Source organism: Hyperoodon ampullatus (assembly GCF_949752795.1).
Source record: "Hyperoodon ampullatus genome assembly, chromosome: 16".
NCBI classification, from domain to species: domain Eukaryota; kingdom Metazoa; phylum Chordata; class Mammalia; order Artiodactyla; family Ziphiidae; genus Hyperoodon; species Hyperoodon ampullatus.
In genome coordinates, this window is record NC_136929.1 from 57,041,867 (window position 1) to 57,309,782 (window position 267,916).

Consider the following 267,916-nt stretch of genomic DNA (forward strand, 5'->3'; position numbering starts at 1 on the left):
TGCCAGCAGCACATTTCTGTGCTAGAGCAAGCAGAGGGCATTCCAGTCCTCAGACTGCACTCCCTCTCTCTCCAGAACTGCGCTGGTAGAGGTGCTAAGCCCACGCACTGGCTCTGGAAGAAAGGCTCCTGAGCAGTACCCGAGGAGTCTTAGGGTTTGGGGGGAACAAGCTCTGATGGCTTAGTCAGTCTTTGGGACTAAAGCAGGAGAATTGCATGTGTTGTGTTTCTCATTCTCTTTGGTTGTTTCTCCGTTGGGAAGCCAGCCCAGACGCAGTGAGCCTGGGTGAGCATCAGTCTTGGGTGTGAATTACGCTCAGAGTGTGAGCCCATTGCTTCTCCCTGAGTGGCTCTCGCTCCACTCTGGCTACAGTCCTTGGGTTGTAATGTAGGCAAAGCATACACACACCTGGGACACCTACATCTGTGACCTTGTCAGGCAATTAAATCAACTACTGATTAAAGTATAGGGGGGAAAATGCACAGTTTTCCTGAAACCAGGACAAAGCCCAGGTGTTCATTTTCACTTGAGTTTAAAACCAAACCAATGTGTTCAGAAACAAATAAGCCAAGCACCAATTAAAATGGAAACTTTGTACTTTCTAGAATAATTGCACTGGCACAAAATTAGAAGATGACAACATATGAACTGATTAGAACCTCATCTATGTGATGCTTTTATAGGATATGAGTCCCTGGACCCATTCATAATATGGTTCATAAATAAGAGTTGCTGACCTACAATACCAGAATTCTCTTTCTAAAGTTTTCATTTTCCAGAACAAGCTTTCAGCAGTTCAACAGGAAAATATTCAGTATTCTTTTTTTAATTTTTATTTATTTATTTAATTTTAATATATTTTTTTACATCTTTATTGGAGTATGATTGCTTTACAGTGGTGTGCTAGTTTCTGCTTTATAACAAAGTGAATCAGTTATACATATACATATGTTCCCATCTCTCTTCCCTCTTGCGTCTCCCTCCCTCCCACCCTCCCTATCCCACCCCTCTAGGTGGTCACAAAGCACGGAGGTGATCTCTCTGTGCTGTGAGGCTGCTTCCTACTAGCTAGCTATTTTATGTTTGGTAGTGTATATATGTCCATGCCACTCTCTCGCTTTGTCACAGCTTACCCTTCCCCCTCCCCATATCCTCAAGTCCATTCTCTAGTAGGTCTGTGTCTTTATTCCTGTCTTACCCCTAGGTTCTTCATGACATTTTTTTCCCTTAGATTCCAAATGTATGTGTTAGCATACGGTATTTGTTTTTCTCTTTATGACCTACTTCACTCTGTATGACAGACTCTAGGTCCATCCACCTCATTACAAATAGCTCAATTTCGTTTCTTTTTATGGCTGAGTAATATTCCATTGTATATATGTGCCACATCTTCTTTATCCATTCATCCGATGATGGACACTTAGGTTGTTTCCATCTCCTGGCTATTGTAAATAGGGCTGCAATGAACATTTTGGTACATGACTCTTTTTGAATTATGGTTTTCTCTGGGCATATGCCCAGTAGTGGGATTGCTGGGTCGTATGGTAGTTCTATTTTTAGTTTTTTAAGGAACCTCCATACTGTTCTCCATAGTGGCTGTACCAATTCACATTCCCACCAGCAGTGCAAGAGCGTTCCCTTTTCTCCACACCCTGTCCAGCATTTATTGTTTCTAGATTTTTTGATGATGGCCATTCTGACTGGTGTGAGATGATATCTCATTGTAGTTTTGATTTGCATTTCTCTAATGATTAATGATGTTGAACATTCTTTCATGTGTTTGTTGGCAGTCTCTATATCTTCTTTGGAGAAATGTCTGTTTAGGTGTTTGGCCCATTTTTGGATTGGGTTGTTTGTTTTTTTGTTATTGACCTGCATGAGCTGCTTGTAAAGTTTGGAGATTAATCCTTTGTCAGTTGATTCATTTGCAAATATTTTCTTCCATTCTGAGGGCTGTCTTTTGGTCTTGTTTATGGTTCCCTTTGCTGTGCAAAAGCTTTGAAGTTTCATTAGGTCCCATGTGTTTATTTTTGTTTTTATTTCCATTTCTCTGAGAGGTGGGTCAAAAAGGATCTTGCTGTGATTTATTTATAGAGTGTTCGTTCAGTATTCTTTTATTGCCTTCTTTAAAAGAGATAAATAAAAGTGACCATACTCCCCTAGTTCATAATTCAGAAGGTCCGAACTTCCTCTTTCTACATCCTTTGTTAGAATGGAACTATTATGCTGTTTGTTTCTACCTCTGGGTAACCTCAGACAGGTTTCTTAAAACCTCACTTAGGCTCAGTTCCCACGCCTGTAACATGGGGATAATAGCAAATTATTTCCCTCTCAAGGTTATTGTGAAGACTAAGATGATGTATCTGGAAGAACCCAGCACAGTGCCTGATTCAAAACAGCCTTTCAGTACTTGAGTCTACTGAGTGTCTTTTGTGGAAGAGTGATTATCTTCAGAATGTTTTTCCTTCCTGTTCCACGAAATATTTTTCCCCATGAATATTCACCCTACCATCCAGGGTCACAAAAGCAGAGGACATGATAAGAGCAGACTTGACTCTTGCTATGTTCTTAAGGGTGGATGATCCTGTTATTACCTGAACACTGGGTCTGGGAGTGAGGGCTGAAGGGCTAAGGAGTGCATATTGACATCAGTGGTGAGAACAGTGCCACAGACCTGCTATTATGGATGCTTTTCCTTAATCCCAGACCTGACCTTTTTGCCCTACTCTCTACCCCAAAACTGGTTTACATCACTCTACTTTTGAATATTAAGCATACCCATCTGTTCTCGGAATCAGTCCTCAAAATAATCATCCATCAGGAAATGTCTGAAGCTAACCCTGTTAACAAATGCTCATGGTTAATGTCCCCAAAACAGGGTGGCACAAACTAGCCTTCGTGTAGAGATTTAGAGCTGTGTTCACCTCTTGCCACTAAGTTGGCCCCTCTGCGGTAGCCACACCAATCCTCTCATGCTGCACTACGATGCCCAAGTCTTCCCGTTCACCTCCAAAGCAACCAGATTTACATTTTATCTGGACCAGAAAGTCTCAGAGATTGGTAATTAGACAAATTTGGATTGAAAGCCTACATTGCTACTTACTGTTACTTTGGGTAAATTATGTAATCTTACTGACACTTAGTTTTGTTTGTCTGTTAAAATTAAGCTAATGACTCCCTTGTAAAGTAGTTTAAAGATGAAGTGAGATAATATAAGTAAAATAACCAGCTCAGTGACTGGTTTTCATAATAACTTTAATGAGAAGCTATTATCATCATTATCATCATCTTCTCATCAAAAAAATTTTTGTCCAAGTCAACCCAAAGTTCTGGTGAGCATATGGAACAACCAAAATTCTCATGCACTGCTGGAAACCACTTTGGAAAGCTGCTTGGAAGCATCTAGTAAAGCCAAACATATGGGAACCCTATGACCCAGAAAGCCCACTCCATATACCCAACAGAGGTGTGAGCGTGTGCTTAGCAAAAGACTGGTACTAGGATTTTCCTTGCAATGTATTCATAATATAGTTTCATAGCAACTGTAGTCACAATAGGTAAAAACTGGAAACAACCTAAGTATCTATCAAAAATAAAATGGATAAATTGCATTACTTTTTTCCTTCCTTTGTTAAATACTACATAAAAAAATAGAATAAACTACTGCTACGTGCAACAATGCAATAACATGGATGGATCTCACAGATACAGTTTTGAGGTAGAGAGGCCAGATGCAAAAGAATACATGTTGTGTGATTCCATTTATATGAAGTTCAAGAACATAGAATAGGTTATCCACAGTGCAGGAGATCAGAAGAGTGGTAACCTTGGCAAGGGGTTACGACTGAAGGGGACATGAGGTAGGTTTTAGAAAGCTAGGTAGATTCTGTTTCTTGATCTGTGTTCTAGTTTCATGAACATTGTGGATTGAATTGTTTTCCTAAAAACAGATATGCTGAAGCCCTAATCCCCAGTGCCTCAGAATGTGACCTTATTTGGAAATAGGGTCATTACAAAGGTCATCAAGTTAACATGAGGTCACTCGTGTGGGCTTTAATCCAATATGACTAGTGCTCATATATAAAAAGGGAGAATTTTGATATAGAGATATACACACAGGGAGGATGCCACATGAACGTGAAGACAGAGATTGGGACAGTACATCTATAAGCTCAGGAACACCAGAGATGACCAGCAAACCACCAGAAGCCAAGGGAGAGGCATGGAACAGATTCTCCCTCATAGCCTCCAGGAGGAACCAACCCTGCTGACACTTTGACATCAGACTTCTAAGATGTCTCCAGCACTGTCAAGACAATAGATTTATGCTGTTTAAGCCACCCAGTTTGTGGTACTTTGTTATGGCAGCCCTAGAAAACAATACAATGGATATATCTGTTGGGTGGAAATTCTTTAGGCTGTGAACTTATGATCAATGCCCTTTTCTGTATGTAAGGTATATGCCCCAATTATACTGAAATAACATGTGGATGAGCATATAATTGAACTTTGAAGTAGTGAAGTATTCATAAAGATTTTAAAAGTTTATTGAAGTAATCACAAAGGCAAATACTTGGTTACATAAAATGTTAAACTCTATGTCAAAATAATGTCTGACAACTGACATTGAAAAAAACCAAAATATTGAGGGATATACTTGCAGCAATTATAACAGCAAAAGATTTGTATTCCTAATAAAGAACTCTTGTATATCATTTTAAAGAACTAAAATTATATAAAACAAGATAGACAGAGGATATAAACAATACACAGAAGAAGAAATTTAAAAATTCATAAATGAATGATAGATGGTCAATAGAACTAGAAATCAAAGAAATGCATTTAAACAAGATGGCATCTTTGGGCTTCCCTGGTGGCACAGTGGTTGAGAGTCCGCCTGCCGATGCAGGGGACACGGGTTCGTGCCCCGGTCCGGGAAGATACCACATGCCGTGGAGCGGCTGGGCCCGTGAGCCATGGCTGCTGAGCCTGTGCGTCTGGAGCCTGTGCTCCGCAACGGGAGAGGCCACAACAGTGAGAGACCTGCGTACCACAAAAAACAAAAACAAAGACAAAAAAAAACAAGATGGCATCTTTTATGTGTCAAATTGGCACTTTTTATTTTTAAACAATAATAACCAGGGCTGATGAATCTTCATTGAGAAGGACATTGTACTCTGCTGGTGATGTGAATAATAATAAACATTTAAATGCTTTGTAGATATCAGGCACTATGCTAAATAGTTGGCCTTTGTAGTCAAGTATATCTACAGTCAAATATCTTATTTTCCTTTTCACAATAACCCCATCAGATATTCTTCTCGTTTCCAGACAAGAAAGCTGTGGCTCAGGAATATTAACTTGTCCACGGTTACATAACTAGTAAATGGTAAAGGTAGGATTTGACCCCAGATTTCTGCAGTGCCAGATACTGAGATTTACTGCCTCTGAGAATGTGTACTTGTTGTACCCTTTTCTTGAAAACAATTTGACAATATGCATTAACTGCTTAAGAAGGTTCATAAACTTTGACCTACCAACTAAATATCTAGAAATCTGTTCTTATGATATAAACAGAAATGTCAACAAATATTTAAGTATGAGGATGTTCATTGTTGTATCACTTATACTACTGGAAATAATAGAAAGAACCTATGTGTCCAAAATTATTTAAGTAGACCTAAGTAATTTAAGGTACATCTAGCCACAGCATGGAATAAATTATAGCTATAAAAATAGGTTTCTGGAAAAAGTATAGAAAGACGTATGCATAAAGCTATTCACTGTGGCACTATTTGTAATAGTACAAGACTAGGAACCTCCACATTATCCCTCCATAGGGGACTGGTTGAATAAACTATATACATTTATAAAATGGTGACAATTAACCATAAAAAGAAATGACAGTTATCTCCAAATACTGCTAAGCAATGAATTCAGGTTATCTTGGTAGATTAAAAAAAAGTAATGTGAAGAATTTTGTGCATAACGTGAAAATATTTATCTTAGAATGGGGGATATCTATTTATTTGTTATTTATGTTTTAAAAATGGAAGAATGAATTAAAAACTAACAATAGGGCTTCCTTGGTGACGCAGTGGTTGAGAGTCCGCCTGCCGATGCAGGGGACACGGGTTTGTGCCCCAGTCCGGGAAGATCCCACGTGCCACAGAGCGTCTGGGCCAGTGAGCCATGGCCGCTGAGCCATGGCCGCTGAGCCATGGCGCTCCGCAACGGGAGAGGCCACAACAGTGAGAGGCCCGCGTACCACAAAAAAAAAACAACAACAAAAAAACTAACAACAAAGTTACTTATAGGGGTGAGAAGGGAAGAGGGTAGAGGAGGCAAAAATAAAGCTAGACTTCTCTGAATATATCTTGTTCTGTAGTTGGACTTCAAAACCTTGAAATTATTTTATAAAATTATGAAACAAAAATAAAAAAGAAATCTTCAAAAGTCAAAACCAAAATAAAACAAATCAACTATTTGACAAGTTGGTGGCATATGCACACAGAAAAGTCAATTTTAAGTTACTTTGGAACACAGTAAGACGACTATAAATCCTTAGTAAAATGTATTCCAAAGACAGAAAGAAGTTCAAAAAATTTAACTACCTTTAGCAAATGTATTGCTGGTGGTAGTGTCTGTAGTGGTTTAAAAATATATCACCACCTTCAGAAAGTGGAGCCTAATCTCTCTCCCCTTGAATGTGAACCAGACTTGATGACTTACTTCTGATGAAGTGTGGAAATGATGATGTGTGATTTTTGAAGCTAGATCATCAAAGGAATTGCAGTTTCCCCATTGTTCTCTTGGATCACTTGCTCTGGGGCTGGATTTCATGCCATGAAGACATTCAACTAGCCCTCTGGGGAGGCCTATATGGAAAGGAACTAATGTCTCATGCTAACAGCCAGTACCAACTTGCTAACCGTGCAGATGAGATACTTAGGCAGCAGATCCTTCACCCTTGGTCAAGCCTTCAGATAACTGCAACTCTGGTCAAATTCTTTACTGCAACCTATAAGAAACTCCCCACCAGAACTACCTAACTGAGCTGCTCTCAAATTCCTAACTCACAGAAACGGTGACATAATAGTTGTTTAGTGTTACTTTAAGCCACTAAGTTTTGGGATAATTTGTCATGTAGAAATAGATAGCGAATACAGAATTTGTTCCAGGACTGGGGTGCTGCCATGACAAAACCCTAAAATTTATGAGCGGCTTTGGAATTGGGCAGTGGACAGAAGCTGAGAGTATTAATGAAAGCCTAAAGGGCCTCGAAAAGACTGTGAATAGAAGCCCAAGGTCAAGAAGGGCTTATTTTGGAAGAGTTTGTGAATGTGGTTTTGTCTGAGTGGGCTACAACCAGAATCATAGGAGATCCATAAAGTTTTTAAGAGAAGTAAACTAGCAGAAGTACCACATGGATTGGATTGAAAGGGGCAGAATTAGTATAAAATGATAAGAGGCCTTTGGACCCTGAAGCTTCTACTGGTAGGAAGTAAGCTGAGAATACTCTTCAGTAGAAAACATGGGCTACCTTTTATGAAAAAGAGAGGATGACCTACAGGGTGGAAACAAGAGCTCAGAGGCTGGAGCTTAAAGCTATGGAGACTCATTTTCAGACCTGGAGTCCTAAACAAGGAACTTTCAACATTTGCCCTGATGGATTTTCCTATCTTTTGCTTCTGTGTGTCTCCTGTTTTCCATTATTTTGAATGACGGTAGTGGTGGTGGGGTGATGGTCCATGGTAGTTATCCTGTGCTTACCCTACCATTGGATGTTGCATGTGTGTGTGTGTGTGTGTAGGTGGCAATTAACTTTTCTTTTTAGATCATAGGTCTCCAGATTGTGAGGAACTGTACTCGAGGAGCTGTTCTCTAGGACACCTGAGGAGTCTCCTCTGCACTTGTACCTGATTTAGTACCAAGATCATGGACTTCAAGCTGATGCTGTAAGAGAATAAGACTTTGGGGGAGTCTTTGGTAGGGGTGAGTATATTTTACATTTAGAATGTAAATTAAGTTGCAGCCAGAGAGTGAAAAGAAATATGCCTGCAAATTCTTTGACATTCCCCTTTCAGTGGGTAGAGACTAATTCTTCTCCCTTTGAATATGAGCCATACACAGTGATTCACTATCACAATAGAATGTGGTAGACATGACACTGTGTGATTTTTGAGGCTAGATTACCAAAGGCCTTGCCATTTACACCTTGCATTTTGAATAGCTCACTTTGGGGGAAGCCAGAGATCATGCCATCTGGACCCTCCAGCAGCCCTCTGAGACCCACTGAAGTCTTCTTTCAACACCCAGCATCAACTTGGTAGCCATGTCAGTAGGTACCCTTGGAAGCAGATCTCCCAGCCCCATTCGTACCTTCATATGACTGTGGCCCTGGCTAACATCTTGTCTGCAATCTCATGAGAGACTCAGACCCAGACCGTGCAGCTAAGCTGCTTCTGATTTGCTGATCCATAGAAACTGTGACATAATTAGTGTTTATTGTTGCTTTGAACCATTAGTTGTGCGGTAATTTGATGTGTGTGTATTGTTAATGAAGCAAAGGAGTCATTATGTTGGTGTCATTGATGTAAGGGAAAGGAGCCACAGGTGTAAGATTGATGAGGTTAGAAAAAATACTGTAACCTTGAATTCAAATGGCGATCATTGCAACGGCGTATTTTATGCTAAAGAGCAGTAAGGGCAGAAGGAGAGGAGGAGGACCAGGAGGGACGGGGGAAAGCGAAAGCAAAGTTTCTTAATTCTGTCCACAGAAAAGACCTCGAAAATGAATACCTTGAAACCCAGATTCTATATAAAATTTCCCACTTAAAAGCAAACAGGGCTTCCCTGGTGGCGCAGTGGTTGAGAGTCCGCCTGCCGATGCAGGGGACATGGGTTCGTGCCCCGGTCTGGGAGGATCCGACGTGCCGCGGAGCGGCTGGGCCCGTGAGTCATGGCCGCTGAGCCTGCGCGTCCGGAGCCTGTGCTCCGCAATGGGAGAGGCCACAACAGTGAGAGGCCCGCGTAACGCAAAAAAAAAAAAAAAAAAAAAAAGCAAACAAACTAGATCTCTTTAAAGAAATGGCTAGTTCTAGATCTGGAGCAGAAAATGTTTAAGATGAGCCTGGAACATCCCATAACAACAGAAAGTAAGGATGCGATTTTTTTTTAAAGTACTAGAAAAAAAATGCGAGGATCTTTGTCAGGATTCAGAAAACAACGTGAAGAGGCTCCCACAGCCTGAAGATGGGACGGTTGGAGCATGATTAAGAACAGTAACTGCAAGGGACTGAAACACATCAAATATGTTTAAATCCACACGTTCCTAATGACACCAGAAAAACGAATTAGTTCCCTTTGCATGGTGCTTGGCACTTAATTCATTATCTTGATAACTGGCAAATAAAGGGAATAAATAAGGTATTTATCCTGCCTTTCTTCGATGAGCTGTACCTCAGTGTAATTAAATAGTCAGTGAGGAGAAGTTTCTCTTTATAGCAGTTAACGAATGAAGAAATAATGGTAAAATGAGAATATTCACCTTTTTGAAATTCCTAATGAAGTAATGGATCTGGGCGGTGATCATCATTGGCTGCTGACATCACAGAAAGACAACCAGGTATTGGGTACCTCCTGGGAAGTCACAACAGAGCATTCTTACCAAAGTAACAACATGAATCTGATCCATCTTTGAGATGTAGCTACTGATTTTCTCCTGATTTTCCGGAAATACAGGGGACAGAGGTACATGATAAATGACAACATGGAGATCCAATTAGCAAAATCCAGGGCACAGGAAACTCTACAGGAAAAATGACCAGGTTCTTTAATAAATAGATAAAACAGTGCTTAGAGAGAGAGGGATGGGGAAAAGGAGCGAGAGAGAAAGACATCATGTTTCAAACGGTTTTTAGAATATGCAAAAATGCCCAATGTATATTAAGTTAGGAAAATCAGAATATAAAATTGTATTTATAAAACAAATCCATCTTATGTTTTGAAGAAACATATAGCACAAGAGAAAAAAATGTTCAAAAATAGTAACAATGTGTGTGGGTAGCAGGATTATTGGTAATTCTGGAATATTGTATTTTTCAAATCTGTTTTAAGATGCAAATATTTTTATAATCACTGTCTCTCTTGGAATAAGGACAAATCGATAAATTACTAAAAATATGTCTATAGTGAGGGGAAAAAAAGCATATTAGTTACATGTGGTGGCCCTGTGCTGTCCATTGAGATTCTGTTTTCTGCAAGAACACTGACTAATGCCATTGTAGTGTGTTGATGGGTCCCATCTCCCTAGTAACAAGCATATATTTTATTAAGGGTCCTTTGGGAAAGACCTGAGTTCAAAGGAATAGGCCAGCCCTTCTAACTCTGAGATGGGTGTGAGAAGTTAGCCCTCACATAACTGTTGAGGAAGTCAGCATCTGAATTATGAAGTCTGGCTTTTGGTAGGTGATGAACAGGAAAAGGAAACAGACCACCTCGACATAGCCCAGGTTGGGTACAGATGGTCTAAAAGCAACAAGTTTCTTCTGTAATGTTGCCAAGGCAACAGCAGCTGCTTCTGGCATTGCGGAGGGTGAGGAGAGGGAGAAAACGGGAGAAATAAAGAGGCAGAATGACTCTGTACATCTTTCCTAGGAAAATAGGAAAGAATACTGTAAAACATTGACTATTTTCTGGGTCAGCATGCTTCCATAACGCTTAAAGTGTCATCAGTGAAAGGCAAATGGTGTTTTTCACATTGTAATCTGCCTCGAACTAAATAGGAACGCGGTCCCTCTTGTCATATTGTCATTTTCCCATCTATGACTCGGAACAGCGGTGGACGGGGCTTTCTTACAGCTCTATCCCCTTGAGTGTTCAAACACCTTGATGTTTTCTTTTGACAGTTACTGCAGCGTCTATTCACGTGGCTGAAAGATGCTTATTATGTTTTGACTGTGTCTGGATTTGCAAGGGAAGAAGAGAGGAAAGGACTAGCCTTGGTCCTCTTCCTCCTCTTCTCCTCCCCTTGGCTCCTGCCTCCAGATCTTTCCGCCTGCAGAGGAAGAGGATGAAGCAAGGAGAATGTGGCAGTGAGGAGGGAAAGAGAGCAGCAGGTCTGGGGAGTGTGCTGGAGATATTTGCAGCCAAGGGCTACCTGGCCACAAGGCAGCCCACATGGGGACACTGGGAGCCTGGGAAGAGTTGAGCCAGGGCGAGTTCAGCAGGGCCGGAGCCCAGCTCTGCATGCGATGGCCTCAGAGAGAGAGAGATCAGAGCTGGAGATGAAGACGGAGCTACGGAGACGATCGGTGGCAGATGTTGAGCATCAGAATCCTTCTCTACCTGGAGACACTCACAGCTCTGACGCCCTGGCTCAGGGGAAGACTCTCTTTCCTGCCTGAACCTCATTTTGTGTGTTCAGAACCTGAAACGGTCTCTGGGCAGTTTTCACTTGCTCAGAAGGGAAGAGAATTTAGAGCCCTGGTCGTGCCCAGTTGAGGCTGAATATTTTTTCAAATGCCCAACCACTTTTAACACAGCAGAATGGCCTCGAGATCAAAAGTCTGAACTTGAGGGGCTTCCCCGGTGGTGCAGTGGTTGAGTCTGCCTGCCGATGCAGGGGACACAGGTTCGTGCCCCGGTCCGGGAAGATCCCACGTGCCGTGGAGCGGCTGGGCCCGTGAGTCATGGCCGCTGAGCCTGCGCGTCCGGAGCCTGTGCTCCACAACGGGAGAGGCCACAGCGGTGAGAGGCCCGCATACCGCAAAAAAAAAAAAAAAAGTCTGAACTTGAGAGTCAGGCAAGTCAGGGGAGCCTGGATCCCCTGACTGGAGCTGCCGCTCCAGCTGCTTATTCATTACTCGTTATATATTATTTCACTGGCGTCACATTTACAAGGATGGAAGCAGGTGGCTCAGCTTCGCCAGGCCTTAGCTTCCTCTCTGTCAGTGGGGATGCCAGGGCCAGCCTCCTAGTGTTGGGTTGTGACTAGGACTGCACAGTGGACTGCAGTTCAAGTCCCCTGTGCCTAGTGTTGGCACAGCTTCTGTGACATTACCATTACTATCATCCTCATTCGTCTTTGAACATGTCTTTGAAAAGTGGGAAAGAATGGAGTTCACCTGTGCCTGCTTCTTGGATTTGAAAGGGACACTAGAGTAGGTAGAAACCCTGACCAGAAAGTTAGGTCACAAGTTGGCAATGGACCTGTATTAGGGTTCTCTAGAGAAACAGAATCAGCAGGAGATTTTATATATATATATATATATATATATAATGTAATATTATATATATAATGTTATATGTTATCTCTATTACATATAGCTATAATTATATATAATATATATCTAAAATCTCTATGTATTAGAGAGAGAGAGAGCAGGGGCTGGGGGGTTGGAATTTATTTTAAGGAATTGGTGCACACATCGTGGATGCTGGCAAGTTCACAATCTGCAGGGCAGGCCAGCAGCCTAGAGGCCCAGGGAAGGGCCGACGCTGCAGTTCAAGTCCACAGGCAGTCTGGAGGCAGAACTTCCTCTTCTTAAGGGGAAATCAGCTTTTTCTATTAAGGCCTTCAACTAATTGGATGAAGCCTGCCCACATTATGGAGGGTAATTTGCTTTACTCAAAGTCTGCTGATTTAAATGTTAAGCTCATCAAAAAATACTTTCACAGAATTATGTAGAGTTATGTTTGACCAAATATCTGAGTACCATGACCTAGCTAAGTTGACAGATAAAATTGACCATGACAGGGCCCCTTAGAGCACTGTCCAAACATTGGTACCTCCTCACGAGTCAGTAACCATGACCCCAGAGAGTCACTCACACAATAAATAAGTTCCATTAATGCAGCTCATTTCATCGCATCTGCAGAATAGCTGGGACCAGATTTCAGTTTTTCTTTATTGGTGCTTCACCCTTCTTTAGGAGAAAATCAAAGCACAGCAAAAGTTGATAGCAGGAATTATGTCAAAAAGGCAATTTCTGCCACAGGTCCTGGGGTTAATATGTATTTATTCCAATCTCTTAAATATTAAGCAAAAGAGGGAAATATTTAAAGGGAGCTCTAGACTGGGGACCAGAGGTTCAACACTCTACCCTGCCACTTAGGCAAGTGTCCTGATCCATAGTGAGGTGGATAATCACACCTGCACCAAATCAGGTAGTGGGGAGGACTTGCCACAATCATCTGTGTCAAAGCGCACAGATTTCAGTTATACTTGAATCTGGAAATGGGTTGAAAGCTGAAACCTTGCTGTGTAAACAGAAAGTATTGCTGCTTTTAACCCCAAAAGGAAGGGAAGAGGGAACCAAGCCACATATCTCTGAGGCTGACACCTCACTCTTTTCTTTCTTTCTGTTGAGCAAAATTTTGCTATGTCCTGACAGCCCATCTCAGCTGTTCCTCCAGTTTATGGCTGCCTGCCCATCTTTCTTTGTCTGGTGCACACGAGTGGTACAGAGCTCTTTCTGTAAGCTGCAGTCAGGAAAGGAGTGTGTCCTGGTTGGGAGTTCAAGGGCAAAGATGATACACAGGATTTTAAAAGGTGCCTCTCGTGCATCTAGGAAAAAAGACTCAGGCACTGTTGCTAAAAGTGTAAATCGGTACAAATCCTGGCGTATAGTTTGGAAATATTTAGCAAATGCTTAAAAAAGGGAAAGATACCTAGTAATGTCATTCTAAGGACTTTATCCTTAAGTAAGTAACAGACAAGTATGCAAATATATGTACAGGGATATTCATTAGGGTCTTCTTTTAAAAGTGAAAAACTGCAAGCAGCCTAAATGTCCAGTGATATCCAGGATTGAATAGATGAATTACAGTCCATCTTGAGAGTAGAATATTATTTAACCATTAAAAATAATAAGCTGATGATGTGCGTGCATGTGTGTGTGTGTATAAAGATATTCATGATACATTAAGGGGAAAAAGTAGGTCACAAAATATTAAATTTAGATTTAATTCCATTAAAAATAACCACACACAGATATGTGAAAAAGTTTTGATGATGTCTTAGTTCGTTTGGGCTGCTATAATAGAATACCACAGACAAGGTGGCTTATAAGCAACAGAATTTTTTTTCTCATAGTTCTGGAGGCTGGGAAGACCAAGATCAAGGCATGGGCACATTTGGTGTCTGCTAAGGACCCACTTCCTGATTCATACTGTCTCCTTACATGGCGGAAGGGAAGAGGGAGCTCCCTGAGGTTTCTTTTGTAAGGGCACTAATCTCATTCATGAGGGCTTTGCCCTCGTGACCTAATCACCTGCCAAAGGCCCTGCCTCCAAATACCATGACATTGGAGGTTAGGATTTCAACAGGGGAGTTTCTGTTTGAGACATAAACATTCAATCTATAGCAATGGATATACACCAAAATATTTACAGTCATCTTCTCTGGGTACTAGAATGTTGGTTGGTTAACTCTTTTTAATATCTGTATTTTCTGTTTTTCTACATTGAGTGTATGATTATTTGTATCAATATAACTAAGAAAATCAAGGGGGAAAATGCCTTTCCTGGATATTATTTACTGCCCTACGATCTGCTCATCCTTGATTAGAAGGGTGAGTGCTGTGTATTCTTGAGGCCCATCAGGACATCTGAGGAGGAACATTGTACTCAGCATTATTTGTTATTTTTCACCCTCCATGGCGTTTTAACATCACTGTTGACAGTAACCTCTCAGATTGATTTTCTCTCTCTTGTAGAAAAGAAAATCCTAGCAGACACTAAACCAGAGAGCTCTTTCTAACAAGGCTAGATCATGAACCATTGCAAGGTAAAGCAGCCATTTAATCCCATAAGAGACCCTAGCACCCATATTGTCATAAAGACTGCAATCTTTGAGGTTTGTTAACAGAAATTCATCAAGAAGTTTCTGGGGTTAATGGCAAAATCAGAAGTCAGAAATATAAACAAAGGTGGCACTGAGAAACCTTGATAAGTGTGTGTGTGTGTGTGTGTGTGTGTGTGTGTGTGTGTGTGTGTGTGTTTCTGTAAGCAGAGTTGATAATTTTTCTTCCTCTTGGCCAACCATGAGACCTGATATTTTTAGTGTATGTAATAGCAGGGCTTGAAGCGATGCTATTTCTTGATAATACTGGGACATTTCACCCTGAGTGCTCATAGTGTAGATAACCTAGAAAACAGCCAGCACTTTTCAGATTGGACACTGCAGAAATGCCAGCGTATAATCATGTTACCCTGTTCTCCTTTTGCACCATTGACCTGTAATCAGAGGTTTAGTCTCCTGATTGCGCATATGTTAGGACCCCTTGAAGTCGTTTCAGGCTTCTAGATCCTGAAACACCAAGCAGAAGGCCAAAATCACTCTATATCTTAAAGAGGCAGCAAATAACGAGTCAAGATGAAGGGAGAAAGGGATTGCAGGCAGGAAGGCCGACACACACCCCTGTATCTGCAGTCTCAGATGGGCTTCAGGAGGCCAGGCAGTCAGCGTTTTGATGGGCCACTTGCCTCTCCCCAATCTCATTAATCATGGAGATGATAGATTCTTCTCTCGCCATGTCTCTACCACCTTAGAACTCCTACTAGCCTTTATTTGCATTTCTCTCAGGGCATTTAACTTATTCTGCCTTGTGTTGTAGTAAAATAGGAAGACTTCTTAGACTCTTACTAGATTGCAAGCTCCCTGAGGACACTGACAATTTCTACATTGGCTTGGCATTGATGACATACAGTACCTAGCAGATATTCAGTAAAAAAAAAAAAAAAAAAATCATTAAATGAATAATAGACAGTAGCGCTCAAAATTTCCTCACTTCCACTGACAGAACAAGAAGTTGAAGCTCTTTAGGAAAAACAAAAGCTGATTTTTCAATCTCCTAATGGTTCAGTGGTTGTGTGTGATTCTTCCTTTTCAAGAGAGGAGATGGCTCTGATATCCCTACCATCACCACTGTGATGCTTCCTTACGCTTCCCCTCTCAGCAGAAAAGGTGAATTTAGCAATGCAATCCAAAGGGCTCATTATTCAAGGGCCTGTTCTGTATCTGGGATCCAGCCTGGTCCATTTCTGTTTGCGCGCCACTGTTGACAAACTGTCTGATGGTGGAACAGGTCCTCCCACTTACAGTCTATGAAATGGATTCGTAAAATCAGTCCATAGGGATTTATTATTCAACTGTTATGTGCACAATCCTGAAAGATACAATACTCACATTTATAGAAATTTTGGACTGAATAGGAAAGCAGAGTGGTTTCTCGTAGGTTACAAGGAGTAGTCTAGATCACTTAATCCATCCTCGTTACAGAAAAGATTGCACCAGGGCTTCCCTGGTGGCGCAGTGGTTGAGAGTCCGCCTGCCGATGCAGGGGACGCGGGTTCGTGCCCCTGGTCCGGGAAGATCCCACGTGCCGCGGAGCGGCTGGGCCCGTGAGCCATGGCCGCTGAGCCTGCGCGTCCGGAGCCTGTGCTCCGCAGCGGGAGAGGCCACAACAGCGAGAGGCCCGCGTACCGCAAAAAAAAAAAAAAGATTGCGCCAAACGATTCCAAGCCATCCTTAGCAGCAGCACCTCCTCCTCTCCCTCGCCCCCTCCTCTGTTCTCCAGTCATCACACAACCTTCAACAAAGGACCTGTGCTCAGAGTACTATGCTAAATGCGTAAAATGAATACAGAGGACTGTTGGATCAATATATGCGTGCTCATAGAACTGTTTTTCATGGTGTAGTTTTACACCGTGGGCTGAAAGAGACCATATCTTCCATTTCTAATGGTATCCTAGCACCTTGTCACTTCTTTGAAGGACGTGCTAATAACGTTCATAGAACGGACAGCGATTTGCTGGCCCCATGCCCCTCCCCATCTCCCAGGGTCCAAAGGAGCATGGCCAGTGGCAAGGTCCGGGTGTTTCTGTTAAAGGTGGCCGTGGCTTCCCCGATGAGAGCTTCTGGGAGAGGGAGGCTGCCCCTGAAATTCGGCCGTGGCCCCAACTTGAGCTCCCCCAAGAAGTGTGAGCTACGAGTTTCATTACCCACACCAGCCCTTCCTTCGTTCCTCCTCTGGTACCTGCAGGTCTTTTTTCAGTGAAGGAGCTCCACTCTTCCCTTACCTGAGATTTAAATGGTGCCTCCCAAGTGCCCCCAAATCACTGGGTCAAATCCTCCAGGGATCGTAAAGGAAAAAAAAAAAAACAATGTTTCCAGGAGTGAGTTATATATGGCAGTGAATTCATGCACTTTCTGTAGCTCCTCATTTCCTTCCATTATGTTAATTCTTCCAACTCAATAACCTAATTCCCTGCCCCCCACTGCACACATTTTTTTTCCCCTCAGGGAAGAAGCTGATTGATGCTGAAGTCAGAATCCATCCAATTTTGTGATGGTCTAAGTACTCCAGGCAATCGCCCTGCAGCTGCTAGTGGCTATCTTAAGCCCCCACCAGAGCAACCACGGTTTCAGCAGGCTCCTTTAGAGCCGCAAGGAGGTCGGGGATGTGTGCTAGGTGTGCATTTAGGAGGTTGTTTGCACCACGTGTCTTGGACAAACGCCAAGGGCAGGAAATCTCCAGAGGGTTGTCCTAACACTTCATCTGTGATCTGTCTCAACCTGCCTCTGTGCCACTTGGGGAGGTGCTGCTCCTGTCTGCTGCCGGTGCCCCCTCATACCGTCTGTCTTGACTCAATGCTTATTTATTATTCAGTGATTAGCGTTACTGGACGTGTTCATGGCTTAGTACCCTCTGGGCGCATTTACAAGTAGGATAGGAAAAACCCACCGCAGCTTAATTTCTGTTGTTACCACGAAGTGTGTACTTACTGTGAAACGTAGTCTTTGTTTCACAAAGCTTTTATGGCATATTCAGCCTCTCAAAGCTTGATTTTCCTTTTAGGGGCTACCTAGAATGTAGATATGCATCTTCTATACAAAGTAGGTTAGAAGCAGGTGCTACTCATCCACAGGCTGGGCTAAGAGCCAAGAGCCACAGTTACTGGGAAGAGGACCCCATGGAATCAAACCTGCTTCCTGAAGGTGATACCTGGTCTTGATCATATCAACATTTGCTTCATAGACTGTGTTTCCATCCCTTTCTGGTCTTTCTCAGAAGCTTGTTCTCTCTCTTCCCTGTGTTGTGTGAACAAACACATGTGCATGCAAACACACACACACACACACACAGAACTGCCATATCGCAGGCTCTTATCCACAACACAAAGAAGTATTAACAGTTTTCTGGGGACAAAGGGGACACATTTCATGTCATCATAGCCAGTCTCCCTTGTGGATTCTTTCAAAGGAGAGAGGTTCCGAATTTTCTGCCTTGCTGTAAACCCTGATGCAGAAGGAAGGCTGAGAATATATGGGCTGACTGTACCTGGGGCTGGTCTGCTTCTCTGCGTGTAAGATGATAATGGATTTGTAAAGCACCAAGAATGCAGACCATTTCTCCTTCCTGCTTCTGAAGAGGAATGCTGGGATGAAAGGGACAGGGGAACCCAAGTTTTATTATGCTGGCTATAAATATCCAGTGATTGTCAAGAACGTGGGGGAATGTGAGAGTTCCGTCATTTCTCCTTTCTCATTTTCTCTCATTCCTGCATTGTCTTAGTGCAACCCATCCCAGTGATTAGGTGGACACCCCTATGACTGGGTGCCCTGGCATCACTGCAGGACCATCTGGAGCCCAAATGATGTCCCTGCCTCCTGGCAGCTCATGTCACAGGTCCTGACCCTATCTACCCGCCGGGTATTTACCAGAATCTGTGCGCTGCCTTCTTGTAGTTCCCTGCAAGAACAGGGCAGCGTGTAGCTCTGACCTCTCCTGGCAATAACACCTGGATGCTTTATCCACTTATCTTTTCAAGGCTTGAAGGGAATGGGTCCCAAAGTACGTACAAGCAGCCAGAGCCTAACGTCCTCTGGTCACTCTCCAGAGAAGGACCTGGGACCAGCCCAAGGCAGAGGCCATTGGAAATAGTCCGTATGGGCTTTTGCTAGATGGGGTTTTGTCTCCCTGGAGACAGCATTCTGTAGCCTTCCTCTCTGGCCTGTGAGGGAGTCACCGTTTCTGAACTTGGGAGGTACAGGAAAGTCAGAGGGCAACAAGGCCTTCACTCCAGGGATCCCGAAAGGCACGAGACCAGAGGCGTCTGGTCTCCGTAGAGCGTATGTGCAATTCACATGGATCTGAGTTGGGGGATGTGGCTTGTTCTGCCCAGGGTCCCACTCAACCAGTGAAAGCAATGCTGACTCTGAAGCACTGGAAAGGAACATCTGGAGTAATTTAAATGCTAAAGGAGTGTTTGCTGGTTGTCCAGCAAACACTGCTCTGTTATCTGCGGCTCTGTTATCGGGCGGGCCAGCAGCGCTTTCACCCCCAAGTCACTCCCTTCATGTAATTTGCCGACCACAACAGGACAGCACCTGAACAAAGCACTCTTCCCTGGGAGGCTGTGTTACAATGCCATTTTCATCTCAGCATCCTTCTTCCTTTAGAGATGCCTACAGCAATTCTCACTCCCTGCTGCATCTGTAAATAGTTTCCGCTGCCCACTTCCTGATGATACACTTTAGTTTGTCTCTCAGAAACATTGTTATTCCACTCCAGAAACACAGCCCCCAAACTGTTGCGTCCAGCCATTTTTTTTTTTCCCTCCGCTGTTTGAATCAGGGGATGAGGGTGCCTGATGCTGCAGTACAATAACCCGCAATCACTTATTGTACCGGCTCCCCAGAGGAAGAGCTTTGCCATTGAATTGCAAATGGCTGATCAAAAGCAGTAAACCTCTTCCAAGAACAAGGTCTGGCTTTGCCACATTGGGCTTGGCCAAATATTTCAAATAGCCTTTCTGATCTAAGCAAGGTGGGATGTTGGTATTTATCATTAGTCTAAGGCAGCGTTCTTAAACTATAGGTCATGATCCACTGGGGGTGTCTAAAATCAGTTGAGTAGTTTACAAGAAGCATTAAAAAATAGAATTGAGGGAATTCCCTGGCCGTCCAGTGGTTATGACTCCACCCTTCCACCACAGGGGGCATGGGTTTGATCCCTGTTATGGGAACTAAGATCCCTGAAGCCGGGTGGAGCGGCCCAAAAAAAAAAAAAAAACCAAATTGAATAAAATAAACACATGAATACACCTCATGTAATAAAGGTAGATTTCTTTGGAAAATTTTTGTTCTAGTGTATACACATGCACACAGGTCTATAAATGTGTGTACTGGGGTAGGACCTAAAAAGTATTTTTTTGTTTGTTTGTTTGTTTTTGTGGTACGTGGGCCTCTCACTGCTGTGGCCTCTCCCGTTACGGAGCACAGGCTCCGGACACGCAGGCTCCGTGGCCATGGCTCACGGGCCCAGCCGCTCCGCGGCATGTGGGATCTTCCCAGACCGAGGCACGAACCCGTGTCCCCTGCATCGGCAGGCAGACTCTCAACCACTGCGCCACCAGGGAAGCCCTGGTGTTTTTTTTTTTTTTAATCTTTATTTTTATTGTGAAATATATTAAACTCCCAGCAGCATATATACAATTTATATATTTTAGAGACTAGTAAAGCAAAATCCTGCCTTCCCATCACTACAGTTAAGAACTAGGACAGAGGGCTTCCCTGGTGGCGCAGTGGTTGAGAGTCTGCCTGCCAATGCAGGGGACGTGGGTTTGTGCCCCAGTCCAGGAAGATCCCACATGCCTCGGAGCGGCTGGGCCCGTGAGCCATGGCCGCTGAGCCTGCGCGTCCGGAGCCTGTGCTCCACAACGGGAGAGGCCACAACAGTGAGAGGCCCGCGTACCGCAAAAAAAAAAAAAGAACTAGGACAGAGCCGTGCCTTCTAGAAACCATCTGAAGGACCCTCCTCCCCAACAGAGGCAGCTACTATCCTATCCTGACTTTTATGATAATCACCCCCTTGCTTTCTTCATCATTTCCGCCCCCCATGTATACATCAGGAAAGATAGAGTTTGGTTTGGCCTGTCTCTGAGTTCTTCCTAACAGTTCTTCTGGAATCTGCTTTTTCCACTCAGTATTTGCTGGATTATTCCCATTGGTGGAATTCATTCATTTTCAGTGCTGTATGCTTTTCCTCCTATGAGTGCATCGTGATCCATGTTCCGCCCCAGGGCTGATAGACATGAGGGTGGCTCCAGATTGGGTGTTTGCAAACAGGGCTTCTATGAACCTTCTCCTTCATTTCCTTGGCACACCTGCAAAGGAGTTTCTCTGGATACACAGGAGAGGGGTGCTGGGTTTGTGATTCCTGCCCATTCTCCCGGGTGAGGTGCAGTTCAGTGCTTGTACCCATTTCCCCCCCACCAGCCCACACATTGTTTTATTCAGATGTTTTTCTGCCTGAGCGCTGTGATCAAAAAAGTTGGAAAATATGTCTAAAGGTTCCTAAGGTAAGAATGGTACTTTTTATAAAACTCGGGATTTTCTCATTGCGCGGTGGTGGTGGTGGTGTGTCTCTGTGTGTGTGGAGGTGGCCTCAGAGGAAATCGGAGCCACAGAAAGGATAAAAGGATGCTCACATTGACTGAGCACTTTTCCCCTGTCAAGCATGGAGCTCAATGCTTTTCCGCTTTCCAAGTATCATCTCCTAAATCTTCACATCAGCCTTAGGAGATGTGGTTAATCCCACTGGATAGAAGAACTGAGGTTCAGAGAAAATAAAGAACTTGTCCATTTCTCCAAAGAAGGTATACAGATGGCCAAGAAACACATGAAAGGATGCTCAACATCACTAATCATTAGAGAAATGCAAATCAAAAACACAATGAGGTAACACCTCACACCAATCAGAATGGCCATCATCATAAAATCTACAAACAATAAATGCTGGAGAGGGTGTAGAGAACAGGGAACCCTCTTGCACTGTTGGTGGGAATGTAAATTGAAACAGCCACTATGGAGAACAGTATGGAGGTTCCTTAAAAATCTAAAAATAGAACTACCATATGACCCAGCAATCCCACTACTGGGCATATACCCTGAGAAAACCATAATTCAAAAAGAGACATGCACCCCAATGTTCATTGCAGCGCTATTTACAATAGCCAGGACATGGAAGCAACCTAAGTGTCCATAGACAGATGAATGGATAAAGAAGATATGGCACATATATACAATGGAATATTACTCAGCCATAAAAAGAAATGAAACTGAGTTACTTGTAGTGAGATGGATGGACCTAGAGTCTGTCATATAGAGTGAAGAAGTCAGAAAGAGAAAAACAAATACCATATGCTAACACATATATATGGAATCTAAAAAAAAAATGGTTCTGAAGAACCTAGTGGCAGGACAGGAATAAAGACGCAGATGTAGAGAATGGACTTGAGGACACAGGAGGGAGAAGGGGAAGGTGGGACGAAGTGAGAGAGTGGCGTGGACATATATACACTACCAAATGTAAAATAGATAGCTAGTGGGAAGCAGCCACATAGCACAGGGAGATCAGCTCAGTGCTTTGTGACCACTTGGAGGGGTGGGATAGGGAGGGTGGGAGGGAGACGCAAGAGGGAGGGGATATGGGGATATATGTATATGTATAGCTGATTCACTTTGTTATAAAGCAGAAACTAACACACCATTGTAAAGTAATTATACTCCAATAAAGATGTTTAAAAAAAGATTTGAATAGATGAAAGAAAGAAAAGAAAGAAGGAAAGAAAGAAAAAGAAAAGAAGAATGTCTAGTAACTACCTAAGAAGATGGAAGATATTCAGTCTAATTAGGAAAATAGAAAATAAAGTCACAGTGAAATATACAGAAATCACTAATAAATTCTCATCTATTAGCATGGCTATAATTAAAAAGAGAAACAATAACATGTGTTGGCAAAGATGTGGAGAACTGGAACCCTCTTGAGTTATTGATAGGAATTGAAATGGCATAACCACTTTGTGAAACATTTTGGCAGTTTCTTATAAAGTTAACATAAATTATCCTCTGACCCAGCAATTCCAATCCCAAGACTCTCTCCAAGAGAAATGAAAACATACATTCACAAAAAGACATGTGCACTAATGTTCATAGAAGCATTATTCATACTACCCCAAAGTGGAAATTATCCAAATGTCCATCAGCTGGTGCACGGATAAACAAAATATATGCATCCATGAAATGAAGCAATGCAGCAACAAAAAGAAGAGAGGCACCAATATATGTCACAGTATGGATGAACCCCCCAAACTGTATGCTAAGTGAAAGAAGCCAGATGCAGTAGTTTATATACTGTATAAGTATATTTATAGGAAATGTCTAGAAAAGGCAAATTTATAGAGACAAGATAAATTGGTGGTTGCCAAGAGCTGGTGGTAGGAACTGGAATTAACTGCAAAAGGGCACGAGTGGACTTTTGGGGGTGGTGGAAATGTTTTAAAACTAGATTGTGGTGATGATCATACAACTATAAATGTACTGCAGTCATTAATCTATACAGTACAGTTACATTAGGGGACTTTTAAGGCATGTAAATTATACCTCAATAAATCTGTTTTTTAAAACATTAAAAAAAAAAAAAAAAGAACATGTCCAAGGTCGCACGCAAGGGACGTGCTGGAGCTGGAACTTGAACCCAAGCCTGTCTGTCCCCAAAGGTGCTCTTTCTGGTGCCCTAGCACCTCCAGGCTGCACTCCTCTGCCTCATTGGCACGTGATTTTGACCCACAGCTGCCCTGACGTCACTGTGAAGGAGGCCTAATTCATTCCAGCGAATTCCTCCCAATGTGAGGATGACCCAGAACAGAGCCCCTAGGGATAAGTAGCATGAACAAGAGAGAAACTTGTTTTTTAAGCTGCTGCGTTTGGGGAGCTGTTTTCCTGCCGTATAACCTGGCCAGTCCTCACAGGTACAAATATACAAGCACATTCACACGGTCTCTGTTTCTGAGTGCTTGTTTTGAGTGCGTATTGGAGCGCCTTACACAGACGGAGGCTTTCTTTTGGTGTGAGATATTCTCCCGACCACGAAGAGGTGAATCACGGCGGGGGCGGCAGGGAGATGTTATATTATCAAGGTATTCTTAGAGTGTTCTTAGGATGTTCTCAAAGCTCTAACAGGTCATGCAGGAATTAATATATTCAGACAGATTAGTCACTTACCAGCAAAACCCTCGATTTCTGTAGCACCGCTGGAGGCAGAAAACTCACGGTGTTTAACTGACTTAATTAGTAGCTCAGGGTCACGAGTGAGATCACTTATAAGGAAAATGGACAAGATGAGGTGGCAGGAAGGACTGATCACTAAAGACTGAGAAAACATGTTATCCAGGGAAATGAAAGAGTTTCCATGTCATCGAATGGGGCTCACGTTCAAAGGGCCAGTCCCTACAGAATAGGGACTTATATTCAGTGAGGTGCTCTGGAGAACCTACATTACCCCCATCTTCTCTTCGATCCTACTCCACTCCAGGAGTGTGCCCTGAGGCCTCAGGTCCTGGACCTTCAGCTGCTGGACAGCATGGCACGGAGAGCCCTGACGGAGAAGCCAGAAGTCAGGCGTGCACAGTGCTCATCCTTTATATATCACATGTGATATATGTATCCTATTATAGATCAGTTTTTTAAACCAAAGTATAGTTGATTTACAATGTTGTGTTAGTTTCAGGTGTACAGCAAAGTCAGTTATACATGTATATATATTCTTTTTCATATTCTTTTCCATGATAGGTTATTACAAGATATTGAATATAGTTCCCTGTGCTATATCGTAGGGCCTTGTTGTTTATCTATTTTATGTATAGTGGTTTGTATCTGCTAATCCCAGACTCCTCATTTATCACTCCCTCCCTTTCCCCTTTGGTAAGCATAAATTTGTTTTCTATGTCTGTGAATCTGTTACTGTTTTGTAAATAAGTCCATTTGTATCATATTTTCGATTCCACATACAAGTGATATCATATGATATTTACCTTTCTCTGATTTACTTCACCTAGTAAGATAACCTCTGGGTCCATCCATGTTGCTGCAAATGGCATTATTTCATTCTTTTTTATGGCTGAGTAGTATTCCATTGTGTATATGTATGTGTGTGTGTATCACATGTTCTTTAGCCATTCTAGATCATATATTATATACCACATACATATGCTGTATATAAAGAGATTTGATACAAGGAATTGGTTTACATGATTGTGGGAGCTGGCAAGTCCAAAACCTGTGGGGCAGGACAGGAGGCTGGGAACTCAGGCAGGATTTCTGTGTTACAGTCTGGCAGCAAAATTTCTTCTTCTCCAGGAAATCCCAGTTTTTGCTCTTAAGACCTTCAGCTCATTGGATGAGACTCTTACAGACTAAATTTTGTCTCCCAGAATACACGTTAGAATCCTAACCTCCGATGTGATTATATTTGGAGATAGGGTCTCTAAAGAGATAATTAAGGTTAAATGAAGTCATAGAGCGGGGTCCTAATCCAACATGACTGGTCCTTATAAGAAGAGGAAGTGACACCAGGGAGGGGCACTCAGAGAAAAAGCCTTGTGAGGACACAGAGAGAAGGTTTTCAAGCCAAGGAGAGAGACCTCAGAAAAAAACAAACCTGATAACACCTTGATCTTGGACTTCCAGCCTCCAGAACTGTGAGAAATGTCTGTTGTTTAAGCCCCCCAGTCTATGGTATTTTGTTATGGCAGCCCGAGCAAACTAATACAGAGGCCCACCTACCTTTGAGGCTAATCTTCTTTATTGAAAGTCAGTTCATAGCAGGTGTTAATTGCATCTTTAAAATACCTTCACAGCAACTGCTAGACTATTGTGTGACTAAACAGGTGGGCACCGTAGCCAAGCCTCGCATCATCAAGCTCACAAGCACTTCAGCAGTAAAATGGTATGTCCCACACTAAGTGAGATACAGTCTGTTACTAGGTTCCCTTGACTTCAGGGCAGGTTTTGCCACCAAATGAGTTTTTGCAGCTTGGGAATTGTGGTTACTGATAAAAGGAGACCAAAGGCTAATTGCCCTCTCTTCACAGTTTTGATTCTGGTCAGACCTGCTTGCACGGAAGAAGGAGGGCACTTTGATGTGTCCTAATAGTGACAATAATGAGTGTCATTCACGGACGTGTAACACTCTGCCACGTGGTGCATACCCTTTTTCTCCTGCGTCTTTCACAGCAACCCTCTGAGGTGCATAGTATTATGCTTATTTTACAGAAGAGGAAACTCAGCTCAGAGAGGGAAAGTAATTTGCCCCAGACACACAGCTGCAAAGAGGCAGTGCTTAGCAGAGCTCTCGACCACCTCGCTCTGCTGCCTCCTCCCACGAGATGTGCACAGAAAGGGAGAAAGTGTACCTGCTCAGGAAACAGGGAGAGTCTAACCCTGAGGCCGACATCACCGTCAAATACAGTAAGTCCCCTACGTATGAACCTCCGAGTTGTGAACTTTCAAAGATGCGAACGTGTGTTCGCATGTCCAGTCACGTAAGTTAGTTCACGCGTCTGGAGTACGTTGTCACGTATGTGCATCCTCTACAAGTGGTTGTCCTTTTGTGTACTCTACTGTACAGCGCTGTATAGAGTACAGTAGTACAGTATCTTTATTTCAAGCCCAGGATGTCCAGAAGCAAGCTTAAAAACAGCAGTGAGGGACTTCCCTGGTGGCGCAGTGGTTAAGAATCCACCTGCCAATGCAGGGGACACGGGTTCGAGCCCTGGTCCGGGAAGATCCCACATGCCGCAGAGCAACGAAGCCCATGTGCCACAACTACTGAGACTCTGCTCTAGAACCTGTGAGCCACAACTACTGAGCCTGTGTGCCACAACTACTGCAGCCTGCGTGCCTAGAGCCCATGCTCTGCAACAAGAGAAGCCACCACAATGAGAAGCCCACATGCCGCAACGAAGATCCAATGCAGCCAAAAATAAATAAATAAAATAAATAAATTTATTTTTTAAAAAACAGCAGTGATGTAGCTGGTACTGCTGTACTTTTCAAGGTACTGTACTGTAAGATTAACGCTTTATTTTCTGTGTTTGTTTTTTATGTATTACTTGTGTGAAAAGTATTATAAACCTATTACAGTACAGTACTATATAGCCGATTTTGTTAGTTGGGCGCCTAGGCTAACTTTGTTGGACTTACAAACAAATTGGACTTATGAACGTGCTCTCAGAACAGAACTCATTCGTATGTAGGGGGTCCTTCCATTTGGGTGTGTCCCCCAGATCGAGGCTGGAGGAACCTTCCTAAAGATCTGGTATGGGCACCCCCTTCCTCACGGTCCTCAATGGCTCCCCATTAATGACTCAACATGGGCAGTGAGCCTCCCTCCAGCACTCAGAGTCCCCCAGGACTTGGCCATGACTGGGTTTTTGCCGCTATTTTTTTGTTTTTGTTTTTTTTTAGCAGCACTGCCTTTCATTGCTTCTTTCCAGCCCAACCTCCTCTCTCCCAAGCTGCTGTCTTCTCTCCTCCGAGGATGCTGAATGAAGCTTGTGATTTGATGGAAGTGGGGAGGTCTCTGGAGTCCTACTTACACAAGTTTACCATCTGGGTTAACTTGTGTAAGTTATTTACTTGATCTGAGCCATTTTCCACTTGTATGAGATGCACAGCATTATACCTACTATGCAGGGTTGATGTGGGGACTCAGAAAGATAAGGCATATAAAGCACTTGTCATTTGTAAGGACTTTGAGAAATACTATTTCCTTCTCCCATGAAGGTAGCCCATGTGTGTGGAGAGAAGGGAGCCCTCCTACACTGTTGCTGGGAATGTAAATTGGTGCAGCCACTATGGAGAACAGTATGGAGGTTCCTTAAAAAACTAAAAATAGAATTACCATATGACCCAGCAATCCCACTACTGGGCATATATCCAGAGAAAAGTATGATCCGAAAGGATACTTGTTTACAGTAGCCAAGACATGGAAGCAACCTAAATGTCCACTGACAGATGAATGGATAAAGAAGATGTGGTACATATAGACAGTGGAATACTACTCAGTCATAAAAAAGAATGAAATAATGCCATTTGCAGCAACATGGATGGACCTAGAGATTGTCATACTGAGTGAAATAAGTCAGACAGAGAAAGACAAATAGCATATGATGTCGCTTATATGCGGAATCTAAAAAAAATGATACAAATGAACTTATTTACAAAACAGAAACAGGCTCACAGACCTAGAGAACCAACTTATGGTTACCAGGAGGGAAGGATTGGTGGGAAGGGATAGTTAGAGAGTTTGGGATTGACATGTACACACTGCTATAGTTAAAATGGATAACCAACAAGGACCTACTATATAGCACAGGAAACTCTGCTCAGTATTATGTAACAAGCTAAATGGGAAAAGAATTTCAAAAAGAATAGATACATGTATAACTGAATCACTCTACTGTACACGTGAAACTAACACAATATTGTTAATCAACTATACTCCAATATAAAATAAAAAGTTAAAGAAAAGGGGGAGCCTGTGAGCCAGAGATCCAGAGCAGGCTCAACCTTGCCCCACAAGTTCAGTGTTTACTATCCCTTTCTGCAGCCTGTGAGTGGCCTCACACCTCTGGTCCCATTCACTCCCAGAACAGCAGAAGCCCCTTCCTGACTGCAGACACCTGTCCATGATTGACATGCTTTTTTTCTGGGGGTAGAGCTGGAAATGAAACCCCACAGACTTGAAAAACTGTCAAGCAGAGTCTCACTGAAATTGCTTTTTTTCCCCTTCATTTTTAAAAAATAAACTTATTTATATTATTTATTTATTTTTGGCTGCATTGACTCTTTGTTGCTGGGTGCAGGCTTTTCTCTAGTTGCCGCGAGCGGGGGCCACTCTTCATTGCGGTGCGCGGGCTTCTCATTGTGGTGGCTTCTCTTGTTGCGGAGCACAGGCTCTAGAGCACAGGCTTCAGTAGTTGTGGCACACGGCCTCAGTAGTTGTGGCTCGTGGGCTCTAGAGCACAGGCTCAGTAGATGTGGCACGTGGGCTTAGTTGCTCTGTGGCATGTGGGATCTTCCCGGACGAGGGCTTGAACCCGTGTCCCCTGCATTGGCAGGCAGGTTCTTAACCACTGCGCCACCAGGGAACACCGCCCCACCCCCCCCCACCCCCCCCCGCCGCTTCACTTTTAATTTGAAGAAAACAAAAGCCCAAAACCCTGCAGTGGAAGATTCATTAAATAATTGACTGCACTTGCCATTGTAAGTGGTAATTTAATGCAACCCTTCAAGCCACCTTTACAACAGAACTTTTCCAAACCCCTCCTAGAGCCTACCCAGTAGGTGAGAAGCAACCTTCTTGGGGGAGGAGGATGTGTTCCCTGAACTGGGGGCCTAGAGAGCAAGAGACGCCCTCAAAGGTTTTCCGGCCCCGACAAAAACCAACTACATCTCAGACACAGTTGTTTAACAACTTTGCAATTCCACGAAGATCAATTTACCTTCAAGGGTAGACTATGGAGATGTTTAGTGAGAAAAGCAAGTGTGTTTAAAGGCAGCCTAAAGACTTGCCAGTGTTGAGTGTGCCTCAGATCCTAATTCAAGGGGATCTGAAAAGTGGTTTGCAGTCTTTGAGATTTAACAACTCTTCATTCTCTCACTGGCCTTTCAAAATTTAGAGTGTTTTTCTCTTTGCAGAGTTCACCCCGGTTAAGGATGCCTTGGTTGTTATTAATGAATAAATCCTAAATGGATTTATTTCTTCCTTTAATGCATTAATTGCATTATTATTTTTTCCACTTTGGAATAAAATCCTCAGGAAATCACTAGTGACACTTTTTTAAAAAAATTGTGATAGGACACATAACGTGAAATTTACCACTGTAACTATTTTTTAAGTGTACACTAAACTACATTCCTAGTGTGCCATTGGACACACTTTTGCATCTCCTCCTACCCCTACCCCCAGCAGTCTGGACTTACTGAGAGTGGCATAGCAAGATTTTGTTGATCAGTTGATACTTCTGCTGGTCCTGTTCCAGCTCTCTTGGGATATCGTGCCTTTATCCTGTGAGGGTCTCTCCACTTGAACAGTAGCTACCATGAAATGCTTTCGCTTTAGCCAAACACCCACTGAACTGAAGGATGGCATCTCTCTCTCTCTCTAGTTCGTGGTCCCTCTTCTTTATACAAAGAATACAAAGAAAAAGAAAAGTTATAAGAGGGGAAGGAACCAATGTTTATTGGGTGGCTCTGTGCTGCTTTCGTGCTAACCCAGGTACAGATGTCATCCCATTCAGTGTTTACAAGCATCCTCCACCGTACTAGCTCCATTTAACAAATGAGGAAACTGTGGCCCAGAGAGGTTAAGGACCAAGGTCACACAGCTGGGATCGAACTCCAGGTTCAAATGAATTCAAAATCCAATATGGTATGTGGCCTAAGAGAAATGGAACCCGGAAAGGCAGGAAGAGTCTAGGAGGGAGATGGGGAGAATGAATAAGTGAGTAAGAGTGTAAAAGAAAAGAGCGCCCGTCTCCCTTTACCAGGAGGAATCAACACCATTGACTTCTGCTCTTAACAACACTCACAGGATATCTCACTAGCCGGGCCTCTTTCTTATGGAGAGAGCTCCCCAAAAGGGCTCCCGGGCCCTGCTCTCCCCAGTTGGGAGTCTGATTACAGACATTTCAGATTACTTTGATCACTTGCATTCTCCTGCTCAAAGGGTCACTTGGAGCCGTAGGCAGGGTTTCTGACTCTGCCTCAAATTAAAACGCCAACTATTTGTCAAGATAGATTTCCTAACCAACCATCTTCACATGTTGGAATGTCTCTGGTTGAAAATGCCCCCCGGAGAGTTACCATGGCAACGCTTGTCTGCTGAGTAGCGGGAGGGAATCCTTAAAAGAGATTCCAAATTGCTACGGCCACTTCCAGCCACAGGTCCGCACTGGGTTTTTGCTTGGGGAACCTGATGTCTCTGGCCTAGGGGATAAAAGACCAGGAGGAAAACTCCAAGGTTCCAAAGACACGCATGAAGCGTGTCCCCAGCCTCAGGAGAGGGCTTGCAGCGTCTTTATCAGGCTGTGCTGATTTTCCTCTGTCCTTCCTCTGTCTTCAGGGCTCGAGGGCAAACGCTTAAAAGCAGATTTATTTCTTACAGAAAAGGACTGAATGCAAGTTAAGGAAGAGGCAGCTGGCTCAATAAAGGTAGATAAAAGAAGATAGAAAGAATTGAAGGTTTGAAAACTGGAATTGGGTTTTGATAAAGGATTAAGATAATTTCCAAAAGAGGTCAATGATTTTCTTTCTTTCTTTCTTTTCTTTTCTTTCTTTCCTTCCTTCCCTCCTTCCTTTCTTCCTTTCTTGGAAATGAAATAGAAATGTAAGCAGTCAAGAGATTTGGAATGTATAGTTCGACGTAAACAAGTTTTACAGTTATATGAACTCCCCTGCCGGTATTTAATTAGTGCCGTGATCCATCTAATGATGGCAAACAGCATACTGTAGCATTTAACAGCTGTACAAGCTCAGTTACATGTGAGTACAGGGTTTTGTGGGGGAGTATAGAAAAGACCTGTAAATGTTACAGAAGCATCAGGCATTTCCAACCCCTCCTGTTTGTTAAACCTGGTCACACTGTTATTTTCATTAGCTGTGACCACCCAGGAGGACCCCAGCAGAGTCCACTAGCCTCCTCCTCCTGTCCTTTCTGGAGCCCTCCTGTCATCACAGTCTGACCCCAGAGCAGGGACAATGTGGACCCCAGCAGTAAGGGTCTCTGAAGCACATGGTCAAAGAACCCCAGACTCTCGGAAAATTCAAAAGAATGAAACATTCACTTTTGTCATAGGTTGGTGTATTTGTTTCCTAGAGAACCCATAACAAAGGACCACAAACTGGGTGGCTTACAGGAACAGGAATTTATTCACTCACAGTTCTTGAGGCCAGAAGTCCAAAATCCAGGGATCAGCAGGACTGGTTCCTTTTGGAGGTCCTGAGAGAGAGAACCCTTTCCATGCCCCTCTCCTGGCTTCCGGAGGTTGCTGGCGATCCCTGATGTTCCTTGGCTTGTAGACATATCCCTCCAGCCGCTGCCTCCACCTTCACGTGTCCTTCTCCCTGCGCCTGTCTATGACTCTTCTTATAGGGACGCCAGTCATAATGGATTAGGGCCCACCTCATCCTAACTTGATTTCAATTACAAAGATCCTATTTCCAAACGAGGTCACGTGCACAGGTTGGGGAGGGAAGGTTAAAGCTTCCGCACGTCTTTTTGGGAAACACAGTTCAACCTGCAACAGCTGGGTTCCTCCTGAAACAGACCCTGAGACAAAATTTTGAATGCAAATTCGGGAGGTGAGGGCTTCCCTGGTGGCACAGTGGTTGAGAATCTGCCTGCTAATGCAAGGGACACGGGTTCGAGCCCTGGTCTGGGAGGATCCCACATGCCGCGGAGCAACTGGGCCCGTGAGCCACAACTACTGAGCCTGCGCGTCTGGAGCCTGTGCTCCACAACAAGAGAGGCTGCCATAGTGAGAGGCCCGCGCACCGCGATGAAGAGTGGCTCCCGCTTGCCACAACTAGAGAAAGACCACGCACAGAAACGAAGACCCAACACAGCAAAAATAAATTAAAAAAAAAAAATTCGGGAGGTGATCCCAGGAAGCGCTGTGAGTAGGCGGAGAAATGAGGAAGGGAAGGGAAGGGAAGGAAGGCAATACAGAGGGCATGAGGTTGGGATTCAGTCCTGCCAGGGATAGGGGGCCTCTGAATACCATGGAGAATGTCCCACCCGAGGAGGTTGGAGTATTTGTCCTCCACCCCTCTCCTGTCATTGGCCTGGGGCTTCTGGGGCGTTGCCTCCTAGCATTTCCATTTCCTGGGAAAGCCCTCGGGCAGAGCCGGAGCCAGGGCAAGTGGAGGTGGCTGCCTGCAGGAACCCCGAGGGCCACAGCGTCTGCTAAAACCGCAGATAGCTGGGGCTTTCTCTCACACAGAGAATAAGGAACTTTTATTGTAAGTCACTTCAGTTCCTTTTGAATGTTGGCAGGTAACCACTGTCTAATAAATCATGAGGAAGAAAGATATTTTACTCCAAAATCACTTGCTTCAGATATTGCCCGATGATAGATCATCCCAAAGATATTCAAAGTGATAACTGCGTTATCTAAACTTGAAAAAACCTTGTCTCTGGGACATAATTTTTCATCTTCCTCAAAGTTAGATTTTCAGGCCTGTGCCTTCCCCTCCCCAGCCCATGCCCGTCCTGGTAAATTTCTATTCAACCTTTAAGACCAAATTGCCTCTGCTCATTGATGAATGAGCTTCTGACAGTCATCCTGGAGTACTGAGCACAGTGCCCTGCGTGTGGACGTTATGCCGTAAATGTTTGCTGAATGCACAAACGAATGAATGAATGAATGAATGTGGGATCATTGGCTATGTCAAGCTCTTCACCACACAACTGGGAAGTGGCACCCTAGCAACAAAACTGTACCATTCGTTATTCTTCCCAATGTGCCATAATCCAGGACATACTTTATAGTCACACCAGCACCTTGAAAAGTTACTGACAATTTGTTCAGGTGCCCCTGACAAGACCGCTGTAGGAGCCATTTTTCTTTCCACGATGCGATTGCTCTTTGATGTACAACCACATTACTCTTCTCCCCGGGCCTGGCACAGCCTTTTCTCTTGGGCTCGGGGTCAGTTTGCTCTCCTCCCTCAAAGGAGCCAGCCCTGGCCCACCATGCCACAGCAGGCCTGTCCCTTTGTCACTCTGGCGTCCCGGCATGTCACGGCTCCACTCTTGGGACGGTGCTTCCGCTGCTCCTTGGGGCAGACGTGGGGCAAATACCAAGTTCTTGTCCGATCTCAGAACTTTGGATTTCTTTCTCTGGATTTCTGCAGGAGCTGAGGAACATCTAAAACACCGGCCACCGATCTTTAAGTTATCCAGTGTGGCCATTATAAATTCATCTATGAGTCCATGAAACCCGGCGCTACCGCCAGGACCAAGGTCTATAACGATCATCCTGAGTTTCCTCTTCATTGTTACCACCCGTCTTGTCATCACTGTCAGCACCCATTACATCTGCCAAGCACTGAATAGCGTGAGCTGTTTTCCTTGGAGCTGGAGATGAGGTAACAGGACCCTTTAAGCTTCCAGCTTAAATTCTATTACATTGGCCTATTTTTTCACAACCATTTTTGAAATCCATCCAACTATTTAATATATATTTATTGCAGGGCCATTGTACCCAGAATACAATGGTTTAAAAAACCCAGTTCCCCACAGATATTCATAGCAGTGTTAGTCATCATAGCCAAAAGGTTGGAACAACTAAAATATCCTTCAGTGAATGAATGGGTAAACAAAATGTATACACAATAGACTATTACTCAGCTATACCAAGGAATAAAGTGCTGATGCCTACTACGACATGGATGAACCTTGAAAACATGGAAGAAGCCAGACACAAAAGGCCACATGTTATGTGATTGCCTTTAATTGAAATATCCAGCATAGGTAAATCTATTATAGAGACAAAATGCAGATTGATTGATGCCGGGGGGCTGGTGGGGAGGAGGTAGACGGAGTGACTGCTCGATGGGTACAGGATTTCCTTCGGGTTTTTTTGTTTGTGTTTTTTAAAGCAAAGCTCTCTCTCTTTTTTAAAATTTAATTATTTATTTTTGGCTGCGTTGGGTCTTCGTTGCTGCGCACGGACTTTCTCTAGTTGCGGCAAGCAGGGGCTACTCTTTGTTGCGGTGCCGGACTTCTCATTATGGTGGCTTCTCTTGTTGCAGAGCACGGGCTCTAGGCACGCGGGCTTCAGTAGCTGCGGCACGTGGGCTTCAGTAGTTGTGGCCCGCGGGCTCCAGAGCACAGGCTCAGTAGTTGTGGCTCACGGGCTTAGCTGCTCTGCGGCATGTGGGATCTTCCCAGACCAGGGATTGAACCCGTGTCCCCTGCATTGGCAGGCGGATTCTTAACCACTGCACCACCACGGAAGTCCCAGGGATTTCCTTTTGGATGATGAAAATCTTTTGGAACTAGATATAGGTGGTGGTTGCACAACCATGTGAATGTACTAAATGTTGCTGAATTGTACACTTTAAGATAGCTAATTATATTCGGTGAATTTTGCCTCAAAAAAATTTTTTTTAAAGACCTAGTTCCTGTTCTCCACAGTCCATTATTTCCAAAGTTTCACGTTCAAAGTTGTACAGGCCCCCAAAGAATCTGTAAGGTAAAGGAGGAGACAGACAACAGTCTTATGGTGGAGGCAATAATTGATATCACTGAGAGCCTTAAAGTGGAAAAGGACGTGAAAACTAGCAATGGATAAAAGCTAGCATGGGATTAGCAAAGAATTTAGGCCCTGTGGCCCTGTGGTGGTCTCGGCTCAGTCCTTCATTAGGAGAGTTGTTTGGTTCTGGTTTGGGGTTTTTTTTAGTACTGCTTGGCAGCCACTGGGCAAGTTAGTGGAGGAAGAGGAGATACAAGGATGAAGGAGACGCAGATTCTGCCCGCCGTCCAACCTACCTCCCACTGGCTTGCATTCTAATGGGGAAGAGACCTGCCCGCAGACAGTGAGAAACGGAGTAGAATAATAAATGCATGAAAGTGAGTCACATCAAGCTCTCCGGTCGAATCCTGGAGGAGGCAGGGAAATAGTCTTCATCCAAGAGAAGGAACCGCTTTATACCCCTGCAGGGCCCGAGGGTCAATGCCAAGGGCTTAAGAGGCCTCCATGCCTCAGACTTTGCCCTGCAAGCTTATTTGATCCCATTAGTAAGGGAGGCCAGTTAGGTGTGTGGCAAATTGTTTCCCAGTTAGATCAGCAACCTGCTGAGAATTAAGGAAGTGCCCCAGATGCTGGCTGATTCTGGTCTTATTTTTCTCTCCCCAGGAGATGCCCACTTGGCTTTCCATTTCCCCCGGGTTCTCTGTCGGGGGCAGGAGGCGTTCAGGGTCAGGGAAACCTCTTTCTGGGGTTTTGCTCTGCCAGAAGAGGGTGCTCCGTGCTTTACCTGTGGTATCTCTCACAGTCATCCTTTAAATAGGGATTATGAACATTCCGCTTTTGCAGATGAGGTCCAAAAAGATTAAATGATTTGCCAAAACCACACAGCCAGTAAGCGATGGAATCAGGATTTGAACCAAGACTGGTGTGACATCACAGGCTCTGCCCTGTGTGCCTCCAACCCTATTTGGCTAAGAATCAGTGCTATAAGGCATAAACCTTAATTAGGACAAGTCCTCCAATTGGAATCATGAAAGGAAAAATGAGTATAAGGCTGAAAATGTTGACAAGCTATGGCCGGACCTATATTCCTGAACATTCCTAGGAGCTGGGCGGCCGTGCTCCAACTGGGCAAGCTCCATCACTCACAGGACCACCCCGTCTCCCCTGGGCACCTGTGGCCTTGACCATTGCCCAGAGTCGTGTCCTCAGCCCAGAGCTGAGACCTGCAAGTTTTCTGATGAAGAAAGAACAAAGTATATGCAGACTTGAGTTACACTCTGTCACAATGAAAACGCTGGAATTGGCATTTTAAAAATTCATCGTCTTCTAATAATAAAACTGTATTTACAGAGGGCCGTGCTTCTGAGAGCATCAGGCTTATGCAAACATCACTTCTGGACTGTTCACAGCAGAGGCTGAGGAAGTGGGAAGGTGACTCGGATTGGAGTCTCTGCAGCTAAAAGAAACAGGCTCAAAGGAAAAGTGGCCTGCTGCAGGCGGGGCAGAGAGCTGCTGGAGGGATGTGATGTGAGTTCAAAGAACAAATACTTGCAGAGCAGCTACATGTGCGAGGCCGCCGCAGGCCCGTGAGCAAGCCTGTCCTTGCCCTTGGAGCATCTATCTACCTCCTGGGTCCTGTGCTCATTTCCTTATTCCTTGAGTGCAAAAGTCATGGAGGCAGAGGAAGCTGGTCCTTAGAGAGCCAGGAGGGGGAAGTCCACCTTGGTCGCTTCCCCACGTCCGCTCTCATCTTGCACTCACGCGCTTTATATCAGGCTCTGAGCCTTCGTGCATCTGAGTCTTCCGCAACCTGCCCAGCTGGCAGGGGCCCCGCTCATCCTCTGGCCTTAGCCCAGAGACCCCCTTACTCTGTAAAGCAATGATCTTGCCTCCATCACTGTATACTTCTTTTCCTTTTCCCCGCTGGGCTGTCCTCTCCATGAGAGGAGGGAACGTGTTTATGAGGGGGCGTCTCTAGTTCCCGGTGCAGGGGCTTCAGCCAGAACAACATTCCTGGCCCTCGTCCCGCCCTCACTGTTCCTTCTTTGCAGAGGAGTAACTGGTGTATGGAACCTGTGAGCTTGGAAAAGGGCCTGAGACTGGTACGGTCCTTTCTCTTTCACATCTGGCCCCCGTGGAGGTTTGCCTGTCAGCTCTCAGCTTGGGGCCAGCTCCCTGGGCATACACGCTCTGGCCCTTGCGGGAGGCTGGCTCTCCAGGGGTGGGTTGGGCAGGAGTGGGAAATAGTAAGAGGCTGCATAGCTAAGCCACATCCTCCAATCCAGCTTTTACTACTAATAAAGCTGATATATATATATATATATATTTTGCGGTACGTGGGCCTCTCACTGTTGTGGCCTTTCCCGTTGCGGAGCACAGGCTCCGGATGCGCAGGCTCAGCGGCCATGGCTCACGGGCCCAGCCGCTCCGCGGCATGTGGGATCCTCCCGGACCGGGGCACGAACCCGTGTCCCCTGCATCGGCAGGCGGACTCTCAACCACTGCGCCACCAGGGAAGCCCCCGCTCACCCAACTTTGATGTTGGGCAAAGTGATTCATTTCACTGTGCCTCACTTGTAAACTGAGGATAAAAGCATCTGTTATCTCAGAAGTTGTTGTGCAAATTAAATAAACTAATATTATGTGCCACGACCTATTTTAATTACCTCGTTGTAGGTCCAGGAATTCCATCCTCAGGAAGCTTCCCCCTAGTGCATCTCTTTGGAAATCAACCATTCAGATTGCTTCCTAGAACTCTGGGAAGCAAGGCCCTACCAGGAGGGGCCACAGTTGGCACTGGGGTAGAGCATGATGAGTTGATAGAATACTTACAACCACTGCCAGTAACAGAGCTCTGTGTCTGTTCCAGGCATGAGTTAATCCTCCCAACCTCTTTGTGAGGTAGGTCTGTGCTGTTATTCTCCTTTTGCACGTGAGGAAACTGAGGCATGGAGACGTTGAGTCACTCACTTTACTTCACAACCTAGTAAGTTTTATCAAGTCGGCTTTGTGCGGCATGTGCCCTGCCTTTCTCGCTCCTGTACCCGCCTTCCTCCTCACCCCCACTTCATCCCCGGCCCAGATTGGAAGGAGACCATTGAAAATATCTCTGTAAATTAGAGGTATGGATGGTACCCACCCCGTGGGGCTGTCGTGAGGATTCAGTGAGGTAATTATGGGACATGCTTACAAGGGTGCCCGCTGTAGATTAGGCATTCAATAGATATTGACTCTTAAGATCGGTATTGGATTCATCCTCTGAGCCAAAGGATTCCTGAAGGAAGAAAGAGAAGGAAGCATGGGAGGGGGGAGGGAAAGGGCAATAGGGCCTCCATGACCATTAGTGCCCTGTGATCAGATCTTAGACTCTTTTCAGAGATACATCAGGGCCTGAGTGTGCTAAAAGAAATAACTAGTGCTTGTGGTCACCAGATTGCACAGCTAATCGTGGCTCTCCATCTGTGATTATAAAGTACCAGAGACTTGAGAACGGAGAGCTTGTTAGGTAAAAATTGAACAAGCATCAGCCACTTCTAGAGGCACGACTTACAAGGAACATCAGAAACGGCTGTGTCTTAGGCATTAATCAGGCAATGGCTTATGATTTTTTTTCTTTTTAAATATCCAACAGCAAACCTCAAATGTCTTAAAAATGAGGACCCAGAATAGAATATGAATCTAAAATACAGAAGGACCAAATGAGCTCTATTTAAGGTTCTAAATAAGGCACTGAGTTTATCACTCAGTACAGAAGACTGTCCTCAGCCTTCAGCTGCTAATTATGGTGTTGCCTTCATTTCTTCTCTTTCTCCCTTGTGTGTGTTTTTATTTCCTAACAAGTCTTGGGTCACTTGTGGTGATTTCATTCTCCCCACACCACTGCCCCCAATTCTCACTTCACCTCCTCAAAGCCTGGACATCTGGGTAAATTAGGGGTCACATCTGATCACTGTGTTTCTTTTGCTGTTCAGACAGGGAGCAGAGGCCGTGCTTCCCACGCTCACCAAGGCGCAAGATCACGGTGGAGGCAGGGCACGATCCTCCACAGGTACGTGGCAGTGCCTGCCTGAGCAATAGCTTCCACTGCACACACCCAGGGATGCACGCGAGTCCCTGGACTCCACGGAAGGCACCTGACCTAAGGGCCGCGGTCATCTGGCTTACAGAGATGCACTAGACCAATCAAATGCCTTTACTCAGAACTCTAAACTAAAAACAAGAGAGACGGGGGCTTCCCTGGTGGCGCAGTGGTTGAGAGTCCACCTGCCGATGCAGGGGACATGGGTTCGTGACCCGGTCCGGGAAGATCCCACATGCTGCGGAGTGGCTAGGCCCGTGAGCCATGGCCGCTGAGCCTGCGCGTCTGGGGCCTGTGCTCCGCAACGGGAAAGGCCACAACAGTGAGAGGCCCGCGTACCGCAAAAAAAAAAAAAAAAAAAAGAGAGACGGTGCATTCACTGGCTGGTTGCAAGAGCTCCAGCTCAAAGGCCATGCAGTGGAGTTGGGCATGGGGAGACCTCGCCTAGGTGGAGGGTCTGCGGGTGACCCAGCAGGTAGAATCCGAGGTGAGGTGGCGTCTGACCAAGGTGGGGCACCAGAATGAAGGGCCCCAGATCCAGACCCCAGGTGTGTCCACGAGGGGCTTGGCCTGATTACAGCTCCATCTGGATCCTCAAGATGAGCTTGATTTTATGTAATACCTAAGTAGAATCCTCTTTACTGCAACCGGGTGAAACAATCCTGGTCCTCAGTAACTCAGTACTCTTCCGCAGGATGCCAGCCGAGTGCAGATCTCTGACGTCAGAGCACATCAGCCTGGCCTTGGCTCTGGGCTGGGGCGGAGCTGAACCAATGGTGCCGTGAGGCTGATCTGTGTGATCACCAGGACTGCTCTTGAGGGGGGAGTGTGAACAGCTGTGGCTCTGGGAGCAGCCTCTAAATCAAGCACTTGGGCCCATTTCCACTTAAGTGGCAAGTGCTTCTTAATTCTGAAATTGCTTACTGGGGCCACCAGCATAGACATAGCCATTCAAGGAGTATGTATTTGGTCCCTCTGATGTTCAAGTTAGGCCACTAGGTGCTGAGCATAATTCAGAGATAAAACATGCGGGCAACTTGCCCTGGACTTACAATTTTTTGAAAGGGATGCATGCACAAGTCAAGATAAAAAGTGATGATTGTCATAAAGATGTAAAAACAAAATGCCACAGGTATTCAGAACAGGAAGCAACTACTTCCTTCCAGAAGTATTCTGTGAAATGTTGAGTCTGGGATGACGTTGTGTCTGGGCCTTGACCATCGGGTAGGATTCAAAGGCTGGTGCGTGGGAGTGCGTGTGTAGCCAGAGAGCGAGAAGCAAGAAAAGGGAAGAACGTAAGTCACATTGGAGAAGCAGATCGAGGGCCGATCACAGATGATGAAAAACATCACACTGTGGCATCTGGGCTTTAGGTTGAAGGCAACGTGACATCACTGCAGGGTGTTGAACAGAACAGTGGTGGGCAGAGAGAGCCTTTGGAAAAATTACCACTGATGGTAGGAGAGAGGGAAGCCTAGTGATGCTTAAGGAACTGTCCATTCTCACCAAGTTGGGGGGAGGGTGTGCTTCCCGCCTGAGGCACCTTTACTTCTGCTTCCTCCAAGGCGTCTGAACAGCCTGACCGCTAGAACTTTCCCCTCATGACAAATTCCTTTTCTCTTCCTGACGGATCTCGCCTCTCTCCACTGTAAAACATTGCCAAATGGATTTAATTCAAATTCTTTGTAATAAAAACATAAAGTAAGGCAAAATAAATGGGAATGCTTTAAGTAACATGCTCTGGCATCTCATAAAAGCCTCTTAAATTGATTACACAAGAGCTCATGGTGTAGACGCCAGAAAAAGGAGAGTTTTATGGGAACTCTGGCAGAGCCCCAAAGGGGAGTCGTGCAGTGGTTGCTGCAATCATAACTCTTCCCCAGATCACGTTTGTGCTTGAAATGCTGCGCCCTGCACAATGAGTTTTCCTTCCCTAACCAGGGCATATATTTAAAGACAAAAACCCGCAGTCATTAGCCATTCGTCAGCTCTGACTGGTTGCTAAAGTCCTGAGGTCTGTTTTGCACTAATTACAAAAACCAGGAGTGTGAAAGGGTTATCCCAGAAGCTGGGAGAGATCTGCCTTTGTACCAGTCTGGCAGCCCTGGGGGGCTGAGTTTGCACGATGCTTAGCTCCAATCCTGGTATTCAGTGCAGAGGGAAATGACGTGCTAATCCTGCTGCTGGAAAACCCCTCGGGAGCTGGGGAAGATTTCTTTCTAATCCCGCTCTGGTCTTCTCTTGTCTCTCCAGTCCTCTTGTACAAGATGCCTGCGGAGTGCAGATCTCTGCTGCCAGACCAAAGCAGCCTGGCCGTGGCTCTGGGCAGGGGCGGGGCTGCTATGAGGACCACCTGATTGTCAAAAAACTGGTTTGAGAATGGAAACACTTGGCTGGTCTTGGGAATAATTTGTGACTCACAGAAGGGGGAGACATTTTTAAGCCAGATGCCAGGCTGTCAGAGGAGTGATGTACAGCTAGCCAAATTCAAGGGGCTGATTGATGTGTTTTCTATGGGTGATTCAGAGTGGTGCTTATAAGGGGCTTATTTTGGGTTGGCCAAAAAGTTCATTTGGGTTTTTCCATAACATCTTACAGAAAAACCTGAATGAACTTTTTGGCCAACCCATTCATAACTCCCATGGTTAACTGTGCCCACAGTTCACCTTTCTAAGTGTATATCTTCTGGCTTGTATCTTCTTGAGAGATAGATTTGGTGCTTATGGCCAAACCAGGAGGTTTCTTTTTATAAAAACAACCTGTATTAATTTGCAGTATTTTACCCCAGAGGTAAGATGCTTCCAATAAGCCTAGAACTCCCTTGCTTTTTCCTTTCTCTCTCTCCCTCCCTCCCTCCTTCCTCTCTCCCTTCCCTCTCTATTTCTCTCCCCGTCCTTCCTCTCTTCTTTCTTTCCTTTCTCCCTTCCCCCTTTCCTTCTTTCTTCCCTCTCTCTCCTCCTTTCTTTCTACCTTCCTTCCTTCTTCCTTTTTTCTTTTTCTTTTCCTTCCTTCCTCTCTTCCCCTCTCCTTCCCTTCTCCCTCCACCCATACCCAGTATCAACTGAGAATCTAGTAAGTGCCATTCTGCCCTAGATGGGGGGCGGCGAGATGCGTGGTAAACAATGAACAAAGCCCAGTCCTGGCCTGCCCAGAGCTCACAGTTCAGTATGGTAATTCTCAACAATCTCGACAGTGAGTTTCATTGTGCACATCAGAATCAGCTGGAGCACTTGGGACTTCCCTCGTGGTCCGGTGGTTAAGAATCCGCCTTCCAGTGCAGGAGACGCTGGTTTGATCCCTGGTTGGGGAACTAAGATCTCACATGCCGCAGGGCAACTAAGCCCGTGCGCCACAACTAGGGAAAAGCCCGCACGCCACAACGAAAGATCCCTCGCACCACAACTAAGACCCGACGTAGCCAAATAAATAACTTTTTTAAAGTGTTAAAAAAAAAAAAGAATCACCTGGAGCACTTAAAAAAAAAATTCCTGAGTCCCACCCCAGGAATCTTCAAAGGTGCAGCCTAAAATACCTTTTTCATAGGTATTATGAAAAAAAAAATCTTCTCAAGCGACTTTGTTATATAATCAAGGAGACAACCACTGGCCCATTGGAGAAAAAATAGTTACAAAAGTATGTGATATATGAACACAGAGCTGCGTCAGCAAGGAGGGAACTACTAATGCAGTTGTTGGAAGGGGGTTGGTGGTCAGGGAAAACTTCATAGAAGTAATGCTTGCACTGGGTCTTGAAGGATAAATAGGAGTTTGCTAGGGGGCTACCAGGGCAGGTAAAAGCAGGATGGGGTGGGAGAGTCCCTTTAGACAGATATGTACATGTGAAAGGAAAATGGCTGCATGCAGCTCCACAGGGCTGGAATGGGCTAGACTAATAGGAAGTGCTTTGAGGCAGGGCCAGAGGGATGGCTGGGCCCAAAGGGTGCTAGCTTTAGCGGCCTTGCCAACTCATTTGTATGTTTTCCCTGCAAGCCATAGGAAAACTTTGAAGTGTTTCAAAGAAGACACGATAGAATCACATTTACATTTGAGAAGGATAAACCAGGGGCCGCGTTGTTGAGGCTGAAGCAGGCAAGATCCGCTAGGAAGTTCTTACATTAATTCAAAAGACAGACCCGGCATCCCTTATGGCCCAGTACTGTCAGGACAACAGGGCTTTGTCAGACACCCAGGCAGGACCCATCAGATCCTTTACAGGTGTGTCCAAATTCTTCAGTTTCCATTTGTTGCCATGGAAACTTAGTGCTTTCTCTATTGCCCCCATTGCACCATTAACCGCACACACCTGGTGTGAGAAAGGGGTTTATAAGCCTCAACCAGTGCGTTCCCTGCTTCTCAAAGCCGGGCTCAAGATGGCAGCGTGGATGGAGGCCTGACCGTGGAGCCAGTCTGGACAGCGTTTACCACGGATTTGATCATCTCTGGCAGGTAACAGCCATGGAATAAAGGCCTTCATTTTGTGTGAAGGATGTTTTCAAGGCAGCACAAACTTTTGTTTTATGGTTAAGTCAAAAAACAGCTTGTTAAATTTACTGTCTTGTGACCACATCCCCTACTTTATGGTCTTTACCCCCAAACGTATGGAACTGATAAAATACAAATGAATGCAACATTCAGAAGAATTCCCATAGAGTAGCATACAATGTCCATAAGTCGCTGCTAAATGGCTCAAAGATAACTTTTAAATCAAATGCTTCCTTAGATCCAAGAAATTTGAGTCTGCTACAGAAAGCTTTGTGACCTAAAAAGTAAGCAAATGTAGAAGGAGCAGGTTCAAAATCTCAAATGAATGAGGTTAAAGCAATGTTTAAGAAAGGTTATAAACGGAAAAGCAGATGGAAGAGCCAAATACTGAGTGAAACAACTAAAAGTTACGGGTCAGACCTTGTGATTGCATGTTACAAATGAATGCTTTAGAGTGTAACAATAGATACAGTGGTATTTACAAGTTGTAAGCCCAGAGTATATTATACCTCCATGATTTTGTACTATTTTGTGTTGCTTATTAAAAAAACTTGTTGTGAGAAGGATTTAGAAGCCTCAACCAATACACTCATTGCTTTTCAAACCCCTGGTCCTCTATCTTAAAGAGTATCAAAAAGCAAAAATGGGCTGAAAAATGCTTGGGAGACTTAACATTAGGCATGTGAGCCTGATTGTGATTTTTATATGCATAAACAATGATGAAATCATCCAAGAGGTCGGAACAAGCCACAAGACCCTAGAGAAGCTATTAACAATTTAGTATTTCCAGATCATGTGGAAATTTGAATTCCGTTTACCAAAGATACATGCAGAAATGGTTTTCATGATGATTAAGACCCGTAACTATAAAAATGTGAAATTTATATTATCGTAAAAAGATTCGTATAAAATGCAAATATCTCAGCTGGGTTCCTGTCTGAGCTCATTACCATTCTGAGTTCAGCATGGGCATTGTTTTTTTTTTTTTTTAAAGACAGCATGTTGTTCTTAAGTAGCTTTGATTATCTTCTGAGCATTGTGATGGCCTCTTCAAATAGTGAACAGCTGTGCAAGGCAAATACGTACACCAAAAGTGTATGAACTGGGGGTAAATCAGGGCATTTTCCTGTGCTCTTACCACTATGAAATAGCTCGCTCAAGTTTCAGTAAACTAACGTTATCTGGTATGCAAGAGAAGCCAGAACCGCTGAGATCACATGTTTATGGACGTAAAGGTTGGAGGAGGCATAGACGAGTACAAGATGAGAGAAAGTGGAAATGGAGAAAATAGAAGGTGGGGTGAGGTTTGCGTTCAAAGGAGAAGGGAAGGGAAAATAGATGACCTGTAGGCTTTGATTTGAAAAGCATGGTGAGGTACTGAGCACTATAACTGGTGCCGCCTGAGCAAGTGTAATTATCCCTGGGAACTCCTTTCATTGGCCCCATCCTTAGCTAATCTAACAGGCTGATTAGGCACAGTCCGCTCTCTGGGAATTATCCCTGCCCTCAGCTTCCACGGAGGGGGCAGGTCTTGGCAGCCTTGCGTGTATCCTGTGGTTGTGATTGGCCGTTCACACTTCAGTCATGGCTGGATGGACCAGGGTCCAATTCAGTGGCTGCAGAGTAATCAGTTTCTCTCCTGGGAATTTGACCTGAGACCCTGACAGTCTGTTGGAAGTGGATGCTACACCTATGTTATCATGTAGTTGGGGGTGTTTGGAAATGTACGGAGGTATTTTAGGTTGTAACAATGAATAGGTAAGGAGGTGCTACTGGCATTTACTGGGCAGAGGCAGGAGATGCTAAGTAACCAGCAACTCTGCACCGGACAACAGGCTCAGTAAAGAATTGTCCCACCCCAAAAGTGCTACAAGACAAGGCTTGGTGGAAGACATGGACTGTTTAAAGGGACAGGGAAGAAAAAACATTCCATATTAAAGGAATATTAATTGACCCAAGTTTTAGGCCATGCCAAACCATGAACGCATGCCAAAAATATCATAGCATCCTCTCCTCTCTCCCTTACTCCCATAGATTACTTAGCTTTTCCCAAACTGCCGTAAGCCAGAAATATCCCAGGGAATGCTCTTTTCTTTTCACACCTAAGCTAGAGCAGGCTTCCAGGTAGAGAAAGGGAAATGGGGAGAAATGACCTTTCATTGAGCACCTACTGTTTGCCAGAAACTTTTGGGTACTCTACAAATGTTGTAACATTCAATCCTCACAATAGCCCTGCCAGGTAAATATTTATTCCCCATTTTGTAATAGATGAAGAAGCTGAAACTCAGACTAGTCGACCTGCCCAAAGCCAAACAACTCACAGGCAGAGAAACTCTGATTTGAACCCAGGATGGTCAGAAGCCAAAACCAGGTCTCTGTAGGTAACTCCACACTTGAACCATACTGTTACCCAGCCATACATCAAGAAGTATCTGTTCTGTGAATGACTGTGAGGTTGTGAGCAAATAATTCAGCACCTGGTGGAGAATCAGCAAGTCAAGAAGATCTAAAGTAGATTTAAGCACCTAAATCACTGGGAAGGGAAAACAGGGAGTTTCTGTTTAATAAGTTGCAGCTATGCAAGACATACGTTCTTGATGTGCCTATAGTAAACCACACAGTAATGTACACTTAGATGTTTGTTAAGAGGGTAGATTTCATATTGTGTGCTTACCACAATGAAACAAACATCACAAAAAATATTACAAATAAAAATACACCGAAAAAAACTGTCCCACCCAAGCTGCCAGGGGTGTGCCCATAGGACAACCACAAAGTATAAAAAAGAATTGGTTAGGAGTCAGGGGTACAGGCGTGGAGAGGAAGCAGCTGCAAAGAAGGGAGACAGAGGCACAGTGATGAGGGGACCGTGGGCTCACGGAGCAGCAAGGGAGTGCTTCCCCCTTTCCCGTTGCGCTCAGGCCTGCCTGCAACTCCTGTACTTGGTTCTGCCAGATGTTCCTATAACCTTCAATGAGGCACTTTTCAACCTGACCTAGTTTGAGTTGGATCCTGTTTCTTGCAACTCGATGATTCCAGACTAAGACAAAAATACATGACATGATCCCTTCCCTAGAACTGGATTGTAGCTGCAACAGAGTGGGCCCCGTAAGTGAGGCCACAGTTACGTACCTGTTGTATCTGCAGAGTTATTAATAGGGCCTCCTCTCCCCATCTCGAAAGCATCCCAGTTTAAATGCCATGGCCATGCTACCCACGAGGCACGAGGACTCCAGGCTCCTTTTCACTGACTCAGAACCGGTAGACAGACTAGAAGTTGTGCTCTAGGAACGGTCTCTGGGCCCTGGAAGCAGCCATCTATTCTTCATCTGATTATTATTATTATTATTATCATTATTTTAAAGTGAATTCTCAGATCCTACCCCAGCTCCACTGACTTAGGAATTCTGGGGTGGGATATGGCACTATGTGTTTTAAATTTATTTATTTATTTATTTTGGGCTGCGTTGGGTCTTCGTTTCTGTGCGAGGGCTTTCTCTAGTTGTGGCAAGTGGGGGCCGCTCTTCATCACGGTGCGCGGGCCTCTCACTATCGTGGCCTCTCTTGTTGTGGAGCATAGGCTCCAGACGCGCAGGCTCAGTAGTTGTGGCTCACGGGCCCAGTTGCTCCGCGGCATGTGGGATCTTCCCAGACCAGGGCTCGAACCTGTGTCCCCTGCATTAGCAGGCAGATTCCCAACCGCTGCGCCACCAGGGAAGCCCCATCTGATTATTAAACATTTGTTTTCAGCTTAGCCTCAGGCTGAGCTGGGGGCTAGAGGACTATCAGAAGCACCCTTGCCCTTGTGGACTTAAATTCCAGTAGGAGACAGTGAACTATATACAAAATAAACTTGCATTACATGTTAGGTGATAAATATCATGCAAAAAAAAAAAAAAAATAGAGCCGGGCGAGGAGACTAGGAGGGTGGTGGCATGAGGGATTCAGGTGGTAGGACTAAATAGGGTGGTCAGGGTAGGCCTTTCCCCTCCCCCTCAGCTGTACTGAGATATAATTGACATATAATATTGTGTAAGTTTAAAGTGTACAACAAAATGACTTGATACATGTATAGAGTAGACCTGATTCAAAAGGTTTTAAGTCATTGAGAAATCATCTCATTTGACTGTCCTATATGGCCAATGGGATGTTGGAGAGTTTTATGGTGCTTCTCAAACTGTAATGTCCATCCCAGTCGCCTGGGGATCTTGTTAAACTGGAGATTCTGATTCAGTAGGTCTGGGATGGGGTCTAAGATCCTGCCTTTCTAACAAGCTCTCAGCTGCTGCTGCTGCTGCGTTGTGTCTGTCAGATCAACGTTTGTTAAGTAGAGCCACAGGGTGTCGATGGTGAGGTTCAACAAAAGACCACAGGGGAAGTTGAAACAGAGGTTTACGACCCACAGGTCCTGGAGGCGGTACCCGGCATGCCTTGCGGGGCCAGGCAGGGAAGTCAAGGTGGGATGTGGGCAGAGTGCCAGGACCTGGGCCACAGGCCTTTTTAGAGTGGGTGGGTGGAGTGCTTTGGGGTTCTGTGGCTAAGGCCACATTGGTGAGTTTAAACCAAAAGAGCAGGGTTTTGGTAAGCTTCTTGGGGGTCTTATCTAAGGGGCACACAAGGGGAAGGCCCTGGGAGGCAGAGACACTGTTTATCATGAGGCTCGTCAGAGAAGTCCCAGGGAACTTAAATGTACTTGTGAATCTACGGGCTGTAATCCAGGGCATGCACTTGCATGAGAGGCTAATGTCAATTTAAGGCCCCTGCGGGCCACTTGGCCGCACAAGGTGGATGCCAAGGCAGCAATATCACGGAGCAGTTTAGCTGAACTCTCCACATGCTGGATCTCTGCTCCTCTTGGAGCAGCGAAGACCTACAGAGCAGACTTACCTTTCTGCGCCAGTTCCCAAGCACCCAGGCCCCTGCGTTGTTGAAACAGGTGCTCCGTAAATACTAGAGGAATACATGAACTGAAGAAAGAGATGTAAGATAGAAAATGTCAAGTAGTATTAATGAACAGCTAAGCTATGATGATTGACTCACTTCACAGATTCTTTTTTCCAAAGCAATGCCTCATCACAACTGTGTTCGTTTGCACTTCACTGTAACAACATTTAAATCATACAGAATTAATTCGGCTTTAAATGGGGGTGTCATTAGTGCTCCTGAAAGATGTCTTGCCCTGGACTTTTTTTTAATGAATTCATCATGAATTTAAATTTGTTCTGTCTACAGCTCCAAGGGCTGGCCCTGTACTTAGAAAATGACCAATGTAGTATCATTTGGGTGCCAGAATGGGCCATGTGCTCAAAAAAACTTCCTGCCCTGACTTCAGAAAATTCACCATCATAACTTCATTTAATAAATCAACAAACAATTTGATTATCAAGTCAGTACATATTTACAAAATACCTACAACTTGCTGAGAACTGCAGGTTGTACAAAGATGAATGAGGGCTTCCCTGGTGGTGCAGTGGTTGAGAATCTGCCTGCCGATGCAGGGGACACAGGTTCGTGCCCCGGTGCGGGAAGATCCCACATGCTGCAGAGCGGCTGGGCCCGTGAGCCATGGCCGCTGAGCCTGCGTGTCCGGAGCCTGTGCTCCGCAACAGGAGAGGCCACAGCAGTGAGAGGCCTGCATACCGCAAAAATAAATAAATAAATAAAATTCCACATATTAGTGATAGCATACAATATTTGTCTTTTTCTGTCTGACTTATTTCACTTAGCTTAATGCCCTTAATGTACATCCACATTGCTGAAAATGGCTGGAGTCCTTCATTTTTATGACTGAATAATCATTATATCAATATGCCACATTTTCTTTATTCACTGTTAGTGGACACTTAGGTTGTTTCCATGTCTTAGCTATTGTAAATAATGCTGCAATGAACATGGGGTTGCGAATATCTTATCATGACAGTGATTTCATTTCCTTCGGATAAATACTCAGAAGTGAAATTACTAGATCATATGGTAGTTGTATGTTTAAATTTTTTTAGGAACCTCCATACTATTTTCAGTAGTGGCTGCACAATTTACATTCCCACTGACAATGCACAAGTGTTCTCTTTTCTGTACATCCTCACAAACATTTATTATTTCTTGTCTTTTTGATAATAGCCTTTCTAACAGGTGTGAGATGATAGCTCATTGTGGATTTGATTTGCATTTGCTTGATGACTAATTATGTTGAGCATCTTTTCATGTACATGTTGGCCATCTGTGTGTCATCTTTGGAGAAATGTTCAGATTCTCTGCCCATTTTTTAATGGGATTGTTTGTTTTTTTTGCTAATGAGTTGTGTGAGGTCTTTATATTTTTTGGATGTTAACCCCTTATCAGATATATGACTTGCAAATATTTTTCCCATTCAGTAGACTTCCTTTTCATGTTGTTGATGGTTTCCTTAGCTGTGCAGAAGCTTTTTAGTTTGATATAGTCCCACTTGTTTATTTTCTGCTTTTTTTTTGCCTTTGCTTTTGGCGTCAAATCCAAAAAATCATCACCAACCAATGTCAAGAAGCTTACTGCCTATGTTTTCCTCTAGGAGTTTTATGTATTCAGGTTTTACATTCAAGTCTTTCATCCATTTTGAGTTGATTTTTGTGGTGTGAGATAGTGGTCTGGTTTCATTCTTTTCCATGTGGCTGTACATTTTTTCCCACTCCATCCATTAAAGAAACTGTCCTTTTCCTATTGTCTTGGCTCCTTTGTCATAAATTAATTGACCATATATTCATGGGTTTATTTCTGGGTTCTTTTTTCTGTTCCATTGATCTGTGTGTCAGTTTTTATGCCAATTCCATACTGTTTTGATTGCTATAGCTTTGTAATACAGTTTGAAATCAGGGAGTGTGATGCCTCCAGCTTTGTTCTTCTTTCTCAAGATTGCTTTCGGTATTCTGAGTCTTTTGTGGTTCCATATAGGATTAGGATTGTTTGTTCTATGTTAAAAAAAAAAAAAAAAAAAAAAGAAGTGCCATTGGGCTTCCCTGGTGGCGCAGTGGTTGAGAGTCCGCCTGCCGATGCAGGGGATACGGGTTCGTGCCCCGGTCTGGGAGGATCCCGCATGCCGCGGAGCAGCTGGGCCCGTGAGCCATGGCCGCTGAGCCTGCGCGTCCGGAGCCTGTGCTCCGCAACGGGAGAGGCCACAACAGTGAGAGGCCACATACCAGAAAAAAAAAAAAAAAAAAAAGTGCCATTGGAATTATGATAGGGGTTGCATTGAATCTGTACATTGCTTTGTAGTATAGACATTTTTACAATATTCTTCCCATTAATTTGTATCTTCAATTTCTTTCATTAATGTCTTATCGTTTCACCTCCTTGGTTAAATTTATTCCTAGGTATTTTATTCTTTTTGGTGCAATGGTAAATGGGATTGTTATTTAGTGTATAGAAATGACTGATTTTTGTATATTGATTTTGTATCCTGCAACTTTATTGAATTTATTGATTAGTCCTAATAATTTCTGAGGGAAGTCTTTATGGTTCTCTATGTATAATACGTCATCTGCAAATAGAGACAGTTCTACTTCTTCTGTTTTGGATGCTTTTTTCTTTTTTTACCTAATTGCCCTGGCTAGAACTTTCAGGACTATGTTGAATACAGGCAGCATGAGTGGGCTTTCTTTCTTTCTTTTTTTTTTTTTTTTTTTGGACAGTTTGACCATTACTTTTATTTTATATTCACAATGAACAACCAGTATAAAATAACTGGCAGGTTTATTACAAAATGCCAAATGTTGGGGGTTAAAAAAATCGTTCAAATTAAAAGTAGACCCTAGGGCTTCCCTGGTGGCGCAGTGGTTGAGAGTCCGCCTGCCGATGCAGGGGACACGGGTTCGTGCCCCGGTCTGGGAAGATCCCACATGCCGCGGAGCGGTTGGGCCCGTGAGCCATGGCCGTTGAGCCTGCGCGTCCGGAGCCTGTGCTCCGCAATGGGAGAGGCCACAACAGTGAGAGGCCCACGTACAGCAAAAAAAAAAAAAAAAAAAAAAAAAAAAAAGTAGACCCTAAATTGATACTAAATTGAAGTATTGTGTCAGCAAAAAAAAAAAAAAAAAAGTCAAACAATTTTTCTACTGGCAAAATCCTCTTGTAGATATTGTCAACTTTCTGCTGGTTAGAACTTCGTTTCTTGAAACAGAATTTATTGTTGGCATGGACCTTAGAAACAGCTAATCTAACTCCTTCAGGGAAAACTGAAGCTAGGAGAAGTTGAAGTGAGGCAAAAAACCCTATATTTGTTTGGATTAAGGCTCCAGAGTTAGTAGAAAAAAATAGCATGACCAAAGCAGGAAATGACTCACCTCAGTACCTAATGCACAGCCATGCTTTTAATAGAAATTTGACCAGGAAGCTTTTAAATACTATTTCCTTTTTTGTTAGGGTTGAATGTTTTGTGGCAACGTTTATTTCTTTTCTCTGAGAAAAGGACATGTTTATTGTTTAAAACCAAAAAAATGTAAAACATGTAAGGAAGCACAAAGAAGAAAATAAGTCATCAAAAATAGTTTAGTATATTTCCTTCAGGCTTTTTTTTTCTATACATAAAGAGTAACTGCCATTTATTTTTTTATTATTATTTTTAAAAATAAATTTATTTATTTTTGGCTGTGTTGGGTCTTCGTTTCTGTGCGAGGGCTTTCCCTAGTTGTGGTGAGCAGGGGCCAGTCTTCATCATGGTGCGTGGGCCTCTCACTATCTCGGCCTCTCTTGTTGCGGAGCACAGGCTCCAGACGCACAGGCTCAGTAGTTGTGGCTCACCTCACGGGCCCAGTTGCTCCACGGCATGTGGGATCTTCCCAGACCAGGGCTCGAACCTGTGTCCCCTGAATTGGCAGGCAGATTCTCAACCACTGTGCCACCAGGGAAGCCCTGCTATTTATTTTTTACATGGAACTCAACAGTTATTTATTTTTGGAAAACAATCATAGGAACAGCAGCGGTGTCGGGTTCCTCACCTAGAGGGTCATGCTACAGTGATTCTCAGGAGCTGGTTGGAGAGCTCAGTAGCCACAGAACACAAACTGCCAGCAAGCAAACTGTGAGTCAGTGATAGGTAGGTGCTGCTGATAGTGGCACTGGGAACAGGGTCTCTGTGTGACCTTTTTTTTTTTTTTTTTTCCACTTTATAACATAAACCCACCAGAGCAGGAGCCTGGATGTGGGGTGGGGAGGGAGAGTAGAAAGAAAAGTAAAGGGAAAGGTCAGAGTGACACTTGCTGGGTCTGCCCGGAACTGAGACCATTCTTTTGCACAGTCTCTTGGCTTCCTCTTGAAATGAAGGCTGATCTTGACAGGTCAGGGGCTCTGATTTGGCCTCTCTGGAATTGCAGGACTACCTCAGACAACTTTAAACAATCTTGTGTAAACGGCATGGTGTATGGGTCCTTTCAGATTCTTTATAAGAACCTATACTTGTTGTGGGACTCCCTGAGAACTACATTTCACCATAATCTTTAGTATTTATAGGCTTTTAACAAATATATAGGGGCACAAAAAACATCTCTCCCTATTAGGAACAATTGGCCACTTCAATACATTCCACATGATCCTCCTCAGGTATGAACTGTTGGACTAAAGCCACCGACTCCAACCAAGTCCTGATGTAACCACTATGACTTCCAATCTTGGTTTGGTGACCTCTTAGGTACACCAGTGATCTCCCAAGTATTAAGAAATTCTGCATTTAGGAAAGCAATTTTCTTCCATTTAATTGAACTAAACCAGAAGGTGTTCAAAAGAGCTGAAAATTTCTGGTTCAAATAGCTTTTCTCACCACCAGTGAGCTACCATATTGGTTGACTAGTTGAGTCATTTAAAATTTTTATGTTGGTGATTATGTGTGTGCATCTCCTTGTCCTACAAGCATTAGGCAACAGAGAACATAGGTAGGTCTGTGGAATTCATGAGTGGGCTTTTTTGTCTTTTTCCTCATCTTAGAGGAAAAGCTTCCAGTTTTTCACCATTGAGTATGATGTTAGCTGTTTGCTTGTCATAGATGGCTTTTATTATGTTAAGGTACTTTATACCCAGTTTGCTGAGAGTTTTTATCATGAATGGGTGTTGAATTTAGTCTAATGCTTTTTCTGCATCTATTGAGATGATATGATTTTTAGCCTTCACCTTGTTAATATGGTATATCATGCTGATTGATTTACAGATATTGAACCATCATTGCACCCTGAAATAAATTCCATTTTATCATGATGTATGATCCTTTTATGTATTGTTGAATTTGGTTTGCTAGTATTTTGAAGACTCTTGCATCTATGTGCATGAGGGATATTGGCCTATAATTTCCTTTTCTTGTGTCCTGGTCTGGTTTCGGAGTCATGGTAAAGCTGGCCTCATAAAATAAGTTTTGGAAATGTTCCCTCCTCTTTTATTTTTTTGGAAGAGTTTGAAAAGGATTGGTATTAATTCTTCTTGAAATGTTTGCTAGAAGTGAAGCCATCTGATCCTGGACTTTTTTGGGGAGAGATTCTTAGTTGATGATTCATTCTCCTTATTAGTAATCAGTCTGTTTAGATTTTCTATTTCTCCATGATTCAGTCTTGGTAGGTTGTATGTTTCTAGAAAATTATCTATTTCTTTTAGGTTCTCTAATTTGCTGGTATATAAGTGTTCATAATGGTCTCTGATTCTTTTTATTTCTATGGTATCTGTTGTAATATCACTTCTTTTTTTTGTGAATTGGGCTGAAAGTTTGTCAATTTTGTTTTTTTAGTAAACCAGCCCTTAGTTTCATTGATATTTTCTATTGGCTTTTTAGTTTGTATTTCATTTATTTCTGCTCTGATTCTTGTTATTTCCTTCTTTCTACTAACTTTGGGGTTCATTTGTTCTTCATTTGCTAATTCCTTAAAGTGTAAGTTAGGCTCTTTTATTTGAGATCTTCCTTGTATCTTAATGTAGGCATTTATTGCTGTGAACTTTCCTCTTAGAACTCCTTTTGCTGCATCCCAGAGGTTTTGATATGTTGTAAATCCATTTTCATTTGTCTCAAGATATTTTTTGGTTTCTTTATTTCTTCTTTGGCCCATTGGTTTTTGAATAGCATGTTGTTTAATCTCCACATGTTTGTGAATTTCAGCAGTTTTCTTCTTGTGATTGATTTCTAGTCATACCATTGTGATCAGGAAAAATGCTTGACAAGATTTAAATCTTCTTGAATTTATAAACACTTAGATAACCAACAAGAACCTACTGTATAGCACAGATAACCAGCAAGGACCAACAAGTATAGCACAGGAACTATACTCAATATCTTGTAGTAACCTATAATGGAAAAGAATCTAAAAAAGAATATATATATATATATATATATATATATATATATATATATATATATGTATATGACTGAGTCACTTTGCTGTATACCCGAAACTAACACAATATTATAAATAAACTATATTTCAATAAAAGTTTTTAAAATAGAAATACTTGTTTTGTGGCCTAACATATCACCTATTCTGGAGAATGTTCCATGTGTGCTTGAGAAGAATGTGCCTTCTGCTGCTTTGGGATGGAATATTCTGTATATGTTTGCTAGGTCCATCTGGTCTAACATGTAGTTTAAGTCCAAAGTTTCCTCATTGATATTCTGTATAAATGATCTATCCATTGATGAAACTGGGGAACTGAACTCCCATACTATTATATTGCTTTCTCTTGATTCCTTTAGGATTGTTAATATTTGTTTTATATATTTAGGTGCTTCTACGTTGGGTACATAAATATTTACAAATGTTATATCCTCTTGTTGGGTTGACCCCTTCATCACTATATAATGACCTTTATCATCTATTATTACAGTCTTTATCTTAAAGTCTATTGTCTGACATAAGTATAGTTACCCCAACTTTCTTTTGGTTTCCATTTGCTTGGAAGCTCTTTTTTGATCCATTCACTCTCCATCTGTGTGTGTCCTTAAAGTTGAAGTGAGTCTCTTGTAGGCAGCATATGGTTAGGTCTTATTTTCTTATCCATTCAGCCACTTGATGTCTTTTGGTTGGAGAATTTAGTCCACTTACATTTAAAGTAATTACTGATAGGTATGGACTTACTATTGCCATTTTGTTAATTGTTTTCTGGCTGTTTTGTAATTCCTTTGTTCTTTTTTTCCCTTTGTGATTTGATTTCTATAGGGGAACACTTAGATTCCTTTCTCTTTATTTTTTGTGTATCTACTACAGGTTTGTGCTTTGTGGTTACCATAAAGGTTACATAAAACATCAGAGTTATAACAGTCTGTTTAAGCTGATAATAACTTAAGTCCAAATGCTCTGCATTTTTATTCCCCCTTCTACCCACATTTATTTTTGATGTCACAATTTACATGTTTTATCTTGTATATTTATGAAATTTATTGTATAGTTAGTATTTACTATTTTTGTCTTTTAACCTTGATACTAGATTTATAAGTGATTTTATTCACCATCATTACATTAGATTATTCTGAATTTAATGATATATTTACCTTTACCAGTGAGATTTATACTTTTATGTGTTTTCCTGTTACTAATTAGCACATTTTCATTTTAGCCTAAATAAGTCCCTTTAACATTTCATGTAAGGCTGTCTAATGATGAACTCCTTCAGCTTTTACTTGTATGGAAAACTCTATCTCTCCTTCAATTCTGAGGGACAACTTTGCCAGGTAGAGTATTGTTAGTTGGCAGTTCTTTTGTTTCAGCAGTTTGAATATATCATGCCACTTCTCTCTCATCTGCAGTTTCTGGTGAAAAATCTGCAAATTATCTTATGGGGCTTCCTTGCATGTAACAAGTAGTTTTTCTCTTGGTGCTTTTAAGATTCTTCTTGTTTTTAAATTTGACAGTTTAGTTATAATTTGTGTTGGTGTGGATCTACTGGATTTATCTTTTTGGGAACTCCCTGGGGTTCCTGGATCTGTATATCTTTTCTTCCCTAGATTAAGGAAGCTCTTCAGCTGTTATTTCTTCAACTAAGCTTTCTGCCCCTTTCTCTCTTCTTTTTCTGAGACCCCTATAGAGCAAATATTGGTCCACTTGATATTGTCTCATAAGTCCCTTAACATATCTTCACTCTTTTTCATTCTTCTTTTTGCTGCTCTGATTGGATGAATTCAACTGCTCTGAGTTCACTGATCCTTTCTTCCACTTCACATAGTCTTCTTAAATTCCTCTTTAAAATATTTCAGGTTTTTATCATATTCCTCAGCTCTGTGATTTTACATTGTACTTTTTAATATTCTTTGTCTCTTGCTGAAATTCTCACTTTGTTCATGGATTGTTCTCTTGATCTTGGGGAGCATCTTTATATTTTTAACTCTTTATCAGGTAAATCACTTATCTCCATTTCAGTAAGGTCTTTTTCTGAAGTTTTATCTGTTTCCTTCATTGGAAACATATTCCTCTGTTCATTTTCCTTCACTCTCTGTGTTGGTTTCTATGCATTAGATAAAACAGCCACCTCTCCCAGTCTTGATGGAGTGCTCTCATTTAGGAGATAAAACTTATCATTCATGGATAAACAACAAGATCCTACCATATAGCACAGGGAACTATATCCAATCTCCTGGGATAAACCATAATGGAAAAGAATATATTTTTTAAAAAGACTGTATAGGAAATTCCTTGGCAGACTGGTGATTAGGACTCCACGCTACCACTGCAGGGGGGCATGGGTTCAATCCCTGGTTGGGGAACTAAGATCCTGCAAGCCATGCAGCATGCTGGAAAAAAAAAAAAAAAAAGATGTTGAATCTGTTGATATGTAAGCCCTCCAGGTTATTCTTAGTTTTCTAAGAGGATATAAAAACAAACATCAGGGCCTCCCTGGTGGCGCAGTGGTTGAGAGTCCGCCTGCCGATGCAGGGGATACGGGTTCGTGCCCCAGTCTGGGAGGATCCCATATGCCGCGGAGCGGCTGGGCCCGTGAGCCATGGCTGCTGAGCCTGCGCATCCGGAGCCTGTGCTCCGTAACGGGAGAGGCCACAACAGTGAGAGGCCCGCGTACCACAAAAAAAAAAAAAAAAAAAAAAAAACAAACATCACATTTAAAAAAAGATTATATATATGTGTATAACTGAGTTACTTTGCTGTACAGCAGAGATTGGCACAGCACTGTAAATCAACTGTACTTCAGTTAAAAAAAAAAAAAAAAACTTATTCAACCTTGCCCTAGCTCTTAGTTGTCTCTCAAACCTTTGTGATGGTCTGAGCAGACTTCTTTGTTCTTAATGGCTCCAGTAGTTGAGGGTATGCCAAGATCTGTAAGTGTACTAAAGAGGAGGATCTCACCAGCTAGACGCAGGCTGATTGGAAGCTGGACACTTAGGTGGCAACTTTTTTTTTTTTTTTTTGGCGGTATGCGGGCCTCCCACCGCTATGGCCTCTCCCATTGTGGAGCACAGGCTCCGGACTCGCAGGCCCAGCGGTCATGGCTCACGGGCCCAGCCGCTCCATGGCACGTGGGATCCTCCCGGCCCGGGGCACGAACCCGTGTCCCCTGCATCGGCAGGTGGACTCCCAACCACTGCGCCACCAGGGAAGCCCTAGGTGGCAACTTTTAAAGTATGCTAATATACTTCTGTCAGGAGAAGACTGGGGATGGATGTTTCTGTCTGCTGTCTCTGCTGTGCCCTGGGGGTGAGGAGATGGCCAGTTAAGTACTGTTTCTCTGCTTGTTACAGTCCAGTGAGACCTGAGAATGTAAGCCCTGTTGGCCACCAGAGCCAGGCAATCAAGGGGTATCCCTCAAGAAGCAGCAGCAAAAATTAGGGTACCAGACATGTGTACAGGCTTCTTTCCAGGAGATACTGATGACCTGGAGCAAGGCAGGGGGGAGCACAAAGATGGTGCCTACTGGCCTCCCCAGTCTCTGGAGAGTGTTGTGGTGTCCCCTAAATGTGTGTTAAATTAGAAGCCTTCCCCTCATGCTTAAGCTTTTTTTTTAAATTTATTTTTATTTAAGTATAGTTGATTTACAATGTTGTGTTAGTTTCTGGTGGACAGCACCTGAAAGTGAATCAGTTATACGTATACATATATCCCTTCTTTTTTAGATTTCCTTCCCATTTAGGTCACCACAGAGCATTAAATAGTAGAGTTCCCTGTGCTATACGGTAGGTTCTCATTAGTTATCTATTTTATACATAATAGTTATATATGTCAATCCCAATCTCACAACTCATCCCAGCCCTCCTTCTCCCCTTGGTATCCAAAAGTTTTTTCTCTACATCTGTGTCTCTATTTCTGCTTTGCAGATAAGTTCATCTGTACCATTTTTCTAGATTCCACACATAAGTGATACTATACAAATTTGCTTTTCTCTTTCTGACTTCACTTTGTATGACAGTCTCTAAGTCTATCCATGTCTCTGCAGATGGCACTATTTTATTCCTTTTTATGGCTGATTAATATTCCATTGTATATAGGTACCACATCTTTATCCATTCCTCTGTTGATGGACATTTAACTTGTTTCCATGACCTGGCTATTGTAAATAGTGCTGCAGTGAACACTGGGGTGCATGTGTCTTTTTTTTTTTTTTTTTTTTTTTTTGCGTTACGGGGGCCTCTCACTGTTGTGGCCTCTCCCATTGCGGAGCACAGGCTCCGGACGCACAGGCTCAGCGGCCATGGCTCACGGGCCCAGCCGCTCCGCGGCATGTGGGATCTTCCCAGACCGGGGCACGAACCCGCGTCCCCTGCATCAGCAGGCGGACTCGCAACCACTGCGCCACCAGGGAAGCCCCGCATGTGTCTTTTTGAATTATGGTTTTCTCAGGGAATATGCCCAGTAGTGGGATTGCTGGGTCATATGGTAGTTCTATTTTTAGTTTTTTTGAGGAACCTCCATACTGTTCTCCATAGTGGCTGTACCAATTTACATTCCCACCAACAGTGTAGGAGGGTTCCCTTTTCTCCACATCCTCTCCAGTATTTATTGTTTGTAGAATTTTTGATGATGGCCATTCTGACCAGTGTGAGGTGATACCTCATTGTAGTTTTGATTTGCATCTCTATAATAATTAGTGATGTTGAGCATCTTTTCATGTGTTCTTTGGCCATCTGTATGTCTCCCTTGGAGAAATGTCTGTTTAGGTCTTCTGCCCATTGTTTCATTGGGTTGTTTGTTTTTTGCTACTGAGCTGCATGAGCTGTTTGTATATTTTGGAGATTAATCCCTTGTCCATTGCTTCGTTTGCAAATATTTTCTCCCATTCTGAGGGTTGTCTTTTTGTTTTGTTTATGGTTTCGTTTGCTGTGCAAAAGCTTTTAAGTTAAATTAGGTCCCATTTGTTTACTTTTGTTTTTATTTTCATTACTCTAGGAGGTGGGTCAAAAAAGATCTTGCTGCAGTTTATGTCATAAAGTGCTCGGCCTATGTTTTCCTCTTAGAGTTTTATAGTGTCTGGCCTTATGTTTAGGTCTTTAATCCATTTTGACTTTATTTTTGTGTGTGGTGTTAGAGAGTGTTCTAATTTCATTCTTTTACATGTAGCTGTCAGGCTTAAGCTTTTAAGATGAGCAAGCAGGTCTCTTTCACAGAAAAACTGGCTCATTTCAGTCTGCTGCCTCTGCCCTGGGTCCCAGGGGGTTAGCCACAGCGTGTTCACAAGAGCCCTTTAAGAACTGTGTCTTAGTTCCCCATAGCTTTGTGTTTTATGAGTGCAAGCCCCACTGGCTTTCCAAGCTTGATGTTTTGGGGGTCCATCTCTCAGGTGGCAGTCTTAAAAGTTTGGGCACCAGATATGGGGTCCATACCCTTCACTCTTTAGGGAGAAGCTGTGAGTTAGTTCCCTCTTAGCTATGGGTCACTGCATTTGGGGTGGAGTTTATGGTGAGACTGTTTCTCAGCTTCTCCTACCCAAACCCTACTGTGGGTTTTTCCTCATTTGCCATATGTGTAAGAGCCACTAAGCTAGTTTCCAGATTTATTTCAGAGGAAATTGTTCCATATGTAGCTGTAGATGTGGTGTTCCTTGAAAGGAAGTTAATTCAGGAGCCTCCTATGTTTAACATCGAGTCAAAACCCTCTTTCCTCTTCTGAACTTTTTAAAAGATAATCTTCATTCCTTCCTTCTACTTCCTCACCACAGTCTCATTTTATTTTTACAGCAAACTTTTTACTGTATCCCTGAGTGTAAGCATGACTCATACTTAGTACAGAAATCTGGAAAATACAGAAACTATAAAAAAGAAAATGAAAATCACTTATAAGCCCACAATGTAGATATAACCATGACTACTAATGTTCTAGCAAGTCTCCTTTTTAGTCTTTTTATCTGTGAGACTAGGTGCATAAGTGGTAGGTATGTAAATAGATCAATAGATACTGATTTTTTATTTTACAAAATTTGACTCATACTACATATGTTTTATATTCTGAGCTTTGATTAAACATGATGTTGTAATCCTAGGTGATTAAATGTCCTTTGTACACATACTAGTGGTAATGACTAATATTTCATCTTTGATATCCAATTTTGGACATTTAGGTAGTTTTCATTTTCTCATGGTTGTAAGTACTGTTGTGATAGACATTCTTAGGCCTGCATCTTTGTCTATAGCCATGCTTAGAAATGAAATTCTGAGCCAAAGGGTCTGAATATTTTTAAAGCTCTCAAAACATGGTTACATAAATTTATACTTGGTGAGCCGTGTTTGAAATCTTACGAGCACTGGATACCATCCTTCAGTCACTTCTAATGCCTTTTAATCTAGCTTTTTCTTGAAACTATGCCAAAACTGCTCTTCACGTTCTCAGGTGAGCTTCTAATTCTTGAATCCAAAGTCCCCCTTTTTGTGCCTTTGTCTTCTCTCTCTCTCTCTGTGTGTCTGCTGTGTTTGATTGCCTCATCTCCCCTTGAAGCCCTCTTCTTCCTCAGCATCTTTCACTCTCTGCTGCTCCAATTCCCCATGACCCCTCTGGTACTTTATTGAATACAGGAAGGGCTTATGAGGAAGTGGAAGAGGCAGATACTGCCCTCAAAGAAGTCAGGCCCATCTGAAGTAAACATATGGGATCGTAAAAACCTGAAAAATAAAATCACAGAGGGAGTGTGGTCATCTAAGTCAGATAGATTCATTAGGAGGCTACTTTGGAGGGAGCCTATGGCTTAGTGAAGAGGACGGGGGAGGACAGACCACACTGAGAAAGGAGGTGTGACTGGCGAGTACCGTCCTAGTGGCACCAGGTGGAACCTCTGCAAGGCCACACCCTGGTCCTGTGGACTGACCTCCTCTGGGCTGGATCTCTTGCCCCTGTCTAATCCCACTGCTACTGCGGGGAAGGTGAACAGCTGAGCCTGGCAAAGCGCAAGCAACTCAGCCACAGTAGAGCACAGGAAACTCAGAGACCAGGACGTAGTTTGTGTGTCATGGTAGGCTGTGGGAACCCGAGGGGAGCTCCAAGCCACAAATGGAAATTCCTAGTTCCTGGGTCAAGCCCCGTGAACCTGAGGGTCTGTGTCATACGGCTCATGGCTGTGCTTTCCTGCCATCCCCGCCCCGCCAGTTACCTCTACTTCAGGCTCAGGACAAGGTCTCACCTTTCTCTGTTCAGTTTTCAACCAGTAGACATGAAAATAGTAAAACCATATGTAGCATTCCTAGAAATTCTGCCCCAATTTGTGGTGTGTGCCTGTGAAAACATCAGGACCAAGGACAGCAACGCTGATTGGCCTCTCACCCCATCTATGTAGTCAAGCTCCTCTTTTTCCTTTCTTCTCATTACCTAGAGCTTTTTTTTTTTTACACCAGGAGAAACCATTACTTAGAAAATCATAGGGCTTTAACATCTTAATGGAAAGAAAATGACCAGTGTGCTCACAACCAGAGACCTTGGTTAATGGAATAGTAACCCTTCCCTGACCATCCCAGGACTGTGGAAAGGGTGGCGAACCTGGCATTTGCAGAGTTAACATCTGAGTCTTAGACTCTCTGCAAGAACTGGTGAGCCGGAGTCAGTCACTTAGCGAGCATCTCAGTGTGACTTTGTCTTTAAAAAAAAAAAACTGGTTTTATGGGGAAGATAATATGCTTGGGAGAATTGTGAAGGTCACAGAAGATTTCTTACATATATCAGAGTTATATATACATCCTTATAGGGTGTTTATATTCAATCAGTCAAATTGTCTGAGTGCCTACAACTCAGTGCCTATAATGTGCCAGGAATAGTTGTAGATGCTAGGGCTGTGCTGTGATTAAGACAGACAAAGTTCCTGCCCTCACTTAAGTCTACTTGGAAGAGAAGGAGAATAAACAAGGAGACAAATACGTAAGGCAATTTTAGCTTATAATGTGCAGAAAGTAAAACAAGGCTAGAAAATGATTAGGGGGAGGGGTGGCCAGGGTCTCTGCAGAGGTGGTGTTTGGGCTAAACCCTGGGGAGTGAAGAGCCAGCAAAACTATAGAGCAGCCTCACCTCTCTTGGCTACAACCTGCTCATCTCATAGAGTGAGGGTGCTTGGGTCACAGGGCTGTGTTAAATAAGGGGGTTGGTTATGCCACTTCCAATAGCAGTTCAGGGCAATAAGCCCCTTGCCAGAGGCCAGCCTCAAATCCTCTGTGGAGGATACTGGTGAGGTTCTCAAATCCCTGTTCCTGGTGAACAATTAGGTAGATTAAAGTCTGGAAAACAGTATGGTGGTTCCTCAAAAAATTAACATTGAATTACCATATCCTCCAGCAATTCCACCTCTGGGTATATAGCCCAAGGAATTGAAAGTAGGGGTTCAAACATGTATTTGAACAACGCTGTTCATAGCAGCAGCATTCATGGTAACCAAAAAGTGCAAATAACCCAAATGCCCAACAACAGATGAATGGATACACAAAATGTAGTACATACATCCAATGGAATATTATTCAGCTTTAAAGAATAAAGTTCTGACACATGCTGTAACACGGATGGACCTTGAGAACATTACGCTAAGGGAAATAAACACAAAAGAACACATACAGTATGATGTCATTTATATGAGGTACCTAAAATAGGCAAACTCAGAGAGATAAAAAGTAGAATGGAGGGGAGTGGAATGAGTTGTTGTTGTTTAACTACAGTATCTCTGTTTGGGAAGATAAAGTTCTGGAAATTGGTGGTGGTGATGGTTGCACAACCATGTGAATGTACTTACTGCCATTGAGTTGTACACACTTTAAAATCAATCAAAATGGTGTGTGTTATGTATATTTTACCACATTAAAAAAAAAGCCCATGGGAGACTGAGAAGAGACTGGTCAGGCAGTGGCAACCTTGCTCTTAGACGTTATTTCAAGTAGTCCAGAGGGGTGTGGAGGCTGAGGGGGGAATCACACCGGGTCTCTGCAGGCAACTCTCAGGTTGCCTCCTATTCCACGCCCCTGACACCTCCAGGACAGACCTTGCAGCCCCCATCAGAGTAGAAAAGGGGCTTGGGGAGGGAGATAAACCTCAGGCTGAGTCCCATACCCACCAGCATGCCAGCCCTGCAGGCCAGGAAGAGAACCACTCGCCCACCTGCCACCTCTCTCAGCACCTCCAACCCCTTCTGGTGGTTGGTGTGACTTTCAGGTAGAGGAAGTCAGTACTGAACCCAGTGGGTCTCAAAGGGTGGTCCCCTGGGAATGCTATAAATGCAGATTCTTAGGCTCCACACTGGACCTGTTGATCCAAAGCACCAGATATGGGGCCCAGCAGTGTGTGTTTTAACAAGTCATCCTGTGGGATATTCTGATGTTGGAGAACCACTGTTCTCAACTGTTACAGAAAGGGCTGGATGCTCTTCTGGGTAGTAACTCAGTGCACTTAGCACCTCCTGAATGCAGAGCCCCAGACTGTGCAATAGGGGACACAAAGCAGGCCATCTCAGGGAGCACCATTCCTATGTGATGCTAGGACCCCAAGGGCATCAGAAGGCGTGAGTGGCTGTCAGCCCAAGGAGGGGACCTGGGCCTGCGCCACACCCTCTCCTGATGTGGGCACATCTGGCAAGGTCTGCCAGGGCCCCTTCATCAAGGGTGCTGTGGTGCTGCCGTATCAGCATAATGATCTCAACTCAGCCGCCTGTATACATAAAGCAGATGTGTCTTTCCTCCACTTGCTGTCCCAGCCGTGCTCTGTGGATGCTCACCGTACCCCTGTTGGGTAGAGGCTTCCTTCAGAGCATCCAGGCCAGATCCCGCCGTAACTTTCAGGTGACTGTAGATGTTCATTACAGCCCAGTTTGAAACTTCCGGTCTCACGGGCATTTCCTAGCTCACCTTGTTCTTTCCCCGGAGTGCCAGGACCTGAGGTGGGAAAGTAGGAAAGGCAGCATGATCTGCCCTTGAGTTGCCACCTCCGTCTCTCTTCTCAGGAACTGAGGGAGTGAAGGGAAGGTGGACAGAGTAGAGGGGGAGGCAGACTTCTCTGCACTGGGGTTCAGCTGCAGTCCCCTTCTCATCGGGGTCCGGCACTACTTCTTTTGATGCCCTCGGTGAGGCAGACGTCCCATCAATGGCCCTCTCACGAGGCACATGAAGACTTTGAGTTCCTTGATCCTGTAGGGCCTCCCCATGGCTCGGTTCCCTGGTGTAGGGGGCCTGCTAAGCCCAACATCGTTCCCTAGTCCACTTCAGCCTCCACCATCAGGAGGCCCCAGTTTTCTTGCTGCCAGGGTCCCTTTGCATGGAGATGGATTTCTGTTAGGATATCAGCAAGATGGGTTACTCTTGGCTCTCTATCACTGTGTCTCCTTGACCAATGGAAACCCATATATCCTTGCCACCTCAAATGGGAGGAAGTACTGAGTGCCCTCGTGCCACCCTTTCGGTCCTGCCATCTCTTCTCCTGTTCATGGAGGCACAAGGATAGAACAGGAAGTTCACTGCCTGGGCAATGTCCCCATAGAGAGTGGATTGCCCTCAGGATGGGCCCCTTAATTTGCGGGACCCAGTGCAAAACTGTTGAACTATTAAGAATTCCAAGATGGTGACAGCAGAACATTAAATCAAGTGTGGGACCCTCCTGGGTGCTAGCCCTGTGTGACTGCACAGCTCCCACACCCACGAAGCTGGCCCTGAGTGCCAGGCTCCCATCCTCGTTGGCCCACCTCTCCAGCATGATTCTCTCAGAGCCTCCCTTCTCCCTTGGCTCTGGGGCAGGAAAGCACCACTCTCCTTGAACCATCTCACTGCATTCGAGGTCTAAAGCCCCCTCTGTCTCTCTCCAGTCATCTTACAGGGGTTAGGAGGGCCCATCTAGCACGATGGTAGGGTCAGCTTGGCAATCTCCTGGATATGCCCTGGAGATGACGCTCTTCACAAAGTGCAAGTACTAATGCCTCCTTTAGAAACAAAACAAAAACAAGAACAAAAAACCCAAACAAATAAACAAACAAACTGGAGTTGAATTCACCAAATCTAGGCAACAGGAAAATTCGCCTCAACATCCTTTGACACTGGAGTATGTACTGTGACTTCCCAGGCCTGGCCACGATGATTTATCCAGGGCAGGACACCTGGGCGAGCAGGGCCAAAGAGGCCCCCAAGTGGGCTTCTAGAATTGGGATTCAAGAGTTGTGCCAGCCTCCCTCTGGTGGTTGAAATGGAAGCTCTAAAGCTTGGTTATGGGTGGCTGAGTGTTTACTGACACATGGCTCAGAACGGAGAAGAAGCTGGCCTGGAAGGGACGGGGGAGAAGGAGATGGTGGAGGGGACAGGACGGGGGATGGGGCACAAATGTAGTAAAGGTCCAGTCCGGCTTTCATTTCTCCCCTTCCTCTTTTTCCTGCGTCCCAAACACCATGCTCACTGACTTGTGGGGTGGTGTTGAGCTCTTGCCAGGGGGAGATTTGAAGCAACCTGTGTGAACACCCACTCCCTCCGTCACCATCCGGTACTAAAGAAGGGCTTCTCTCACCACTCTCCCTAGTCCAGGCGCCAGAAGGGGCCTCCCCATCTCCCTTCCCTTCCTGCAGGGACATGTGTGACATCCTTAAGATCCCAACTCCGACTCCCTCCAGGGTGTCTTGATGGCTGAGGCGGTCACTTTAATACATAAAACTGCTTTCCTCCTGTCTTTATCTGAAACCTGCAGACAGATTGTGTTCACAGATAAGACTGTGACAGCCCGAAGAAGAACTTGGTGAAATCCTAGCCTGCTGGACTGGGGGTAGCTAATGCTCTTGGGTGTGGACTGTGACACGAGGCAGGTCTGAGATAAAATCAGGAGCAACGTGATCTAAGGAAGGCTTCAGAGTCTAGGGCAAATCCATGTTTGGGGGGGGCACCCAAAGCTTATACAATTTTAAGGATCTGCTTTAAGAAGATAATACACAAATGTCTTGTATTCTTAAATTTTACAAAAATATGTGATCTTATGAACACATTTTTAGGAGCCTGTGCAAGGGAGGGAGATGCACCATGTGGCAAGGGGTCCCCAGACCAGCAACATCAGTAAAATCTGGGAATTTGTTAGAAATGCCAGTTCTTGGGTCCAAAGCTACTTAATCAGAAATTCTAGAGTGGAGCCCAGATATCTGAGTGCTTCCCAAGCCCTCCAGGTGGTTTTGATACCCACTCATGTTTGAGAACCACACACATGGTGGTTAAAAGCATGGATTCTGGATTAAGGCTACCTGAGCCCAGTTTGGCTGTTTATTATCTGGGTGACCTCACCAAGGTACCCAATACTCTAAGCCTCAGTTTCACCGTCTGTAAAATGGGGGAGTGATAGCACGGATCTCAAAAGTTTGTTTTGTGGATTAAATAAGATAACAGACGTAGTGCTAAGCACAGTACCTGTCATGCTGTATGCACATAAAAAATTAGTGTTATTCTGCAGAGTGTGCATGTAGTTGTTGGCAGGAGGGTAAGGAGGAGAGATGGGGACGTAAGAGGTCCTCTTCAGGCGTAATCACGAAGAAGTTCAAATGTGACCTTGACACCTTTCCCCGGGGTCTGCTGTGTGGTCCTCCAACTGGTTTGCCCTTCCTGGCAGTCCCTTTCCAGGTCACCTGCTGGTTGTCTCTCTTTTTTTAGGATCCTGGGCTAACCTTTTAAAATGTCAAATACAACAAATTTAATGAGTCTTACCCTTTGGGGAGTCATGGACCTCCTTGAAAATACAATGGGAGTTAGAGACCTCTCTCTAGAGGGCTATGTGCATGTAACATGTGCACTGAAGTGACAGACATTGTCAGGAAACCACTGAAGGGCTGGCCTGGGACCTCAGTTCAGAGCCCTTTTGGTCTGTTTTGTTAATGGAATTGACTTTTAGCAGATGCCTTCTGAACTCAAGGTCATACCCCTTTAATTGTGGGAATTTCAGTCACTGTGGCAATGAAGAAGGTCTGGGATAGGGGGTGCCTTTTAACCCTTCTCAAATCACATCAAGAAGCTCCTTCAAACTCTTATACATCAGGGGAGTTCTGTGTGGAAATGTTTACTTCAAAGACATTTACAATCCCAAAAGGACAATTTAGTGGCTGAAGATTATCTAATGCTGATAAAAGCATAAGTGTGGTTAAATCAGAAAAAACAGACAAGTCAGAGATGTGTGTGTGTGACCTATTAATTTTTCAGCCTGTTTCTGTCATTCTCACTGCGCTTATGAGGTTTGTGACATGTTTGTGTTGTATTTAGCTGTCACCTAGCTGCAATTTACAATGTTCCTTGGAATCATACTTTGGGTTGACTGGGGCAGAGAGAGATTCATGATGACAACCTATGTGGCTTTGGGCATTTCAAGTCCCTCTGATGATATTGTTCCTTGGTTTGAAATCAGATTGGAAAGAAAATGACACCTGTCTCTAAACAGAAAGGCAGTGGGTCAGGAGATACGGGCAGGATGTAGCCTCGGACTTGGGGAAATTTCTCAGGATCTGCCCAACGTTCCAGTTATCTACTTGCTCTGGGTGCACCAAGTAAAGATGGAAAGGGCTTCCCTGGTGGCGCAGTGGTTGAGAGTCTGCCTGCCGATGCAGGGGACACGGGTTCGTGCCCCGGTCCGGGAAGATCCCACATGCCATGGAGCGGCTGGGCCCGTGAGCCATGGCCGCTGAGCCTGCGCGTCCGGAGCCTGTGCTCCGCAACGGGAGAGGCCACAATAGTGAGAGGCCCGCGTACCCCAATAAATAAATAAATAAAGATGGAAAGAGTGAGCCTTGGAGCAGCGGGCGCTGGCCTGCCTGACCTCCAGCCCACTGTGTGCCGGGGCTGCCCTTGGGCCAGTTCATGGGAGGGGAGGTCAACTGCCAGGTGGTCATGGGCCCAAGCAATGGTGAGACAGGAAGAGAGGAGACAAACGGAGGTGAGGGCTGAAGCCTGCGGCAGAGCAGGAGGGGCAGGGAGTGTCCTTGACAGAGCAGGTAGACCCGAGGAAGAAGGTTCCGGGTTCCGCTGCCACCTCCCTGCCCGTCACACCCACACACACCGCTTAATGGTATGGGGCAGTGCTCCCCAGCCTGAGCGTGGTCCAGGGCAGTGGAACCCCAAGCCTGAAACACTCGGGCCTCCCTGGCCTCACAGCTACCGCCCTACCCCTCTCCAAACGCCAGGGACAGACCTCTGCATGGCTGCCTGGGCCCCAGTGAGTGCCCTCAGGCCAGCCCTGCCACCCTGTCCTGTGACCGCTTTGTGAACGTGGCCTGCCGCGGCAGGGCAAGCTCAGGGACAGGGGCCCACCGTGTACTTGTCCCCTTTGCCTCTTTCGGGGGATGAGGAAGCGCTAGCTTGGGAAGTACCAGCACCTTCCCTCATGGAGGGTCACCCTCAGCCGTCCTCCTGCCAGGCTCCGTTCCCAGGAAGAGCCCTTGAACACTGACCCTGACTCTTGGCTCTGGAAGAAGAGAGAAAGAGAAGGGGAGATCTAGCTGAAGTGTTGGCCAGTCGTGCTGTAAGGTCCCCTGATGGGGGCCGCTGCTTTGGAGCCAGCGGGTGCCTTGGCTTCCTGTTGCTGGGCGGTCACCTGACCTTTCTGAGCCTCAGGTTTCTGCATCTGAGAAGGCCTAGGTGGAGAAGACCACATGACATGGCAGGTGTGGCAGTGCCTTGCGGTCAATGTATCATGATGCGGGCCACTCCCCCTTCTTCCCGTTCCCCTGGCGATGAGAAGGTAGCAACATAGCTGTCAGTGGGCAGTTTGCAAGCAGGAGGTGGAGGATGGCTGGGACAGCCCAAGCCACCATGCAGGCAAAGCTAAGGGTCCCTGGCCACCCCCTGGCCCTGCCTGTCTGCCCTCCGGCCCCCTCCCTAACGTACCGCCTCGTTTTCTTCCTTCTCCCTTTTCAAATGAGGCGGAGAGAGACAATGGCTCGCTTACTGTATTCTATGGGTTGGGATCTGTGTGTATTATTTAAATAATCCCTGTCAAAACACCGTTTTTTTAGCTGATGAAATAGACGCAGACAGTTTGAGTACCTTGCTCCAGGTCACAGGTGGTGATAGGCGAGGGGCCAGGACTCGCACACAGGCAGTCTGGCTCCCAAGTCTATGCTGTGAAACTGACTAGTCTGTCATCCAGTGGTTCCCGAAGTGTGGTCCCTGGAGCATCAGCCTGACCTGGGAATATAGTAGAAATGCAAATTCTTCCCCTCCCCCCACAACCCCACCAGAACTACTGAGTGTGAAACTCGGAGGTTGGGGCCCATCTTTGGTGTGTTCCCAGGCTTTCCAGGGCATTCTGAGCACATGAAAGTTTGAGAACCACTACCCTCATACCTTCAAGCAAGCCAGTGTTTCATCTCCTTAACGTCCGCATGAACTCGGCTACAGCTGGGGCTGGCTGGGGAAACACGGGTCTGTCTCCAGGCTCTGGTTGAGAGAAGAGGAACCACAGGTGCCAGGGAGAAACCTGGCTCTCAAATTGGCCTTCTTCTGGATCCTCACCTTTGACCTGCTCATGCAAAATGACTTCTTAAAATGTCTTATTTTGCTGTCTCCCAGGCAAGGCCTTCATGATTAATCATGCAGCTCAGCACAGAGAGCCTGGAGGTGCTCATTTTATTTTATTTTTATTCTGTTTCTTTCATACTTATTTAACAAAAGATCCATGTATATGTGTATGCATGCATGTGTGTATTCTCTCTCTCTGCACGGCCACCCCCGACCCACCCAAGCTTGACTCAACCTTATATTTCCCAAATCTATTTCTGGAAATTTTTGAGCCAAGTTGGTGCTTCTCAGAGCTGCCGTGTATGGTTGCACAGGCTGTGCACTGCACAATCCAGGAGGTGCCATTTACAGATGCAACCACTCACCTGGCCCAGGAGGGTTGACTCCTGCCAACCACCTCCTCCCTTCTCTCTCCCTGGTTGGCCTCACCCTCTAGCCTAGGCCTTGCCTTCCTTTTTTTTTTCACTCATCCAAGGCGTTCTTGCTTTAAACGTTTGCCTCAGGAGTGAGGGCTGCTTCCTCATTCCCAGACCATTCTAAGCACCCCCGGGTGATGGGGGAGAGTGACACTGTCCTGGGTTAAAGCCACAAGGAGATGGCATCTGGCTGCTACTAAATACCGTTAGGAAATGATTGGTTCTTACCAGAAACAGAAGCCTCCAAGTCTCTGTTATAGACATGAATCATCATGAGAAGAGCCCAGGAGAAGCATCTCTGGTCCTGGACAGCATGGGGAGGTGATGACTCTGACCCTGACTGTCACTTAAATGGCGTGTGTGGTGAGGGGCGGAGTGGGAGGGAGGAGACAATCTTACATAAGAAAAACCACTTCCTGGAAGTTTGCTTCCCTGGTGACACCAGAAGAGCTTATGGCTTCCTTCCTCACGTGTATCTTTTTCACATTTATTTCTCGCATACCTATGGTTTGTAAGGGTTTTGTTTGCTTTTTTAATTGGAAGATAAAAAGTTAATGAAATATCAACTCTGGGGAATTCCCCGGTGGTCCAGTGGTAAGGACTCTGTGCTTTCACTGCCGGGGGCCCGGGTTCAATCCCTGGTTAGGGAACTAAGGTCCTGCCAGCCGTGCAGCGCAGCCAAAAAAAAATAATTAAGGGCTTCCCTGGTGGCGCAGTGGTTGAGAGTCCGCCTGCCCATACAGGGGACGCGGGTTCGTGCCCTGGTCCGGGAAGATCCCACATGCCGCGGAGCGGCTGGGCCGGTGAGCTGTGGCCGCCGAGCCTGCGCGTCCGGAGCCTGTGCTCCGCAACGGGAGAGGCCACAGCAGTGAGAAGCCCGCGTACCGCAAAAAAAAAAAAAAAAAAATAATAATAATAATAATAATTTTTAAAAAAAGATATATCAACTCTGAATATTCCAGACCCTTTTGGCTGGTATTTCAGTCCCTGCAGCCTCTAGCTCAGGGCTGGTTCTCAACATCCACAGGCTAAGTGTTGATTGTCCGACATGTTTTAGAGAACAAACCTGCCTCTCTTTTTTTCTCCAAGTCAATGTCACTTGGCCGGAAAGGCCTTCTCAAAGGACCGCCCTCTGGTGCCCAGCCTCGCCCATGTCCGACTGGCTTCAAAGTGAATCCTTACGTGGGGGAAAGGCATTTGGCTTTCGGTTCAGCTCTGCCAACCAGTTCTGTGTCCTTAAGAAAACATTTCTGAGCCACTTGGTTTCATCCCAGGTTTTTTTTGCCACCTGTCACTTGGAAATAATGATAATAATTGCATTTGCTTCCTGGGATTGTTTAAAGCAGGGCTGGCAAAACCTTTTCTGTAAAAAGGCCTCATAGTAAATAGTCTAAGCTTTGCAGACCATAATGGTCTCTGCAGCAACTGCTCAGCTGTGCCATTTTGGGGAAAGCAGCCGTAGACAAAACATGAGAGAATGGGGTTGGGTGTATTCCAGTAGCAAAAATAGGCAGTGAGCAGGATTCTGCCCACTGGCGGTAGCTTGCCAACTCCTGATTTAGCAGAGGAAGCAAGAAATGGATGTGAAAATAAACTGTAAAGTGCCATCAAAAAGTGAGGGACGGCGAGGTGAAGAGGCCGCACACAGCAGGGTCAGGTGTACGCCAGGAGGTCTCACTGGTACACACTGGAATGACCAGTGGAAAGGCCAACCGTCGTGCATCCCTGCCCCTTGACAGCCTGGGGAGAGGTACCCTGGGACCCAGGTGCACAGGTGTGGTGGTCAGCAGAGGATACTCCTCCCACTAACACACTCCCTTTCATTGGAATAAGCCTGAGAATGGTTTTGCCCTGAGCTTCCAGTCCAGTCTATGTTTGGGCAGCAAATGATCTGAGTCTGGTTACCAGCTATTTACAGCCATGCTTGGGAAAGTCACCTGCCCACATCTGGAGACCTTGGGGGAGCTTGGCTCAGTCCATCTTCTGGGGAAAGAGAAGCTTCTGGTATCTGCTGGCTCATTGCAGGCCCCCCGGGGAGAGTCCTAAGGCTCTTTCCAGGCAATCCTGTTTGTTTCCAGAGATGACAAGGACAATTTTGCCCCACAATTCAGGGGGGCGGCGTGGAGTCCTGGAGAGACCAGGAGCTACAGAACTAGCTAAAACTGGATTCCCACCAAGGCCCATTCCCACTGTATAATAGAGGGTCAGCATATGGTCAAGTGGCACCACTTGACTATAAATTAAGTAACTTCTCTGAAATTCTTCACTTGTCAGAGTAAAGAATACTACTTACGGCTGTTATGATTAAATTTGATAATATACCTATAGTATGTAGCACAGTTATCCTTCAGGAAATCTTAGCTCCTTTCTTTGTATAAATGTGTCCATCGGATGACTTTCCCCCATGAGAGAGGCGTAGTGATCTTGGATGAACAGGAAGGCTGAACAGGGAAGCTTGTCCTACTTTGCTTGCGGTGATGCTGTTATAATACTGGGGGGCCAGGATAGGCTGTTCTCTCTCCTCCACCGAAGGTTATACAAAATTTAATGGGCTTACATTTCAGCATGAACAGTTCAAGGCTTCCTGTTAGACCTAAGAATTAATGACTTTTGGATGAAGGAAGACTTGTAAAATTGGGTATCTGTGAGGAGGTAGCATTTTCTTACCTAGTCATATGAGTCCTCTGATCAGGGCCAGAACCACTGTCCACGTGGTCAGCAAATGATATTGTCTGTGCTCCACCTTGAGATTCAGATTAAAGACCCTAGTACCAGTTCTCAACTCAGCTTAGTGGGGACACGTTTATGTAAACCGTGATGGTTGGTTCTATGTGTCAACTTGACTGGGCCTCAGGGTGCCCAGATATTTGTCAAATGTTATTCTGGGTGTTTCTGTAAGGGTGTTTTTGGATGAAGTTAACATCTTTTTTTTTTTTTTTTTTTTTAGTTTCTGCTTTATAACAAAGTGAATCAGTCATACATATACATCTGTTCCCACATCCCTCCCCTCTTGCATCTCCCTGCCTCCCACCCTCCCTATCCCACCCCTCCAGGCGGTCACAAAGCACCGAACTGATCTCCCTGTGCTATGCGGCTGCTTCCCACTATCTATCTACCTTACGTTTGGTACTGTATATATGTCCATGCCTCTCTTTCGCTTTGTCACAGCTTACCCTTCCCCCTCCCCATATCCTCAAGTCCATTCTCAAGTAGGTCTGTGTCTTTATTCCTGTTTTACCCCTAGGTTCTTCATGACATTTTTTCCCTTAAATTCCATATATATGTGTCAGCATACGGTATTTGTCTTTCTCTTTCTGACTTACTTCACTCTGTATGACAGACTCTAGGTCTATCCACCTCATTACAAATAGCTCAGTTTCGCGAAGTTAACATCTTTTTAGTCAACTGATCTTTGTTATTTTTTTCCTAAAACCATTTTATTGAGGCATTGTTGATATTCAAAAAGCTGCATAAATTTAATGTATACAACCTGATGAGTTTGGAGATAAGTGTATACCCATGAAGCCATCGCACAATCTATGCCATAAGTGTATCTATCATGCCCAAACTTTTCCTCCCACCCCATCATTATTATTGTGTGTGATTAGAACACTTAACATAAGTTCTACCCTCTTAGCACATTTTTGAGTGTACACTACAGGATTGTTAGCTCTAGGTACTTTTGGTGGAGTAGATCTCTAAGACTCATTCATCTTGCATAACTGAAACTTTGTACCCTTGAATACTTCTCTGCTTCGCCCACCCCCCAGCCATTGGCAACCACCATTCTTCTCTGCTTTTCTGAGTTTGACTATTTTAGACTTCTCATACAAGTGGTGTCGTGTATAATAGTATTTGTCCTTTTCGTGTTTGATTTATGTCACTTAGCATATTATCCTCCAGGTTCATCCATGTTGTTGCAAATGGCACGATTTTCTTTTTTATGGCAGAATAATATTCCTTCATATGTATATACCACATTTTCTTTATCCATTCATCCATCAGTGGACACTGAGGTTGCTTCCATGTCTTGGCTCTTGTGAATAGTGCTGCAGTGAATATGGGTGTGTAGATATCTCTTTAAGATCCTGGTTTCAATTCCTTTGGGTATATACCCAGAAATGGGCTTGCTGGGTCATGTGGTAGTTCTACAGACAGACCTGGTTTTTATTGTGCTTTGCTTTATCTCACTTTGCAGATATTATGTTTTTTTGTTTTGTTTTTTGTTACAAATTGAAGGTTTATGACAACCGTGCATTGAGCAAATCTATCAGCACCATTTTTCCAACATTTGCTCACTTCCTCTCTCTGTGTCACATTTGGTAATTCTAGCAATATTTCAAACTTCAAAATTTTCAAGTATATTATATTTGTTATGGTGATCTATGATCAGTGATCTTTGTTAATATTGCAAAAAGATTATGACTCACCGAAGGCTCAGATGATGGTTAGATGTATATATGTGTGTGTGTGTCCATCCTAACTTGTTGAGGTGAAATCTCATTGTGATTTTGATTTACATTTCCCTAATGATTACTGATATTGAGCACCTTTTCCACGTACCTGTTTGTCATTCGCATGTCTTCTTTGGAGCAATATCTATTCAGTTCCCTTGCCCATTTAAGAATCAGGTCATTTGTCCTTGTTTTTGTTTTTTTGATTTTGAATTGTAGAAGTTCCCTACTGGTGATGGGCACTGACCCTGGGGCAACCAGGGCCTCTGTTAGAGGCACACCCAGCCTCTATGAAAGAGTTTTAATAGCAAGAACATGTACTGAGCCCTTACTATTTGCCAGACACAGCAGTAAGTGCTTTCCAAGCAGTTCTCAGTTAAGTCCCCCAACAAATGATGGAAGTACCCTTATCACTCTTTCAGAGAAGTCAATGGACTTTCCTAAGATGACCAAGGGTAGTACAAGGCAGAACTGGGACTCAAAGTGAAATCTACCTGATTTCAAAGTGCATTACTCTACGCGCTGTAGGCTCTCCATTTTACCAGCATCCAAGGCACTGGGCTCCCTTGGTGTTGTCATCTGTTTCTACCCTGCTGCTGGCCCTTATTCCCATTCACCCTTATAGATCTCTAGATACTAACTCACCCTGATCTTTATTAATTCATTTACTCACTAAATATCGAGTATGTACTAGTGTGCTCAGCCATGAGCTAGGCACTGGGTATAGAGCAATAAACCAAACAGACATAACCTACCCTCTTGGAGCCCACAGTCCAGGGAGGAAGATAATTGCACAGGCAGTACCATCTGTGTGATGAAGGATGGGGTGATGAGAAGCAGAGTGCAGGGAAGCACAGAGCAGGTGACATCTTGGCTATTTGGAGGAAGGACCACTGCATCTGAAACCTAAAGAATGAGAAGTTGTTTGGGACTTCCCTGGGGGCGCAGTGGTTAAGAATCCGCCTGCCAATGCAGGGGACACGGGTTCGAGCTCTGGTCCGGGAAGATCCCACATGCCGCGGAGCAACTAAGCCCGTGCGCCACAACTACTGAGCCTGCGCTCTAGAGCCCGCGAGTCACAACTACCGAGCCCATGTGCCACAACTACTGAAGCCCGTGCGCCTGGAGCCCATGCTCCGCAACAAGAGAAGCCACTGCAATGAGAAGCCTGCGCACTGCAACGAAGAGTAGCCCCCGCTCACCGTAACTGGAGAAAGCCTGCGTGCACCAATGAAGACCCAACACAGCCATAGATAGATAGATAGATAGAATGAGAAGGTGTTTAAGAGGCAAAGACTCTTCTGAGTCAAGAGCGGCATGACTAGGTTTGAATGATGGTTTGTAATTCTATCAGATGCAATATGCCATTTTCTGTTTAAAACAAAATTGTATGCAAGACCCCTTTCAGTTGTAATTTACCTACACGCATAATTTTTTAAAACCAATATAAAGTCCTAATTGTAATATAGAAGAAACAAAGGGAAAGTAGTTTAAATAAAATGGAATGCCTTTCCGTTTACAAGTGCTCAAGCACTAGGAGATAGAGTGAAGCAGGCAGAAAATTACATCTCTCCGTGGAGTGACAGTGAATGACGAAGACGATCGTGTTATGTCGGCAACTCCAGCACGTGAGCAGTATTGCCAACGGTGCTTGGAATTTCCAACACATGATGAACGGTGTTTGGTAATGTTACAGATGAAACAAAGGGCACTCTTTTTTAAATTTTTTTTTTTTTTTTTTTTTTTTTTGCGGTACACAGGCCTCTCACTGCTGTGGCCTCTCCCGTTGCGGAGCACAGGCTCCGGAAGCGCAGGCCCAGCGGCCATGGCTCACGGGCCCAGCCGCTCCGCGGCATGTGGGATCTTCCCAGACCGGGGCACGAACCCGTGTCCCCTGCATCGGCAGGCAGACTCTCAACCACTGCGCCACCAGGGAAGCCCCACAGTGCAATCTTTGTTTGATTTACACAGCAGCTGTGTCCTTGGAAATCTTAGTTTGTGCAAAAACCAGATACCTGTGTTTATATGTAAAATGGAATTTGGTTTAGGCTCAGATCATTATAACCAATTTTTCATCTATCTCATGTCTGGTGGGACATTCAGAGTGATGTGGAGTCATGAATAACTCTTCTGTTGCGTCAGACTGCTCTGGTAATTACCGGACTCACCCGTTCCTCATGCCCAGCGCACCAGATGTCAGGAGCACCTCCCCCAGGCAGTGTGACACCAAAGATCCTGCAGTTTCTAAAAGGCCCTCTAGGGGTGACAACAGCTCCCCACCGCCCAAGAAACACCAAGCTACAGAAACTCTAGAGCAATGGTGACTTATAGAAGTGTGTGAGCCCCATAATGTAATTTTCAATTGTCCTACCTCTGTTGAAAAAAGTAGAATAAAGCAAAGTAGTTGACTTTTTTTTCCAAATTTATTTCATTCAAGTGTAGTTGATTTACAATGTTGTGTTAATTTCTGCTGTACAGCAAAGTGATTCAATTATATATATACATATACATTCTTTTTCATATTCTTTTCCATTGTGGTTTATCACAGGATATGGACTATAGTTCCCTGTGCTATACAGTAGGACCTTGTTGTTTATCCATTCTCTATATAATAGTTTGCATGAAGTTGACTTAATAATATGTTTTCTTTAACCCAGTTTAGCCAAAATATTATCATTTCACCAACATAATCAACATAAAAGATAATTACTTTTTTTATACTAAGTCTTTGAAATCCAGTATATATTTTACACTCAGAGTGCATCTCAGTTCCGACTGGCCATGTTGTAGATACTTAACAGCCTCGTGTGGCTACTGCTGTCCTATTGGATGGTGCAGCCCTAGAAACATTCCGTTCCGTTCCTTGGCACAAGGACTTCTTTTTTGAATCCTCAGTTTCCAGAACTCTGACACTTGGGGAAATCCAGACTCAGGGTTTTCAGACGGGTGTGTAGAATCCTACAAGCAGGGCCAGGACCCTGAACCTCAGTGGACACACTGCTTGGATTGAGCCACAAAGCACGTGAGTGCAGTCGCTGGGTCCCACCATCCACTCCCAGCTCCTGGACGTGGCACTGTGTGAAGTCACAAGTAACTGCTGATAACCGTGTGGCTCAGTGCTGCCTGCAAATTGAAGGCCCCCTTGAAAATGCTGGAAACAGATGTTCGGAAATCTCTGACCTCTCATCATTAATTTCAGAATTTAAATGCCTGTTAATTTCCCCCTTTTATTGCTGAGCTCCACACAGTGGCATGCTCAATGTCAATGGGAATATCCTTTGGAAACATTCAATATATCAAATCTGAAGGTCGCTGGAAATCTGGGCGCTTGGAGGAGAGGACTGGGAGAGAAGTGGAGGGGGCTCTGGGGGCAGAGAGTGAGGTTGAGAGGACGCATCTCTGGCCAGAATCAAGGCCTGAGCAGAAGACCTGAACACTCACCTTCCTGCCCTTGGCCTGGGTGCACACCAATAAGGCCTCCAGGGAGGAGACATACAGGAGTGTTGGGAAAATTGAAAGCAGTGATCTGGGGGAGACTTGCTCCCTCCTTGTGTCTGACAGCTGCCTTTCCCATCTGATCAGCTGAAGTGGCTTCCCGGGAGCTGTGCCCGGCAGTGGACAGCAGGCAGACCTGCAGTCAGGCTGACCCAGGTTCAATTCTGTTGCCTTTGCTTTCTAGCTGGAAGATCTTGAGCATGTACCTTCACCTCCATTTGCTTGGTAGAAAATGGAGGCAAAAGCCCACGTTGCAGCTGTGAAATAAAATTCATGTTTTATGGCAAGACAAGAAAAATTTAAACATAAAATTTCTTCTCTGCCCTTTGGCATCCTCTCTCCCCGCACTGTGCATCTGCATTGTGCATCAACCAAACCTCCCCATCGGTGGAAATACCTGCACAACCATAAAGAGCACCATTCTCCCATCATCAAGACAGCCCCTTAAAAGAGAACATTCCTTCTTAATCTTGTAAGAAGCCACAATGACCTACTACTCGCTAGATTGTATAAACTATCAATAACACGTCACTTAATATACAGTCCTGTCACCAAAACTTATAACTATGCTTTGACCTCTAACGGGTAGAACTGTTCTCGGAGCTTTCTAAGAGGCTGTTCTCGAGTTATAATCCTCAGTTTGGCTCAAATAGAATTTTCCATTTCTTTCCTAGGTTGACTGATTAATTTTTCATCAACACAGCTTTATGAGAATTTCGTGCTATAACAGATACTGCATCGGGCACTGTGCCTGGCACACAGTGAGGTCTTAAATGTCTGTTCCTTCCCCTATTTATCTCCTGTCCTCAGAGCCTTGGTTGATGGCACTGATGGCATTTACAGTGACACGTGATGCCTTCAGAGAGCTGAAGTTTTAACCATCTAAGGCATCTCCCAGTACTGTGCTCTGGGAAATGGAGGTATTTTGAGCCCAAAATCTCTGGGAGAAAAATCAAGGCAGTTCCGTCCTTAGACCAGAGGCCCTAGAAAAGCGCTGTGGCTGACACCAGACTGGTACCTAGTGTGTCCAGATGATAAGCCCCTGAGCTCTTGGCTGATCTGATGCAGACCTGCAATTCCACAGAGAGTGAGGGGAGGACAATCCATTGAGAACAGAGACAGCATCCCCATCATTGCCAACAAGGAGAGGAGACCCCATGGGGCTACTCTGGGCCACCCCATTGCAACTGCCTGCCCAGCCTGTTGAGGATCACACACAGCCTCGCCTTGGGAATGGGCCCTGGGAGGAGCTGTGACCTTGACTGCCCGTTCCTCCAAGATCCTTGGTCAGGAGCTCTCCCCCTCCCACCATGAAATCACTTCTCATCTGAGGCCTCCTGGGCTTTCTTTTCTTTAGACATTTCTCTGCAGTGCCCTAGTTTGGCCTTGAGTTTTCAGCCAATTTTTTGTGAAGGAAAACGATTACACTTTACCAGTACTTTGGAGAAAATAGTGTTTCCTTTACAAAAGTAAGACCCTAGGGCTTTTAACTTCCCTTCTTTAAGAGAGGAGGGAAAAAGCTCTCAGTAGCCTACAGGGTGTCACACAAAGCTCCAGAGAACACCTCGACTTTCACATTGTCGTTTTTTACCCTTGTAATTTTGCCCACTCCCTAAGGGGCAATGGCGGGAAAGGACACAGACTCTGGTAATGCACCCGGAGAGCTCCTTCTGAGCCCAGGTTTGGGTGGGGGGTGACCTCCAGCTGCAGAGCTGGCTGGTGAGGTGACCTCACCGGATGGGCCTTGGGTCACCTTTCCTGCCCTCACCAGTGCTGATGAGACCACTTTCCTCTACTGAATGGGAGCAGCAGTTACCAGACTCCCCAGATTTGTGGCCTTCCGTTTGGTGTTTGCGCCCCTGTTTTACAACCACCTTGAGCCCAGACAGGGACAGGGAGGCCAGTGCCTCCCTGTGTTTGTTGGAAATGATCCTTCCTCCTCTACCACCAGATACTGTCTCAAGTTCCTTGCCATGAGGGAGGTACAGTAGAGGAGTTGGGGGCCCAGTCTTCCCTGTTTGCCAGGATCTGTTTCAGGATTGACATTCAAGACATCGACATGCAGAAGTATCTCATCACAGTTCCATGTCCTGATGGGGTGGCGGTCATACAGATCTATACGTGTGCTAACATTCCATAGTACCACGTGCTGTGCACACACACACACACGTGTGCATATTAAAAGTGGCGAAAGCTGAATGAGACCTACAGTTTATCTTTTTAAAAATTTATTGAAGTATAGTCGATTTACAATGTGTTAATTTCTTCTGTACAGCAAAGTGATTCAGTTATACGTATATATACATTTTTTCATATTCTTTTCCATTACGGTTTCTCACAGGATATTGAATGTATTTCCCTGTGCTATACAGTAGGACCTTGTTGTTTATCCATCCTGTGTATAATAGTTTGCATCTGCTAACCCCAAACTCCCAATCCATCCCATCCCCACACCCCCTCCCCCTTGGAAGCCACAAGTTTGTTTTCTATGTCTGTGAGTCTGTTTCTGTTTCACAGATAAGTTCATTTGTGTCATGTTTTATGTTTCCAAATATAAGTGATATCATATGATATTTGTCTTTCTGACTTACTTCACTTAGTATGATAATCTCTAAGTCCATGTTGCTGCAAATGGCATTATTTCATTCTTTTTTATGGCTGGGTAGTGTTCCATTACACACACACACACACACACACATCTTCTTTATCCATTCATCTGTTGATGGACATTTAGGTTGTTTCCATGTCTTGGCTATTGTAAATAGTGCTGCTATGAACATAGGGGTGCATGTATCTTTTTGAATTAGAGTTTTGCCTGGATATGTGCCCAGGAGTGGGATTGCTGAACCATATGGCAACTCTGTATTTAGTTTGCTGAGGAAACTCCATACTGCTTCCCACAGTGGCTGCACCAATTTACATTCCCACCAACAATGTAGGAGGGTTCCCTTTTCTCCACCCCTCTCCAGTGTTTGTTATTTGTAGACTTTTTAATGATGGCCGTTCTGACTGATGTGAGATGGTACCTCATTGTAGTTTTGATTTGAATTTCTCTAATAATTAGCAATGTTGAATACCTTTTCATGTGCCTGTTAGCCATCTAAGACCTACAGTTTAATTAATAGTATTGTACCAATGGCAGTTTCCTAGTTGTGGAAATGTACTATGGTTGTGTAAGATGTTATCATTGGGGAAAAGCTGGGGGAAGGGTACACAGGAACTCTCGATGCTTTTTTTTTTTTTTTGCAACTTCTTTTGAATCTCAAATTATTTTTAAATCAAAGGTCTTCCCCAGAAGGTCCCTCAAGTCCTCAGGGAAATAAAGCCCTGGAGGCCTGCCCCTGCCCAGCCAGGGAACGGTTCCTCGGGTGAGCAGCATATCTGGCCTCTCTTTGGGATGCTGGCTCAGGAGCACTTTCCTCACTGGGCACGAGACAGTGGTTCATACTCACTGTGCCTTTGGTTCTCAGGTCTAGTCTCTGTTTCTTTAGCTATTGGGGAAAATGTCAATTTAAAAAATTTTTGTTTCTGGTCTTTTTTTGGAGGGGTGCAGTGGGACTTGACAAGGAGACGTTGGTGGATCACATGCTCCCCAACATACTTTGTCATGGCTACTTAGAATCAACATCATTCAGAGCATCAGCCTGTGAGTATCACCAAAATAGGAACAGTGAATTTCTTCCTCCCCACTCCATCCTGAGATCACTCAACTTCTTCCCTCTGCTCTCCCCAATTACCACTGTATCCCATGCCTGGCGCAGAGTACATGTTCAAGAAATGGGTTTTTGAATGAATGAGTCCTAAATAGAATCAGATAAGAACCAAGGGTGCTGGGTAGATCCCTGAAGTCAAACAGTTTCCTCCTGCTTTTGGCCAGCCAAGGAAAATTTTCCTTGCATTTGATTTGTGGACCTCAGAGGAGAGGCATGATGGCTAAGTTAAGAATGAGCCTGGGGCTTCTGGAAACATCTCTCCTGCAACTGCAGAGAGCCTGTAGGCAGAGCAAAGACTAGCAGAGACAAGCACGACCTCAGTGGCAGGTGTAGGGATGGGGGAGCTGGAGAGAGAATGGAAGAGAAGAGAAAACCCTCATGTCATTGCTTGAGTTTCTGGATCCAGCTGTGCCTGAACCTTCCTTGTTGAATGCACAGAGCTGCCTGCCTCTTCCCCTGGCACATCTACCTGGAGCAATTCCTGCTTTTAGTCCAGCACATAGATCCCTTTCAGCCTGGCCTAACTTGCCTGGAATCTTCCAAAGCCAAAGTGAGCCTGGAATGCAGTGTCCATTCCCCTCAAGCTCCCCAGGCACACCGTTCTTCTCCCCTTCATCTCTGCACTCTCCCGGGGTTGGTGCAGCAGCTGTTGTGAGCTGCTTGCACACTACCAGGATCCCTCTTCTAGCTGATCACAAATGTGTATCTTTACCCAGCTCATGGGTCCTCCACGCTTCATTGCTCATCCTCACGCATTTGAGCCAAACATGTCCAAAATGTCACAGGTGCTCCAACAGCACAAAAAATTGCCATCTAAAAATGTGGTCTGAGGTAGTGATCCCAGGAGACTTCTTGGATGTGGCGCATTTTGAAAAATAAGCATTATTTAAAGTAACGGGGAAGTGACGTCAGGCAGAAGGGTGGCATGTGGGAAACCACCGCAGGGCTGTGAAAGGGGCCCCGTGTAGCATTTGAAGGATGAGCAGAGGAAGGACCAGAGGGAAAGGCGTGTGGAGGACACTGGGGTGGGGGTGGCGGGCTGGGGGCAGAGCGTGAGGGCCTAGGACGTTACATCACAAAGTGAGTTTGTCCTGACAGCTGTGTAGAACCGTGGAGAGTTTCAGGCAGCAAATGACTTTAGAACTGTGTGAAAAGAGTTACCCTGGCAGTCGTGTCCTCAGGATTCATCCCACTCAAGACAAAGAGATCCTTTGCTGGCGTCGCTGAATGTCAGAAGCTTCATTTGACAAGCAAAGGAACCCCACACAGAGCATCTCTTTAAGCCTCAGGTGTGCATATAAAACACAGGGCAAGGGTGTTTGAAGGAGCAGCAGTGAACCCAGTGGTGCTCCTTGGATAATTAAAGGGGAGGCAAAGGTTGCGTTCAGCAAAACCAAGTCCGTCCGCGTGTATGCTGGGCTCACAAATGGACAGGGCAGGTGTCGGTTTATTCCTGCATGAAAAAAGCAATTGGCAGAGTATATCTGCACCCCCTGTGCCCAATCAGTGCCCCGCTTGTTCGAAAGATGATAGCTCCAGTGAGAACTTCTTCTTTTTTTTTTTTTTTTTTTGCCGTGCAGCATGTGAGATCTTAGTTCCCCAACCAGGGATATAACTCCAGGCCCACAGCAGTGAAAGCATGGAGTCTTAACCAGTGGGTTGCCAGGGAAGTCCCAGTGAGAACTTTTAAAAAGGTCATCTAGAGCAAGAAAAAAAAACAGGGAGGGGCTGTCGCATCCATCCAGGATTAGGGACTTTCCTTTCCTCTTTTCCAGCTTTGGCCTCAAAGGCCAAAACTGTTCATCAGACTGTTAGATGTAGAAGCCCTACGTCAGGGGATCAGTGACGCTATCAGTTCCCAGATGCTTGTCATTGTGTGTCAGCCCAGCAAAATAAACCCTGCTCACCAGAAACACATTTTGAGATGATTCTTGTTTTGAATGATAGAAATGCATCCTTAGGGAACATCCAGCAGAGTGCTTTTTTGATTGGAAATTTAGATACCTGGTAAGAAATCCTGGGGGAGAGAGAGAATCTAGCAAACAAATTTCTTCTGACTGTTGGACCACCCTTCATGCTAACAGATGTTTTCATTAGTTAATGGGTTTGTCCAGAGAACTGATAAAGCTGGTTAAATATTGATCATCTGATCAGTATTATTTAAAGAACTCAAGGGACTGCACTAATTGAGATGTCTTTTCTGACTGTGGAGAAAGGCAAGAGTTGAAAGCAGCAAGGCCAAAAACAAACAAACAAAATCCTATTAAAAAACAAGGACTATAACAAACAGGAAGATAATGCCATTTTTCTTCAATACTAAACTAATTGCTCTTTTTTTTTTTTAAACTAATTGCTCTTTAAGCTGCCAGTCACAAAAGCATTGTACAAAGTTACTGAAATGTGAGTCACTATTGACTGTCGTTTGTTGGTGGCTCCAAAAGCTTCAGTCTTAAGTTTTTAAACTCTACCGAAAAAGAAGTGCTATTCAAAAGGAACCTGTTGGTACAGCTGGCTTCCTGGAAAGACTGGGGTCCTTTACAGACATGACCTAATCCAGTCCTCAGAATAATCTTCCTGCCATGTCTATCCCCACTTTGCAGCTGAGGCATGTAAAGTTTAAATAACTTAGCTGAGGTCCCACAGCTGTAATTCAGAGGAAGGAGGATGTAACCCATCTCTCAAGCTCGCCAAGACAGAGTGTTACTTTCAGAATTATACACTGACCAGAGACTGGCAATCAAGTCACTTTTAAAGGCCAACACATAACACTAATATCAAGAGTTTTGAACTACAATGTTTTATACCAGAAGGTAAGGGGTAGGGAATTTAAAACAGCCAAGGAAAGAAAATGTAAGCCAAGGACTGTATATTGAGACAAACTGGCCTTCAAGTATAACATCCACAGACACATTGTTATGAACATATTAGAATTTAGGGACTATCATTCCCATAAGGAATCTTTTTGAGAACAAGCTTGAACCAACCAAGAGGATGGGTGAGACATAGGCATAAGGACTGATGGTGAATATTAAATATTTACATATAGAACTAATATTAAATGACAGAAATATGGGAGATAGGGTAGTAAGAACTATGATTTGACAAGGTGTATGTAGCTCAACCGTCAAAATATAAAGAGAGAAGATGGAGAGTATATGGAAGCTAGAAAAGCTAATTGACAGCTTTATAATATTTACTGTGAGTAAAAATAATATTCAGATTAAATGCTGGATGACAGGGAAAGGAGGAGAAAGAAGAGGTTACTTTGCTACTGTCAAGATTGGGCAAAGTAAAAAATAGATGGTGTCCAAAAAAGTGGAATAAGGGTATTATATTAAAAGGAAGCATTCGTTTAAAGGACAAAAAATACAAACCTTCCTAAACACAAAGATACATCAGAGAGAATAAGACAGGAGGTCGCATAACCAAAGACTATGAGGCAAAATATTTCAATCATACCAATAAAAGTGAATGAGCTTAATTTACCTATAAAAATAAAAAGACCTGGACTTCCCTGGTGGTCCAGTGGGTGAGACTCCATGTTCCCGATCCAGGGGGCCCAGGTTCGATCCCTGGTCAAGGAACTAGATCCCACACGCATGCTGCAACTAAGAAGTCCACATGCTGCAGCTAAACATGCCACAAGGAAGGTCCCACGTGCCACAACTAAGACCCAGCACAGCCAAAATAAATAAATATTTTAAAAATAAATAAAAATAAAAAGATCTTCAGATTGACTAACAAAGCAAAATAAAAAATTATGCTGTATTAACGAATTTCATTTAAAACAAAGATTCAGATAGGTTAAAAATAAAAGGGTGAAAACTGAAAAAAAAATTGCAAACCTATTTTAGTAATCATGTTATTGGTAGTAGTGTTTGTATCAGTATTCTGAAGTTATTACATGAGCTACTGGGGGTGGGGAGTAAATGACTAGTTATGTTGATGTGAGTAGTTATGCTGATGTTGGGAAGCAGAATTTTTTATTGAGATATAATGGGCATATAACTGTATCAGTTTCAGGTGTACAACATAATGATTTGATATATAATATATATTGTGAAATTACTACTACAGTAAGTTAACATTCAACACCACACATAGTTACAATTTTGTGTGTGTGATGAGAACTTTTTTTAAAAAAATAAATTATTTACTTTGGGCTGCTTTGGGTCTTCGTTGCTGTGTGCGACCTTCTCTAGTTGTGGCGAGTGGGGGCTACTCTTTGCGCAGGCTTCTCATTGCGGTGGCTTCTCTCATTGCAGAGCACGGGCTCTAGGCCCGTGGGCTTCAGTAGTTGTGGCACACAGGCTCAGTAGTTGTGGCTCATGGGCTTGGGCTCTAGGGCATGGGCTCTAGGGCACAGCCTCAGTAGTTGCGGCGCAAGGGCTTAGTTGCTCCACGGCACGTGGGATCTTCCTGGACCAGGGCTCAAACCCATGTCCCCTGCATTGGCAAGTGGATTCTTAACCACTGCACCACCAGGGAAGCCCAAGAACTTTTAAGATCTACTCTCTTAGCAACTTTCAAATATACACTACAGTATCATTAACTGTGGTCATTATGCTGTACATTAGATCCTCGGAACTTATATTTATCTTATAACTGAAAGTTTGTGCCTTTCAACCACTTTCACCCATTTTGCCTACCCCTACCTACTCCCTGCCTCTGGCAACCAGAAATCTGTTCTCTGTATCTATGAGTTTTTTCTTTGTTTTAATGAGTTTTTTTTTTTAAAGATTCCACATATAAGTGAGATTATAGAGTATTTGTCTCTGTCTGACCTCATTCACTTAGCATAATGCCCTTAGTGTTCATCCATGTTTTTGCAAATGATGGGGCTTCCTTCTTTTATGATTGACTACTACTCAGTTGTGTTACATATATCACAGTTTCTTTGGCCATTTATCCACTGATGGACACTTTGGTTGTTTCCATGTCTTGGCTCTTATAAATACTGCTGCAGTGAACATGGGGGGCCGATATCTTTTCAAGATTGTGATTTCATTTCCTCCAGTTAAATACCCAGAAGTGGAATGGCTGGGTCATATGGTATTTATACTTCTAATATTTTGTGGCTGTACCAACTTACATTCCCACCAGCAGTGCCAGAGGGTTTTCTTTTCTCTAAATCCTAGCCAACACCTGTTATTTCTGGTTTTTCTGATAATAGCCATTCTAATAGGTGTGACATGATATCTCATTATGATTTCAATTTGCATTTTCCTGGTGATTAATGTTGAGCATCTTTTCATGTATCTGTTGGCCATTTGCATATCTTCTTTGGAAAAAATGTCTATTCAGATCCTCTGCCCATTTTTTAATCTGATTATTTAGGTTTTTTCTCTTGATTTATACGATTTCTTTATATTTTTTGGATTTTAACCCCTTATCAGATATATGATTTACATATTTTCTCCCAGTTGATGGGTTGCATTTTCATTTTGTTGATGGTTTCCTTTGCTGTGCAGAGCTTTTTAGTTTGATGTAGACCCACTTGTTTATTTTTGCTTTTGTTGCCTTTGCTTTTGATGTCAAATCCAAAAGGTCATTACTAAGACTCATGTCAATAAGCTTACCCCCTGGGTTTTTTTCTATGAGTTTTATGGTTTCAGGTTTCACATTCAAGTCTTTTAATCTATTATCCTTTCCCCACTGTATAATCTTGGCTCATTTTTTGTAAATTAATTGAATATATATGCATGTGTTTATTTTTTTAATTTTTTTTAAATCATTATATTTGCAACATATAATGAAGTAATGGATGTAGACAATAATAGTCAATAGATGGTACCATCACAAAAAGAGATAAGCAGATAGCACATGCCTCCTCTTGGAAGTACACACCACCACCCATGAAATGTTTTTGCCAAAATAACCTTATCTCGTATTCAAGCCTCTATTCCTCAGAGAGGTTACTACTTTAAAATGGCACCCCTGCTCTTTACCCAGGTTCACTTTTCATCATAGTACTTATTATGGTAAAAATGTATTTTATGATGATTTGATTGACTTGTTCATTGTCAGTTGACACTACTAGATTATAAGCTTTCATGGACAGGGAATTTGTCTTTCTCCTTCAACATTTTATTCTCAGCACACTGAATACTGCTTGGTACATAACGGGCACTAAGTAAATATTTGGGTCAATGACTTCATGACTCTCAAAGGATCAATCTATCGTCAGCTAATACCTTATGGAGGATTAGCTGATAAACAGTTGAGGGTATAATTCTGCAAGCGTGGAAAAAGGGAGGCAGCTGGAAGTTTGGAGTAAAGAAGAGAACTGTAGAGGGTGAGTGAGGAAAAACGGAGGTTTGGGGGGCAAGAGAGGAAAGACAAGACGAGCTTCAGAATTTGAATGGCAGTTTCACAAAAATGAATCCTTTTAACATGTGGATTCCTCTTTTCAACACTGGTTTTGCTTTGATGGTGGCATATTTCATGCATGAAGTCTGCATGGCATAGGGTTGAAACTTGGGCAATCACGTAATTGTTTTGAACCCCCCTTTCTTCATGAGAAAACTGAGGTTGATGACATCTTTCTTGGAGGTTGATAAGAATTCAGTGAACAGAATGGGAAAGGGCCTGGCACATAGCAGTCACTCAACCCATGGTAAGGCTAGTCACTCTAGCCTTGTCATAGATAAACAAAGGGGTCATCCATGAGTCCGTTCTAAGTCTGTGGGGAAGGGTGGTTCTTTGCAGTAAGCCATTTCTGGGACACACAGGGCAAGGTTCAGTTCAACACTGTCAACTGAATCCCAAGAATTATGTAAAATGCCTATAATAATAGGAATGTGAGAAAGAATAACACTGGACACCAGTGTTATTTAACTTTCACTTCTCTGATCTATTTTACTATACCATAACACTAAGTACTAGATAGGGTGTGCATCTAAGACAAAGTGCATCATGATTAGGACAATAATATCTGAGTTATGAAACAATAATATTACATTTCAGTGTTATCCATAAAGCCTCTGGCATTTGGGATTTTCATTCAGATAAAAATATAATTTCAGCCCGCTTGTGCTTAAGATTAGGTTGAAATCTTTTTGATTCAGTGCAGTTGTTTTTAGGTCTCAATTTTCAATTTTTAAAAATTGTTTCCAACTGAATAAGTCTTTAACCAGCCTAAGTTACTTACAGCTTAAAGTATGTATGCAGTTAGATTTCAGAGAGTTCATTATTTAAACTTACATTTTATAAACTCATTGTTAGTCATTAAAGTCTATTACTTACGCTCAGCAGGTTTATTTCAATTCCCAGTATTTAAGCTCTTCTAGCAGTTAAAATACCAAAAGGCTTTACTCTACATTATGTACCAACAGCAGGAAAAAAAAAACATTTTCATAATTGAAGTAACTCTCAATTTATGAATACAAAACACGTTCAAGGTCAAAGAAGTGCCTGCTACCCATCCGCTGTATCATACACCAGAGGAATTTTCTTTTCCCACACGGACAAAGAGGAAAGAAATGCCCACACAGATGGTTTTTGGAGTGTGGGTGGGGGAAATGGGAGAATGGTATTAATGACAAGCAATTACCAGCCCCTTGAGAAATAGGCATCCCTACCTTAACCTGTGCTTATAGTCTCCTTCCCTGAACACACCCGACCCTCGAGGCAGGCTCCTTTCCTGTTTCCACGAATGACTGTTTATTTCATTCACATTTCGCAAGGGAAAGAAAGCCAGCACAGCAGTCCTGGGACACACACTAGGGATTAACTAGTTACCAGTGTCCGTGGAGCGCCCCTACAAGCCGTGACCAACGGGGCTGCTTCTGCCCACACGTGAGCCCCACGTGACAGGCCAATGCAAAGTAAACAGGACTCCCCTCATTAAAAGAACAAAACAAAAACCCTATCCAACAGGGCCTTCCTGTGGTTTAATGATATAAAGTTTTGGATAGAATTTTTCTAACCTAATGAATTCCTGATTGAACAATGACACCACCAGCACGTGCTATTTTCCCATCCCCACCGAAGTCTGCTTGTTAAAGATAAGTGCTCCAAGTTTAATTTATGCCTTTTCCTGTGGAGTCTGATGGAAAATAAAAGCCAGTATCTATTTAAGAATTGTAATAATGAGATTCTTTTCCAAAGGAACAGGCACAGATCTTCAGGAGAGGTGGTAGTAATATCTAACATGTAGCCACTAGAAATGTCATGGACTTATTATGAAATTATCTACTAGCCCTTTTAACGTCAAAATGGCTAAAAGAGCTTCTTGGTTGGACCGCTGACTTTAATAGGAAACCTGTCCACATTTGCCCTTTAGGGAATTCGCATTCTCTCTGAACCATCCAATTCAAGAATGGATCTACTTAACATTTTCATTAGCACAATACAAAGATTAATTAAGCACTAATCTCTTCAAGGCTGCTCACTAGGCGTTGTAACCAGGTTTGCTAGCTAACTTCCTGAAGCTGAATCCAAGATGGTGAATGTCCTAGGCAACTGGTAAACCATAGTAACAGTTTTGACAAAATTTATTGCTGCCTTCAATTGCCCTTGATGGTTTGGAACAGTTGTAATGAATTTATAAATATTACACATGAGACAGCAGTGCAGATGGAAAAAATTGGCTTTTATCCACAGGGGGGGCCTGAGACAGAGTAAGAATGAAGATAATAATTGAAATGGGATTACTGCCACAAATGTTAAAAACTCTATCCTAGTTTTCATTTTAAAATAATTATTTTTAATCATTTTGTCCTTTTTCCCCATCACAGACGAAATTGACATGGAAAAATAATGCAGAGAACTAAAGTCTGGGAACTAGAGAGTAAAAAGTAATGAGGCCTAAGAAAATCTCCAGGACCTATATTTGCATGTTAATATGAAAAAAAAAAAAAAACTACACTAAAAGGATGAAAATTTTAAGTGGAATTAACTAGAACCTGACCAAGTATAATGGTTCTATGACAAAACTCCTGTCCTTAAAGGAATAAATCCAAAGGAAAAAAATTGTATGACAGAGTAGAAAATTTTAACCTACCACAACTGGATTCAGTAAATATCTGTGTTCACTATTGTTAAAAGATAAACTGAAGCATGTTAGGAATCTTAAGAGTTTCAGAAACAGAATCAGGGACATTGAGAATAGACTGGTGGTTGCCAAGGCAGGGGGTGGGGGAGGGATGGACTGGGAGTTTGGGGTTGGCAGATGCAAACTATTATCTATAGAATGGATAAACAACAAGGTCCTACTGTATAGCACAGGGAATGATATTCAATATCCTGTGATAAACCACGATGGAAAAGAATATGAAAAAGAATATATATGTATAACTGAGTCACTTTGCTGTACAGCAGTAATTAATACAACATTGTAATTCAACTGTCCTTCAATAAAAAGAATCTTAAGAGTTTCAAATTGGGCAGCACCAAACTGGAAGTGGTTAGGAGCCCCTTCTCCAAGGGGAGGTGCAACATGACTTTTATAGAGTAGAGGAAGAAGCAAAGCAAAGGAACTTATTTGATTGGCTGTAGCTTAAGTGGTTGCCTCATCTGGGAAAGCTTCATTGGCTGCCCGTGATTGGTTGTCCTTAGGTTTGTTTTTGTTTTTGCTGTTCTTTTTTTTTTTAAATTTATTTTATTGAAGTAGAGTTGATTTACAATGTTGTGTTAATTTCTGCTGTACAGTAAAGTGATTGTTACATATATCCTTTTCCATATGGTTTATCACAGGATATTGACTATAGTTCCCTGTGCTATACAGTAGGACCCTGTTGTTTATCCATTCTATAAATAGTAGTTTGCACCTGCTAACCCCAGACTCCTAATCCATCCCTCCCCCATCTCCTCTCCCCTTTGGCACCTATCAGTCTGTTCTCTGTGAGTCTATTTCTGTTTCGTAGATAAGTTCATTTGTGTCATAGTTTAGATGCCGCATATAAGTGGTATCATATGATATGTCCTTAGGTTTTGATTTCTGAACCTTGAAGCATTTCAGGCTTATGCTTTGGTTTGCCTGCATAGGCTGCTAAGGCGTTAGAGCCGCCTCAGTCTAATGGCCTCCTTGTTGAATTAATTTAACACTATGTTCAAGTGAAAAAGCACTGGAACGACATGGGAATGGGGACTAAAAAGTTCAGTTTAAAATGGTCTCTGAGGGGAATTCCCTGGCGTTCCAGTGGTTAGGACTCTGTGCTTCCACTTCAGGGGGCACGGGTTCGATCCCTGATCGGGGAACTAAGATCCCACATGCCGAGTGGTGTGGCCAAAAAAAAAAAAAAAGCAAAAGCAAAAAATGGTCTCTGAACACAAGTTGTTCCTAATCTGGAAAACAATCTGGACACATATCCAACCAACTAGAATGTAACTGCAGAAGTGACATAATAGGGACTCTAATAATGTACAGTGGAGATGTGCTATGATAGACAAAAAAAAAAAAGTGCAGAGAGAACAGAATGTTCAATTTGGAACAGGAAAAGAAAAAACTCACCGAAGTGGCATTTGAACTGTATCTAAAGGATAAATACAAATGTGATAAATAATAAAGGAGGCACTGGAGTGGTAAGTAGGCAGGTGGTATTCAGGGCAGAAGCAACATCCAACATTTATTAAGGAAGTATTTCTATGCCTGGCACTGGGATGTAGGGGAGGAAAAAGTTTTCCTCAACCCTTTTAGGATCCCTGGCTAGGTCTGAAAATTAAGCTGATAGATTAACAGGAGAAAAGCATTCAGATTTATTTGATATAAATTTATATGACACAGGAGTTTTCATAAGAAAATGAAGACTCGAAGCAGCAGTTAAACTTGAGTGTTTTTCTGCTAGGTTTGATGAAGAGTGGAAGGTTGTGGAGAAATATGATGGGACAAAGAGGGTAGCAGCTAAGTGTAATAAACTGGGGGAAACTCTGCAAGACCTGCTTGCTTCGATGCTTCTCAGCATCCCACCATCTTGGAGATAAGGGAGGGCACCTCTCACACAAGGCTCTTGTGACCTATTTCAAGGGAAAAGGGTGGGGGAAGGTCAGAGATCTTTCCGCTGCTGTTTTTCTCAAATTCCTTCAGCTTAAAGTAGCACACCAAGGTGCCATATTTTGGGGTAGCTTGTTCTTTGGCTGTGCTGGGTCCTTGAAAGCTGCACGTGGGCTTTCTCTAGTTGTGGCGAGCAGGGGCTACTCTTTGTTGTGGTGCGCGGGCTTCTCATTGCAGTGGCTTCTCTTGTTGCAGAGCGCGGGCTTCAGTAGTTGCGGCGCGTGGGCTCAGTAGTTGCGGCGCGTGGGCTCAGTAGTTGCGGCGCGTGGGCTTAGTTGCCGCGCGGCATGTGGGATCTTCCCTTACCTGTGGACCACCAGGTAAGCCCTGGGGTAGCTTGTTCTGAACCCTGTCAGTGTCCTCCATCAGACACACAAAGGTAGATGAAGACACGGTATCCAAGATGCTCAGAGTCTCACAGAGGATGAACAAGCCCACGGAGCCATTGGAGGTCGTGATGGGAGGGAGACGCAGCTAGAAGGTAGATTGGGGAGAGACTGTGAAGGGGCTTTACAGACCAAGCATGTGTATGGATTTTGTTCCATGGAAAACAGGAAGCATTCACAGATTTTTTAAGTGGAGGAGTGACAGAGAAATTCCTGGAAACTTAAGACAGCCTACAACCCAACTCCCTTACTTTATAGCTTGAGAAAGTGACACTCAAGAGAGACTAATTGACTTGCTTAAGGTTACTATTTGACAGTGCCAAGACCCCAGCTAGAAAACAGGTCGATCCCATCTGTATTTTAGGGTAACTTAGAAAGATTATTCTGGTGGCAGTGGGGAGAATGGATCTGAATGGGGGTGTCTGAATAATAAGCAGCATGGTCCAAATCAAGAAATGAGACCGAGGATTTAGTATTAATGGATGTTTTTGTGTCGTTTTGATGTTTTTGTTTAGTTTCCAAACTTACTGTGCTTTTAAATCAGAATCATCCTTTGTATTCATTTTCATATACTTCTCCCAATGCTTCTTATCATGAGTTAAATAAAGTGGAATTCCCCGTTGCCTGCCTGCAAGTGCTAGGAATCCTGTATAAATGGCAGGGTGTTTTGCCCTAATTTGTTGGTTACGCGAGAATGCACTACCGTTGGGCTCAATTAATTGTAGGTAGATGGTTGTATGTATACTTAATGGTTGTTATTGGATGCAATTTGCAATGTTTAATAAAAAACTTTATTCTTTGAGTATTTTAAAGATAATGATGTGAACCTCCTATACTTGAACTGTGGCTATAAGGATGTACAGGATGGAGAAGGGACCAGCTGTATCCATTTGCTAGGGCTGCCATAGCATGGCACCACAGAGTGGGTTAAAAACAGAAATTTGTTTTTTCTCAGTTCTGGACGCTGGAAGTCCAAGGTCAAGGTGCTGGCCGGGTTGACTTCCTCTCGCCTTGGTGAGCACATGGTTGTCTCTCTTGCTGCCTCTTCACATGGTTGCTCCTCGGTGTATACACACCCCTGGTGTCTCTTCCTCATAAGGACATCCGTCATATTGGATTAGGGTCCCATCCTGTCTCATTATAACTTAATCACCTCTTTAAAGACCTCATCTCCAAATATGTTACTTTCTGAGGTATTGGGATTTCAAAATATGAATTTGGTGAGGGGGATGCAATTCAGCCCATAACATTATTCTATAAAGAATTGGTTAGATGAAAATGATAGCTGCAGGTATCTTGCATTTGTATAGTAAATTACAGTTTACACAGCAGTTTAAAATGCTCATCACATTTAATTTGAATAGACTTTTGTTATTTGGTCCAATGTTTTCTTGGATATAGCTGCACCTACAGAAGAATTCTGCTGATAATTAGAGTTTATGTGGAATGATTAAAGGATGCGGGTTGAAAGATCTGCAAATTATATTCCAGTAATCTTCAAATCCCAGCTATCTCTAGATACAGCTTATTTTGCAGATAATATGTAAACAGACAAATGTAAAAGGTGTGATTTAAATGACATATCTTTTACCTCTTCTGAGGAAGGAACAAATCCAGTTTAACAACACTGAACTAAGCTAAAGAATTAGAAAGAAGGCTTGAAGGCTTGACTGGGGCTGGAGGATCTGTTTCCATGATGGAACACTCAAATGGCTATTGACAGAAAACATTCCTTTGTTTCTCACCACATGGACTTCTCCAAAGAGTGGTTGGAAATGTTCTTGTGACATGGCAGCTGGCTTCCCCAGAGCAAGTGATCCAAGAGAGCAAATAAGAAGCCAAAATGCCTTTTATGACCTAGGCTTGTAGTCACTCACCTTCACCATCCATGCTTCTCCGCTTGTTAGAGATGAGTCATCAAGTCCAGCCCATGTTCGAGAAGAGTTCCCTTAATTATTTATTTTTTATTGAAGTATAGTTGATTTACAATGTTGTGTTAATTACTGCTGTACAGCAAAGTGATTCAGTTATACATATATGTACATTCTTTTTAAAATATTCTTTTCCATTATGGTTTATCATAGGATATTGAGTATAGTTCTCTGTGCTCTACAGTAGGACGTTGTTGTTTATCCATTCTATATATAAAAGCTTATATCTGCTAACACCAACCTCCCACTTCATCCCTCCCCCAAACCTCACCCCCTCAGCACCCACAAGTCTGTTCTCTATGTCCATGATTCTATTTCTGTTTTATAAGTAGGTTAATTTATTTCATATTTTAGATCCCACATACAAGTGATATCATATGGTATTTGTCTTTCTCTTTCTGATTTACTTCACTTAGTATGATAATCTCCAGGTCCACCCATGTTGCTGCAAATGGCATTATTTCATTCTTTTGTTATGGCTGAGTAATATTCCACTGTATATATGTACCATATCTTCTTTATCCATTCATCTGTCAGTGGACATTTAGGTTGTTTCCATGTCTTGGCTATTGTGAATAGTGCTGCTATGAACAATGGGGTGCATGTATCTTTTCAAATTAGTTTTTTATGGATGTATGCCCAGGAGTGGGACTGCTAGGTCATGTGGTAATTCTATTTTTAGTTTTTTGAGGAACCTCCATATTGGTTTTCATAGTGGCTGCACCAATTTACATTCCCACGAAGAGTGTAGGAGGGTTCCCTTTTTTCCACATGCTCTCCAGGATTTATTATTTGTAGAGTTTTTAATGATGGCCATTCTGACTGGTGTAAGGTGGTACCTCGTTGTAGTTTTGATTTGCATTTCTCTAATAATTAGCGACATTGAGCATCTTTTCATGTGCCTATTGGCTATCTGTATTTCTTCTTTGGAGAAATGTCTATGTAGGTCTTCGGCCCATTTTTGGATTGGGTTGTCTGTTTTTTTTGTTGTTGTTGAGTTGTATAAGCTGATTGTATATTTTGGAAATAAAGCCCCTTGTAGTCGCATTGTTTGCAAATATTTTTCTCCCATTCTGTTCCCTAAATTATTACTTGGAGGAGTAGATAAGTAGATAGAGCATCTGTCTGTCTGGCTAGCTAAGATATATTTAATCTATATTAATGTCAGGAGGAAAATCTGACCCAGAAGCCATAACTTTTTTTTTTCAGAAGCCATAACCTGAATTAAAGTTTGTGATGCAGGAAGATTGAGAAGCATTGGAGGATTTTCATAGTCAAAATCCTGTCCTATTTCTCACTCTCATTGCTAAGCTTTGAGACCTTTTCCTGTCCTGTGCTCTTAGTTCCTGACAAGCCAGCTGACACATCTCTGGCCTGTCTCTGAGCCATTGTATGTCAGCTTTCTGTCTAAATCTTATGATTCTCTAGCACCTGCTTACTTGATAGATGAGAAAGCCAAGGTACAATGGTTTGCTTGAGGTCCCATTGCCAGTTTGTGGCAGAAGTAGGATTAGAACCCAGGTCTCTGGACTATTGTTAAGTTTTAAGAGGTTGGTATCAACAGGACTGAACCTGTGTCCGTGTTCCTCCTTACTACTGAAATTGCGGAAGACACCATTTTTGGCAAACCTAACATCTATATCCAACCCTCATCTCCTCTGGTCATTTCCAATATAAGGGCTAGAAAATTGAAATATTCAATTTCCTAGCTTCCTTTGCTTCTAGAGTTGGCCATGTGTTAATTATGAGAAAGGAAATGTGGACGAAGAAAGGAAATATAATTCCCACCTATCAGAATGACATCAGTAAAATGAACTAACCTTCATTTATTTGGTCTATATTGATATAATAATTCCAAGTATTTATTATTGGTGTTCATCTAAGACAGAATGCATCCTGATGGAACTGTATGAGCTGAGAATTAAAGTGCCCATTGGATTCAGTTTTGGTTTGGAGAGGGCTTCAGTAGGAACATGGTGGCATAAATCAATATTGATCCCGATTTTCCTCCTTTAAATTGTACTGAAGCAACAAAGTGATTGTAAAAATACTCCGCAAGTTCTATTTCCCATCAAATTAGGAAACCGATATGATCTTCAAATGCCAAAGCAGACGTAAGGGCTTCCAGAAGGGCTGAGATTGAGCAGAAGTGTGGGGAGAAAGTGAAAGGAGGCAGTGCAGTGAGTCAACAGGGACCTGACAGCACCAGATCTCAGCAAAAAATACTCTCTCTGGACATGAAACGTTCCCATCTGAAAAGCAAAAGCTGTGTCCCTTATTTGTAACAACCATTTAGGAGATGCAGAAGAGCAAGACTGGCTGTAGAAGTCCTCCTGGACATGGTCTGGCTCAGAGAAAGGAGGCAGAACCCTATACAATTCCATTATCCCTCTCAGTGTTCACCTTGAGATAAAATTCTAATATCGTCTGTAGCCTGCACTTTCTTTTTTTTTTTTTAAAGAAGATATTGGGGGTAGGAGTTTATTAATTAATTTATTTCTGCTGTGTTGGGTCTTCGTTTCTGTGCGAGGGCTATCCCTAGTTGTGGCAAGCGGGGGCCACTCTTCATCGCTGTGCGCGGGCCTCTCACTATCGTGGCCTCTCTTGTTACGGAGCACAGGCTCCAGATGCGCAGGCTCAGTAGTTGTGGCTCACGGCCCTAGTTGCTCCGCAGCATGTGGGATCCTCCTAGACCAGGGCTTGAACCCGTGTGCCCTGCATTAGCAGGCAGATTCTCAACCACTGCGCCACCAGGGAAGCCCTAGCCTGCACTTTCTAAACTTCAGTTATTTGAGCACCAATAATTTTTGTCCTATCTCCATACCACCTGTTCTACTTAATTTGTTCAGCCATTTATCCTAAAAGGAAATGTCATATTGCTACAGTTAATTAAAAAGAATCTGTACCACTTGCCGAAAATAGAAATAACAAACATTAAATATAAAAGTTACAACAAAAAGGTCTTGTGTACCACTTTGGAAAACACTTTAATGCTGTCTAAAATGGTAGCCACTAGTCACACATACTTGTTTAAATTTAGTTAATGTTGGATAGAAGTTTAAAAACACACACTGGCTACATTTCAAATACTCAGTAGCCACATAAAGCTATTATATTGGGCAGTGCATATACAGAGCATTTTCATTACTATAGAAAATTCTGTTGAATAGCACTGTCCTAGCCCCTCCCTCTAGCATTTCCCCCACCCAGTTCCCCCCACTCCATCCAAAGATGAGCTACAGTAGGATTTCAGTTCTTGTAATGGACCAAAGCTCTTCTCCTAGTTCAGGGCTTTGCACATTGCAATCCCTCTGCCTGAAATTCTCTTCCCATTCCTTGTCCTGCTAGCTGCTTTTTAGGTTTTAGGTCTCATTATATACATAAAACCTTCTCCGACCATCAATCTAAACTAATACCCTACCCCAACCTTCACTCCATTATTTTCCAGCTGACTGGAACTGACTCTGGTTTTTCCTTTCATTGCAATTATTGCTGTTTACAATTATTTTATTCATATGTCTCTCTACTTCCCCATCTTTGCCAAAGCTACTCCACTTATATTTCTAACACAACCAAAAGAGCGTTAGTTCGGAAAAGAATGTGTCTGAGTTATTCAGATTGACTAAGTCCACAAAAATGCATATCAAGACAATATGATAGGAAATATGAAAGACGAAACAGTTCAGTAAAGTTGGGAAGTTGTATCTGTAGATCCATGTAGGTTATTTTTAAAAATCTTATTTCACATCTCCAAGTACAGGTTTCCCCTAGAGTATGCCATTGCTTTCAAAATACTCAAATAGATAAAAGAATTAATGAACAAATGCAGTTTATTATATAGTTTAGAAATTTTTAAAGAGAACTGATAATAAGGCAAGTCCAAGTTCAAATTTAAATACAATATTTAGAAAGATGGCTATATAATTTTAGCTAGGGAAATAAATAAAAGGAAACACCCCTTGAAAGTGGGAGGGGTTCATACACATTTTTTTTCCACATGTAGGAATTTTTTTTTCTTGAGATATAATTGACATAACATATTAGTTTCAGGTATACAACCTAATGATTCAATATTTGTGTATACTGTGAAGTGATCACCACAGTAAGTCTTGTGAATATCCATCACCACATGTAATAACAATTTTTTTCTTCTAATGAGAAACTTTAAGATCTACTCTCAGCACCTTTCAAATATATAAGGACAATATTATTAACTATACTTACCATGCTGTACTTTACATCTCCAGGACTTATTTATTTTACGACTGGAAGTTTGTACCTTTTGGCCACCCACCCCCTTTTCACCCACCCCCTATCCTCCACTTCCTGCAACCACCAATCTATTTTCTGTATCTAAGATTTTTTTTTTTTAGATTCCACACATGAGTGAGACCATACAGTATTTGTGCTTATATGACTGACTTATTTCACTTAGCATAATGCCCTCAAGGTCCATCCCGTGTTGTTGCAAATGACAAGATTTCATTATTTTTTTATGGCTAAGTAGTATTCCATTGTATGTATGTGTATTTATATACATACCACACTTTCATTATCCATTCATTTACCAGTGGACACATATGTTGCTTCCATGTATTGCATATTGTAAATAATACTGCAATAAACAAGGTGGTGCACATATCCCTTTGAGTTAGTGTTTTTGTTTTTGTTATTTTGAATTTAATTTATTTTTTTATACAGCAGGTTCTTATTAGTTATCCATTTTATACATATTAGTGTACATATGTCAATCCCAATCTCCCAATTCATCACACCACCACCACGCCTGCCCCCCACCGCTTTTCCCCCTTGGTGTCCATACGTTTGTTCTCTGCATCTGTGTCTCAATTACTGCCCTGCAAGCCGGTTCATCTGTACCATTTTTCTAGGTTCCACATACATGCGTTAATATACGATATTTGTTTTTCTCTTTCTGACTTACTTCACTCTGTATGATAGTCTCTAGATTCATCCACATCTCTACAAATTACCTAGTTTCATTCCTTTTAAGGGCTGGGTAATATTCCATTGTATATATGAACCACATCTTCTTTTTTTTTTTATTAGTTTCTGCTTTATAACAAAGTGAATCAGTCATACATATACATCTGTTCCCACATCCCTTCCCTCATGCATCTCCCTCCCTCCCACCCTCCCCATCCCACCCCTCCAGGCGGTCACAAAGCACCGAGCTGATCTCCCTGTGCTCTGTGGCTGCTTCCCACTATCTATCTACCTTACGTTTGGTAGTGTATATATGTCCATGCCTCTCTTTCACTTTGTCACAGCTTACCCTTCCCCCTCCCCATATCCTCAAGTCCATTCTCAAGTAGGTCTGTGTCTTTATTCCCGTTTTACCCCTAGGTTCTTCATGACATTTTTTTTTTAATTCCATATATATGTGTTAGCATACAGTATTTGTCTTTCTCTTTCTGACTTACTTCACTCTGTATGACAGACTCTAGGTCTATCCAGCTCATTACAAATAGCTCAGTTTCGTTTCTTTTTATGGCTGAGGAATATTCCATTGTATATATGTGCCACATCTTCTTTATCCATTCATCCGATGATGGACACTTAGGTTGTTTCCAGCTCCGGGCTATTGTGAATAGAGCTGCAATGAACATTTTGGTACATGTCTCTTTTTGAATTATGGTTTTCTCAGGGTATATGCCTAGTAGTGGGATTGCTGGGTCATATGGTAGTTCTATTTTTAGTTTTTTAAGGAACCTCCATACTGTTCTCCATAGTGGCTGTACCAATTCACATTCCCACCAGCAGTGCAAGAGTTGAACCACATCTTCTTTATCCATTTGTCTGTCGATGGGCGTTTAGGTTGCTGCCATGACCTGGCTATTGTAAATACTGCTGCCATGAACACTGGGGTGCATGTGTCTTTTTGAATTATGGTTTTCTCTGGGTATATGCCCAGTAGTGGGATTGCTGGGTCATATGGTAATTCTATTTTTAGTTTTTTAAGGAACCTCCATACTGTTCTCCATAGTGGCTGTATCAATTTACATTCCCACCAACAGTGCAGGAGTGTTCCCTTTTCTCCACATCCTCTCCAGCATGGGTTGTTTATAGATCTTCTGATGATGCCCATTCTAACTGGTGTGAGGTGATACCTCATTGTAGTTTTGATTTGCATTTCTCTAATGATTAGTGATGTTGAGCAGCTTTTCATGTGCTTCTTGGCCATCTGTATGTCTTCTTTGGAGAAATATCTATTTAGGTCTTCTGCCCATTTTTGGATTGGGTTGTTTGGTTTTTTAATATTGAGCTGCATGAGCTGTTTATGTATTTTGGAGATTAATCCTTTGTCCATTGATTGGTTTGCAAATATTTTCTCCCATTCTGAGAGTTGTCTTTTCGTCTTGTTTATGGTTTCCTTTGCTGTGCAAAAGCTTTTCAGTTTCATTAGGTCCCATTTGTTTATTTTTGTTTTTATTTCCATGACTCTAGGAGGTAGATCAAAAAAGATCTTGTTGTGATTTATCTCAAAGATTGTTCTTCCTATGTTTTACTCTAAGAGTGTTCTTCCTATGTTTTCCTCAAAGAGTTTTATAGTGTCCGGTCTTACATTTAGGTCTCTAATCCACTTTGAGTTTATTTTTGTGTATGACGTTAAGGAGTGTTCTAATTTCATTCTTTTACATGTAGCTGTCCAGTTTTCCCAGGACCACTTATTGAAGAGACTGTCTTTTCTCCATTGTATATCTTTGCCACCTTTGTCATAGATTAGTTGACCATAGGTGCGTGGGTTTATTTCTGGGCTTTCTATCTTGTTCCATTGATCTATGTTTCTCTTTTTGTGCCAGTACCATGTTGTCTTGATTACTGTAGCTTTGTAGTATAGTCTGAAGTCAGGGAGTCTGATTCCCCCTGCTCTGTTTTTTTCCCTCCAGACCGCTTTGGCTATTTGGTGTCTTTTGTGTCTCCATACAAATTTTAAGATTTTTTGTTCTAGTTCTGTAAAAAATGCCGTTGGTTATTTGATAGGGATTGCATTGAATCTGTAGATTGCTTTGGATAGTAGAGTCATTTTCACAATATTGATTCTTCTAATCCAATAACATGGTATATCTCTCCATCTGTTTGTATCATCTTTAATTTCTTTCATCACTGTCTTATATTTTTCTGCATACAGGTCTTTTGTCTCCCTAGGTAGGTTTATTCCTAGATATTTTATTCTTTTTGTTGCAATAGGAATTGGGAGTGTTTCCATAATTTCTCTTTCTGATTTTTAGTCATTAGTATATAGGAATGCAAGAGATTTCTGTACATTAATTTTGTATCCTGCAACTTTACCAAGTTCATTGATTAACTCTAGTAGTTTTCTGGTGGCATTTTTAGGATTCTCTATGTATAGTATCATGTCATCTGCAAACAGAGACAGTTTTAATTCTTCTTTTCCAATTTGTATTCCTTTCATTTCTTTTTCTTCTCTGATTGCCATGGCTAGCACTTCCAAAACTATGTTGAATAATAGTGGTGAGAGTGGACGTCCTTGTCTTGTTCCTGATCTTAGAGGAAATGCTTTCAGTTTTTCACCATTGAGAATGATATTTGCTGTGGGTGTGTCATATATGGCCTTTATTATCTATGCCCACTTTCTGGAGAGTTTTTGTCATAAATGGGTGTTGAATTTTCTGAAAAGTTTTTCTGCATCTATTGAGAGGACCATATGGTTTTTATTCTTCAATTTGTTAATATGGTGTATCACACTGATTGATTTGCATACATTGAAGAATCCTTGCATCCCTGAGATAAATCCCACTTGATCGTGGTGTATGATCCTTTTAATGTGTTGTTGGATTCTGTTTGCTAGTATTTTGTTGAGGTTTTTTGCATCTATGTTCATCAGTGATATTGGTCTGTAATTTTCTTTTTTTCTAGTATCTTTGTCTGGTTTTGGTATCAGGGTGATGGTGGCCTTATAGAATGAGTTTGGGAGTGTTCCTTCCTCTGCAAGTTTTTGGAAGAGTTTCAGAAGGCTGAGTTTCATTTAGCTCTTCTCTAAATGTTTGATAGAATTCACCTGTGAAGCCATCTGGTCCTGGACTTTCGTTTTTTGGAAGATTTTTAATCACAGTTTTGATTTCATTACTTGTGATTGGTCTGTTCATATTTTCTGTTTCTTCCTGGTTCAGTCTTGGAAGGTTATACCTTTCTAAGAATTTGTCCATTTCTTCCAGGTGGTCCATTTTACTGGCATAGAGTTGCTTGTAGTAGTCTGTTAGGATGCTTTGTATTTCTGAGGTGTCCGTTGCAACTTCTCCTTTTTCATTTCTAATTTTATTGATATGAGTCCTCTCCCTCTCTTTCTTGATGAGTCTGGCTAATGGTTTATCAATTTTGTTTATCTCAAAGAACCAGCTTTTAGTTTTATTGATCTTTGCTATTATTTTCCTTGTTTCTATTTCATTTATTTCTGCTCTGATCTTTATGATTTCTTCTGCCAACTTTGGGTTTTGTTTATTCTTTTTTCTCTAGCTCCTTTAGGTGTAAGGCTAGATTGTTTACTTGAGATGTTTCTTGTTTCTTGAGGTAGGCTTGTATAGCTATAAACTTCCCTCTTAGAACTGCTTTTGCTGCATCCCATAGGTTTTGGATCGTCATGTTTTAATTGTCATTTGTCTCTACGTATTTTTAAATTTCCTCTTTGATTTCATCAGTGATCTCTTGGTTATTTAGTAATGTATTGTTTAGCCTCCATGTGTTTGTTTTTTTACATTTTTTCCCTGTAATTCCTTTCTAATCTCATAGCATGGTGGTCAGAAAAGATGCTTGATATGATTTCAATTTTCTTAAATTTACTGAGGCTTGATTTGTGACCCAAGATGTGATCTATCCTGGAGAATGTTCCATTCACACTTGAGATGAAAGTGTAATCTGCTGTTTTTGGATGGAATGTCCTGTAAATATCAATTAAATCTATCTGGTGTATTGTGTCATTTAAAGCTTCTGTTTCCTTATTTATTTTCATTATGGATGATCTGTCCATTGGTGTAAGTGAGGTCTTAAAGTCCCCCACTATTATTGTGTTACTGTCGATTTCCTCTTTTACATCTGTTAGCAGTAGCCTTATGTATTGAGGTGCGTCTGTGTTGGGTGCATATATGTTTATAATTGTTTTATCTTCTTGGATTGATCCCTTGATCATTTTGTAGTGTCCTTCCTTGTCTCTTGTAACATTCTTTATTATTTTTTTATTTTTATTTTTAATTTTTTTTTGCAGTATGTGGGCCTCCCACTGCTGAAGCCCCTCTTGCCGCAGAGCACAGGCTCCAGACGTGCAGGCCCAGTGGCCACAGCCCACGGGCCCAGCCACTCTGCGGCATGCGGGATCCTCCCAGACCGGGGCACGAACCCACATCCCCTGCATCAGCAGGGGGACTCTCAACCACTGCGCCACCAGGGAAGCCCAACATTCTTTATTTTAAAGTCTATTTTATTTGATATGAGTATAGATACTCCAGCTTTCTTTTGATTTCCATTTGCATGGAATATCTTTTTCCATCCCCTCACTTTCAGTCTGTATGTGTCCCTAGGTCTGAAGTGGGTCTCCTGTAGACAGCATATAGATGGGTCTTGTTTTTGTATCCACTCAGGAAGCCTGTGTCTTTTGGTTCGAGCATTTAATCCTTTCACGTTTAAGGTACTTATTGATATGTATGTTCCTATGACCATTTTCTTAATTGTTTTGGGTTTGTTTTTGTAGATCCTTTTCTTGTGTTTTCCACTGAGAGAAGTTCCTTTAGCATTTGTTGTAGAGCTGTTTTGTTGGTGCTGAATTCTCCTAGCTTTTGCTTGTCTGTAAAACTTTTGCTTTCTCCATCGAATCTGAATGAGATCCTTGCTGGGTAGAGTAATCTTGGTTGTAGGTTCTTCACTTTCATCACTTTAAGTATATCATGCCACTCCCTTCTGGCTTGTAGACTTTCTGCTGAGAAATCAGCTGTTAACCTTATGGGAGTTCTCTTGTATGTTATTTGTCTTTTTTCCCTTGCTGCTTTCAATAATTTTTCTTTGTCTTTAATTTTTGCCAAGTTGATTACTGTGTGTCTCGGCATGTTTCTCCTTACTTTTATCCTGTATGGGACTCTCTACGCTTCCTGGACTTGGGTGGCTATTTCCTTTCCCGTGTTAGGGAAGTTTTCGACTATAATCTCTTCAAATATTTTCTCTGGTCCTTTCTCTCTCTCTTCTCCTTCTGGGACCCCTATAATGTGAATGTTGATGCATTTAATGTTGTCCCAGAGGTCTCTTAGGCTGTCTTCATTTCTTTTCATTCTTTTCTCTTTATTCTGTTCTGAAGCAGTAAATTCCACCATTCTGTCTTCCAGGTCACTTATCCATTCTTCTGCCTCAGTTATTCTGCTATTGATTCCTTCTAGTGTAGTTTTCATTTCAGTTATTGTATTGTTCATCTATGTTTGTTTGTTCTTTAATTCTTCTATGTCTTTGTTAAACATTTCTTGCCTCTCCTTGATCTTTGCCTCCATTCTTTTTCCAAGGTCCTGGATCATCTTCAGTATCATTATTCTGAATTCTTTTTCTGGAAGGTTGCCTATCTCCACTTAATTTAGTTGTTTTTCTGGGGTTTTATCTTGTTCCTTCATCTGGTACATAGCTGTCTGCCTTTTCATTTTGTTTATCTTTCTGTGAATGTGGTTTTCGGTCCACAGGCTGCAGGATTGTAGTTCTTCTTGCTTCTGCTGTCTGCCCTCTGGTGGATGAAGCTACCTAAGAGGCTTGAGGGACTCTCCAGCCCCGTTTTTTCCCCTCAAGACTGCTTTGGCTATTCGGCGTCTTTTGTGTCTCCATACAAATTTTAAGATTCTATGTTCTAGTTCTGTAAAAAATGCCATTGGTAATTTGATAGAGATTGCATTGAATCTGTAGATTGCTTTGGGTAGTATAGTCATTTTCACAATATTGATTCTTCCAGTACAAGAACATGGTATATCTCTCCATCTGTTTGTCTCCTCTTTAATGTCTTTAATCAGTGTCTTATAGTTTTCTGCATACAGGTCTTTTGTCTCCCTAGGTAGGTTTATTCCTAGGTATTTTATTCTTTTGTTGCAGTGGTAAATGGGAGTGTTTCCTTAATTTCCCTTTCAGATTTCTCATCATTTTTACCTAATGAAATTTTACCAAATTCATTGATTAGCTCTAGTAGTTTTCTGGTGGCACCTTTAGGATTCTCTATGTATAGTATCATGTCATCTGCTAACAGTGACAGATTTATTTCTTCTTTTCCAATTTGTATTCCTTTAACTTCTTTTTCTTCTCTGATTGCCATGGCTAGCACTTCCAAAACTATGTTGAATAATAGTGGTGAGAATGGACCTCCTTGTCTTGTTACTGATCTTAGAGTAAATGCTTTCAGTTTTTCACCATTGAGAATGATGTTTGCTGTGGGTTTGTCATATATGGCCTTTATTATGTTGAGATAGGTTCCCTCTATGCCCAATTTCTGGAGAGTTTTTATCGTAAGTGGTGTTGAATTTTGTCAAAAGCTTTTTCTGCATCTATGGAGATGATCATATGGGGTTTTTTTTAACATCTTTATTGGAGTATAATTGCTTTACAGTGGTGTGTTAGTTTCTGCTTTATAACCAAGTGAATCAGTTATACATATGCCTATGTTCCCATATCTCTTCCCTCTTGAGTCTCCCTCCCTCCCACCCCTCGAGGTGGTCACAAAGCACCGAGCTGATCTCCCTGTGCTATGCAGCTGCTTCCCACTGTCTATTTTACGTTTGGAAGTGTATATATGTCCATGCCACTCTCTCACTTTATCACAGCTTACCATTCCCACTCCCCATATCCTCAAGTCCATTCTCTAGTAGGTCTGTGCCTTTCCTCTCATCGTGCCCCTAGGTTCTTCATGACATTTTTTCCCCTTAGATTCCATATATATGTGTTAGCATACGGTATTTGTTTTTCTCTTTCTGACTTACTTCACTCTGTATGACAGACTCTAGGTCCATCCACCTCACTACAAATGACTCAATTTCATTTCTTTTTATGGCTGAATAATATTCCATTGTATATGTGTGCCACATCTTCTTTATCCATTCATCTGTTGATGGACACTTAGGTTGCTTCCATGTTCTGGCTATTGTAAATAGAGCTGCAATGAACATTTTGGTACATGACTGTTTTTGAATTATGGTTTTCTCAGGGTATATTCCCAGTAGTGCAATCGCTGGGTCATATGGTAGTTCTATTTTTAGTTTTTTAAGGAACCGTCACACTGTTCGCCATAGTGGCTGTATCAGTTTACATTCCCACCAACAGTGCAAGAGGGTTCCCTTTTCTCCACACCCTCTCCATCATTTATCGTTTGTACATTTTTTGATGATGGCCATTCTGACTGGTGTGAGGTGATACCTCATTGTAGTTTTCATTTGCATTTCTCTAATGATTAGTGATGTTGAGCATCCTTTCATGTGTTTGTTGGCAACCTGTATATCTTGTTTGGAGAAATGTCTATTTAGGTCTTCTGCCCATTTTCGGATTGGGTTGTTTGTTTTTTTGATATTGAGCTGCATGAGCTGCTTGTAAATTTTGGAGATTAATCCTTTGTCAGTTGCTTCATTTGCAAATATTTTCTCCCATTCTGAGGGTTGTCTTTTTGTCTTGTTTATGGTTTCCTTTGCTGTGCAAAAGCTTTTAGGTTTCATTAGGTCCCATTTGTTTATTTTTGTTTTTATTTCCATTTCTCTAGGAGGTGGGTCAAAAGGGATCTTTCTGTAATTTATGTCATAGAATGTTCTGCCTGTGTTTTCCTCTAGGAGTTTGATAGTGTCTGGCCTTACATGTACGTCTTTAATCCATTTTGAGTTTATTTTTGTGTATGGTATTAGGGAGTGTTCTAATTTTATACTTTTACATGTAACTGTGTGGTTTTCCCAACACCACTTATTGAAGAGGCTGTCTTTTCTCCACTGTATACTCTTGCATCCTTCATCAAAGCTAAGGTGACCATACATGCGTGGGTTTATCTCTGGGCTTTCTGTCCTGTTCCATTTATCTATATTTCTGTTTTTGTGCCAGTACCATACTGTCTTGATTACTGTAGCTTTGTAGTATAGTCTGAAGTCAGGGAGCCTGATTCTTCCCACTCCATTTTTCGCTCTCAAGATTGCTTTGGCTATTTGGGGTTTTTTGTGCTTCCATACAAATTCTGAAATTTTTTTTTCTAGTTTTGTGAAAAATGCTAGTGCTGGTTTGATAGGGATTGCATTGAATCTGTAGATTGCTTTGGGTAGTAGAGTCATTTTCAAAATGTTGATTCTTCCAATCCAAGAACATGGTATATCTCTCGATCTGTTTGTATCATCTTTAATTTCTTTCATCAGTGTGTCTTATAATTTGCTGCATACAGGTCTTTTGTCTCCCAGGTAGGTTTATTCCTAGATACTTTATTCTTTTTGTTGCAATGGTAAATGGGAGTGTTTTCTTAATTTCACTTTCAGATTTTTCATCATTAGTGTATAGGAATGATAGAGATTTCTGTGCATTAATTTTGTATCCTTCTACTTTACCGAATTCATTGATTAGGTCTAGTAGTTTTCTGGTAGCATCTTTAGGATTCTCTCTGTATAGTATCATGTCATCTGAAAACAGTGACAGCTTTACTTCTTCTTTTCCAATTTGTATTCCTTTTATTTCTTTTTCTCCTCTGATTGCCGTGGCTAGCACTTCCAAAACTATGTTGAATAATAGTTGTGAGAGTGGACATCCTGGTCTCGTTCCTGATCTTAGTGGAAATGCTTTCAGTTTTTCACCATTGAGAATGATGTTTGCTGTGGGTTTGTCGTATGTGGCCTTTATTATGTTGAGGTAGGTTCCCTCTATGCCTACTTTCTGGAGGGTTTTTTATCATAAATGGGTGTTGAATTTTGTCAAAAGCTTTCTCTGCATCTACTGAGATGTTCATATGGTTTTTCTCTTTCAATTTGTTAATATGGTGTTTCGTATTGAATGATTTGCGTATATTGAAGAATCCTTGCATTCCTAGGATAAACTTGACCTGATCATGGTGTATGATCCTTTTAATGTGCTGTTGGATTCTGTGTGCTAGTATTTTGTTGAGGATTTTTGCATCTATGTTCATCAGTGATATTGGCCTGTAGTTTTCTTTCTTTGTGATATCTTTGTCTGGTTTTCGGTGTCCGGGTAATGGTGGCCTTGTAGTATGAGTTTCGGAGTGTTCCCCTCTCTGCTATATTTTGGAAGAGTTTGAGAAGGATGGGTGTTAGCTTTTCTCTAAGTGTTTGATAGAATTCGGCAGTGAAGCCATCTGGTCCTGGGCTTTTGTTTGTTGGAAGATTTTTAATCACAGTTTCAATTTCATTACTTGTGATTGGTCTGTTCATATTTTCTATTTCTTCCTGGTTCAGTCTCGGAAGGTTGTGCCTTTCTAAGAATTTGTCCATTTCTTCCAGGTTGTCCATTTTATTGGCATAGAGTTGCCTGTAGTAATCTCTCATGATCCTTTGTATTTCTGCAGTGTCAGTTGTTACTTCTCCTTTTTCATTTCTAATTCTATTGATTTGAGTCTTCTCCCTATTTTTCTTGATGAGTCTGGCTAATGATTTATCAATTTTATCTTCTCAAAGAACCAGCGTTTAGTTTTATTGATCTTTGCTATCGTTTCCTTCATTTCTTTTTCATTTATTTCTGATCTGATCTTTGTGATTTCTTTCCTTCTGCTAACTTTGGGGTTTTCTTGTTCTTCTTTCTTTAATTGCTTTAGGTGTAAGGTTAGGTTGTTTATTTGAGATGTTTCTTATTTCTTAAGGAAGGATCGTATTGCTATAAATGTCCGTCTTAGAACTGCTTTTGCTGCATCCCATAGATTTTGGGTCATCGTGTTTTCATTGTCATTTGTTTCTAGGTATTTTTTGATTTCCTCTTTGATTTCTTCAGTGACCACTTCGTTATTAAGTAGTGTATTGTTTAGTCTCCATATGTTTGTATTTTTTACAGATTTTTTCCTCTAATTGATATGTAGTGTTTTTGTCAGAAAAGATACTTGTTGTGAGTTCAATTTTCTTAAATTTACCAAGGCTTGATTTGTGACCCAAGATATGATCTGTCCTGGAGAATGTTCCATGAGCACTTGAGAAGAATGTTTATTCTGTTGTTTTTGGATGGAATGTCCTATAAATATCAATTAAGTCCATCTTGTTTAATGTATTATTTAAAGCTTGTGTTTCCTTATTTATTTTCATTTTGGATGATCTGTCCATTGGTGAAAGTGGGGTATTAAAGCCCCCTAGTATGATAGTGTTACTGTCGATTTCCCCTTTTATGGCTGTTAGTATCTGCCTTACTCATTGAGGTGCTCCTATGTTTGGTGCATAAATATTTACAATTGTTACATCTTCTTCTTGGATCGATCCCTTGATCATTATGTAGTGTCCTTTTTTGTCTCTTCTAATAGTCTTTATTTTAAAGTCTATTCTATCTGATATGAGAATTGCTACTCCAGGTTTCTTTTGATTTCCATTTGCATGGAATATCTTTTTCCATCCCCCCACTTTCAGTCCGTATGTGTCCCTAGGTCTGAAGTGGGTCTCTTGTAGACAACATATACACAGGTCTTGTTTTTGTATCCATTCAGCCAGTCTATGTCTTTTGGTTGGAGCATTTAATCCATTTACATTTAAGGTAATTATTGATATGTATGTTCTTATTACCATTTTCTTAATTATTTTGGATTTGTTTTTGTAGGTCTTTTCCTTGTCTGTGTTTCCTGCCTAGAGAAGTTCCTTTAGCATTTGTTTTAAAGCTGGTTTGGTGGTGCTGATTTCTCTTAGCTTTTCTTGTCTGTAAAGGTTTTAATTTCTCCATCAAATCTGAATGAGATCCTTGCTGGGTAGAGTAATCTTGATTGTAGGTTTTTCCCCTTCATCACTTTAAATATGTCCTGCCGCTCCCTTCTGGCTTGCAGAGTTTCTGCTGAAAGATTAGCTGTTAACCTAATGGGGATTCCCTTGTGTGTTATTTGTTGTTTTTCCCTTGCTGCTTTTAATATTTTTTTTGGAGTTAATTTTTGATAGTTTGATTAATTGTGTCTTGGTGTGTTTCTCCTTGGATTTATCCTGTATGGGACTCTCTGTGCTTCCTGGACTTGATTAACTATTTCCTTTCCCATATTAGGGAAGTTTTCAACTATAATCTCTTCAAATATTTTCTCAGTCCCTTTCTTTTTCTCTTCTTCTTCTGGGACCCCTATAATTTGAATGTTGGTGCATTTAGTGTTGTCCCAGAGGTCTCTGAGACTGTCCTCAATTCTTTTCATTCTTTTTTCTTTATTCTGCTCTGCAGTAGTTATTTCCACTATTTTATCTTCCGGGTCCCTTATCCGTTCTTCTGCCTCAGTTATTCTGCTATTGATCCCTTCTAGAGTATTTTTAATTTCATTTATTGTGTTGTTCATCATTGCTTGTTTCATCTTTAGTTCTTCTAGGTCCTTTTTAAATGTTTCTTGCATTTTCTCTATTCTAGTTCCAACATTTTGGATCATCTTTACTATCATTATTCTGAATTCTTCTTCAGGTAGACTGCCTATTTCCTCTTTATTAGTTAGGTCTGGTGGGTTTTTATCTTACTCCTTCATTTTCTGTGTGTTTTTCTGTCTTCTCATTTTTCCTGACTCACTGTGTTTGGAGTCTCCTTTTCGCAGGCAGCAGGTTTGTAGCTCCTGTTGTTTTTGGTGTCTGTCCCCAGTGGCTAAGGTTGGTTTGGTGGGTTGTGTAGGCTTCCTGGTGGAGGGGACTAGTGCTTGTGTTCTTGTGGATGAGGCTGCATCTTTTTTTTTTTTTTTTTTTTTTTTTTTTCGGTATGTGGGCCTCTCACTGTTGTGGCCTCTCCCGTTGCGGAGCACAGGCTCCGGACACGCAGGCTCAATGGCCATGGCTCATGGGCCAAGCCGCTCCGCGGCATGTGGGATCCTCCCAGACCGGGGCACGAACCCGTGTCCCCTGCATCGGCAGGCGGACTCTCAACCACTGCGCCACCAGGGAAGCCCGAGGCTGCATCTTGTCTATCTGGTGGGCAGGTCCATGTCTGCTGGTGTGTTTTGGGGTGTCTGTGGCCTTTTTATGATTTTAGGCAGCTTCTGTGCTAATGTGGAGTTGTGTTCCTGTCTTGCTAGTTATTTGGCCTAGGGTGTCCAGCACTGTAGCTTGCTGGTCGTTGAGTGAAACTGGGTCTTGGAGTTGAGATGGAGATCTCTGGGAGATTTTCATCGTTTGATATGTGGAGCTGGGAGGTGTCTTGTGGACCAGTGTTCTGAACTTGGCTTTCCCACCTCAGAGGCACAGCCCTGACACCTGGCTGGAGCACCAAGAGCCGTTCGTCCACACAGCTCAGAATAAAGGGGAGAAAAAATAGAAAGAAAGAAATAAAGAAGATAAAATAAAATAAAGTAAAATTAAATAAAGTTATTAAAATAAAAAATAATTATTAAGAAAAAAAATTTTAAGTAAAACAAACAAAAAAACGCACAGACAGAACCCTAGGACACATGGTAAAAGCAAAGCTATACAGACAAAATCACACACAGAAGCATACACATACACACTCACAAAAAGAGAAAAAGGGAAATATATATATATATATATCGTTGCTCCCAAAGTCCACCTCCTCAATTTGGGATGATTTGTTGTCTCTTTAGGTATTCTACAGATGCAGGGTACATCAAGTTGATTGTGGAGATTTAATCCACTGCTCCTGAGGCTGCTGGGAGAGACTTCCCTTTCTCTTCTTTGTTTGCACAGCTCCTGAGGTTCAGCTTTGGATTTGGACCTGCTTCTGTGTGTAGGTCACCTGAGGGCGTCTGTTCTTCACTCAGACAGGACGGGGTTAAAGGAGCAGCTGATTCGGGGGCTCTGGTTCACTCAGGCCGGGGGGGTGGGAGGGGTACGGAGGCGGGGCGTGCCTGTGGCAGCAGAGGCCGGCGTGATGTTGCACCAGCCTGAGGCGTGCCGTGCGTTCTACCCAGAAAGTTGTCCCTGGATCACGGAACCCTGGCAGTGGCGGGCTGCACAGGCTCCCGGGAGGGGAGGTGTGGATAGTGACCTGTGCTTCTCACAGGCTTCTTGGTGGTGCCAGCATCAGCCTTAGCATCCCATGCCCGTCTCTGGGGTCCGTGCTGATAGCCACGGCTCGAGCCCGTCTCTGAGCTCCTTTAAGCAGCGCTCTTAATCCCCTCTCCTCGCGCACCAGGAAACCAAGAGGGAAGAAAAAGTCTCTTGCCTCTTCGGCAGCTCCAGACTTTTTCCCGGACTACCTCCCGGCTAGCTGTGGTGCACTAGCCCCCTTCAGGCTGTGTTCACGCCGCCAACCCCAGTCCTCTCCCTGGGATCTGACCTCCGAAGCCGGAGCCTCAGCTCCCAGCCCCTGCCGCCCCGGCGGGTGAGCAGACAAGCCTCTTGGGCTGGTGAGTGCCAGTCGGCACCGATCCTCTGTGCGGGAATCTCTCCGCTTTGCCCTCTGCACCCCTGTTGCTGTGTCCTCTTCTGTGGCTCTGAAGCTTTCCCCCTCCGCCACACCCCGTCTCCACCTGTGAAGGGGCTTCTAGTGAGTGGAAACCTTTCCTCTTTCACAGCTCCCTCCCAGAGGAGCAGGATCCATCCCTATTCTTTTGTCTCTGTTTTTTCTTTTATCTTTTCCCTACCCAGGTACATGGGGGAGTTTCTTGCCTTTTGGGAGGTCTGAGGTCTTCTGCCAGCTTTCAGTAGGTGTTCTGTATGTGTTGTTCCACATGTAGATGGATTTCTGATGTATCTGTGGAGAGGAGGGTGATCTCCACATCTTACTCTTCCACCATCTTGAAGCTCCCCCCGATCATACAGTTTTTATTCTTCAATTTGTTAATATGGTGTATCACATTGATTGATTTGCGTACATTGAAGAATCCTTGCATCCCTGGGATAAATCCCACTTGATCGTGGTGTATGATCCTTTTAATGTGTTGTTGGATTCTGTTTGCTGGTATTTTGTTGAGGTTTTTTGCATCTATATTCATCAGTGATATTGGTCTGTAATTTTCTTTTTTTGTAGTATCTTTGTCTGGTTTTGGTATCAGGGTGATAGTGGCCTCATAGAATGAGTTTGGGAGTGTTCCTTCCTCTGCAAGTTTTTGGAAGAGTTTCAGAAGGCTGGGTGTTAGCTCTTCTCTAAATGTTTGATAGAATTTCCCTGTGAAACTATCTGGTCCTGGACTTTTGTTTGTTGGAAGATTTTTAATCACAGTTTCGATTTCATTACTTGTGATTGGTCTGTTCATATTTTCTATTTCTTCCTGGTTCAGTCTTGGAAGGTTATACCTTTCTAAAAATTTGTCCATTTCTTCCAGGTGGTCCATTTTATTGGCATAGAGTTGCTTGTAGTAGTCTGTTAGGATGCTTTGTATTTCTGGGTGTCTGTTTTAACTTCTCCTTTTTCATTTCTAATTTTATTGATTTGAGTCCTCTCCCTCTTTTTCTTGATGTGTTTGGCTAAGAGTTTATCAATTTTGTTTATCTTCTCAAAGAAGCAGCTTTTAGTTTTATTGATCTTTGCTATTGTTTTCTTTGTTTCTATTTCATTTATTTCTGCTCTGATCTTGATGATTTCTTTCCTTCTACTAACCTTGGGTTTCGTTTGTTGTTCTTTCTCTAGTTCCTTTAAGTGTAAGGTTAGATTGTTTATTTGAGATGTTTGTTGTTTCTTGAGGTAGGCTTGTATTGCTATAAACTTCTCTATTAGAACTGCTTTTGCTGCATCCCATAGGTTTTGGACCATCGTGTTTGCATTGTCATTTGTCTCTAGGTATTTTTTGATTTCCTCTTTGACGTCTTCAGTGATCTCTTGGTCATTTAGTAATGTATTGTTTAGCCTCCATGTGTTTGTGTTTTCTTTGTTTTTTTTTCCTGTAATTGATGTTTAATCTCATAGCATTGTTAGATAAAAGATGCTTGATATGATTTCAATTTTCTTAAATTTACTGAGGCTTGATTTGTGACCCAAGATGTGATCTATCCTGGAGAATGTTCCGTGCACACTTGAGAAGAAGGTGTAACCTGCTGTTTTTGGATGGAATGTCCTATAAATATCAATTAAATCTGTCTGGTCTCTTGTCTCATTTAAAGCTTCTGTTTTCCTTAGTAATTTTCTGTTTGGATGATCTGCCTATTGGTGTAAGTGAAGTGTTAAAGTCCCCTGCTATTATTGTGTTACTGTCGATTTCCTTTTTACACCTGTTAGCAGTTGCCTTATGTATTGAGGTGCTCCTATGTTGGGTACATATATATTTATAATTGTTATATCTTCTTCTTGGATTGATCCCTTGATCATTATGTAGTGTCCTTCCTTGTCTCTTGTAACATTCTTTATTTTAAAGTCTATTTTATCTGATATGAGTATTGCTACTCCAGCTTTCTTTTGATTTCATTTGCATGGAATACCTTTTCCATCCCCTCACTTTCAGTCTGTATGTGTCCCTTGGTCTGAAGTGGGTCTCTTGTAGAAAGCATATAGATGGTTTTTGTTTTTGTATCCATTCAGCAAGCCTGTGTCTTTTGGTTGGAGCATTTAATCCATTCACGTTTAAGGTAATTATCGATATGTATGTTCCTATGACCATTTTGTTAACTGTTTTCGGTTTGTTTTTGTAGGTCCTTTTCTTCTCTTGTGTTTTCCACTTAGAGAAGTTCCTTTAGCATTTGTTGTAGAGCTGGTTTGCTGGTGCTGAATTTTCTTAGCTTTTCCTTGTCTGTAAAGCTTTTAATTTCTCCATCGAATCTGAATGAGACGCTTGCTGGGTCGAGTAATCTTTGTTGTAGGTTCTTCCCTTTCATCACTTTCAATATGTCATGTCACTCCCTCCTGGCTTGTAGAGTTTCTGCTGAGAAATCAGCTGTTAACCTTATTAGGAGTTCCTTTGTATGTTATTTGTCTTTTTTCCCTTGCTACTTTCAATAATTTTTCTTTGTCTTTAGTTTTTGTCAATTTGATTACTATGTGTCTCGGCGTGTTTCTCCTTGGGTTTATCCTGTATAGGACTCTCTGCACTTCCTGTACTTGGGTGGCTATTTCCTTTCCCATGTTAGGGAAGTTTTTGACTATAATCTCTTCAAATATTTTCTCTGGTCCTTTCTCTCTCTCTTCTCCTTCTGAGACCCCTATAATGTGAATGTTGATGCATTTAATATTGTCCCAGAGGTCTCTTAGGCTGTCTTCATTTGTTTTCATTCTTTTTCCTTTATTCTGTTCTGAAGCAGTGAATTCCACCATTCTGTCTTCCAGGTCACTTATCCATTCTTCTGCCTCAGTTATTCTGCTATTGATTCCTTCTAGTGTAGTTTTCATTTCAGTTATTGTATTGTTCATCTATGTTTGTTTGTTCTTTAATTCTTCTAGGTCTTTGTTAAACATTTCTTGCATCTCCTTGATCTTTGCCTCCATTCTGTTTCCGAGGTTCTGGATCATCTTCACTATCGTTATTCTGAATTCTTTTTCTGGAAGGTTGCCTATCTCCACTTCATTTAGTTGTTTTTCTGGGGTTTTACCTTGTCCCTTCATCTGGGACATAGCCCTCTTCCTTTTCATCTTGTCTATCTTTCTGTGAATGTGGTTTTCGTTCCACAGGCTGCAGGATTGTATTTCTTCTTGCTTCTGCTGTCTGCCCTCTGGTAGATGAGGCTATCTAAGAGGCTTAAGCAAGTTTCCTGATGGGAGGGACTGGTGGTGGGTAGAGCTGGCTGTTACTCTGGTGGGCAGAGCTCAGTAAAACTTTAATCCACTTGTCTGCTGACGGGAGGGTTGTGGGTTAGGGGGGGCTGTGTTCCCTCCCTTTGGTTGTTTGGCCTGAGGCGACCCAACACTGGAGCCTACCTGGGCTCTTTGGTGGGGCTGATGGCAGACTCTGGGAGGGCCCATGCCAAGGAGTACTTCCCAGAACTTCTGTTGCCAGTGTCCTTTTCCTCACGGCGAGACACAGCCACCCCCCGCCTCTGCAGAAGACCCTGCAACACTAGCAGGTAGGTCTGGTTCAGTCTCCCATGGGGTCACTTCTCCTTCCCCTGGGTCCCGATGCGCACACTACTTTGTGTGTGCCCTCCAAGTGTGGAGTTTGTTTCCCCCAGTCCTGTCGAAGTCCTGCGATCAAATCCTGGTAGCCTTCAAAGTCTGATTCTCTAGGAATTTCTCCTCCTGTTGCTGGACCCCCAGCTTGCGAAGCCTGACGTGGGGCTCAGAACCTTCACTCCACTGGGTGGACTTCTGTGGTATAAGTGTTCTCCAGTCTGTGAGTCACCCACCCAGCAGTTATGGGATTTGATTTTACTGTGATTGCACCCCTCCTGCCATCTCATTGTAGCTTTTCCTTTGTCTTTGAATGTGGGGTATCTTTTTTGGTGAGTTCCAGTGTCTTCCTGTCAATGAATGTTCAGCAGTTAGTTGTGTGTGTTTTTATTTTTTTCAGATAAATAATTAGAAGTGTAATTGCTGGATCATATGGTAATTTAATTTTTAATTTTTTGAGGAAACTTCATACTGTTTTCCATAGTGGCTGCACCAATTTACATTCCCACCAACAGTGCAATATGGCTTCCTTTTCTCCACAGCTTCACCAACAATTGTTGTTTCTTGTCTTTTTGAGAACAGCCATTCTAATAGGTGTGAGGTAATATCATGTGGTTTTGACTTGCATTCCCCTGATGATTAGTGATGTTGAACACCTTTTCATGTACCTGTTGGCCATCTGTGTGTCGTCTTTGGAAAAATGTCTGTTCAGATCCTCTGCCCATTTTATAATGGAATTGTTAGGGGTTTTTTTTTCTGTGTGAGATTTTTGGTTTGAGTCCTGTGAGTTCTTTATATATTTTGGATGTTAACCTCTTACCAGATATATGATCTGCAAATATTTTCTCCATTTGGTAGGTTTCCTTTTCATGTTGTTGATGGTTTCCTTTGCTGTGCAGAAGCTTTTGGTCTGATATAGTCCCACTTGTTTATTCTTGCTTTTTTTTTGGCTTTTCTTGTCTTTGCTTTGTAGTTCCAAAAAATCACTGCCAACTGATGTCAAGGAGCTTACTGCCTATTTTTTCCTCTGTGTGTTTTATGGTTTCTGGTTTCACATTCAAGTCTTTAATCCATTTTGAGTTAAATTTTTTTTATGGTGTAAGATAATGGTCCAGTTTCATTCTTTTGCATGTGGCTGTCTGGTTTTCCCAGCCTCATTTATTGAGGAGACTGTCCTTTCCCCATTGTATATTCTTGACTCCTTTGTCATATATTAATTGACCATATATGCATGGGTTTATTTATGGTCTCTCTATTCTGTTCCATTGATCTACATGTCTGTTTTTATACCAATACCATACTGTTTTAATTTCCATAGCTTTGTACAATAATATAGTTAGAAACCAGGGAGTATGATGCCTATAGCTTTATTCTTTTTTTCCAAGATTTGCTTCAGTTATTTGGGGTCATTTGTGGTTCCATGCACATTTTAGGATTGTTTGTTCTATTTCTGTGAAAAGTGCCATTGGAATTTTGATAGGGATTGCACTGAATCTGTAGAGTCCTTTGGGTAGTATAGACATTTTTACACTAATTCTTCTAACTCATGAACATAGATTATCTTCCCATTTATTTATATCTTCAATCTCTTTCATCATTATCTTATAGTTTTCAGAGTACAGGTCTTTCACCTCCTTGGTTAAATTTATTCCTAAGTATTTTATTCTTTTTGATGCAATTATAAATGGGATTGCTTTCTTTTTTTTTTATTACTTTCTGATTTATAACAAAGTGAATCAGTCATACATATACATCTGTTCCCACATCCCTTCCCTCTTGCGTCTCCCTCCCTCCCACCCTCCCTATCCCACCCCTCCAGGCGGTCACAAAGCACCGAGCTGATCTCCCTGTGCTATGCGGCTGCTTCCCACTATCTATCTACCTTACGTTTGGTACTGTATATATGTCCATGCCTCTCTTTCGCTTTGTCACAGCTTACCCTTCCCCCTCCCCATATCCTCAAGTCCATTCTCAAGTAGGTCTGTGTCTTTATTCCTGTTTTACCCCTAGGTTCTTCGTGACATTTTTTTTTCTTAAATTCCATATATATGTGTCAGCATACAGTATTTGTCTTTCTCTTTCTGACTTACTTCACTCTGTATGACAGATTCTAGGTCCATCCACCTCATTACAAATAGCTCAATTTCTTTTCTTTTTATGGCTGAGTAATATTCCATAGTATATATGTGCCACATCTTCTTTATCCATTCATCTGATGTTGGACACTTAGGTTGTTTCCATCTCTGGGCTATTGTAAATAGGGCTGCTATAAACATTTTGGTACATGACTCTTTTTGAATTATGGTTTTCTCAGGGTATATGGCCAGTAGTGTGATTGCTGGGTCATATGGTAGTTCTATTTGTAGTTTTTTAAGGAACCTCCATACTGTTCTCCATAGTGGCTGTACCAATTCACATTCCCACCAGCAGTGCAAGAATGTTCCCTTTTCTCCACACCCTCTCCAGCATTTATTGTTTCTAGATTTCTTGATGATGGCCATTCTGACTGGTGTGAGATGATATCTCACTGTAGTTTTGATTTGCATTTCTCTAATGATTAATGATGTTGAGCATTCTTTCATGTGTTTGTTGGCAGTCTGTATATCTTCTTTGGAGAAATGCCTATTTAAGTCTTCTGCCCATTTTTGGATTGGGTTGTTTGTTTTTTTGATATTGAGCTGCATGAGCTGCTTATAAATTTGGAGATTAGTCCTTTGTCAGTTGCTTCATTTGCAAATATTTTCTCCCATTCTGAGGGTTGTCTTTTTGTCTTGTTTATGGTTTCCTTTGCTGTGCAAAAGCTTTTAGGTTTCATTAGGTCCCATTTGTTTATCTTTGTTTTTATTTCCATTTCTCTAGGAGGAGGGTCCAAAAGGATCTTGCTGTGATTTATGTCATAGAGTGTTCTGCCTATGTTTTCCTCTAAGAGTTTGATAGTTTCTGGCCTTACATTTAGGTCTTTAATCCATTTTGAGCTTATTTTTGTGTATGGTGTTAGGGAGTGATCTAATCTCATACTTTTACATGTCTCTGTCCAGTTTTCCCAGCACCACTTATTGAAGAGGCTGTGCTTTCTCCACTGTACATTCCTGCCTCTTTTATCAAAGATAAGTTGGTCATATGTGCGTGGGTTTATCTCTGGGCTTTCTATCCTGTTCCATTGATCTATCTTTCTGTTTTTGTGCCAGTACCACACTGTCTTGATTACTGTAGCTTTGTAGTATAGTCTGAAGTCAGGGAGCCTGATTCCTCCAGCTCCGTTTTTCGTTCTCAAGATTGCTTTGGCTATTCGGGGTCTTTTGTTTTTCCAAACAAATTTTGAAATTTTTTGTTCTAGTTCTGTGAAAACTGCCAGTGGTAATTTGATAGGGATTGCATTGAATCTGTAGATTGCTTTGGGTAGTAGAGTCATTTTCACAATATTGATTCTTCCAATCCAGGAGCATGGTATATCTCTCCATCTATTTGTATCATCTTTAATTTCTTTCATCAGTGTCTTATAATTTTCTGCATACAGGTCTTTTGTCTCCTTAGGTAGGTTTATTCCTAGATATTTTATTCTTTTTGTTGCAATGGTAAATGGGAGTGTTTTCTTGATTTCACTTTCAGATTTTTCATTATTAGTATATAGGAATGCCAGAGATTTCTGTGCATTAATTTTATATCCTACTACTTTACCAAATTCATTGATTAGCTCTAGTAGTTTTCTGGTAGCATCTTTAGGATTCTCTATGTATAGTATCATGTCATCTGAAAACAGTGACAGCTTTACTTCTTCTTTTCCAATTTGGATTCCTTTTATTTCCTTTTCTTCTCTGATTGCTGTGGCTAAAACTTCCAAAACTATGTTGAATAAGAGTAGTGAGAGTGGGCAACCTTGTCTTGTTCCTGATCTTAGTGGAAATGGTTTCAGTTTTTCACCATTGAGGACGATGTTGGCTGTGGGTTTGTCATATATGGCCTTTATTATGTTGAGGAAAGTTCCCTCTATGCCTACTTTCTGCAGGGTTTTTATCATAAATGGGTGTTGAATTTTGTCGAAAGCTTTCTCTGCATCTATTGAGATGATCATATGGTTTTTCTCCTTCAATTTGTTAATGTGGTGTATCACGTTGATTGATTTGCATATATTGAAGAATCCTTGCATTCCTGGAATAAACCCCACTTGATCATGGTGTATGATCCTTTTAATGTGCTCTTGGATTCTGTTTGCTAGTATTTTGTTGAGGACTTTGCATCTATGTTCATCAGTGATATTGGCCTGTAGTTTTCTTTCTTTGTGACATCCTTGCCTGGTTTTGGTATCAAGGTGATGATAGCTTCGTAGAATGAGTTTGGGAGTGTTCCTCCCTCTGCTATATTTTGGAAGAGTTTGAGAAGGATAGGTGTTAGCTCTTCTCTAAATGTTTGATAGAATTCGCCTGTGAAGCCATCTGGTCCTGGGCTTTTGTGTGTTGGAAGATTTTTAATCACAGTTTCAATTTCAGTGCTTGTGATTGGTCTATTCATATTTTCTATTTCTTCCTGATTCAGTCTTGGCAGGTTGTGCATTTCTAAGAATTTGTCCATTTCTTCCAGGTGGTCCATTTTATTGGCATAGAGTTTCTTGTAGTAATCTCTCATGATCTTTTGTATTTCTGCAGTGTCAGTTGTTACTTCTCCTTTTTCATTTCTAATTCTATTGATTTGAGTCTTCTCCCCTTTTTTCTTGATGAGTCTGGCTAATGGTTTATCAATTTTGTTTATCTTCTCAAAGGACCAGCTTTTAGTTTTATTGATGTTTGCTATCGTTTCCTTCATTTCTTTTTCATTTATTTCTGATCTGATCTTTATGATTTCTTTCCTTCTGCTAACTTTGGGGGTTTTTTGTTCCTCTTTCTCTAATTGCTTTAGGTGCAGGGTCAGGTTGTTTACTCAAGATGTTTCCTGTTTCTTCAGGTGGATTGTATTGCTATAAACTTCCCCCTTAGAATTGCTTTTGCTGCGTCCCATAGGTTTTGGGTCGTCGTGTCTCCATTGTCATTTGTTTCTAGGTATTTTTTTATTTCCTCTTTGATTTCTTCAGTGATCACTTCGTTATTGAGTAGTGTATTGTTTAGCCTCTATGTGTTTGTATTTTTTACAGATCTTTTCTTGTAATTGATGTCTAGTCTCATAGCATTGTGGTTGGAAAAGATAATTGATACAATTTCAATTTTCTTAAATTTACCAAGGCTTGATTTGTGACCCAAGATATGATCTGTCCTGGAGAATGTTCCATGAGCACTTGAGAAAAATGTGTATTCTGCTGTTTTTGGATGGAATGTCCTATAAATATCACTTAAGTCCGTCTTGTTTAATGTATCATTTAAAGCTTGTGTTTCCTTATTTATTTTCATTTTGGATGATCTGTCCATTGGTGAAAGTGGGGTGTTAAAGTCCCCTACTATGAGTGTGTTACTGTCGATTTCCCCTTTTATGGCTGTTAGTATTTGCCTTATGTATTGAGGTGCTCCTATGTTGGGTGCATAAATATTTACAATTGTTATATCTTCTTCTTGGATCGATCCCTTTATCATTATGTAGTGTCCTTCTTTGTCTCTTCTAATAGTCTTTATTTAAAAGTCTACTTTGTCTGATATGAGAATGGCTACTCCAGCTTTCTTTTGATTTCCATTTGCATGGAATATCTTTTTCCATCCCCTTACTTTCAATCTGTATGTGTTGGGATTGCTTTCTTAGTTTCTCTTTCTGTTAGTTTGTTGTTAGTGTATAGAAACACAACAGATTATTGCACACTGATTTTGTATCTTGCAACTTTACTGAATTCATTTATTAGTTTTAATAGTTTTTTGATGGAGTTTAGGGTTTTCTCTATATAGTATCATGTCATCTGCAAATAGTGAGTTTTAGTTTTTTCTGATTTGGATGACTTTTCTTTCTTTTTCTTGACTAACTGATCTGGTTGGGACTTCCAATACTATGCTGAATAAAAGTGGTGAGAGTGGGCATTCTTGTCTTGTTCCTGATCTTAGAGGAAAAGCTTTCAGTTTTTCACCATTGAGTATGATAGCTGTGGGCACATCATATATGGCCTTTAGTATGTTAAGGTGTGTTCTGTCTATACCAACTTTGTTGAGAGTTTTTATCATGAATGGTTGTTGAATTTTGTCAAGTGCTTTTTCTGCATCTATTGAGATTATCATATACTATTTTATCCTTCATTTTGTTAATGGGGTGTATCACACTGATTGATTTTCTGATGTTGAACCATCCTTGCATCCCTAGAATAAATCTGATTTGGTCAAGGTGTATGATCCTTTTAATATATTGTTAAATTTGGTTTTCTAATATTTTGCTGAGGATTTTTACAACTATGTTCATCAGGGATATTGGCTTGTAATTTTCTTGTGGTGTCCTATTTTGGTTTTGGTATCAGGGTAATGCTGGCCTCATAAAATGCATTTGGAAGTGTTGCTTCTTGTATTTTTTGGGAAGAGTTTGAGAAGGATTTGTAGTAATTCTTTAAATGTTTGGTAGAATTCATCAGTGAAAACATCTGGTCATGGACTTTTGGACTTCATTGGGAGGGTTTTACTTAATGATTCAATGTCTTTACTAGTATGAGTCTGTTCAGATTTTCTGTTTCTTCATGACTCAGTCTTGGAAAACTGTATGTTTTTAGGAATTTGTCCATTTCCTATAGGTTGTCCAATTTGCTGCTGAATAATTGTAGTAGTTTCTTATGATCCTTTGTACTTCTGTGGTATCAGTTGTAACATCTTTTTCATTTCTTAGTTGAATCTTCTCTTTTTTCTTGGTGAGTCTTGCTAAAGGTTTGTCAATTTTATTTTTTTCAAAAAAAAAACCCCCAGCTCTTAGTTTCATTGATCTTTTCTATTGGCTTTTAAATTTATATTTCATTTATTTCTGCTCTGATCTTTGTTATTTCCTTCCTTCTACTAATTCTGGGGTTTGTTTGTTGTCCTCTTTCTAGTTCTTTGAGGTATAAATTTAGGTTGTATATTTGAGGTCTTGCTTTTTTCTTAATGTAGGGATTTATTGCCATATCCCATAACTTTTGGTATGTTGTATTTCCATTTTCATTTGTCTCAGGGTTTTTAAATTTTCTCTTTTGATTTCTTCTCTGACCCATTGGTCATTCAGTAGCCTCCCTATACATACTTGTGAATTTTCCAGTTTTTTTACAACTGATTTCCAGTCATACCATTGTAAGTCAGAGAAGATGATTGATATGATTTTGATTTTCTTAAATTTATTAAGATTTTTTGTGGCCTAACATATGATCTATCCTGGAAATATTCCAAGTGTACTTCAGAAGAATGTTTGTTACTTTTAGATGGAATGTTCTGGATATGTTTCTAAGTCCATCTGGTATAATATGTCCTTTTAAGGCCAATGTTTCCTCATTAATTTTTATCTGTATGATCTATCCATTGATGGAAATGGGATATTAAAGTACCCTACTATTATTGTATTAGTCAATTTCTCTCTGTAGGTTTGTTAATATTTGATTTAGGTTCTTCTCTGTCAGGTATATAAATATTGTAATATATCCTCTTGTTGGATTGACCCCTTTATCATTATACAGTGACCATCTCTGCTTCTTACTACAGTTTTTGTCTTAAAGTCTATTTTGTTTGATGTAAGTATAGCTACTCTAACTTTGTTTTGGTTTCCATTTGCATGGAATATCTTTTGCTATTCCTTCACTCAGTCTGTGTGTGTGCACACATCTGAAGTGAATCTCTTGTAGGCAGCATATTAGATGAGTCTTGTTTTTTTTTATCCTTTCAGCCACTCGATGTCTTTTGATTTGAGAATTTAGTCTATTTATGTATAATCTAATTATTGATAGGTATGTACTTATTGCCATTTTGTTAAATTGTTTTCTGGCTGTCTTGTAATTCCTTTGTTTTTTTTCCTCTTCTCTCTTTGTAATTTGATGATTTTCTGTGGCAGTATGCTCAGGTTTATCTTCTGTGAACCTATTATAGGGTTTTGCTTTGTGGTTACCATGAGGCTTACAACACTTATTTATCATAGTCCATTTTAAGTGGATAAAAACGTAAGTATCAACTCAACCTAAAGCTCTACATTTAATCCCCACCATTTTATTTTAGTGTTAAAATTTATGTTTTTTTAATCTTGTATATCCATTAACAAATCATTATGGCTGTAGTTTTTACTAATTTTGTCTTTTAACCTTCATACTAGCCTTATAAGTAATTAACCCATCACTGTTACATTAGATTTTTCTGAATTTTACCATTTACCTTTACCAGTGAGATTTGTACTCATATGCCTTCCTGTTAGTAATTAGCACCCCTTCTTTTCAGATTAAAGAAGTCCCTTTAACATTTCTTGTAAGGCCAGTCCAGTGGTGATTAACAACATTAGCTTTTCTTGTCTAGGAAACTCTATCTCTTCTTTAATTATGAGGGACAACTTTGCCAGGTAGAGAATTCTTGATTGGCAGTTTTTTCCTTTCAGCACTTTGACTATATCATGCCACTCCCTTGTTGTCTGTGAAGTTTCTGTTGACAAAATCTGCTGATAATCATATAGGAGTTCCTTTATAGGTATCAAGTTTTTTTTTTTTTTCTTGCTGCTTTTTTTTTTTTTTTTTTTTTTTTGTGGTATGCGGGCCTCTCACTGTTGTGGCCTCTCCCGTTGCGGAGCACAGGCTCCGGATGCGCAGGCTCAGCAGCCATGGTTCACGGGCCCAGCCGCTCCGCGGCATATGGGATCCTCCCAGACCGGGGCACGAACCCGTATCCCCTGCATCGGCAGGCGGACTCTCAACCACTGCGCCACCAGGGAGGCCCTCTTGCTGCTTTTAAATACTCTCCTCGTCTTTAACTTGAACTTTACAGCGTGTCTCAGTGTGGGTCTCTTTATGTTGTTGTTTGGGGGACTTGTCTCTCAGTGGCAAGTTTTAAAAGTTGGGGTGCAAGATGTAGGGTTCAAACCCTTCACTCCTCAGGGAGAACCTCAAGGTTGCAAGTTCCCTCTTGATTGGGGGTCTCCAAACTGAGAGTGGGGTTTATGGTGAGATTTTGTCTCAGCCCCTCCTACTAGCTTAGATGTGGGTTCTTCCTTGTAGGAGTCTCTCAGCTAGTTTTGGGTTTTGTCCAGAGGAAATTGTTCCATATGTAGCTGTAGATTCAGTGTGGCCATGGGAGGTGGTGAGTTTAGGATCCTCTTATGTAGCTATCTTGTGCTGGAACCCATACACCTTTTAAAATAACAAATTGAGGTTCAGATGCTGGCTCTTCTTTCTGAGATTTAAAAGCATCATTGACAATATAGATACTATTTACCTTAATCTTACAGTAAGGAATAATGTGGGATGTCCTGCTGATGCCACAGATTTTCAAATTAATAAGGATAAGTCATAAGTGGTCATGGGGAAGGATGGGGACAATAAGCTGCAGTTACTGATCAGAATAAAGAGAAGTGATGGGTCGGATTTTAACATATTTGAGTATAGTTACAAATTTTTGTGAAGAAGCTACCAACTATTATAAGTTTAGTATAAGACTTTACTAAATAGTGAGGACATCTGCCAAAAAAAAAAAAATCAAACAACTGACTCAACAAAATGTAAGTGTCTGGTAACTCCCATTTTATTTACTTTGGATGGCAGACATAACTCTGCCTCTTCTCTAGACAGACAACTCCTTATCACTAGCAGCTGGAGTCCAGTTGTGCAGTTATGGCAAATGGACAAAGTTCATCATCAGTTATGAGACAGAAGACCATTAACTGTACTAACAATTTATAGATTGGAAGATGTTTCCAGGAATACTGGTTTGAGACTTTATGGTCCAAGAGCTTTTATGGAAAATTCAACAAAAAGATTTGCTTTAGAAGAACTTTATGGGTATATGATTAGCAATACACAGAATGTTTGAATTTTTTAAAATTATGAGACTTAACAGGACATTCCCACTGGGAGCATAAAGCTCTGAATACTGTGACTAAGCAAACAAATGGTTTTAACATTTTCTTTTACAACCTAACAAAAAGATATTCAAAACTAAAATGGCAATGGATTTGACTATATGGCAAACCTACCTACAGAGTTCTCATTTCTGTGAAGAAATAACTTGTGAAATATTCCTAAAGTCAGTGCACAAAACAGGAAAACCATTATTTCTGTTACACTCCACAATTCTTGGAACTAATATTAGAGGTTCTATGACTTTAAATCTTTATGCTACAGAGAATGATATTATCCACTAAAACAGGAAGTAGTTTTCTAAAGGTTATTCATTCTCCAGGTCATTAAAGAATTTTATCTTTTTTTTCTTTATTCAAAACATTTACCAATTGGAAGAGGAAACACACCTGAATCTTTGTTTACAAGTAGCAAAACAAAAACCAAGAAGGTAGTTTTCTTATACATGATTTCCAGGTCATTTGGAAATAAGACTATTTCCTTTGCTGGGTAAGTATTTTGTAAAAATTAAGTGCACAATGAATGTTTCTTGAAATGAATATAACCTTTCAACCAGTAACATTAGGTTACCTGTAGGAAAAGGATACACAACTACTGAGACAGGTAACAGGATTACAGTTTTAACAAAAACCTCTGAAAGGCAATCATCAAATTACAGTTTTCATTGGTTTCCTTCATTATCATCATTACTGTCTGCCCAGTAATTCTGCAGTGGAGTCCATTTCAAATCCTTCTAAGAGTCCACTTCATGAGATAAATACGTACATACAAAATAAAGCAGATATATTATAATTTATAAAAAGTAAATTGTTTTATATATTATTCTTCTAGGATCTTTAAAGGAAGAGTGATGCCTTGACCACATGTGCATTATAAAAAATATCTTATACATTGTGATACAGTAAAACTGGCTTTTTATGTATAGTTCTGTGAGTTTTCACTCATGTATATATTCAAGTGACCATGACCACAATCAGAAGTGTCATCATTCAAAAAAATTCCTCTGTTGTCTTTCTCAACTGGGGTTCCTTACCCGAACCAAACAGAAAATAATGTTTCAGTTTCCTTTATTCTTCAAGTAAATGCTTACATAAAATCACTTGTATTTATTTCCTCTCTTCAATTTGGTATATTCTCATATAATCTCACCACCACTCTGTATCTGGAGGCAGGTTAATGTAATCAAAGGTTATAGCTCTGAAAAGTATGATGGTAGGATTTTAAAGCTCAGATTACATAGGTTGGTTAACTCTTGGTTTGTTTCAAGTATTACTGAGCTATATTTGAAGTACATCCTCAACTATTATTGCATTATTCACAGCTGTCCAATAATAACTTCAGCAGTAAAATATCTGAAGTATGAAACATGTAATGGTGATGACAAATGTTTTAGAACATCAGGAGTAAGATTAATGAAGAGCCAAGTAAATCTACAACAAGAAAAGGGAAGGTACGTTTATTAAAAATAAAAATAGTCCACAGTCTCTGATAACAAACAAAACCATTCAGACTCGAAATATATCCAATATACATTGTAACAATGCACATATATTAAAAAAACCAAAGAGCCATTTAGTAGTTTTGTTACAATTTTAGAAAGGAAAACAGGATTGTGGCTTGCTCCTGCCTACACACAGCATGCAGGCCCAGCCCTGCTTTCTGTAAGGATGATCCAGTACATAAATCGGTGGCTCCATTTCATAAAAAAAATCTGTGTAGGCTGGAAGAGCAGGGATGACCGTTTTCAAAGTCTTCAGTTTTTTGTTTTTTTTCTGTAGCATGCGGGCCTCTCACTGCTGTGGCCTGCCCTGCTGCAGAGCGCAGGCCCAGCGGCCATGGCCCGCAGGCCCAGCCGCTCCGTGGCATGTGGGATCCTCCCGGACCGGGGCACGAACCCATATCCCCTGCATCGGCAGGCGGACTCCCAACCACTGCGCCACCGGGGAAGCCCCAGAGTCTTCAGTTTTAACAAAAGGTACAGAATAAACTACTAAATCTAGATGTTTCACATTATTTTACATGAGTATCAATCAAGTACTGTGTAAAAATTTTTGTAAAATCTTGTTAGCCAAACTAGTGTCTTTAAATCAAAGTTTGTCACTCTTTTAGCATGGCTGATAAGTCTTTTCTGCCTTTGTCACTAATAACACTTGTCAAACCAAAGAACTTTGAAAAAGAATATGCACTGATGAAGGGAAATAGTACCGAAAATGTGCCTGGACTTCAGTCTTAAGACACACACAGTTCCTGTTGGATACTGGACTGTGAGAGTTTATTATCTTCAGTCTTTTCAGGTCCTGAGGCCTGGCAAGTAGTCTTCCGCTTAAATAATCGAAGACTCAGTCGTAAGAGTTCATTGTCTACCATTGGAGCATTTGTATAAGCTTGTTTTACGGTGCCCTATTTGGAGAAAACAAAAACAAATTAAACATGTAAATTATTAGTTGACAGTAGAAAAGACAGATTAACTGCTAAAAAAAATAACAGTTATAAGAAAAATTAGTTTGTGATGAATATTAAATTAGCTGTATTGGATATTTAAAAGCAAAATTAAGAAATGTTTGCAGACTCAAGGAATCTTAGAAAAGAAAGCCATCTCTAGAGGGCGCCTAGTCTAACTTCTTGCTTAAAGTAGGAATCTTCTCAACAATCCCTGACAGGTAATCAAGTAGTTTTTACTTCATCATTTCCAGTGACAAAACAAAACAACGAAAAACACACTGCACGTTCTATTGTTGAATGGTACTATTTCTTCTACATTTTGAAATAAAATCTCTTCTATGGAGCTACACACTAATTTCAGTCTTACTTTCACATGACAATCAATTCTCTGAAGAGAAGCACCAAACATTCCATACTCCTTACTGGTCTGTTGATATGCCATTAAGATGTAGGCTCCAGAACTGAACAAATTCTCCAGAAGACAGCTAGCTGATCAGTGCAGTCTACTAGAGAAACTACTACCTCCTTTGTTCTAAGATGTAGATCTCTATTATTGGAACTTAAAGCTACGTATTAGCAGTTTTGAATGTTATTGTCATAAAATTTTGTTAAATGTCCTCCAACCATGTGTATAATGAAATAAAGATTTGAATATCTCCAGCATTCTGCTATTTCTCTTCTAGGATCTTTAAAGGAAGAGTGATGCCTTGACCACATTTGCATTATAAAAAATATCTTATACATTGTGATACAGTAAAACTGGCTTTTTATGTATAGTTCTGTGAGTTTTCACTCATGTATATATTCAAGTAACCATGACTGCAATCAAAAAAACTCCTCTGTTGTCTTTCTCAATTGGGGGTTCCTTACCTGAACCAAACAAAAAATAAGCTGAGTTTCAATTTCCTTTATTCTTCAAGTAAATGTTCACATATAATCACTTGTGTTTATTTCCTCTCTTCAATTTGGTATATTCTCATAAACACTATATAATCTCCTCACCACTCTGTATCTGGAAAATTTTTTTCCTTGACCTTCAATTTAAATAAGTTTCTAGTATATTTCATTATCTAAAGAAACTTCGCAAATGAAAAATATTTCACAGGAATAGACTATTTAAAATTTTTTCCAGTACCAATAACAATTTGTTATTGAAAACAAATGTTATTCAAAACTATTAAAGTAAAATAAAAAGTACTACAAATTCTAATAAAAATTCTTTCTTTTGCATGTGTAGAAGACTGGGAAACTAAACTCATAAAAGCAGATAATGAGACCTTAATTTCACCTTAAAGCAATCAAATGAAGAATATGTCATCCATACTACTCAACAAACATGTTCCAATTTTTCTAAGGAAACAACAGTACCTTCTCATTTTTAACAAGCTGCTTTCGGATTGCAGAATCCCGCCGGAAGCATAATGCTTTACAGCATGGTCCAAGATTACTAAGAAGACTTGCTCTTTCCTCTTTTCGTAGTAATGCAGCCATGTTGAGAGCCCCCAATTCATGTTCAAAAAGATTGTCTGTGTCTTTCAATAAAAAATAAACACATTAAGGCTTCTGAAAATAGAAGTGTTATCAACTGCTTAGATGAATATTCCACAAAGTCTATCTATACTAAGTTTATCTATACTTTATCAATCAAAGTTACCAACAGTGGTGAAAACTATTTCATATTAAAGGCAATATGTTCTCTGTGAGAGAACTCCAGCATGTAGTTTTGGTGCTGGGCTCAAACAAAAATAAATACTCTGATAGCCACTTTAAGATATAAGAAAAGCAGAACTGGGAGACAGAATTTAGACACAGATTACTAAGTGGGAAAAAAGTTCAAGTTAAGAATGAGTAAAGTCAAATTCAAAATATTGCATACCATCAACTACTAAAAGTTCTAGATTCAGGACTTTATTATGGCAAGATTCAAATGTAGTAATGTGACTACATTCTGTGAACCCTAAAAAACTTAGGAAAGGGATTAGCTGTTTGCTAGATAATCTGCAAATTTTATCCAATATTTGGTCACTGTAAAAACCTGGGACAATGTATCAAAATCACTTAGTTTTAAGTCATAACATGCAAAGTAGGGAGAAAACACTTAATAAAAATAGAGATTGAGTTAAAAATAGACAAGAAATCAAAATTTACAGAATAGGGTCAGTCATTAATCTAAATAAATAACAGAAAGAGTAGTAACTTCAAAGTTAACGTTCCAGGGGTTGGCCAAGAGTATGAATGGTATCAGGTAGTGTTCCTATAGCAACATGAGCAAACAGGTTATTGCTAGAGCCCACAAAGGGAAATAGTAAATAACACCTAGGTAAAAACAAAACAAACATTTGAGAATTAATGGAATTGCATTACATATTTCATTTCCTGAACTGCAGAGCATAAATAGTGAGATTAGATAACAAGAAACCTGTCTCATGTAATATACCTAGTCGGTAAGTTATACACCTAGTGAATAGGTTTATAACAAAAGCAAAAATAAATGTAAACAAAAACTCAGAAATAGTTCACAAACTTTGATGTCTATCAGAATCATCTGAGGAGTTTTTAAAAATACAGTGCCAGGGCTCTACCACCAGACCTACAGACTCTCCAGTTGGAACTAGGATACCTTAGTGGGGGGAAAAGGCAGTTCCTCAGGTAATTCAGCCATACCAATGTTTGAGCCAACCAATGACAGTCATATAATGCACACCATTAAAAAAAAAGCACCAAACATTCACCACCAATCTACTATAGATACAAATAAAGAAATCTCCATTGAGTCCATGCACTTCCTTGAAAATTGCTCATTAAGACAAATTACTTTGTATTTAAATCTTTTCTGCTTTCACAACAGTAGACTATAAAACACTTGCAAACCTCCCTAGAATGTATAACATGTCTAAACTTAGTCTCTTCCTGGTTTTGAACTGACCAGCACCAAGTAACTCGAGACAGATTAAACACGTATATAAGTACAAGTAAACCAAAGGAACTATAAGATAACTGGGAAAGTTTAGCTTCAAAGAACTTAATCATACTATAATCATAAAACCTGGACAAAAACAATTTAACCAATAACCAATTTGCTTAGATATGAACAATATCTAGTTCACTTCCCCAGGCTCTATTTCATTTAGCCCTGGGTAAAACCACTGAGCACTTTGACATTAGAACTTACCTGTTAAAAAGTAACTTTGATACAGTAAGATCATTGTGCTATGTTTACAACTTTTCTGTAGGCTTAAATTTTTCTCAAAATAAAGTAAAACAGACTTTGACCGTGAGGATTAAATACTGAAAATAAGCGAGTCCTCAAAAAAAAAAAAAAAAAAAGTTCTTATACTGTAACTGCTACATGAGAACAGAACAGAATCCTTTTCAAAGGCACCTTAATATTTATATTAAACATTATATAGTCGAAGTGGGACGGAATTACCTTTGGGTTTTTCTAAAAGTCTCTGACATGTTTCTTTGACTTTAGTAAAGAGTTCAGAACCAGCCAACTTTTTAGAGATCCCAATTCTCAGCATAACGGCTCCAGGTGTGAATTTTAAGAGTGCAGCCCCAGGCTCTCGGGGTTCTTTTGGATGCTTTGGCATAAGACCAGACCAGTCCACATCTATCACATCTAATGGATCTAGAAAAAAGTTAAAGAACAGAGTTTTATTACACCAAGAAATATTCTCGTTATCTATAGAGAAATATAGATTCCAAGCCACAGAAAGCATTAAATAACAAGTAATATAAATCAAAAAAGGCATATTCTTAAAACAAAAGATTTTCTATTAAAAACTAATATTTAGAATCTTAAGGACCTCTACAAATAACTTTCTCACCAAAGGAAAAGAGGCGAAGAGGTCACAGGTGAGTGCCTCCACCCCCCCCCCCCATTTCATTTATATGTGGAATCTAAAATGAAAAGAATCAAACAAAAAGAAAACCAAACTCATAGATACAGAGATTGGTGGCTTCCAGAGGGGAAGGAATGTGAAGTTTAGACAAATGTGTGAAGGGTATCAAGAGGTACAAACTTGCAATTATAAAATCATGGGGATGTAATGTATAGCATGGTAACTATAGTCAATAATATTGTATTTCAACATTAGAAGTTGCTAGAAAGTATATCCGAAAAGTTCTCATCACAAGAAAAAAAATTTGGTAACTTTGCATGGTGACAGATGGTAACTAGACTTAATGTGGTGATCATGTTGCAATGTATACAAATGTCAAATCATTAGGTTGTGTACCTGAAACTAATGTATGTCAATTATACTTCAATAAAAAACACAAAAACCAAAAAAAAAAAAAGGCAAGCAAACAAACACCTGAGCAAACCCATTCCTACAAATAATGCATTTAAATTGCCTGAGAGATCCTCAATGAAAGAACTCCATCATTTCACTAGATTAGGTCTGACATTTTGAAGCTTGGTACCAGTCATTTCAAGGGTTAGTTAAATCCAGGAGTGTATTTAGTCTGCATGTGTGCATGCATACACAGACACAGTTTACCTTTTAAAAACAGATGATTCATTATGAAATAAATTTAAGAATCAGGTAGTGGCTATGATTAAAATTGAGAATAATCTATCCACTGATAAGTCAGAGTTTAGGAAATTAACAAAATAATGTTCTATTCAGAAATACCTAATAGCTGATAATAATAAAGATAACACTCATATATACATTATACATTAGTAGAAAAAACTGTAAAATACAAGAGCAAATTAAGTCAAAATAAGAATTTAATATTCTGTATACCCAAACAAAGCAAAGACCCTCACTATGATAAAAAAAAATTGTTAGTAACAACTAGACTAATTGGGATGATTCAACAAGAACACTGAAGGTGGCTGCTTCATGGTACAGTCACTGGAGTAAGTTCTGGCAACGAATAAAGTACTGTAAATGGAAATAATTACTGAATTTAGAAAATTGAGAGAGAGAAGTATATAAACAGTGTTCAAATATAACCCCAACCTTTCGAAATTTCTGAATGGTCATTTCTAAAGTTGGTTTCTGGCAGCACAGTTGTGAAGCTCTGTACCATACACCTACCATCTAGAACACTGCTAGACAATCACTGTTTGACAGGAAATCTTACAATTGTGCTATTTTAAATAATGCCCTTTCCAATTTATAGGCAATGTCTACTTAAAAATGAGCAGAGCATATTAACTATAATTTTCATTTTATTGGCCCTTCTATGTTAATTAAAACAAATGGGAAAATTCTAACTGCATTTTATCAATTCTTACAGCATGAAAGGGAACAAAGAATATCACAATACCATAATTAAATATTTCTTACATTCAACCACCTCTGCAAATGATTACCTGGCATCTTCTCCTCATCCTGTTGGTCCTCCCTCTTTTCAGCATCACCTGCCAGAATTTCATCTAGTTCATCATCACTAATTGGCTCATATCCTTCTCCAGCACCAGATCCTAACGAATGCACATCATCTAACTTGGATTCGTCATCTCCTGCTAAACAGAAAGATTAATTTCATGCCAAAGAGAGTGTTAAGGGAAAGGGATATCTAAGTGAAACCAAAGAGGAGAGGCTGTGCACACTAAGAAAAGTGGAAAAGCTTTTTTTTTTTCTTTGCGGTACGCAGGCCCCTCACTGCTGTGGCCTCTCCCATTGCGGAGCACAGGCTCCGGACGCGCAGGCTCAGCGGCCATGGCTCATGGGCCCAGCCGCTCCTCGGCACGTGGGATCTTCCCGGACCGGGGCACGAACCCGTGTCCCTTGCGTCGGCAGGCGGACCCTCAACCACTGCGCCACCAGGGAAGTCCCAAAAAGCATTTTTTTATTTGAAAACTGTATTTCTTAATTATTCAAAATACTTGATACCTCCAAAAGAAAACTTAAAAATTAAATTTAGGCAAGAACACAATATGGACAGCAATATCAAAATAGGTTATAAGATTACAATTAAAATGAGAAATAAAATCTACCACTAACATGTTAATGTTGATATTATGTTAAGTTTTTATAATAAAACTTTAAGTCCAGAGAAATCTAATTTCAAAAGGATACATTAATTTCTTTATCAAAATAAACTCATTAATTTTAAAGAACTTGCAAACTAATTAGTAAAATTTATTTGAAACTTTAACCACTAGCGTACCTTCCATTTCTTTATTTACCAACTTTTCTCAACTACCTAGGCTAAAGCTTTGTCTCCTGGTGACTTAGTTGTGAACTTGAATTATCATAAAACTATACAGTACACTTAATATTTCTAATCAGGTGTTATCCATACACTTTACTGAGTTTACAACACTAGTTTTCAAAATGCAACAGCATGCTTTATAAAACTTACAGCAAATAAAATATAATAAACTATGAGATGTTTCTAGTCATTCTAATAATTTTCTACTCTATTAAATTCTGTAGTAATCTCATACCCCCGCCATTCACTTCTAAAGTAAACAATTTTAATAACTTCATTACACAGATATACATCTAAACATAAATGCAAATAATAGGATTTTTAACTTTTCAAGCTTTATCAAACTCATTGTCCTACTTAAACTGGATAAAATTTTGCATTTCACAATAGGTAATCCACCTCTAAATTTCTATGCTATGTTATCTGTGATCACAACCAATGAATGGTATATTTTAGGGATGAAGGGCACGAACTCCAATCACAAGAGAGATATTACAATGATTAGTTAAAATTATATTCAATTATACCCCAAGGTTGTACCTCCAATAGTACTATGGCTCACAAATTGATGCCATTTAAATTCAAATTTGAGATAAAAATGTGAAGACCACTGAGGCAGAAATGTTTTTGTCAAGTAGAAAAAATATGTAACAGTTGGCGTATTGGAATATATCTAACCAAATAACCTAAAGATGTAAGGATGTTTATAGTTTTAAAAGAATGTGAATTTTATTCTGGGACTAGTGCTACAATACAGCAAATAAAAAGAATATAAAATATTACTGCTGATGTACTAAGTATCCCAGAAGTTTCTTGGGGGCTTGAAGTAGAGAGGTTATGTCAGAACAATGGTGTAAGCACCAGCATCAGAACTGGACAGTTCATGGAGGCAGAATTTCCAAGAGAATTTTCAGGGGGGCCATTACTATTGTCAACCGGGGCTATAATTCACCAAAGACCTGGGCTATAATTCACCAAAGAATAAGATGCAGAACATGTATGCACAGCAGAACATATTTTCATTCATCAGCCATTTATTGCATCCTTGCTAGAGTCTTGATGATAAAGAAATGAAAAGCTATGGTGCCTAACAAAGGAGTACAGTATAGTGGTGAGAAAACTATGGAAAAATAATTATAATATGGCACAGAGATGTTATTAAAGATGTATAAACAAGGTGGTATGGCGATTTGAAAGAGTAAAGCACCTTTAGCAGAGAAGGCTTTGTAGAGGAAATAATGCATAAACTGGGACTTGCAGTTTGAGTAAGAGAAGAGAAAAGAGAAAAGGCCTATCAGGCAATGGGAAGAGCAGGTACAGAGAAGGCTAGAGAAGGAAGCCCGTTCAGAGTGCAGAGGCGTAAGTCAGCTTGTACAGCATTATCAGGGGTGAAGGATTGGAGAGTGGATGCCCATAGCTGAGGTTGGCTCTGAGTGGGCAAAAGGGTGGATGTGGCCTTCTCAGGGTTCCTCATTCTAGGAGCGGGAAGTCATTTTAATACGGGACCTGAGCATCCCCAGATTTTACTATCTATGGAGGGCTCTGGAACCCATTCCTGCAGATACTGAGGGACTGAGGGACGACTGTAATCATTTATTTCATTTAGGCTTATCTGAACCAAGTCTACCTTGATAGTACTAATGAGTGGAACACATTTTTTAAGTATCATAAGGCTTTTCCTTATAAACTCTATTTTCCTATGCATATCAGATGACCTTTCAAAAGGAAATATTTGTTTGCTATGAAATATGAAAATGGAGCATTGAAACAGACAAAAAGGTGTGACACTCACCTTCCATACTCTCTGTTCTCTCAGCTTTGTTTGTATCTTCAAATCCCTGCAGAGATCCTAGATCTTTATCCATTCTTTCTTTATCCAAAGCTAAAGAGTCCCGGGAAGTGCCTTCTAGGTCTCTTTCATGTTCACTCTCCAGTTTTGCTTCACTGCGTTTTACAGACTCTATTTGAGGACTCTCAAAAGTTCTGTCTCTGTCCCTGTCCCTTTCCCTTTCCATAGAATCAGAGATTAACCTCTCCCTTTCCCTGTCCAAGTCTCTCCTTTTGTCTCGTTCTCTCTCCCGTTCCCGTAGTCGATCTCGGTCCCTGTTCCGGGGCCAATCTTTATCGGCATCTCGCTCCCATTCTCTCTGCCGTGCATCTCTCCTCTCTCTCTCCCGCTCTCTCTCATGCTCATAACGATCACGATCTTGAAGCCTATCTCTGCTCTCAAACGACCCTGATCTTGAATGGACCTGTCGATCTGACTCAGGAGAACTTCTTCTTGAACTATGGCTTCTTGAATCCTGGCGATCTAAAATAAATACACCATATACAAAGAGTTAACACGTGATAAAATGGAAATAAAAGGCTTCATTTTAAGGCCCTTTAAAACTGACCATTTATCTTTTTCTGTATTTATTTTAAATTATCCAAAGGACCCATCTTAATGAAAAATTCCATCTCTCAAAGTGTTAGTTAAAATATGTAAAAAGCTTGTTTCCTTATTTCCACTATAACTACAAAATATCTTCAAAGAAATAAATACATAAAGTGTTTAAGCAGTAACAGAAATGATCATTTCATTATCTGACCTCTTCCTATCCCCCTACCTTATTTTCTGTGGTCAAAAGAGAAAGTACTGGTTGCAGGAAGAAGAGCCAGAAGGTTAAAATTTTAGGCATCAACAGAGGACTTGAATACATAAGTGCTTCCACCAAGATACACTACTAAAATCCTGATATTAAACTGACTTCATTGAATGTGCCTCTACTATAATGCTGCTAGTAATGTGATTAACAGGTAACATTTTGGTGGGATGGTTAAGCTTTTAGGTTCCTTGAAATTTAAGGCAGCATGTAAAGTAACCAATTTAGCATTTACTTTAAAATTATGATTTGAACAAAGCATAAAACTGTACAAAATATACAAATATACTAACATAGGAAACAGTGGTTAGATTATAATTCATTTTTATTACCTGAAGAAGTACTTCGACTGGGCTCTCCACGCTTTAGCTGATCAATCCTAGATTTTCTCTCTCCTGTGATTTCTAGACTTTTTGTTTTTTCTCTGTCTCTTGAGCCACTATGCAGTACTCTCTTTCGACCACTTTGGTCATCCCCACTTCGATGTGCAGAATCATTGGACGGGGAGCGGAGACGGCCAGATGTATGACTACGAATACTCCGATTGCTGCCAATGCTGCTACTCCTCTTTTGATCCACCGGCTTGCGATGTGGTGCATCTTCTATAGTAACATGAGGTGCCTCTACCTTTTCTACTCGTGTTCTGTGGCATTTTCTATGTGAGTCTTCATTGGTAAAAGTGTTGGTGGTGTTGCCTGGGGTGAAAGAGGTGGAAATGGTGGTGGCCAATGTGTTGAAGGTGGTGGCAGCAGGAGTCGTCGTCGTGGCAAGAGGAGGAGGAGGAGGAGGAAGAGAAGACGGGGAAGGAGTCCTCCTGGGAGTAGCAGCTGTGGCGGCGTGCTCTGGTTCTGTCACCTCGGCACGGTCAGGCACGTCCTCATCAGACCAGTCACTGAACGCTGTATCTTCTTTCTTCTGAGGATCCTCCAAAGTGCCATCCTTATCACTGGGCATTTCAACCAATTCCTCCTTGGTTGTGATAGGGGGAGTCCGTGGGCCTCTCTTCTTCTTACTCTGCTGGACTGCTTCTTCATCAGAAATGTCAGAATCACCTCTGGACCTTTTACGCTTTTTTTCAATGCTTTTCTTCTTCTGTCCTTTTTTTGGTGAAAATACTTGACCATCTTCAGACGTTGTCTCTGTGTTACCCCTGTCCATTCCAACATCATCTTCTTTCTTTTTCTTAATAGGTTTCTTCTGAATTTTTGCTTTTTTCTTGTTTTCATCATGAGCTCGATCAGATGTGTCTCGATCTTCAGATGGGTGGTGTCCTATCATGTCTTGTGAACGAGTTCTTGAGCTCTCCGTGATTTCTGTCTGTTCTCGCTGCTTATCTACAGAAGAAACTTTCTCTTTGAACTCCTGCTCTTCATAGCGCCTTGAACTTTCTTTTCTTTCTGGTTTACGATCTTCCTCTTTCCACCTACCCTGCCTGTCTTCTGTAAGGTGGGATGGACTAAGAGAACGAGATTCTTGAGGTCGAACAACCTGGCTCAAGAGTCTGTGTTTTTCATCTATACAGAAGGATAAAAGTAATCACACTTTCACCATGTTAACAATATTGCATGCTACCTATAAATAATAAACCAATCTCTCCCTTTTCATTTTAAAAGTTTAAAAATAACAACTTCAGTAAAAATAAAAATATGGCTTTACTACAACTAGTAGGAAATGACAATGCCATTATGGTAGAATGACTATTTCTAACACATACTTTAGTCACAATGGGAGATATTCAGAGGCAGTAGAGCAAGAAAACATTTTAAATCTTAATTCATCATTTCCTATTGATGTGAAAGAATGGTCTCGTGGTTACAAATGAATATGACTATAGAAACGTGGAAAACAGATCCTGCTTACTTTTATCATCTCCACTGTTGTAGGTGTCACTGTCAGGAGAATGTTCTCGCCGGCGCTTAGGTGACTGACGAGGGCTAGGACTCCCTTCATTTCTATACCGCTTCCTAAATTGGACAAATGTAATTTATAAAATTCCAGGGGATGAAAAAGATTTCTTTACTACATTTTTACTATTATTTTTTGCTGTAACTAGAATGTATAATTGTAGGATTATAATACTATCAGAAGCTAGTGGGAAGCAGCTGCATAGCACAGGGAGATCAGCTCGCTGCTTTGTGACCACCTAGAGGGGTGGGATAGGGAGGGTGGGAGGGAGGCGCAAGAGGGAGGGGATATGGGGATATATGTATACATATAGCTGATTCACTTTGTTATACAGCAGAAACTAACACAACATTGTAAAGCAATTATACTCCAATAAAGATGTTAAAAAAAAAAAGAGTGATGGAGTATGGCAAGAAAGAAACAAAAAAATTAGAATGAGAAAATGGTAGTGATGGAAATTCTATGGTAATTTTCTACTATATAAATGAATGAATATCCAGTAATCAATAAATTATGAATTTTAGGTCTCAAAAAATACTGTATTCCTGCTTCATCCAGAACTTTAAATGTCCATCACAATTAGCAATCTAAGTAAAGATAACACTCAAATGAACTTATTCACAAAACGGGAGTTTGTAGAAAACTAACTTATGGTTACCAGGGGATAAGGGTGGGGAGGGATTAATTGGGAGATTGGGATTGAGATATACACACTACTATATATAAAATAGACAACTAATAAGAGTCTGCTGTATAGCACAGGGAACTCTACTCAGTACTCTGCAATGACCTATATGGGAAAAGAATCTTTAAAAAAAAAGAGTGGATATATGTATATGTATAACTGACTCACTTTGCTGTACACCTGAAACTAACACAACATTGTAAATCAACTATACTCTAATAAAAATTAAAAATAAATAAATAAAGGTAACACTGGAAAAAATAAAGAGAACACAATTAAAACCAAAAAAAAAAAAAAAACAACCAATACTCTCAGAACTATCTATATCATGCAAAGGGTATTCAGCATCTTTAATAAAATTCATTTGTTAAGGCTTACAGTTGTGGACTTAAAATACATGGCACCACCTCTTCTTTTTTTCATGTAGATGTAGAATCACTCACTGAAATTCACCAGATTTAACTACTACAAAGTGGTAACATATAGCAGAGGAATCAATGTACCCTCTACTGAAACTTATTCATTAGTTTTACCTTTTTATGGTATAGAAATACCTTATGTTGGGAAGCCAAATGAGAAAATCTAGTATTGGCTTTGGAGTCAAAAAAGACTTGAGTTCAACTTCTAGTCATGTTACTTATTATGCAACCTTAGGTAAATTCCTTGAAGTCATTCTTAGCTTTCTCATCTGAAAATAGGCAAAAAAATGGGGGTCCATCTCATAAAACTGCAATGAGGAATAAGTTAGTTATGTCATAAACCCAGTGCCAGCCATGTTGTGGGTACACTGTAAAAATCGGTTTCTTCTCATCTCTTAGAACCAAATCATCTGCTTGGTGACAAATTAATAAAATAATTCATATGTTCACTATATTTCTTGTTCTTCAGTTAAACTTTAAACGACTAGTGATTTATATCTCTGGATACTTAAGTTATTCTAGTGTTTTCCTATATTTTTGTTAAATTTTGACTTTTTTTTTTTTTAAGCTAACAATGTTTGTAAATACTATGGCCAAAAGTTGAGAAACACTGCAGCACATGAGCACATTATCTCCTTGACAGCTCATTCATAGGGATGAGCAACCAGGTGGAAAAGGAGACCCCAGATGTAGTATGACAACTCACAGGCCCAAGCTTATGCAATTCCTTATCAAAAGCTCCTGCCATCATTAGGCAGTCTCTGTCCCCATTCTTTGAATCTGGGCTGGCCCAGTGACTTACTATGACAGGAAGATGCGGTGAAAATGACAGTTTAAGTTTGGACATTTAGGCCTCAAGAGGCCTTGCAGCTTCTGCTTTTGCCTTCTTGGTATGTTTCTACTATCATATGCAAAAGCAGAGTTTAGACTACTGGAGGATGAGAGGTCATATGGGAGAGAAAATAAGATGCCTAAGCAACAGCCAGCACCAGTTGCCAGACATGTGAGTGAGGCCATTTTGGGTCATTCAGACCCAGCTGAACTGCCAGACTGACTGGAGAAACATGAGTGATCCCAAGTGAGACCAGGAGAAGAACCACTCTGCTGAGCCGAAACAAAACTGCTAACCCACAGAATCATGACCAAATAAATGGTGGTTGCTTTAAACTTCTAACTTCTCATGTGGTTTGATACACAGCAAGAGATAATTGGTAACATAAGAAAATATAAAACATGCAAAAAACCGAAATTTAATTTCAAGGAAGTATCTACAGAAACAAAATTAGAGTAAAATAAATACTACGGCAATTCAACAAACCTTCCTCATAACCATGGTTAAAAACAAAAGTGCTGGATAAATTCAACTACTGAGATGACAATATAATTGATGAAACATCAAGATGTTAACCTCATATAACTAGTTATTTTATAGAGCTGTTGACTCCTAAATTTCTGGGGCCCTTGTCAATGCTTGGAATGTCTAGCCATGAAAAACTAGAAGAAATTTTGGCTACTGTAAGCTGAGATGAGAAGCAGTAAAATATAATCAAAGCATAGGATTAAATAATAATAAATAAGTAACAAAGATTTCAGAATTTTAATCTTAGAAGATAGAGAGTTAAAGAGGTCAGAGGAGAGAAGAGAAATAATATGTACTGTGTGCCTGCATGTGTTAAAGGTATTATCAATTTTATGTTAATGTGAGTTTTTTTTTTTTTTAATGTGGGGAGAGGGAAGCGAGAGAGTGAACTGCAGAAAACCTTGGCTGCAGACTGAAGGGAAGGCAAGACCTAATGGAAGAAGCCTCCATTTCTGTGCTATGTTGTTTGTTTATAACCAAAATCCATAATAGCAATGATGAAAAAAGCCTAAAGCAGAGAGTGTATTCACCATGAGGCAAATGAGGTAGAGGCAGAGGCAAAGAAATGGAATATACATAAATTATTTCCAGTTTGTCTTAACAAACTTAAATATACCCTCTATTCTAGTTGGTATTTAAAAAAAAAAAAGCACTTAATTTTGATATGTTTGGTTTTATGTCTATAAAACCTCAAAATTGACCAATCGGAGTCCAGATTTCTCATGGCTATAGTGATTGGCTTAGCTCTCTTATCTAACTCCTCTACTGATAAGAGCCCCAGCACAGAGAGGGCTACTGAGCTGATAGGTATAACCCTGGGGTCATCCTAGCCATCATTTGGGTAAAAGCCTTCTGAGTCTAAAACTAACATAGAAAAAGAACAGTGGAGATACAACACTCTATGCTTTGTTTGAGAATCTGGATATAGTCATATCAAAACAAATAAAAACTAACCCTGGACTTCCCAGATACCAGAGCAAATAAATTCTTATTGATATTTTTTTAAAAAAAGAAAAAAAAGAGAGAAAAGAAAGGAGAAGAGAGAAGATGCCCTCAGATATATAAGATAATAAGAACACATCTTTTTATTCCAATAATCTACTATAACTCCACAACCCAAGAGAGGATACCTCTCTATTTCTCATCTTCTTCTAGCCATGCAGTGGTTCCAGAATTTCCTCAGTTCTAAGACACTGTGAATGCTTCTGCAGCCTGGGGGTAGTGACTCTAGACTTATACGTACACAAAACTCACAAAGGATTAGCAGGAATAGCACAAGCATTATGTCTTGGTGACAAGCCAACTCCATTAACTAGTTATAAAGTGGATATGATGGGACATAAACCCACTGATTTTACTACTTTTAGGTTGGATTCCAGTTAAAAACAAGTCTGTAGCAGTCAAATAAACCAATGTACCATCAAAAATGGCTGTAACTGGGCTTCTCTGGTGGCACAGTGGTTAAGAATCTGCCTGCCAATGCAGGGGACACGGGTTCGAGCCCTGGTCCGGGAAGATCCCACATGCCGCGGAGCAACTAAGCCCGTGCGCCACAACTACTGAAGCCCACGCGCCTAGAGCCCATAAGCCGCAACAAGAGAAGCCACTGCAATGAGAAGCCCGTGCACAGCAACAAAGACCCAAGTCAGCCAAAAATAAATAACTTAATTAATTTTTTTAAAAATGGCTGTAATCAAACAGTAAATAAGAATTATTAACTATATATCTTGGATACAGAAATAGTAGAATGAGAAAACTGTTTTTTCCTAGACAATTCAAAAGATGTTGAACACCAAATACACACAATAAAACTAAAATACAGGAAAATGGAGAGAGGAAAAAGAATTAAGAGGATATTAGGGGCCCCCGAGAAGCATTAAATGGAACTTTCTGAATTCCTCACTAACATGTAAAAAACTGGCTCACAATCACTTACTTTGATTTTCTCTCCTCGTGTCCATCTCTTGGATTCCTGTCTTCTCGGATATCTTCCCGCTTTTCTCTGCGGTCCTCTCGTCCTTTGTCTTTGTCTTCCCACTCCCTCTGGCGTTCTCGCTCTTTCTCCCTTTCTCTTGCTCTTTCTCGCTCTCGCTCTCTCTCCCTCTCCCGCTCTCTCTCCCGCTCCCTTTCTTCTCTCTCCCGCTCCCGCTCCTTTTCCCTGTCGCGCTCCCTCTCTCTTTCCCTCTCTCGATCGTGGTCCCGATCTCTCTCTCTTTCCCGGTCTCTCTCTTTCTCTCTTTCTCTCTCCCTCTCCCGTTCCCTAGCGCGCTCTCTCTCTAGTTCTCTTTCTTTCTCTCTCTCCCGATCCCTCTCCCGTTCCCTCTCTCTCTCCCGCTCCCGCTCTCTTTCCCGATCTCTTTCCCTAGTCCTTTCGTCTCTTCTATCATCCGTTCTGTCTACTCTTCGTTCCTCTCTTCTTTCATCACGCTCAATCTCGTCACTCCTTCCCTGATGTCGAATTGGTGAGCTTGGTCTTTGATCTACAATGAAAACCAAGTTTCGTCAGTGATTAATTTCACAGATAACCTCTTGGTAAGACAGTATGGCAAATCTTACACTTTATCTGTGTATAGGGTCACACTGGCAACAAACAGAAATCAGGTACTGTATTTACGTTTAATTTAATCATCCAAATAATCACCACTAGATGTTTAAAAACATTTCTTTTTCTTAAAGGTAATTTTTGCTTGCCCTCTAACTGCCATGTCTTCTGCTCCCCATCAACCCCCTCCCGCCTCCCACTGATCCACCTTGGATCCTTCTCTGCATGCTCCCTACCCTACCTCCAGCCCACTGCTCCAACCCCACTTTCTGCCATCTCTACCCTTCACCTCTGATCTTCTCTGTCCCCCCAGCAGGACCTGAGAACACTGGTGGCAAAGGATAGGGGCAGCAGGAGGTGAAGAAGATAGGAGCTGAAGGAAAAAAAAAATTTCCCTCGTAAGTCACACCTCTAATTTCAGGCCGAAATATATACACATCAAAGTGCAGCTATTATGTGAGGAAAATATAGTAGAACAAAACATCTGTCAATATTTGTTGCTGCAACATCAATTTATCATAAACTAGAATATTAAGGGTACTGATGCTTAGCAATCTTGAAATAATCAAATGTAAAAAGTGTTTCATATTAGTGATATATAATTAATAACTACTGATCAACTAAAAATTGTATTTAATCATATAACTGATTACTCAGATGAAGAACTGTTTTCTTAAAATGTTAAATGATAACCCCATCACATTTATGAGTGTATATATATATATATATATATATTTTTTTTTAATACATGAATCATATAAACACAAACTGAATGCATGCTGCCCAGTATGCCCAGTTGAGCAAAAAGTTAGTCTGGGATCAAAAGATGTCTTAAGAAAATGGCATGAACTTTTCCACAGAGATAGCCATTTTTGAAAATAGGTCACTGTACTATGATCTAGGCTATTGCGATGTCTCTATTTTCACACTACACAGTATTGTTTACTAGTTAGTCATAAAAGGCATACTAGAATATGGCCAACAGGTTTGTAAGTGAAATCTCTGACATCAACTTATTAAGCAGAATAATTTTAGGATATTTTTAGTGAAGGGTTCAATCTAATAATTTGAATTTCCTTTCTTATCACAGATGAAAAAGATAAGAATTATCCGTATTTATTAGATCAAGATATGAAAATTCACAGAATTTTAAAGCTAAAACAAAACAAAGCTAAACCTTGTCCAGCCCCTTTACCCCTTTTCTTCTTAGAATTTATGGTCAGAAGTTGATTTGTCAAAGTCACAGAGATGGTAGATACTTGGGACATCAGGACTAGAAGTCAATTTTCTTAAATTCTTTTTTACTTTTGCTGAAACCAGTTTAAATTTAAAATGGTTCTATTGTACTGCACTCTAGATTCCTGGAAGGCTGTACACTCATGTCTTACACTGTCTGAATTCTTGGTTTGGGGATCATACTAATGTCACAATGATTACAAAACAACCTGAAACAAATTCAATACTGCAACTTATAGCAATTCATACTTGAAATTCCTGATTATAGCAATGTCAGGGAACAGACTCCTTTACTCAGGCAAGCTTTTTTTGACAAATAAAAACTCTACTTTCCCAACCACAATGACAAGGTTACTTACTTCAGAGAAAATGGAAAGGAACACCACTTTAACACATCTCAACTATCTTCCCTATCTTTCCTCAAAAATGTGTTCTTCAAAAGCGTGCTTCTCTTCATGTATTTCCTTATTTTAATGAATGGTATACCCATTCATGAAAGCTGGAAACCTCTGAGTTTTCCAAGGACCATCATATTCAAGTACCATCAATTTCACTCTCAAAATATTTCTTTATTCTATTTCCTCTCTCAAGCCCTACAATTAATATTGTTAACTTAGACTCTGATCAGCTCTTCTTAGATGCCCATGTTATCAATGGTCTAACTGGTTGGTATCCTTGCCTTCAGTCTTTTGCCAGACTCCTTAATACCTTTTTCCTTTTTTTTTTTTTTTTGAGGAAAACTCTGTATTTTTTTCCAGCTGCTAAACAAACAAACAAAAAAACTGCTTAAAAGCACTTATCTCGTAGGCAATGAAAAAGGCAAATAAATCCAAAATTTTTAGCCTGACTTATTAGGCCATTTACAACGTGGTCTGTAGTCTCTCACGCATCCTCCTTCCTAGCTGCTTTCCTTCCCTACCGATTACAGCACACGTCTACTCCAACCTCATAACTCTTTACTACTCCAAAGCATATGTTTCTTCTAGTCCTGTGTGTCTGCACATGCTGCACCCTCTCCCTGCAGTGTTTCTTCCATGGTTCCTTCTAGCCAACTCCTATTTACCTTTCAGGCCCTAATTCAGATGTCTCTTCTTTAGGAAGCTTTTATAGATTGCCTCAGTATTCTGTCTGCATCTTTGTCTTCTCACAGAATTTTATATAGTTAGTAGTAGTATTTATCATATTTAACTGTCTATTTGTACCCTAATTAGGCTGTGAAGAACTAACGGGAAGATTTAAATTCCTGAGCACAGAACAAGGTCCTGAACACATCTCTACCTTCAACCTTTATCTATCTCCCTTTGCTCACCACACTCTAGTCACAATAATCTTATTTCAAACTCTAGGACATACTGAGCTATTTCCTATCTCAGGGAATCGGCACACGTTCTTTCCTCTGCATGGAATGTTTTTACCCTCCAATACCTGCAATGCTAGCTTCTTCCCTTGCATTTATGCCTCTGCATAAATGTCATCACAAATTTTTCATAAGCACACTATCTGAATAAAGTAGGTCCCTCTCATCCTTTATTTCTATCTGGATCCCTTGTATGTTTCCTTGACAGCACCCAACAATCACTTTTCTTTTTTCAGGGGGGATATCGTCCCCTTTATAGAGTTCTACAAGCACAAGTGTTGTACTCCAAAAACCTAGCAAAGTGCATGAGTACTCAATAAACATTTGTAGAATATATCATTATCAAAAATATATTTCTCTTTCAATCATACAACTGATATTTATTGAAGTAGTTACAGTAAAATAAAATAAAAAGGGAATAAGACTCATAGTCAGAAGACCTGAGTTTGACTTTTAGCTTCAGAACTTACTTCTCTAACACTGGAAAAATCACTACCCTTCTCTTAGCCCAAATCTCCTAAAATATGAAACACAGATTCTCTTATCATACATAAGCTCACGGATATTGAAAGATAAAAAGATTTAAAATATACATTCTCTGACTTAATATTATAAAGAATATTTGATTTAATTCAGCCCTCTGTGAAGCATCAATACGCAATTCCCTACTCCATCAAGTCTTGTACTATATTAATCTCAACATTACAGCAAACCTTACTTTAGTAACCAGGCAAGGTTAGTAAGACCTTCATAAGGTCATAAATGTTTAAAGGCCCTAATCTGTACAGAATAAAAGCTTGTTAAAGAAAGTACTTATAACCCTTCTTAAATGCCTTCTAGTATGTTGCTTCAAAACTGATTTAAGGGACTTCCCTGGTAGCACAGTGGTTAAGAATTTGCCTGCCAATGCAGGGGACATGGGTTCAATCCCTGGTCTGGGAAGATCCCACATGCCACGGAACAACTAAGCCCGTGCATCACAACTACTGAGCCTGCGCTCTGGAGCCCACGAGCCGCAACTACTGAGCCCACATGCCACAACTACTGAAGCCCATGTGTCTAGAGCCCGTGCTCCGCAACAAGAGAAGCCACCACAATGAGAAGCCCCCGCACTGCAACAAAGAGTAGTCCCCGCTCACCACAACTAGAGAAAGCCCGCGCGCAGTAACGAAGACCCAACGCAGCCATAAATAAATAAATAAATAAATAAATTTAAAAAAAAAAAAACTGATTTAAGAGATCATCTAGTAGAGTAACAGAACACTTTTAGCTTAAAATATACAAGAATTTAAAATTAGCTAAACCAAGTATTACATATTCTCAGGAAGGAACACGAATAAAACATTTCTCCAAACAACCCTCAGCCCTATCTTCATCAGTTTTTTCGTTTCTCCCTGGCAGTCCTTACAAGACTGTGTATCACAGCTAGTGAGTGAGTGGCCAGGATACTCAGGTGAGAAACTTTACCTCCTGAATCAGAAATACCTGAAATGTCACCCAAGCATCTATATTCTTTAAAACGTTGTGAGCTGTTTGGTTAAGGTAAGAGACATACAGCAAGGCACCTTAACTCTTGCAGTATGCAAGTACCTACTAATTCAGTACCTACTCTGTTACCAAGTAGGTACTGGTAGCTAGCTATTTACATAATCTCTCCTAAACTAAGTAAAAAAGGAAGATTATATGAATAAGTATAATAATTTAAAATGTGTCAACAAGCAAAAGTCTTAAAAGATATTTTATGTTAAAAAGTAAACTGATAATGGTTGAAAAAAACCCCAATTCTCCCAATTGATGTTGGTCACTATTTAATAATATTTCATTTAACAAACCTCTCTCTCTGTTGTCACGACGGTCTCTCTCTCCATGTCTTCTCTCAAAGGAAGAATCTCTTGCTTGATCTCTGTTGTCTCTTTCAGGATATCTGTCTCTTTCAGGATAGCTACTTCGAGTTTCCCAGCTGTCATGATAGTTGCTAGTACTACTGTGACTATCAATTTGAGAACTTCTTGTGCCTCGGCTTCCTAAACAAAAGATATTCAAACAAATATTTAACAAGTACACTTTATTCAACAAGTTGTCAGGCACAATCTTTCCTCCCCAAAACATATAAAGATATGTGGGGTTTTTTTGGTTTTGGTGTGGTTTTTTTGTATTTCAAAGTGTGGTATTCATTGTCAAAAAGGATACTAAATGTTGGATCAGAACACCCAAGGGGTCTAATGACTGACTTGGGTAAGCTAAGTACCAGTTTTCCCTATCTATAAAAAAGGACATATAATGGAATCACAAAACAAAGAGACTCATTTCAATTAAGCCAAAAAACAACAAAACAAAAAATAAAAACTATTAATTCATACCTAAATCACAGAAATATCATAAAAATAATTAAGGATATGGATATATTGCATTGACTACAGTTTATAGTGAAAACATTCCAATACAGAACCAAGGTACTTTGCTGACAGTAGGTGGTACCTGAAATTTTTCATTAAAAAATTGGGAAATGAATGTTCACAGTAGTAACATTTTAGAATGTTCACAGTAGTTATAGCCCCAAACTGGAAAGTACCCAAATGTCTTTCAATGGGTGAAGGCTAAACAAACTGTGGTACATCCAGACGATGGAATATTACAACAAGGAGCAAACTGTTGATACACACAACAATTTGGATGAACCTCAAGGAAATTGTGCTGAGTGAAAAAGCCAATCTCAACAGCATACAGACAGCAGGATTCCATTTATGTAACATCTGTGAAATAACAATTATAAAATGATGGACATATTAGTGGTTGCCAGGGGTCAAGGATAGGGGAGGGGATTTGAGTGTGGCTATAAAGAGGTAACACAGGGAGTCTTGTGATGATACAGCTGAGTATCTTGATTGTGGCCATGGTAATACAAGGCTACACAGACACTGTGGAAAATAGTATGGAGGTTCCTCAAAAAATTACAGAACTACTATATGATCCAGCAATTCCAATTCTGGGTATAGAGCTAGAGGAACTGAAAACAGGATCTGAAAGACGTATCTTTACTCTCATGTTCACTGCAGCATTATTTACAATAGCCAAGACATGGAAGCAACCTAAATGCCCAATGACAGATGAATGGGAAAAAAATGTGGTAAAAAAAAAAGTGGTATATACATACAATGGATTCAGCCTTTATAAAGAAGGAAATCCTGCCAGTTGCAACAACACTGAGGAACCTGGAGGATATTATGCTGAGTGAAGTAAGTCAGACACAGAAGGACAAATGCTGCATCATATCACTTATATGTGGAATCTCACACAGTCAAACTCATAGAAGCAAAGAGTAGAATGGTGTTGCCAAGGGGCTCCAGGGAGGGGGAACAGGGAGGTATTAGTCAAAGGGTACAAAGTTTCAGTTGTACAAGATGAGTAAGTCCTAGAGATCTACTGTACAGCACAGTGTCTATAGTTAATAATACTATACTGGAAACTCAAAAATTTGGTAAGAGGGTAGACTATATGTTAATAGCATTCTCACCACACACACACACACACAGACAAGTAATAAAGAGCGTGAGAAGAAACGTTTACATGTTAATGGCACAGACTGTGGCGGTGGTTTCAAGGGTGTCTACATGTCTCCCAGCTCAGCAAGTTGTACATATTAACCATGTACAGCTTTCTGTATGTCAACACACCTCAATAAAGTGGTTTAAAAAACTGTATAGAGCTACACACACACCTTACATATAATAGGCTTTGAGCACTGAAAGAATTATAGCATAATTTTAAATATTTTAACGGGGGTATTTTAATAATCAAAATATCTGTAAAGAATATTTTAATAATTAAAGACCAGAAAGAAGAAATTTAAAACATTTTTTAAAAAGACTACAAATGGTCTACATATAACATCGAGGAATGGAAAGGTTAAATGTCAGAACAGATGCTGCTAAGAGAAAATTAGTAAAAAAAAAGTTACGTCTGAGGATACAACTCAGAAGACGAAAGAAAGATACAGAGATGGAAAATCTGAAAGTTAAGAATCAAGGAAGATACAGTGAGAAGATTCAACATATGTCTAACATGTCTAACTATATGCTATTTAGATAGAAAGGTTGAAAGGACAGAATAAGCTGTATCATACAAATACTAACCAAAAGAAATCTGTGAGTGGGATAATATTTTTAGACAAAAAAAAACAAACACCATTTGGGGTAAAGAGGATCATTCTGTAATGATAAAAGGAATATTTTGCCTTATGTGTACCTACTAGCAAAGCCTGAAAATATTCAAAGCAAAAATTGATCAAATTACACAAAATCAACAAATTCAAAATGACAGTGGAAGATTTAACTCACATCTCTGTAATGACAGAAAAAAGCAGACTAGAACAAAAATTAAATGTAGATTTGAAAGCATGGTTAACAAACTTGATCTTAGAGATACACCTTTCATACTGTGCAACCATTAAAAGCATATGCAGAATACGTGAAAACTGACTGATGAGCCACAAAATAAGTCTCAACAAAAACAAACGCCAAAAAACTGACTTCAATCTTCTCCATTGACAATTAAAATTGGGGTAGGGGATTTATTTTTAAAAGCATGACTGGAAATTTAAAATCCTATTTCTATACAACTCATGAGTCAAAGAAGAAATCATACTAAAATTCAGAAAGTGTTTAGAACAGATAAATATTATCAAACTGTCAAGAAACAGATAACTAGGACTTCCCTGGTGGCACAGTGGTTGAGAATCCGCCTGCCAAGGCATAGGACACAGGTTCGAGCCCTGGTATGGGAAGATCTCACATGCCGCGGAGCAACTAAGCCCGTGCGCCATAACTACTGAGCCTGCGATCTAAAGCCCGCGAACCACACTGCTGAAGCCCGCACGCCTAGAGCCCGTGCTCCGCAACAAGAGAAGCCACCACAATGAGAAGCCTGCGCACCGCAACAGAGTAGCCCCTGCTCGTGGCAACTAGAGAAAAGCCCACACGCAGCAACGAAGACGCAACGCAGCCAAAAATAAAAATAAATTTATATATATAAAAAAAGATAACTAATCATTTATACATAAATTGTTCCAAAGAAGAGAAAAAAGAAGCAACACTTTCCAACACATTTTATACGGCTACTATAACTCTGATCTCCAAACCAAACAAAGACAATATAAAAAACAAAAGCTATGCAGTGGTATGGTGGAACCAGCTAACTAACTGGCTCCAAAGAGCCAACTGTGTGCACCTCTTCCCATGTCCACACTGAGTGACGTTTGTAGCTCAAAATCTGCTATGGCAGGAGTAATTTATACCATGGAAATTGGCATTAGCTACAAGCCAGGGCTTTTTTCCTGAAGAGTAAGTTGTTAAATATTTACCATCATACCACTGATTATATGCCAATCTCAATTAAAAACAAAGATGCTTAATTCAAAATTAAATTTTAACACACCTATTTTAGAACTTTCTTAAGTGAAATGTGTACTTATCTTAGAAATGCAAGAATAGTTCTAAATTTAAAAAAAATACATTAACATAAGTAACAAGGTAAAAGAGACTGACTATATGATCTCAAGATACAGAAAAACAGTCATGATAGAAGCTGTCAGCTAAGTTTGGAAAATTAGGAGACATCCTTAACACAATAAAAAGCATCTGCTAAAAATTTACAAACACTATACTTAATGGTGAAATGCCAGCAATAATCCTTTAAAATCTGAAACAAAGCAAAGAAGCCCATTATATCACTTGTAGTAAACAGTTCATTGAAACAGTTGCTCAGCAGGTTACTTGACAGTAAATAAATAATTCTCAGAAAGGAAGAGCCAAATCTGTCTGTTCCCATACATACATGTTTAAGACAATCTAATTAGATCTACTAAGAAAATACAGCAACATCACAATGTAAGATTAGTATAAAAATATTAATTACCATTTCCGTATACCAGCAATAAGCGTCAGAAAAAATGTTTTAAAATATATTATTTGGTGCACCTGTACACAGTTATTCACTTAAGCAGTATTCAAAAACAAAGAAAAGATTAGAACACCTAAATACATAGGATTTATTAACTTTATGGTATATCCTACAACATACAGTATGCACCCTTTCAAAAGGAGGTGGCTATTTAACAAGTTGACTGATATGGAACCATCTCCAAGATTTTTTTTTTAAAATGAATTTATTTATTTATTTATTTATTTATTTTTGGCTGCGTTAGGTCTCTGTTGCTGTGCACAGGCTTTCTCTAGTTGTGGCGAGCAGGGTCTACACTTCGTTGTGGTGTGTGGGCTTCTCATTGCGGTGGCTTCTCTTGTTGCAGAGCACGGGCTCTAGGTGTGTGGGCTTCAGTAGTTGTGGCACACAGGCTCAGTAGCTGTGGCTCGCGGGTTCCAGAACGCAGGCTCAGTAGTTGTGGCGCACAGGCTTAGTTGCTCCATGGCATGTGGGATCTTCCTGGACCAGGGCTCAAACCTGTGTCCTCTGCATTGGCAGGCGGATTCTTAACCACTGCGCCACCGGGGAAGTCCCCAAGATATTTTTTAAGTGAAAACAGCAGGGTATAGAGTATATAGTTGTGTGTTTTTTTTTAATAAAAAAAATTTTTTAAATTATATTTGTAAAACCAGAGGAGAAAATGAATAGACATATACATCTACTTATGTAGAATATTCTTCAGATGGATACAAACAAAATTGGCGAAAGAAGGAACCAGGTCAGGGATAGAAGGGAGGCTTTCACTATACATCCTTTTGCAGTTTTGAAATTCTGAACCATGTGAATGCATTATTAAAAAGAGAGAATTTTTTTTAAGTACCATTTACAATGGCAACAAAAATAGAGGGTACACAGGAACAAAACATGTACAAGACCTTAACAGAAAAAGTTACAAATCAATAAATTTAATGTACGTGAAATAAAAATCCAACAGTTTTTCATGAAGTTAAAAAAAAAGAAAAGACAACTCATTTTTTAAATGTATGTGAAAAAGCAAAGGGCCAAGAAAAGCCAAGACAACTATGAAGGAGAAGGTGAGGGGCCTTCATCTTAATGTGAAACTGTAATACTGACCAGGATAAACCAACAGGCCTACGGCAAGAGTAAGAGTGGTCAGAATTCTGCAGCAGTGTTTTGGGGAAGGGGAGCGAAGTGGGTGGAGGAAGAGAGAGGTCAAAGCTAACTCAGTTAAGGCAGTTCGGAGACAGTCAAAAACACATAGGTAGGTAGTTATTGATGACAATGGTGATGGCAAATGCTTTTTAGAGGAAGATGAGAAAAATGGCTCAAGATGCAGATATGTGATGTTCTGAGGTGGCTTTGAAGCAAGCACAAGTACTGATGAATACACAAGTCAGTCATTTCTGACACCACCAATTTTGAAAACCCACCATTTAATCCCATTTTAATGATCATTTTATCTATATACCTGTTTATTAGAAATTACTTATTTTTGATGCTACTTTTTTGCCTGATAGCAATTTTCTTAGTGTTCCACATTAAACAAGACGGTAGGCATGACTGGACATAATTCAACCAGGAGGTCTAAGTCAGGCCCCATCTATCTTCTGCTACTATAGCTAACAATTCCTATTCGGAACTTATAGGGAAAATCACAAATTCAATTAATTGAAAATTACTTTGACAAAGTGATAATGAACGTCAGACATAATATCTTTAGAAAACAAATCTTAGGAGGTTAATAATTTCTCTATGAACATACAACATACAGTTCACCGACAAGTCAAAAACCTTACCCTTTTCAGGTAACTCTGGACCTCTTCCCCTACTTCTGCCCATCCGATCATTCCTAATTTCACTTCGAGACTCACTTCTGGACTCATTTCTTATTTCAGTGCGAGAACTTTCTTCTCTCAAATGGTTTCTGCCATAACTTCGGGATTCTTCCTGATATGCATCCTCCTTTCGATGAGCATCTCGACTTTCACGGTCCCTGTAGTCGTGGGCATCACGAGTAGACCGAGAATCTCTGGGATCGCGGCTCTCTTTGTTATCTCTGCTGTAATCTCGCATCTCCCTGGAGTCCCGAATGTCTCTGGAGTCTCTTAGTTCCCTTCGGTCTCTAGTATCTCTGGCATCTCTCCGATCCCGACCATCTCGAGGTTCTCTGTCATCTCTGTGGTCTCTGGAAGAGCTCTGATCCTGTTCATACTCTCGTTCTTCTCTTGTGTCCTTTTCTCTATCCCTTTTTCCTCTAGTCTCTGTAATGCAATTTTGGAAATACACTGTAATTCCTTTCACAAAATTTTAGGAAACCAGACGATGTATTTAATACAGAGCTTTAAAACTTTTAATACAATGGTAATTCATACTCTTTACAAAAAATAAAAGGAGAAAACATGGGCAAATGAGAAAAATAAAACTATCTGTAAGCTAAAATTCCAAAGGTAATTTTATTAACACCTGGATTATTTGTCTTGATTGGATAAACTTTGAACACGATCTTCTCGTATCAACGTACCCATACTTACAAATCTTAAGCAACTGAAACAAGTAAGTTGATCTATCAATGATGGCCTAATTTTTAGAAATCACTTTTAGATCCAGAGGCACAAGTGACTTTAATCATCTCTACCAAGTATTAGGCCAGACTAGAGTACACATGACTACCTCCAATGTACTTAAGCACTTGAGACTAGCCTACAATTAGTATGCTGGCTGGTAAACACATACTGTTATTCTCTCTCTCTCTCTCTCTCTCTCTCTCTCATTTATTTATTTATTTGAGCTATTTAATGAAATCACACTTCTGTCTCTAAAGATTTTTCTACTTAAGGCATTTTCTAACATGTCATAGAAAAATTAAAAAAAAATAATTTCAGTTTTAAAACAGCTGGAATGAACCTCAACAGTTATTTAATCCAAACTTGTCACTGTATACATGAAGGAACAGAGGCCCAGAGCTTAAACGGTTTAGTCAGCCCCAGACATCACAGGGATTTGCAAAGATTAGAAACCATTCTTTAGAGATGCCTAGAAAAGTATACATTACAGATGTCAGCATATCATTACAGATATCAGATTACAGCATAAATCTGATATGAACTGAAAGAATTAACAAGAGACCCTCAAAGAACAAACGCTGTACTTTTTATCAGATTCCTTCATAAATTGCTCTTACACTCTGGAACAGCCCCAAGATCTGAGGCTATTTTAGCAACTGTAGCAGCTCTTGGTCGAGGACATTATATATTTACCTATGGCTAGGTCCACAGACTTTCTCCGCCTAGTATCCACAAGACCCCCTAGATTCTCATCAATAACTTATCTCCCCTGCAAAATAACTTTGCCCATATGCCTACATCTATAAATGCCATATAAGGATAGAAGCACTAGGCAAGATTCTGACAACATCCCCATCTCTTTTTGTGCACATCCATCCCTTCCAGTCCTCCTCCAATACCAACTGTGCCTAGAAATTTGTTCACTTAGTATTAGATTCTCTTTTTATGATACCCCCAGATGTCTTTATGAATACATCTAGTTACTATATTTTGTTCTTTATCTACCTCCCCATCCTTTCACTAAAATTATTCTTATTTCAAAAAATGACCTCTAAATAGAGAGGAATAAACACCTACTACATCTCTTGTATGGAAGGTTAAAGAAACATCCTCTTTACAAAGAACCTAAAAATGTATGGTTTATTATTAAAATGATTCCTCCTATAACATAAACCTCTCTTACTACAAAAAAGCATTCCTATGAGACTCAACTGCATACTAAATTTCCCCTTCATTAGGGTATTTAATCAATTATGTTTTGAAATAATAGTTTTCATTCAGTAAGTAGTCACGAAGTATATACTATATTCCCAGTCAACTGTAGTTGTTCATAGATAGGTATAAGAGAATTTTCCCATCTTACCAATGTTCCATAAATACTGCTATGCTGATCTGGTTCCAAAATCATGTACACAAGGAATAATTCTTTAAAATAGGTGCTCTCTCCAGTGCCTACCTATGCACCCATCATTTCTTGAATAAAATAACTTGCACTGTTGATTGGAAGAGAAAAACTAACTTCGACACGTTTCATAGACGACTGCTATACGATACTCAAATTGTGACTTTTTGTCAGTCTTGTGTGGGGTGCAGAAGCATGCTGTACGATGCTTTAAAAATGCACATTAAACAGAAATGTTGTTGCAAGTCAACAAGTATTGTATTTCCTGAGCACTCATTATGTTAAAAAACTAACTCAGGAGATGTCAGGAAAAAGACTTAAGTTAAATAAACAAGGACAAGAAGCTTAGATAAGAAATACAGAAAGATGAGAGGTATTAGATTGTATTGCCAAGTTTTGATGATAATAACATCTCAGCGTGAACAGGGAATAGCAAATTCAAAGTTAACATAATTCTCAGGGATCTAGAAAGGAAAACTGCTTTGCTTAACTTCTTTGTTGAGTTACACCTGGAATATTGATCACTTGGTTCACACTGACTTTCTGAACATTCCCCCAGCCCTCACCTCTTAGTCAAAATATTTCTGATATGTTCAAACTCTGCTCCCCGGTTTGCTGCTTTTCTTTCCTTCACCGCTGTTGTTTTTAAAGAATTAGCTAAGCAATTAAGACTCTAAGAATCATACCATCCCAAATTTCTAGAGCTTGAAAGTACTCAAGTAAAACATCATAACTAAAGAAAGGACCAACTTAGCATACATATAAATGCTCACTTACATCTATTTAGTAGCTTACATTTCTGTGTCCTTAAGCACCTCCTATTGCCCTCAAGAGCTATCATCCACGTGTTACAGAAACGTAATATAACACAGTTCTCTTCTGTCTCTTATTTTAACAATAAATCTGAAAGTCCATTTTTTTAATAAAGAAAATATCCACTTAAAGAACTCTAAAAAAAAAACCCACAATAGAGTATTTACCTTCCCTCCTTTCATGACGCCGATCATGAGACTGTGAAGTTCGTTCATGATCATGCCTCCCTTTTTCTCTCATTGGAGACCGATGTCTTGGGGGACTTTGCTTTCTCTGAGGAGAAGACAGAGAGTGTGACAGATAGGGAGAAGCAGAGCGGCGTAAAGGTGGAGTTACTGTCCTCTGATAAGATGGTGAAGGAGTTCTTTTTCGGCGAGGAGAAGGAGAATGTCTTTGAATAGATGATCCTGATTGTGAGGAAGATGAGTGATGTCTAGAAGATATAGGAGAATGATGCTGTCCTGCTGGGGAAGTGGACCTATAAAGAAAGCAACAACAATAAAAAAAAAATGTGTTCAAGAGCTTTCATTTCTAGCCAAAGGAAAATCTTCTTTAAAAACAAAGAAACAAACAAACAAAACACCTGAATGTAAAAGTTAAAGCTAAAACTGTGAGTAATAATTCCAAGATAAATTTTAATTCACGATGTAAAATCATTAACAAGTTGATTTTTAAAGATCTGACTGATTTTGAAGTCAGCTTGAGACAACGGTTCTAGATGAGACATGCATTGCCCTTCTCCTGAGCTCTGGCTCCAAGGCACACTCCCTTTTCCAGGTAACATCCTCCCTGAGCACAGATGGTTCTTACTCTCACGTGAAGTCTGGAACTCACTCTTACCAGAGATCATCTCTGACAGTGTAAATACGTATTGGAGGAGGGAACCCACAAAGAGATAAAGAGAAAACATACTAGTAAGATCTAGATAGAAAGTGGGTGTAAGAATGCCTGTAATTCAGGGCTGTGGGAGAAGGGGAAAGCTATCACCAGCTACGCCAAACAAAAGTTTGCACTGCCTGGGCTGACATTTAGGATAGGGAACGAAAGCTAGAGTTAAGGAAAGGACATACTGTCTACACTGTCTTTATCTTAAATAACCTGCCTTCACTCTTGGGCAGCACAAACTGAAATTTAGTTCATAAGCTTTGGTTTAACTGAGGCTTCCCCTGCTCCCTTCAAATCATCTTCTTTGACTGTTGCCAGAGAAATAACTTATAAACTCATGAAGCACATCTGAATCACTCCTATAATCTGTTATGTCTTGGGCTGTGTCTTCAATGAATATGCAAAAGGTGTGTCTGACGGAGAGCTAGAATACACACATTTGGGCAATAACTAAAAAGAAACAGGACTAATGTTTAAAAAACAATACTTCAGACATCACATGCTCAGATGAGTAACATTATTTCTCAAAGTAATCATTTTGAGGACAGATGTTTGTTCAAAAAAATTATGAGTTCCTGTCAAAATATTTTAGAATTACCTTCACTGCCTATGATAAATATTTTTTTAACTTCCGCAATGTTGGCAAAATCATTATTAATCCTAAACCAGGATTCCTCAATTTTGACACTGTTGACATTTTGTATTCAGTAATTCTTTGTGGTGGCAGGCTGTCCTGTACATTGTAGGATGTCGAGCAGCATCCCTGGCCCCTATCCACTAGAAGCCAGTACCATCTCCCTCCCATCCCCATTCATGCCGATAAAAAACTACTCCAGGTATCTCCAAATGTCCCCAGGGAGGTAAAATCAACCCTGGTTGAGAACCACTGCTCTAAACTATGCTGTTTATAAATGATGCCTTAGTAGAACTTTTATCAATAAAAGGTTTAAATCTATAAAATACATGTTACTGAGTCAGGAAAGTGGTCAGATATATAGGAAAGAATTTTGCAAAACAATAAATTAAGCAAATAAATAAAATCACCTTTTGGATAATAGTTGACTTAAAAAATAAAAGTCAGCTAACTAGAACACCACATTATCCTAAACATTATAGTTATTTATGATTCTGCAGTACTTTCATGCTTTTAATAAAAATTGTTATTCCTGGGCTTCCCTGGTGGCGCAGTGGTTGAGAGTCCGCCTGCCGATGCAGGGGACACGGGTTCGTGCCCCGGTCTGGGAAGATCCCACATGCCGCGGAGCGGCTAGGCCCGTGAGCCATGGCTGCTGGGCCTGCGCGTCCAGAGCCTGTGCTCCGCAACGGGAGAGGCCACAGCAGTGAGAAGCCCACGTAATGCAAAAAAAAAAAAAAAAAAAAAAAATTGTTATTCCTTTCTCACATAAAAAAAATAAGACATAAACCACCATAGCTTAATTGAGTCTAAACTGAAATTTATTTACTAACAGATATGAGTACAGATGCTCAATGGGTCTTGCCCAAATTTGGAAAACCATTTATGACCAATGGCTATTCAAATACTGAACAGAAAAATCACTGCAAGACTAAGAAATTCTAATTTGACTATCATTTGGTGCTTTCCAATTTCAATTTCATTAGGTTCTAGTCAGTTTGGAAATACCTAAACTGAAAAAATAAAGAATGTGGCTCTCCACTGAACTGACATTTTGGTTCGTTTTGAGTTTATTTCTGGGGTATACTCAAAATTGTTTCAGGAATGTCTGCAATACCCTTTGGTGATGTGTTCACAAAACTTAAATAAAACAGTTAATAATACTATCTTTTAAAACACATTACAGTGTAATCACATGTCTATTCCAATTTGGTGTCTATAACATGGAAGAAAAAATTTCGGTTCAAGCTTACATAATCAAGCTATCATATTAAGGCCAGAGCACCAATGTGTTGTCACATTATGGCTTCAGCATTTTAACCACATTTTTCTTCCTACTTATCCTTCAGGGAAAAAATAAGTTTGTTGATTTAATCATCCATTATCAAATGAATGTTTGTGTCCACCCTCCACCCCAAATTTATATGTTGAGGCCCTAACCTCCAATGGGATGCCGGAAGGAAGGGAGGAAGGGAGGGAGGGAGGGAGGGAGGGAGGAAGGAAGGAAAAGAGTCATTTTGATTCACTGGACAAATGTTAAGTGAGTACCTTTTATGCTAAGCATTATTTTTGACACTGAGGATACAGAAATGAAGAAGACAGACAAAATCACTAACAAAATAATAATGATGATTATAATAATATTAACAATAGCAGGTAACATATGCTGCTACTATGTCCACAGCATTGTTTTAAGTGCTTTTGTATATTAACTTATTTCGTCTATGAGGTAACTGAGACAGAGAGGACTGAAAAACAGTCTATCTTAGTTGCAGAGTCCAGGAGTAGCCCACCACCAACAAAAAAAGCCAATTTCCGCTAATTAATGCAACATACAACTCTATACAACAGAGTAATGAAGTATAAACTGTTAGGTCCAAAAAAAGTACATCGGGGGACTACATTAGGTGCTTGGTAAGGAAAGGGCCTTTACTAAGAAGATGGCTTTTGAGCCAAGAGCTGAAAGTTTGAGGGAAGAGCTTTTCACGCTGAGGACTCAGCAACCACAAAGGAGGCAGGAGGGATGGTGATATATAAAAAGAACAGAAAGAAGACAAGTATAACTATGATTCATGGGAGAATGAAAAGTTCATGAGAGGGTCAGAAAGCAGGCAGGGGACAGAGGATATGGAGCCTTCTAGGTCATGATAAAAGTTCAGATTTTCTTCTAAGTATAAAAGAAATCACTGGAGAGTTTTGGACAGGGAAGTATCATTCAGAAATTGAGCAACTTGCCTCAATAAATATGTAAGACAGAGAAAGAAAATGCTTCTGTGTGATGATTTGTTTTAGACCTAGTAGCTTGCTCTCCCTTTGCAGCAGGTGATAAATACTCCTCAGAAGGGGAATCATTTCTAACCAAATGATCTACAGAAACGAGGAGAATACTTTTGTTGTGGGAATCTTTTGAAAGATGTCTCCTCCATAAATAAATGGTACTTGAAAAACAGATTTGATTCAAGCAAACTAGTAAGAAGTACATAATACAAGTAAATCTAAGCCAAGTACTAATAATTTTGGTTCAATTTCATTTTTGCATTTATGTAGAAATGAATTAATTTCAAAAACCTCAGTCTAAGAATGGAGAAGAATGTTAAGATAAGCATTATTAGCACATACTTCAATGATATTCAAGTCCAGAATTATGTGCCATTTAATTATAATAATTTTTCAGAATCTGGTTCAAGAGCCTTACATGAACTTGTTCAATCCCATGACTTGAGTGAGCTAAAAACTGTACCTATCGTTGTGATCAAGAGTCAGAAGAGACCAATATCCAGTATCCCTGGCACATGGGGAGATTGTTTTTAAGCTCTAAGAGAGTTGGTATTCCAAATGCAATAAAGCCCAGAAACAATATACACCAGCATAACAAATATTAAGACAGCTGGCTCCTATCTTCTACCTGGTGGAACAAGTTAAACTTATCACTTTCTCCTGGGACAGGATGGGGTGATGAGGAGATGGAGAGGCCCAGCCCCTGCCTAGAAACAGCAAGCAATCCAGTCTTGGGAAAGAGGGAGGTAAAGAACGGTTCTCAAGTCCCTAGTCGGACTTCTCAGACCCCAAATCTCCTCAGCTCAGGCCAAGAAAATGGCTGTCAAATAAGGGAGTTTCTTGAAATTGCTGCCACTGTCCTGGAAGTTCGATTCAGTCACAGGTCATTTAACTGTCAGTAGAAAATTACCACCAGATAACAACACCAAACCAGAGCCAGACAGAAATGGATTTTGATAGTGTGGCTGGGTATCTGTTATTTCATTAATCTCACTACAAACCACACAGTCCCACATTTTTACCAGATTAAATTTTTGGCCTTTGTATGCCGTGTTATGCATTTCTGATTGGACCAATTATTAAACAGGGCTAAACTTCCCAACCACCTCCTGCTACTGAAAACCTCCCCGAAGAACAATTTTCCTCTCAAGTCTCTAATTCCATCAAGCATGATAGACAAAGGGTTAAGAGCACAATTTTTAGGAACATAAATACTACTCTAGATTTTGGCTGCAAAACAGGGGCTTTTCTGAGTTCAACAGATTTTCCCAGTATCACACCTATAAAAGGAAGTCCAAGCCTTGATCAATTGGACTAAATGTAAATGGCTTTTTTGCCCCCCAATGAAGTTATTTTGATATTTATAAAATGATTTCATTTTTAACACGTCTACCATGAATTCAGTATATTATATAATTATGTTCAGCTATATTACATATTTCTTTAAGTGTCTTAATTTTATATCCTAGCCTAAATTAGTATTCATGTAAAAATACTTTTTAGGTCTATAGACAGGGCTCAATTAAATGCAGAAAAAAGACAATGCCTCAGACAAGCAATTCCCAATCTGAATACAAAGGTTCCACATTAATATTAAAAGATTTGCATATCCTTCATGATATTATTTGTGCTAATGTCCACTAATTGGGAAAATATTATAAAAGATATTACAAATTCATCGATGTTTTTAAAGTCTGAATTTTAAAATTACATTATTCTCCTTTTTTCCTTTTAGATGGGATACTGGTATAGTGATTGTATTTTTTTTTTTTTAATGTATGGTTATTTACAACATTGTGTGAGTTTCTGGTACATAGCAAAGTGATTCAGTTATATATATATATAGACTGTGTGTGTGTATATATATATATAGATAGATAGATAGATATAGATAGTGATTGTATATTTTTAAGTGCCTTTCTCTTTTAGAGATATATACTAAAATATATACAGATGAAATGAAATAAGAAGTCTGGGGTTTGCTTCAAAATAACACTGGATGGGGGAGGTGGATGGGGTACAGATATGGATATGAGGGTCATTATAATATTCTATTTTTATGTTGTGAAATGCTCCGTAATAATAATGTGAATGTAACATTAACATGTAATTCTTCCATCCTCTATGTATAACTGAGTAACACTGGTACACCTTTACTCAAGAAACTATCAATTCAGTCTACAGAAATGCTTAGTGCACACATGGATTCCTCCCTGTCCTGTCCTTCATGGCCACAGAATAAGATTCACCAGTCCAGACCATGGTATTTGAACAAGAATGGTAGATAATGAATAAATTAAAGAATTAATCCAATAGGTAAATAGTCTTTGTCAAACATCTGAAACATTCTGATTTTAATTATTCAGATGTGTGCAATCACTGAAAGAAAATAAGACTGTCAATTTGGTTGTAATTTGCTTATTCTACTAAGCTGATGTCAAAGTCAGTAAGTTTTGAATGATCACATCTGTCTTTAAAATCTGAGGAAGACTCATGCAGGCATTTATACTCCTATCAAGACGTATTCAGGTAATTATAATAAAGTAATTTAAAAAAATACAACTTACTATGCTCTTAACACTATCTTACTAAACCACAAAATTCTGCATTTTGATTAGTATTTTGATCAAAACATATTACCTATCATAAAACCATATTTAACCAGCAGAATGAACTATACGCACTTGTTAGCTAACTTCTCTGGTTAACTACTATCCAAAAAGTTTTTGTGTTTCCTTAGGCCCTTGTTCTTAAACTACACTAATATACTGGTTGTTCCTAATTCAGCAAAGAATATAGAATACAGATTTTCATTGATAAAGATGATATTAGAGGTCCACTGAAACACTGCTGAAATATCCAGTTTAGGATTATCTAGATACAGTAGGTTAGGAATACTGATACAAAATATTCCCTTCACAAGTGATTTTCTGACTAAATACCTAACTCAAACTTAATTTTCCTGTGAGCTCATCTCTTCTAAAACAAATTACAGAATATAAATGGTTTAGCTGAGTTCCAAGTAATCAAGATTTTGCTGTTTTCTGTACTGAACAGGTCATAGAAAGTTTATTTTTCAAAATATTACGGGAAATTGCTACATTCTCTAAAAGCAGAGTAATAAAATAAATCCATAAGGCATTTTGGTTTTTTTGGATAAACAAGTGGTATGCAGGTTTTGATCAATGTTGCATAAATAAATCATTGCTGAGTAAAGTCTACCAGTCAAATTGTAAGACACTGATACAGAATCCCTTTAAGAACTATGGCCTGGAAACTATTTGTTTCAAAAGCAACTACATAACAGAATTTAGTGTTATTCAAATTAACAAATATTCTGGGAAGAGAGTATATTCTTAACTAGGTTGACACGGCCAATAAAGGTTTGGGATGAGCGTACTGAAATCCTCGATGCCAGATTAGTGGCAAAGGCCTAAAGAGTGATTAATAACTCTTAAGAATTTTTGGAGAATGGGGAAATTATGAATTTTTCTGGGAGGATATGGACGCTCTCCCCCCTCACGAAAACATACATGGGCAAATTTTAACTCACAGATCAGACCTCTAAAATCCAGGTTAGTAGCTCCTGGTGTAGAAAGTTTAAGAACTGAGACACAGAAGACAGGAAAAAGGACTTAAAGTCATAGGATCATGTGGCTTTGTTACACCATTTGTCTCACATTTTTGCATATGCATTTGGGAACCACCCTTTAAGAAATGTAAGCAATCCCCTATATCCAATAAGCCTAGTAAGTCTTACTTTACTTGGAAGGAAGAAAAACAATCCACATTTGGAAAGATATTATTTTATACACACATGATTACTGTATTACTTCCACCTGTAGTAACAAAGTTTCTGACAAGATTTTTGTTCACTGCTGCATCACCAATGTTTAAAGCAGTGTCCACCACACACTAGGTATTCAGTAACCTAATAAATAATAAATGTATTAGCATACTTTCACTTAAGCACAGCACATCCTGATAACCAAAATACTCCCAATAAACCCATTATAACATCTAAATTAATATTAAATGGCAATTTTCTCCAAAAGGAATTTAGATACTAACCTTTAATTACATACCCCAGAATCTGAAAGCAGTGACAAAGATTCTTAAATATACTGTTTGGCTTTAGAATTATTCTTTATTCACAGTAATGGAGATAAATTAAATGAATGAATCTGCCTTTAAAAAAAAAACACCTGGAAATCAAATCAACTCCTCCTAAATCAAAATGCCCCCTTTCAACCTTGTCAAATATGGCTTTAGAACTCCAGTGACAATCAGGTACCCATGCAGTCCTTCAGTAATCTGCTGCTTAGTTTCCTTAGACAGAAGAAATAAACCAAGTTCAGATTTTTCTGTACACTGAGCAACAGGTGAATCCTAGGCATACCTTACTGCTCCTGGTAGAGATGGCCAGGGAGAAAAAAATGGAAAATGAAGAATTAACCTCTGTAATATTCAATTCATCATAATACAAAATGTGTTACCATTTCAGTGGTGAACTACCCAGGGATGTAAGTTAAGAATCACCTCTCAAAGATTTCTGGGTCAAAATAACAAAACAAGAGCACCAAGAACCATTAGAGAAGAATAAAGACTTCTTAAAATGTAAATCAGCAAGAACATTTAACATAATTTATATCTGATTTACATGTCATTTTCAAAAACAAACCTACCAGATTGAATAAGATAAAGAGTGTATTTTAGGAAAATATGTTCAAGAATTATGGATGCTCCAGTTAACCATTTTTTATTGCTCCAATAGACATAATAATGTCGCTAGGTCCTAGCGACGGCTGACAGAATCATTCTGGTTCTTCTAAGTCACCAAAGGGAGGAGAGAAAAAAAAATTGATTCATCTAAAGAAGTTAGACAAGATGATCTCTTACCAAGACAAAGAAAGGGCTATGCTTATCACCAAAATCTTTTTGGGGGAAAAGACTGGGTTTTGTTGAACTTATATATCATAAAACTATTATCAGCTGCTTACTGGATGGATAATTTATCCTGAATGACTGCAACATAAAAAAGGCCATTTAAGAAAAGTCCATAGCAAACATCATTCTCAATGGTGAAAGACTGAAAGCTTCTCCTCTAAGGGACAAGGCAAGGATGCCCACTCTCACCACTTCTATTCAACACAGTATTGGAAGTTCTAGCCAGGGCAATTAGTCAAAAAATTTTTTTTAAAGGCATCCAAGTTGGAAAGAAAAAAGTAATTATCTCTACTTGCAGATGGCATGATCTTGTATGTAGAAAACGCTACACATTCCACAAAACAAAACAAACTGTTAGAACTAAAAAATGAATTCAGCAAAGTTGCAGGATGAAAAATCAGCATACAAAATCAGTTGTGTTTCTATACAACAATGAACAATCTGAAAAGGAAATTGTAAAAAACAATTCCATCTACAATAGCGTAAAGAAGAACAAAATAAAGCATAAAAATTACTTAATGTAAAAAATACTTAGGAATAAACCTAACCAAGGAGGTCAAACACTTGTATACTGAAAACTACAAAACACTGCTGAAAGAAATTAAGACACAAATAAACAGAAAGACATTCCATGCTCAAGGACTGGAAGATTTAATACGGTTAAGATGTCCATATCATCCAAAGAGATCTACAGATTCAATGCAATCCCTATCAAAACCCCAAAGATAGTTTTTGCAGAAATATAAAAATTCATCCCAAATTTATATGGAATTTCAAGGGACCTCAAATAGCCAAAATAATTTCAAAAAGTAATAACAAAGAGGATTCATGCTTCCTGATTTCAAAATGTATTATAAAGCCATAGTAATCAAAACAGTGTGGTACTAGCAGAAAGACAGACAAGCAGACCAATGGAGTAAAACAGAGCCCAGAAATAAATCCTTGCATATATGGTCAAATGATCTTCAAGGGTGCCAAGAACATTCAATGGGGAAAGGAGAGTTCCTTCAAAAAATGGTGCTGGGAAAAGTGGTTTTCTACATGCGAAAAATGAAGTTGGACCTTTATCTTACACCACATACAAAAAATTAACTCAAAAGGCACTAAAGACTGAAATATAAGATCTAAGACTTTAATAAAACTCCTACAAAAAAACATAGGGAAAAATCTTCATGACATTGGAGTTGGCAATGATTTCTCGGATATGACACCAAAAGCACAGGCACAAACATAAAACTGACAAATGGGACTACCTCATACTTTAAAAACTTCTGTGAATCAAAAAACACTATCAAGAGAATGAAAAGGCCACCTATGAAAAGGGAGAAAATATTTGCAAATCATATATCTGATAAGGGGTTAACATCCATAATTATAATGGATTCCTATAATTCAACAACAAAAATCAAATGGACTCAATTAAAAAAAGGATTTAAATAGACATCACTCCAAAGATGATATACAAGTGGCACAAAAGCAATGAAAAGATGTTCAACATCATCAATCATCAGCAAAAATGCAAATGAAAACCACAGTATCAACTCATACCAGTTAGGATGGCTACTATCCAAAACACAGAAAATAAGTGTTGGTGAGGATGCGAAGAAATTGGAACTCTTGTACACTGTTAATGGTGTACAGCAGCTGGTATGGAAAACTGTATGAAAGTTCCTCAAAGAATTAAAAATTAAATTACCATATGACCCAGCAATCCCACTTCTGAGTACATTGCCAAACAAACTGAAAGAAGGGTCTTGAAGAGATGTGCACACCCATGTTCATAACAGCACTATTCACAACAGCCAAGAGGTGGAAGCAACCTATACGTTCATCAGCAAATGAATGGATAAACAAAACATGGTATATAGACAATGGAATATTATTCAGCGTTAAAAAGGAAAGTAATCCTGTTACATGCCACAACATGGATGAACCTTGAAGACCTTATGCTAAGTAAAGTAAGCCAGTCACAAAAAGAAAAAATGATTTCATTTATATGAGGTATCTAAAGGAGTCAAAATCAAAGAAACAGAAAGTAGAACGATGGTTACTATGGACTGGGGAGCCGGGGGATAGGTGGGGGAGTGAAAAGGAGCTGTTTAAGGGTTATAGAGTTTTACATTTGTAAGATGAAAAGGTTCTGGAGGTCTATTTCATGTCACTGTGAATATACTGTATATACATATATATAGTATATATATATAAAAAAACACTACCAAATTGACATTTAAAAATGGTTAAAATTAAGAAATTTTATGTTTTTTAAATCATGATTTATATTACGTTTTATAAACATATTCACATTGATTGAAGTATTCATATTTCAATATGGTATTAAATACTTATAGTTTAAAAACACTAAATAATCCATTGTAGTAATGCCTAAAAGCTTCTGAAGAGTAGTTTAGATTCTAAGAAAGTAAGATTATTAAAAATATACAATCCTACTTACCTTGGCTTGTCTCTCTTTTCTCTTTGTCTTTCAAAATCTCGTCCTCTGTCCTTTCCATCTCTTGGTTTTTCTTCTATCCTGTCTTTTACTTTATATTTTTCTTTATATTTTTTCCCCAGAGCAATATCTTCCTGTATAGGAGGGGGTGGGCTAGGAGTACGAGGTCCTTTCTTCTTACTTTGGTTGCTTTTTGAATTCCTGAAGGTAACACAAAGCTATCAGAAGTCTAAAGACTTTTAGAAGGTCAAATAAATATTTTTTTCATTTTAACAAAGCACTTTTAAAAAATGGTAGCATTCCTTTCAATAACTTGCCATTTACTATTTTATATACTAGCAATCAATATCAAAAAAAATTTACTTGCTACCTACTTCATTAACACTGCTTATTATATAATTTTAAAGGGTATATTTCTGAGAAAAGATAAGAGGTGGAGTAGGAAGAGATTCTTTCAGGAAGGAAAAGATCATAAAATAAAACAACTGCATGAACTGAATTTTTTTTTAAAGCTTATTATAGAAAAGTAGATGAAAAAGTAAAAATCACCTATAATTCCATTACCCAAGGATAGCCAATGTTAACACTTTGGATATATGTCCACACTTTTTCCATGTCTCTTTCCCTTCTTCCCTCCCTGCCACCCCATATGCACAGTCATAATACAATGTTTTGTAAAATTTTTTGTACTAAATATAGCATGAGTATCTTTCTATAACAAAAAAGTGGATTTGATAATTATTCTTATGGACTGTACAGAATTTCCTTTAATAGATATGCTCCATAACTTCTTTAAACAATTTCACATTGGTAAGTTTTTCAGGTGGCTTCCATGTTTTCAGCATTATAAAGAACAATTACATCAACTATAAATGAAACCTTAAGCACTGTTAGTAAATATTCTTTTAAATCTTTGTTTTAAATCTTAAACATTCATTTAAATCTTTTCCAACTCTTAGATTACAGAGATGATCCTTTAAATTTCAGAATTTTGTATCTCACAGTTAATCTAACTGGGATTGTTTTTTTTGGGTCTAGACTATCCTCTTTAATTTGGCATTTAAAATCGTTTTATCTAAATGCTATAACTTTGAGTCTTTACACATTACAAATTGTCTGTCTTTACTTCATACCCTGACAACAGTTTGAGCATTTTGGTGTCATATCCTTTTCCCTCAGAGCTCTATAAATATTGTTACAATATTTTGTGGCATTTAGTGTTTTGGATGAAAAGTCCAAAGGGAGCTAATTTCTTTTCCTATGCAGGTTACCCAGCTCTTCTGCCTGTATGTATTATTATATTATTCCTTGCAAACTAAAAATTTCAAAATAAGTGTACGTTCTCTTTTTTTTTAACCTTTTCCATCACTCAGTGTGCTGCTTCAATCTGAAACCCTAGTCTTTTACTCATCTTTTTTTCTATTTTTATTTCATTAATTCTCCATATGACCTGAGTCTCTCTGGTTTGCTTTATTATAGTTACTACATCTCCTAGATCACTCCTTCATTGTTTTCCATTATTCCATCTCTCCTTTTACTTTCCAATATCTTAAAATATTGGAAATATCTTAAATGTGTTTTCAAATTCAGTAAATTTTCTTTTAAATTGCACTTTTTCTACTAATATTAAATTTGGCAATCTCTTTATTCTGCTATTTCCAGTTTTGTTTTGTCTTTTTTCCTGCGGTACGCGGGCCTCTCACTGTTGTGGCCTCTCCCGTTGCGGAGCACAGGCTCCGGATGCGCAGGCTCAGCGGCCATGGCTCACAGGCCCAGCCGCTCTGCGGCATGTGGGATCTTCCCGGACCGGGGCACGAACCCGTGTCCCCTGCATCGGCAGGCAGACTCTCAACCACTGCGCCACCAGGGAAGCCCGCTATTTCCAGTTTTAAAAATCATTTTTCATCCAAAATATCTTTGTTCACAGATCGCTTTTATTTTCACGATCAACTGCTCTCAACAGATCAATCAATATCCTCTCAAATCATATTAAAATTTTGAATTAATTTCTTATTTAAATTTGTTCCTGTTTTTTGCAACACTGAATGTTCAGTCTGGTACTTTTTAAGTAGCCCTTTCTCTTCACACATCTGGTAAGTTTTCACCAGCTACTTATTTCACTAGTTATTGATATTTATAAATGACAACTTAAGCGAAAATCCTAGAACTTACTTCCTGTGACCTAGAGTTCTCTAATCCCAAGATGCCTTAGCTGTAAAAAAAGGTAATGGATAGTATCTTCCTCAAAATTGCTGGTAAGATTAAAAACAGATAAAAGCAACTGACTCATAGCGGGCATTCAGAAAATTTACCTCTCTTAGTCCTTATCCCTACTTCTTATTGTCATAGATAGGGTCAACCATCTAGCAAGTCAGAAATTATTAAAATATGACCAAATCTACTTTTCATCTTTGTCTTCTGCCAAAACGATTACTAGTTACATATCTCACTGCATATTTATGAAGTGACTCAAATTTTTAATGTATTTAACGGATAAGTGATGTGTCTACATTTCTAAATATTTTTCCACTTAAAAGATACACACTAACCAACAGTTGGTAGATAGTATGAAAAATTACTTTGAAAACCATTTTCAAGATAAAATGATAGAGAAGTTCTTGACACAGACTGTATTTTCACATTATTGCCTGTGACAGAAACTAGCTAGGTGTTTACTACACTTTGTCCTGGCCATACTGTTGAACCATACTGTCTAGACTTTTTTGAAGTTAGATGTGGCCAAATGACCAAGCTCTGGCCAAAAAGAATGTGAGAGAAAGTGATGTACACCACTTCCAGGCCTAACTAGTAAGACTCTCACACTCCAGGTAATTGTAAACTATGTAACTAAATAAGTACAATACTCTTTTTTCTTCACATATTGCATTTTCTGGTATCCTCAAAAACCTAAGAAAGTAAAGCCATGGTCAGAAGGGGCCTAGGTACTGAAGCTGCATGTATAGAAGAGTCACATATTAATCAGAAACACCCACTTCTTACTTGAGTGAGAAATAAACTTCCATTGTGTTAAATTCACATTCTGGGATTAAGCTATTGTAACAACCAGGATTATGCCAGTACACTCACTGGCATAAGTGCAGAATTTCTTCAAATACCTTAAAAAATATATGTAGTTAGAAAACATAGTTGTGTTACAGATACAGGGTTTGCAAGTAACTTCCAACAGAATGGGCCAAAATTGATTTTGTGCATTCTGAAGTCAACAAGATCTTTCAACATTTTTTTTTTAAGTCAAATGATTATCCTTTAGTGGCAAAGAGCCCACTTCCTATTTGTGGCACACAGCTCAATTATCTACTTCTATCACTTTTAGAGCCTTTCTCTCTCTCTCTCTCCCCGAAACTTATTTCTTTTGAATAGCTTTTGACACACTTCACATGTCTCAGCTTAAAAGCTTTCCATCAGGCTCTCTCTTACAATAAATGTCTAAGAAAACTGCCAATTTTTACAGAGAAGTGTGAGTCTTAATTTGTCTGTGATTATCTCTGCCTACTCAATATGATAACCATGTAAAACCAAGGAGTTTGTTTACCTGACTGTCACCTCAATTGATTTACTGGCATTGGCTGCAACATTCCATTGAATTTTAACTGAAATTTCAATCCTTAACTTGTTGAATGTATTCAAACAGTTTATAGTATGATCCACAATGTAACTAAAAGTTGATGATCTGACCCACTCTAGGCAATGTAAACTGCACGACTACAGAAACGCTATACCCAATTCAGTGTTTTCTTTGTACCTTTAATGTACTGTTTTCCAGATCTTTCTGCTTCTATTATTAAATTAATGGTGCATCTTAAAGTCAATATCTTATAATACAGAAATATAGTAGTTAAATCAATGTGAGTAATTATTCATGCTCAATATTCATCAAAGGATAAGTGAATTACTAACAAAGCAGTAAGAGAAGACTACATGAAAATGAACAGGATGAAACTAACCCTTCATCTAAATAGTTATAGAAACTTTCTATGAAGAGATTAAGTTTTGAAGATTTTATAAATATTTAGAAAGGATTAGAAAATGAAAAGGAGTATTTCTGGTATGCTGGCGGTTTTTTTGGGAAATGAATGGAATTGAGGGAAAGTTATATAATTGGTTAGTCAAAAGAATAAAGAGCAAGTGGGGTAAATCATATCACTCTATAGTTCAACTTCTTTCATATCCCTTTAGTCAATCTTAGGAGCAAAGGAGAGAATCAAGTCAACTTTACAGAGTGCCTTATTACAATACAAAGCTCTTTGTAGAGCAGGTGCTGTGGGGAGATAGAACAGTGAACCATCAAGATTGCAATCTTCAAGGAGCTTAAATTTAATAGAGGTTGTAAAACGTGTGCCACAGCTAAAATATAATGCAAATAGCAATTAGTATTAAGTGAGAGGTACAAATAAAATCTGATATATAAAGGGGACAGAAATTATGTTCAGTAAGGAGAAATGGGAAAACTTAATGGAAAGACAGAATTTGAGCTGGACATTGAAGGTCTGAAGGTGATGAGTATAGGAAGAAGGCTGGACGAAAATATGGACAAAAGTGGAAAGATCAAAGTATGAATGCTATTCTAAAAAATCTGAATTTCAGCCAACAGAATGGAAAACTACTAAGTTTCTCAGTGGCATAATAAATTAATTGTAATTGTTGTTTTAAGATTTCTCTCACATCTCTAAAGTGAAGGGTTAGGGCAGCTGAATGAAAATGTTTAATGTGTGGCAGAATGGACACTAGATAAATAGAGTGAGTAGGATGATGTAATAAACTGGGTAAAAAGTAAATGGAATCTAGAATAGGGTTAAAGCCTCTAGAAACTAGGAGACAACTATGAGTTTCATTATGGGTTCAAATAGACATTTGCCAACTGGTCAAATACTGGGAAGAGGTTTTTAGTTTAGCCTTTTTCTTAGATAATAAATTAGTGTATGTCCTTTAATAAAATTTAAATAGTCCATAGTGACATTAAATGAAAAGGTATCTCCTGCCTTATTCTCAACCCCTCAATGTAATTTATTTCTATCTTTATTCTTTCAATTGACCACTACAATAATTCTAAATAATATATTCATACTGCTTCATACATACTATAAACAATTTAATCTCTTGATCATGTACACAAGGAGACAAGAAGAATGTTCATTGTGCATAATTTGTAGTAACTAAAACCTGAAATCAACTTAAATGTTCAACAAAAGAAAAGTAGATAAATACATAAATACTACTATGAAAGAACTACAGCTACATATATCAATATAGATAAATGTAAAAAAAATGCTAAGTGAAAAAGTAAGTTGCAGAAGAAAAGTTGTATCTATATTAAGATTAAATAGATGAAAGTAATACTATATATTGTAAGACAATACATATTATGGAAGTATAAACACACATGCATAGGTATCATAAACAACAAATTCAAGAGGGAAGGACCAGAAATACAGCTGTTTATTTCTTAAAAAATAAAAAGCTCTGAAGCATATATAGATGTGACACAGACCTTTGCTTTATTGTTCTCTATAATTTTCTTTTAAATGGAAACTTTTCACACTTTTTTCTTAGAAGAAAAAAGTTTACATTAAATACTGAATGTATTAAAAGTATCTTTATGTAATCTACCAAGTAATTATTTTGAATATCACTTCAGAAAAAGCAATTTAATTCTGGTACTATTTATCACCCTACTGACCTCTGCTGGTCCAGCAAGGGAGAGGATACTGCAGTTGTCTTCCTGTCTTTCTTGCTAGTTGAAGATGATGACTTAGGGCTTGATTTTCGCTTTGGAGATTTGCTAGACTTTCTTAGAGAAGGTGATGGAGATAACTTTGATCTAACCACTTCTGGTGAAACCTTCCAAAAGAATTCAGTAACTCAATTCAGAAACTCTTCCAATCATGGTTGTTATAATCAGACAACAAAGCACGTGTTTTAAAATTATACCAAACTTCAGATGAAGTATTAAGTGTTACGATAGCCACCACAAATTAATATTAGTCTGGCTCCTGAACCTATGCTGTTAACCAATACTAACTGCCCCAACATAACACTAATATCAATAAAGCAAACTAAAATTATGAAATTTCAAAATCTCCTCAGAAAAAACACAAATTATTAAAGAGTAGAAAGATACAATATATTTGAATATAATGTATCTTTCTACTCTTTAAAAAAGAAACAAGTATTCTAGAAATAGCATGGGCCTAAAAACCAGATGTATATAGATTCAAGTCCCATTTTACAATAGCTGGTGACTCCAAGCGACAGAAACTCAGTTTTGTTTATCTATTCAATAACAAATATATGTCCTATTTATCTAACAGAGAAATATGAAGATTAATTAACATAGTGAAGTATCAATATTCTAATACAACTTAAGATGTAGCAAGCATCTAGTGAGTTCTCTGATCAATACTCATTTTGATGTTAATTACTAACATATTTCAATAAATAGCATACCTCCTTTTTAATAATAATTTCTTCTCTTTTCTCCATGTTTTCTTGTTCCAGCTTCATTAATTCCCTCTGTATCTTTTGACGCTTCATTTCCAATGACAACTCATGAACATAATCATAATTAATATCTCCATTATCAGAATCTTTAAAATAAAAATTCCATTACTTGTCGGAAACTATTATAATTATCTATACCAAAAATTAGAGAAAATTTTTCAACGATTTTTTATACAAATTAAAATGGTAGATTCTTTAACAAGAACATACTTCAAAAAGATAAAAGAAATATACACTGTTTCTATAAAGAATTAAAATCAATATGGCTAATTTCTTTATGAAAACAAACATTTTTAAGGTTCCTGGGTTTTCTGGAAGTGATTTTGGGCTGTTTGGGTTTTTGGTTAGGAGACAGAATTTTTAAAAGATACACTTAAAACACTCAGCTATAAATTCTAAGCATTAAAGGCACCAAAGCCTTCAATATTTCATGCTGCATATGATATGATTCATTATCTTCTTCATTTTCTTAAAGACTCGTTAGTATTAAATTAAAGTCACATTAGGTGTGCAATACTGTTTCCATAGTTTTGTTGCTTTTTAAAAATTAATATCCTAACTGATTTGTATCTAAAAATAAAGTTAAGTAATTTTAATACTAATGTGTACATGAGCTAATTTTGGAAGGATCTATAACATTTTCATTATAAGTGATTTGTACTAGTTTCTTAGACTAGAACTGTCCATCTCTTCAATGGATCTGATAGCATGTATCTATTTCTATTCATCTTTTCCAATGAAAAGAATCTGAGGGTTGGTTTGGGTGGGGGAAGAGTGGTGTGAAGAACTATTTCATCACAACATGTAGTTTTCAGAGGCTCCTGGCACTGCTACCTATTTGCTAATAATGCCAAAAGCCTGGAGGAGGAAATTTCACTGACTTCTATTCTAACACATGAACACACTGGGCTTGACTGATTATAAACTGAGGTGCCTTCTCAAGCCATACTTTTAGCACTTAAGATCATCACTTCTTAACCTGGGGTAGAGAAATAAAATGAAGAACTAAAAAACAATAAAGATAAGGAGTCCTACTTGATTGCTTAAAGCACAAAAAAAACAGACATCATTGTCATGTACAGGTAAATACATTAGAATGAAAACTATCCATTCATGCTTGGGGACTAAGAGGGTAATTATATATCTTATTATCTGTGTCACAAAACTTGATTACTCATCTTATATTGGTGTATGATGATAAGTTCTCAGTAAATACATAACACTGACTAAATCATGCTTTTCAGTCAGCAAGCAATTACTAAATATTTATGGGCATGTAGTTTTTACTACATAAAATAATTAAAGATACTGAATTTAATTAAATGAATAGTGGCTATCTCTAGTTACGATTTTACACTCCATTGAGACACTTTACATCAGTGAATAGTAGGGTTCGATGATCCAGTTTGTTGTGTTCTTAAATTATTAACAGATAAAATTTCATTACTAAATACTAAAGGTAAAACAAAGGAAAGGGTAATTAATTGAGAAGAATGATTTACAGTGTTTCTGAAGGTATTATCAGTAATGTTCTGCTCATCTAAAAACTGCTATCTGGGAATATCACCCATACAGAACACATGTAAAAAAATGACAAACTGGCTTTCAGTCTTTAATCCCTAACCACTCAACCAAGGGGGAAGTGCGGGTAGGGGGAGACCTGAGCAGTTAAAATATATGTCGAAGTCAAGGTACTATAGCTAATATATTTTGCTTAGAGGGAAAGCTCTCAAGTCTTTACTCAGAAACTACTTATTCTAACTTTATGCATATCTGTTATAATCAAACGTAAGATGTTTTCCCAATCTATAAGAGATGGGCTATGAAGTAGGCACAATGCAACTGATAGTCTGACAAAAGAAGAAAAATCAAAAAGCACAAAACATTAGGAGAGGACTCAAAAATAGAGTCTGACGAGGGGAGGGATATATTGGGAGATTGGGACTGACAAATACACACTATTATATATAGCACAGGGAACTCTACTCAATACGCTGTAATGGCTTACATGGGAAAAGAATCCTAAAAAAAAAAAAAAAAAAAAAAAAAAAAGAGTGGATATAGGTATATGTATAACTGAATCACTTTGCTGTACACCTGAAACTAACACAACATTGTAAATCAACTATACTCCAATAAAAAATTTTTTTTAAAAAGGAGTCAAACCGGGCCTCCCTGGTGGCGCAGTGGTTGAGAGTCCGCCTGCCGATGCAGGGGATACGGGTTCGTGCCCCGGTCTGGGAGGATCCGATATGCCGTGGAGCGGCTGGGCCCGTGAGCCATGGCCACTGGGCCTGCGCGTCCGGAGCCTGTGCTCCGCAACGGGAGAGGCCACAACAGTGAGAGGCCCGCGTACCACAAAAAAATAAAAAATAAAAAAGGAGTCAAACCATTTAATAAGTTTAGAAAATGTCTCTCATATCTTACAGCTCAAGGTTATCATTACAATTACCTTAGAATCATCTATATGAATCAGCTGTTGTAAGTCATCAGGAAAATATTAAATATAATTAGAACGGCACATTTAACAGGCAGAGATTTTTTAAGAATATGTAACAAAAATACATGCAGTACATAAGGTTGACATTCTTTATATATAAAGAACTCTTATTAATTAAAAGAATGGGCAAAGGACACGAACAGATATAAACACAAAAAGAAATGCAAATGATATATAAATAAGCCTTTTTCATGTATTAAAGAGCCATTTTTTCCCTAATTATAATATTTGGTACTGGCAAAGGTACAGATAACAGGCATGTTCATTCTTTGGAGGTAGCAATGTAAACTAATATTTCTAGCCTGGAAAATAATTTGGTAGTATGGGTAAAAGCTTTTAGAACATTCATACCCTTTAATATGACAATTTTACTTCCAGCAATCTACTGTATGCAAGTAATCATATTCAATAGATATAAAAATAAGCCTTTGTATTTATACTCTTCTACACGCATTGCCCCATAGAAAGATTTTTCCATGTCATACACAAAGGTAAAACACCTCCATTTTAACATTTGCAAAGCATTTCATGATATGAACATATCATAGTTTAACCATTTTCCTTCTGACATTTACTTTGTTTTCAATAGTTTGCTATTATAAACAAGACTTCAGTGAACATTTTGATACCTACCTTACTTCACAGGAGCAAGTATTTTTTTTAGAACAAACTAGATTTGCTGGACAAAAGATAAATATGATTTTTATTTTTAATATTGCCAAATTATACTCCAAAACAGCTTTACCAATGTAAACTTCCACTTGATAATACTAGTATTTTTCATTTCTGCCAATCTGATGGGTGAAGAGTGCTATCTCTATTTTCATTGGCATTTCCCTGTAGTAAGGCTGAGCATTTATTGTCCATTTCTATTTCCTCTATGAATTTCATAACCAATTTTTGGTTTTTTCCCTGTTTTCCAACTGTACTATCTTTTTCTTATATATTTGTGGAACTTCATTATAGGTTTATACAGTGCTTTTATTATATAGTTATTCATTACACATGTCAAATACTTTCTTATAGTGATCTATTTTTAATAGATCACTTGTGTGTTTAGTTATACAAAAAAATTTAAATCCTTATGTAATCAAATCTTTTATAGCTTCTGGATTTTATGCTTTATTTTAGGCGGATGTACGTACCACCAAGATTGCCAAAATATGTTCATTCATTTTCTCCTCTACTGAAATGATACTTTTGCTTTTTATATTACTGCACTGGTCCTTATGGTAAACAAATATGATAAGTTTAGGGAACCAAATAAAAACAAAGACTTGGGAGTGGGGAGCCGGAAACACAGAAAGCAATTGGATAATGAAAAGTTTTGTAGGTACAGAAGAATTTGTACTTGATCCTCAAGGCAATGGGAAATCAGAGAATTTTAAATAGGGGAATGAAATGAACCAATTTATTCTTTTAAAAGCTCACTCTAACTCAGAGAATGAGAGAGATATTTGCAATACATATATCTGATGAAGATCTCATGTTCAGAATATATAAAGATACTCAATTAAAAAAACAGTAACACAATAAAACAGTAGGCAAAAGTCGAGAATAGAGTTTATAAAACAGGTTGTACAATGGCCAAAAATGTAAAAAAGTTCTCAATTTCATTACTCATTCGGGAAATGCACACTAAAACCACAAAAAGATACTACCACACACCTCCAGAATGGCTAAGATGAAAAAGGCAAAAAACAACAGAGAAAGGAGAATCTTTTTTTTTTTTTTTTTTGCGGTACGCGGGCCTCTCACTGTTGTGGCCTCTCCCGTTGCGGAGCACAGGCTCTGGACGCACAGGCTCAGCAGCCATGGCTCACGGACCCAGCCGCTCTGCGGCATGTGGGACCCTCCTGGACCGGGGCACGAACCCGTGTCCCCTGCATCGGCAGGCGGACTCTCAACCACTGTGCCACCAGGGAAGCCCAAGGAGAATCATTTTTGACTTGACATTATCTACTAAAGATGAACATATGAAAACTCCATGGCCCAGCAATCCTACTCCCAAGCATAAACTCAAGGGAAATGGGTACATGTTTACCAAAGATATGATTAGGAATAGTAATAGCAACTTATTCATAACAGCCCAAAACTAGAAATTACTCAAATGTTTATCCACAGTAGAATGAATAAATCATGGTATATTCAGTGAAATACTACATACCAGTAAGAATGAATGAACTATAACTATACGCAATAATCTCACAGACATATTGTAAGCAAAAGAAGCTAAGCAGGGGGCTTCCCTGGTGGCGCAGTGGTTGAGAGTCTGCCTGCCGATGCAGGGGACACAGGTTCGTGCCCCGGTCTGGGAGGATCCCACATGCCGCGGAGCGGCTGGGCCCATGAGCCATGGCTGTTGGGCCTGCGCGTCCGGAGCCTGTGCTCCGCAGCGGGAGGCCACAACAGTGAGAGGCCCACATACCGCAAAATAAAAAAAAAAAAAAAAAAAAAAGAAGCTAAGCAGGGACTTCCCTAGTGGCGCAGTGGTTAAGAATCCACTTGCCAATGCAGGGGACACGGGTTCGAGCCCTGGTCTGGGAAGATCCCACATGCCGCAGAGCAACTACGCCCATGCACCACAACTACTGAGCCTGTGCTCTAGAGCCCACGAGGCACAACTGCTGAAGCCCACGCGACTGGAGCCTGTGCTCCGCAACAAGAGAAACCACCGTGATGAGAAGCTCACACACCACAAGGAAGAGTAGTCCCCGCTCGCTGCAACTAGAGAAAGCCCGTGCACAGCAACAAAGACCCAATGCAGCCAAAAATTAAATAAAAAAATAAATTTATTAAAAAATAAAGAGAAGCTAAGCACAAAAAGAGTACATGCTATAGGTTCTATTTATATAGAGCTCAAAAACAGACAAAAGTAATCCATGGTGGCAGAAAATCAGGACAGCAGTTATCTTTGGGAGATGAGGGCTGGAAGGCAGTAACTGGAAAGGGAGTACAAGGGGGCTTATGGGATACTAATAATTTTCTATTTATTGATGGGTGCTGGTTATACAAGGCTGTTCTGTTCATGAAAATTCAGTAAGTTGTACACATGAATCATGCACTCTTCTGAACATATTATTGTACTTCAGTAAAAAAAATTTTTGTGAAGAGTATTCTGCCTGTAAGTGAAGAATGATTTAGGAGACAAGGCTAATCTCAAGGCATGAGGTTAGAAGGTTATTTAATAAAATATATTTATAGGCAACAAATATCTTAAGAACTAGAATATTAGTAGTAATTTAGAGAAACAGATGGTTCTGAAAGACATTCAGTAGATAGAAATGTTCAGAATTCCATAAATGTCTGGGTTGAGGGTAAAAAGTAGTATCAACAATGACTCTCAGAAAAGGGAACCCTCTTGCACTGTTGGTGGGAATGGAAATTGATACAGCCACTATGGAGAACAGTATGGAGGTTCCTTAAAAAACTACAAATAGAATTACCATATGACCCAGCAATCCCACTACTGGGCATATACCTAGAGAAAACCATAATTCAAAAAGACACATGCACCCCAGTGTTCACTGCAGCACTATTTACAATAGCCAGGTCATGGAAGCAACCTAAATGCCCATCAACAGATGAATGGATAAACAAGACAGATTAATGGATAAACCATAATTCAAAAAGACACATGCACCCCAGTGTTCACTGCAGCACTATTTACAAGAGCCAGGTCATGGAAGCAACCTAAATGTCCATCGATAGATGAATGGATAAACATATATACAATGGAATATTACTCAGCCATAAAAAGGAATGAAATTGGGTCATCTGTAGGGATGTGGATGGACCTAGAGACTGTCATACAGAGTGAAGTAAGTCAGAAAGAGAAAAACAAATATTAAAAAAAAACAATTATTAACGTGTATATGTGGGATCTAGGAAAATGGTACAGATGAACCAGTTATCAAGGAAGAAATAGAGACACAGATGTAGAGACAAACGTATGGACACCAAGGGGGGAAAGCGGGGATGGGATGAATTGGGAGACTGGGATTGATATATACACACTAATATGTATAAAGTAGATAATTTTTTAAAAAAATGAAACAATGACTCTCAGGCTTTTGGGAAACCAGTAGGAAAGTGGTGCCCTTAAGATATGGGACTCAGATGGAGATATCCAGTTGGCAGATGCCTCAATTAAGAGCTCCAGATATTGGAGTCATTAATACATAGATGGTAATGATGCCCTGGGAGCAAGATTTCATCTGGACAGAAAAATGGAAAATGAGAAAAAAAGAAGTCTTGGTGAAGGGGAAACAACTAGAAATTTTAGAAGCTGCTTCTAGAGACAAGTGGTTCTCAAAGAGTAGTCTGAGGACTCCTAAGGATTCCCAAGACAATTTCTAGAGTTCCAGGAGATCAAAAATATTTCTATAATACTACATTATTTGCCTGGTTTATTCACTCTCTCTTGAGTTTATAGTGGAGTTTTCCAGAAGTCACATGATATGTGATATCAGTAACAGATTGAATGCAGAAGCAGATATGAAAATCTAGAGGTCTTTCATTAAGCCAGTTAAGAGTTTACTTTAAGAAGTTAAAAAGATTTTCAGGGAGTTTCCTGGTGGTCTTGTGGTTAGGATTCGGCACGTTCTCTTCAGTGGCCCAGGTTCAATCCCTGGTTGGGGAACTGATCCTGCAAGCCTAGTGGTGTAGCCAAAAAAAAAACCCCAAAAATGTGCAAAAACATGTAAAACATTGCCACCTCCTCCAATTTCTATTTTTGCTTTGCAAAGCATAGCTATTTTCCATAAAAGTATATGTTAGGTTTACTGCTGTCATTGTTAAATATATTAATAAATATTTTTAAATGTTCTAATTTCTAAATTAGAACCAATTGGTTCTAAATGAACCAATTTCTAATATGGAGACTACTGAAACAGATAATCCACAAAACAAAAGTTCTTTGGGGTCCATAAAAAGAGTGAAAAGTGTCCTGAGATCGAAAGTTTGACAATTACTCATACAGATCAACTTCTTCTGAGTCTAGCTAAAATTGCTGTTCACTTTAGATTGAAAATGCAGAAGGTAAATATATTAAATGAGCTCAGTCTAACTCCATGCTTCAATATTCTTTAAAACAGAAAAACCAGAGATACACAACAATCAGAACCTCAGGAGAAAGAGTAAGAAATAGCAGTGTATTTTGTATGTAAAACTACTATGAGACATTTACTCACCTTTTAAAAGAATTTCACACATAAAAGCCTCTTGTAATAAAATCACTTTCGTTTTTTAAAGATGACAGTCTGAGCGAAGACTTGGGAATGAACATTTAAGGGACAGACAGCATACAAGGAACCTCTATGTAAGACCAAAGGGCTTCAACAGGAGAACAGAAAACCTGACAAATGACAGATGGAAGCCAAGGGGAAAGTGTTTCAAGAAGACAGAGGCTCTGGGATGTGTCACATGCTGCAGAAAGGTTATAGAAGAAGGAGACAAGTGTGTCTCCTTTTATTTAGCAAAGAGGAGGTTACTGTGACCTTAAAGAACAGTTTTAGTGAAGACAAGGGTCAGAAGACTGAATAAATATGAGGTGAAAAAGTAGAATTTGGGGGCTTCCCTGGTGGCGCAGTGGTTGAGAGTCCGCCTGCTGATGCAGGGGACACGGGTTCGTGTCCCAGTCCAGGAAGATCCCATGTGCCGCGGAGCGGCTGGGCCCGTGAATCATGGCTGCTGAGCCTGCGCGTCCGGAGCCTGTGCTCCGCAATGGGAGAGGCCACAACAGTGAGAGGCCCGCGTACCGCAAAAAAAAAAAAAAAAAAAAAAAGTAGAATTTGGTTGTAAAGTGGGAATAAGCAGGGTGATGGCTCAAAATAATATGGGGAAAAGAGAAAATGTGCCAAGATGGATGTTAAAGCTGTAAAAGAGAATGCAACATAAATGAAGAAGACTGCAAAGGGGGGAGGAAATCAGGGGAATATAACTTTATGCAGCAGGACGGAGGCCCCTTGTAAAGAAAAAGAGGGAAGTTAAAAAGTTTAGATGTGAATGAAAGACTAATTCATAGGTGTGGTGGCAGGAAGTTGAAAGAGTTTGTGGATAAAGAATTCCATCATCTCTGTGTTGTAAATAGCAAGCAGGAGAAAGGGGCTGGAAGGTTTGAGATTTAAGGAGTTGGAGATTTAAGGAGAGGGTCTGAAAGAGCTACTATGAAGAAAAGGAGCAAACTAACTTAGGCTTTTCTGAACCTTTAAAATGTTCAACAATTAGCATGCATTATTGTAATGGGAATAGAAGTTTCTATTTTGAAAAATAAGCAGCCAATATATTTCAGAATGTGTTTTATACAAAAATAATTAAAATGAAAAAAAATGTTGAGTGTGTTAAGAGTTCATCCCTTAGAATTTAGGAAAAGTTAGCCATTCATCCTTGAACAGTTAAGGCTTGTAATATTTTACTTATTGCTATTTTGTAGGAGGTATTAGATTTATTTATGAAGTCCCATGAAGTAATCATAGAGAAGTTTCCTACTTGTTCTTAGAAGCAATGTTTTAACAGACAATACTGTATAAAGATGGAATGGATTTCCTTAAAAAGTACTGATGTTCAAATTACTGGACAGCCATTTAAGGTACTTTTCAAGTATTAGTCTGTAAGTTTTCAGAGATAGTTCTTAAATATAGTAGTAAACATTTTAGGCTTGCAGGCTCTTGGCTGTCATAGTACTCAACTCATCTATTGTAGCTCAAAAGCAGCCACAGAAAATATGTAACCAACAGACATGGCTGTTATCCAATAAAACTTTACTGCAAAAACTGGTGGCAGGCCCACAAGCTATAATTTTCTAGCCCCTGGTTTAAGTTTTCAGCTATCTGATGAGGAAGTTGCTTACATCCTTAAACTCTTTAGTTTTGTCATCTATAAGTAGAGTAACAAAGCTACTGATTTAATGAGGTAATTATATGTTATATTAAAATGCCCAGTACACCCAACACATTCAACAAATGTGAGTTCCCCTTCTCTGTATTTGGTAGTGTGAGGCTACAGTGCTCACATTCCAGAAGATCACAGAAGTAGAGAAGAGAGAACATTCATGGTGTGGAAAGTAAATGCTTACTTGTTAAAGACAATGACTCAAAGATAATTTTGCTAATTTCTTATGAACAAATCCCAGGTCTCAATTATCATCTGATTTCAATTTCTTGAAAGATGAAATCCAACAATTTTTTAGAAATAATTTTCCTAGGTCTTTAAGGTTTAAGAATCTCACTTTTAGGGCTTCCCTGGTGGCGCAGTGGTTGAGAGTCCGCCTGCCAATGCAGGGGACACGGGTTCGTGACCCGGTCTGGGAGGATCCCACATGCCGCGGAGTGGCTGGGCCCGTGAGCCATGGCGGCTGAGCCTGCGCGTCCGGAGCCTGTGCTCCGCAATGGGAGAGGCCACAACAGTGAGAGGCCCGCATACCGCAAAAAAAAAAAAAAAAAAAAAGAATCTCACTTTTAATATTTTATGCAAAACAATAAACATAAATTTAGATTCTTTTAAACCTTGGTACTGAGGAACTTAAAGATTTACAAATGTAATAAAATTCCAAAGGACTGTGATGCTGTACAGTTTCTAGGGAGAATAGCTTTCTCTGCTTTTGTTCTGCTACTATATGCCATTTTCTGCCTTATAACTCAATAAGATAGACACAAGTCAATTAGACAATTCTGAAACTATAGCTGGAAAGTGTTTTGAAGCCCACAGGAAGTCTACAAAGTGAATAATCAATAAATTGACTATATAAACAAAGATTTTTGAAACTCACCATCTCTATTAGTTTCCCATTCTACATTTTCTTCTTCACTTTCTGGAGTTCTCTCCTTAGTGATTTTTATGTCTTCCTTTTCCCTATGTCTCCCTCTTGAAGATTCTTTCTAAAAAGTACATACATACATATGGGTTATTATATTTATAAAAACTACATGAGGTAGTTACTATAATACAGAATATTTCTAAGTTCATTTTTGTTTCGTTAAAGAATCAGTCTTGCAAATAATCACGCATCCACTAAGTAGAGGAAGTAACATGTTCTAGAGTATCACAATGGAAAGACTGTACTATTGTCTATTTTACTAAAGGACGGCAACTTGGTAAATGTTTGAAGTAACTAAGATTTTAAAAGATACAACGAAAATCGAATACTTTAATAAGCATTTGGTAGTATACTACATACTCAGTTTCTACGTGAAAATTATGGGGTAAAGTTTAAAACGGATAAAGTACAACTGGAGGAATTGTAAGTGACTATATTTTTAAATTACTTTAAAAAGGTTACACCATTCACAGTAGATTCTCAAATATAATTGCTGATCTAAGACTTGTCATATACTAACGTAAAAGCATTTACCTACACCTAAAGATAAATCCAAACTCATCTAATAATTTTATAAATGCTTTAAAAGGGGGGATTTCTCCTATTTTGATGAAACCAAAATGGTAACTAAAATAGTTAGAAAAGTTACCTTTACACTGCAGTTAAAAACCAAAAAGTTTTACATTTTATTCCAGGTATAACAGTAGCCTATAGACAAAGCAGGACAACAGTGATTCAGTTCATAAAAGTTAATTAAATATCCTGTTACATAAGATGAAGACTCTAAACCACATTTTACTAAGTGGTAAGAAAATAACCAGTGTCATGGAATTGTTATCTTCCCCCCACCATGTCTCACTTTTGTTAACACTAAATCCTGACTATGAAAGACACTAACACACAAGGACATTAAGTGCTGAGAGTTCTTTCTGGGCATTACCAGACATAAAATTTGGCTGCTTAAAACACAAATTAATTTCTCTTTGTCTTCTTTTTAAAGAATTCTAGCATATAACTGCCCCTAAATTTTACTTATTTAGGTATGAAGTCATGTTGTAAGTATTATTGCTAAATGACATATATAGTTGCTGGTACGACAGCAGAGGCTGACAAATATCATTAAAAGATTATATAATTGTATCAGCCATGACAAAACGGTAAAAGGTCAAAAAAAGAGAAAGAAAAAAGAAATGCGCTCCTATTTGTACATAAGACAAAGGAGAAAAAGGAACACAATCTATTTTTATTCTTAAAACACATTTTGTGGAATATCAATGAAGAGCTATTCTATATCCCAGGTTAACTTTTGAATGTTCTGTAGATTACAACCACTGTAAATATACATTAGTATGTGCTATATCAAAAAATTTTCATAGAAAGTTATCTCCAAATTACTGAATAATATATTCTGGGTTTTTTTGTCTATAAGGTATCAGACTACATTTGTCTATATGTAGTTGTAATACCAACTACAAATGTAGTTGAAAAGGGTTTCAGAGAAGTAATTCTGGTACTGGAAAACAAAATAATCTGCAAGTTTGTAACAGAATGTTTTTAACAGATTTAGAAACAGATATAATAATCTCAATAAATTTCATTAATAATTTATGTATTTTATAATATTTACCCTACATATTGAAATTATATAATTTTTGTATTACCTATTTTTTTCCAATATGACTCTAATACTGGTCCCAGAGATCACATATAACTTCTATTATTAAGTAATAGAGACTGAATGCAGGCTTCAATATGTGGTGGGATTTCAAGTTAGGAGATATGTTTTTTCCTAATACTTTGTTACTATCCCACCTCAAATCATAATAGAGGAAATTACTTTGATAACACCTAAGGCTCAGGTCATTTTTTTAAATGTTGTATTTCCTCATTTTTCCACTTCAACAGTGTATAACTTGTTTAGGCATGTTATTCCTTGTAAAATAAAATTATTTCCCTCTTTCTCTGATCATATTCAAATATAAAGGGTCTGGTATTACTTGTCCCATGTAGTACAGCATGGTCTGCTCTTTCACCTTCCTGTAATTTCTTGAATAGAATGGACTATCATCTTATTGCTCTTATATGCAAACATATTAATTAGAGGTACAACCATTTGATTATTACGTATTCTAAATTAATCATTCTGGAACATGTACATGTTGAAATACTTGTTAAAGAACCACAATATTTTAGCCAGTACCCATGGGATGAGATATTTTATGAATTCAGAATTATTTGGATTTCAAAATATATTAAGTAACAATGCCAGTAGAGTCTGGAGCAGCAACCTATAATCAAATATACTGATATTTTTGCAGCAAAACATGAATTCACCGACTGGGTAAAGACTGTATAATAAGCTTCATATCAATTAAAATCAGGTTTTGCTGCCAAATAAGTCTATGCCTAACTTAGGAAAAATGTTTGGTTTTAAAAGTCTCTTAGGGCTTCCCTGGTGGTGCAGTGGTTGAGAGTCCGCCTGCCGATGCAGGGGACACGGGTTCGTGCCCCGGTCCGGGAAGATCCCACATGCCGCGGAGCAGCTGGGCCCGTGAGCCATGGCCGCTGAGCCTGCGCATCCAGAGCCTGTGCTCCACAACGGGAGAGGCCACAGCAGTGAGAGGCCCGCATATAGCAAAAAAAAAAAAAAAAAAAGTCTCTTACATCAGCAATGCAATAAATAATTGTGAACTTTACTTTCACTTTATTTCTACTTTATATTACATTCATATTTATTTCTTAAACATTATATGTATGGACAGATTATATTTATTATAAAATTTATTTTTAGCTAGTAAGGAGGCATTACCAAGAATATGATCTAAAAAGAAGTGTTGAGGCAAAAAGAATTGAAAACCAATATTAACTGGATTAGCAACCATAATAATAAAATGTTAGGGGTCTTTGATATAATATAATTCAATTTCCTACCCCATGATGAAAATTTTTTCCTAAATATTGTATAGTTATAGAAGTCCTCTAATAGAATAATTTCACGGACAAAAAGATTTACTCCCAAGGTCTCCACTGATAAGCTCTCCACTGTTGCATTCTTTGCCCCCATTTTCAGAAAGTTCTAAATATTAGAAAATTATTTCTTATACTGATCACAACTCTTTTATACCGCTCCAGAATTTCTATTGATTGGAACTAGTTCTGGCCTCTAGAATCGTGCAAAACAAATCTAATAATTCTTCCATGTGATAGCTACTTAAATATTTCAACACTGTCACTAAATCTCTTCAATATCTTCTTACATCAGGCCAAAGATACTCTACACACTGATCATACATGAACATTTCACAATTTTCATACCCCTCACTACTCGGTCATCTTCTCTGGGCACACTAATTTGCCAATGTTGCTTCAATAAAATGTGATAACTAAAATTAACCTAGTCCTGCCAGAGCAGCATAGAGCATATAGCTTCCACCTCTCCTAGTATAGAGCTGAAATTATTCTTGCATTAATGAACTTGTTTTGCGGTGGCGGGGGGGAGTCTGGGGTAGAGTTTAAATAAGAAACTATAATCTTATAAGTTATATAAATTTAAATTACAATCTCACATAAAATGAAGTCTAGAAATAGGGTAAACTTCAGGGCTGGGTGATGTAGTAACACAGTGAAATCACTGGAGACCAAATTTTCCTGTTGTTTTTTTCCTTTCTTGCAGCTCTGCTATTCCTACTGTTGACTTCACATTAAGGCATATTTCTTTTACCACGATGACAAGCAATCTAGGTTCACCCAGTGTGTGCCTCTCTACAAATAAGAATTTTTTCTTTCAGTTTGAGTAGGCCAACTTCAGTCACATGGCCACATCTGAATCAATAACTGATATCAAGATAATAGCCACAGGCTAAATAAATTAGGCCTGGTTCCTGAATCAACAGAATTAGCAAGGAGAATGGGATTATTATGACTAGATTAGACTAATGAGGGACTAGCAGTGAATCTGGGGTCAACTCCCCAGACCAAAATGCAGCTTCAAAATGAAAACAACTGAATGGATTCTGGGGAGTTCAAAGTAATTTATACTATACTTTTGGTACTACACTTCACCTCCTCAGAGTACAATGCCACATCTCTGACAACTGCATAGGCCATAAAGAAAAAGACACTTTCCGACCTAGTAAATGTTTCCTCTGTTCACCTTTACTGTTGCATTTTGGACAGAAGCTTCCTTAGAAGGAAGCTTCTAAGGTCATTTTCCATCGTCCTGATGTATATCCTTTTAGACATTCTCTGAGTAATGAAGGTCTCCTGGTAGTCAACACTCTCAATTTTACCAGAAAGCTTCTTTATTATATCCTCATTCTTGAAAAGCAGTTTTGCTGGGCTCATAACTATGGGTTCATACATTCACCTCAGCTTTGAAAATATCATTCCACTGTATTTTGGCTTCCATTATTGTTACTGATGGTATCAGTCTATCGTTCCTTTGTAGAAAGATCTGCCTTTTATCTCTGGGTGTTTCCAATATTCTCTCTATACCTCTCATGTTTTGCAGTTATGATATAATATCTACTTGATATGTATTGTGCTTTCTGCAGGCTTATATCTCATCAATTATGGAAAATTCTCAGCCACTATTTCTTTCAATATTGCCTTTCCCATTTTCTATTTTTTTCCTGGGATTCCAATTAGATGTACATTAGGTTCTCTACGTTTTTCCTCCACATTTATGAACCTCTTCAATATTTTCTATAACCTTGTTTTTATGTGCTGCATTCTGGATAAACTCTTCAACTCCATCTTCCAAGTCACCAGTTCTCTCTTCACAGATGGGCCCAAGGCTTAGTGTCTGACCAGCTCTAATACCTGTAAAAGTCTTAAAGTCACTACCGGCTTTCACACTTGCTGCTCAATCCTTGGTTTCAATTCTGTCTTTGTTTTGCTGCTGTTTACGTTCTTGAGAAAGCACGTCAAACCCTTCTTTCAGCAGCTCGAGTTAAAGTTAATGTTAATCCAAAGTTTTCTTCTGTCATTTACTATCACATATTATATCAAAGCTATTAACAATTCAAAAAGCTATTATTAATTTTTAAAAGATTATGGTTCTCACCTTAATGTTTTCAAAACTTTTCAACTGGACGCTTCTGATCAAGGCTAAAAACTTTTAAATAATGAACAATGTTTATTGTGGTTTTTTGGCCTGAATATTAGCCCAACAACTTAGCTCAGTATACAGCTTTTAGGACAGATATAACTGACATTTTGAAATTTTAAAATGATTCACAGATGTGCAATTTCAGATCCTTTCAACACTATAGAAACACAGACGGTAAAGAAACTTAGATCTACACTAAGGAAACTGTAGTTTATTTTGTTTATACTATACTGAAGAAAACCCCCCTAATAGGGTTATCAGAGATTTTCTTTTATGAAGTGGTCATAAAAATTATACTAGCTCATCTCAGAATAAGCAGAGTCACAAATAAACAAATAAGATTATAAACTTCAAAAAACAGTCAACAGATACAGGTCATCTCCAAGTACCACATTTTAAAAATTACAATGAAGAGAGAACAACTATTAATATTTCTGTATCTATGTACCAACTAATACAGCACTGAAGAGCACAGCTACAGGAGATGGGGAGTGAACTAGACAGAAGCATACTACTAACAAGATACTCTAAAAGACATTCTCAAACCAAGACAGATCAAGTAGACAAAGATATGAAAACTACAGGAGATCAAAACAACAGATGTTTCAGATATACTTTAGAACCTGAAAGCCAAAAAATAGAAAATATACCTTCTTTTTAAGCATATACAGAAAATTCAGAAAAACTGACCATATCTTAGGCCACAAAGAAAATCTTATCAAATCTGAGAAAAAGAAATACAAAAAGCAATAATATAAAAGTTATTTTTAAAAAATCAAAAGAATACACACAAAAAACAAACAAAAGGCTCTTCAATCTGAAAAATTTTAAACATGCCATTAAGCAATTATTGGACCACAGGTGAAATACAAACCTAAAGATGAGAATTCCTTAAAAATAATGACAATGAAAGCATGATATATGAGATCCATGGAATTCAGCTAAAGCAGTTATCAGAAAAATGCTTATAGCATTAAATACATGTGTGTATATGAAAATAAATAAATGTTCCACCAATTCAAAAAAGAAAAGGAATACAATAAACCAAGGAGGGAATTAATAAAGAGAAATAAATGTGTTGAAAAGAGAAAGAACTAATATATAAATCCAAAAGCTGATGCAAATAAACCACTGACTAATGAAGAAAACAGGGAAAAAGCACAGGTATTCAAAATCCTATATGACAATGTGAAAGTAGCCATTAGAACAGAGAAAACTGAAAAACGTGATTTCTTTGCACAACTCTATGCAAACTAGCTTAAAAACCTAGACAAAGTACATAATATTCTAGAAAAAAAAATTAACAAAACTGACTTAAAGTCAAAAGTCTATTAATTTCCACTGGAAAAATAAATTACTTACAGAACTTCTTCATAAAATAGTACCAGACTCAGGTGGTTTCACATGGGAATTCTACCAAACCTTTCAAGAGCAGAAAATCCTGATACCACTTAAGATATTCCAGAGCAAAGAATAAGGAATATTTTGTTATTATAAGGTACTTGGACTACCTGTGAAGTGCTACAGTATTATTTGAAAGTAGACTTGAATTAATCGTAAATGTAACTGCAAACTCTAGGGAAACCACTAAAAGAGTAAAAATAACAAGTATAATTGACATGTTAAGAAAGGAGAGAACATGTAATAGTATAAAATGCTCAATTCAAACCATAAAAGGCACAAAAACAGTGGAAGTCAAAAAACAGGAACAAAGAACAGTGGTATAACAAATAGAAAACAATAACAATTACAGTGGATATTAATACAACTGTATCAATAATTACTTTAAACATCAATAGACTAAACACACCAATTAAAACACAGAGATTGTCAGAGTGGATCAAAAAACAAGACGCAGCTAGCTATATGTTGTCTATGAGAAACCAACTATAAAAATAAAGACATAAATTAAAAGGAAGGGGATGGAGAAAGATATACTATGCTAAAGAGAGAGGGAGTAGATATGTTAATTTCAGACAGGCAGACTTCAGAATAAGGAAAGTTAGCAAGGACAAAAGGGCATCACATAATGATAAAGGGGACAATTCTTCAAAAAGACATAACAATCCTTAGTATATATGCACCTAACAACAGTGTCAAAATATATGAAGTAAAAACTGATATTACTGCAAGGAGATATACATGATCCACTAATACATTTGGAGACTTTAACACCCCTCTATAAGAAATGTACAGATTCAGCAGGGAGAAAATTAGCAAGAACACAGTTGAAATCAAAAGCACATTCAATCTATTGGATATAACTCACATCAATAGACTACTTCATCTGGTGACAGTAGAAAACACATTCTTCTCAAGCTCACACGGAAGGAACATTCTGGACCATTTTATGGACCATATTCTGGACCATAAAACACATTTTTAAAAGAACAAAAATCATATAATGTCTAACCTCAGACCACAATGGAATTAAACTGGAAATTAATAATGGAAAGATAGCTGGATAATCCCCAAATATGTGGAGATTAAATGACACACTTCTACTTAACACATGGGTCAAAGAAGAAATCTCAAGAGAAATTTCAAAATATTTCAAACTAAATGAAAATAAAATACAATTTATCAAAATTTGTAGGATGCAGTGAAAGCAGTGTTTAGAGAAAAATTTATAGCATTGAATTCATATGGTAGAAATGAAGAAAGCTCTAAAATCAATAATCTAAGTTTCCACTTTAGAAAACTTCAAAAAGAAGAGCAACTGAAATCTAAAGTAAGCTGAAGAAAAATAACAAAAATCAGAGCAGAAATCAATGAAACTGAAAACTGGAAATCAACAGAGAAAGCCCAACAAAACCAAAAGCCAGTTCTTTGAAAAGATCAAGCTTCTATGCAGGCTAACTAAGAAAAAAAGAGAGAAAACAAAAATTACCAATATCAGAAACAAAAGAAGAGACATCACTACAGATTCCAAGGACATTTAAAGGATAATAAAGGAATACTATGAATAATGCTATGCCCACAAATTTGATAACCTAGATGAAATGGACTAATTACTTGAGAGACACAATCTGTCAAAACTCACACATCAAGAATAGACAATCTGAACAGACTTATATCTACTAAAGAAACTGAATCAATAATTAATAACCTTTCAAAACATAAAGCACCAGGTCTATATGGGTTCATGTGTGAATTCTATCAAACATTTAAGAAAGAACTTATACCAATTCTCTATAGTCTTTTCCAGAAGACAGAAGCAGAGGGAATATTTACAGAATTATTCTGAGGCCAGCATTAATACCTAAATATCTAATACCAAAACCAGATGAAGACACTACAAGAAAAAAAAAAAAAAAAGGACCAAGATCTCTCATGGGCATTGATGCAAAACTCCTGAACACCAAAATATAAGCAAATGAAATCCAACAATATATAAAAATAATTATACACCACAACCAAGTGGGATTTATACCAGATATGCAAGGGTGGTTCAACATTCAAAAGTCAATTAAGGTAATTCATCACATCAACAGACTAAAAAAGAAAAAAAAGACACAATCATATCAATAGACAAAGAAAAAGTATTTGACAAAATCCAACACTCATTCATGATAAAAACTCTCAACAAACTAGAAACAGAGGAGAACTTCCTCAATTTGATAAAGAACATCTATACAAAACCTACAGTTAATATCATAATTAATGGTGAGAAACTTTCTTGCTAACCTCAGGAACAAAACAAGGAGATCCCCTCTCACCATTCCTTTTCACCATCATAATGTAAGTCCTAGCTAATGCAATAAAACAAGAAAAGGACATAAAAAGTATACAGATTGAGAAGGAAGAAATAAGTGTCTTTGTTCACAGATGACATTATTGTCTATGTATAAATTCTGAAAGAATCAACAAACCTGTAGGTTGCTTTGGGTAGCATGGATATTTTAACAATCTTAATTCTTCCAATCCATGAGTACGGTATATCTTTCCATTTATTTGTGTCATCTTCAATCCCTTTCATCAATGTCTTACAGTTTTCAGGGTACAGGTCTTTCACCTCCCTGGCTAAATTTATTTCTATGTATTTTATTCTTTGTGAGGCAGCTGTAAATAGATTTTTCTTAATTTTTCTTTCTGATAGATCATTATTAGTGTATAGAAATGCCACAGATTTCTGTATATTAATCTCAGAGCCTGCAACTTTACTGAATTCATTTATTAGTCTAAAAGTTTTTCTGGTGGAGTCTTTAGGGTTTTCTATATATAGTATCATGTCACCTGCAAATAGCTGTGTATATATATTTTAAAGTAGCGGGATAATCCAATAATTTAGTTTTTAGGTTACCTATAGGGAAAAAAGTAGAGTGATCAAGAGATAAAAGGCAGACTTTCCTGAATGTAACCTGTTCTGTAGATTTAACTTTGAAACCATAAGGTACCTTATTAGCCCAGTAGGCATCAGTCTCATAACTTTGAAACCATGAAAATGTTTTATATACTTAGAAAACAAAACTGTATTTTTAAAAAAACCCTAAAACTAAAATCAAAATTTAATGAATCAACCCAACTTCATCAATTTTGTGGTTTAACCACATAGACAACTGTTCAAGTGACTTAAAATACAATAATTTGCACTTTGCTATAGAGCAGAAACTAACACAACACTGAAAATCAACTACACTCCAATAAAAATTAATTTTTAAAAAATACAATAATTTGACTATCTCTTCCTAAAAAACATATATCACAGATATTTCCCTCACGGGATAGATATATCCTAAGAACTACAAAGACATCTTAAACTGTTCGAAGTAATCATATTATTAGTAATACTATTGTTAATTATTATTCTGGAACTATTAAATGTAAGATAATGCAAATGAATGTCAACAGGGACTAAAATTTTCAGCATAAAAGTGATACAACTATAAAATCAAAGAATTAGGTAAAAGTCTTGCAATTCTAAATTTGAACTATTTGAACTCATGTTTGCTTGCATGTTCTTAAAGAGAAGATACATATGTATTGCCTAGGTGAAATACAATGAAAAGCCCTAAAAATGACTAAACTAGTGGTTTCCAAGTAGTGGTCCTGAAATACCATCTCCCAATAAAAGAACCAGGGCTGTAGGTAGGGGAAAATGGCTGACTCCAAGTAGAGGATATAAAATATATACAACGAGCTGGGAACATCTTAACAGAAACAAAGAAACTATCAAGGACTACTGAAGCTGTGTCAATACAGGCAGGATATAGTTGGACTTCATCAAAGTTAAAGGGTATCTTTAAAGACACCACAGGGACTTCCCTGGCAGTCCAGTGGTTAAGACTCCGTGCTTCCACTGCAGGGGGCATGGGTTCGGATCCCTGATTGGGGAACTAAGATCCTGCATGCTGCACGATGCAGAAAAAAAAAAAAAAAAAAGACACCACAAAGAAAATGAAAAGGCAAGTCACATACTAGGAAAATATATTTGCAATACACATATCCTACAAATGACTGGTGGTATTCAGAACATATAAGAGCCACAAATCTGTAATAAGACAAACAGCCCAACTTATAAGCAAAAGACATAAATAGACACTTCACAAAAAATATATAAAAGGCCAATAAACACATGAAAAGATGCTCAACATCACTAATCATCAAGAAATGAAAATTAAGGGACCTCCCTGGTGGCTCAGTGGTTAAGAATCTGCCTGCCAATGCAGAGGACAAGGTTCGAACCCTGCCAGGAAGATCCCACATGGCATGGAGCAACTAAGCCTGTGCACCACAACTACTGAGCCTGTGCTCTAGAGCCCGCAAGCCACAACTACTGAGACTGCACGCCACAACTACTGAAGCCCTTGCGCCTAGAGCCCGTGTCAGCAACAAGAGAAGCCACTGCAATGAGAAGCCCACACACCGCCACAAACAGTAGCCCCTGCTCGCCGCAACTAGAGAAAGCCTGCATGCAGCAACGAAGACCCAACACAGCCAAAAATAAATTAATTAATTTTTAAAAAAGGACAGGCAAATTAAAACCACTATATACCCAGTAGAGCAATGCCAAGTGTTGGCAAGAATGTAGAGCAACTGAAACTCTCATACACTGTGGGTTGAGGATGTAAAATGGAATAACCACTAGGGAAAACTACTTGGCAGTTTCTTATAAAGTTAAAAGACACATAACATACACATAACATATGACTCAGCAATTCCACCTCTAGGTATTTACCCACAGAAAACTATGTCCACACAAAGACTTGTACACAAATGTTCATAGCAGCTTTATTCATAATAGCCAAAATAACCAGAAAACCATATGGCCAATAGCCATAATAACCAGAAAACAACTCTAATGTCCATCAACTGGGGAATGGATAAACAAATTTTGACATATCCATATAATAAAACACTAACCCACAATAAAAGGAACTGTTGACACATACGACAACATGGCTGCATTTCAAAAGTACTGTGCTAAAAGAACCAAGACCCAAGAATATATAATATCTGATTCCATTATAGTGACAGATCAGAGGTTGTCAGGAGCCTGGTTTGAGAGGGGACTGACTCTAAAAAGACATGAAGATACGTTCTGGGTTGATGGAAATGTTCTGTATCTTCATTGTGGTGGTGGTTATACAGGTGTGTACATTTGTCAAGATTCAAATGGTACACTTAAAATGAATACATTTTATAAAGTAAACTTTTAAACAGAGCTCAGGATCTAATATAAAGACCTCCCACAAGCTAAGGAAGGGACATTTGAAGGAAAAGAAAAAAAAAAAAGGAACAAAAGAATAATAGTGGTACTGGATTAGAGTTAAGAGACACCAATAAGAACTCATGTTTAGTTCAATACAGATAAAGACGGTTGCTTGTAATATTTATAGATATATGCATATACACCAATTAGTATACACTCATATATTTCATTGCTCTGTCAGCTGAGAGGGCCTAAAAAAAACACCACCCCAGTAGGAACAAGCACACCTAGTGCCAGATTTTAGCGCTCTCTCTCTCTCTCTATCTCCTAGCCATCAGAGAAAAAGCCCGTGCTACCCATACAAAGAGGTCCACATCAAGAGAAACTGAGGCCTCCAGCTGACTTCCAGCATCAACAACCAGACATGGGAGTGAAAAAAATCTTCAAATGATTCCTGCCTCCAGCATCCTAGTACTTTAGCTGAGGTTCCAGACATAAAGAAAGAGATAAGCCATGCCTACTGTGCCCTTTCTGATTTCCTGACAGAATCCATGAACAAAATAAATGGTTGTTTTATGCCAAGGTTTGGCAACTGGAACTCCTTTTAATACTATCAAAAGATATTAAACATTTGCAGATCATACAAGGCTAAAGACATATTTTTTATATAAAATGAACACATTTTAATCTACATTTAAAAATCACAGTAATCAATCACGTACTATATATACATTATCAAATTCCTACCAGGTGGTATATAATGTATCTCCACTTACACCCTTCCCCTTCTCTTCTAAACCTTTTCCTTTGAAATGGGTAAACAACACTCATCTGTTCTACTTAATCCTATACTCACTTCTCATATTTTTAATTTGGTGACTCTCTACTCTTGCTGTTTTACATTTACTGTGTTTTATTCTTTCCAAAGAATTTTCACATGTACGTCCTCACTTGGTTCTCACTATAACTTGTGACATATTGGTGCAAGAGACTTACTCAGGATAGTTACAAAACTGTTAATAAGGCCTTCTAAGTTAAAGTCCTCCATTGCATGAGTCAGCTTTTTATAACACATCTAGTCCTATCTCCTTCCTTATCAGTGAAACTTTTTCCTCATCTAGCCAGAAATATCAAGATGTAGAAAAAGAACAAGGGAATTTTTTTAGGTGGTGGGGGAGGGAAATGAGGGACAGGAATAGAACTGGGCAGGGGTCTATGAAGCAAAGCTAATAATCATGTATACATTCTGGGAGGTACAGTTCCCAGAGACAGAAAGCTTCATGCTAGAATCAGTTCTCAATTCAGAATACCAGAGAACAAAGCACTAAGGGTAGGTCAAAATCAATTGTCGTGTGCAAAGTCAAAATCAGTGGTAGCCTGTAAAATGTCTGAAAGAGGCTGGAAGTTGGATAATCAACTTGAGATTCAGCTAAAGACTGAGATCTGAAAAAGTAATTTGCATAGTAGTCATCTTAAATAGATCCAGAGTGGAAGTGAGGATAAATATCAAGTCTAAATAGATTCTCTGAAGATAAGTCATCAGGTTGAGGTGGAGTAGGAAATGATCAAAATGACCTTTGAAAAAATACTGGATAAGGCAAAGGGAACATCATTCTGAAGTCTCAAAAGAAAAACTTCTGAAAATGACTTATTATTGGAACCAGAGAAGGTCATTAAAATGACAGATTAAGAAAAAATATTTTTAAATATATTACACAGATCAGTTGAAACATTATTCCAATGGTTTTAATTTCATATATGAGAAAGCAGATTGATAAAAAAGATTAAGACTTTAAAAACAAAGATCATGAAAAATACTGGAGATGGATGGTGGTAAAGATTGCACAACAATGTGAATATACTTAATGCCACAGAACTGTACACTTAAAAATGTTTAAAATGGTACATGTATAATGTATTTTCTAACTTAAAAAAGAAAAAAAATGATTTAAAAGATCAATTCATCCAAATAAACTCAGACCATTGCCCATCTGCTCTAAGGTAAGATTTCAGGTGAGCAGGGGATGCTCACAGTGCATCTCTAAATCCTAAACTATTAGATATCCTCCCACAATGATGAATTATTTTATACTTTCTCGAATGTGGCCACAAAGCTTCTCTTAAGAGACAAAGATCCCCTATAGCACATGCATGCCCTAATCATCAACAAATGCTTGAATGTTCCTCCTGACTCTATATTCACAGGTCTCATTTTGCTTTCAAAGCTATTTTAATTTTGTGCTCGAATTATGTAAAATAACAAGTCTCTGTTATAGAAGAAGAAAACACAATTCAATTACTGCATGTGAAAAGTTCTATAGACTGGTGGAAAGTATCCAGTACCATAAAAATATGTTTATTATTTCATACCTGTTCTAAAATAGCATATTAGTGTCTGTGCAAATACAGAAAACAGTGCCAAAAGTTAGTAGTCCACGATGCTGTGAGTCTAGTGTACAGAAGGAGCCTTTCCATCTTAGTTAATAGCATGGAAAGCCCGTAGTTAGGCTTAACACCTCCCCTCCACCCATTCTTTTGGTCATCAAATCCTACTGACACTACCTCAAATTAGCCTCTCACCATGTTAAATTCAGTTCCATTATGTTAAGCATGGTTCTGATCACCTAGACCAGCCAACATGTCCAAAATATTGCCAATGCAACATATGACCAACATAAAAAATTATTAACAAGATATTTGACTTTCTTTTTTTCATACTAAGTCCTTGAAATTCAGTATGTATTTTACACTTACAGCACATCTCAATTCAGACTAGCTACACTTCAAGTGCTCAACAGCCCCACTGGACAGTGCAGACCTGAGACCATCAGGACTTCTCAACAATGGCTGCACATAAGAATCACTTTTCATTTATTCAGTAAGTGAACTTACTAGTTCCAGGGTCTGGAGATGAATTGGTAAACAAGATAGATCTCTTCAGCCCTCATCTCACATGCCGTTAATTCTTTCACTCTAGGCACACAGCTTCACAGGTTCTCAAACACACTAGTCCTTTAAAACTCCTTGTTATTGTGTTGGTTTTCTTCCTCTTCCTACACTCTCACCCATTCCCTCCTTCATCCCATCTATCCTTCAACATCCAGTGCAAATGTCATTTTCCTCTGGTTCCCCAGGCAGTTATTTATTCCCTCCACTGTGAGCTTTGCTCATCTCTCTCTGACATACTACCACAGTCTATAGCATTACAGTTTACCTATTTATGAATTTGTCTCTCCACAAGTTCAGGGTTTATCAACCTCAGACACATTGGAGCTGAGGTCAATAGCAGAGAAACGGTGGAATTAGTTTGCAGAAAATCACACACATCCTATCTTAGCCATGCTATGTTATCTATGCGATACTTGCCCCTACATAAACTACATCTGATTTTCCCACAGAAATTCATTACGTGAAAATCAAGTCACACATGTTACAATAGGGAATGTACCATAGAAATGATCAGCACCTGTTTTTGTGCCAGATATAGCACTCAAAATAATACCTGCTATCCTAACTTATTAACAGTTTTCTCTAAGTTTGGATAGTGAATTCCCTAAAACCTGACTACTCTTGAATCTTGAGACTTTATCCCTTAGGTGTGCATGAAGCTAAGTGCCTTTGAGGGCTATCTCATCTAAGGAAAGCAAGAATCAGGCTTTAAAAGTCTTAACAAAATACTAACTTTGCTGTCTACTAAAATGATTATGCTGAACATATAAACCTTTACAATCAACAACTACTTACACTTAGATATCTGTTAAAAACCTCAATCTCCAATGCCGATATTCATCTCCTATTAAGAGCCTAAAACCAATTTATATTTGAGAAAAAAGGCTAAGAGCTATTCTAATACCAGTACATACCATTTATTAAGCTGTCACATTGGAAGAGTCAGTCATACTTGTTTTACATATATTTTCTTCACAGCAACACAATAATATAGCTATCACCTCCATTTTACAGATAAGGAAACTGACAGTAGCATTAAATAACAATTCCTAAAGTAATGTGTTCAGAATATGAATTCCAGATGTCTGCCCTTTACAATAAGTACAATCCACCTAGTGGTATGCTGGAGCCAGGTCACACTGACTCAACAAGAGCTAACTGTTAAATTTTTAGGAACTGCACAAGCTGTAACTAAAAATTAAATTACAAAAACTAACAACTAAATAAGTAATATTAAAAACAACAGTACTAATTATTCAAAACTCACTTCCCAAATATTTTAGTATACTTTACTCTTGTGGTTAATAACATTTATTGTGTGTGTGTATTCCCACACTTCCCAACTCTGTATTCAGTGATACCATTTTAGTAGCTTGAAACTGACCATGATGGGAGTATTTACACCAAAGAAATTGATAAATCCTACAAAGTATGGCTTTCTTTTTTTCTGAGTGGTTGTTAAACATATACCAGCAAACCATGGAGTCCATTCATTATTCTGAAATAAAAAGTTATTTCAAAATGCAACACACATGCTCAGACCCTACCCAGAAATTCTAATTCAGTAGATTAAGGATAAAGTACCTGCGTGTGTATTTTGAAAAAGACCATTTCTCCTCCAAAAGGATTTTGATACATACCGCCAGCTGAGAACTACCATTTGAGATTTCTAAAACGGTTTTATGTATCATATCAGACATTAGAAAGCTACATACTTAAAACTGCATTACTTTAAGTCCCCAAAGATGTCTTTACAAACTATAATATAAAACTGTGACACAGCTTTTTTTCAAGGATCAAAATAGCCAAAAGAAAGCTTCTATATATCTAAAATTATCAAAGAGGTTGCTGCTTATACAATTCAGTAACTTTCGTAAAAAGGCTATAATGAGCCAACTAGATATCCATATGCAAAAGAATGAGGTTGGACTCTTACCTCACACCATAAATAAAAATTAACTCAAAATGGATCAAAGATTTAAATGCAAGAGCTAAAGCTCTAAGATTCTTTGAAGAAAACATAGGCATAAATCTTTCTGACCTTGAATTAGACAACAGTTTCTTAAATGTGACACCAAAAGCACAACAAAAATATAGATAAATTGAATTTCATCAAATTAAAAACATTTGTTTTTTAAAGGACACCATCAAGAACATGAAAAGACAACCCACAGAATAGGAGAAAATTTTTGCAAATCATATATATAAGGGACTTAGATTCAAAATACATAAAGAATTTTTACAAATCAACAATAAAAAGACAACCCAATCTAAAAATGGACAAAGGATCTGAATAGACATTTCTCCAAAGAACATATACAAATGGCCAATAAGCACACAAGAAGATATTCAACATCACTAGCAATCAGGGAAATGCAAGTCAAAACTACAATGAGATTGCCGATAGGTATAATCAAAAAATTAGGTAACAGCAAATTTTGGCAAAGATGTAGAGTACTGGAAATCTCACACACTGATGTAAAGAACTTAAAATGGTGCAGCTGCTTTGGAAAACATCCTAGCAGTTCCTCAAAAGGTTAAACATAGTTACCACATGACTGAGCAATCTCACTCCCAGATATAAACTCAAGAGAAATAAAAACATATGGCCACACAACAACTTGTATACAAATGTTCATAGCAACATTATTCATAAGAGCCAAAACATGGAAACAACCCCAACATTCATCGACTGATGCATGGATAAACAGAATGTGATATCTCAATACAATGGAATATTATTTGGCAAAAACAAGAAGTGAAATACTGATACATCCCTTAATCTTTCACAAACCTTGAAAACACTATGCTAAGTGAAAGAAGCTAGTGACAAAAAAACTCACATACTGTATGACTCCATTTATATAAATATCCAGAATAGGCAAATCTACAGTGACAGTAAATGGAATAGTGCTTGCTCAGGGCTGGTGGTCAACTGAGGGGCTAGGGAAATGACTGCTAAAGGTTATGGGTATTCTTTCTGGGGTGATGAAACTGTTCTAAAATAGACTGTGGTGATGGATGCATGACTGAATATGTGAAAAGCTGCCCAAGTGTACACTTTAAATGGATGAACTGTATCTCAATAAATTCATTGCAAATGCACACACAAGAGCACGATAAATTTCTTAAAAAAAAAAAAAGATCTGGGAAATTTCCATTCCTGACAAACATCTATGTTTTCTTTTAATCAATAAACAACATCATAAATTGTGCTTCTCTTTTGGTTTCACCACTAAATTCTGTGATCATACGTGCTTTCTAGTTCAGTTTCTGTCACCACCATGCCTTGCCTTCACTGTTTTAATTTAAAAGTGTTGTACTGCAAGGCACTTCAACCCTTCTTGGAAGCAGGCAGGAAACGATGGCTGGCTGAATTCTGAAAACGTAAGAATACATTTACGTACTCATGATGTCCACCATGGCACAGAAACCCTATGAAGTTCAGCTTGAGCTCTGCCAACCAGGTCCCTTCATTTTAACTACCACCAAGAACTAAAATGGTAAGAATTGTGAGTTTTTCCAGAGGACTTTTTCCCTCTAAATTACATTATCCATATAGAACACTGTAATGCAATATTACACATTTACCATATATTTAGCACACAAGATAATATTTAAAATAGAACATAAATAATAAATCACTACTGAAATTTAACTTTGTTTTGGGAAATTCATTCCTACCCTAACAGGTGAGGATGACTCCTCTGTATTTCGTTTCTGGGACTCAGTGTCCACATCTTGGCGCTTGTTCTTCATTCTTTCTCTAAGATCCCCTGTAGGTCTTTCTGGTGACCTTTGAACCAAAAAACAAAAACAAAACAAAAAACAAAACAAAACAACAAAAATCTATATTTATATAACATTTTATAAGAATATATTTAAAGAAATAACCTCACAAATCTCAATATAGTTTTTCTACTATCCATGGCTACTAAAGTTCAGAAAAACAATTAATAAATTTCAGCTTATATATTAATATATAAAAAAAATATAAGCATCACTTACAAGTTTTCTCCCAATACCAATCAAAATGCATACACTAAAACTCCATGGGGTGGCAGGTACTGGTGATATTAATAAGAAACTATAGGTGAGCTGAGAGAAAGGAATTTGTAATTAATAGCTTAATTTGTTTTCCTATGAATCACATAAATATATTACTTATATTTGAAAGCAAAAAGTAGGAAGGTAAAGTTTTAAACCACAGCACTGCAAAATTAATCTAGAAACAACAGTATTATCATCTATACACGTATATGGTTGGATGCAACATCAACAACTGTGAAAATATTTTACGCATCTCAAGAATGAAAGCAAATACAGGAATTTTTAATGTTATTCTTACAATTCTTCTTAAATTTGAAATTATTTCAGAATAGAAAGTAGTTGAAAAATTCAAAGCAAGATTTTCAACAGTGAGTTTATACTCTGCTTTTATACTCTTGTTTTTAATTAAGGAAAAATATACATATTTATATTTAACACTGGTAAAGCTTCATAATTTATACTAGCAATTTGATAAATGGCTGTTCAATTATTTTCACACCATCACTAAGTGAGAAAAATAAAGCAGAGGTAGAAAACAAACTGCCTTTATAGACTATTCCTAGAGCACCATTAAAAGAGGGCAATAGTTGTTAAGGAATTATGTCCCTCTTTAGCCACCAAAAAAAATGTGTATAATGTCTTTAAAAGATATAAACAAATTACAAAAATATTCACATCTATTTCAAGTAATAGCTGTTCAATCAAATCGAGTCCTTTATCAATCATTAATACAAATCACATGATTAGTGAAAAAATAATTTCAGTCAATTCACTTTAAAGGAGCTCATTAACATTTACATGCACATTTTATAGATTTATATTAAATGTTTTAACAGTTAAAGCTGAACTGGTAAATGGAACTTCTTATTAAGAACCAGCACTTAAATGCTTTAAATTATAATTATGATGCACATGTAAATTTTATGTGCCCTAGTTTCCTTTATATAATAAGACAGTTTATTATAAACTTGTTTCTATCCTAACAGTACCTAACAGAATGCTCTACATACAGTGAATGCTCAGTGACTTAAATGATTTGTGACTAAGTAAGCATTTCTGAAATACATTACTTTTCTTTCCATCTCTGAATCACATTATGAATTATATTTCTCTTCCTTACAAAAAAAAAGGGAAAATACACAAATACAAAGGAAGTTATTGGGGAAAAAAATGCACAAAATAGCAAAATTATAACAAAAAATCCTTTATTCTAAATCTAGTAATGACACTACTTTTTTCCATTTTAGACAAATTTCTCTGCCCATTTTCCTCACAACCATCTCTTGTATAAAAATTTTGAGTATGTTAATGTCACAGATAAAGTAAAGCATGTATTAAAAGTACAGTAATAATATAAGAAAAACATTAAAATTATTGAAACAGTTTCTCCAGGTATGTGTTTGTTTATACAGGTATTAAACTTATAAAGACTAACTTTCCCACATTGACAGAAAGGACAGATGACAATCTAAATACAAATAAAACAGAGTACCCAGCATCACAAGTAACCTAAAAATGTACACATTTAAGTGAACAGAAAGTCAGCTAATGTTAAGGTTTTGAATTTTAAGTTCTGTTAAACTTCAAAATCTATACACATACACAAAAATTCACCCAATTAAAAAGGAAATCTCCAAATGCTAATGTTCAGTTTTTACACTGTTGCTGAAGCCAACGCAATCAGCACATTCAATTTTAGGACTAGGTAAATCAGTTGTTTACCAATCAAGTTTAAACTGCTTTTGTGACAATTTAAACACCATAACAAAATCATCATGAGGGAGCCAAAAGAAAACTAAAAGATTTTTATTAGGAAAGTCTAATTTAGCCTTGCCTTTATTAAAAGAAAAATGATATTCTAAAGAGGTAGTACATTTATCCACATATAAATACATACTTTCATTTACCTCAATATATTGTGATAAGAGATTTGGCAAATGCATTTTAACCTACAGAGCTTGCATTAGATTATCTTTTGTAATTAAGATTTGAATTTAGAACATCTTAAAAAGCTAAAGTTATGCTTATTTAAATTTTACTATTTTAAGAGTTGAAAGTAGTCTCTCCTTACTAAAAGCAAATCCATGAAATTCTGCCATCTTAAACAGCACTTTAATACATAATTGGGGGGCAGGGCATGAAAGTAAGCCATACATATATTACAAAAACAAATTTTTGAGGAAATTAATTTTAAAGCAAACATCTTTATTAATCTTGAAATTAACAACTAAAAAATCCTGTAGACCTTTGCTATTGATAAGACTACCACCAAAATAGAAAATCTGACCAAACATATGGTAGTATTTCAGATTTTTATACTAGATAAATTACAAAAGCCATCTTCTAATAGTATATGAATAATTCAAAGTTCTCAATTTACCTTCTATAATTGCTGCTATAACCTTTACCACGGGGTGAAGGGCCATGTACGAATCTACATGTGTTTCCATAGAGGCAGTTGCCAGTCTTCAGCCAGTTACGGCACTGTGTCTAAGAGACAGATATTACTATGTAAATTTCACATTTAGTCATATTTATTTCTGGAAAAAAAAGATGCTAGTGGGACAAAATTTAAATAAATGCTATCAAAATTCCAACTAACCTGAGATATATTACTCCCCAAATAATAAAAACATCAAAAAAAAAAGCCCATAAACCCTAATGCCCATCTCACTCCTTTTTTATGAAACACATTTCTAAAAATTTACTAAACAATATTCCTACAATACAACAACCTATTCACTTTTGTGATATAAATAAGAAGTTGAAGAACAGGAATTCAAGAAAACCCCTGTGACTGTACTAGTGACAACTCACCTCTGCTGTACTGCCAGTGCTGGGTCCAAGCCTCTCAAATACACTGGGTCTTCGGGATGTGCTATCAGATATGGTCTTGGTATTTTCCACTGTGACCTTCCTTCTAATTTTTGACATTTTGTACTACTTTAACCAAAAAAGAGAGAGGCAAACTGTAAAATTCTTCAGTTTTAAATAACTGAGCCAATAACTTACAAGTAGATAAAATGGTAGATAAGATAACACTGCAAAATTACAGGGGATTTTTCTCAGAAGAAAAAAGTCATAGGAGAGGTCACAAGTAAACAGAGGTAAACAAACTATCTTCTAAGACATACCTTAGTGAATTTAGAACAATTCTGAATCTTTTGGCTAGAATTTTACCTCTTCTACAGAGTGAGTAAGATTCTACTCACACGGTTAAGTTTCCATAGTACATTCAATTTCAGAAAACACACTATAAAATGTTTAGTTTCTAAGTTCCTTATAAAAGTTGTTCCAAATTTAATAACTGTCTTTTAAAGAAAGTTGTGCTATCATTCTCCATCAACTAGTTAACGGTTAAAGAAAGCTTTGCCAAAAATAAAATCAGGTAAGAATTTTAGTCAGAGTAGAAATTATGTTTTACACAGTTTAAGTGATAACATCAGCTATGTCCCAAAAATCAGCTTGGGAGAAAAATACTATTTAAATATTTTCTTTGTCTTACAGAAACCAAAGAAGAACAGCATAATCAAGAAATTTATTTTGCAATAATACAAAAAACAAAACCCTCAATGTTGAAAAATGACCTTCTGTCAAAATATGACAGGCTGTAGAACTAGAAAAAGTGAAGGTGTTTTGATAATCTATACTGCATTGAATTGACATAAAAGTCAAAGGTGCTAAAAGAAATAAACAGGCTATTTACCATTATTATTAAAAAAGAAAGACGAATTATAAAAATATTTTACAAAAGTAAATAAAACATTAGAAACTAAAATATACGATCAGGTGATTCAACTAGAAATGAAAATATCACATAACAGCACTATGATATATGTTAGAAAACAATGTTAAATTCTAGACCTAGAATAATCTAGAGAGTACACTACTGTGGGAAGTGGGTAGGAACTGCCTAAGAGAAAGAAAAAGGAACTAAACCGTATCACACTTTATACACTAAATATTAGTTGAAATTTTGTTAGTAGTCTAAAGTTACTAGAATGAATGATGTCAATTAAAGAAGTAAAGGTTCCATTTGGTAAAGAACTGGTCTCTATAAAGTTCACAAATGCTCTTTAATGTGGTTTCAAAGTAAGGTCCTATCACTTAAAAGGAAATTAAATCATGGTAGTACAGAATCAAAACTTAAAACAAAAATTACAATGTTTGGTCCAGTTAGATACTTCTTGTCAAGTCACACTTTGAAAAGGTCCAAAGAATATGGACATTTGACAAATTAACAGGTAACGAACCAAAAGGAAAATATGATATGATACAATATGGTAGTTTTAAATTGGAAAAATGTATATTCTTATTTTCTAATATACAATGTAATCATTAATTACGATTACAATCAATTTTTAGTGATTCAAAAAAGTAACTTTAAATTACAAATTTTTAAAAATTACAGAGTGTCACATAAGTGAACAAAAATTTGTGCAACATAAAATCACTTATGTATCAACTGTTCATCAAGTAAGGAACTATGAGGTCCACCCTCCACACCAGAGTGAGTATTGTAAGATAATCTTTGATTTAACTTTTCTTGAGCTCATTCTCAGCCCAAATGTGAATTTATAAAGGAAAAGTTGGTAAATTCCGCATGTACAGTTGACTTACTGAACATAAATAAAAGCCAAGATAAGCAATAAGTGGAGCTGAGAAAGATCTAGAAAACATAGAGCTTTGATTAACTGAGAAAAACACTTTTTTATAATTTATAACTAAGAGTCGATAAGAAGTAAACATGTAACAAAATGTAAGGAAAAAGTTAGAACAAAAACAAATTTTTAAAGTCTCATTATCTGTTACTATAAAAACATACAGGTGTACATTGAAATCCTCATTCATTAATTCAATTTTAAAAACATTTATTAATAAACTTAAAAATGAATGTGTTCTAAAAGTTTCTTATTAGTTATTATTAGTTATCTACAACTTGGGAAACAGGCACACCATCCCACCACACTGCATCAAGACAAGTAACCTTAAGCTTATATTTTTTCCTTCCACTATCAGTGGAAATGGTCTGTCCCCCAAATCTCTATCCCCAACATGCCCCTACTCCCAACACACCCTCCCTCCTCCAAAAAAAATCAACAGTAGTGTTTTGCACAATTGGGGCAACAAGCTATTTATTATTATACTTGAAACACTGATCATATATTATCTCTTTCCTTGTCTTTCGGAGGGCTCCAGGTATTATTAACTCTACTGTTTCTCTTCCCCACCTATAACCTGTTGCTCGGATCAGCACTCCTCTCCTCCTCTGACCTACTGCTGGAAAGCATGGTCTCACAGCTTCTCTCCCATCCTAGATCCCTAACATAAGCTTTGCAGACTTCAAAGGGTTTGGACTGCGACAGACAATCAAGTGAGGACTAATGATCCAATCTTATCCCTTTACTTGTATTCTTGACACCAAAAAAGTTCCTTCCAACAGAGACAAAGTAGCTTTTACAGGTGACATCAAGAACTACAAGATTCACCTACATAGTGATTATCCCAGGAGTTTTACTTCTGCTACTGTTGTCTTCCAACTTAGGGAAGAACAGCAATGAAGTAAAGATGTATTCTCCTCTTAGAGTGTCCAACAGTGTCACACCTTGGCCTAAAATGACACTGAGTTTGAGGACCAGGTCTAGGTTACAAGGAGGTCCTAGACAGGAAAAAAAGAAGAAGAAAGAAAAAAAACCCTGAGGCAAAAAAAGAAAAAGTAGAAATTGAACTTTTCTAATTGACAGAAACAGAAATTCTTCTGATCATAGATCTAGGAACTTCCATCAGTAGTCAACAAATTATCTAAATATTATTATGAAACATTTATGATTTTTGCACAGATAAAATGCCTTATGCTTGCAAATACAAAATATAACATTTTAAATCCCATTTTTCTAAATATATACACATAACCTACAATACACCAGAAAAACATTTGCTCATATATATTAATTAATTTAAAACTATGTTATCATCTAATATGATGATTAGAATTTTCACTCTAAAAATTTGGGCCCAAAGAGAAAGATAAACCACAAAAGAATAAAATGTAGATTTGAATGAGAGGAGGAAACCTTTTTCAATTAATATCTGAACAGGCTTCAATAAGAAGTAAATACTTCAAAATATATGAGAAAAATTAGAAACAATAAGAAAAAAATGTAAATATTAAAGTCTTCCCTATCTCAGAGACTTTGAAGGCTTTCCCTCAGTTTTCAATTTGTTCTTTAGTTTTAAGTAACCATCACACTCCCACTCACATTATCATGTCTTTCCCAAACACGAGCATTATTAGCAAAGCCAGAGTGACAGTGGTAAAAGCCTGTTGAGTTATTCTCCTATTTCTCCTCTCCATTTGTAGAGTAAATAAATATCAGAAGTTTTAATATTTTTTTAACTGAAAAAGAAAATGAAGGGAATTCCCTGGCGGTCCAGCAGTTAGGACTCTGAGCTCTCACTGCCAAGGGCCCGGGTTCGATCCCTGGTCAGAGCAACTAAGATCCCACAAGCCGCGCGGCATAAAGAAAATGAAAAACATGGGACACAAAGTTTAAATCTATTAAGACACGACAAAAAGTCTTAATAAATGGGAAATGTCCTCCTTTCCCCGGAAACTTACAAATATCACAATGTACTCATAGCTTCATGCTATAAATATGACTGAGAAGGGAGAAACACAGGGGCCACTTTTTAAATTGTTTCTGAATCCTGATTACTAAAATCTTGTCAATAAAACATATTAGTTCTAGTATTCTCATTGCAATCCACAATTACGTCTTTTTGAGTTCTCATCTTCCGGTAGCATAAATGAAAGCATAAAACACTTTAATCTGGATAAGTAGCACCATAATATTAGGAAACTGTCAAATAACTAAGCAATTAAAGCTACATAATTACTGGTACTAACTGGTAAGAGAATAAATCTCTATCCACTGGCATCCTAAAATTAAAAGTGTTATATTAAAAATAAGACCTCTTCATATTTATATTTCTTAGTTTTGAAAGAAAAACAGTTAAGTTTATTTGTTGCACAGTGTGAGAGAATTTTTTCTTAACATAATTTAAGAAAAAAAGAACTTTCTTGAACAATCTTGACGATTGCTTATATGTAGATAGACAAAAACAATTTCAAACTGAATTCAGAACAGATTCGTCAGCACTAAACTGACTACACAGGTATGAGGAAGGCAATATTGTAGCACTGTGCAGAAAATACATTTTGTTAAAAGACTCTGCAGGGAGAATATCCCATGCTGGCAACTACTATAAAGTGAAGTAAACAGAACTGCAACAAACAAAACGACCAAAAAGAGAATAGAAGACACTTTATATATACCAATACCAGTTAACATTTCAACTGCTACTAAATATCTGCTGAAAAAGCTCCAACTCAACTGTATATGAAAAGCAGAGTGGGGTTTGGGGGAGGTAGGAAAGACTAAAATTTACTGAAAACCAATTCTATAAATAAATGTTAAACAACTGCTTTCTATATGTAAATGTCAGTGCATATTACAATACAAATTAACACCGATAACTTATTAAATGTTTGATAACTTGTACAGAAAGTAAAATAGCATCCACCTGTGGGATTTTAGTTTTAATTTACAAATATGAAAATCAGATAAATTTGCATAACTTAAAATATGCAATCAATGTTCATTTCGAATCACCGATAGTTAGGAAGCGCGTAAGAGGCATGCACCTGAAAAAACTAGATCCTCACAGATCCCCACAGTAAAAGTCTTAGTTTCACAATACAACTATTTTTACAGACACAAATTGCTACATACCTGCACCTACATTCTTAGTCTCTTTTTGAAATTGTCATGTTATAATCGAAATATTTCATTAAATTCTAAATTATTCGAAAATCTAGAGATATGTCCACAAAACTGTCCAAAACATTGTCGCTTAGGTTCTAAAGTCAGTAATTTCAAACACTGCAGAACCAGACTCCGATAACCGGCACCACATAACATACTCATGGATTGTACTGCATAAGCATTTGGATTTACTGCAACAGTATTTTTGGCAAAACTTTGAAAACTTGAGATGTGAAGATTTTTACAAACTTTTAAATTATTTCTTCAAAAAAAACCCAAAACCTTAAGAGGTTGCGTACGCCCATAATTTTCAAAGTAGTTCAAATTATCTGAAAACCTCGGAATATAACCGAATAGCTCGACACTACGCTCCACAAACAAGATCCTACCGATATCATTCACGTGGTATCGACTCTGAATAATTTTCCAGCCACATAAATTATTTTAAGCTATTTAGAAAGAGACAATGCCAAACATCAGAGCCTCTCCTTTCATTCCACCTTTCCGGGTTTCTGACAGATAGTTGCCAAAAGTAACTACCTAGGGACTGTGAAGATAAAGTAGCACTCCTCAACTCCGAGGGCCTGCGTCGTAATCACTGCCGGGAAATAACCAAGACCAAATATAACCAAAAGTAAGATACCTTTCCCTAACGGGTCTGGAATGTGTAAAGAGGGAGCTTCTCAATCTAAGACCATACTCCGGCACCCTTCCATCTCATACCAATGCGAATACCGCGCAAGAGTTCCCAGGCTCACATCAAATGGTAGTGACCCAGCAAAGCCTCCAGTCTGAATCCACTTGCCCCCTTAGGCAAACTCGCCAGAATCAGAACCAGGGCGAGAAACCAGTCAGGAGCACAGGGACCTATTGCAGAGTTAAGGGTGGGATGCTCAAGGAGAGCTCAAAATTCCGGCGTGACCCAAGCAGGGATGGAGGACAAGCGGGGCCTCCCAATCCCGGGCCCACCCAACGCCTTTCCCCCGGTACCCACGCCAATTCACGGAGTTCACACTTACCTCCTCGCCGAGCTCCTTTCGCAAGCGCAGTCCGGAGGCGGCACCGCCGCCGCCGCTCCAAGGAGCGGGGGAGGCGACTCTCTGTCCCCGCGCCTTGCCCCGGGAAGACGACAGCGAGAAGGAGGTGCGCGCGCGGCTCCCGGGAACCGGTCCTCGGCTACCGAGGGACTCCGGGATGGCTGGGGAGCGGAACCCGCCCGCCGCTTCGCCAGGGTCAAGCGAGCCTGGGACGTAGGAAAAAAAGGAACGAAGAGAGACTGGAGAGTAAGAAAAGACAAGGAAAACACTATCAGGCCGCTAGGAGGATCGCCTCAAAATGCCGCCGGAAGTCAAGAGTTCTCCCTGTTCCTCTGTAGACCGAGGCAGCTTCCGGCTGCCAGATTAGTCGTCAGCGCGTATGCACCACCCCTTTGTGGACACGCCCTCTGGGCGTAACGTCGCCTCCTAGGCGTGCGGTCGAAATCAAAAAACCTGTGCCTAACGAGCTAGCCCTGGAGAAGAAACCGGGAACCCGGGAGAGATAATATACCCAATTAACAGTGAATTTAGGAAAAAGCGTTTTCTCCTTTTATTACATAATTTCTTACAATAAACAGCTGTTGTGAATATGCAAAAGTGCCACGATTGTTGTCGAAGATAACTGCATTCATTCGCTCAACGTTTTTATTGAGCAGCTGAACTGGAGTGACAGGTGGTATTTGTCCTGTTTTTCACACTCCTCTGCTTTCTCGGCCATCGCCTATTACAGTGGAGCAAACGGAATGCACGGGTGTGTTTTTAAAGGCGTTAGCAGAAACTTACTGTATATTTGGAGCAGAAATCTTTAATGTACTTGTGACAGCCTTTCCTTTTCTTGTTCAGGATGCAATGCTCTGCATGAAAGTAGTTATTACAGTTGCTTGAGATGTCTAGTCAAATGTCGCGAATCAAAGAAAAAAATCAGTACCTAGTCTCTCAAAAAAAAAAAAAAAGGAAAAAGAAATGTGAACCCTTGTCTGCCTTAATTTTAAGGTAGCATTTATTTTGTTCTTTGACAAAACCAAGGAATGGGAAGACCTTTTATGAAAACTGATAAAACTTAAAAAGAAACTGGTACAAAGATTTGGTTTGGCTTGAATCAGTAAATTAAAATATGGGAACAGAGTGAAAAAATCAAGGGCATTAAACATTCTTGATGACATGCCAAGCTATTTTAGAGACAGCAGCGAAAGCTTCTGTACAAGTGGGTTTGATGTAACTCTCTGGCAGCAAGAATCCGTATCTGCCTGTATCTCGAAGTTCAATTGTAAATGAATATTTGATGCCCAAGTCATGGATCCAGTCATCCGAACCTCCAGGAGCTAGGTCTACAAAAAGAAAAAAGAAATTACTTTTTGAAATACAGATGTTTCAAGTTAACTAACAAGATGGGATTTTTTTCCCCTAAAAATGAAAATAGCTTTGCTTTTTTCTGATTATTAAATAATCTAATTTTGTGGAAGAAAATAGAGATTGAAGGAAAGCAGGTTAAGGAAGAAAATGAAAATTACCCATATAACCCTACCAAGGAGTGATGGTCACCATTTATATTCTAGTGCTTTCTTTTTCAGTGCATACTTTAACATAATTTTTTCCTACATAAATAAGATTATTCTATACAAGCTATTCAGGAACATTCCTAAACATAATCTATCCTGGCCAGCTTTATGTATTAATGAGTTCAAATCTACCTTATCATTTTTTTTTCTTTAATTTTTGGCTGCATTGGGTCTTCGTTGCTGCACGCGGGCTTTCTCTAGTTGCGGTGCGAGGGCTTCTCATTGCAGTGGTTTCTCTTGTTGCGGAGCATGGGCTCTAGGCACGGGAGCTTCAGTAGTTGTGGCACATGGTCTCAGTAGTTGTGGCGTACGGGCTTAGTTGCTCCGTGGCATGTGGGGTCTTCCCGGACCAGGGCTTGAACCCATAACCCCTGCATTGGCAGGTGGATTCTTGACCACTACACTACCAGGGAAGTCCTACCTTATCTTTTTTTTTTTTTTTTTTTTTTTTTTTTTTTTTTTTTGTGGTATGCGGGCCTCTCACTGTTGTGGCCTCTCCCGTTGCGGAGCACAGGCTCCGGATGCGCAGGCTCAGCAGCCATGGCTCACGGGCCCAGCCGCTCCGCGGCATATGGGATCCTCCCAGACCGGGGCACGAACCCGTATCCCCTGCATCGGCAGGCGGACTCTCAACCACTGCGCCACCAGGGAGGCCCTACCTTATCATTTTTAATGATCTCATAGCATTGCTCTGTAAAGCTGGATGTAATTAATTTTAATAATTATTTATTTGGAGAACTTTAATTTTTTCTAATATAAACAACTTTACAATGAACATCCTTGTGTATACATAATTGCTTCTTTGTTTCTTTAGAATGTTTTCTCCCAGAAACAGATGTGCTAGTCTAAGGGTATGTACTTTTCACAGTTGTGCTGCATGTTGCCAAATAGGCTTCAAAAGAATTGAACTAATTTATACCTCCATTAGCAGGGTATGAATATGCCCATGCTCCATTCCCATACCATCCATGTGAATTATACATTTCTGGCAATTTTGTGGGTGAAAAATAATATCAAAATTGTCTTTATGTTTGATTATCAGTGAGTTGAACATTTTTTTGGTATATTTATTGACCATCTCTATATTTTTATCAATTGTCTTTGCTCATTTTTCTTCTTGATTCATTTTATAGATTACCTATAAAAGCAGCATTAGTGTTATTAGCTCTGTGTAATATGTGGAGATTTTTTTTTCTTATTTGGTAATTTAGCCTTCTACTTGGTTTATGGCAGTGTTTTTATATTAAAATATTTTATGTATCTGGAATTTATTTTGGAGAAAGACATGTTAGTAATCTAATTACAATTTTTTTCTAAGTAACTCACCAGTTTTTCCAACCCTATTAATTGAACAATCTAACATTCTTTTTTTGCGGTACACGGGCCTCTCAACTGTTGTGGCCTCTCCCATTAGTGGAGCACAGGCTCCGGACGTGCAGGCTCAGTGGCCATGGCTCACAGGCCCAGCCGCTCCACAGCATATGGGATCCTCCTGGACCGGGGCACGAACCCATGTCCCCTGCATCGGCAGGCAGACTCCCAACCACTGCGCCACCAGGGAAGCCCAATCTAACATTCTTAACTGTTTGAAATGCCTTCTTTATGAGATACTAGATCTTATATATCTGAGTGTCTTTCTCTACTCAGTATTCCCTTCTATTGATGTCACTTCCAGGCTGAGTTCCTTTACATTGAACCTTCTTGTTTATCCATAATTGCTTCTTTGTGTCTTTATAATTAGTATAATTAAAACAAAAAAAAAAACCCTGCAACTAAGACAGGTTTATAATGTGTTTTAATACTTGGTTGGAGCAAATTCTCTCTTATTAATCTTATTTTTCAGAATTTTACAAGCTCTTCTATCAAATGTATTCTTTCAAATGAAGTTCAAAGTCATTTAAGTGTTCATTGGGACTGCATTAAATATACAAACTAATTTAGAATGACTGGCACTTTTTTTTGTATTGCTTTTCCACTCAAAAACATAGTGGGTTTCTCCTTTTATTTGTCTTCATTTATGTACACCAGTAAAGTTTTCTAGGTTTTTCATAGAGATCATATGGATTTGTGTGCGCACATATATACATTTAACAATGAATCTACATATCTATGTATGTATCTATATGTACACGTCTGCATGTGTGTACATGTATATTGGGGGGGCAGTAGGATCTTTTTTCCATTTTACTTTCTTCCTGATTGTTTTTGGTATATAAGTAAGTTATAGATTCATATATATTTAGCTCATAGTCAGCCACCTTACTCAACTCTTTGTTACTAATATTTTTGTGTTTTCCAGGTAGACAATCATATAATATGCAAAGTGATCATTTTTCCTCCTTCCAATACCTGTACTTGAATTAATGACAAAGGTGTTTACTGAAGCACTGTTTATACTGAAGTATTGAAAAATATCCATCAACAGTGGATTAGTTGTTATTCATTCAGCAAATATTTCTGATAGCTATTATTAATATTTGGCATTTATTCTTCCAGTTTTTTTTATACTTACGTACATGCGCATGCGCGCGCGCACACACACACACACACAGATTTGTATTGAATGAATGCATGCCTGGAGATGGAATGATTTCGTCAAAACAGGAAGTTGCTCTAGAAGCACCTCCAGCCCTGAGGCACTATGGTCATGCTTTGGGGAACAACAGGAGAGAGAAGATGGGAATCAAGAAAACTCTGAATTATGAAAGGAAGTTGTGACCCAGAGCAAGGACCTGGGTCGGCAAAGGCAGAGATAGACCAGTGACAGCAAGAGACAGAGATACCATGTGGACCAACCTGGCCTCAGTTTGTCCTGAGATAATTTGCAATGATTGAGGAGGAAGAGGAAGATTCTGGACTTTCTACTAATAGAGCCTTTGGTGCTCAAGTAATTTATTGAAAATAATATGGATGTGATTATTAATATGAATGTGTTTTTATCCCCCTATAAATCATACCTGTTAAAGGAAACTCTGGGACTTGGAACATATTATCTCAAAGCCTTTTGACATGCCATTTCCTCTCCCTGTTTTTTTCCCACACCTTTGTTTGGCAGCCACTTACTGGGTAGGTCTCCCAGACATGTCACCTACCGAGGAAGACCTTCCCAGGCCACCTGAACTAAGTTGCCTCTCTCTCAGGCAGTCATTTTCAAACCTATACACTTATATTATGTTGTTCACTTATCAATGGGATTACACTATATTTTACTATTTAATTGTTTACATCAGAGATTGCCGAACTTTTTCTGTAAAGGACCAGATAATTAATATTTTAGGCTTTGAGGGCCACATAGTCTATGTCAGAGCTACTCAACTCCACTGTCCTGAAAGCTATATAGACAATATGCAAACGAATGAGTGTGGCTGTGTTTGAATAAAGCTTTATTTGTGGACACTGAAATTTGAATTTTACATAATTTTCGCATGTCACAAAATCTTATTCTTCTTTTGGTTTTCTTAAACCATTTAAGAAATGGAAAAACCATTCTTAGCTTACAGGCTATCCAAAAACAAGCAGTGGGCTGGATTTGGCCTATGGGTTATAGTTTGCTGACACCTTGTTACATGCTTATTTTCTGTTTCTCTTCTCCCATCTCCCCCTCCAGTTTCAAAAAGAGCAAAATTGTCTGTTATCCCACTGTGGATACAAAGGAGTCCCTCAATAAATATCTCCCAGCAAAAATTAATTTAAAATATTTGTTAAGAGCTTGCCACATACATGTTCCCATCAGTGTGATACAAACAAAGGACATTCAACTGTAGTGTGCCATGAGCTATACTCTTGGACACAGGTTGCCACTAAAAAGCATCGAATGTAAATGTTATTCCTAGATTTGTACGGTGTTCAACCTGCACAACCTTACATGGTAGCCCTGGGCATCTTAAACATTCTTTTGACCCTTTATGACTTTTTCTGCTTCACTCAACTAGCGTGATACCAATTCTATAATCCCTACTCTATAGCACTGAGCATAATTTCTTAAGTATCATTTTGGTTTCTTTTTAGTATATTTATGTATTAATATAGCCTTGTTCAGTACTGTCATAGCTATTATGCTTCCAATTCTAACTGTTATAATCCAATTGTTTTACATGGGACCATGTTTAAAGATTCCACTTAGAAAAATTAAATCCACACAGAAAAACCAAACACAAATTTCTTTAGTACCTCACAGTCCCCTAAGATCTTAAGAAGAAATACTTACATAAACTTTCTGAACCACTGCCATGTGTATATCTGGTATTTTTATTAGTATTCTCAATAGCATGGACTGCTTCACTGGCCACTAGAGACTGAAATCAATAGGATATGGAATTTCAGTTAATGTACAGCTTTAAAACAAGACAGGTAGAAGTTTCTTAAAAAAACAAAAACCCAATCATATATTTATTCAATCAAACTGTATATATGAAGAAGTAGAGAGCAGAATGGTTGTTGCCAGGGGCTGGGGGTGGCTGAGGGAGGAGAACGTGGAGATGCTGGTCAAAGGATACAAACTTCTAGTTATAAGATGAGTAAGTTCTGAGGATCTAAAATACAGCCTGGTGACTATAGTTAACAATACTGTATTATATACTTGAAAGTTGCTAAGAGAGTAGATCTTAAGTGTTCTCACCACAAAAGAAGAAACTAATTATGTGAGGTGATGAACGTGTTAATTAACTTTATTGTGGTAATCATTTCACAATATATATGTGTATCAAATCGTCACATTGTACACCTTGTACTTACACAATGTTATAAGTCAATTATATATCAATAGAGCTGGGGTGTGGGGAGAATTGTATATATGAAAAATCTGCATTTATCCAAGAGATAAATTGAGAAGAATAAACTAACTTTTAAAAATGTTTTTCTCTTTACGGAACTCACAGTTGGGTGGCTTTAGACACAGACTCTTCCAATATATTGAAATTTTATTTAAGTTGAAGAAAAAATAATTCTCATATGCCTTTTTTAGGAATTCATTTATTTTGTAAAACAAAGTATATGTAACAAAATTATACTGTAAAACAAAGTATAACTATATTTCAAAGGCAAACAACTAGACAAAATTTTCACCAAACTTTAAACCCAGCTTCTCTAAACAATACACATATGTCAGCAATGTATGATTCCCTCCTCATCCTTCTCACAAACCCTATTTCCTTTTTGTGTAAAATGTCTAATACCTCCCAAAGACTCATCAAATATAAAAGTTTATGTTCCTGGTGTGCTGCAGGATAGTAACCAAGTCCCCTGTTCCACTACTTTTGTTTCTAGCTTATGCAGATCTTTTCTGAAATTGGCCCTAGCAGCATGGTATTCACTGTCTCTCCCTTGAAGGACCTGAGGAATATCAGTGGATATGATGTGTCATTCCTCTGCTCAAAACAAAAGTTTTAATGGAACCCCCTGATCTACAGACTAAAATGTAAATTTATCCTGACATTCAGACCAGGTGACCTCTGCTTCACAGGCTGACCTCATCTACTTTCTGAGGAATCAACTTCCTTTTTTTGCCCCTATATTCCCCTGAACATACTTCCTGTGGGGAGAACCTTGGCCACAGATTAGAAAGTCTTCCCCTCTGGGTCCACTTAGAGAAATCCTATCTTTCAGTATCTGGCTGAAATCGTGCCTGTTCCTTCACTTCACTGGCACTTTATCATTCCTTTTTCTTTACAGTATGTCACACCTTAATAGATTATAAGCCCTCGGGACAGGGACTTTATCCCCTCACTTATCTTCTGAATGAATTAATGAGGCCACCCCTAGCTATCCCAGTCAGAAGTGAGCTGTACCATCTGTGTCACTTACTTAGTAGTTACTATACCTTAGAGTACAGCTATCTGTAACAATTGCTAATGGCTGAGCTCCCTGACCATATCATAATCTCTTAAAGGGCAGGGTCCTACCTGATGCTTCTTTCAATGTCCAACACAGTATTTTACACATAATTACTCTCAACAAACACTTGTGATGACAGTAATCCAAAAATAATTCAAAACCACACTAAGTCTATTTCCAGATCATGATGAATATCCTCTCACTTCTTCAAAGATAACACCAATAAAGGAGCTTTCCTTAAAAGTTTTCCCTTGAGAGGAAAAAGGAATCATAACTATCAAGGATGTTTCTGTTCTAAATGAGTTATTCTTAGCAACTGCAAATAACTTTATATTTGTCATCAGGAATTGCTAGCCCCGAATGTGGCTATAGTTTATTCTGTTAAGAGAACCAGAGCAAAACAAGTCAATAAGAAACAAACCATTACATAAAGATCAGACCTTGGGCAAGAAGTGGAGTGTTGCCATAGCACTTCCATTGTCTAGAGAGCATCAGGTATGAGGATTTGTCCAAACCTAGCCACAGTCCATCAAGAACCCTTGCATCCTTTGCCATTAACCCAAGCATAGAATATCTGGGACCAAAAAGTGATGAGTGGGTAGCAGACTGTGCAAGTCCTCTTTGAACTCACTGTATCATCCACTGCATTCCACAAAAGGAGGGAGGTCTTGCCTCAGTGCTGAAATTGGAGTTGCTTTTAATAGGACCAAACCCCTGCAAGTTAGGAAGGTCAGTGTATAAACAATTCCCAATGCTAGTATCAAATCGATAAGTATTGTGCTAAGACTTGATCTGTGGCGGGCTGTTGTAGAAAGCTAGCACCTACAAACAGACCAGTAATTCCAGAAAGCCTTGTCCTTGTCCTTGTTCATATGGCTTCATATGTAGATCAGGTCAAGGTAGACTGGTTCCCTCCTGAGGTTCCAAGAGCTTGTCTGACATTTTCCTAGAGAGCCCCTCTGCTACACGGAAGTTCATGTCCTCAAAATAAGGCTCAGTTCTTTACAATCTCTCAATGAACCCTGACCTAGGGTGACTCTCAGAAATGTTAGATCAAGATATAAAGCATCTATCCCTCTTTGTCCTCTACAGAACATTTTCCCCCACAGTTTTTGAACTACGTATTATTTTACTTCTGAAATGCTAATGAGAAAATTAATTAAGCAGCACTTACTAGTTCCTCGTGGTCTTTGCTTTTGCTTCTGCTATAGGAATACGGAAACACTATCTTCTGGGAGTATGAATGCATGCTGATGTAAGCTTTAATGTGGTTGATATTTCTTCTCAAGAAATCAGCCACTGCCTTCACTTCTGGTTCCGACTCAGGGTAGAGTCCACAGTAGGTTTCCGAGCATGAGAAACTCGAGGCACCTTCCCCTGTAGTGAAATTGACGGAGTGGAATCGTAAGTAGATATTGCAACCTATTGTAATTTGTGATCTCCCTGACCATGTATTCTCCTAATATATAGGGTGTTACATTTTTAGATAAACGGATTCACTCGAGCTCTGTAAAGAACATATTTCTAATGTCCCCTAAGTGTTGTTTATGTTTATTTTGAATTCAAATATTTACATGCCCTCATAGCAAGCCATCCAACAGTTGCTGCCTGAGGGCAGCCATCTTGCAGCCTCAAGAAAGTGGCTAAGAGAGTCTCAGCAATGCCAGCTCTGCCTCCAAACTTGTGGTTACAAGAGAAAAATAAACCCCATTTTCTTTCATCATTGTAAGTTTGTTTTTTCTGATATGTGTAGCTTAAAAATCACTAATTAATACAGCCCATAAAAGTCTCATTTGAGAACTCAGAATATGTAAGTCTGCCTTCAGGGCTACTTCTAACTTGCTAAAGTGGTTTAGTAAGTAAAATGAAAGGGCGATCTTTGGTGCTAGACTAATATGTGTTCATTCCTTTGAGAAATTATACAAAACATCACTTCAGATGGTAGCCTGACTCCCATCACTTCTCTCCTCTGTACCTAATTCACAGCGGTAGAGCCCCAGGGAGCCACCTCTGACCCAGAAAGATTCTTCCCTCCTGGAAACCGTTTATCAGCCCCAGTTTGGGTCCCTCACTTGTCTTTGGCCATTCGGAATCCCTCCACTGATAACTTGAAATCAAGACGCAGATTCTAGTTTCAGTCAAGCTACTCTCTTGAAAACAAAGAAGATAACAACAATAACATCACCAGTTGACATCCAAAGAACACAAGCTATCTGTCAGAAACTCTGCTAAGACTTACAGGCGATATCTCATTTAATCTTTACGGCAAACCTGTGAAGTAAATGCTCTTATTTTAGGAGACTCAAATTGGGCACCATTGGTGGTAACCATTCTTTACAATAAGAGGCTATCATCACTTGATTTCAATCTTGTCTTTGCCATTTAATAGCTATATGGCTTGGGCAATTTTTATTTTTATTTTTATTTTTTTTGCGGTACGCGGGCCTCTCACTGTTGTGGCCTCTCCTGTTGTGGAGCACAGGCTCCGGACATGCAGGCTCAGCAGCCATGGCTCACGGGCCCAGCCGCTCCTCAGCATGTGGGATCTTCCCGGACCGGGGCACGAACCCGTGTCCCCTGCATTGGCAGGCGGACTCTCAACCACTGCGCCACCAGGGAAGACCTGGGTAATTTTTTTTAACCTATAAGTCAAAAGTTGATGTACTCTAAGTTAGTCCTTTATAGGAATGAATAACGGTAATGGAAGATGAGGCCTTAAATTGGACACTACTTTTAGACTTCCATGATAAGGACTGTTTGGAATCCCCATTCTATGTAACATCAACAGAACTTTTGTGGCCCAGCAGGAAATCTGAATACGCATATGCTCTCTGGCTTCCCAAAGCAACCAAGCAAGACAAATTCTTTTTACTCAATGGGTATTTTACATTAAAAAAAACACTTGTGGCACAAGATGGGCATCTGACACAGTCAACTCTTAACATGTTGGAAATTTTCGTTTCAAACATACTTCTGTTTTATTTTTTAAAATGCCAGTAAGGCACTGCTAATTGTTAAGACTCAACAGTAATTTTACAAAGTTCTAGTCTTCTATTTTGGCATTTAAGCTGTTTATCACTCACCTGCATTTCAATCAATATTCTAGAGTGGTTGAGAAAGAGTAGAATTACTGGGCATGCCCTAGGAGGCAAGTCAATCTTGATTTTTTTAAACCGATCTATACCTCAATTTCCTTATCTACACCTCAATTTCCTTATCTACTAAATGGATAAATTATAAAATGCTTTTCCCAGTGCTGGCATATACTGAGTGTTTAGTAACTTGTTTATCAGCTTTATCATCATCATTATCGTCACATGGATTGGGACACAGAGAAGGCCAGTGTGCATTGCAGAGATGAGGTGGGGAGAGAAAGGAGCCATTGAGCCCCTTATAGTGCTCCAGGCCCAGTTCTAGTCTGTTTCTGAGGTCAGCCTGCATCCCAGTCCTTGGGTTCCATGCGCTACTCCATGATCCTTATTATCCTTACAGAGCCTGCCTTTCTTACTTTATACATAAAGCCTGCCTTTCTTACTTAAGCTTGCTCTATTTTCTTCCTTTTATTGCAACAGAAACAGCCTTAATGTTTGTCAAACATTCCCCCCGCCCCCAAGAAAATGTGCTGAACACCCAAGGCCTTTCCAAGTATTTGTGTCAATTTTTAATCAATAATGTTATTGGACAAAACATTTTTGATAGTTTAGTTACGTTTGAATACTTTTAATTTATTTAACCCCATATGTACAGAGTTTATCATTTCAAATGTAATCAATAAAAAAATTATTCATGAGATATTTTGTGTTGCTTTTTCATACTAAGTCTTTGAAGTCTGATGTGTATTTTATACTCATTGCACACCTCAGTTCAGACAAGCCACATTTCAAGTGCTCAATGGCCACATGTGGCTAGTGGCTACCGTACGGGACAGTGTAGCCTCAGATTCTCATTTTGTGACTGTGATTCTAGAGATTTCAAACTTTTGGTTGAAAGAGCCATGTGGAGTCAGGAGACTTGTGTTTGAGATTCTGTTTTGCCATTAAATAGGCATGTTAATCTGGGCAAGCTATTTCATCTCTTTCAGCCTAAGTTCTTTATCCATACCAAGAGGTGCTTGGTCTTCCAGGTCCCTTCACACTCAACCATTCTTTGATCTATAGGCAATGAGATCAAAAAAGTATCTAGGGCTTCCCTGGTGGCACAGTGGTTGAGAGTCCACCTGCCAATGCAGGGGACACGGGTTCGTGCCCCAGTCTGGGAAGATCCCACATGCCGCAGAGCAGCTGGGCCTGTGAGCCATGGCCGCTGAGCCTGCGCGTCCGGAGCCTGTGCTCTGCAACGGGAGAGGCCACAACAGTGAGAGGCCCCCGTACCGCAAAAAAAAAAAAAAAAGTATCTAGAGTAGGCACACTCATAGAGACAAAAAGTAGATTAGAAACTACCAGAGGCTCCTATGGGTGGTGAATAAGGAGATATTGCTCAACGGTTACAGAGTTTCTGTCTGAGATGATGAAAAGTTTTGGGAATGGATGGTAGGTAGTGATGGTTGCACAAGATCATGAATGTACTTAATGCCATTGAACTGTACTTAAAATGGTTAAAGTGGCAATTTTATGTTATATATGTTTTATGACAATTTTTAAAAAAATTGAAAGACCACATGGTCTCTAGAAAAAGAAATAAAAGATTTTTCCATCCCATGCCAGTTGCAAAAACTGTGTAGTTTAACTTAATATTTCAGAAAATGCATGGAGCTGTTTTAGGAAGTTTGAGATCAGAGGTCCTCATAAATACCCCCTGTTATGGACTGAATTCTACCCCCCCACACCAATTCATATGTTGAAGCCCTAACCCACAATGTGCTATATTTGGAGATAGGGCCTTTAAGGAGGTAATAAAGGTTTAATGAAGTCATAAAGGTAAGGCCATGATCCACTATGGCTCTTGTCCTTATAAGAAGAGAGAGACACCAGGGATGCTTGCACACAGAGAAAAGGCCATGTGAGGACACAGCAAGAATGCGGCCATCTGCAAGCCAAGGAGAGAGGTCTCAGGAGAAACCCACCCTGCTGATAACCTTGATCTTGGACTTACAGCCTCCAGAACTGCAGGAAATAAATGTCTCTTGTTTGAGCCTTCCAGTCTGTGATACTGTCTTATGGCAGCCCTAGCACACTAAGATACCCCTACACCTATTCCCATCTCCAGCACACACACACACACACACAATTTTAATAAAGAGGAAAGGTAAAATGAACATAAAATGAATAAGTAGGCTTGATATATCACTTCCTATTAATAAGTGAGGTGCTCCTTTAGATCCTTTACAAAGTATCTTAAAGGCACATTCTAGGTGTAGGGACAAGGAAAAGATTAGATGTAATTCCTTTTTCTCACTGTCTTACTCACATATTACTGAAGAGATGCTGGGGCACTTGGCAGAAAAAGAGTTCCTCACTGTTATTTTTTGTTTTATGTGAAACTCTCTCTTATCCATATGCTTGCTGCTTCTGTTTCTGCTTTTAACTCTTGCGATATGTAATCATACAAAACCAGGCCTAATCGGGACCTGAGATATTTCTTAATGGCAATAACAGAATATATCTTGAGTACTTGGCTATTCAAATTAGGTAATGCGGGCTTCCCTGGTGGCGCAGTGGTTGAGGGTCCGCCTGCCGATGCAGGGGACACGGGTTCGTGCCCTGGTCCGGGAGGATCCCGCATGCCGTGGAGCAGCTGGGCCCGTGAGCCATGGCCGCTGGGCCTGCGTGTCCAGAGCCTGTGCTCCGCAAGCGGAGAGGCCGTGGCAGTGAGAGGCCCGCATACCACAAAAACAAAACAAAACAAATTAGGTAATGCTAGTTTTACCAGGAAAAACATTAAGTAAAATAGAGCAGCAAAAGAGCTTGCGGATGAAAGAAGTTCCAAAAAGGAACTTATAACTGAAGAGTGATTGTCAGACTTAGAAGAATTTCAACAAACTTGGAGTTAGTCAGCCTGGCTTTATATCCCAGCTCTGCCACTTCCTAGCTCTGTGCTCTTGGGCAAGGGACTTAACCTTTTAAAGTCTGGGTTTCTTCATCCATGATGTGTAGATAATGAAACTCAGGGGATGGAATATATAAACTGCTCAGCACTTAGCAACTGTCAGCTCTATTTATTCAGAGGTCTTTTATATTAGCTGCTGTTTCTCTGGCTCCCTGCCCAATTATCACTGCTGTGGCAGTCTTTACACCTCAGTGGGCACTTCTTTTTTTAACATCTTTATTGGAGTATAATTGCTTTACAATGGTGTGTTAGTTTCTGCTTTATAACAAAGTGAATCAGTTATACATATACATATGTTCCCATATCTCTTCCCTCTTGCGTCTCCCTCCCTCCCACCCTCCCTATCCCACCCCTCTAGGTGGTCATAAACCACCGAGCTGATCTCCCTGTGCTATGTGGCTGCTTCCCACTAGCTATCTATTTTACGTTTGGTAGTGTATATGTGTCCATGTCACTCTCTCACTTTGTCACAGCTTACCCTTCCCCTCCCCATATCCTCAAGTCCATTCTCTAGTAGGTCTGTGTCTTTATTCCTGTCTTACCCCTAGGTTCTTCATGACCTTTTTTTTCTTAGATTCCATATATAAGTGTTAGCATACTGTATTTGTTTTTCTCTTTCTGACTTACTTCACTCTGTATGACAGACTCTAGGTCCATCCACCTCACTACAAATAACTCAATTTCGTTTCCTTTTATGGCTGAGTAATATTCCATTGTATATATGTGACACATCTTCTTTATCCATTCATCCGTTGATGGACACTTAGGTCATTTCCATGTCCTGGCTATTGTAAATAGAGCTGCAATGAACATTTTGGTACATGACTGTTTTTGAATTATGGTTTTCTCAGGGTCTGTGCCCAGTAGTGGGATTGCTGGGTCATATGGTAGTTCTATTTTTAGTTTTTTAAGGAACCTCCATACTGTTCTCCATAGTGGCTGTATCAATTTACATTCCCACCAGCAGTGCAAGAGTGTTCCCTTTTCTCCACACCCTCTCCAGCATTTATTGTTTGTAGATTTTTTGATGATGGCCATTCTGACCGGTGTGAGATGATATCTCATTGTAGTTTTGATTTGCATTTCTCTAATGATTAATGATCTCCAAAGGAGATATACAGATTGCCAACAAACACATGAAAGAATGCTCAGTGGGCACTTTTACTGAACAATCTTAACGACGGCTCTTACGAAGAAACCACTAAGTGATTCCCTTGAGCCTGAGGCAGGATCAACTGTTCTCTCCTCTGTTTACTAACTGTATCTGTAGCTCTCTTAAAACAACTAATTTCATGCACGTGTTCATTTGAATAGCTTTCAGAGACCCCTCAGTGTGTCAGGTACTGCACTAGGTAATGGGTAGTGGTCCCTGCCCTCATGGGGTTTCTGACTTAGAGGAAGGAGGAAATGAAGAAAAAAGGTAAGTACTCTACCGAAAAGTTTTCATATGTACTCTGGGATAATGATGAAATGTTTCAAAATCATGAATTTTCACTTCTTTTTTTAAAAGGAAATACAGAAGATCATGTACCTAGGACTGTGTAGAGTAAAGGAATGGGAGGAAGAGGATGTTTCTGTGGTTTCAATAGCTGTGTTCCCTTGTCGTCACACGCTCCCACCTCCAAAAATATGGGTGATTCCAGCTCGTCGTTAAGTTTGGTGTGGCTCTATAGTTGTTTCTTAAATGTAGTAACTATGAAACATAGTGAGGGGGTGGTGAACTAACACCTACCTCCCTAAGAGCAGACAATATCCCCAAATGCCTAAATCAGTGTTCACTGAGTGTCTTAACTCATTGGAATCAAGGAACAAGGAGCTCCCACAGTGCTGGACACAAGTTTCTCTTTACGATATTCATGAAAGAAAGAACTTAAGAAAGTGAACAGTGAATACGAAACAAAATGTTCTGGGAATTCCAGGATGGTCCATTGGTTAGGACTCCACGCTTCCACTGAAGGGGGCATGGGTTCAATCCCTGGTTGGGGAACTAAGATCCCACAAGCCAAAGGGGGAAAAAACCCACAAAATGTTTTGCAGCACTATAGAAATCAATATTTTCCAAAGCAATTGAAAATAAGAGGTACCCACCCAACCCTAGCCTTTGATATCCTCATAATGAATGTTATTTGTCTATGAAAGTAGGAAATTTAGTGGTCACTTCCTTATGATTTCAGAGAAATAGAATTTTAGTATTTTGAAGCTAGAAGGGACCTTAAAGAACTAATCCAACTTCCTTCTTTTAAAGGTATGGATATGGCAGGGAGGAACAGGGTAAGGGTGTTTTGCTGATCTGAGTCAAACTTCATAGCACTACGTTTAACCAAAACGTTTCTTATTTAAATTATCTTCTGATTCAGATAGGCCTCCCCTCTAATCAGTTTGAATTAATGGGCTTTTAGGAATACCACCTTTTAAATGAAGAGACATTTGCTAGAAATAAAGCAAACAACCTACCACACCAGTGTTTGGAGGCAAAGTTCCTGTTCAGGTCTGTTCCGATGCAAGAATTGTTTTCATGAAAAGAACGGTTCTTTCTCCACATTCGATTCTAAATAAACAAAACAAAGGTAACCAGGGCAGCCATGTTTGCAGTTCAGGAAAGACACGACTTTTAAAGCCTAAGTGGACAGTGTTGTGTTTCTCTCCATCAACCCCATCTCTTTATCCTGTCACTGTCTTCACAGTACTTCTTGCATAGCCCCTGTTCTATCCAGGTCTCAGCTGGGTTCTCTCAAACTTGAATCAACTGAAATGGTGATATTTCATGAGCTTTGACCTATACAAAAAAAAATCCATTTGGTTTTGCTAGGCTGCTTACTGGCCTTCTTATTTGGCCTTGTTTCCTTTAATTTTATGCATTGTCATTTTAAGTTCCTTCCACGAAAAGTAAAATAACTTGGTGTTTCAACTCAAATTAAAACTATGAGTCATGAGTTTTTTTTAATTGAAATGTATTTGACATATAACATTGCACAAATTTAAGGTGTTCAACATGTTGATTTGATACATTTACATATTGTAATATGATTCCCATTTTTGGGATAGCACCTCTATCATGTCACATAAATTATCATCTCTTTTTTGTGGTGGGAATAATTAACATCAAGTCTTTTAGCAAGCTTGATGATTATATAATACAAAATTGTTGAGTCATGAGTTTCAGTGCTCTCTTTAGATTGAATTCAACACTCACTTAAAACCTATAGGAGGCAGAGCTGTGCAGCTACCTCTAGCCTGATGGCTCCTTTGATTATACTGATTCAACTCTGGTTTTTAAATGTAAAAGAAATACTCCATTGGGTTCTTGGGGTAATCTGGGAATTTGATCATGTAAACAGTTGCACAGACTTTGTTTAAGTTCTGGGTTGGGATGACATAGCACACTTTTCCCTATTCCACCAACACTTTTGCCAAGCCTCCCAGTCTGCTTCCAACCCCAGACCTGTGATTCTGGTACCAACAGTTGTTCTGAGGAAATCAAGTTCTCACACTTCAGGGACTAATTGGCAGAGTTAAGATACAAAGGACAGTTGGGGAGTAAGAATATCTAAAAGGTGGCTGAATTCCACTGTGATTCCAGTGAAGGCATAAATTTATTGTAATAGCAACCTACAAATGTGACCATTTATTGAACACCAGTTTTGTGTTAGGTACATACTAGGTATTTCTCATTTACTTAGTTCAGGGTTTGCTCACTCCTACGGACAGACTTTTGCTCACAGTATTCCTCTTCCCTGAGATGACTTTTTCATCAATCTCCTTCACTATTCCTATCTCTTCTGTTTAAATTACCCTCTACACAAAATAATTCCTGTATAATTCCTTATGTATCTAATCACTGCAATTATTCTCATTCCCCTTAGTGTTTGTATGTGCTATTCAAGTAGGTTTTTCATATATGTTCAACTATGTTTTTATGTGCCCTGCATTAAATTAGAAAGGACTGTACTTCATATCACTTGAGTAATTTTACATGAATCATGATGTTGATGGATTAGAAATAGTAACGGTTTCCAGTATAGATGAGACGGACCATGATATTCATACTTATGTTCATGATTGGGTTAAAGGGTACTAGGATTAATTTGCATATTGGTTAGAATGCAATTCTGCTACAATGCACGTTTGGTTAGAATGCTGTTCTAATACTTGCAATTCATAATTTTACAATCAAAATACCATTCAATCAATTCCTAGTAAGAATGAATGGATGTAGGCACTGCGCATCAGGGTAGCTAACATCACAAAAAGAGATACAGCCAGCCATTGTGCACCTCCTGTTGGGAGAACACACTATCACAATGAAGTAGTCTTGCCAAAAACGTCAAACCTGAATCTTATAAAGCTTCTAGAATCCAAATATCAAGTTTTAGAAAATACAGAGGACAAAGGAACATGGCAAAGCAATTAGCAAATCCAGACAACAGGAAGCTCTTTTCTTCAATGAAAAAATTGCAAGGAAATAGAGAAAAAGAGAGATGGAGAGAGAATCTACAGATTAAAATAAAAATAAAAGCTATAAACCAATCACAATATATTATCCTTATTTGGATCCTGAACCAAAGAAATAAACTTTTTAAAAAGTTATGATACAATTGGAAATTTAAACACTGCTTGGAAATCTTATGCTAGTAAATAATTATTGTTCATTTTTAGGTATAATTGTACCGTTATTTATTTTAAGACCTCTTTTAGAGAGGCATACTGAAATATTTATTGATGAAATGATATGGTATCTGAGATTTGCTTCAAAATAATATGGGTAAGATAGAAGGGAGTTGGGGATATAGATGAAAAAAGATTGGCTATGAGTTGATTGGCTGTGTGATGGGTACATAGGAGTTTACCATACAATTATTCCCACTCATATGTTTGAACTTTTCCATAATGAATTAAAAAAATTTTTTCATAATAAAACCATTATGCCAGGGTCCAGGATTCTATAAATAATTCAGCCTATGTATCCTGTACCCGTTTTGTTTTCTTTACCTTCACCTACCTTTTTCCATGTGTAGTCATAACCATCCACGTTAACCACCGGCATAACATAGAAATCCATGTGCCTCAGAAGACTGGTAGGCAGATTTTCTTTCCCATAGAAACGAGTTACCTATAAATTAAACCAAGTATATTTGATGATATATCTTTTATGTCCTTCTAAACTTAGTCTGTGTCTTCTTCTTTAACTGAGATATAATTGGCATATAATCCTTGAACAACACAGGTTTGAACTGTGTGGGTCCACTTGTATGCAGATTTTTTTCAGATTTTTATAGTACTACATGATCTGCAGCTCATTGAATCCACAGATGCAGAACTGTGGATATGGAGGGCTGACTGTAAAGTTATACATGGATTTTCAAGTGTAGGGAGGGTTGGCACCCCTCACCCCTGCATTGTTCAAGGGTCAACTGTATTAATTTAAGGTGTATAATATAATGATTCAAATTTGTGTATATAGTGAAGTGATCACCACAATAAGTCTAGTTAATATCCGTCTAGTTAACATCCACTAAACTTAGTCTATTTTTTTATTAAAAAATTTTTTGAGATGTTTAGATTTGCAGATTCAACTTTCAAGAAGATTATTAATTCCTTGAAAAGTCTGAACTTAGGGTACTATGTTGCCAAGTGGTGGTAAATGCCCTGGACATGGGACAATTGGTCTTTCTATTTATGGAGGCAGAAAATTCAACCATCTATTTTCTAAAACTTCCTTCAAGGAACAAAAAGAATTCTTTATTAAAGCCTAAAGACCAGTACAAAGATTTAAGGAAACAAACACCTATATTTCCACTCTTTTCACAATAATCCATCTCAATCAAAGCTTAGACTAACCTTGTCTTATTCCCACACATGTCTAGATAATATTTTCTGCATTGTCCTTATAAGTTGTGAGCTAAATTTTTGCTAGAATCGAGTTTGTTTCCCAAGCATCAGATCATTTGGCTTTAAAGCCAGTGGTAGCTTTTCCTAGGTACTGGCTATGAGTTTCGTAACAGATATCATCTGACACTGCTCTTCTGTGCTTTAGACTCATACCCAGCTTAGGGTCACATATTTTAACATGACCCAAGGACATCCACATTCCAACGACTGAGAAGTTCACTCCAAAATGACCAAATATAGACGTAGCAGAAGCACAAAGACAAATTTCAGCCAGTTAGATCATTTCATCCAGGACTAAGCTTTGGTATAAATTCTTCATTTGTGGCAACATTGTTACATTTTAATTTGTGGATTAGTTCACAATTAGTTGTTGATTTAAACTTTACTCAAAAGACTTTGTTAAGTATTTTTTCATTGTTGATAAAAAGAAAATGTCTTTTTTAAAAATTGAAGTATAGTTGCTGTACAACTTTATTTAAGTTACAGGTGTACAATACAGTGGTTCACAAAAAAAAAGAAAAAAAGGAAACCATCGACAAAATTAGGAGACAAACTACTGAATGTGAGAAAATATTTGCAAATGATATGACCAATAAGGGGTTAATATCCAAGAAAAATGTCTTTTAAATCTTACCTTTGCTATAGCTAAAACTTTACCATCTTTTCTTTAAATATTTAAAATATTATATCCATATTTTCCTAGAACAACCACAATAGTCAAATTTAAATTATTTGCCATAGATAACCACTTATTAAATATGGGAGAAAGGAAAGCAAAAGTACAAGTTACTTTTTAATCTACTATAGGTCAGAAACAAAAACTTAATGAAAAGGAAGTAATTTTATAGAATGAAAGAGGCAATCTTTTAAATAGTTGAGCGACTAGTTAAATACATTTTTATGCTACAAATTTGTAAATTTATGTTAGTCATTTTTCAGTAATAATGTGGCATTCATTATCAGAAAAAAAGATTAGGAGATCTTATTTTCTTTCAAATAATAAAGCATTTATCATTTTTATTTCTACAATGTTTGCTGAAATTTTAATAGATGTGCTATGGTTGTTTTTTTTTTTTGTCCTTTTCACTCTCTGTATTTCTCTCCTACTTTAGCAATGGTTGGATGGGAGTCTTTCAGGAAAAAGTTAGTCTCTGAGAGATGATCAATGTTAGTCTGAGAATTTCTTGTCTCAGAAGCAGGGCTCCAAACAGAATGAGTGAGTGCGGGCTGAAATATAGCCTATACTCTGTGTCAAGCCCTACTTTCATGTGTGCAGCTGAAATCCCAGAAGAAGGGGTGTCTAGCTTTTAACAGCTTTATTGAGATATAATTCACATGCCAGAAAATTCACCATTTTAAGTGCACAATTCAGTGGATTTTATATCACAGAGTTATGCAACCATCACCACTATCTGATTGTAGAATATTTTTATCACCCCGCCCACCAACACCAAAACCCAAAAATCCCTTAGCCATTAGGAATTACCCCCCTTCTCCTTTCTCCTCTTCCCCCAGCCTGGCAACCACGAATCAACTTTCTGTCTCTGTGGATCTGCCCATTCTGGACATTTCATGTAAGTGGAATAATAAAATATATGGCCTTTTGTGTCTGGCTTCTATCACTTAGCATAACGTTTTCAAGATTCATCTATGTGGTAGCATGAATCAGTACTTCATTCCTTTTCATTGCTGAATGGTATTCCACCGTAAGGATATACCACATTTTATTTATCCACTCATAAGTTAATGGACGTTTGGATTGTTTCCACTTTTTGACTTATGAATAATGTTGCTTTGAACATTTGTAAACATACGTGTTCAAGTCTCTTGGCTGTACACCTAGGAGTGGAATTGCAGGGTCAAATGGTAACTCTATGCTTAAACTTTTGAGGAACTGCCAAACTGTTTTCTAAAGTGTCTGCACCATTTTATGATCCCAACAGCAACGGATGAGAGTTCCAATTTTTCCACACTCTTACCAATATTTGCTATTATCTGTCTTTTTAAAATTTTAGCCATCCTGGTGGGCATGAAGTGGTATCTCACTGTGGTTTTGATTCATATTTCCCTAATGACTAATGATGTTGAGCATATTTTCATAATGCTTATTGGCTATTTGTATATCTTCTTTGGAGAATTGTCCTTTCAGATATTTTGCCCATTCAAAATTGTCTTTTATTTGTCTTCTTACTGTTTATTTGTAAAAGTTATTTATATATTTTGGATATGAGTCCCTGATCATATATATGATTTGCAAAAATTTTCTCCCATTCTGTGAGTTGTCTTCTAACTTTCTTGATAGTGTCCCTGGAAAAGCACAAAGGTTTTTAATTTTGGTAAAGTCCCATTTATCTCTTTTTCTCTTTGGTTGCTTGTGCTTTTGGTGTCATATCTAATAACTCATTGCCTAATCCAAAGTCCCAAAGATTTACTACTTCTATGTTTTCTTCTAAGAATTTTACAATTAATTTTTTAAATTTAGGTGTCTGACCCATTTTTGCATTAACATTTGCATATAGTGTGAGGTAGGAGTCTGAATTCATTCTTTTGCATGTGGATAGCTAGCTGTTTGATTCTGCACAAAGGCACCATCTGGACTGGTGGTGAGCCTGTTTAGGTCCACAATTAAAGAAGACGAGAGTCCAGAGCAAGTGGGAATTGGTGACAATCTGAGGAGCAACAGCAGGATGAGACCATGATCTTAGGGGAGAGGCTTAGAAAAAGGAAGGATAGAGGGAAAATGCAATAAGGGGACTTCTTAATGCCTGCAAGAGGAGAAGTGGACCCCGATGGAAGACCAACCTGAACGGATTAGCCAGGTAATGTTGCAGAATCCTCACGACCTGAGGTATCTTCCTGATTGGCTAAGGGAAAGACTGGGTTGAACTTGGTAACTGGGCAAACCTGTGTTTCCTTCAGGCATGTGGGGACTAACGGTAGGGTTACATACACAGACATAGAAAACAAACTTACAGTTACCAAAGGGGAAATGAGGGGAGGGATAAATTAGGAGTTTGGGATTGACATATATACACTACTATATAGAAAATAGATAGCCAGCAGGAACCTACTGTAGAGCACAGGGAACTATACTCAATATTTTCTAATAATCTATGAGGGAATAGAATTTGAAAAAGAACATTTATATATATATATATATATGAATCTATTTGCTGTACACCTGAAACTAACATAACATTGTAAATCAACTATACTTCAATAAAAAGGCAGGGGTGGGGGTAGGGTTACATAGATATAGAGAAATCAAGGAAATGTTCTTAATTAACTTTGTAAAACGTTACTTATAAAAATATTTTCAGATGTGACATTTATCCAGTTATTTATATTTCAAAAGTAGGCCATCTAAATATCTAATCATGTCACTGAAATAACTTCTAGAACTCTATAAGCCTCGTAATTCTGACAGTATATCAACTGTTTAAAGACATGATTTTTTTAAAATAACATTTTCAACCAAGTTGATCATGTTCATGGATCTAATTCTTTACTATTAATTTTTGATCTGTGTATCATGGGACTCTCCAAGCATGTGTTATCTGATGAGTTTTCACAGTATTCTATAAATATATTTACAGTTATGGTTTTATATCTAGTGAATGAATCACTGTTCATGAGGCTGGTCACTACAGAAATTATGCCTGACACACAAAGAAAATACATAAATATTTGTTGAAGGAATGACTCACCAGTAAGATAAGTAACATAATTGAAATCACTGTCTTACTTTTTAAAACAAAAACAAAAAGCAAGAAGAAAGATGAGGATGGAGGGTGCCAGAGGAGAGCACAAGAGCAAGGGAGCACTTAGAGGGCAGGAGATAAAGGCTCGACTAATTCCTATCAGCTGGACCTGTGACAGATGATTACTCAGCTCTCTTTGCCTGGGGGATGCTGAAGCTTTGTCTTTCTTACAATCCTGGACAACAACAACAAGGCCTGCCAAGAAATTAACCAATAACCATTCGACAGAGAATAAATTAGTACATAAAGGCATATAAGACACTATGAATGGGAGATTTTGAAATAAACTGTTATTCTCATGACAATTAGAAATACAGCAAAGAGCTATAAGTCCCGGTTTTCTCCAATCTCGAAGTATGGATGGATAATTTAGACCTTCCCCAATGGCAAGAAAGTAGCCTAGTAGTAGGCACTGCTTAAGTCCTCTCTGGACCCCAGAGTTGTATTTCAGCCTGAACCTGCAGCATTAATTTACATTTCAAATACAAGAAATGGATGTTGAGTGCTGATTATGTGGACCAAAAAATACACAGTTATGGGGAGCCAAAAAAAATGAGTTTAGAGATAATCATTGCCCTTAAAAAGCTAAGAAAAGTGTTAAGTTGGGAAGGAGAGAACAACAATTCAATGTTGTAACAATTCAATGTTATAAGAACCAAAAAAAATGACTTTAGAGATAATCATTGCCCTTAAAAAGCTAAGAAAAGTGTTAAGTTGGGAAGGAGAGAACAACAATTCAATGTTCTAACAATTCAATGTTATAAGAACCAAAAAAAAAATGACTTTAGAGATAATCATTGCCCTTAAAAAGCTAAGAAAAGTGTTAAGTTGGAAAGGAGAGAACAACAATTCAACGTTATAATAGTAAAATTGGGATGTGCAGGGTGGCTCAGAAGAAGGCTGGTTAATTCTGTGGGGTGTTTGGGGTTGGAATTCCTAAAGGGCAGATCAAGGTAGCAAGAAATTCAGGATACGGGTGAAGGGTGGTTTTTGATGGGATTCATACTAGTTAGGGAAGGAAGAGATCCCTGGAAAGGAGCTGATGAATTAGAAGGAAGCAGATATATCCAAGGACTGGAAATATACTAAAGGGGGGAAAAAAAGCATACATAGCAAGTGTAAGGAATGAGAGGAAATTAAGAAGTCAGTGTCTTCAGAGGCTCCCCCTGGCCTTCCTGGTCACTGTCCATGGTCATATTCTGGATCTAAGGATCAGAGAGAGAATTCTTTCTGAGCTCCAGATAATGGCCATGGGAGAAATTTACTAAAACAGAGTTAACGTTAGGTTTAGTCATGTAAAAGAGTTCAAGGAGCTGAGAAGATAATTTGTTAGATGAATCTCACATATGAACTTTTTTTTTTTAGGTCAAGGTGAGTTTATTGTCCAAATAGCACAACCTAATTGCATCCAAAACCATTTTCAAATCCATCTTTAAGTTAGTCAGAAAAGCAGGTTATTATTTTTAAAAATCACTTAACACTGAACAGATAGGACCTCTGAAAAGGCAGCTTGACTCTACCATGTCACCCTCATGGCCAATACAACATTTTTTTCCCATACTTCCTAAAAACCTTCTGTGTATACTGATCATGCTACTTTAGCACTTGCTCACATGCCGACTAAATAAACACCCACATCTCTTACCGAGTACACGGTGAGAGAATAAAATTGACTGGATATGGCATCACACTCATTTTAAAGCAAAAAAAAAATTATAATAATAATAAAAGAAAGTCCAAGACGAGAAACTGTAACAGAGAGAGAGAGAGATCTGAGGTACATGGTAATGAACATAATGGAAAAAATCCAATGGCCCAGTGATCTGCCAGGGATTTCAGAGTAGGCCAGCAATTAAAAACAAAACAAAACAAAACAAAACACGAGAACTTTTTTTTTTTTTTTTTAAAGGATAGGCACCTGTCAAAATACACTGGCTACTGTAATGGCTACAGTCAGTAAGGCACTTTTTTCCCCCGAAGTAGGCTGCAGGCAAAGGGATAAATGTGGCAGCTCCAGTATGCGTGTGTATGTTTGCCGATGGCTTCTGGAAACCCAAGCCAAGAATCGGGTCTGACAGCCCAGCCAAGTCTAAAAGCAGAGACACACGGATACAGAACAGTGGTTCTGGCTGAAGTGAACGTCCTGGGTCGTTAAGAACCCAGAATCATGAAAAGTCAAGTGGGATGAGGAAGCCATACACATACATCCTCTTGAATCTCCCGGCCCTATTGTGTACAAACGGGTGACAGGAACTGCCCCGAGCCCCCCCGTGCTCCGTAGCTACGGAGTGCCTGCTGGCTGAAGAGGCTCTCACCACTAATTACCGTCTCAGCACTAATTTCCCTTTTAAAGCTATTCTCAGGGTCGGAGTGTCTCAAAGATAAACAAAGAGGAATCCTTTTGGCTTAAAAGCCAACTGGCTTACTCAGATTTCCTCCCCATTCTCACCTACCATTTCCACTCCACCAATATTCTCTTCTTGAGCTCGAAAATCATTATTTACATGAGCTAAGGTGCGAGTCTATTTCTTCTCCCAGCCCTGCTGCCTGTGGCCCGTGGAGGCAAAATTCCTCTACCCTCTTTGAGAAAGTCATCCAAGGCTGCTACCGTCCTAACCCGGCAGTCCCGGGGCTCCCAGGGCAGCGTGGACATGGCTTTGGGGCCGGGAGGTAGCCCCTTCGGAAGGGAAGCCCCCGATGGTCGCAGCCGGGGTGGCGTCCCCTCGGAGCCACACGTGCCCACCTCGGATGCTGAAGGAGGCCGAAGGGGAACCGGTCTGGGGGACGCAAAAGGGGCTGCTCGGTGGGGTGGGGCAGTTCCGGAGGACAGCGTCCTCGGACACAAGCCCCTTCTCTCAGCCTGGGGTGGGGGTGGGGGGGCATTCGGCTGAGGCATCGGTCCCCTGCCCCTGCCTGCAGGCTTCTCGGCTGTTAGGGACCCGCATCCCATACGGACTTTTCATTCATTCAGAACTGTGGCAAGAGTTGGAGGAGAAAAAAGAACCTCATCGGCAATTTATCATATTGGTGGAATAACAAACTGAATCTTACAAAGATTCAGCACGTGGGTGGAGGGAGAGGGTCACATGGAACCGGAGGGAAGAGATGTCAGGGTAGGAGGGACAGCCGCTAGGGACAACTTTACCGATATGCATTAGAGTCCCTACAGCCGGAGTTTCTTTCCAGACCTTTTCAGGTTCGGTGACAGAATGAAAAAGAAATATTCTTCCCCTCTCGCTTTGCATGTGTCTCTCTCCACTAAGTGCTGCTCCCTTCATTACCTAAAAATGAACAAAACTACCCAGGTTGGGGAAGGTTCCAGATCATCAAGTGGCTGTGTTTAGGGTCTGGCGGTTGGGAACTTTTCAGTAGGCTCGGGGATTCTGCAGTTCCGTTGGTGGGAAGAGAAGATGGTAAGGCAAGTAAAGGTAGGTAGAGATTTATTTGTCCAGATAGATACAGAGACATTTGTGTGGATACAGAGACAACAAAAACCATTATCAGAAGGACACATGCTTCAGGTTATTCTTCCGGTGGCGATAGCTCTTTGTATGAATCAGTGTAGAGGACATATATGCCCATTTTATAGGATATGAAGCATAATTTTTACGGTTTTCATTTATTATAGAGGTTTACAGTCATTATACTTTTTACTTTTATGGTGTACGCTTTGTCTCATATATGGATTTTTTGATGCCGAGGCCTTCTTCGGGGACAAAATTCCCTATTATGATATATGGGATAATACGATCTGCTCTGTAATGTTGCTTTATGTTCAATTTCTAAGGGCAGAATATGGCAAAAGCTATCTGCATAATTCAAATCAAAAGAAAAAAATTCATTGGGACTCAATTCCGATAATTGCTTCAGTTCTTTCTTTTACTTAGGAAACATACCATGATGGTATACTATTTCTTAATTATGTTCCAGTGTTTAGCACCAGCCAGAAATGTAAAAAGGATAAGACAGACAATCTTTAGGGTAATTTAAATGCTTAAAGTCTTGGTTCTCAAACTTAATATGCATAAAAGTCACCTGAGACGATAGTGAAGATTGTAGATACCCAAGTCTCACCTCCAGACATTTTAAGTCATGAATTCTAGGATGTGACTTGGGAAAATGCATCTAATAAACAGGCCAGTTGATTCTGATGCCAGTGGTCTTAGGCCACATATTGGGAAACCCTGGCTTAAGAGAATGTGAATACTTACAGAGCCTATGAACCACAAGCAGAAAGCAGGAGAGATCCACTCTCTGGCATGGATTCCACAGTCAATCCACATGGCAATTTTGGGCCTTTGTTCTTTTCTAGAAACCTGCACAGAGAAAATCAAAAAACAGTAATAAGAGGCTTCAGGATAATAACTTCCATATATATAGTGCTTCTACTTAATCCTTTTAGCAAATCTATGAAATATGCATTATTCTCTGCATTCCTTTGAGAATTCTCAAGGGAAATTAAAAGCTGGTGTGATTAAAGGATAGTAGCTAAGGTCACATAGCTGGTGAGGGTTGGGACTGAGGTCTGAAGCCAGGACTCGATTTAAAACTCTTTTTTCTTTAACTTTTATTTTTTTTAATGTTTAAAATTTTTTATTGAAGTATAGTTGATTTAGTCTTGTGTAAAGCTCTTTTTATTCCCTCACAATCCCCTTGCGATACCAGTGCTGCATGAGGTGGGTGTAGAAGTAGACAGCAGGGAACTAGTGTTTCAGGCCATACCTTCACACTCTAGTTAGAATTAAGCGGTTATGTGTTGGGTGCACAGTTTTCTGTGGGAGGGGTGGGACAGAGAAAGGCTTGGGAGAGGAAAGCCAGTGGTCCAAGATAAACTTGGGTTCCCTCACCATTTTCCCCGGGTGCACACTCTTAATGTGTAGATTATTTCCCTATTTCACACAAAAAGAAGCACACATCTAGCTTCACACCAATTTATTACCAACAGGTCTGGGGACAGAAGCGTCATTCTGCTTTACCATCTGGGGGACTAGTGGAGCTGCCAGCTTTCTGGAATAAGAACTCCCAACCTTTCCTCCATGATAGGCTTTGATGTCTTTAGAAGAATTCTCAAAAACACCTCCAAACAAAATGAATCATAATTCATTTGCTTTTAAACATTAGTTAGACACACATTTTAGAGTATGGAGGGAAGGGAGAAGAGTGTTGCAAAATCAAACAACTATGTGGGGTTGGAATTCCAAAACAAGAAAAAGAGAGAGTTCGATTTTTAAACTCCCATCTATGCCACTCAGGGAGGTTCTTCTTAACTAACCTGGAGCTAGTGATATCCAATAAGAAGGCAAGTGAGAAAGTCAAATGGCTTTGGCCACAAAGGGTCAAATTGTACAAAGAGGAGAACTACCCAGCTGATTTAATCTACTCAGTGTAAAAGAAATCCTGAGTTGTCTGCACTAGTTGCCTTACTAGACCTTCTGTTTTACTGTGCTGAGCAAATTCTCTTGGTGCTGGTCCTTACACTGGGAAGACGAAGGAATCCCAGAGACTCACATGATGTGCACATCCTTGGTTGAGTACGATTGGGAGTAATGCATGCAGAAAGCATGGTTTTCCAACATGTACATTAGGTCCCAGAAACACAAGTTCCAAAGAGTACACACAACACGGCTGAAAGTAAATGTCATGGGTGGGTAGGCCATGATTACATGGATCCAGTCTGGTTGACCAACTTGGCTGCCAAGAGGACCCAATTTTCCTACGTCTGCCTTGAGTTTGCACTGCAAGTTCTTGTCAGAACAGATGAAAACCCAGAAATCCTGAGTCAAAATCTTATCTTTGGATGATCGAAGAGGTCCACCTATCACAATTTAGATAATGTTGGGAAACTATGTATAAATTAAATGTTCCTAAATCAGATGTATTTTTCCAATGATTAATTTTTTTTCCAGAGCTTCTTTTTAATTTATTTTATTTATTTATTTTTTTCCTTCGGGGGAAAGAGTGGTTAAAAAAACAGAACTGCAGAATTAGAAATTAACAGGCAGGAATTAGTTTGGTTTCATGGCTCCCAATGTTCTTCCTGTGGCCACATTCATTGACTTTACTAAGGCCAATTTATTCAACTGAAAATAAAGAACCAGACAGGTGGTGACTGAAGCAAAAGCTATCATATCAGCCCTGCTGCCCCAAATCCCAGCATTGCCCTGGTTCCTATCCTTTCCTAAGTTTCGCCGTTCAACTTTTCTTTGGTTCTAAAAACTGTATCAATGTCAATATTTGTTCAATCACAGATTCCCCTACTCTTTTTTTTTTTGCCTAAGTCAGTTAGTCAGAGGTGGTGTTAATAAAACAGGATTTGAAATTTAATCTAGACCACTCCCCTCATTTTATGAAGGTAGGCATTAAAGCCCAGGAAGGTTAAATGGCTTATCTATGTCACAGAGTTGATACTCTTAGACCAACACTACATTAGTAAAGGAAAAAAATTTAAAGGTAATAACCAATCCCTAAATAGCTGGATATTAAAGTTGAGGAACACTTATAATACACATATTTCCAGAACTCAAAAAACAAAAAAAATCCAAGTAATAACAAGCACTGCTGGAGAATTTAACACATCCCCCAAAGTTGAAAGGTCAACGACTCTTCCCACAACATACCTTTAAAACATAAAGTGGGTACTTCTCATATGAGGATCCAATGTGGATTTTTTCAACCATATCAGGATACCACTCAGTCATAACTTCTATCCAAGAATAGATCTATCAGAGCAGAAACCAGCAGTCACAGAGCAAGTTCAAAGCATTTTCCTGACAAAGGAAACAGACCACTTCTTCGAGGAAGGGCAATCCCTCGAAAACACTTGTATGTGGAGAGAATGAGGGACTCAAACACTTGGGATAGGGTGTTTCTTCTGCTGTTTAGAAATATCAGTAAAACTAAAGTTTTGAAAAATATCAAGGTTTAGGGAAAAAGTACTAAGAAACTTACGACAAAGTAGGAAAAGATCACCTTCAAAGCAGCGCTCCTTAAGTTATTTTTAAAGGTTCGTCACATTGAATCCCTACCTCTGTGTATGAAATCCTCTTTACCATTCAAGAGTTCATTTCTATATGAAAATTTTTTTTAAATATCCACTTTTCAAGAGTAACCTAAGGAAGTCCTGGGCACTGTCTTTGAACAGGATAAATCGAGGTGCCATTATTTCTTACTGAAGACCTGTGGACTCACAACAAAATCTGTGAAATGATGAGAAGCAAAGGGGAAAACAATCTGGAGAAAAAAAATTTCTCTTCTACCCAGGGAAGGAGTTTGATTCTGGACCTCTCTCCTTGGTGGAAGTCTAGTGGTCTGTGATTCTGTCAAGATTATAATAGAAAGAAAAAACAAAAATTTCTGGGTCTGACTTTAGGCTAGTGCCCACCTGAAAGCAGGCATTGAATGATGGAGCCTGGCCATGTTTTAATGTAGACCAACTTCTCAGGGGCCATTTTTAAACTTTTACACCTTCTGCAGTGGGAATGACCAACCCATGGCCTTATCTCTGGGAACTTTTCTAGAGGTAATTTCAAATAGCCATCCTAGCTGATGGGAACGGGAGCACCATTTACCCTTGGATCCTCTTAGAGGAACATAACTAGGGTGAGTGGTATGTGGGAGCGGTTGTCTTGTGCCGAGAGTTCAGATGCTCCTGGAAGGCCTACCTGCTGCCAAGTACCAGTGTTGTCAGTGTCTGAGGTGCCGGAAATTTAACCAGCAGGGATTTCCTCATTGGGCCTCTGTTTACTGTGTTAGTCCTCTAAGGCATGCATACACCTGAGAGAACTACTACATCAAACTATTTTGTGTTACAGCATTGATGGTTCAGTAGATTTCCTCCAACAGGGAGGCTGTGTTATATAAAGGCAGCTTTACGGAAAACTTTATTCATTTCACAATCTGCGGTACTGATGGCCACATCCTTTGAATAACTCTCTTCTTTTGCCATTTGTTTTACGTGGTGTTTTTCAGTCACTTGTTTTTCTCCCCTGCAGGGGATTACTTAACATTTCCTAGTGAGAGTCGATGACAAAAGAAACCCGTCTTGCCCCTCAAGTGAACGTGTGGTGAGGACTGAAGGAGAGATCAGTGTTGAAGGGGAAGAAAGGACTTGGCAGAATTTCCGGGGAGCAAGATGGCCATGGTTCCTACAGACCTCTTAGAAAGGATTGGGCGTGGGAGCGAGGAGAGGTCCAAACTGTTTTCTGGAATGTCACTGTAATGAAATGAATTGTGTTCCCCCTCAAATTCATATGTTGAAGCCTTAACCTCCAGTACCTTAGAATGTGACTGCATTTGGAGATAGGGCCTTTAAAGAGGTAATTAAGTTGAAATGAGGCTGTTGGTATGGACCCTAATCCAACCTGACTGGTGTTCTTACAAGAAGTAGAGATTAGCATGGACAGAGAGACGCCAGGGATGTGCACACACAGAGAAATGGCCGTGTGAGGACACAGTAAGGAGGTAGCCATCTGCAGGTCAAGGAGAGAGGCCTCAGAAGAAACCAGCCCTGCTGACACCTTGACCTTGGACTTCCAGCCTCCAGAACTGTGAGAGAGTAAACTTCTGTTGTTTAAGCCACCCAGTATATGTCACTTTGTTATGACCGACTAATACAGTGTATGGCAAACTAATACTTTTTTCCTCCCATGTCTTTCCAACTCTTTCTTGGGGTGAGGGTAAGAAAAAAATAAGCCCTTTGAACAAAGTACTTAAAATATACCAGAAAAAAAACTTTTTAAATGTTCATATCCTTTATTTATTTATTTAGGCTACACCATGCGGCGTGTAGGATCTTAGTTCTGCAACCAGGGATTGAATGTGGGTCCTTGGCAGTGAAAGCACGGAGTGCTAACCACTAGACTGCCAGGGAATTCCCAGAAAAATGTTTTTAAATACCTCTGTTTAAGGCATTCCACTCTTCCCACCAAACCCAACACAGCATTGACATAGTTAGATTCTCCATTTGCAAACTGTGCCTACCCAGCCTCTCCACTCTGGACCTCAAGTTTGCTGATGCAGGGCTGATGTAGGAGGCTGGAGGGAGGTGGTCTAGGTGGAATAGACAGAGGCAAGGTAGGAGAGAGAAAGGAGAGGGCTGCAATTGTAAGATCCCCGTCAACCAGCCAGGTACATCCATTCTAGAAGCACACTGAGTTCTGGTGTAACTAACTGGAAAGAACAGATGCTTTTGAAGAGTCAATAGAAAACTTTCTCATTACTTAAGCCTTAGATGTCTTAAAAATATGGATATGGTTCTTAACAGTTTCTGGGCACCTAGCCAAAGAGGATAAAAATACTTGTATTAAGGAATATAGCAGCATACGCCTATGAAAGAATAGAAGGTATCAAGGGATTTGTACTACTTGGAGTATATTATATTGAAAAGAAAGTGCTCCAAGGGGTTCAACTAACAAATATGGTGAAATGGCTTTTAGAGTATGATGCGAAAGCTTACTGAGGCCAACTGGACATTGATATCTTGCTTAGGTTCCCTCTAGAAAAATCAGAACCTATAAGTACTAATAGGAAAAAAACCAATTTCTTAAAAATTAAAACACAGGCATTACCAACATTATTATTATTACTATTATTACTTAAATAGCTTCTCTCTGAGAGGAATAAAATGCACTTAAATACTTTATTGTGTACTAAATATAAGTGAATAAATTCCTTTAATTCAGTGAGATAATATGGTGATTATTCAGTAAGAGTACAATTAAGATAATGGTCTAAGGAGACATGATTAATTGGACTGTTAATTTTTTTGTGGCAGTTTCAATAAAAAGGCCCTATTTTTAATTTCCTGTTGTTCCTTAGAATGCAGTGTTACTCCTAACAGAGATACTCCTAGCTATGGACAAACAGGCTGCTTAGAGGCAATTTCCAAAATATGATGCCATCTTCCCAGGGAAGATATCTACAAAAGGATGAATTACTTCTGTATAATCAACCTAATTGTGATTTTTTTTCACCCTCTTCCACCAATTATGATTCTCTAATAATTTCCCATGGCTGAAATGGCAATGCTCGTTAAACGAAAATAGGAATTTTCGAGAGAAACGTGACAGCTTACCTCATTTAGTGAGTGATACTGCTCATAGTAGGAGGTGGAGGCCCGGGGGCTGATGGTGTCATTGGAAGTCTGCTGCTGGATAAGATCTTCCACATTTTCCAACAGGACCCTGGGTTATGAAACAGGGCATGAGCTGGCTGCCAAAGAGGGCTCTGATTTTCCTGCATGGCCCATTGCAGGCACAGCAGGTGAGCAAGGGGGAAAAGTCACTAAGAAATCTAACAAGCACAAGGTGAAAACACCACCAGCTAACATTATGATAAGCTGAAATACACAAGTGCTCTGGGTAGAGCCTCATGGGCATTGGAGGGATAGTGGCTCCTATGGGGTATGTTTTCAGGGCCTCCAAAATCTCACCCCTTCTCCAACATTATGAACATTTCTCAACTGTGACTCATTAGTGTGTTTTATGTGAACATACAGGTTAATGGACAATGTTCTTCAATCCAGAGGAACACTGTATTATTCTGTTTTCAGTTAAGGACCGAGCAGAAGCAGAAAGCCTTTTCTTTTTATTTTTCCCTGTGAGTCACTGACCTACACCAGATGCATGTATAGGTATATATATGCATGTATAGGTTCTGCATGGCCAAAGTTGGTCAAATCTCTAGAGAAATAAGAGCACAGGAATAGGGAAGGTACAGGAAAGTGATCTGATTTAATTTCTCTTGCAAAGGATCACACAGTTAACTAGGCACAAACATCTTAATTAAGACAGACTGAAGCCATTCTGTCACCTGGGATGAACAATTGAAAGTTAGCTGTCATTCTAATAAAGCTTTCTTTACTTTTACTTAGGTCAGGGGGTAAAAGCCAAGCCTTTGACATCAGAAAGGTCTGAGTATGACTCCTAGCTCTGCCACGTTCTAGCTGGCTGACCTTGAGAAATTCCTTTGAAAATCTGCAAATTTTTTTCATACACACAATGAGGATAGTATTTACCTCACAGGATTAAATAAGGATTAAATGATACAATGTATAGAAAGGCTCAGCACCTTTCCTGGAAGGCAGGAAACACCAATAACATATTATTAATAATAATCATAGTGTATTATCCAAAGGTTGCCCATTGATACACAGAAGACAGCATGGCCTCCAGGAAGTGTCAGGGCAGTAGAGGGACACTGGCGCTTGGGCAATGGATACAGAAAGGAGATGTGGACAGGAGACTCCAAAAGGAAGAAGGCATGGACTCTGAACAGAAATCATACCTGATGCAAATTTTAGTTTAGGGCCAGACATTCCAGAATGTTCACTGACCTTGTGAAGTAAGCAAAATCTCCTTCAGCAGCTGCTTTTTCAAGAGATACCACAAAGCCTACTAAAGTGAATGACAATTTTGCTCCCCAAGTCCAGGCACAGAGTAGAGGGACTATAAGAAGGAAGGAACTGGGAGGAATGGTAAGAGGCTCCTCAGCTCGTTGAGTCTAACAGTGCTTTTCAGATAAGGGACCAAGGTCATGAGAGGTAAACCACTTGTCCAGGGTCACAGAGCTAGCCCCTTGGGCTTCATCACCAATCCGTTCCAGAGATGTCCATGTTGTCATGTTTAATGTAAGTATTTATTTTTCCAGGAAGCAATGACACCATCACTAGTAAAATGCATCACAGGTGCTTAGAACAGCTGCTCAGTAAATATGGAATCATGCCTACCTGAACGGAATTCTGCTCTCATTTAAATGGGCTTTCACGTTGCTTACATCAGACGCATTCACAAAAAAATGGACTTCTTTGTTCTTCGTAATAAATTCAGCTGTTACTGGCTGCCAGAGGACAATCTGCAGTTTCAAGGGGGAAAATTGATAAAAACAAAGACAGTTTTTCACATCATTCTCGTCTGTAGCTAAAGCCATAAAAGGGTTTTTATAAGGGAAATAAAAAAGACATTCCTGGTCACTGGTCCCCATTTACACATGTGGTAGTGGAAACATTTATTTTACAGGGGGCTTGTTTTATTCTTTTCTGTAACCCCAAGTGGTTAAAGAGGGCCTGGAACTTACTAGGTACTCAATAAATATTTGGCGAGGCAATGAACTAATGAATGAATTCATGAATGAATATATTTATGGCCCAACTGTAGAACTGGATGTGTATGTCAAATGTTTAAAGAGAAATGAAAGTTTGTCTAGAAAGAAAGTTGATTAAATGTTGCTTTTCTTTAATAAAAATTCCATATCCTTGATACTATTATGATGTTAGTGTTCCTTTTCTTTAATCTAATTGCCTTTGGGAAATGTATTCCCATACATAATATTTACATTTTTTTTTCTATTTTACTGAGCTTTTTTAAAAGCACTTTCACGCTCATTGCCTTTGATCATTATAACATCTTGCCATAAACTAAGCAGGTGTTATTATTTTCATTGTTCAGATGAAGAAATTAAGGCTTGAAGCTAAGTCGCCTAAAATCACACACCAAGAAGTGGCAGAACAAGATCTAAGTCCTGAATCTCAGATGTTTCCTCTGGCAGTATTTCCTCTGTCCACGGTGTGGTGGCTGTGAGGATGCGCCGGGCAGCTCTTCTGTTGGGAGACGCTTAGTTCACTAACCTTCCCCGCTGTTGTCCCTCTTGATTCCCCCCTGGCTTCTCCAGGGCTGCAGCCAGCCAATGACAGAGCACTGCGGGTGTATTATTGCAGCCCCATTCCTGCTAGATTAGGGTTTCCTCTTACAGATGTCTTTGGCTTAAGGACTTATCATGGTCCAGCCAAACCTTCATTGGGACTGCCCTGTGGTCTAGAGGTTGTCCACGCACAACCCTCCTTGCACACATGTCAGAGCTGCCTGATGGTCTGTGGGTACTCCCTGCCACCTCCAGCTCCCTCCTCTTCATCCTTCACAAGCAGCCCCCATAACAAGTCTCTCACATCTCTAATATAGTTTTGACCTCTGCTTCTCAGAGAGCCCTAACCCAACAACCATGGAGCCATCAATATTCTATCAGGATATTTTGTAAGGTATCAGTTTTCTATTTTCTGGGGAGTTGAGTCCCAGGCATGAAAAGGTCAATAAATTTTCCTTTGTGTTTTTGATGCTTACACCTTGGTTAAGTATTATTGCTTTTTAAACAAAGATTATTGGATTTCTGTTACTGTAGCATTTTTGTAAGTACTCCCCCCCCTTTTATTTTTTGGTGCTGAAACCCAGGAATGAACCAGTAAGTTCACACTTTCAATGCCTAGGTACTGTCATGTAATTCGCTGAAAAGCCAATAGCATAAATGAAGAAAGTTTGACTTGGGGAACCAGTAAAATCATGTGATTATGCGAAGGAGGAGAAGGCTACAAGGAAGAGGTTTATACCAGCTGTATATAAGTCAGACGACATATAGGAGAGAACATGGCACACCAGACTTGTATAAAATATAAACAATAAGAAGGTAAATGAGGGAGAAGTTACCTCGTATGTTGTAGTAGTATTCTGCAGAATTTGAACTTGCCTGGAGGTTCTAGGAAGAGCAGATAAAACCTGGCCACTGGGGGAAAAAATAAAACAGGATTTTGATCTTAAATAAAAAGTGAAAATAAGATAAATTATATTGAGAGGGGCTTCTAGGAAATTGCAAAAAGGAAACAAAATGTTGAAAGAAAAGAGGGTCTCACCACAGATTTTAAAATAATCTTAGATTTTGCTTCCAGTCAAGATGGAGAAACAGGGACCAAGTTTACCCTCCTGCTTGAAACAAATAAAACACTGGACAATGTATATAAAACAATGTCACTCAAGAAATTGAACATCTGCAATATGGTGAAACACTGTATCCTTGATTGGGTCTTGGAACAGAATCGTGGAAAAACTGGTGTAATCTATAGAAAGCCTGCAGTTTTGTTAAGAGTAGTGTACCAATGTTGGTTTCTTAGTTTTGACAAATATACCATGATAATATAAAATGCTAACAACAGGCGAAACTGGGTGCACAGTATAGAGAAACTCTCTGTAATATCTTTGCAAGCTTTCTGTAAATCTAAAAATATTTCAAATAAAATTTTATTTAAAAAATAAAACAGAAACATGAACTGAGAACTCCAGAAGCACAAAAGATTATGATAATTTCTGCTTGTCATTATGAGCAAAGGCTTCATGGAAGAGGTAACTGGGTAAGTAAGCAGTGTAATGGCAGACTGGCAGGAGACAAAAGGGCATTGTTGGGGAAATGGCAAGCTGTTTATTTTTGCCAAGTGTAGGATTTAGGTGTTTAGGGCAAGAGAAGAATGGTAGCCAAACAGAAGTGAGTTTGGAAACTTATGTTAGTTCTCCCCTAGAGAAGTTTTCCAATGCACGCTGAGAAATTTGGTCTTTATCTAGCAGGCAATTAGGAGTTAAGAAAGTGACATCATTTGACTTGTGATTTACAAGAATAATTTTGATGCCAGGGTGGAGGATGTTTTATTTTGGAAAGTCTGATTAAAAGATTCTAAACTCTGGAAATAAGCCTATGGAGACTTGATTATCAAAAAAGAGAAAGAGGAGTTCCCAGAAACAACAGATTCAGAGATTTGGTGCCAATCATTGGTACAGTTAAGCGTAAACTATTCAACCAGTGATAAATGACATATGTCCAAGGATATGTATCACAAGATGATTCATAGTAACAATAACTGAGAACCACATGAGCACTTATCAGTAACAGAATTGTTGAATGTTAGTGATGTCTCCACATTCTAGAATGTTTTGTAGCCATTATAAAGAAAGAGTTAGTTAAAATAGTTAACTTGGGGGAGATTTACATGATGCATTAAGAGAAAGAAGCAAGAAGTGAGTGGAGAATTGTAAGAAATATTATCCCATTTTTGTAAAAACAAGTTAGAAAGAAAAAGGAAACTTATAAGTGTTAAAAGCAGGAGAAAAGAGCCTCATCCATGAGAGAGCAGACAGCAGAAGCAAGAAGGACTACAATCCTGCAGCCTGTGGAACAAAAACCACATTCACAGAAAGATAGACAAGATGAAAAGGCAGAGGGCTATGTACCAGAGGAAGGAACAAGATAAAACCCCAGAAAAACAACTAAATGAAGTGGAGATAGGCAACCTTCCAGAAAAAGAATTCAGAATAATGATAATGAAGATGATCCAGGACCTCAGAAAAAGAATGGAGGCAAAGATCGAGGAGATGCAAGAAATGTTTAACAAAGACCTAGAAGAATTAAAGAACAAACAAACAGAGATGAACAATACAATAACTGAAACGAAAAATACACTAGAAGGAATCAATAGCAGAATAACTGAGGCAGAAGAACAGATAAGTGACCTGGAGGACAGAGTGGTGGAATTCACTGCTGCGGAACAGAATAAAGAAAAAAGAATGAAAAGAAATGAAGACAGCCTAAGAGACCTCTGGGACAACATTAAAGGCAACAACATTCGCATTATAGGGGTCCCAGAAGGAGAAGAGAGAGAGAAAGGACCCGAGAAAACATTTGAAGAGATTATAGTCGAAAACTTCCCTAATATGGGAACGGAAATAACCACCCAAGTCCAGGAAGCACATAGAGTCCCATACAGGATAAACCCAAGGAGAAACATGCCGAGACACATAGTAATCAAATTGGCAAAAATTAAAGACAAAGAAAAATTATTGAAAGCAGCAAGGGAAAAATGACAAATAACATACAAGGGAACTCCCATAAGGTTAACAGCTGATTTCTCAGCAGAAACTCTACAAGCCAGAAAGGAGTGGCATGATATACTTAAAGTGATGAAAGGGAAGAACCTACAACCAAGATTACTCGATCCAGCAAGGATCTCATTCAGATTCGATGGAGAAATCAAAAACTTTACAGACAAGCAAAAGCTAAGAGAATTCAGCACCACCAAACCAGCTCTACAACAAATGCTAAAGGAACTTCTCTAAGTGGGAAACACAAGAGAAGATAAGGATGTACAAAAACAAACCCAAAACCATTAAGAAAATGGTAATAGGAACATACACATTGATAATTACCTTAAACGTGAATGGATTAAATGCTCCAACCAAAAGACACAGGCTTGTTGAATGGATACAAAAACAAGACCCATCTATATGCTGTCTACAAGAGACCCACTTCAGACCTAGGGACACATACAGACTGAAAGTGAGGGAATGGAAAAAGATATTCCATGCAAATGGAAATCAAAAGAAAGCTGGAGTAGCAATACTCATATCAGATAAAATAGACTTTAAAATAAAGAATGTTACAAGAGACAAGGAAGGACACTACTTAATGATCAAGGGATCAATCCAAGAAGAAGATATAACAATTATAAATATATATGTACCCAACATAGGAGCACCTCTCAACACACAAGGCAACTGCTAACAGCTATAAAAGAGGAAATCGACAGTAACACAATAATAGTAGGGGTCTTTAACACCCCACTTACACCAGTGGACAGATCATCCAAACAGAAAATAAACAAGGAAACACAAGCTTTAAATGACACAATAGACCAGATAGATTTAATTGATATTTATAGTACATTCCATCCAAAAACAGCAGATTACACTTTCTTCTCAAGTGCACATGGAATATTCTCCAGGATAGATCACATTTTGGGTCACAAATCAAGCCTCAGAAAATTCAAGAAAATTGAAATTGTATCAAGCATCTTTTCTGTCCACAACACTAAGAGGCTGGAAATCAATTACAGGAAAAAACTGTATAAAACACAAATACATGGAGGCTAAACAGTGTGCTACTAAATAACCAAGAGATCACTGAAGAAATCAAAGAAGAAATAAAAAAATACATAGAAACAAATGACAGTGAAAACACAATGACCCAAAACCTATGGGACACAGCAAAAGCAGTTCTAAGAGGGAAGTTTATAGCAATTCAATCTCACCTCAAGAAACAAGAAAAATCTCAAATAAACAATCTACCCTACACTTAAAACAACTAGAGAAAGAAGAACAAAGAAAACTGAAAGTCAGTAGAAGGAAAGAAATCATAAAGATCAGAGCAGAAATAAATGAAATAGAAACAAAGAAAACAATAGCAAAGATCAATAAAACTAAAAGCTGCTTCTTTGAGAAGATAAACAAAATTGATAAACCCTTAGCCAGACTCATGAAGAAAAAAAGGGAGAGGATGTAACTCAATAAAATTAGAAATGAAAAATGAGAAATCACAACTGACACTGCAGAAATACAAAGGATTATAAGAGACTACTATAAACAACTCTATGCCAATAAAATGGACAACCACGAAGAAATGGACAAATTCTTGGAAAGGTACTATTTTCCAAGACTGAACCAGGAAGAATTAGGAAATATAAACAGACCTAACACAAGTAACAAAATTGAAACCGTAATTAAAAATTTTCCAACAAACAAAAGTCCAGGACCAGACGGCTTCCCAGGCAAATTCTATCAAACATTCAGAGAAGAGCTAACACCGATCGTTCTCAAATTCTTCCAGAAAATTGCTGAGGGAGAAACACTCCAAAATTCATTTTATGAAGCCACCATCACCCTGATACCAAAACCAGAAAAAGATATCACAAAAAAAAGAAAATTATAGACCAATATCACTGATGAACAGAGATGCAAAAATCCTGAACAAAATACTAGCAAACAGAATCCAACAACACATTAAAAGGATCATACACCATGATCAAGTGGGGTTTATCTCAGGGATGCAAGGATTCTTCAATATACACAATATATGCAAATCAATGCACACTAACAAATTAAGGAGTAAAAACCATATGATCATCTCAATACATGCAGAAAAAGCTTTTGAGAAAATTTAACACCCACTTGTGATAAAAAAAGTCTCCAGAAAATGGGCATAGAGGGAACCTACCTCAGCATAATAAGGCCATATATGACAAACCCACAGCAAGCATCATACTCAATGGTGAAAAACTGAAAGCATTTCCACTAGGATCAGGAACAAGACAAGGATGTCCACTCTCACCACTCTTATTCAACATAGTTTTGGAGGTCCTAGCCACAGCAATCAGAGAAGAAAAAGAAAGAAAATGAATACAAATTGGAAAATAAGTAAAGCTGTCACTATTTGCTGATGACATGATACTATACATAGAAAATCCTAAAGATGCCACCAGAAAACTACTAGAGCTTATCAATGAATTTGGTAAAGTTGCAGGATACAAAATTAATGCACAGAAATCTCTGGCATTCCTATACACCAACAAGAAAGAATCAGAAAGAGAAATTACGGAAACACTCCACTTATCATTGCAACAAAAATAATAAAATACCTGGAATCAACCTGCCTAAGGAGGTGAAAGACTTGTACTCAGAAAACTATAAAACACTGATGAAAGAAATCAAAGATGATGTAAACAGATGGAGAAATATACCATGTTCTTGGACTGGAAGAATCAATTTTGTGAAAATGACTATTCTATACTACCCAAAGCAATCTACAGATTCAATGCAATCCCTATCAAACTACCAATGGCATTTCTTCACAGAATTAGAGCAAAAAATCTTACAATTCATATGGAAACACAAAAGACCCCAAATAGCCAAAGCAATCTTGAGAAAGAAAATGGAGTTGGAGGAGTCAGGCTCCCTGACTTCAAACTATACCACAAACTTACAGTAATCAAGACAGTGTGGTACTGGCACAAAAACAGAAATATAGATCAATGGTACAGGATAGAATGCCCAGAGATAAACCCACCCACATATGGGCACCTAATTTATGACAAAGGAGGCAAGAACATACAATGGAGAAAAGACGGCCTCTTCAATAAGTGGTGCTGGGAAAACTGGACAGCTACATGTAAAAGAATGAAATTAGAACACTACCTAACACCATACACAAAAGTAAACTCCAAAGGTATTAAATAAAGCCTTAAATGTAAGACCAGACAGTATAAAACTTTTAGAGGAAAACACAGGAATAACACTCTTTGACATAAACCGCAGCAAGATCTTTTTTGACCCACCTCCTAGAGTAACAGAAATAAAAGCAAAAATAAACAAATGGGACTTAATTAAACCTTTTGCACACCAAAGGAAACCATAAACAAGACAAAAAGACAACCCTCAGAATGGGAGAAAGTATTTGCAAATGAAACCACAGACAAAGGATTAATCTCCAAAATATACAAACAGCTCATGGAGCTCAATATCAAAAAAACAAACAACCCAGTTAAAAAATGGGCAGAAGACCTAAATATACATTTCAGCAAGGAAGACATACAGATGGCCAAGAGGCACATGAAAAGATGCTCAACGTCACTAATTATTATCGAAATGTAAATCAAAACTACAATGAGGTATCACCTCACACCAGTCAGAATGGCCATTGTCAAAAAAGCTAGAAACAATAAATGCTGGAAAGGGTGTGGTGAAAAGGGAACCCTCCTGCACTGTTGGTGGGAATGTAAATTGATACAACCACTATGGAAAACAGTGCGGAGGTTCCTTAAAAAACAAAATAGAACTACCATATGACCCAGCAATCCCACTACTGGGCATATACCCTGAGAAAACCATAATTCAAAAAGAGACATGTACAATGTTCACTGCAGCGCTATTTACAATAGCCAGGACATGGAACCAATCTACATGTCCATCGACAGATGAATGGATAAAGAAGATGTGGCACATATATACAGTGGAATATTACTCAGTCATAAAAAGAAACGAAATTGAGTTATTTGTAGTGAGGTGGATGGACCTAGAGTCTGTCATACAGAGGGAAGTAAGTCTGAAAGAGAAAAACAAATACCATATGCTAACGCATATATATGGAATCTAAAAAGAAAAAATGGTACTGATAAACCTAGTGGCAGGGCATAGAGGTAGGCATAGAGAATGGACTGGATGACATGGGGTGGGAGGGCGAAGCTGGCACGCAGTGAGAGTAGCATCGACATATATACACTACGGAATGTAAAATAGTTGGCTGGTGGGAAGCAGCAGCACAGCACAGGGAGTTGGGCTCGGTACTTTGGGATGACCTAGAGGGGTGGGATAGGGAGGGTGGGAGGGAGGCTCAAGAGGGAGGAGATATGGGGACACGTGTATGCATATGGCTGATTCACTTTGTTGTGCCACAGAAACTAACACAGTATTGTGAAGCAATTATACTCCAATAAAGATCTAGTTAAAAAAAAAGGATAATCAACAAGGACCTGCTGTATAGCACAGGGAGCTCTGCTCAGTATTATGTAACAACCTAAATGGGAAAAGAATTTGAAAAAGAATAGATACATGTATATGTATAACTGAATCACTTTGCTGTACACCTGAAACTGACACAGCACTGCTAATCAATTATACTCCAATATAAAATAAAAAGTTAAAAAAAATAGAGGCTGAATTTCAATTCCGCATAAAGGAAATTTTGTGTTGACTATAAGATAAGATGCTTGGGCGTTTTGCAAATGTATTAGAAGACAAGAAAGTAACAAAGTTAGTCAACAGAAGGGGAAAGAAAATGTAAAGGTAAAAAATGTGTTATCTAAATGGGTCTCTTTCTTAAGGAGAAAAAAAATTAAGGAAATACAAAAATAAATTAGGAAATGTGGAGGAGTACAATTATGGGGATAGAAATTTACCATAAAATATATTAGTATGTCCAAGTTCAAACTGTGGTGAGCTGGACTCTTCCTATCTCAAGTTTGACAAAAGTGCCAACACAACAGAATCAAATAATGAGATGGGGTCAGTCAGAGACTATGAAGCCCAGGCATAGAAACTGGTTTTAACCACACAGGCTAGTTGGGTTTTATTAACAGGATGCTGCAAAGGCCCACAACAAAACCAGACTGAACTAGCTAGATCCTAGATAGAGGGCAAAATAGGCTAAAGGTCACTGGTTTCCTGAACTTGATTTATCTCTGTGTTTGTTTCAAAAGTACCTGGTGTTCGGCAGAGATGTTTTGCAGCTGTACTTTGAGAGATACACAACGGTCAACCGCCCCGAACCGGCTCTGACTTGACCACAGGAACACACCTACGTAGATGAAACCTGGAGGTGTCAGAGAAGGCGCTTTGCTTCATAACCATGCTTATATCTCCGCCCTAAGGGGGGATTTGTACTCTGCTGGCAGTTTGTGCCGTGTGCAAAGGAGCATGGAAGACTGCGCATGCCTGGCTGCCCCTGGAAGTCTCCGCCCCCTTCCTCGAGCCCTGATGACCGCTCTGCCTGCTAACCCTTAAAATTCCCTTACTGCCCTCCCTTCTGGGAGAAGATACCTTTAGAGCTGGAGCTCCCCTTCTCCGTTCTCTGGCCATTGAGTAAAAGCCTGTCTTGCTTGCACCAAACACTTTCATCGTTGGCAGCACAAACCTGAGCCAGAAAGAGCTCCCTGACCCAGCCAGGGGGACTTCGGTTCAGCCGGGGCCCCAAGAGGGGGGGAGCTCACATCTCATTCGGTAACAAGATCACCTTATGCAGAGCTTACCATTTTTTCCAATCAGTTTCCTGGCTCCGTGCCCCCTTAAGTCAGAGAGAGGATGTGAAAAGTGGTCAGAGGGGAGACAGGGGGAGAATTTGTGAGTATATTTCTTTGCATCAAATTGTTGCGATTCTGTGAATCCCCACTCTCCCAAAGGGGATGAAGTTTGGGGATGTTACTTCCTTCAACTCAGCCTAGAGGGGAGGAGGATGGGTGAGTCTAAAGCATGTTCCCTCAAGTTTAACTGACACAAGCACCGGTGCCTGACTTGCTCCTGAGAAAGCTAAACCTGCATGGGCTGGCCTCCAGTTGACTAGATTAGCCATTAATATCAGAAGAAAAGGCACTTCATGTTATGTACTCGTCATGGCTCAGATGCCGTCCAATAGCGCCACCTAAAGGGGTGGAGAGCTCACAGCAGCAAGAACCTGGAGGTGAAGGCAAAATTCTTCGAATGAAACATGGAGTCACAAGTGGCTACCTAGAAACAGCTGCCTCTATCCTGGTCTGCAGAATTTCCCAGCAAGGGAATCTCAGAAATCTCTAAGAAGTTAAACCCAAGAAAAGGACTAATGAGAAAAGGAGTCAGGTGTGTGTGTGTGTGGAGAGGTGTGAGGAGTTGTTTTCCTACAAAGATTGAGATATTTGAATAATGCCTTGGTTGGAGTAGACAGTCTAGTTTCTGAATTGAGGTTTGCATTTCAACATGACCCAAGGACTACCAATTATTTAAGAGTGGGCTAAAAAGCCATAGAATTTTCTAACTTTCCATGCAAGGGCAGGGAAAGATTACTCTGCCACATAGAATATATTGGGGCAATGGGAGATGAAAAATAAAGGTGTGGGGTTTTTTTGTTTGTTTGTTTTAATTTTTATTGGAGTAAAGTTGATTTACAATGTTGTGTTAGTTTCAGGTGTACAGCAAAGTGAATCAGTTATATATCTACATATAGCCACTCTTTTTTAGATTCTTTTTCCATATAGGTCATTACAGAGTATTGAGTAGACTTCCTTGTGCTATACAGTAGGTCCTTATTAGTCATCTATTTTATGTATAGTCGTGTGTACATGTCAATCCCAATGTCCCAATTTACACCTTCCCCCTTCCCCCCCACCATAAGTTTGTTTTCTACATCTGTATCTATTTCTGTTTTGTAAAGATGTGTTTTGATGATGACTCTGAAGGGATACAGTTACAGATGTAACCAATAACCATTTAGGAAGCAAAAAGGCTCGCACCAAAAATAAAGTTAAAAATACAAGCACAGTGAAATAACAGGTCACTTTACACAAAAAGTAAAACGAGGCTCAAGGAGGGCTCAAATTGTTCAAGACTGCATGACTCGCAAGTAGCAGACCTGAGGTTTCAACTCAACTCTCCAGCTCCTGAGCTTTTAATACTTAGGCAACATTTCCTCAGCTGCTTACCCTCTAAGAATATGATTATGGTCCTCAAGGTCTGTTCCCTGCTATGGTTTACAGGGATGGTTCACACTTGCCATAGCTCTGAAAGATTATTTTTGAATTTAAAAAGCTGGTGAGATGGCTCTGAACAATGGAATATAGCCCAAGGCTGCAGTTTTGTTTTATGCATTACAGCATTTTAAAGCCACTAGTGCCCTGTTCTCTAAGATGAAAGTAATATATCAGTAGGAGCTAAGTGAAAGAGAACAAGCTGGTCTCCAGGTGGCAGACAGTATATGAAGTCAACAAAAGGAACTCTTCCTGTGGTCTATTAATAATTCAAAAGCCTCCTCCACTCTCCTCCAACTCCTTTTCCTTCTTTTCGTCCTATTTCATCTTCTTTCCAAATAAATAGCCTCAGCTGACTGGCCACACTTAGGTAATCAGAGCACAATGCAATTAATGACTGTTTACAAGATTCTTGCTAGTATTTTATTTTTACCCTTTATAGTGTTTGGCCTTTAAAATCAAGTGAACATGGAGACTTTTTTTTTTTTTTGGCTGTCTTTCTCTTTGACATATGGTATTTATGCCTTTAAAACTTTTTTTTGTTTTCATTCCAGAGCATTTTACTGATGAGATTTATCAAAATGCCACTGCAGATCAGCCATTGATTGTCCGAACACAAAGTGCTATTAGGAAAATGATCATGACAAGAAAACAGTAACAAAGAGCAGCTTTAAAAAAAAGCCAGGGGCTTCCCTGGTGGCGCAGTGGTTGAGAGTCCGCCTGCCGATGCAGAGGACACGGGTTCGTGCCCCAGTCCGGGAAGATCCCACATGCCGCGGAGCGGCTGGGCCCGTGAGCCATGGCCGCTGAGCCTGCGCGTCCGGAGCCTGTGCTCCGCAACGGGAGAGGCCACAACAGTGAGAGGCCCGCATACCACACACACACACAAAAAAGCCAGACCCTTAGCTCTTTTTAGGAGGGGTTATATTTTTTACCCCCAGAAATAATTCATCAAAGTCTGTCGCCCTGAATAAAATTAGATTTTTCTTTTAGCTTTGGTAATAGGCAATTCGTGGAAAGGCAATGCTCAGAAACATTTGGTAAAAAAAAAAAAAGAATTATTTTTACTCACAGAAAGCAGAGTTTGCGATTTTATTTCTAGTGGAGGAATGGGACCCAGGAATCAGATATGCATCTGCCCACAAAGCTGCAGTCCCCTTCCCCAGTACATGGGGACCGTTACGATAGGTACAAAGTATTAAATATTTTCAACATGATATTATTTGATTAAAATATAGTCATAGTCTCACCCCTCTCTTCAAGCATAGGTATCAAGCAGACTTCAAAGCATATGCTGAAGCAAAAAATAGTAAGAAGAGCCATGCATGAGGGAATTTTTCTCATTCATTTCTTACTATTTTCTTTCTGTGTATTTCCTTTATTTGCCTAATGTCTAGTTCCACTGAACTGTTACAAGCTTATTCGTTTTGCAGCAACATGGTCAAGCTTTGGTATATCTTGCTAGTGGTTGTCTTATCAAGGATTTTAGTTTACTATATGATGCAGATGGTGGTCTGTAGGTGAGCCTGCTAACCTCTGACACAGCCACCTGTGACGATGCTTGTGCCAGGCTGCCGCTGAAGCCACCTTTGGACCTGCCATAGTGAGGACCTTGAGACCGGACTTGTAGCCCCGGCCTCTCTTCCAGGCTACCTTCCAGACTGCCTGTCTCTGCCAATTCACTGTGATGAAATCTGACCTCCCTTCAAACTGGCTCTCTTCCTAATTTCTTTAATTTTTAGAGGCAATGCTGTGCAGTGAAAAGAGTAGAAATGAGGTGAAAATGGGGTTGAATACAAACTCAACATTTGTTGTTTGATTTGGAGCCAATGTTATTCTCCCTGAGGCTTATTTTCCTCCTCTGTAAGATGTCAGTAAAAAAGACTGGAGGATTGTGGGCGCTTAACAGGTTAACATTTCTAAGTGCCTATCCCAGTGCCTGGGACAACACAGATGCTAAATAATCGCTCACTTCCTCCCCTTTCCCTCTCTGGCAATGACACTGCCATTGCCTACAGTGTCCAGGTTGGACACGTTGAGAGCAGTTTTTCTCCTTCCCTCTCCTTTACCCTTAATTAAAGCCAACTGCCAAGTAATTCAATATTAGAACTAGCAAGAACCTTAGAAATCATAGCCATCTGATTTATTGACAATACATAGAGACATAAGTCACCAATTCTCCTAGCAATTTGTCTCCCGTGTCAATTTCAGTAACAATCATTTGGTGATGAAGTTCGTTACTTGATACTCGGTGATTATATTCAACAAAAAGGAATCAACCAACTATTCTTAGTTTAGTAATGATGGGCAAACACAGCTTCCAACTCACAAGTCAAACTTTACTTTGTGGCCGCGCTGTGCAGCTTGTGGGATCTTAGTTCCCCGATTGGGGATTGAACTCGGGCCCTCAGCAGTGAAAGTGCCGAGTCCTAACCACTGGACCGCCAGGAAATTCCTAAACTCTATTTTCTTAAATGCTGTCCTATGGCTCTTTATGACTCAGTTTCTTTGGCAGAATTTTCCCTGCCCCTGGTATGTCCCTTCCCTCTTTGCCATTCACTGAGGAGAGGAATACATCTCAGAGACAACTGGAGGAGAAAAAGATCATAGAAAAAGGCAACAGGAAGGGGCTTCCCTAGTGGCGCAGTGGTTGAGAGTCTGCCTGCCGATGCAGGAGACACAGGATCGTGCCCCGGTCTGGGAGGATTCCATATGCCGCGGAGTGGCTGGGCCCGTGAGCCATGGCCACTGAGCCTGCGTGTCTGGAGCCTGTGCTCCGCAATGGGAGAGGCCACAGTAGTGAGAGGCCTGCGTACCGCAAAAAAAAAAAAAAAAAAAAAAAAAAAAAAAAAAAAAAGGCAACAGGAAAAAAAGATAATTCCAAAGGAAACAATATCAATTTTGAAAAGCCTAAAAGTTGACTAATGAATTACAATAATACATATAGCCTCAAAACTATTTACACCATGTTTTATATATGCTAGGGCATGAGTTTGTTTGTGTTCTGTCAAGTGGTTTATAGTAGAAAATCCTAAGGGATTCACTCTACCAAGCAAAATAAGAACTAGATATGTTCATGTGTGTGTTCTTTATAACACAACTATTCTTCCTTTCCTATTCCATGCTGAACACCCGTGCACAACCCAAACCTCCTATCTGATACCTTTATCCTCTTCTCCCTCCCATGTTCTATGTACAAGAAAAAAACAAATTATCCATAGTCAATGCATAGTATATGTGAAGACAAGAAAAACATAAATCACGTGAAGTGTTAAGGTGTAAATAATTACATATTTTAAAAAATCAAGAGTCTATTTCTTTAATTTTCATAGCTACTGAATATACATATCATCCAGAGTTTTCTCCGTAATAAAACTAGAGCCAGAAAAGAAAAAAAAGACCCTAGATCCAGTGAGATCCTTATTATACTGACATCTACAATTTGGAAGGGCAACATGGAAAGTTTCAGAAAGAGCTGACCTTCAGACTTGAATGTTTTGCTCCCCAGTCCAATGCACTGACTGGATTCCATGAGGGGCAAACAAGTGGGGGAAACGACCCACCACCATCTAGGATTCTAGCGGGTTACCTCTGAAATGCGAAGGCATGCTGCTCACAGAACAGGATGGTGGCCACAAGGACTCCAAAGCTATAAAGCTTCATCCCCACAGCGATTTGCTATAAAACAAAACTCTCTGAAGAGAAGGGAAGAGATAGCTGATTACTTAAGAGCCTTCTTTGCACACTGGTTAAAATATAATGGCATGTTCCCTGTCATTTCGGTGCTCAATCGACTTCGCTTCCATTCCCACCCTCAAAAAGAAAGTATGATGAGAGTTGTTATTCTCATTGTAGACTATCTAGAAAATATTTAACTCTTCAGGGAAGATGAGGCCAAGAATAAAAGGATAGTAATACAGTGGAAACGTGCTTTGTTTGTTGAAGAACCGTAGCCATAGAGTATTGACCCATGGATCTCAGCCCATGCTGAGGGAGGTCTCCTGTGGAGTACTAACTCATTAGGTCTTCCATTGCTTTTCTCTTTTTCAACATTTTCAACTTAGATGAAGACATAAAAGGTGAGTTTTTCAAATTTATGGCTGAGAAGGAGAGCTTAATGGAGGATTCTAGGATCTCCATTCAAAGAGAGTTTTCCTTGTCCATGTGGAATGATGGGTCCACCCATAAAAGAATAAGAATGCTATGTGTGGGTGCTCTTTTGAGAAGTAAAAAAATCAGGTAGTTGTGAATCATGTTTATTTAGGGAAGGTCACCATAACAGCCATAACACCATAACAGCCTGAATCAAAGCTGACCACACGTCATTCTGAAGGTAGCACCATATAACATTTTGTCTGGTGTGAGGCCACGTCTAACCTCTGTAAGTGGAGGGACCCTGGTCCCCTTCCTACATTCCCACTGGTAAGTGCATTTGAATGCCCTTGAGGTCAGGGCAGGCAAATTTGCAAAATAAATCATCCTCCCTTCAGTGGACTTCTGAGAAGGAAAGGATTGAGAGTTCAAATCTCTCTCTGGGATTCAAAGGTATTGAAACATATTTAATGGATCGAGGTGACCACCACTGAAACTACTGGGTTGGCCAGAAAGCTTGTTTTCCATTGAATGTTTTTCCATTCCATAACATCTTATGGAAAAACCCGAACGAGCTTTCTGGCCAACCCAATACATTTTATATAAGAAAGAAGGAGAAAAAAGAAAATACATGCGTTTCTGCTCATTTGTGGAGAAAGAAACACAGGAAGGACAGACCAGAAATCAATGAGATGGGTTACCTCCAGCAGGTGAGTGAAAAACAGTGGGAATAAGAAGTGGGAAGAAGAGGTGGGGGAGGGACATTTCTTCAAGTAAGCCTTTTTGAATACCTCTGTAGTTTAGAACCGTGGTAATCTTTCACATACTCAACACAACCAGTCAAGTAAATAAAATGAATACAAACCGAACCAAATGAATGTAATTTTGTTTCAAATAAATAACATAACCACACTGAAGTGGAGAGGGGGAAAAACTAACCAAAGTGAACTTTTTTAACACAAAAAGTAACTTTTTTTTTTTTGCAGTACGCGGGCCTCTCACTGCTGTGGCCTCTCCCGTCGCGGAGCACAGGCTCCTGACGCGCAGGCTCAGCGGCCACGGCTCACGGGCCCAGCCGCTCCGCGGCATGTGGGATCTTCCCGGACCGGGGCACGAACCCGCGTCCCCTGCATCGGCAGGCGGACTCTCAACCACTGCGCCACCAGGGAAGCCCAAAAAAGTAACTTTAAAATAACTTAAAAATAACTCTAAAATTACAAAAAGCAATTTTAAAGTAACAGTTAAAATTTATTGACAAACTTTATCAGTGTTTGTGCTCTCTATTTATTTTGTATCCTATGGTTTTCCCTCTGGATTTAAAACCATTTCTCCTTGCTGAAGCAATCTTTGAAAGGCCCCTTTAGTTAAGATCCAACGGTGGTAAATTCTATTATGCTCTGTATATCTAACAATAACTTTATTCAGCCATCACTTTCAAAGACTAGTTTAGTTGAATGTAATATTCTAATGTGACAGGTCTTCTGTTGTGTTTTGGCATCTAGTGTTGTGTGGTTGAAATTGGCCATCCAGGAACTGTTGTTTCCCAGCAGGTCAGCTGTCCTTTCTAGTCAATGTCTTTTAAGGGATTATCTTTATTTTTGAGGCTCCTCAGATCCATTACTCTGGTATAGATGTGGAATTATTTTTAATTATCTTGCTTGGTACACAGAATGTAGTTTTGATCTGAGGATTTAGATATTTCTTCAGGTTTGGAGAATCACTTTATTGTTTCCTCAGCTGTTGGATGGGTCTCTGCTAGTCCCTTTGGAGATCCTTGATCTGCCCTCCATGTCTTGTAACTGTCCTTTCATGTTTTTAAAAACCATAATCTTTGTCTCTGTATGCTGAGTTCTGAGTGTGTTTCTCAGCAGTATCTTCAAATACACTAATTCATTCTTTGTGTCTTGTTTAGACTACATAGTCAGTTGAGGTGGGTATTTTTTTGTTATTGTTTCAATAACTATATAAATATTTTCCAACATTTGCCACTGGCACTTTTTCACATTTATCCATGTTGTTTTCATATCCATATTTTAAAATATCATTTAAAATATTTTATTGTTTCATTTTTTATGAGTATTGTTTCTTCAGAGCTCTTGCTGAGAATCCTCAGAACACTTATTTTTAAAGTCTGTGCCAGGCTGCTCTAGAAGTTTAATTGTATTTGGGGTGATTTTATGCACTGAGCTTTGGTTTTATTGGCTGCCTTTCTTAGTATTTGATTTCTTCTGTGATTTGGAACATGGGTTTGTAAGCTCATTGGGAAGCCTTTTGTTTTCCTTTTCTATCTTTCTACCTCTTCACTCACTTCTCTCCGTTTTGCACAAGGCTTCAAGCAGCCCCTGGGCTTCCAGTCCAGAACCTTGTCTTACTCTGGTTTTCAGAGTTTCTATGCCATGGTAACACTGTGGCCTTCAAAGATCCAGTCACCAGTCAGATGACTTGACTTAGTTACTGGTTTAGTTACTTCTGCTTTAGTTACTCCTTTGTCTCCTACAGACCAGCAACTATTATAAACCAGTCCTAGGCAGCAGTGGGCAGTGTCTTTTTAAAATTGAGATACATACAATGAAATGCACAGGTATTAAGTACATAGCTAGATGAGTTCCAAAGATATGTATACTTGAGTAACCCACACTTCTATCCAGGTATAGAAAATTTTCATCACTCCAGAAAATTTCTGCATGTCCCTTCCAATCAGTTCCCCCCACCTCCAACAGCAGCTGCT

At 39.5% G+C, this 267,916-nt stretch overlaps 3 protein-coding genes across 4 annotated transcripts; all 3 read right to left on the reverse strand.

Moving 5' to 3' along the window:
* Window positions 1-69,497: 69,497 nt before the first annotated feature.
* ZC3H13 (zinc finger CCCH-type containing 13) lies at window positions 69,498-170,779 on the reverse strand (the record flags this gene model as incomplete). The annotated part of the gene is made up of 13 exons (XM_079721622.1): window positions 170,646-170,779; window positions 159,618-159,723; window positions 156,468-156,932; window positions 150,564-150,755; window positions 145,533-146,076; window positions 141,088-141,191; window positions 139,560-140,741; window positions 138,375-138,893; window positions 135,738-135,890; window positions 133,839-134,039; window positions 131,777-131,940; window positions 130,209-130,366; window positions 69,498-69,636 (listed from the first exon to the last, which is right to left on the reverse strand). Exons 2-13 carry the CDS (start codon window positions 159,688-159,690, stop codon window positions 69,498-69,500), a joined length of 3,894 nt encoding a protein of 1,297 aa, XP_079577748.1. The 5' UTR covers window positions 159,691-159,723; window positions 170,646-170,779.
* A 6,368-nt stretch (window positions 170,780-177,147) lies between these two features.
* On the reverse strand, window positions 177,148-209,177 carry LOC307065007 (zinc finger CCCH domain-containing protein 13-like). The gene is made up of 5 exons (XM_079721751.1): window positions 209,056-209,177; window positions 208,619-208,728; window positions 205,873-205,984; window positions 187,430-187,538; window positions 177,148-177,269 (listed from the first exon to the last, which is right to left on the reverse strand). The coding sequence occupies exons 1-5, from the start codon at window positions 209,170-209,172 to the stop codon at window positions 177,250-177,252; spliced, it is 468 nt and encodes a 155-aa protein (XP_079577877.1). The 5' UTR covers window positions 209,173-209,177; the 3' UTR covers window positions 177,148-177,249.
* Window positions 209,178-216,244: 7,067 nt separating this feature from the next.
* CPB2 (carboxypeptidase B2) lies at window positions 216,245-264,759 on the reverse strand (the record flags this gene model as incomplete). 2 transcript variants are annotated; one of them, XM_079721968.1, is made up of 11 exons in its annotated part: window positions 216,245-216,429; window positions 220,868-220,955; window positions 223,667-223,869; window positions 230,992-231,085; window positions 233,537-233,647; window positions 242,399-242,503; window positions 244,805-244,906; window positions 248,260-248,368; window positions 249,913-250,037; window positions 251,660-251,735; window positions 264,686-264,759. In XM_079721968.1, the coding sequence occupies 11 exons, from the start codon at window positions 264,757-264,759 to the stop codon at window positions 216,245-216,247; spliced, it is 1,272 nt and encodes a 423-aa protein (XP_079578094.1). The 2 variants fall into 2 exon arrangements, with proteins under 2 accessions (XP_079578094.1, XP_079578095.1); XM_079721969.1 differs by lacking the exon at window positions 233,537-233,647.
* Window positions 264,760-267,916: the final 3,157 nt, after the last annotated feature.

Coding starts and splice junctions, on each gene's coding strand:
- LOC307065007 (XM_079721751.1), bottom strand. CDS start 209,172: ATGTCAAAAATTAGAAGGAAGGTCACAGTGGAAAATACCAAGACCATA. Junction 187,539..205,872: donor AGTCATCCTCACCTGTTAGG/GTAGGAATGAAT, acceptor TGTACTTTTTAG/AAAGAATCTTCAAGAGGGAG. Junction 177,270..187,429: donor ATGGGAAACTAATAGAGATG/GTGAGTTTCAAA, acceptor GTTTCCGACAAG/TAATGGAATTTTTATTTTAA.